The sequence below is a fragment of the Strigops habroptila genome, chromosome 13, assembly GCF_004027225.2.
Source record: "Strigops habroptila isolate Jane chromosome 13, bStrHab1.2.pri, whole genome shotgun sequence".
Lineage (NCBI taxonomy): Eukaryota > Metazoa > Chordata > Aves > Psittaciformes > Psittacidae > Strigops > Strigops habroptila.
This window is the reverse complement of record NC_044289.2, coordinates 11,244,775-11,481,566: the sequence shown is the minus strand read 5'-3', so window position 1 is coordinate 11,481,566 and position 236,792 is coordinate 11,244,775. Positions and strand designations below refer to the sequence as shown.

The window sequence follows — 236,792 nt, the reverse complement described above, 5'->3', positions numbered from 1 at the left end:
TACCTCCAAAATGCAGCCCACAAGAAGACCTCCTTCGTCCTGCTGGTGGCCAAGCCCAGCCCTTGTCGGAGCGAGGACACAAAGAGCTGCCTACAGAGAGTAAGGGCTGGTGGGCTGTCCGAGAAGGTGCGGGACCGGGTCTGTGCCCGGGTTCCCGCAGGCAGGGAGCACGGCCGCTCACCCCTGCCCTCTCTGCTCTGGCAGGCGTCCTCAAAGCCTTACCGCTCGCAAGGTTGCTGAAGCGCAAGCAGGCGCAGGATCCTCCAGCTTGCACGCGCCAGCCTGTCAGAGCTGGGTGGGTGCTGCTTCCCGATTAGCTCCTGAGTGGGGATTGTGCCCGGGGCCCCAGAGCCCCACGGCTCTGCCCGGGCGGCGAGAGGGGACCGGGGGTGCCCACACCCCCGTCTCACAGCTGTGCTTGGCTGGTCTGGGCAGCACAATGCCACTCTTGCTGCTTGCCTTGTTGCCGGTTAGGCCTTTTCCAACACATGCTGGAGCTGGAGGCATGAGCTGCCAGGCAGGACCAAAGTGGGGCTTTGCAGGAGGAGGAGATGGAAGTCGATGTGGAGGTGGAGGAGGAGGAGGCGATGGAGGTGGATGCGGAGGAGGAGGAGGCGATGGAGGTGGACTGAGGAGTGGTAAGGCAGCACGTGCCCCCTTCCCCTGCTGCCACTGAGGGAGGGACGGCTGCTGCCGCGCTGGGCTGGGGCTGTGTGCGGCTGCCCCGCTTCAGGGACACGGTGCCCGGTGGCCTCATCGTGGTGGCACAGGCGCCACCACCGCGCTGCCCTGCGCTGCCTTTGGGACACGTGAGCCAAGTCTCATCGCGTAGAGCCCGGCTCCAGCCCCGCCAGGGATGAGCCCTGCGGCAGAGTTCCGCTCTTCCCAGCGTGTCCCAGGGCTGGGGCAAATACAATGACCATCAGTAGCCTCACTGAAACGACCTTGTGCTGCTTTTTTCCAGGGCTCATCTACATCGGGAATTGGCGGCAATGGATGGAGTTTTATAGAGAAGAGTTGTTTTTTGTAGAAGATTGTTTTTCTTAGAAGACTGTTGGGTTTTGCAGAAGATTGTTGGTTTTTTTGAAGATTGTTGTTTTTCGAAGAATAGTTGCAGTGTTAAGTAGAATAGTTGTAGTGTTAAGTAGAGGAGTTGTAGTTTGTTGTGTTTTTTGGTTTGTTGTTTTGTTTGTTGTTTTGTAAATACATTTCTTAATGTTTTTTCTGACTCAGTCTCTCTTTGCCTTTGGTGTGAGCACACGTGCGGTTGGCAGTCAAATGGCGTCCACTTGCTCCAGGCTCCCAGGGGTGGAGGGGGACAGGGATGCTGGCATTGGGTGTGGGGGCACCCCAACTGTCCTCACACGGGCACCCTGCCCCAGCAGAGCGGCTCTTGCAGGCTCTCTGCAGCTGCGGGCACGGCTGGGCACGGGCAAGGGACCAGAGATCTGGGCGCTCATACCGACCCCTCGGTGGATGCAGGGCCCCTTGTCTGGTGCTGCCATTGGGCACCGCCTGCACCAGCGCTGAGCAAGGCTTCCTAGGTTGCTCCTTAGGCTGGGGGAAAACATGTCCACAGATGAGGAATCAGTCATGGATTCACAGAATCACAGTGTGCCCAGGGCCAGGTCGCTGCAGGGAGCAGCCTGCACCCAGCATCCTGTTGGATCCTGCTGCCCAAACCAAGTCTTTGACCCCCTTCCCTCCCCTCCTCCCTGGGAGACCCTTGGTCCCGGTCCCGCAGGATGGAAGAGGGTCTGGGGCTAGAGCTGGCTGGGAACACCAGAGCTCGGTAGCTGCAGCCAGGGTCACCCGCTGGTGCTGACCCGTGGGGACCTGGCAAGCGGGGAGGGAGGGGGAGCTGCCAGCAGGAGAATGGTGACGGGGTGCAGAGGGTGCTACTTTGTGCATGAGGTGTGCGTGCAAATGCAGACTGGTTCATGCTAGTTCAGGGCCTGGAGCTGTTGCAGAGCCCTCCTGAAGCAGGCAGCCCTCGCCACGGACTGCTGGCAGCACATCTTGTCCTGCCCTCGCTGCCTTCGCTGCACGTGGGACGCAGGTTCTCGCACGGGCTCACCCTTGAAGGACCCGGCTCTAAGACGTGGCCACGCAGCCGTGTCCTGCATCCTGAGGTCAGGCTGGGCTGAATTCCACCCCCGTTGCTGCATCCCGCCTGCAGCACATCAGCACTGCTCAGGTCACTCACTCACTGCTTGCGGGACAGTGAAAGAGCAAAGGAGATGTTCTTGGCCGCGACCAGTTGGCCAGCGCAGCCTTCACCCATTTTATTGACTATTTAAGCAGAAAAGTGTGTCTCTCTCGTCTCAGGGGGTAACGTAACAGTTGCCGAATGTCCCCCATGAAGCCGCAGCCCCTTCAGGGCTCGTCCCCATCCCCTGATGCGCAGAAGTTCCGGAACTCCGGTGTGATGTTGCGGCTGCGTTACGCCGGCAACCGCCCGTGCCCAGAGAACAACACAGCCCTTCGTCCCTGAACCCCACACTTCTCCCGTGCTCCCATTTGTGTATGCCGATCCTTTCTGCCCTGTTCCCAGCGCTCCTCTCTGACTCCCAGCTTTTTCCGTTTCCTCCCAGCCCTACTCCCTTATTCCCTGCCCCTTGGATCCGATCTTGGTACCTCCAAATGCAGCCCCAAAAGAAGAGCACTTTTGTCCTGCTGGTGGCCGAGCCCAGCCCTTGTCGGAGCGAGGACAAAAAGAGCTGCCTACGGAGAGTAAGGAGCTGGTGGGTGCTGAGGCAGGTGCGGGACCGGGTCTGTGCCCGGGTCCCGCAGGCAGGGAGCACGGCCGCTCACCCCTGCCCTCTCTGCTCTGGCAGGTCCTCAAGCCCTTACCGCTCCGCAAGGTGCTGAAGCGCAGCAGGCGCAGGATCCTCCAGCTGCACGCGCCAGCCTGTCAGAGCTGGTGGGTGCTGCTTCCCGACAGCTCCTGATGGGGATGTGCCCGGGGCCCCAGCGCCCCACGGCTCTGCCCGGGCAGCGAGAGGGGACCGGGGTACCCACACCCCCGTCTCACAGCTGTGCTCGGCTCGTCTGGGCAGCACCAATGCACTCTTCTGCTTGCCTTTTGCCTTAGGCTTTTCCAACATGTGCTGGAGCTGGAGGATGAGGCTGCCAGCAGGACCAAAGTGGGGCTGCAAGAGGAGGAGGAGATGGACGTGGACGTGGAGGTGGAGGAGGAGGAGGCGATGGAGGTGGATGCGGAGGAGGAGGAGGCGATGGAGGTGGACTGAGGAGTGGTAAGGCAGCACGTGCCCCCTTCCCCTGCTGCCACTGAGGGAGGGACGCCTGCTGCCGTGCTGGGCTGGGGCTGTGTGCGGCTGCCCCGCTTCAGGGACACGGTGCTCGGTGGCCTCGCCCTGGTGGCACAAGCGCCACCACCGCGCTGCCCTGCGCTGCCTTTGGGACACGTGAGCCAAGTCTCATCTCGTAGAACCCGGCTCCCAGCCCCAGCCAGGGATGAGCCCCGCGGCAGAGTCCCGCTCTTCCCAGCGTGTGGCAAACACAATGACCATCAGTAGCCTCACTGAAATGACCTTGCGCTGCTTCTTTCCAGGGCTCATCTACATCAGGATTTTCTGGCGGTTATGGAGTGTTTTGGAGAAGAGTTGCTGTTTTCACAGAAGATTGTTTTTTTTTAGAAGATTGTTGTTCTATGTAGAAGAGTTGTAGATTTAAGTAATAGGGTTTTAGTATTAAGTAGAAGAGTTGTTGGTTGTTGTGTTTTGTTGTGTTGTTTTGTTGTGTTGTTCTCTTGTTTGTTGTTTTGTAAATAAATTTCTTGATGTTTTTCTGACTCAGTCTCTCTTTGCCTTTATTGTGAGCACACGCGGTGTTGGCAGACAAGTGGTGTCCACTTGCTCTGGGTTCCCAGGGCTGGAGGGGCACAGGGGTGCTGGCGCTGGGTGCGGGGACACCCCAACTGTCCTTACATGGGTTCCCTGCCCTGGCAGAGCGGCTCTTTCAGGCTCTCTGCAGCTGCGGGCAGGGCTGGGCACGGGCGAGGGACCAGTGATCTGGGCGCTCACACCGACCCCTCAGTGGATGCAGCGCTCCTGGACTGGTGCTGCCATCGGGCACCGCCTGCGCCAGAGCTGACCAAAACTTCTCGGGCTGCTCCTCAAGCTGGGGGAAAACACGGCCACAGATGAGGAATCAGTCATGGAATAACAGAATCACAGTGTGCCCAGGGCCAGGTGGCTGCAGGGAACAGCCTGCACCCAGCATCCTGTTGGATCCTGCTTCCCAAACCAAATCTTTTACCTCTCTCCCTCCCTTCATCCCTGGGAGACACTTGGTCCCGGTCCCGCAGGATGGAAGAGGGTCTGGGGCCAGAGCTGGTTGGGAACACCAGAGCTTGGTAGCTGCAGCCAGGGCCAGGGTCACCCACTGGTGCTGACATGTGGGGACCTGGCAAGCAGGGAGGGAGGGGGAGCTGCCAGCAGGAGAACGGTGATGGGGTGCAGGGGGTGTTACTGCATGCATGAGGTGTGCATGTTACCGCAGACGGGGACATAAGAGTTCAAGGTCCGGAGCTGTTGCAGAGCCCTCCTGAAGCAGGCAGCCCTTGCCACACACTGCTGGCAGCACATCTTGTCCTGCCCTCGCTGCCTTCGATGCGCGTGGGGTGCAGGTTCTCGCACGGGCTCACCCGTGAAGGACCCGGCTCTAGGACGCGGCCACGCAGCCGTGTCCTGCTGCCGCTGGCATCTTGAGGTCGGGCAGGGCTGAATTCCACCCCCGTTGCTGCATCCCACCTGCAGCACATCAGCACTGCTCAGGTCGCTCACTCACTGCTTGCAGGACAGTGAAAGAGCAAAGGAGATGTTCTTGGCCACAACCAGTTGGCCAGCGCAGCCTTCACCCATTTTATTGACTGTTTAAGCAGAAAAGTGTGTCTCCGTCATCCCAGGGGGTAACGTAACGATTGCCCAATGTGCCCCATAAACCCACAGCCACTTCAGGGCTCGTTCCCATCCCCTGATGTGCAGAAGTTCCGGAACTCCGGTGTGATGTCGCGGCTGCGTTACACCGGCAACCGCCCGTGCCCAGAGAACAACACAGCCCTTCGTCCCTGAACCCCACACTTCTCCCGTGCTCCCGCTTGTTTATGCCAATCCCTTCTGCCCTGGTCCCAGCCCTTCTTTCCTAGTCCCAGCTTTTTCCGATTGGTCCCTGCCCCACTCCCTTATTCCCTGACCCTTGAAATCTATCGTGGCACCACCAAATGCAGCCCCAAAAGAAGACCTCCTTCGTCCTGCTGGTGGCCAAGCCCAGCCCTTGCCGGAGCGAGGACAAAAAGAGCTGCCTACAGAGAGTAAGGGGCTGGTGGGTGCCGAGGCAGGTGCGGGACCGGGTCTGTGCCCGGGTCCCGCAGGCAGGGAGCACGGCCGCTCACCCCTGCCCTCTCTGCTCTGGCAGGTCCTCAAGCCCTTACCGCTCCGCAAGGTGCTGAAGCGCAGCAGGCGCAGGATCCTCCAGCTGCACGCGCCAGCCTGTCAGAGCTGGTGGGTGCTGCTTCCCGACAGCTCCTGATGGGGATGTGCCCGGGGCCCCAGCGCCCCACGGCTCTGCCCGGGCAGCGAGAGAGGACCGGGGTGCCCACACCCCCGTCTCACAGCTGTGCTCGGCTGGTCTGGGCAGCACCAATGCACTCTTCTGCTTGCCTTTTGCCTTAGGCTTTTCCAACATGTGCTGGAGCTGGAGGATGAGGCTGCCAGCAGGACCAAAGTGGGGCTGCAAGAGGAGGAGGAGATGGACGTGGACGTGGAGGTGGAGGAGGAGGAGGCGATGGAGGTGGATGCGGAGGAGGAGGAGGCGATGGAGGTGGACTGAGGAGTGGTAAGGCAGCACGTGCCCCCTTCCCCTGCTGCCACTGAGGGAGGGACGCCTGCTGCCGTGCTGGGCTGGGGCTGTGTGCGGCTGCCCCGCTTCATGGACACGGTGCTCGGTGGCCTCGCCCTGGTGGCACAAGCGCCACCACCGCGCTGCCCTGCGCTGCCTTTGGGACACGTGAGCCAAGTCTCATCTCGTAGAACCCGGCTCCCAGCCCCAGCCAGGGATGAGCCCTGCGGCAGAGTCCCGCTCTTCCCAGCGTGTGGCAAACACAATGACCATCAGTAGCCTCACTGAAATGACCTTGCGCTGCTTCTTTCCAGGGCTCATCTACATCAGGATTTTCTGGCGGTTATGGAGTGTTTTGGAGAAGAGTTGCTGTTTTCACAGAAGATTGTTTTTTTTTAGAAGATTGTTGTTCTATGTAGAAGAGTTGTAGATTTAAGTAATAGGGTTTTAGTATTAAGTAGAAGAGTTGTTGGTTGTTGTGTTTTGTTGTGTTGTTTTGTTGTGTTGTTCTCTTGTTTGTTGTTTTGTAAATAAATTTCTTGATGTTTTTCTGACTCAGTCTCTCTTTGCCTTTATTGTGAGCACACGCGGTGTTGGCAGACAAGTGGTGTCCACTTGCTCTGGGTTCCCAGGGCTGGAGGGGCACAGGGGTGCTGGCGCTGGGTGCGGGGACACCCCAACTGTCCTTACATGGGTTCCCTGCCCTGGCAGAGCGGCTCTTTCAGGCTCTCTGCAGCTGCGGGCAGGGCTGGGCACGGGCGAGGGACCAGTGATCTGGGCGCTCACACCGACCCCTCAGTGGATGCAGCGCTCCTGGACTGGTGCTGCCATCGGGCACCGCCTGCGCCAGAGCTGACCAAAACTTCTCGGGCTGCTCCTCAAGCTGGGGGAAAACACGGCCACAGATGAGGAATCAGTCATGGAATAACAGAATCACAGTGTGCCCAGGGCCAGGTGGCTGCAGGGAACAGCCTGCACCCAGCATCCTGTTGGATCCTGCTTCCCAAACCAAATCTTTTACCTCTCTCCCTCCCTTCATCCCTGGGAGACACTTGGTCCCGGTCCCGCAGGATGGAAGAGGGTCTGGGGCCAGAGCTGGTTGGGAACACCAGAGCTTGGTAGCTGCAGCCAGGGCCAGGGTCACCCACTGGTGCTGACATGTGGGGACCTGGCAAGCAGGGAGGGAGGGGGAGCTGCCAGCAGGAGAACGGTGATGGGGTGCAGGGGGTGTTACTGCATGCATGAGGTGTGCATGTTACCGCAGACGGGGACATAAGAGTTCAAGGTCCGGAGCTGTTGCAGAGCCCTCCTGAAGCAGGCAGCCCTTGCCACACACTGCTGGCAGCACATCTTGTCCTGCCCTCGCTGCCTTCGATGCGCGTGGGGTGCAGGTTCTCGCACGGGCTCACCCGTGAAGGACCCGGCTCTAGGACGCGGCCACGCAGCCGTGTCCTGCTGCCGCTGGCATCTTGAGGTCGGGCAGGGCTGAATTCCACCCCCGTTGCTGCATCCCACCTGCAGCACATCAGCACTGCTCAGGTCGCTCACTCACTGCTTGCAGGACAGTGAAAGAGCAAAGGAGATGTTCTTGGCCACAACCAGTTGGCCAGCGCAGCCTTCACCCATTTTATTGACTGTTTAAGCAGAAAAGTGTGTCTCCGTCATCCCAGGGGGTAACGTAACGATTGCCCAATGTGCCCCATAAACCCACAGCCACTTCAGGGCTCGTTCCCATCCCCTGATGTGCAGAAGTTCCGGAACTCCGGTGTGATGTCGCGGCTGCGTTACACCGGCAACCGCCCGTGCCCAGAGAACAACACAGCCCTTCGTCCCTGAACCCCACACTTCTCCCGTGCTCCCGCTTGTTTATGCCAATCCCTTCTGCCCTGGTCCCAGCCCTTCTTTCCTAGTCCCAGCTTTTTCCGATTGGTCCCTGCCCCACTCCCTTATTCCCTGACCCTTGAAATCTATCGTGGCACCACCAAATGCAGCCCCAAAAGAAGACCTCCTTCGTCCTGCTGGTGGCCAAGCCCAGCCCTTGCCGGAGCGAGGACAAAAAGAGCTGCCTACAGAGAGTAAGGGGCTGGTGGGTGCCGAGGCAGGTGCGGGACCGGGTCTGTGCCCGGGTCCCGCAGGCAGGGAGCACGGCCGCTCACCCCTGCCCTCTCTGCTCTGGCAGGTCCTCAAGCCCTTACCGCTCCGCAAGGTGCTGAAGCGCAGCAGGCGCAGGATCCTCCAGCTGCACGCGCCAGCCTGTCAGAGCTGGTGGGTGCTGCTTCCCGACAGCTCCTGATGGGGATGTGCCCGGGGCCCCAGCGCCCCACGGCTCTGCCCGGGCAGCGAGAGGGGACCGGGGTGCCCACACCCCCGTCTCACAGCTGTGCTCGGCTGGTCTGGGCAGCACCAATGCACTCTTCTGCTTGCCTTTTGCCTTAGGCTTTTCCAACATGTGCTGGAGCTGGAGGATGAGGCTGCCAGCAGGACCAAAGTGGGGCTGCAAGAGGAGGAGGAGATGGACGTGGACGTGGAGGTGGAGGAGGAGGAGGCGATGGAGGTGGATGCGGAGGAGGAGGAGGCGATGGAGGTGGACTGAGGAGTGGTAAGGCAGCACGTGCCCCCTTCCCCTGCTGCCACTGAGGGAGGGACGGCTGCTGCCGTGCTGGGCTGGGGCTGTGTGCGGCTGCCCCGCTTCAGGGACACGGTGCTCGGTGGCCTCGCCCTGGTGGCACAAGCGCCACCACCGCGCTGCCCTGCGCTGCCTTTGGGACACGTGAGCCAAGTCTCATCTCGTAGAACCCGGCTCCCAGCCCCAGCCAGGGATGAGCCCTGCGGCAGAGTCCCGCTCTTCCCAGCGTGTGGCAAACACAATGACCATCAGTAGCCTCACTGAAATGACCTTGCGCTGCTTCTTTCCAGGGCTCATCTACATCAGGATTTTCTGGCGGTTATGGAGTGTTTTGGAGAAGAGTTGCTGTTTTCACAGAAGATTGTTTTTTTTTAGAAGATTGTTGTTCTATGTAGAAGAGTTGTAGATTTAAGTAATAGGGTTTTAGTATTAAGTAGAAGAGTTGTTGGTTGTTGTGTTTTGTTGTGTTGTTTTGTTGTGTTGTTCTCTTGTTTGTTGTTTTGTAAATAAATTTCTTGATGTTTTTCTGACTCAGTCTCTCTTTGCCTTTATTGTGAGCACACGCGGTGTTGGCAGACAAGTGGTGTCCACTTGCTCTGGGTTCCCAGGGCTGGAGGGGCACAGGGGTGCTGGCGCTGGGTGCGGGGACACCCCAACTGTCCTTACATGGGTTCCCTGCCCTGGCAGAGCGGCTCTTTCAGGCTCTCTGCAGCTGCGGGCAGGGCTGGGCACGGGCGAGGGACCAGTGATCTGGGCGCTCACACCGACCCCTCAGTGGATGCAGCGCTCCTGGACTGGTGCTGCCATCGGGCACCGCCTGCGCCAGAGCTGACCAAAACTTCTCGGGCTGCTCCTCAAGCTGGGGGAAAACACGGCCACAGATGAGGAATCAGTCATGGAATAACAGAATCACAGTGTGCCCAGGGCCAGGTGGCTGCAGGGAACAGCCTGCACCCAGCATCCTGTTGGATCCTGCTTCCCAAACCAAATCTTTTACCTCTCTCCCTCCCTTCATCCCTGGGAGACACTTGGTCCCGGTCCCGCAGGATGGAAGAGGGTCTGGGGCCAGAGCTGGTTGGGAACACCAGAGCTTGGTAGCTGCAGCCAGGGCCAGGGTCACCCACTGGTGCTGACATGTGGGGACCTGGCAAGCAGGGAGGGAGGGGGAGCTGCCAGCAGGAGAACGGTGATGGGGTGCAGGGGGTGTTACTGCATGCATGAGGTGTGCATGTTACCGCAGACGGGGACATAAGAGTTCAAGGTCCGGAGCTGTTGCAGAGCCCTCCTGAAGCAGGCAGCCCTTGCCACACACTGCTGGCAGCACATCTTGTCCTGCCCTCGCTGCCTTCGATGCGCGTGGGGTGCAGGTTCTCGCACGGGCTCACCCGTGAAGGACCCGGCTCTAGGACGCGGCCACGCAGCCGTGTCCTGCTGCCGCTGGCATCTTGAGGTCGGGCAGGGCTGAATTCCACCCCCGTTGCTGCATCCCACCTGCAGCACATCAGCACTGCTCAGGTCGCTCACTCACTGCTTGCAGGACAGTGAAAGAGCAAAGGAGATGTTCTTGGCCACAACCAGTTGGCCAGCGCAGCCTTCACCCATTTTATTGACTGTTTAAGCAGAAAAGTGTGTCTCCGTCATCCCAGGGGGTAACGTAACGATTGCCCAATGTGCCCCATAAACCCACAGCCACTTCAGGGCTCGTTCCCATCCCCTGATGTGCAGAAGTTCCGGAACTCCGGTGTGATGTCGCGGCTGCGTTACACCGGCAACCGCCCGTGCCCAGAGAACAACACAGCCCTTCGTCCCTGAACCCCACACTTCTCCCGTGCTCCCGCTTGTTTATGCCAATCCCTTCTGCCCTGGTCCCAGCCCTTCTTTCCTAGTCCCAGCTTTTTCCGATTGGTCCCTGCCCCACTCCCTTATTCCCTGACCCTTGAAATCTATCGTGGCACCACCAAATGCAGCCCCACAAGAAGACCTCCTTCGTCCTGCTGGTGGCCAAGCCCAGCCCTTGCCGGAGCGAGGACACAAAGAGCTGCCTACGGAGAGTAAGGGGCCGGTGGGTGCCGAGGCAGGTGCGGGACCGGGTCTGTGCCCGGGTCCCGCAGGCAGGGAGCACGGCCGCTCACCCCTGCCCTCTCTGCTCTGGCAGGTCCTCAAGCCCTTACCGCTCCGCAAGGTGCTGAAGCGCAGCAGGCGCAGGATCCTCCAGCTGCACGCGCCAGCCTGTCAGAGCTGGTGGGTGCTGCTTCCCGACAGCTCCTGATGGGGATGTGCCCGGGGCCCCAGCGCCCCACGGCTCTGCCCGGGCAGCGAGAGGGGACCGGGGTGCCCACACCCCCGTCTCACAGCTGTGCTCGGCTGGTCTGGGCAGCACCAATGCACTCTTCTGCTTGCCTTTTGCCTTAGGCTTTTCCAACATGTGCTGGAGCTGGAGGATGAGGCTGCCAGCAGGACCAAAGTGGGGCTGCAAGAGGAGGAGGAGATGGACGTGGACGTGGAGGTGGAGGAGGAGGAGGCGATGGAGGTGGATGCGGAGGAGGAGGAGGCGATGGAGGTGGACTGAGGAGTGGTAAGGCAGCACGTGCCCCCTTCCCCTGCTGCCACTGAGGGAGGGACGGCTGCTGCCGTGCTGGGCTGGGGCTGTGTGCGGCTGCCCCGCTTCAGGGACACGGTGCTCGGTGGCCTCGCCCTGGTGGCACAAGCGCCACCACCGCGCTGCCCTGCGCTGCCTTTGGGACACGTGAGCCAAGTCTCATCTCGTAGAACCCGGCTCCCAGCCCCAGCCAGGGATGAGCCCTGCGGCAGAGTCCCGCTCTTCCCAGCGTGTGGCAAACACAATGACCATCAGTAGCCTCACTGAAATGACCTTGCGCTGCTTCTTTCCAGGGCTCATCTACATCAGGATTTTCTGGCGGTTATGGAGTGTTTTGGAGAAGAGTTGCTGTTTTCACAGAAGATTGTTTTTTTTTAGAAGATTGTTGTTCTATGTAGAAGAGTTGTAGATTTAAGTAATAGGGTTTTAGTATTAAGTAGAAGAGTTGTTGGTTGTTGTGTTTTGTTGTGGTGTTTTGTTGTGTTGTTCTCTTGTTTGTTGTTTTGTAAATAAATTTCTTGATGTTTTTCTGACTCAGTCTCTCTTTGCCTTTATTGTGAGCACACGCGGTGTTGGCAGACAAGTGGTGTCCACTTGCTCTGGGTTCCCAGGGCTGGAGGGGCACAGGGGTGCTGGCGCTGGGTGCGGGGACACCCCAACTGTCCTTACATGGGTTCCCTGCCCTGGCAGAGCGGCTCTTTCAGGCTCTCTGCAGCTGCGGGCAGGGCTGGGCACGGGCGAGGGACCAGTGATCTGGGCGCTCACACCGACCCCTCAGTGGATGCAGCGCTCCTGGACTGGTGCTGCCATCGGGCACCGCCTGCGCCAGAGCTGACCAAAACTTCTCGGGCTGCTCCTCAAGCTGGGGGAAAACACGGCCACAGATGAGGAATCAGTCATGGAATAACAGAATCACAGTGTGCCCAGGGCCAGGTGGCTGCAGGGAACAGCCTGCACCCAGCATCCTGTTGGATCCTGCTTCCCAAACCAAATCTTTTACCTCTCTCCCTCCCTTCATCCCTGGGAGACACTTGGTCCCGGTCCCGCAGGATGGAAGAGGGTCTGGGGCCAGAGCTGGTTGGGAACACCAGAGCTTGGTAGCTGCAGCCAGGGCCAGGGTCACCCACTGGTGCTGACATGTGGGGACCTGGCAAGCAGGGAGGGAGGGGGAGCTGCCAGCAGGAGAACGGTGATGGGGTGCAGGGGGTGTTACTGCATGCATGAGGTGTGCATGTTACCGCAGACGGGGACATAAGAGTTCAAGGTCCGGAGCTGTTGCAGAGCCCTCCTGAAGCAGGCAGCCCTTGCCACACACTGCTGGCAGCACATCTTGTCCTGCCCTCGCTGCCTTCGATGCGCGTGGGGTGCAGGTTCTCGCACGGGCTCACCCGTGAAGGACCCGGCTCTAGGACGCGGCCACGCAGCCGTGTCCTGCTGCCGCTGGCATCTTGAGGTCGGGCAGGGCTGAATTCCACCCCCGTTGCTGCATCCCACCTGCAGCACATCAGCACTGCTCAGGTCGCTCACTCACTGCTTGCGGGACAGTGAAAGAGCAAAGGAGATGTTCTTGGCCACAACCAGTTGGCCAGCGCAGCCTTCACCCATTTTATTGACTGTTTAAGCAGAAAAGTGTGTCTCCGTCATCCCAGGGGGTAACGTAACGATTGCCCAATGTGCCCCATAAACCCACAGCCACTTCAGGGCTCGTTCCCATCCCCTGATGTGCAGAAGTTCCGGAACTCCGGTGTGATGTCGCGGCTGCGTTACACCGGCAACCGCCCGTGCCCAGAGAACAACACAGCCCTTCGTCCCTGAACCCCACACTTCTCCCGTGCTCCCGCTTGTTTATGCCAATCCCTTCTGCCCTGGTCCCAGCCCTTCTTTCCTAGTCCCAGCTTTTTCCGATTGGTCCCTGCCCCACTCCCTTATTCCCTGACCCTTGAATTCTATCGTGGCACCACCAAATGCAGCCCCACAAGAAGACCTCCTTCGTCCTGCTGGTGGCCAAGCCCAGCCCTTGCCGGAGCGAGGACACAAAGAGCTGCATACGGAGAGTAAGGAGCCGGTGGGTGCCGAGGCAGGTGCGGGACCGGGTCTGTGCCCCGGTCCCGCAGGCAGGGAGCACGGCCGCTCACCCCTGCCCTCTCTGCTCTGGCAGGTCCTCAAGCCCTTACCGCTCCGCAAGGTGCTGAAGCGCAGCAGGCGCAGGATCCTCCAGCTGCACGCGCCAGCCTGTCAGAGCTGGTGGGTGCTGCTTCCCGACAGCTCCTGATGGGGATGTGCCCGGGGCCCCAGCGCCCCACGGCTCTGCCCGGGCAGCGAGAGGGGACCGGGGTGCCCACACCCCCGTCTCACAGCTGTGCTCGGCTGGTCTGGGCAGCACCAATGCACTCTTCTGCTTGCCTTTTGCCTTAGGCTTTTCCAACATGTGCTGGAGCTGGAGGATGAGGCTGCCAGCAGGACCAAAGTGGGGCTGCAAGAGGAGGAGGAGATGGAAGTCGATGTGGAGGTGGAGGAGGAGGAGGCGATGGAGGTGGATGCGGAGGAGGAGGAGGCGATGGAGGTGGACTGAGGAGTGGTAAGGCAGCACGTGCCCCCTTCCCCTGCTGCCACTGAGGGAGGGACGCCTGCTGCCGCGCTGGGCTGGGGCTGTGTGCGATGGCCCCGTTGCAGGGACACGGTGCTCGGTGGCCTCGCCCTGGTGGCACAAGCGCCACCACCGCGCTGCCCTGCGCTGCCTTTGGGACACGTGAGCCAAGTCTCATCTCGTAGAACCCGGCTCCCAGCCCCAGCCAGGGATGAGCCCTGCGGCAGAGTCCCGCTCTTCCCAGCGTGTGGCAAACACAATGACCATCAGTAGCCTCACTGAAATGACCTTGTGCTGCTTCTTTCCAGGGCTGATCTACATTGGGATTTTCTGGCGGTTATGGAGTTCTTTGGAGAAGAGTTGTTGTTTTCACAGAAGATTGGGTTTTTTTTTAGAAGATTGTTGTTCTATGTAGAAGAGTTGTAGATTTAAGTAATAGCGTTTTAGTATTAAGTAGAAGAGTTGTTGGTTGTTGTGTTTTGTTGTGTTGTTTTGTTGTGTTGTCCTCTTGTTTGTTGTTTTGTAAATAAATTTCTTGATGTTTTTCTGACTCAGTCTCTCTTTGCCTTTATTGTGAGCACACGCGGCGTTGGCAGACAAGTGGTGTCCACTTGCTCTGGGTTCCCAGGGCTGGAGGGGGACAGGGATGCTGGCGCTGGGTGCGGAGGCACCCCAACTGTCCTCACACGGGCTCCCTGCCCTGGTAGAGCGGCTCTTTCAGGCTCTCTGCAGCTGCGGGCACGGCTGGGCATGGGCGAGGGACCAAAGTTCTGGGTGCTCACACCGACCCCTCGGTGGATGCAGGGCCCCTTGTCTGGTGCTGCCATCGGGCGCCGCCTGCGCCAGCGCTGACCAAGACTTCTCGGGCTGCTCCTCAAGCTGGGGGAAAACACGGCCACAGATGAGGAATCAGTCATGGAATAACAGAATCACAGTGTGCCCAGGGCCAGGTCGCTGCAGGGAGCAGCCTGCACCAAGCACCCTGTTGGATTCACCTGCCCAAACCAAGTCTTTGACCTCCTTCCCTCCCTTCCTCCCTGGGAGACCCTTGGTCCCGGTCCCGCAGGATGGAAGAGGGTCTGGGGCCAGAGCTGGCTGGGAACACCAGAGCTTGGTAGCTGCAGCCAGGGCCAGGGTCACCCGCTGGTGCTGGCATGTGGGGACCTGGCAAGCGGGGAGGGAGGGGGAGCTGCCAGCAGGAGAATGGTGACGGGGTGCAGAGGGAGCTGCTGCATGTATGAGGTGTGCGTGCAAATGCACATGGGGACATGCTAGTTCAGGGCCTGGAGCTGTTGCAGAGCCCTCCTGAAGCAGGCAGCCCTCGCCACACGCTGCTGGCAGCACATCTTGTCCTGCCCTCGCTGCCTTTGCTGCACATGGAGCGCAGGTTCTTGCACGGGCTCACCCATGAGCGAGCCGGCTCTAGGACATAGCCACGCAGCCGTGTCCTGCTGCCGCTGGCATCCTGAGGTCAGGCTGGGCTGAATTCCACCCCCGTGGCTGCATCCCGCCTGCAGCACATCAGCACTGCTCAGGTCACTCACTCACTGCTTGCGGGACAGTGAAAGAGCAAAGGAGATGTTCTTGGCCGCAACCAGTTGGCCAGCGCAGCCTTCACCCATTTTATTGACTATTTAAGCAGAAAAGCGTGTCTCTCTCATCTCAGGGGGTAACATAACGATTGCCCATTGTGCCCCATAAACCCACAGCCCCTTCAGGCCTCGTCCCCATCCCCTGATGCGCAGAAGTTCCGGAACTCCGGTGTGATGTCGTGGCTGCGTTACACCGGCAACCGCCCGTGCCCAGAGAACAACACAGCCCTTCGTCCCTGAACCCCACACTTCTCCCGTGCTCCTCCTTTTGTCCACCAATCCCTACATTCCTGGTCCCAGCCCTTCATTCCTAGTCCCAGCTTTTTCCGTTTCCTCCCAGCCCTACTCCCTTATTCCCTGTCCCTTGGATCCCAGATTGGTACCTCCAAATGCAGCCCCACAAGAAGACCTCCTTCGTCCTGCTGGTGGCCAAGCCCAGCCCTTGCCGGAGCGAGGACACAAAGAGCTGCCTACAGAGAGTAAGGGGCTGGTGGGTGCCGAGGCAGGTGCGGGACCGGGTCTGTGCCCGGGTCCCGCAGGCAGGGAGCACGGCCGCTCACCCCTGCCCTCTCTGCTCTGGCAGGTCCTCAAGCCCTTACCGCTCCGCAAGGTGCTGAAGCGCAGCAGGCGCAGGATCCTCCAGCTGCACGCGCCAGCCTGTCAGAGCTGGTGGGTGCTGCTTCCCGATAGCTCCTGATGGGGATGTGCCCGGGGCCCCAGCGCCCCACGGCTCTGCCCGGGCGGCGAGAGGGGACCGGGGTGCCCACACCCCCGTCTCACAGCTGTGCTTGGCTGGTCTGGGCAGCACCAATGCACTCTTCTGCTTGCCTTTTGCCTTAGGCTTTTCCAACATGTGCTGGAGCTGGAGGATGAGGCTGCCAGCAGGACCAAAGTGGGGCTGCAGGAGGAGGAGATGGAAGTCGATGTGGAGGTGGAGGAGGAGGAGGCGATGGAGGTGGATGCGGAGGAGGAGGAGGCGATGGAGGTGGACTGAGGAGTGGTAAGGCAGCACGTGCCCCCATCCCCTGCTGCCACTGAGGGAGGGACGCCTCCTGCCGCGCTGGGCTGGGGCTGTGTGCGGCTGCCCCGCTTCAGGGACACGGTGCCCGGTGGCCTCATCGTGGTGGCACAGGCGCCACCACCGCGCTGCCCTGCACTGCCTTTGGGACACGTGAGCCAAGTCTCATCGTGTAGAGCCCGGCTCCAGCCCCGCCAGGGATGAGCCCTGCGGCAGAGTTCCGCTCTTCCCAGCGTGTCCCAGGGCTGGGGCAAATACAATGACCATCAGTAGCCTCACTGAAACGACCTTGTGCTGCTTTTTTCCAGGGCTCATCTACATCGGGAATTGGCGGCAATGGATGGAGTTTTATAGAGAAGAGTTGTTTTTTGTAGAAGATTGTTTTTCTTAGAAGACTGTTGGGTTTTGCAGAAGATTGTTGGTTTTTTTGAAGATTGTTGTTTTTCGAAGAATAGTTGCAGTGTTAAGTAGAATAGTTGTAGTGTTAAGTAGAGGAGTTGTAGTTTGTTGTGTTTTTTGGTTTGTTGTTTTGTTTGTTGTTTTGTAAATACATTTCTTAATGTTTTTCTGACTCAGTCTCTCTTTGCCTTTGGTGTGAGCACACGTGCGGTTGGCAGTCAAATGGCGTCCACTTGCTCCAGGCTCCCAGGGGTGGAGGGGGACAGGGATGCTGGCATTGGGTGTGGGGGCACCCCAACTGTCCTCACACGGGCACCCTGCCCCAGCAGAGCGGCTCTTGCAGGCTCTCTGCAGCTGCGGGCACGGCTGGGCACGGGCAAGGGACCAGAGATCTGGGCGCTCATACCGACCCCTCGGTGGATGCAGGGCCCCTTGTCTGGTGCTGCCATTGGGCACCGCCTGCACCAGCGCTGAGCAAGGCTTCCTAGGTTGCTCCTCAAGCTGGGGGAAAACATGTCCACAGATGAGGAATCAGTCATGGATTCACAGAATCACAGTGTGCCCAGGGCCAGGTCGCTGCAGGGAGCAGCCTGCACCCAGCATCCTGTTGGATCCTGCTGCCCAAACCAAGTCTTTGACCCCCTTCCCTCCCCTCCTCCCTGGGAGACCCTTGGTCCTGGTCCCGCAGGATGGAAGAGGGTCTGGGGCTAGAGCTGGCTGGGAACACCAGAGCTCGGTAGCTGCAGCCAGGGTCACCCGCTGGTGCTGACCCGTGGGGACCTGGCAAGCGGGGAGGGAGGGGGAGCTGCCAGCAGGAGAATGGTGACGGGGTGCAGAGGGTGCTACTTTGTGCATGAGGTGTGCGTGCAAATGCAGACTGGGACATGCTAGTTCAGGGTCCGGAGCTGTTGCAGAGCCCTAGTCCAGCAGGCAGCCCTCGCCACGCACTGCTGGCAGCACATCTTGTCCTGCCCTCGCTGCCTTCGCTGCACGTGGGACGCAGGTTCTCGCACGGGCTCACCCGTGAAGGACCCGGCTCTAAGACGTGGCCACGCAGCCGTGTCCTGCATCCTGAGGTCAGGCTGGGCTGAATTCCACCCCCGTTGCTGCATCCCGCCTGCAGCACATCAGCACTGCTCAGGTCGCTCACTCACTGCTTGCGGGACAGTGAAAGAGCAAAGGAGATGTTCTTGGCCGCGACCAGTTGGCCAGCGCAGCCTTCACCCATTTTATTGACTATTTAAGCAGAAAAGTGTGTCTCTCTCGTCTCAGGGGGTAACGTAACAGTTGCCGAATGTCCCCCATGAAGCCGCAGCCCCTTCAGGGCTCGTCCCCATCCCCTGATGCGCAGAAGTTCCGGAACTCCGGTGTGATGTTGCGGCTGCGTTACACCGGCAACCGCCCGTGCCCAGAGAACAACACAGCCCTTCGCCCCTGAACCCCACACTTCTCCCGTGCTCCCATTTGTGTATGCCGATCCCTTCTGCCCTGTTCCCAGCGCTCCTCTCTGACTCCCAGCTTTTTCCGTTTCCTCCCAGCCCTACTCCCTTATTCCCTGCCCCTTGGATCCGATCTTGGTACCTCCAAATGCAGCCCCAAAAGAAGAGCACTTTTGTCCTGCTGGTGGCCGAGCCCAGCCCTTGTCGGAGCGAGGACAAAAAGAGCTGCCTACGGAGAGTAAGGAGCTGGTGGGTGCTGAGGCAGGTGCGGGACCGGGTCTGTGCCCGGGTCCCGCAGGCAGGGAGCACGGCCGCTCACCCCTGCCCTCTCTGCTCTGGCAGGTCCTCAAGCCCTTACCGCTCCGCAAGGTGCTGAAGCGCAGCAGGCGCAGGATCCTCCAGCTGCACGCGCCAGCCTGTCAGAGCTGGTGGGTGCTGCTTCCCGACAGCTCCTGATGGGGATGTGCCCGGGGCCCCAGCGCCCCACGGCTCTGCCCGGGCAGCGAGAGGGGACCGGGGTGCCCACACCCCCGTCTCACAGCTGTGCTTGGCTGGTCTGGGCAGCACCAATGCACTCTTCTGCTTGCCTTTTGCCTTAGGCTTTTCCAACATGTGCTGGAGCTGGAGGATGAGGCTGCCAGCAGGACCAAAGTGGGGCTGCAAGAGGAGGAGGAGATGGAAGTCGATGTGGAGGTGGAGGAGGAGGAGGCGATGGAGGTGGATGCGGAGGAGGAGGAGGCGATGGAGGTGGACTGAGGAGTGGTAAGGCAGCACGTGCCCCCTTCCCCTGCTGCCACTGAGGGAGGGACGCCTGCTGCCGCGCTGAGCTGGGGCTGTGTGCGATGGCCCCGCTGCAGGGACACGGTGCCCGGTGACCTCGCCCTGGTGGCACAGGCGCCACCACCGCGCTGCCCTGCGCTGCCTTTGGGACACGTGAGCCAAGTCTCATCGCGTAGAACCCGGCTCCCAGCCCCAGCCAGGGATGAGCCCCGCGGCAGAGTTCCGCTCTTCCCAGCGTGTGGCAAACACAATGACCATCAGTAGCCTCACTGAAATGACCTTGTGCTGCTTCTTTCCAGGGCTGATCTACATTGGGATTTTCTGGCGGTTATGGAGTTCTTTGGAGAAGAGTTGTTGTTTTCACAGAAGATTGGGTTTTTTTTTAGAAGATTGTTGTTCTATGTAGAAGAGTTGTAGATTTAAGTAATAGTGTTTTAGTATTAAGTAGAAGAGTTGTTGGTTGTTGTGTTTTGTTGTGTTGTTTTGTTGTGTTGTCCTCTTGTTTGTTGTTTTGTAAATAAATTTCTTGATGTTTTTCTGACTCAGTCTCTCTTTGCCTTTATTGTGAGCACACGCGGCGTTGGCAGACAAGTGGTGTCCACTTGCTCTGGGTTCCCAGGGCTGGAGGGGGACAGGGATGCTGGCGCTGGGTGCGGAGGCACCCCAACTGTCCTCACACGGGCTCCCTGCCATGGCAGAGCGGCTCTTTCAGGCTCTCTGCAGCTGCGGGCACGGCTGGGCATGGGCGAGGGACCAAAGTTCTGGGTGCTCACACCGCCCCCTCGGTGGATGCAGGGCCCCTTGTCTGGTGCTGCCATCGGGCGCCGCCTGCGCCAGCGCTGACCAAGACTTCTCGGGCTGCTCCTCAAGCTGGGGGAAAACACGGCCACAGATGAGGAATCAGTCATGGAATCACAGAATCACAGTGTGCCCAGGGCCCGGTCGCTGCAGGGAGCAGCCTGCACCAAGCACCCTGTTGGATTCACCTGCCCAAACCAAGTCTTTGACCTCCTTCCCTCCCTTCCTCCCTGGGAGACCCTTGGTCCCGGTCCCGCAGGATGGAAGAGGGTCTGGGGCCAGAGCTGGTTGGGAACACCAGAGCTTGGTAGCTGCAGCCAGGGCCAGCGTCACCCGCTGGTGCTGGCATGTGGGGACCTGGCAAGCAGGGAGGGAGGGGGAGCTGCCAGCAGGAGAATGGTGACGGGGTGCAGAGGGAGCTGCTGCATGTATGAGGTGTGCGTGCAAATGCACATGGGGACATGCTAGTTCAGGGCCCGGAGCTGTTGCAGAGCCCTCCTGAAGCAGGCAGCCCTCGCCACACGCTGCTGGCAGCACATCTTGTCCTGCCCTCGCTGCCTTTGCTGCACATGGAGCGCAGGTTCTTGCACGGGCTCACCCATGAGCGAGCCGGCTCTAGGACATAGCCACGCAGCCATGTCCTGCTGCCGCTGGCATCCTGAGGTCAGGCTGGGCTGAATTCCACCCCCGTGGCTGCATCCCACCTGCAGCACATCAGCACTGCTCAGGTCACTCACTCACTGCTTGCGGGACAGTGAAAGAGCAAAGGAGATGTTCTTGGCCGCGACCAGTTGGCCAGCGCAGCCTTCACCCATTTTATTGACTATTTAAGCAGAAAAGCGTGTCTCTCTCATCTCAGGGGGTAACATAACTATTGCCCAATGTGCCCCATAAACCCACAGCCCCTTCAGGCCTCGTCCCCATCCCCTGATGCGCAGAAGTTCCGGAACTCCGGTGTGATGTCGTGGCTGCGTTACACCGGCAACCGCCCGTGCCCAGAGAACAACACAGCCCTTCGTCCCTGAACCCCACACTTCTCCCGTGCTCCTGCTTTTGTCCACCAATCCCTACATTCCTGGTCCCAGCCCTTCATTCCTAGTCCCAGCTTTTTCCGCTTGCTCTCAGCCCCACTCCCTTATTCCCTGTCCCTTGGATCCCAGATTGGTACCTCCAAATGCAGCCCCACAAGAAGACCTCCTTCGTCCTGCTGGTGGCCAAGCCCAGCCCTTGCCGGAGCGAGGACAAGAAGAGCTGCCTACAGAGAGTAAGGGGCTGGTGGGTGCCGAGGCAGGTGCGGGACCGGGTCTGTGCCCGGGTCCCGCAGGCAGGGAGCACGGCCGCTCACCCCTGCCCTCTCTGCTCTGGCAGGTCCTCAAGCCCTTACCGCTCCGCAAGGTGCTGAAGCGCAGCAGGCGCAGGATCCTCCAGCTGCACGCGCCAGCCTGTCAGAGCTGGTGGGTGCTGCTTCCCGACAGCTCCTGATGGGGATGTGCCCGGGGCCCCAGCGCCCCACGGCTCTGCCCGGGCAGCGAGAGGGGACCGGGGTGCCCACACCCCCGTCTCACAGCTGTGCTTGGCTGGTCTGGGCAGCACCAATGCACTCTTCTGCTTGCCTTTTGCCTTAGGCTTTTCCAACATGTGCTGGAGCTGGAGGATGAGGCTGCCAGCAGGACCAAAGTGGGGCTGCAAGAGGAGGAGCAGATGGACGTGGACGTGGAGGTGGAGGAGGAGGAGGCGATGGAGGTGGATGCGGAGGAGGAGGAGGCGATGGAGGTGGACTGAGGAGTGGTAAGGCAGCACGTGCCCCCTTCCCCTGCTGCCACTGAGGGAGGGACGGCTGCTGCCGTGCTGGGCTGGGGCTGTGTGCGGCTGCCCCGCTTCAGGGACACGGTGCTCGGTGGCCTCGCCCTGGTGGCACAAGCGCCACCACCGCGCTGCCCTGCGCTGCCTTTGGGACACGTGAGCCAAGTCTCATCTCGTAGAACCCGGCTCCCAGCCCCAGCCAGGGATGAGCCCTGCGGCAGAGTCCCGCTCTTCCCAGCGTGTGGCAAACACAATGACCATCAGTAGCCTCACTGAAATGACCTTGCGCTGCTTCTTTCCAGGGCTCATCTACATCGGGAATTGGCGGCAATGGATGGAGTTTTATAGAGAAGAGTTGTTTTTTGTAGAAGATTGTTTTTCTTAGAAGACTGTTGGGTTTTGCAGAAGATTGTTGGTTTTTTTGAAGATTGTTGTTTTTCGAAGAATAGTTGCAGTGTTAAGTAGAATAGTTGTAGTGTTAAGTAGAGGAGTTGTAGTTTGTTGTGTTTTTTGGTTTGTTGTTTTGTTTGTTGTTTTGTAAATACATTTCTTAATGTTTTTCTGACTCAGTCTCTCTTTGCCTTTGGTGTGAGCACACGTGCGGTTGGCAGTCAAATGGCGTCCACTTGCTCCAGGCTCCCAGGGGTGGAGGGGGACAGGGATGCTGGCATTGGGTGTGGGGGCACCCCAACTGTCCTCACACGGGCACCCTGCCCCAGCAGAGCGGCTCTTGCAGGCTCTCTGCAGCTGCGGGCACGGCTGGGCACGGGCAAGGGACCAGAGACCTGGGCGCTCATACCGACCCCTCGGTGGATGCAGGGCCCCTTGTCTGGTGCTGCCATTGGGCACCGCCTGCACCAGCGCTGAGCAAGGCTTCCTAGGTTGCTCCTCAAGCTGGGGGAAAACACAGCCACAGATGAGGAATCAGTCATGGAATAACAGAATCACAGTGTGCCCAGGGCCAGGTCGCTGCAGGGAGCAGCCTGCACCCAGCATCCTGTTGGATCCTGCTTCCCAAACCAAATCTTTTACCTCTCTCCCTCCCCTCCTCCCTGGGAGACCCTTGGTCCCGGTCCCGCAGGATGGAAGAGGGTCTGGGGCCAGAGCTGGTTGGGAACACCAGAGCTTGGTAGCTGCAGCCAGGGCCAGGGTCACCCGCTGGTGCTGACATGTGGGGACCTGGCAAGCAGGGAGGGAGGGGGAGCTGCCAGCAGGAGAACGGTGATGGGGTGCAGGGGGTGTTACTGCATGCATGAGGTGTGCATGTTACCGCAGACGGGGACATAAGAGTTCAAGGTCCGGAGCTGTTGCAGAGCCCTCCTGAAGCAGGCAGCCCTTGCCACACACTGCTGGCAGCACATCTTGTCCTGCCCTCGCTGCCTTCGATGCGCGTGGGGTGCAGGTTCTCGCACGGGCTCACCCGTGAAGGACCCGGCTCTAGGACGCGGCCACGCAGCCGTGTCCTGCTGCCGCTGGCATCTTGAGGTCGGGCAGGGCTGAATTCCACCCCCGTTGCTGCATCCCACCTGCAGCACATCAGCACTGCTCAGGTCGCTCACTCACTGCTTGCAGGACAGTGAAAGAGCAAAGGAGATGTTCTTGGCCACAACCAGTTGGCCAGCGCAGCCTTCACCCATTTTATTGACTGTTTAAGCAGAAAAGTGTGTCTCCGTCATCCCAGGGGGTAACGTAACGATTGCCCAATGTGCCCCATAAACCCACAGCCACTTCAGGGCTCGTTCCCATCCCCTGATGTGCAGAAGTTCCGGAACTCCGGTGTGATGTCGCGGCTGCGTTACACCGGCAACCGCCCGTGCCCAGAGAACAACACAGCCCTTCGTCCCTGAACCCCACACTTCTCCCGTGCTCCCGCTTGTTTATGCCAATCCCTTCTGCCCTGGTCCCAGCCCTTCTTTCCTAGTCCCAGCTTTTTCCGATTGGTCCCTGCCCCACTCCCTTATTCCCTGACCCTTGAATTCTATTGTGGCACCACCAAATGCAGCCCCAAAAGAAGACCTCCTTCGTCCTGCTGGTGGCCGAGCGCAGCCCTTGCCGGAGCGAGGACACAAAGAGCTGCATACGGAGAGTAAGGAGCCGGTGGGTGCCGAGGCAGGTGCGGGACCAGGTCTGTGCCCCGGTCCCGCAGGCAGGGAGCACGGCCGCTCACCCCTGCCCTCTCTGCTCTGGCAGGTCCTCAAGCCCTTACCGCTCCGCAAGGTGCTGAAGCGCAGCAGGCGCAGGATCCTCCAGCTGCACGCGCCAGCCTGTCAGAGCTGGTGGGTGCTGCTTCCCGACAGCTCCTGATGGGGATGTGCCCGGGGCCCCAGCGCCCCACGGCTCTGCCCGGGCGGCGAGAGGGGACCGGGGTGCCCACACCCCTGTCCCACAGCTGCGCTCGGCTGGTCTGGGCAGCACCAATGCACTCTTATGTTTGCCTTCTGCCTTAGGCTGTTCCAACACGTGCTGGAGCTGGAGGATGAGGCTGCCAGCAGGACCAAAGTGGGGCTGCAAGAGGAGGAGGAGATGGACGTGGACGTGGAGGTGGAGGAGGAGGAGGCGATGGAGGTGGATGCGGAGGAGGAGGAGGTGATGGAGGTGGACTGAGGAGTGGTAAGGCAGCACGTGCCCCCTTCCCCTGCTGCCACTGAGGGAGGGACGGCTGCTGCCGCGCTGGGCTGGGGCTGTGTGCGATGGCCCCGCTGCAGGGACACGGTGCTCGGTGGCCTCGCCCTGGTGGCACAGGCGCCACCACCGCGCTGCCCTGCGCTGCCTTTGGGACACGTGAGCCAAGTCTCATCTCGTAGAACCCGGCTCCCAGTCCCAGCCAGGGATGAGCCCCGCGGCAGAGTCCCGCTCTTCCCACCGTGTGGCAAACACAATGACCATCAGTAGCCTCACTGAAATGACCTTGTGCTGCTTCTTTCCAGGGCTGATCCACATTGGGATTTTCTGGCGGTTATGGAGTGTTTTGGAGAAGAGTTGCTGTTTTCACAGAAGATTGGTTTTTTTTAGAAGATTGTTGTTCTATGTAGAAGAGTTGTAGATTTAAGTAATAGGGTTTTAGTATTAAGTAGAAGAGTTGTTGGTTGTTGTGTTTTGTTGTGTTGTTTTGTTGTGTTGTTCTCTTGTTTGTTGTTTTGTAAATAAATTTCTTGATGTTTTTCTGACTCAGTCTCTCTTTGCCTTTATTGTGAGCACACACGGCGTTGGCAGACAAGTGCTGTCCACTTCCTCTAGGTTCCCAGGGCTGGAGGGGCACAGGGGTGCTGGCGCTGGGTGCGGGGGCACCCCAACTGTCCTTTCATGGGTTCCCTGCCCTGGCAGAGCGGCTCTTTCAGGCTCTCTGCAGTTGCGGGCAGGGCTGGGCACGGCCAAGGGACCAATGATCTGGGCGCTCACACCGACCCCTCAGTGCATGCAGCGCTCCTGGTCTGGTGCTGCCATTGGGCACCGCCTGCGCCAGAGCTGACCAAAACTTCTCGGCCTGCTCCTCAAGCTGGGGGAAAACACGGCCACATATGAGGAATCAGTCATGGAATAACAGAATCACAGTGTGCCCAGGGCCAGGTCGTTGCAGGGAGCAGCCTGCACCAAGCACCCTGTTTTATTCTCCTTCCCAAACCAAGCCTTTTACCTCCCTGCCTCCCTTCCTCCCTGTGAGACCCTTGCTTCTGATCCCGCAGGGTGGGAAGAGGGTCTGGGGCTGTAGCTGGTTTTGGATACCAGAGTTTGGGGGGGCTGCAGTGGGTGCCAGGGTCACCTGCTGGTGCAATCGTGCAGGGATTTGCTTCTTTTCAGGGCTGATCAAAACGGGGACTTTCCAGTGTGGGAAGGTAGCTTTGAAGAGGAGTTGTTGTTTATTGTGTCGTTTTCTTTTTCCGTAAATAGTTTTCTTATGTTTTCTGACCCACGTTCTCTTTGCATTTTCTTTGAACACATGCTACCTTGGCAGTGTTATTCCCACTTACTCTGGGTTCCCGGGGTTGGAGGGGTGCTTGCACCAACCGTCCCAGGTGTTGTCCCAAAATCAGGGTTCATCACCCGGTGTGCTCATAGCCGATTAACACACAGAATTGGGATATTTGTTTATCTTATGTCTGTGCAGAGATGGGTGCTAGGTGGTAACCCCACAAAGCAGCAGAATTTGTGGGCTGGTGGGGAGTGGTGCCCCCAACACCAAAGCTGTCACCAGCTATGAGTGAGTTCTGTTATGGCCAATGCCTGCAGCGATGCCATCAAAGCAGCCATGAAACCTTCCTGCTGGAGAAAAAGGGACTCATGGGGCAAGAGGCGGGATCTTGCCCCATAACTAATAATGCTTAATAACTAATAACTAATGCTCTAGAGGCCATGACAGCCTTGGGAATGGCTGGTGCCTGGATCAGGGGCAAATGCTTTGTTGCTGTAGGTGCTGGTGTCTATTGTTTTGAAGTGATGCACGCTCAGCTCTTTTCTTCACGTCCTGCATTGCTTTGCTCTGTGCCATTAAAGAGATCAAAGGGGGCTACAAGAAAGCTGGAGAGGGATTTTTGACAAGGGCATCTAGGCATAGGACAAGGGGGAATGGCTTTAAACTGACACAACGGAGACTGAGATTAGATATAAGGAAGAAGTTCTTCCCTGTGAGGGTGCTGAGGCGCTGGCACAGGGTGCCCAGAGAAGCTGTGGCTGCCCCATCCCTGCCAGTGTTCAAGGCCAGGTTGGACACAGGGGCTTGGAGCAACCTGCTCTAGTGGAAGGTGTCCCTGCCTGTGGCAGGGGGTTGGAACTGGATGACGTTTAAGATCCCTTCCAACCCAAACCATTTTGTGACTCTATGAATCCTTGCCCTGCGTTCGAAGGGGTGCTATGGGGCCCATGGTGCCCTGGATGTGGGGTACGGGGCATGGGGAACTGCAGGCACTGGCAGTGAGTCCCGAGGGGAAGTGATGCTGCGAGATCCAAGGGTGCAGGACCCAGGGAGCGGCGGGGGGTGTGTGTGTGTGGGTGTGGGTACGGGGCTGCCCCCAGGTGCTCGTTAGCCGCGGCCCAGCCCCCTCCTTAATTAATTATCCTGAGCCGCTCATTATCGGTGCTTTGGGTCGGGCGCCCTCCCTGCGTAGGCGGGCAGGCAGCGCTGTCAGCTATGGGGGTACCGGCAGCGGCGGGAGCAGGGCTGGAGCCGCGGAGGGATGGAGCAGCGGCGGGGTACGGCAGTGCTGCTTCTCGCCATGGGTAAGGCTGCCTGGGGGGGAGTCGGGGCCGCTTCCCAAGTAGTATCCGGAGTGTGATGCGGGTTCCCTTCCTTTTCCTTCTCTCCTTACATCCTCTCGGGGCCGGTGCCGTGTGTCTCTCCCCGGTGGGTTCTGACTGCCGGTGCTGAGCTGCCCTCTGCCCGGCGTGCTGGTGCTTCGGTACCCGGGCTGTCCCCGCGTGGGCTCCCTGCCCTGACAGAGCGGCTCTTTTAGGCTCTCTGCACTTGCAGGCAGGGCTGGGGATGGGTGAGGGATGGGTCGTGTGTGTCCCAAGTGAAAGGGGGGGGGTTCATCGTGCCTGGGTGGCACTGGCACTGTGTCGGTCCAGGTCTGCCCAGGTCACCGCGGGAAGGAGGTGGGCTCTGTCCCCAGAGGTCTGGGTGCTCACACTGACCCCTCGGTGGCTGCAGGGCACCTTGCCGTGCTGCTGGCATCAGGCACTGCCTGCACCAACATTTACCAAGGCTTCTCGGAATGCGTCGTCAAGCTGGGGGAAAACATGGCTACGTATGAAGAGGCAGATGGCATCGAGCTGCAGGGGTTGCACCGAGTCTGTGGGTGAGTACAGCCTCATGCTGGGACCTCCTGCATGTCCCACCTCTGGGGTTATCTACAGCACATGGCCAGTGTGGCTTTTGGGCATTGCCCCTGGGTCAGGTGCTGCTGTCTGAAGTCTTCCCCTGCCCTGCCAGATCCCAGCCATTCATGCACATGCACTCCCCAACTTGCTCTAGTTTCAGTCAGAGCTGGTGGGCTCCATCCACCCATCTGCTGCTCAGCTCCAGCCCGGCAATAGATCCAGCCCCCAGGTTTCATTGTGCAACCTCCTTCACCCCTGCAGCCAGGAGGAGCAGGACTGGTGGCATCCAACCCTTTCTGCTCCCCTGAGAAGTCTCCCTCGGACCCTGGTTTCATCCAGCAACTCACCCATGGCTGAGGTGTCCTGGGGTCCAGCCGGGAGCAGCCTGCACCCAGTGTCCAGTTGGATCCTGCTGCCCAAACCAAGCCCTGTATCTCCCTGCTGAGAGCCCTCATCCTTCTGTCTGGAATTTGCCCCTCCCCCGGTTTTGGTGAGTTTGTAGCAAGTGCCCCAAGGTCAGAGCGTTGGGAGGACATTAATCAGCACAGCAATCCTAGTGGAACTGGGTAAGGAGGGGTGGTGTGGGGCAGGTCTGGGGAAAGGTCTGCTTGAAAAGCAGAAGCAGCGAGGCTGGGGTGGGAAGTGCGGGCAAGGGAAAGGTGGATAGAAAATGTTTGTGGAGATAAATGGAGGCAGCTCCATGTCTCCAGCAGTGAGTTGTGAGCAGTGAAAAGGAGATTTAAGGAAATGCAGACAGTAATTAAAGGAAAATCTACACGCCTTGGGGTGGTAGAATCCTGCCAGGGTGAGGCAGAGGGTGCAGTGCCCTGTGGGTCAGGCTTTCTAAGCTGCCCTGGTCTGCAGGGGAAGGCATCACCCTCAGCTATGGGATGGAGGCTCTGGATGCGCTCCTTGGAGCAGGCAGAGCTGGTTGGTGTGGATGGGGCTGCGGCAGGACAGGGGCATCCGGGATGGGGCAGTTGGTGGAGGCTGGTGGGTTGATGCTGCTGAGGCTAGTGGAGGGTCCCCCAGCGTGAAAAACACTTCAACAAAACTCTTTTGCTCAAGGAGAATGGAAAGCTAACTACCCCCCGTTATTTTTAAATGTATTTTGTTCGTGCGTTCCCCTGCCAGCAGACATGTCTGGCAAGTGAAAGGTTGGCTGTGGCCTGCTCTATTCCCCCATCTCCAAGGGACAGTCCTAGCTCAGGAGGAACAGACTCCATGGGACATGACTGAAGGCAGGGTTGAAATGGGAACTGCTCTGGTTTGGGATACATACTTTTATGTGGAAATGTGGCTTCCTGGTATTAGGAAACAACTGAGCATGCAGTGCACCATGCACTGTGGCCGGCTGCTGGAGGGTGATTCCTCTGCTAAAGCTCACATGAAATGTGTGAGTTGAAGTTTTTTACAGGCTCTGGGGCACTAACAACCACAGAACAGGTCCTGGGATCTTCCCCGCTGGCAGGGCTGGGGCACTGCACTCTGGGACATGGCAGCTTCTCCCACTGGTCCTGGTGCATGGCTAGCCAGGCTTGCTGTGGCTGGAGGAAAAGGTTGCTGATGTCCCAGCTTCCTGCCAGGAAATATTTCTGAATTATTAATCTTTAACCCTCAGCCTTCTCCCCTGCTGTCTGCTTTCCTGCCATGGCCCCCTGTCCGGGAGTGTGGGAGAGGGATGGATGCAGAGCTGGGAGCCGGGGTGGGGTGCCTGCAGCCTGCCTGGCAGAGCAGATGGAGGCTGTGAAGGGTGAAACGCTGGGAATTGCCATCCTGGCTGACAGCAGAACCATGCAGGAGCTGTCATCCCCCTTCACCAGCCCCCAGCCATCCTTTGCCCGAGAGGTTTTAACTCTCACTTGGCAGAGCTGCCTTCTGCCATGGCCGCAGGTCGGGTGCGAGTGCAGGAGGTTACCTGGGTTGGCACCAGCTTTTCTCATTATCTGGGGACATTTATTCTGCCACAGTGGCTCAGTTTAATGAACTCCTTCACAGCTGGTGTTCTGACGTAAGCCCCGGGAGGAAAACTAAGCAGAGGGCTGGGGTCTGCCTGTCATGTCCTGCACAGGGCACTTGGGTCAAAACTGAGCAGCCCTCAACCATGTGCAGGGTCCCTGCTTGGCTGCATCTCCTTTCCAAGGGGTGGCACAGGGAAGGTGGCAGAGCAATTGCTCCTGTCCTCTAGGCAGTCCCCAGTTGCAGGTAGATTATAGACCAGAGGTGGTGCCCAGCCCCAGCAAAGGGGGGGGACAGGAAAACAGAGGTGGAGGGAGGGCAGGGGCTGGCAGAGGCTGGGGTGCTGGCTGGGACTCAGGGGTGCTGCCCATGGCTGGTCCCTGCCTCTTGCCCTGGTGTTGCTCCAAAGAAGCTGCAATAGAAAGATGCTTTTGCAAAGCTCTTTCCAGGTAAAAGAAACAGGTTTCTTGGGGGAAGTCATAGGGGGAAGGTTAGTGGCAAGCGTGGCGTGGAGCCTTATCTGTCCCTTGGGGAAGTCTTTGTTTTGGAGGAGAACCACTTCCAGAGGGGAGGATGGCCTGTGACATTGTCTGAAACTTTGAGGTTCCTGCTGTTCTATTTTGTGGGTTTGTACCTACTAAACAGAGACTTTGGCTGTGAATTCAGCTGTGTCAGGACTTATGGACACACTGGTGTGCACGCAGCAACCTGCCAGGCTGTGGCTGCCCTCCCTGTCACATAACAGCACCCAGAGCAGCCTCTGGGGAGTCTGGTATGGAGTCTAATCCTCCCCAAAAAAACCTAATCAGGTGGGGTACCTGTTCTGCTGCTCCCCACACCATGTGAGGGGACATGGTGCAGCCCGGTACCTGCTGTCCTTGTCCCTGGACAGCCAGAGTCCACCCCTGCATGCTCAGCTTGACACCCATGGGCTCGATGGAAACGGCTCAAAACCAGCTTCTTCAGTGCCACCATGCTTCTGTACCAAAGGTAAGGAAGGAGCTCGGGGAGAGGATAAAGCCTTGGCAGGCCCCAGTGTGCTGGACCAGTGGGGTTCACTGTGCCCCTCCTGGGACAGTCATCTTGGGAGCCGTGGTTTTCAGCCCCATTTCTGCCAGGGCTTTTCCTTACCTAGTTCTAGCTCTGGATCTGAAAAAATACCCAAATTTCAATCCCAGGGGATGCAGCCAAGGGGGTCCACAGTGAGCAGCTCCCGGTTTATTCCCACAGGGCCATGGGTTATCTTTGCCTGTCTTGTATTTCTCTGGTGCTCTCCAAGAGCCTCTTTCCCACTGAATGGCTTCTGCTCGTGCAGGGTAACACCCAGCAGATAAATGGAGATGTGTCAGATGAGAACACAGTGAATAACTCCTGCTCCTGCCCATACCTTAGTTACAAAGCTGTGATGGTCTGCAGGAGCTGTTGTCCTTCTACTTGATTTGTGCTCGTATTTCACCCTTGGCTCAGCTTGGAGAAAGCTATCAATGAAACACCCTGTGCCTTTGTTTGCAGCCTGTTTTAGATACTTGGGGTGCTTGGTGTCAAAGGGAAACTTTATTGATGGAAAATAATGGATTTTATTGACTTCCAGAGAACGAGGAAAAAGGCATGAAATAATTTGTGTGTTCTGAGGTTTGGAGTTTTAGCCAAGATGCTCTGGGAGACAATGGAGAGGATGGATAGTCTGGGATGCTTGCACAAAACACAGGTGACAGCAGGACCCTGCTTGGCATCTTGCTGCTGTGCAAGATGGGCTGATGGTGTCATGTCTCCCCTGGCTGCAGGTACTGGGATGAATTTCATGCGTGTGCCCTGACAGCACTCTGGGAGTGCCAGAAGGAAGCAGCAGCCATCTGGGAGATGCTGAGAAGAGAGTCTCGGAAAATCAAATTTCAAGGCAGCTTGTTTGACCTCTGCAGCCCCAGCACAGCCCAGAGCTTTGCCTGGACCCGTGTTCCGAATGTTTCAATCCTTGGCATCCCCCTCATTGTTACTTGGATGAACTTATAAACTGCAGCTCTGTGAGTATCACAACAAAGGTGGTGGCAGCATGTGTTGTGGCATCTTCCTGATCGCTTTTCCAAACCTTTGAGGAATACACTGTGCAGCGCTCAGCGAACACTTGGCTCCATCCTGCACCTGTGAGAGATGGAAGAGCTCGGCAACATCTCCTGGGATTTGCTGTTTCTCTGTAATTTGGAATAAGGCCTGTCCCCGTCTGCCTCAAGGCAGGGACAGATCTGGCTGACTGCAGAATTTGGGAACTTGTAGATACGGGGCAGAGGATTTGGGGAAAAATGGTAAGTTGGTTCTGAACGCTGGATGCTTTTGCATTCTTGTGTGGCTCCTGGAAGGAAACCTGTTTGCTTTGCTGACTCTTTCCACCAGATCAGCTCTCCAGGTTTTTTATTTGGGCACTAAAACTAAGATGGGAATTTTTACCACTGACTTGTGAGGGGCAGGGGATGGTGTGTGTTCTGTCACAGGCAGAAAAGAGACCTTGCCTCCCTGTATTATCCCTTTTAATTTGAGGATGTGGTGAAACCCCTGCATCCCCATGTACCTAATCACAGGTGCATGACTTCTTCTCTTGCATGCATCTGGATTCCTGAGTAACTGCTGTGTTATGTGTAAATCCCTTTTCTAAGGAAATAAAGGGCAAAAATATTTGGGGGGGGGTGAGGGTGGTTGGGGGCGACAGAATGTCAAGCTAGCAGGACAGAGCAGACTTATAGCATCTCCTGCTTTAAAGCTTTCCCCAAGGTACCTGTAAGCAGCTATGTGGGTGCCAGTGTGTAATTCCAGAGTATTAAAGTTTGTTGTAGAGCCTACAGCATGGGAGAAGTTATTTGTCCTGGCTCTTGTTTGATAGCACAGTCTTCTCTTGTCTCCTTTGCAGCTCAGGGCATTGTTAGTTTTGCAGCTTCAGTACAAGCACAAAAGTATTTGCAACAGAGAGGTGCTTGCAAGTGGTTGTCAGAAAAACACAACAATATTATTGGGCACTACGAGGCAGTTCAGCATTTGAGGATGCTGCTGAAGCTCTGTGCCCTGTGTGGCTGCACAGCCTACAGGAGCTATGCCTAGCAGAGTATTTCAGGCTGCCTTTCACACATCATTTTGGCTGTTTCCACAGATTGTTTGGCCCCTTCCCAGGGCACTTGCTTTGTCTTTGTCCGCCCTGTGCGGAGCTGGGCACGCTCATGGCTCCTCATGCTCCTGAGAAACATTGAACAAGGACCTTGTGCTGATGGTTTGAGCACTGCTCACCATGGGAGTGGGCACAGCAGTACATGCCACCACCCATAAATAAGGACATTCTGAAATGGTGTCCCAAATCCTGAAGAAAATGTGCTTTACAGTGTGAGCAGGCAATCTGAGGCCCTGCTAGTTCCAGAGATCCCACTGGATGTGTTATAGGCATGTGGGCAAGCTTCTACAGCAAAGGATCTTCCTGCCAATAGTGGTGTTGGGTCATGCTGCTCTCACTTGGCATTCACATGTTCTTCCTTCTAGTTTCCCTATCATTTAACTCTGCTCCCGCAGCAGCAGGAGGGAGTGAATAAATTGAGGCAAATTCCAAGAAACAATTCAGGGAGGAGCAGTTGGTGTTCAAACAGCACTTCAACATGAGGCATCTGAGCACTCTAGAGACAACAGAGCTGTTACTGATGTACTTGGCATCTCAGGCCCAAAGTCTTACGGGAAGTAGTGGAGAAAGGGTAAAGCAGAGCACTGCAAAACCTGGAGGGAAACACTTTGGGTTTTGTTCTTATTCCATTCCAACAGCAGTGTGTGCTCTTTGATCCTGTTCCCCACTCCCCATTCTCTCGTCTCCTACCTGTGGTGTGAGATGGAGAAAGCTGAAGCAGGTGGGTACTGTGCATAACCGAGGCTGGAGTCTTTTGGATCCAAATGCTGTACCTGCTCCTTGTTTAGAATAGGTGTTTAATGCCTTTAGGAAAAGAAGTCAGCACAGCCACCCAAAATCCCACAACTCTTGGCTTCTCTTTGGATTTAGCAACTTTCTCTCTGTTAAAATTTTCCTACTTCTAAACAGCCTTGGGGAAGGGGAATATAAAAGTCTCAGCAGAGATCTCCAAGAAGTCTTTCTGCAGACCCATGGATGCAAATAGCTGACACTACCGCTGTCCCTAAGAAGAGCAGGTGTTGGGGCATATCTTCCCTGGAAGCAAATCCCTCAACTATTGCACACAAACCCCAAAGATTCATTAAGAAACAAAGACCATCTGCCACCGTTCTGGTCTGAAGCAGCAGATTATGTTTTTTTAAGCCAAAGGTGAAAGCATGTGAGTGTAAATTGGGTGTCTCAATATGGGAGTGATGAATTTCAGAGGTTCCCTCCTTGATCAGTATTTTAGTTTTAGCACAACTTCTCCTATGACTGTGACAATTACAGTAGATTTCCTTTAAAAAGAAGTAATATACAGACTCAGTCCTCACAGGCAGTCAGCAGACTTTCAGAAAGCATTTCTGATCTCACAGCATGCTTCGTGCTGAGCCACTGCAGCTTGTGGGATGTCCCACAGCCTCGGTGTTAAATCCACGTTTGTCAAGGATTCTTCTCATGGCCTGGCTCTGAGTTTCTCTGGATACAAAGCTGTACCCAGACTTCATGCCTTGCAATGGAGGCTGCTGAAGCACTTACAGCATACCTCATGTGTTCAGGGTGTAAGGGGGTGTTCCTTGGTCCAAAGTTTTTGTGCCTGTTCTTACAGGGGAACCAAGATAGCACCTTTCCATACAGTGTCACAGCAGCTCTGGGATCAGCTGCCCATTCTCCTTTAAGAAATGGGATGAATGTGGCTTTCCCTCTTGCACTCATAGTCACTGTAATCAATCCTGCAGCTCGCACTTGCCTTAAGACCCCTGTTGAAGAAGACGGGAGTTCCACTGTGCTGTGGGGTTGAACCTTGAACTAAACCTGCAAACTTTCCCTGTGCGGGGCTATTTCTCAAGAATAGCAACAAAAAGCAGGAGAGGACAAAATGACCCTGAAAGAGCCTTAAAATACCACTGACGCCAAGTCAGTGCTTGTCAGCCCCGAGGCTGAGTGTGCCCTTTGCTCTGCCCGATGCCAATCGCGCCCAGCTCACTGCTCTTTTCTGAAGGAGATACTGGCACCTACTGGAGGTCCAGTTTATATCCAGGCTGAAGGTGACTGGAAGCCAGGCAAGTATCCTTACGCACGAGAAACAAGCGGATTTTGAGGAGGGATGAACTGTATCTTGCTGACTGCGCAGCAGAACTGCAGGGGAAGCCCTAGGAAGTGACCTCTGGGTGTTCCTCCAGCAAGCGCTGGCTCCTGCCCAGGAAGAAACTTGCATCAAGTCTTCCCTCTGAAAGATTCAAACTGTGCTTAAAGAGGCTTTTGGTCAGGAAAAGATCCTGGCGAAATCCCAGGGTGTAAAAAAAGTTCTATCTTAAACAAGTGTAACCGGCAGTCCTCCTCTGCAGCAGACCTGCCAAGTATTTAAAACATCAGGATGTTATCCTGCCTTAATTTACAGGATCTGAATAGGAGAGCAGGAATTGAAATACAGCTCCCCCAGTAACAAAAGCCAAAAGAGCAGCTTCAAAGAGCTTATCAACTTGTGCATCTCAAATCATCCCACCACTTTTCAACAAGGTGAATTAGCAAATAACTCGCTCAAATTAACACTTATACAAAAGAAAGTTACTGCAGCAAGATGCTGCACAGAAGAAAAATCTGTCTTCAGAAGTGGGTTTGCCCTCATTTGGGATTGCACAAACTGGCCCTCAGTGGAAACCAGGCAGGATACAGGTCTGCAGGATCTGGAGGAACCATCCAGCTCTGGCCCCTTGGCAGTAAGGTGGTGTCCTTGCCTGCCCACAGGTTATGCTTATTTGAAGTGCCTCTAAATAAAGGCACATCCTGTTATTCTGAGAAACAAGCAGCAGTGTTTCATTTAACTAAACATCACCCCTGCCAGATCAGATCTGTTGCTAGACTTCTGCAGCCTGCCAGAGAGCAGCATGACCCCAGGACAGCTCCAGCCTCGGGCTGAACATGTGGAGACCCTGGACTGCCAACACTCCTCCTGAAGCGAGGGTTATGCTGCTGACTTCCACCACAGCCCTCGCTGATGTCTTCATTTTGGAGCAGAGGTATGAAACAGTTATTGTAGGAATTTTTGTGTCCTAGAGAGTGGGCATCTTACAGTCACGTGTTCTCTGGCTGTATCCTTCTGTTGCCATGATACAGACACTCATGGTGTCCTTGAAGAGCTCAGCTTCCCAGGAGAACCGTAACACGCTCACAGCAACATAATATTTTTATTATTATAAAAGATTTCTTCAGCAAACTGCTGTCTGACATATCTATGTATTAAACATGGAAACAGCAAACAACCATCCAACATTATAGGTTATTTAGGGTCTCAGCTGGTGATTTGGGTAAGTACAACTATTTCCTTTCTCCCCATTTGTTCACTTTGACTTTTTTCCCAACCAAAGGTTGGAAGTAACAGCTCCCAGCCTTGCTGCTCACTGTGCAGCTCCCCCAAGAAGAGCTGACCGTTGCATTACCCATACAGGGCACTCCCATGTTTAGTTCCAGATGCTCCTCACGCATCAAGTTTTGCTACCTGGCTTTGAACAGTCTCATGAGTGAAGAGTTTAAGAGCACACTTGCCATACAGTCATTAAATGCTTTGTGTTAGCAAAATAAACATCTGTTCTTCCCCTGTTGTCGACTGAGGCCAGAGGAGATGCTCACACTCATGCAGTCACCAAGATCCCCACAAAAAAACCCCACCCAAGTCTAAACAGACCTGCTGTGCTTCTTCAGTGATGATTCTTGGGCATTATATGCACTTGTGCTGAAAACAATAACATAATGCAGCATGTTGTTGCCAGAGCGAGTCTATACATTGGATTTGGGGGCAGAATTGAGGGGGATTTCTCTGAGTTCTATCCTCATGCAGAGGTACTCCCCGATGGCAGCCATCAGCGCGGTGCACACGATGTGCACCAGCCACCACGTCAGGGTGGAGGGAAAGTGCGAGTTATAAATCCAGCAGCCCAGAAGGTGGAAGAAGTGAACTGTGACTGTGAAATCCAGGCACTGCTTTCCTCGGCGGATGAAGTACAGCAAGCCCAGAGCACTGCAAAATAAACACGGAGATTAATAAACTCTGCCATGCCTCTGGAAAAGGGGATATAGCAAGAGCTATCAGCAGTTGTCACTGCAGGTTATTTAGCTGGTTTGAAACTTCTCAAATGTTTTAAGGATAGGTTGCTCCTGACCTTTCTCCTGGCTGCTGCAGCAAGACTTAAATGCTTACAGCTTTTTAATTATATGATGGCAGGGAAATGAGCTTTTAATGTAGGGAATGAGGCAGTAATTTTTAAATCCAGAATTTCTGCCCAGTGGCAGGGGCAAAATACATTCTTGCTTATAGATAAGCATTTGCTGACATCCGTTAATTCTAACTTCCAGTAAAATCTCTCACAGAAGCAAATCTCATTGCCAGCTGGGAAGCTGAGGCAGTGAAATGAAATAACTTATCCAGGCTCCCGGGAGTCGGGAGAAGCTCCCAGCTGCCCTCAAGAGACATGCTCAGCCAGGCACAGGGCTTTCAGGAGATGCTGAATTCTCTTAATGTTAAGAAAGAACAAAACACAGGAGCTCCAGCTAGTTGCTGACTTACCAGGTGAGCGCATTGAGGACGAAAGCCATCATGGAGAGCCTCCCCGGCGGGGTTGAGAAGCCTAAAATCTACATGGGACTATTAGTAGGAAACCATGGCACAAATCGCAGCCCAAGCAAGTAATCTCCTCCCGTGGCCCCGCCGCACCGGCACGGCCCTGCGCTGATTGGGATCTATGAGAGGAGCCCGAACAGTTACAGCAGTCCTTCCAAGAGCTCTGTCTGGGGGCGCCTGTAGAAAAGGGACAGGTCTGTTTCTGTACTGAGAGGCACCCTCTACACAAGAGGGTGGTGGTGGGGGGTGTGTGTCTCCATACTGGGATAACTATATGGGAGAAGTGGCTTTATACCGGTGTGTCTGTCTACTGCGGGTACCGCTACACAGCGAGGTGCTGTCCTTATAGCGGGGGCACCTCTATCCAACGGCAGGGGCCTGCCTCCATCCTGGGGGCACCTACAGGTCTGTCTGTATATGGGGGGGCTGTCCCTAACACCGGGGGATACCGCCCGCCCCCCCGAGCGAGGCCCCCTCCCCGCGCCCTCACCTCGTCGCTGAAGACCTGGTGTAGGGAGGGCCCGGTCCTGCCCAGGGTGCCGAGGAGGGCGAGCCAGAGCCCGAGCGAGCTGTAGTACCCCGCCTGCAGCAGCACCATCTGCGCCACGATCAGCGCCGGGTCCCACACGTAGCTGCGGAACTGCGCCGCCATCGCCCGCCCGCCCCGGCGCGTCCGGAAGTGGCGGTCTCCGCCGCCGCCCGGCAGCGCCCCCTAGCGCGGTGGAGGGCTTTCCGAGGTTGCCCCCCCTACCCCCGGCCCTGACCGTGACCCCCGGCGGGCAGCGGGCCGGTTCTGCGGCGGGGGAAGGGGGGTCCGAGCCGGGGTGCCGCTGCTCCCGCCCTCGCTGCACGGCAGGGAAGCGCCGGGGAGCCGAGCCCGCCGGTTAACGCGGCCCGGAGGAGCCCTGGACCACCGGCAGCGGCTGAGGTGTCACCCGTGAGCGCAGAGCGGGGGGCGGCTGCGGCGGGGGACACGGCGCGACTTTGGTTTGTTAGACAGGAGTTTGTCAGCAGCGGGTTTTGTCAGCAGCTGATGCTGGCGGGCGCTGGGCTTTGCCCATCTCCTGCACGGTGCCGAGGTGGGTTTGTTTCAGTGGCTCCCGGGCTGCGTCAATAGGAGCGTGAGCAGCAGGTCAGGGAGGGGATCCTGCCCCTCTGCTGTGCTCTGGGGAGACCCCCCCTGCATCCTGCATCCAGCTCCGGGGCAACAGCACAAGAGGGACGTGGAGCTGTTGGAGCGAGGCCAGAGGAGGCCACGGAGCTGCTGCGAGGGCTGGAGCAGCTCTGCTCTGGAGCCAGGCTGAGAGAGCTGGGCTGGGGCAGCCTGGAGAAGAGAAGGCTCCTTAAGAGGAGACCTTAGAGCAGCTCCAGTGCCTAAAGGGGCTACAGGAAACCTGGAGAGGGCTTTGGGCAAGGGCCTGTAGGGACAGGACAAGGGGAATGGCTTTAACCCGCCAGAGGGGAGATTGAGATGAGCTCTTAGGCAGAAGCTCTTCCCTGTGAGGGTGCTGAGGCGCTGGCACAGGGTGCCCAGAGAAGCTGTGGCTGCTCCATCCCTGGCAGTGTTCAAGGCCAGGTTGGACACAGGGGCTTGGAGCAACCTGCTCTAGTGGAAGGTGTCCCTGCCCGTGGTGGGGGGTTGGACCTGTATGATCTTTAAAGTCCCTTCCAACTGAAACCACTCTATGATTCTATTATTCGATATTCAATTCTATGATGATTCTATTATTCAATAGTTTGTCTGAGCAGCCCTTGCTAGAAAGACACAGGTACTGAACATACGAGCAATGATTGTTCTGGGATATATTGCTTTCATCTTCAGGCCACTTCCCGTAGGTGCTGAGACTGCTGGTAGTTGCTGCCGAGGCATACTTGTTTTAATTTAGGCTGTAGAACACCAAGATGTTGTTACAAGTTCTGGTACACACTGGTGGCATCTTTCTGTTATTCCGCTGGTCACATGTAGGGCTTGGCTTCTTTTGGGAGGTTTCTTCTGGTACGTGGTGGTTTCTTCTTTTTATGCCTCATGAAATGGCCAGGTGCCAGAGTCCCTCCTTCTCAGCTCTGCCGCTCTGTGATCTGCTCTTGGCTGCTGGACATTGTGTTAGTGGCTTCAAGTAAGCTGTTCTGCTCACTTGGCTTCTGATGTGAGAATTGTGGCTACCTGAATGCTAAAATCCTCAAGGCTTCATGGGACAAGGGAGCTGGAAAAAGGAGAGGCAGCACCCCTGAGGTGCTCCGATGGTTGTGGGAGTTGCCACAGAGCTCGGTCACCTGGAAAAGAGAGGAGGAGGGCAAAAAGGGAACCTAGCTTTTATGGGAGGTTGTAGACTCACATCACTTGTGGGTGTGGAATACTTCTAGCTATGGGAACTCAGATTATGATCTCTGACATTCATGACGTTTTTCCATGTTCCCATATGGGAAGTTCCCTATGCCACTCTGCTGCGTGTTTTTCCTTCCTTATTCTGTGGATGTCATGTGCGAAGGCAGGTTTGACACATTTTCCTCTCTGTTTCCAGACCTGCTCCTCCTAGAAAGGATTGTGCAAGGTGGAGGCTGCGTGTGATGGATGTGGGGCACTGCTGCTGAGTTCTCACTTGGGCCTTCGGAGAATTTGTCTTTGCAGAAGCTTTCGGCCTTAGTCAGCACAGAACTGAACATTGGGAAAATCCCAGCCCTGGGAGGGCTGTCTGCTGCCAGCACATTGCTAAGCATGAACTGTGAGCCTCAACACTTCCTCTGTTAATTCTGGGTAGAAATTGGTATCTTTTCTTGAAATGTGGTGTGCTTGGCTCTCCGAGACGTGCAAACCACAACTTAGAAACTACTTTTCTCTTCTTCTTTCCTTTTCAAGCTTTATAGGACTGACTTCCCTTTGCCAGCAAAACATTTTGCTAGTTTAGTCATAGATACTAAAACTCTCAAGCTGGTGTGAGGTAGGACTGTTGATTAATTGCTGGGTGTCTTTCCAAAGACATCAGCAACAATATTTCTGGTTTATCCAACAGTCCCTGGGGTCACAGGGTAGGAGCTGGTGTTCCGGGAGGCACTGACTCAAATTCCTTCCAAATTAGAGACTCCTCCCTGCTTGGTTGCTGCCAATTGAGGGCAGCTCCGCTCTGCTTGAGTCCAGGCTCCCTCCTGCAGTGTGCCAGGATGGACACGGTGAAGCGCTGTGGCACCAAGACGTTTGTGCTGCGACTCAGCTGCAGCCCGGTTCCTGAGTTCATTTCCTGGCTGACTTCATGAGGGCATGTGGCATGGATTAGGCTGTCCCTCCCCTCCAGGCTGATCCCACTGAGGGGACCGTGTCCTTCTCCTGGAAGAGGGGGTGTTCTCCTGACAGGGATCCTCGCCCCACAGCCCTGCTCCGTGGGAAGGGTTTGAAGTGGACTTGGAAAGCAAACATTGGGGAATTAAGTAGGAGAACTCAATTTGACTTCACTTCCTCTTTAGTTCAAAGGAAAGTGGGAGATGGCTGTGGAGGAAAGACGTGTTGAAGGGGAAAAGGATGGTGAAACACAGAGATCATGCTGCTGACCTGGCTTCTGGTTAGAATGTCCCTTTTTAGCCTGTTGTGTGAGTGACATCTGCGTGTCGTGAGGAGCAGCAGGTGGAAGGAGAAGTGGCGATATGCCCAGGACGTAGCAGATCCCCGGGAATGTACGCAGGTCACACGCAACTACCGTGGTCACTTCTTTATAAGGAGTGTGGAAAAATAATGCCCTATTTAGCCAGGGATTCTTTCCATAAGAAATAGCTGTAGAGGATGGTATTGTTTTTCCTCCTTGGGAAGGAGGAAAACAGGAAGCTGTTTATGTAGGTGATCCATATTTTACCAGCTGGTGTCTAAAGGGCAGTGCTGTCTGAACTGACCTTTCCTGGGGTTCGTTTCCCTTTTGCCAGACAGGTAGGATTTGTGCTAAGGTAACCTTTGCTAAAGGGACAGTAAGGCTAGGTGATCTTAAGGTCCCTTCCAACCCGAACCATTCTATGATTCTATGATTTCCAGAATAGCTTGGCCTTAAGGAGCTCAAAATATGAGCTCAGAGTTTTCAGCCGCTCCTCTTCCTCCACCCATGCAGTGTGCAGGTGTTTTCCCAAAGAGCTCAGTGTACCCAGTGGAGTTAAGATGTATTAAAACTCTACTTAAGGTTTCTTGTGCTTGAGAATCCTGCTCTAAGCTCGTTTTTGCCTGTAGGATCTGTGCTGAGCTTGGCTGAAGAATCTCTTTCCTGGCTTAGTGCAGTAGCATTTCTGATTTAGAATTGCCTGAAGAGCTCTGCATGTGGCCTTCTCAAGACATTTCTTGATGTGTCATGTAAAAATGTGATTCCCCTCACCCTCCCAACGCATTGTATTTGGACTCCATTCCGCTTCCAGTATGTTTGGGTCATGTGGCAGGTCTTTATTTTTATTTTCAATGCAATAATTAAGTAACTGCTGAACGCTGTTGGGAACAATGGTGGCCAGGCTGTGTTAGATCTCTGCCAACTGTATTTTTAAATGGAGAAAGGAACTGACACACCTTGAATGTGAAAATTCATCACCTAGAACAAATCTGTGGCTTTACATGTGTTTTATTGTAATTCTGCTTCTCTTGCTTAAAGTGAGGTTACAGGAAAGTCCATTCCACTTGTGCACTTTTTGTCTCTGGGCCTATTTGTCCTGTTGCTCTCGGTGTGTGTCATACACCCACGACTTTTCTGCATGATTCCAGAGAGAGGAGAATGTCAGCATTTCGAGAGGGGACATTTGAAGGGCAAATGAAGCAAAATGAGGCTATTTTACGTTTTGTGTTTACAGAACCATATTATGACTTTTGTGGCTGCATTTCCTTTCATATGAATTCTCTTAAGATACAGTGGCAGAAAGCTTCTCTCTGTGTGTGTGTGTGTGTGTGTATGTGTGTGTGTGTGTGTGTGTGTGAGGGAGGTAGATCTATTCAATGCGCTTTCAAAATGTCATTGGTAAAGTCACGTAAATTTGTTCTCAGAGTTGGAAAGTACCTGAGGGTTGAGTTTAACTTTTTGTTTCCAGAAGCCCAAGATTTCCTTCCATTTGCTGGAAGGACTATGTGTGCAGTGTGACTTTGATGGACAATCTGCATGTCCCTGGGCCAGGTAGGGAGACTGGCCCCTCTCTGTTCTGCTAAAGCAGAAGGTCCCTAGGTGGGGAAAATGCTGTCCTGTGCCATGCAGGGGGACTTTTTGGTGTGTGTTGAGCGGTGAGACAACCAGGAGGAGCATGGTATAATGTGCTTGTTTGGAGAGGAAGTGAAGCAGCAAGTTAGCAGTGTTCGTACCCGCAATAGAGAGATGGTTTTCAAAGCATCTTTATGGTGGTTGCTTTACCTGGAAGGGGGTGTAGAGGGGTCACGGCCACATGCACACAAATACCGGTGCCATTTAGGGGGTTAGGGAGGAGTGGAGTGATTCTGGCCACCTTGTGCTGCTGTATCCTGTCTGGCAGATGTTGCCATGGTGTGGACCAGTCTTTGCATATTCAACGCAGCCCATGTGCCCTTGTTCCTCTCCATCTTCTGCTGCCCACCTCTGCTGGGTCTCTAGAGCTGGAGACTCACTGGGCTCGACTCCCTGGCTGCACCAGGAGTGATTTGCATCAGTTTCTCTATGTGATGAAGTGAGGGTCATAAGGAAAGTTGTAACAGCAGAGATCCCTCCCATGTGTCCTTGGTGGCCCTGGATGCTGAGGTGAACCAGAGGGTTAGTGGTACATCACTGTCCTTAGCACAGAGGGTCATGTGCTAGAGGAGGCTCCACCACAGCCTCCTCCAGGCTGGCTCCTACCTTCACCTGGATGCCTGCTGTCTGCAGATCTTATTTTAAAGCTCTGAGCACCTCTCCTTGTCACTTTGTATTATGCCAACCAGCTCCACAGCCAGTTCAGAGATTCTCCTGCCAGCGCTCAAATGTGCAGGCATGGTCCTAACAAACATCAAGACGACCTCTTGACTGCAGCTCACACCCCCTGTACCTCTTCATTCCCAAAGGAACAGGCAGTTGGGAAGGCTGCTTCACCTTAGGGATCTTTTTGGCTTGAGGGCTGGCATGCTAACGTGAGGCAGGGGGAGGGCTGGAAGTTCTTTTGGGAGAGCTTTGTAGTGCTGGGTCAGAGTTTGTATCCAGCATCCATCCCTACCTGTCAGGTGGGATCATGGCTCACCTCCTTTGCAGGCTGTACATTGCTTTCCCATTAAGGAAATACTCCCTACGAACAAGAGCCCAAATTGCAAACTGATGTGACTGCAGCATGAACGAGGGCCTGACACGGTGGGTACCAGTGTGGTAGTTGGGGTGTTCCTCAGATTGTGAAGGGGCTGTAGTGGATGTTTCAGGCAAATTCCAATGGTCAGGAAAAGTCATTAATGAGAGAAGAAAACTAAAATAGTTGTACTGTGGAGATGGTTTTTTCCCTTCTTTATCTCTGTGGGGTTTTCGCACTTGCCGCTTTCAGAGAAGACAGATGAAGTGGTTTCATTTTCCACCTCTGTCAAGACCCGAGTGATGTAACACCCCCGATAACCAGCGGTGACACCAGAGCCCGAGTGGTTCTCGGTTTGGTGTGAATGTGAGACTGTCACTTGTGGAACGCTGTGAAAGCCACCCACTTTCTTTCTGCCCCCTTGCTTTCCACTTCCCCCTCGCTTTCTCTCTCTCCCTCCTTTTTTTTCTTCCCCCTTCCCCCTTCCCCTCTTTCTTCCCACGTGCTCCCTCTTTTTCACCCTTTCCCTTTCGTAGAATCCCAGACTGGTTTCGGTTGGAAGGGATCTTAAACGTCATCCAGTTCCAACCCCCTGCCACAGGCAGGGACACCTTCCACTAGAGCAGGTTGCTCCAAGCCCCTGTGTCCAACCTGGCCTTGAACACTGCCAGGGATGGGGCAGCCACAGCTTCTCTGGGCACCCTGTGCCAGCGCCTCAGCACCCTCACAGGGAAGAGCTTCTGCCTAAGAGCTCATCTCAATCTCCCCTCTGGCAGGTTAACGCCATTCTCCTTGTCCTGTCCCTATACGCCCTTATAACAAGTCTCTTTCCCTTTCGCCCCTTTTCCCTCCTTTCCGCCGCGTCTTTCCCCCCCACACCCAGCCGGGGCCGGGGCGGGGCGGGGGCCGCGGGCATTCCCGGCGGGGCGGGGGGGGGCGCTCCGCCCACCGGGGGCTGCACCATCCCTATAAGCGCGGCGGCGGCGGGCGGCGGTCAGAGCTCGTTGTGCCTGTGGCCGCAGCGCTCCGTTCGTGCTCCGCCTCGCCCGGCCCCGCCATGCCGCTGCCCCGCGCCTCGCCGGTGCTCCGCGCCGCCCTGCTGCTCGGCCTCCTCCTGCGCGCCGCTGCCGCCGAGTCGGTGAGTCCCGCCGGGACGGGAAGGGGAGAGGGTCGGGTCTCTCCTGTCTGCGTGCCCCGCCAGGGATGGGTGCTCCGGTGCCGGGGGGCTCGGCCGGGGGTCCCGCTCGAGCGGAACTGCCCCCACGCGTTCGCCCTTCTCCGGCGCAGGGGGGCAAAGCGGGTAATGGCAGCAGGGCAGTTCCCATTCCTCCGGTTCCCTGCCTCCTTCCTGGCTCTCACGCTGCTTCCTCCGTTTGGTGCCGAAGCAGCGGTGTCCCGGCCCGGTCGTGCCCCGGGTAAACCTCTTGCCCTGTCTCTAGCTCCCTCGCCTGTCTCTTCTGTCCCCCATGCGCTGGTGAGCCTCGTCCTGCCCTTCTGCAATCAGGGCTGGCAAGTCAGAACAGTACAGGGTCCAAGGGTATGTGGTAGAAATGAACCGCTCTCCATTACAGCTTTGATCTCCAACCGCTGGTCAGGGACTTAAGTCCTCTAATCCCTTTTTTATTGTGAATGTGCGATGGGTTAGATAAGTGCAGTGCCTTACAGTGCCTGGGCAGGCTTTCCAGCCTTACCTGAGTTTGGTTGTGCCAGTCCCTGGTGTTTTTCTGTGTGTATTAAGCCTTCCTCGCTTCCATATGGGAATGAAAAATGATGCATTACCATGGAGGGTTTAAGAGTCTCTTAAATATATAATGCGCTGAAACAGTTTGGATGTCTCAAGCCTCAGATATGGGGGATCTTTGGGTGAAGCAGAGATTTTGGGATTCTGCCTTCCCTGTTGTTTGTTTGGGGGTCTGTGTGTGTCCGTCTTGCTGGTAGTGCAGTCAGGATAGATTCTTCTGCTAGTCTGAAAGAGCTGCTGAGATTAACTGCAGGAGGAGATCAGGGGTTCTCCAAACTAGATTAAATCTAGTTCTCCAAACTAGATTTAATCATCCCCATTCAGTCCCACTGCCTTGTTTTGGACTGAATGCTGGGTGGGCAGATCAGGACAGATAAGATTCAGTTGCTCTATTGCCCTCTAAGAGGGTTGGGGGGCTGGTTGTGGAATGGTAAACTCCCACAGAGACCATCTGTAGTAATTGTCAGCTACTCTCTGCGATGACCAGCCAGCCCAAATCCACTTTAATCTGGTGTCTTTATCCCTGCTCTTAAGCACATGAATCCCTCGCTTGAGAACTGGCCCAAACTAGTAGGGCAAACCTTTGGGGCAGACAGCATCTGGAAGTTGCATTGACCATGTTTGGTATGAAATGCAACTTGGTCTCCCTGGGGAACCGAGTGGTCTGCAAGCATCGGGTTTCTGCAAAGACAACAAATTTTGCACAGATGTATTCTGTAAATCCTTATATAGAGCTTGGACGGAGCGTTTGTATCTTTTAAGCTGCCTAAGGTGGAGCGTGTGCTTGAGAAGTAACACTGGCTCCCTATAAAGCCTTATCCAAACAAATTGTTTGGGTTGCAGCGGCTGGGGAGGAGGTGAGGATGACACACTGTTTGGGAGAGTTCTGCTGGCGCTCCTCCCATCTTAAGTTCTTTTTTTAATAGCCCTGCCAAAACGTGCAGTGCTGCACAGCATGTGGCTCTGGTGTTTCTGTGGGGCAGGGTGCACACAGGTAGCTGTTCCTTAACAAGACCGGGATTGTGTTTCTCATGCTTATGCAAGAGCCTGGCTTTTGCGAGGGATTTGATGCTCCACTATTCCCCTAAGCCTGTGCAAACAGAAATGCTTTGGCTCCTTTCCCCTCACGCAGCTTTCCGTGTCCATGAGATTTCTCTTACACATCCAGGATTGCTTCACGCAGAGGGTGGGGGATAGTACTGAAGTGACGTGGATGCTCGAGCTGTGGGTGGGTTGTGTCACAACAGCTCTGTATGAGAACATGTCTTGTTCCCGTGGGGCAGGGGGAGGTTGGAACTGAAGTCTGATGTCTCCTGCTGGTTCCCAGCCCTCTCCGGTTGGGTGCTGTGCAGGCAAGCTGCTTGTGCTGTGTGAGTATGGGGGTCCTGCAGAGGATGCTTTAGGGGGCTTGTAGCTGGAGCTGGGGAGAAAGCCACCAGTGCAGCGAAGGCATGGGATCAGTGGAGCTGCTGAAGGACTTAAGGTCCTTCCTTGGGCAGAGTTGTTGAGCTTCCCTGTGCTTTTAGCATCTAAAAGCACCCCAGCAGCACAGGAGGGAAGCAAGGGGCATTCCCCCCTGACAGAGGAGCCTGCCAGCTGTGGGCTGGGGCTGCTTCTGCATCTAAGCTGCAAGAGGGCTGAGAGCCCTGAGCTGTGCAGTGCTCATGGGCTGGAAGCTTGTCATAGCTGTCCTACTTTCCTGCCTTGAAGTATGCAGGAGAAGTCACCGTGCAGCACCACGTCGTGTCTGCGTGTCCCTATAGACAGCAGAAATTCCAACCCAGGAGCTGCTGGCAGAGGAATCCTCAGGGAGAGGGGGGAGGCTTTGTGCTGTTTGTGGGCTCTGTTTACTGGTTTAAAGCAATCATGCTTGGAGGCCGCCTGATTGGCAAAGCTGGTGTCTTGTTGATGATAGCTGTGTTTGGAAAGTTGTGCAGCATTATTAATGTTAAAACCGGTTTGGCTTGTCCTGCTGCCATTGATCCCTGAGGCCTGTTCTTTCTGCTCTTTGCCCAGTTTCTCATCTGTCCCTCCCAATCAAATCAAGACATTGCTATCTGCACGTTTTACTTCATTTTACCTTCTAACTTGGCAAACTCACAAGGCAGCTGAACATGTAGAGCAAACTCTTGCTTTGTTCAGCCTCCTTAAATAACACAGAGCAGCAAAATTACAGTGTCTAAGGTGATGTCCCTTAGTCCTGAATGAAAGGAACCCATGACTTCTGGTAGCCAAACCTAGAGCTGTCTGGCTGGATGAAATGCCTGTTAATGTGCAGAAAGAAACAGTCTCTCTCAAGTGTACACCTCCTGGGGTGGAAGTTCAGGGGTGCATTGAACAAGTGCACAGCTCTTGGGGCGGAAGTTCGGGGGCACGTGGTCTCATCCATGGAGGCACCCACACGGTGGGAGCCATCACCCCCGGGGCACAGGCAGGGAAGCTGTGCTGCTGCCCAGTCCTCCTCCTCCCGGAGCGCCTGCCAGCTCCCAGGCTGGAGAGCACTCCTCTTGTGGCTCAGAGTTTTCGGAATAGCTTACGCAAGAGGCACATCGGGGCTGCACTTGGTACTTTTCAGACTCGGGATAGCAGAGACTCATTCATTCTAGGAAGTTCAGGCTGTTAGCCAACGAGATTGCTCCCTTTCCTGCCCCTCCTGTTGTTGTCTCCCAAGGCCTTGGCACTTCGTGGTCCTGCAGAGTCCTGTATCCAGTCCAACAACAGTGAAAATGTTTTTTCCGGTGCGTCTTCCCCTCTCCCCTCCCCTCCAAGCCTCTGTTAATGGCTTTACTATTGCCTTTAGCTGTCTGAACAGTTGGGGTAGAGAGGCCATTTGCTGCTCCCAAATGCCTGCAGTGGAGTTTAATGTGACCTTGTGGTTTTCCTGTGGCCGCTTATTGCCTTTTCGATACACTCCTGCCCCACTTCACCACAAGCTGCTAACTTGGCTTTCAGAGCGATGGAGGGGAGGGACCCTGGCTGCTCTGCATGCAGGTTTCAGCACAACTCCTGCAGCTACTTTTCCCTTTCCTCTGACTCCTGGTGCTGGTAAATGCTCTGCTAAAAGTGTGCTGGCTGCTTGAATCCACTTGACTGTAAATTAATGCTGAGTTGTGTTGCGTTTTGTGTGTTATGGTGGTCTTCAAATGGATGGATTGATGGACTGTCTTTGAAACCATCTTTTTTCCAATTAGGAGATAGTAACTAACCATAAGGGAAGTGTGATAACTGAGGTTCCGTGGTCTGCAATGTAAATGACTCACAAGATTACTTGATTGAGTTATCGTGGCAAGCCGATGCTGCAGAACCCCCCAGCTATCACTTTGGCTAGACAAACCAGTGTCTATCCTTCAAAATGCTTCCTTGCTCTTGAGTTAACATTTATCCTCTTCAGCCTGCTCTCAGATCCTTGCAGCTGCATTCTCCCACTCCACTCCATACAGCTTGTTCCTTTATGCCCTGTAACAACACAGGGTTGTGCTGGTTTTGCACCCTCAAACTAGCAGCTAATGCAGTTGAAACACTACAAACCCATACCCCGCGCACGCCTGACCTCGGGGCTGCTGTTGCAGAGCATGTGTGGCTGTTTGTTTGAGACTCTGTGGAATGCAAATGCTTTAGATTAAGGATTCAAATGGTCTGCACTAGAATGAGGCTCTTGTGATGAGACTGGGCTTCGTGGCTCTTGAATAGACAGGGCAGCCTAGCTGAAGAGTTGAACTTGTAATAAGCTACTGCTCGGAGGGTCTATAAAAGATCATACATTAGTGAGCTGTTGGTGCTGCGCCTCTAGATTAGCTCAGGCTTCTAGTTTTGTGTTTTGCTTTGGTTTTAAGTGTGTGGTTGTCCAGTAATGCTGCCGCCTCTGCCCAGCTCTGCTGCATCGCCCTCGGCTTTGACTCGCAGTGGTCATGCTCTGAGTCAGGGTTTCTGGCACTTGCCTGGCCCCACAGCTCCGGAGACTCTGCTGTCACTTCTGAGTAACGGCCCTGGCCCCTTACCCAACGCGGTGACTCAGGCTTCCAAGGAGCTGCAGCACAGTGGTGGATCTTTTCTCATGGCAGAGAGACTGTGCTGCCCTTGGCACCGAGTGCCTTCACTGGTTCCTCTCTAATCTACCTTGGGTTGTGGCTATGGTGGGTAAAAAAGCCATCAGGCTCTGCCATATAACTGCTGCCAGTAGCTGAGTTGGTGTTGGCAAAGGCAGATCAGAAAATGGCCATGTCTTGAGCAGCCACCAACTTGCTCTGGCAGCTCTGTAGCTGCTGCATTTTTAGGCAGTTCGAAACGAGAGCTGCACAGGGGAGAGGGGAAAGCAGCAGTGTTATCTGAAATGACTGAAAGCCTTCAAAGCAAGCTGAAGGAATGGGAAGTCTCAAGAGAGGGGGTTAAATACTTAATCCTGAATCTGGAGAAAATGTCAGCGTAGGAGGGGAAAGCACACAAGATGTAGCTGTGTCCCTCTCTGTTTCTGAGGGCTGGCTGACTTCAAAAATACACTGCTTGTAAAAGTCCTATTTGTGCTGGAAATACGCACTCTTGACAGTTTTAGCCTTAAATCCTTTGAGGCTGAGACTGTGCTTATAAAATGCCAAGGGGCTGTTGTTAGACAAATTATTGGGATAACTTGAAAATCAAAGCAGTTAATTAAAATCTCAGAGAGACACTCCTTGGGGCAGGAAGGAGACTGGGAGACCCATAGCACTGTTATCCGAGCAGCTGGTGTCATGTCAAGCAAAAACAAGGCTGCTTCTTGCTTAAACAAATTGTGTTCTGTCAGGGAAAGCAAAGTCTGCCATGGGAAGGATTTTTTTCTTCTGATCTTGCTCTGCGTTAGCTGCTGAAGGGGAAGAGGTGTCTCCACCACAATTCAACTAAGCCTGTGCTGCTGTCTGCTCTAAAACTTGAATACAAAGTGGTGCGGTTTTGCCCCGTTTACCTTGCTGTGAGGCTCACTCTGCCTCCTGCCCTTCAGCTGCCGTTACAGTCAAACTATAGCAATAAAAAGAAATGTTAACGTGCATTAATGACTCTGGAAGTGCCATGGACTTGCACTGGAATCGGCCTGCACGGCACGGTAGTCGCAAATCTCTGTGGGTAAGAGGAGGTGACTGAGAGGAGCATGGCTGAATGGAGGGTATGTGGTGTGATGGAGTGCCCCTGTGCTGCCTGGAGGGGAGTGAGACCCATAGGTGGAGGGACATATCCTGGCTGGCGTGGTGCTGGAAGGGTGGCAGAAGCTGCTTTTGTGGGCTAGCGGCCCCATTTAAAAGCAGAGAAACTGCTCCTCTGCCCCAAATGGAAATAAAGTCCTTACTGATGTCAGGAGCTGTTGCTTGGAAGACTCTGTTCCCCAGTGAGATAAATATTTATTGCAAATCCACGGTGTGCAGTGGGAGCAGGCTCTGGAGCCAGGATCTTTCAGGAGACTGTTTATGTGCGGGCTGTTCTTGGCGCTAATTCCAAATTTCCCGAGGCTGAGTATGAGGAGCTGGTCCTGCGCGTTGGTTACTAAACAACTTGCTAGGCCAGCTCAGCGCAGGCTTCATAGAGCCAAGGAAGGAGTGACCAAAACAATAGCTAGGTCCCTCTGCTCCTGGCTGTGGCACTGTGGGTGCAGAGATGTGGTCACAGAGGGCTGGAAAACTGCTGGCAGCTGCTCACCTCCTGCTCAGATTGGGAAGGAAGCCTGGCTGGGAGTCCAGAGCTATCCCAGAGAAGAAAATGCTCTGGGGAGCGACAGGTTTCCTGAAGTACAGCTGCGTTATCCCCAATAGCACAAACTCTGTCTGCTGCTTTCTGGGCCCAAGCCAAGGCAACTTCTGCACAAGTTGGGAATGTTTCTGTTCAAAATAAAACAACACAACCCATGCACTGAGAACCCAGGCTCTGCTGCTACAGCTAACTAGGAAAATCTCTGCTGTTGAAATGTTTGTTTGAATAAATGCTCACACGGGTATAGCCCGATAGCAGAGTGGTTCAGCTCCTCTGTCTCAAGTGCTTTCATGCTGATAACTTCCCCTGCTACAACTTTTTGCTGGTAGCTTTGCCAACAGAGCAAAACTAAATAGCGTAGCTGTGCTGGCAGAGCTCAACTGCCTGGGCTGAGCTTAAATCTTTGGGCTACTATTTCTGATTAGATTAAAACAGATTGTGGGAGGGGAAGCATTTGTATGGTACAGCGTTGGGAATCTTGACTATACAAACAAGCTGAGATTAGCAGCATGGAGAGCCAGCTGGGAAAGGCACCCTTTGAAGTTGGGTGTCTGCCTGGCTGAATTTTGCTAACACTCTGGCATGAGGGAGCATAAGGATCCCGAAAATGCATGTCACATGCCTCTTTCCACGTGGAGATTCTGCTTGGATACGTGTACAGGGAAGTATTGGGGTGTAGCTGTATTCTAGGAAAGGGCAGCGAGGGCAAGCCTCTCCCCAGCGTGAGGGGGAAATATGATATATGAAATACCCCAAGCCTTAGGTATCATCATGAGAAACCGCCCTTTATGGAAAAGCTGCTCGGCTGGGGCCTTTATATCCTTTTTTCCTTCCACAGACAAGGATGCAGGGGAAGTTCCTGGTATAGAGTAGGGCAGCTCAGTGAGTCGTGGGCCAGAAAGACTGAATTCGTTCTTTAACCTTGAATAAATTCCTCCAGCTTCTGAACTGAGCCTGGGCAGTGAAGTATATGAAATACCTATGATCAGGTTTGTAAATACTATAAAAACCCATAATCTCTGTGTGAAGTAGGTGTGTGTCACTGCCCGTGACCAGGAGAAACTTTCAGGGGCACAGAATGTCTCTGCCACAGTTATTTTCCTCCCGAGTCACATGAGAGCTCCTGCTTTCCTCTCCTGCAGTTTCCCTTTGAGCCTTATCTTTATTTGCTTCAGGGTACGTGATTGACACGCAGCCATCTGCAACTGCCTGCTGAGCTTTATCCCCTCTAGCTGGAGGGGGGAAGCCATGATCCCCGTCTCTGGCTCTGTAGGTCTCTGGCGCTGGGCATTGAGTGTTTAGAGCAGCTATTTTGCCACCTTTGCAGTAAACAGATCCCAGCATGTGCCTGTCTGGCAAAGAACTCAATCTTTATGGCTTTGCTCTCGGCTGATAATCGGGCAAGAGTAGTTAAACAAGAATTCGTTCCTTGTAATCTCTCTGGCCTCCTCCTGCTGGCTTCTATGGCATGGCCTGAAAGGCGCACACATGTATGGTGTGGTCTGAAGAGAGCAGCTTGTGTGTAAGCAAATGCACGGGAGTTAAAAGGCAACTGAGGTTTGACTTTGTAAGTGCAGGGAGACCTACTTTGAGCAAGCAGAGCACGGGAGCATCCATTCCTGCTGCAGGGGAGGCACTGGGACAGCAGGTCCTCTCCGGAGCCTGGGATTACGGCGTGATTGTCACGGGGATTATGGCTCTGCTGCCGCATGGAGAGCTGCTTGTGGCGACATGGCTTAAGGAATCACCCGGGCAGGGGGAGCAAGGGGGGAATGACCCAGGCTGAGAATGTGTTAGTTCTGGGTGCGTGTTCCTGTGCACGTGGGCTGCTGAGCGGGAGCACACAGGATGGTGATGTGGCCACAGGGAGATGGATACCTGGTTGGACAGGGACTGGGGATGCTGCTCTGAAGTCAACTTGAGCTAGTGACGCTTTTACCAGCTGAACAGTTCATCAGCCTGCACGTTGCTTTATCTTATTAAGAAAGACCCTGTTCTTTGCCTGTGTTACTGAAAACAATTAAAAGAAGATGTATTTTTTCCTCTCTTCGGTAAGAGGCATGAAGATATAGCATGCAGCAACTGGTTTGGGGTAGTGGAGATGCAGTGCTATCCCCTCCTGTCAGCCATGAGCTGCTTGCAAGCTGGTCTGTACTTCTGTCCCTGATGTCCCACTTAGTCCTCTGAGGTGTTACGGATTTACCTTCATAGCTTGCTGTGATGCGAGTACACTTGTACAGTGACTGTCAGAGAGGAGATGAGCAAGGCTGGCTTTGTCCAAAGCCACTGTGCCTGTGGTCCTGCTGTAGGACTGCTTGAAAAGTGCTAAGCAAAGGCACAGTAGTATTTAACCATGTCTGGAAGCCTCGGGGTGAGCCTGTCATGCAACTAAATACAAACATGTGCCTGGATGGGAGCTGTTTAACTTCTGTCCCTTGGCACAGTGTGGGCTGTGTGTGCTGCAAATTATGTGGGACAGACTGACCGGGAATGAGAGGAAAAATGGGACCCTCCGAGCATGGGCACCAGGAGTTGGCACAAGGGGAATTATTCATTTATTTATTCTTTAATTGCAGTTGCTGTGCTGAAGGAGTTAGGTGCAAGCTAGATTGAAATACTGATACTTGCTTTGCTCTCAAGGCAAAAGTAACTTCAGCAATAATTTATTATTATTTCCCTACACAGAGCTGGAGCACAGAGGAAGGGAATAAAGGGTGTTTTGGGGGGAAAATACAGACCCTTCCATTACTAGGCTGGCAGGAGTTGCCTTTGCTGGAAGCTCATGTCACTTCTGATAACTTTTAATGCTTATTGAGATCCAAAGGTGGCCTACAGGGATGCCAGAGAGGGATTCTTCATCAGGGACTGTAGTGATAGGACAAGGAGCAATAGGTTCAAGCTTAAAAAGGGGAAGTTCAGGTTAGATATAAGGAAGAAGTTCTTTACTGTGAGGGTGGTGAGGCCCTGGCACAGGTTGCCCAAAGAAGTGGTAAATGCTCCATCCCTGGCAGTGTTCAAGGCCACGTTGGACAGAGCCTTGGGCAACATGGTCTGGTGTGAGGCATCCCTGCCCGTGGTAGGGGGTTGGATCTAGATAATCTTAAGGTCTTTCCAGTCCAAACCATTCTATGGTTCTAGGAGAGGTCAGATCTGTGTGCCTTTACCTCACTGCACACCTCTCTCCTTTGGAGGTCAGCTCTATTTGGCTGATTTGCCCTGCTCTGAGCTGGCCTGTTTCCAGCACTGTGTTCATACTCTGCTTTCCTGCTTTCGGGAAGTGCTTCAAGGAGGTGAGCTCACTCTCAGCTTCCTGGTTTGTCTGCTCCTGCAAGAGCTAGGTGGAAGTGAACCATATGGAAATCCCCTCTGTTGGACTTGGTTTACAGAGCTTCACATCCTTGCACTGGGAAGGTCCCACTGGGTTCGGTGCTCTTTGGTTCATGATGCAGGGCAGCAGGAGGGCCAGGGTGGTGGCTCTGTGAGAATGATCTCTTAATAACCAGGCTGGGCCATGCGGGCAGCTGCCCCTGTCATACAGGAGCCATCTCTTGTTAAGCTGATGTAGATGTGCATTGTGGTGGTATGAGGTGACCTCTGTCCATGACAGCAGAGGTCTGGGAGCGATATTTGGTGTAATACTGCTCACTGAGGTGATCTGTGCCGCTGTTCCCTACTATAGAGCTCCTGAGAGAAGCCCCAGGAGCAGCCTAGATTTACCTGTTCCTGCAGGCTACAAAGAGTTAACAGATCTGTGCCTCTGCCCCCTCTCCTGCCACCTCCCAGGCTGGCCCAGCTCCATCTGCTTTTGTCTAGGAAAGATTGACTTTCACCTTGCTCCTGTTTACTCCAGGGCTTGTGTACACAGTGCTGGGGAGGGAGACAGATGCAAGAGCAAGTGCTGGGGCTCTGAAGTTTATAACACCAAAGTTATAAACTTAATAAAGATCTCCCTGCCCTCTGGATGCCCAAGCTTCTGTGGGTCTGACTCCCTTTGCGGTGTGCTGGCTGTGACCCTTCAGAGAAGCTTTTAATGAACTCTGGTGTGTTAGATCAGAGACAAGGGACAGCTGTAAAAGCCAGTTCCCTGTCTGGAAGACTTTGTCTCTGCCCTGGAACATCATTTGGTTTGTTTTGAAAGGGTTTGCAAAGGCTGTGGTGAGGACGTGTGGGCTGGGGCAGGCGAGCTGCCCAGGTTTGGCATTTCCCAGAACTAACCAGCAGCTGGGGAAATGCACACATTGAACAAAAACTCTGCTGCCTCAGTAAAAGCACGTACTTGCTTTGATAGGAGGCCAGTGGTATTGCTGGGGCTGTAAGTGAAGGCCCCAGGAGCACCAAATGGGGTGGGCTATGGATGGAGCACAGCAGGGCCTGGGGTGCCAGGGGTGCAATTCCTGTGCCTGAGCTGAGCAAACAGTGTATGGCCTCATCCAGCAGTGCAACCTTGTCCGGGATCAAACGTGGGACCTTTGTGCCCAGCTTTTCCAGGAATGGCACTCACGGTTCACGTGCCTGACCTGCTGGTTGTCTGGCAGGGAATAAACATATTTATTTTGCCACTGGCAGGCAGGAAAAGCTTCTGCTCCCCAGCATGTTGGTTAATCTCCCCTTGGTGCTTACTGGGGATAAAGCTGCTTAACATGAGGGAAAAAATCCTGGATGTAAACTCCTGCAGGGAAGGCTGGTTCCTGTACAGACCCCTCCTGGACGGGAGCATATTGATCGTAGGGCTCTACTTCAGCTGCCAGAGCGAGGTGGAGCTGTGCAGCGCCCAGTCCAGCTCTCCCAGCAAGTCCCTGGCCCAGCTCCAGTGCTGGGATGACAGGAGGTGGGAAGCAGACTCGGAGCAGTCGGTGCCCTTCTCCAGCTGGCACTTACAAGAGGTGTTAAGCTGAGTGTGGCCAGAGATGACTTGGCAAGGGTTGACTATCATCCTGCAGCAGTCTCCAGGCTTTTTCCCCTTGGCTGCAGCCTGCCAGCCCAGAGGAAACACGGGCACCCTCTGTGGTGCTGCTTCACCTGCTAGCAGAGCTGTAGAGAGGACTGAATCCTCTTGGAAAGGGCTGAACTTCTAAAGCAATACTCTGGGGAGCACTTTATGTGGCACTTTGAAAGCCTGAAGCCCTTGTGAAAGTGCCTCTGTGCCCTCTTGCAGGTGTGTATGCAAGGAATGTGTCTGCCCCAGACCTGCCCTGTGAGCACAGCACTCCACTGTTAACTCTTCCCAGGCTCCCCATGCCCCAGCTCCCAGTGGGAGCCTTCTCCCTAGGAAAGTATGTCTTGAAACCTGGAGGTGCCCAGCAGCCCTCTAACTTCCCTGGCAGATGAATCTGTAAAACGAGGCTCGCTGCCTACAGGAAAAGTTGCCCATATGGTTTGACAAGCTCTTAAGGCTTTCAGGAACTTCCTTGTCCTTGCACAAGAGGATGATGAAGAGTGAGCTCAGGGAACGCTCCCTTATAATGTTATTTACACTTGTGAGTCAGTAATTTCCTTGTCATGTCCTCTGGCTTGTAAACACTGTCTCCCCTTATTTTAATAGGGTTTTCTGATAGCCAAACCCGGTGTGTCCTGCAGCATACACTAATCCCCGTGGCTGGCTGCCACCTCTGCTCACGGCTGGGCTGAGCTGATAAGGCAGCAGTTCTCCAGCCATTCTGTGGCTTAGACCTGGCTTTTCTTGAGCCACCCTTGCTCGGGCATTAGCTGGTGACTCATAATGAAGCACAGCATGAGCTGGCACAGAGGTGCAGCTCAGCACAGTGCTCTTCCCAGCATAGATCTGCCCAGGTTCAGGTCTGCAGCAAATGTGCTCCCCAGCCCTGGTACCCTAAAAAGGAATTGAGCTCTTCCTGCCCCTTGATGGAATGGCCAGAAGCTGTCCTGGGAATAGCTGCTGGATGCTGGCAGCAGTTTTCATTGCAGGTCTGGTTTTGGCTGAGTTTCACATACCTTGAAATGAATTTGCCTTAGAGCGAGTGATCCATAACGTTAGGAATGCCTGGTTCCAGGCTGGGAGGGGATTTCTTCCCAGCTGGCCTTCCTTCCCCAGCCCCCTTCCTACCATCCAGTGCCAGGCATGGCAGAGGCAGGGGGTCTGGGATGAGAGGTAGCCTCAGCGCTTCGTGCCCTCTAGGCTGTTCATTCAGTTCTCCTCAAGCAGAGTTGCTGGGGAAACCAAAAATGCCTCAATAAGCTGATGAGAAGCACATCTAGTAGCCACTGCTCTTTATGCAAAATGAGAAACATCTTGTCCTGACCACAAGGCCTTCTTTGTGGCAAAACCAGTGTGCTGCTGGACAGGGAGGTCAGGGCTGGGGCTGTGGGCAGAGGAAGCTGACACATGGCTTGTGCCTGATTGTTGGCCCAGGCTTGGGAGATTAATAGCAGATGTAACTCGTCACTCGGTGTCACCGCTGGGCTGTAGGATGGGCCACTCCTGGCCAGGAGGGCAGGAAGGCAGATCCCAGCCACTCGGGCTCACCACTGCTTTGCTGGGGCTTGGCTGGTGCCACCCACCTCTACCTGTCCCCATGAGTCTCTGATCCTCACCCCCTGTGAGGCTTGTGGTAAGCCTGTTCGTTAAGAAGAGCCATTGGATGTGCGCGACTGTGGAGTAAAGGGATGCTTTAAAAATGCTCTCCTGGGAAGACAATCCCTCAGAAAGACTTCCCAGCCTTTCTGTGGGAACAGCATGAAAAAATATGGACAGTTTAGCCCCTAGCTATGGGACCCATCCCTCCAGTTGTGCTTCTCGCCCTAGGGGAAGAGGTCAAGTCCCCCAGCATGGCGATGACTTCATGGCTGTGGAAGCATCTGGAGCTGCTGGAATCTGTGGGCTGGTGTTGAGCAACCTGAGATCCCATTCATACCTGTGGTACCCTCACCCGGGCTGGCCCCAGGGCTGTGGGGTGAGGAGAAATAGTGCTGGGGAAATAGCACAAGCTTGGTGAGGGCTTGTGGCTCCTTGAAGGCCCAAGTGCAGGTGAGCTCTGGTGTGTAAATTGCTGTTGTGGCCAAACACCTGATTCTCTGGGAGGCTCTCGTGCTAACATGTCTGTAACTGCAGTCATCTGGCCATAGGATCACGGACTTCATTTTATGGACCTACTTGTTTACGTATGTTTTAAGAGGTGAGGCAGAGGAAGTTCTTCCTTCAGGCAAGTCATTATTGATAGCAAATGCTCTTGAACCGTCACACTATATTGCACTGCAATTCAGCTGAACTGACAGACCAGTTTTTAACCCTTGGGTGATAAAGTAGGTTCGTTCTCAACACAAGAAGCAACAAACTGCCTTGGTGTGAGGCTTCAATCCTGTACAAAAACCTGACCTGTAGGTGCCAAGCTTTTTATCTGGGAATAGCAAGTCCTTCCGAATCCCCCCTTATCGCAAACTGAAGGTATTGCTTTTCCAAATGCTTTTGCAACAAACTCCTGACCAAGATCCTGTTGTGTTATTTTCACCCCCTGAACCTGTAGGAAATTCCCCTCCCCTGCTGGCTCTCACTTCTGTTGTGAGAAATTCTAGGGGAATTCAGCTATTTCCAGGCTGATGAAGATAACGGTTTTGGTGGAGTGGCAGTTCAGCATTTAGTGTTCTTCTGATGGAAGTGATGTGCTTAGTACAGACTCCGGAACTCCTGACCTTTTGTGAAATGCTTTTGAGTTGTCTGATAGTTAACACTTCTCCACCCCCGTTTACAGGTAAGAGAAACAGAGACCATAGATGCCCAATGGCTTGAGTACCCTGCCTCTGGAGACTTGCCAGATGATGAAGACATTGGTGAATTCAGGCCTCACTTAACTTCTGATGAGTTAGATATAGATGGAACATCTGGGTCTGGAGGTAAGTGGGAAGGGAGAATGGATCTTCCCTCAGTTGATGCTGTGACATTTCTTCCACCCTCAGCCCATGAGTGATGTGCTGAAGGCACAGCCAAAGCTCCAGAGGGAAGGGCAGTGTCAGGTGGGGATGAGAACACCCTGTGAATTGTAGTCACTCACAGATGAGAACAGTGAAAGTGGTGTACCATGATGTTGAATCACTCGGGGAGGACAGATGGAGTCCAGCCGAGCTTGTCTTAGTGCAAGTGAAAAGGCAGTGCATGAGCTGGATCTCTTTCCTGTCATACTCCAAAGAACTCCTGAGAAACTTAAAAATTCTATTGTTGAGGCAGTGCTAAAAGACTTCAAGTTAGTGCCCTGGCTGAGGCCAAACAAGGTGAAGGACTAACTGTTGTTCAAGTGAACTCTCTGTGACATGCAATGCTCCCTGCCCAAACCAGTTTCTGTAGCTCCATGTCCCCTTTATGTGAACATTTGTTCTCTAAAAGGGAAAGAACAAGTGCTCAAATCACTGCCTGACATGTTCAGGCAGATCTGGTAACTCAGGGGTTGGCAGACTCTCCTTTAGGGGTGGGTGGTGAGAGCATTGCCCTCCATTAGCATCAGCTTAGCAAGCTATAGCAGACTTGCTTAGCAGGGCAGCTCCTGATAATCTGCAGCGGGGCCAATGCGTCCAGCTGAAGACCCATCCCATGTGAGAGGTGTTGATTTTAAGATTGCATCTCCTGGTTTTAAGATTGCATCTCATGGTCTTGTGCAATCAAAGCAATTAAATGGCGAAAGTACTAGTAGATAGGAGGGAATTGCAGTCCTAGTTCTGTCTACAGTTGCTGGTATTGCAGGAAGTGTCTGAATTCTGGAGAGATGGCATGTCATGAGAGGAAAATTTCATGTCCTTTTTACTTACTTTTTTTGTTCCTCTTTGCAGATTACTTGGACTCTGAAGATGCTATCTATCTGACCACCATGGATGCTCCTGTGGTAGGTATTGCCTCTGCATGTTTTAAGCAACATGGAGCTACTCTTGTCTGTCCATGAAGCTTTCAGAATACCCTTTCCCCTGCAAGACGTGGCATCAAGATGACTCTACCTGCTTGAGCAGGAACAGTGTTCTCATAATGCACTAAGCAAACTTTCTTCTCCCTGCACACCCTTCCACTTTGAGTTGCAGGCAGGCTGGGTGCTGCTTACTGACGGGTGTGGTTTGTCTATATTCTGTAGATAGCTGACAACTATATCCCTGGAGATACTGAGGGGAAAATAGAAGGGAAGAAGAAGAACACAATGGTGGACAATGAAATCATTCCAGGCAAAGCTGTACCTGTTGAAGAGAACCTGCCCAACAAGATCTCTGCAGCAAGTACAGCCAACAGCAGCATCTTTGAAAGAACAGAAGTCCTTACAGGTAATACTCCGCCTTGTCCCTGATAAATTGTTAATACTGTAAATCATAATGGCTTCTATAATTCCCTGGGGAGCAGTTCCCTGCTGATGAGGGGAGCAAGATGCATTAACTTTGTGACTTCGTGTAGCAGGGTCACTACTGCCTTCTAGTTAGTCCTTGAACAGAAAAGCCTGTTGCTTGCCTTGCTGGTGTAAACAGCTTGGTTTTGAGCTGCCAGGTGACTGTTAACAGTGCCAGACAAGAATGTGGCAGCTGCTCTGCATCCAGGTACTGTCCCAACAAGAGGCGTATCTAGCCATAAATCAATGACATCATTTTGTATCAAATGCAGGCGTTTTCCTTCTAACCTCTGCCCAAGTCCTGCCTGTTCTGATCATTGCCAGGAACCAAACAACTTCTCTAAGGGATTTAAACACCTAGTCAACTGTTACAAATCTAAGTATTTCTGTCTAGAGCATAACCAAATGGCTGGCTTCCCCTCAGCATGTGGGACGGATCTGTCTGAAGGCACACTTCATCAAGCACTTGGCCTGATGGTCCGAGTACAAACCTTGGCACATCTTGCCAATCTGCAGCCATCCTCCCAGTCAGGAGTACCTGGAAGAGTGGATTGCAAAGCCACCTAACGAAGCTGATTTGTGCAATGAGTAGGTGCCACAGCAAAGGATAAACATTACTGAATTCTTGTGGCCACCCTTCGTGTGAGGAGAGAGATCTTGTTTGGTTTTTCGAGGGTTTGTGGTTTCTAGCTCTTGGGGTGGGTGTGGGTTTTTTGGAGGGAGGTGGTGGTAGGAGTAGTGCTGTTAAATTGAAATGCAGAGTCCCCAGAGTGTGCTGACACAGGTAGTTAACAAAGCATTTCAATCAGAGCTATACCGTTCTCCTGGAGCTGAGGCTGTTTGTGGGTTGTGGTGGGTGTTTCTGTTTTGCCTCCACACAAGGAGACGTCTTTTCGTCAAAATTTCTTTCTTGCACTGAACTGGAAGATTAGCACAAACTGGTTAATGTGGAACATGATTATTCTATGGTTGGATTGAAAGCAATTTCTGGCCTCTGCCAATAACTTGTCCTGTCACAGAAAATGCCAGCACATGTGGTGACAGGCACATGGACACATGGGCTCTGGAGGCAGTTCTGGAGGCTGGTTCTCTTGAAGCAGACTTTGAGATGTAGCTGATGGTTTGGAGTTGTCCAAGATTTATTCCATGCTCTGTTTGCCTCCCCAGCTCTCATTGCAGGAGGGGCAGTGGGCCTCCTTTTTGCTGTCTTCCTGATCCTCGTCTTAGTCTATCGCATGAAGAAAAAGGATGAAGGCAGTTACGACCTTGGGAAGAAACCCATCTACAAGAAAGCCCCAACAAATGAGTTCTATGCTTAAAGCTCAGCAGCACCTTGTGCCCATCAAGGGACAAACAGACTGTATGGAAACACTGTGCCCTCAGATGAGATGGGCTGAACAAATGCTCTTTTTTGGATTGAATTTCAAAGTGACTTTGAGAAAAAACAAACTTCCTACGTGACCCTTCCCATCCCACTCAGCTACCAAGGGCCCAATGAAATACAAAGAGTCTGAAAAAAAAAAAACCTCAGTGTATTTTTTTTCTTTTTTCTAAAGCTAGTGTAAAAAGAATCAAGATGCCAAATTTTCTGCTTGGTTTTATAGAGGGTATATAAACACAAAGCAGACTGTATGGAAGCAAACACCATGTGTTTGCACCCAGTGTGCTGTGCTCAGATTGGCTGCTTCCATAGAAGATGGCTTTTTTTATAAACCTTGCTAATAGATGTCTTGCAGCAGGCTGTTGATGTGAAGCATTTTTGTGGAGAACTATTTATGAATCTCTTACACTACAGATAATGTTGCCTTATCAGGGAGTAAAAGGCCCATAGGGGCTTAATCCCTGAATGCCATAAAGGGCCTATGGGAATGTCTTCCCTAGGAGACTTCTGTCTCTTCCTGTCAGCCGCAGGCAAGGGTCATTAGTCCATGAAATCAGGACAGCCAGCTTTGTTTGGCTCTGGGGACACCCCTTCCTTGCCTTCAGTCTCTTACCTTTTTTTTTCTTGTAAGGATTACTTGTAGGGTTGTTTTTTGTTTTGTTTTTTTTATAACAAAATTTTAAAGAAAATAGCCTAATGTTTATATAAAGTTTGTAGAAATTGTTTTGAAATAATAATAATAAAAATCTACTTTTTTAATTTCCTCAGATTTATTTTTTCAATCCCTTTGTGTTTCCTTTGGCCGGGCATTTCTCTAGAGATGTTGTTTTATATGATTCATATTCTCAACTGAAGCAGAGCTAGCTACAGTGTGTTACAGGTTTCTTCTAGTTCTATAGCAGCTACTGTAGAGGGTAAAGATATTTATGGCTTTCCCATAACTTTTTTTTAGGATTTGATTTTTTTTTTTTTTTAATGGAATTATTTATAGTTTCTGAAATGGCTGCTCTCGGTTGGTAACTTTTATCCTTTTTATGTAAAACACTAATATAATGAGTCTCTGTGAAAACTATTTAAGCTTTATTCTGTGAATTTTAATTATAAACTCAAGGCAATAACTTCTAGGATTAATCTGTATGCAAAATTGGATTTGTAATATGATTGAAGTAGGGGAAAAGACGAGAGAGAGTATTTCTAGCCTGTAATATATTATAATCAGTCCTATAGAGCTATATATTATATATTTTACTGAGAAATATGCGGTTAAGAGTGAAAAGGCTGGAGTTAGTTCTTCAGCAGCCTTACTGTATGCAAGAGGCTTGGTCTCGTTTGTGCTGCTGTTTGTCCAGTGTCTTGTCTAGAGCACGAGTGGTCTGGTGCTTGGGATGCAGCTGGGAGCAGCCGGAGCCCTGGGGCTCTGTCGCATGTCCCGGGGCTGTGCCTGGAAGCAGGTGGTTGGGAATGTGCCAGGTTTGATCCTCATTGGAGCAGAGATCCCCACTTGGGGTTGCTCTTTGGAAGCTCACAGTACCGAGGAAATACTGTTTTGGGGGCTGGCTGTACTGCAGAATCCCTGAGGTGCTGTGCTGACTACCTGCCTCTTGCAGGGGGCTGGCTTTGGTAGCTGGAAGTCTGCCTCAGCTGGGAGCATTGAGCTTTCATAGAGGGCTAGCTCTGAACCTCCCATGGTGGGTCTTAATATATCGTGTACATAGCTCCTACCTCTACTGAGAGTTAGACCGATTCCCCCAGCACTCCCAGAGCGAAGGGTGATGTGTGTGTCCAATGCCTTTGTTTCAAGAAGGTGTTACAGAACTTTGTGCAAGTCGTGTCTTCCTTCAGCAATCTGAATCTGGTATGGCTCAGGAGAAAACCAGAGTGTGGGCCCCCAAACTGAGTAGTAGGCAGCACAAAACCAGATTGGTTGTGAAGGCTGTTTAGCAATCTCATCGACTCCTGAAGCCTCCTCACTGAGGGTTTGTTGTAGGCTTGAGGCCAAATTCACAGAGGCAATAGAACAAAAGTTCAGCTTCAGCCGGTGGCAGCTGCTTCCCAGAGCTGGGCAGGCCAAATGGGGAACGCAGGGGGAGCCCTGTATTGAGACATCGTGTGAAAGGACTTTTCCCAAGGTTTGACTGGCTCACTTGGTCCCAGTACAAGCATGTTCAGGGAAGCTGCAGGCTCTGGAAAGCTGTAAAAACTGCACAGAGGTCACTGCAGACTGGAAAGGAGAAGGGAGAACTTCACTGCCGATGGACAGTGCTACCACGAAGGCAGGAGCAGTGTCTGCTTCTCGGGGTGTTTAGATTCTCTTGTGTAATTGCTCTTGGGGGTTTTTCCACTGTTACTGATTTATTTTATTTTCTCAAATAAACTGCTACTTTCTAAAACTGGCTTTTTAGACTGTTTTTGATCAGAAATAGCTTTTTGGGAGCCGGAGAAACAAGGAACTTGTGTTTGTGTAACTTGGTTTACCAAAGGGGGAGGCTGGGATGCGGCTTGGCGGTGGCCTGAAGCTCAAAGGGGCTTTGTCTGTGGTTCCTGAGTTGCTTTCAGTATTTGACCCCCAAGTGACTCCTGGAGGACCAGTGTCACCAGGCTTCTGGAGCTGCTGAAGCTCCTCCAGGCGAGCAGAGGCAGCGTGGCACAATGAGGTGAGCCCACCCTTTCTGTTGTGATCTGTTTTGTGATGGCACCTTTAGAGGTCTGTCCTGTTGCAGTGAGAAGGGACAGAGGAAGGCAGAGGCAGGCTTGCACTTGTCCCCCAGTGACAGCAGCATGTGCCTGCGCCCTCAAACATACAAGAGCAATGTGCTCAGAATCTTGATCCACCAAGTTTCAAGCCAACCCTGTTTGAGTGATGTGGACTTTCAAGTGGTGGTAGAGTTGTTTCAGCTTCCCTGGCATCAGCTGCCATGGGATCAAGTCCACAGGTGACTTCTTCAAGCCATTTTGGACTAAAGCAGCTGTTAAGCAAGATCTTTCTTGGAGGAAGCTGCTTCTCCAAGCCCTTCTACTCTGAAGCTTGATGCTCTCAAGGGATGGGACATGTGCCCCTGGGCACGTGGCAGTGGCTGTGCTTGCTGGGAAAAGTGCCGAGTCTCCTGAGAAGTGCTGTATTTAACTGGATTATCGTCCTCGAGAAAACTAATTCCCTTCTCCCTGGTGGGAACTCCCACTCCGGGTGGTTGGGATTAGCAGGGATGGAGGAAACAAATTAGGACTCGCACTCAGGCTCCCTCAGAGGTGCGGGAAGAGAAAACGCTTGAGGATCTGCTGCTAGCACTGAGGGAAGCAGAGCCCTGTGCTCCCGGGGCTCACCTTTGCGCCATGGGTGCTGCTGTTTGTCAATAAAGCAGTGACGTTCACCCGCAACCTGCACGTTCTCGTGTGGCTCTGACAGCTTCTTGGAAGTGCTGCTTGGAACAACCTGTGTTTGTCTTTTATTTTCTTTTAATATGTTTTATTTTCTCTCCTGGGCTCCCTCTCTGGGCTGCAGGAATCCCGTGTACTTCCCAAAACCGCCCTCGGCGTAAAAGCGCCTTGTTTTTCCAAAGCAACGTGGACGGGTACTCCGCAGATCCCTGGAGCGGGAGCCTGGCTGCCTGCCCGTCCTCGGGGAGCCGTGGTTCCTGGGATGGGTTTGTCACCATTCCCTCCATCTGCCTTTCTGCCCTCTCTGGCCAGCCTGCCTGTGCCTGGAATTCACCAAAGCCTTGTGAATTCCTGGTCTTTGGGAATGAGATGACACGCTCGTTTTTCCTCCCAGCGCTGCTCTGGTTTTATAAACCAAAGCCCTGAGGACCTGGTTTGCCTCGCTTGGGACGGGCTGTTCCCTTCTGCTCGCCCGGTGTCTGCTGCCATCTCCCGGCGAACCCTGCCCGGCACGGAGGGATTCCTCTTTATTTTCCTCCTTTTTCTCCTCCGTTATTTCCCTCCTTTTATTTTTCCCTCGTCTTTTTCCACTTTCCTCCTTCCCATCCCTTCCCTTTCCCCCTCTTTCTTTTTTCCCTCTTGTTTCCTTTTTCGTTTTCCATTTCCTTTTTAGTTTTTCTTTCTTTCCCATCCCTTCTCCCCCCCTTTTTTTCCCCCTTATTTGCCCCCACCCCCTTTTTCTTTTCCAGTTCATTGCAAGAGTCTCAGCGCAGCCGAAGGCCCTGAGCCCTTGGCAGGAGAGGAGGGACTGGAACAGCTTCTCACCTGGAGGTGTCACCAGCTCCTGAACCCTCAGATGGGAGCAAGCGCTTCCCACAGGGCTCCCCAAGCCAGGTCTGTGCTCCTTAAGGGCGGATTCAGCAAAAGCATTACCGAAGCATCAGCTCTGTCACTATTTGTCACGGCTATTGAAGCCAAAGCTCGTGGGCAGCTTTATAGGGGCATCCCGGGCTCTGAAAGGCACCTGGGACCCACAGGGAAACCATTTCCCTGTAAGAGGCATCGAAAGAGCCTTTGTGGGGCTTTGCTATGGGGAGGAGCTGAGTGCTGCACACAATGTGGGTCTGGGGAGAATGGGACCCCCAAAGTGACCATTTGGAGATGCTCAGGCTGAACAAGGGCTGGCAAGATGCCAGCTTTCCCAATGTGGACAATGTGTTCCAGGAGCTTGGGGCTGGCACCCCTATCGGCCCCCGTTGTCAAATCCACTTTGTTCTGTGTCTGGCAATCAGACCATGCTGCGCCCTGTGCTGCAGAGAGCCCCACCCAGCTCACCAGCACCCCCATCCTGCCCCAGTGCCATGAGGATGAGCCCTTCCCCTCTCCCTTTCCCCAGCGGAGCAGATGGAGATGCAGATCCCATGTCCTCACATGGAAACCAGGAGGTGCAGGGATTTCTCCTGTCATCTTAAAATATTGGTGGCTTGGGAAAAGTGCGGGTGGGAAAAGCTGTAACAACCCATTTGTCCTGGGAACAGCTCAAACTTCATAACAACGGGGCACTGAGATGAAGGTGTCTCTGATTGATGCAGTGAGGCAGAGCTTGATGGTGGGGAACAGTCACCGGGGGAGCAGCTCCTTTGTGTCTGGTGTGACCCTGCTCTGTTTAGAGAGGGACTGGGGCTGCCAGTGAGGCTGCTTCATGGAGCAGCCACCACCCAGCACGGGGGTCCCGCTGGGCTGCAGGGGCAGTGGGTGCTTGTGGGACCCCCCTACTTGTCCCAGCCCAGGGTCAGTGAACTGCGATGAGCTGCTGCATTCACAGCTATGTGTCCCCAGAACCACAGGCAAGCCCAGACCTGCGAGGGCTGTGCCCAGCATCACAGAGGGTGTGGTGGAGCCAGCCTGGCTCCCAGCGGCACCCCAGCCTTGGGCGGTGGTGGCTCTGTGGAGCCCCAGCTCCTGGGGATCTGCAGGGCAGGGATGCTGGCTTGGCTCAGCCTCCCCACTGCATGATTCCCACGGGAGGGAAGCTGACTGGGACCGGCCTGTGGGTGCATCTTCACTCAGCTGCAGGGAGGGGATGCTCCCCTCGGACTGGTGGCATCTCATCGCAGGTGCTGGCCTATGTGGCCAAGAAAGGCAGATGTGCAGGGTACTGAGCATCAGCCATGGTCTTTATCCCAGACCATGCTTGTGCAGGATCTGGCCACCAAGGTGACTGTTGTGCTCACTGGAGGTTTGTTTTGCAAGTCCATCCTTGGCAAAGGTGATCCAAAACCCTGTTCCTTCCTGCTGAGCTTTTCCTTGGGCTACCAGGAGGATGATGGCCAGCGCCACTTCATGGATGTCTCTTTGCTTCAGGAGGAAGCACAGTCTGAAAGCAGAGCCAGAGCTTGGGACTGCCTAACTTTGAAGGCAACCTGCTGGGACCAGCATGAGGGGCAGGCTGGCTATCCCGGGCTGCTGTCCTGGTGAACCACCACCGACCAGTTCGTTGTTGGAAACCAGTTTGCTGCAGCTGTAAGTCCATTGCTGCTCTGCCTCCCTAGGGCAGGAGCATTTCTGCATGGGGCAGGGCAAGGGCTTGGGATATAACCCCAGATCTTTGTGGGGTTTGGCATGGGCAGGGATGGACACAAGTATGGATGTCCCCATGGGTGTCCCCTGCTGGGCTGGTGTGAGGCCCTGGGGTGCTGGGGATGCTCCCAGTGCTAAACAGCACTGGCTTACCCACGGGCACTGCCCTTGCTGCTGCAGCATCGCCCTGCCAGCCCTGGCCAGGGGGAGGCTTGGGGTGTTTTGCCCAGTATTGATGCTATGAGAGGAAAAGACATGGTTTTTAACCAGGCGTTGGTTATTTTGGAGAAGGGGACGGGGGAGTGCAGGAGGTGTGGGCCGCCTGCCCCAGGCATGCAGGAGAGAACAATGGGGCCACTGTGCAGCCGGACGCCCTGGCCCCTGTCAGAAAGGTCCAGCGAGGGGTTTTCAGCACGTTTCTATTCCCCCGCTCGGGTATAATTACACGAGGGAACAAAGAGCCCTTCAAACCTGCCCGGGGGGCTGCGTGTGCGCACACGTGTCAGCTCTTGGCGGGGTGCGAGGGGTCGGTGACCATGCACAGCCACAAAAGCAGCCCTGTGGGGCCGGTGGCACTGGGCAGGGCCATGGGGACAAACCCGGGGTGTCACAGGCGGGGTGGGGGACTCCTCTCTTGGAGCCACGCTCCTGGGTGTGCTCACCAGGGCAGAAAGCAAAGAGCAAACCTTGCCCTGGCTCTCAGCACTGATCCTGCCCTTGTTGTTAATTTAGCCATGTGCTGGAAAGGGTTTGATAAAGTGCCTTTTCTTCTGCCCCTGTGCTGCCTCATCCAGTGCATGGGGGACTCTGTGAGCTCCCTTGCTGGTTGCCGGTTTGGGGCTTGGCTGCTCCCTTCACTCCCATTCAGGCGGGCAGCTCCTGGCAGCCCTTTGGTGCAGGGTGGGATGGACAGCCCCCCACGAGCAGTGTGCTGGGGGCCTAGCATCAGCCCTATGCTGGTTTGGCAGGTGAGGACCATGCTGAGCATCCCTGTGCAGTGGGTATGCAATGGGCTAAAGTCCCACCTCTGCTGGTGGGCAGAGCAGTATCCCCGTATCCCCCATTCTCAAGGGCTGGTGATACAGGCATTTATACGAAGCAGTGGGGGCCATGGGCTGGAGGCTCTGCCTGGGGCTGTGGGGCAGGGAGAGCCCCAGGCAAAGGGCTTAGGGCTGGGGGACACAGACTGCTCTTGTGGCCTGCCCCTGCTTGTCCAGTGTCTCCAGCACTGGCTGCAGCAGCTCATCTTTGCATGAGGTCCTCCACAGGGGACAGCAGGGACCTGGTAGTGCTGCCAGAGCCCTGACCATGCTCATGGTGGGGAGGTGATGAAGCTGCTGTGCAGTGGAGGCATCTGCCTGGGCTGCCCTTGCCAAGGCAAGCACCTCGCTGGTACAGACCAGCCCCGATTGTTACACCCCCCAGCCAAAGAACCAGCCCAACCCTCCGAGTGGGGTAGATGATGTTCCCTGGGGATGGCTGGAGATGCCCAGCTGATCTCCAACACCCAGCACAGCTCTGGGGCTGGCCTGGGCAGCATGGGGACAGGCAGCGTGATGAGCGTGGTGGTGCTCAGCAGGCAGGATGCTGGTGGTAGGCTCACTAGATGGCAGCAGCTCTTCTTCCAAAGGGCTGGAAGGTGCTGCACAGCCCAGGCAGAAACGCAGGCACACCAGGACCAGACCTCGTGTTCCTCTTGGGCATTGTTTCATGGAAGAAAAGCCAGGATCTTATTTACTTCTTGATGTTTTTGTAGGGATGGTCACCTCCGTGACCTGGAATGGCTCCTTGATGTGATGGAGCTCTAGGCACCCTTGCCTGGTGGGAGCAGTGGATCTCCTTTGCCTTCTAGTTTTGCCTTCGCCCGCGGGTGCTCATGCAACGCCACGACAGCGTAAGTTATCCTTATCCTGAGCATCCTTAAAGCACTTGATGCCTTTCCTAAATTCCCACCTCTTGGAGTGATGTGAAGGGGTTTTTTGGGAGAGTTCATTTTATCCCCATGTTTCTGTCTGCCCTGGGGATGGGGGGAAGCTCCATGTACAATTCAGATGCACAGCAAAATGCTGCCAGACGGGCTCTGTGGGGCAGCCCAGCTCACTGGAGCTGGCAGGATGCTCCTAGTGTGCGCCCCTGACATGTGTTGGGTTATTGTGGGATGCTGCAGCCAGGCGCTGCTGACTCCTGAGCGGGAACATAGAACTGAATGGCTGGTGCCTTTCTCGAGACGTTTGTGTTAAGCAGTGATTATGCAAATAAACAGCTCTGCCAATGCTGCAGCCCTCTGCTGTGACACTCAGCATGTGTGCCCCATGGAAGTGCCTCCTCCAGGAGGTGCAAAGCTCCTTGGTTCCATTTGCAGGACCTGCTGTGAAAAGTAGATTAAACGCAGCCCATGGCCAGCCAGGGGAAGGCAGGAGCCCCTCGAGGCCCCCCCAGCCCGCCTGCCACCGCCTCTCTGCTTTCCCCATGTGGCTTGAATTACTGTGGCTGTTTGCTTAATCCATCAGGCTTCAAGAATGAGCCACTCGGTGCTTTCTTGGCCTCTCCAGCAAAGCGCTGCTCCGTAAACATAACAAGGCAGGCTTGTTCCAAGCCCTTGAAGTCAACAAGCAGTGCTCCTCCTGCCCTTTGGGACCAAGCTGCTGCTAAATATAGCCAGGGGTGCTTTCCATTCATAAAATGTGAATTATGCTCCAGCTTCCAAGGGAGGGGAGTGGGTCGAGGAGTCCGTGGGCTCCAGGCGCTCCTCTGTGGGATGCAGGCAGAAAGAAGCTGGAAATACTTGGCCACATCCTTTCACTATCCTCCGGTTCTTCCCCAGGGAGATGGGGGAGAAAATGTTTTTGGGGGAGATATGAGGGATTGATTCAGGTTGATTGCAGGGTTTTCTTCTATCTCATCCTCAGTTACACTATGGCCAGGGTGGATTTGCTGGGGAGGCGAGCATAGGGGATGGTAAGCATGGACTGATGGGGTGGCCCAAGCAGCTGCCACACAGGAAGAGGAGCAATAAGGCCTCATACCACTGCTGCCAGCACCTGAGCGCACTGGGACTTGCCTCCTGCTGAGGCACTTGCTCCCCTTTGAACACCCTTCACGTGGTTCCCCTTCCTCTGTCCTCCAGCCCCTTCCTTCACCAGCCTTTGGCACGTGCTGTAATATTCCCCCTGAGTCTCTCCTCCAGCAGCTGCAGCTCCAGATGCACACAGATGTGTCTGCCAACAGCCTTTCACCCTCTGTGACATTCCTGCTTTGCAGAAGAAGGAATCCCATCTCCTGGTGGAGTTTAGGGAGGTGCTGCCTACTGGGAAGCCCTGGGTTAGGACCCTGGAGACCTAAGCTCCCATGGGAGCCAGGGCCATGCACGAGCTGCAGAGGAAGAAGACTAAGACACCAGGCACCCCTGTGCATCTCCATGCTGGATGGTGCGAGGCCGTTGGTCCTCTGCAGCCCTGAATTCAGCATCTGGAGCTGTGGCTGTCAGTCTGTGCAGTGCCAGCACCCAAACCACGCAGGTAAGCCAGGCAATGAGGCAGGGATGCCTATGTGTGGGTCCTGGGGCACTGTGCTTCCCTTGCTCCCTGCCTCCAAGTTCAGTGTGGGTTAAACAGCTCTGTGGGTTTGGCAGTTGGGTTGTTTCAAAACCCAGCTCCAGGTTGCCAAACCAGCAGGTTTCCAGGTACACCACGGGCCCTTTGATGCCTCGGATATCTAAAGTCTAAATAAAATTTTAAGACCCACTCTGTGTAACACTCAGGTCTGGCTTCAAGAAACCTGGCTTCTTTTTATGGCATCTTTAGATCAGCAGTTTCCTGCTGGTGCCAGCACTGCAGTTTCTGTGTGTGAGTAAGTGTGTAAAACAACAGAGCTCAGCAGAGCCGCAGCAGTAGGAAGGGGCTGGGTTTCACACTGAAGGGTTTTTTTCTCTCTTTTTTTTTTTCCCTTTTCCTTTTGAAATAACCCCATTTGGGCCTCCAATAAAAAACCAAAACATCTGTTGCTGGGTATTTGGCTGCTGGAAATCAGCTCCCCATTACTGAAAAGCACAGAAGCAATGCAGGGATTCCTGGTATAGATCAATAACACATAAGGTCGCATTCACGCATCATCCTTGTCCATCCTGATCTTTGAATATATGGACTGAGGACATCAAGGGAGCTGTGATGCTCTGTGCCAGCACAGGAGGTAAATCATGAAGGTTAGTAAAAAGGCAATTGAATCTGTAAAGAGTCCTTCAAGCCTGATTTATTGATGCTCTCATGTGAGATTTCTGCAGGGTGAGATGCTGCCATGAAGAAGAAACAAGTCAACAAATCACAGGAACATGGCAGGTATTTGATGCATGGGGAGGACCCTCCGGTGGGGCCACCCTGAGCCCTGGATGGGGAACCCCAGCATGGCTCAGGGCTGCTTCCCCTTTCCCCAGGCCAATCCTCTGCCTGCGCAGCTTGCTAGCTCTGCATGAAGAGGTGGAAGTTGGTCCTGGTGAACTCCTGATGGATGCTGTCAAGTAATTTGTCTGAGTCTTGGGGGACATCTGAGAGGACCTGCTGCCCTGGGATGAAGCTCTGCTCTGGTGTGTAGGTGAACGTGAAGGAGCTGGAGTAGATGAGGCCATCATCCCTGATCAGCAGGAGTGGGACCGTGATGGGATATCGCAGCCACCTCCAATCACTGCCAAAGGCAGAGACATCGGGGACGACACACATGAGGGACTTGGGGCTCCTGGGACAGCGCAGGAGAGGAAAATGTATGTTAACTGAGGAGGGTTACACGCAGGAGCGGCTGGCAGCAAATGTCAGCACATCTTCTCCAGCCTGGAGCTCATTGTGAAGCCTCCAGCTCGTTTCCCCTCTTCTCCCCAGTGTTTTGTGCTGCTCTGCCAGGGATGTTTGGTCACTTGCTGCCCTCTGAGGTCCCTGTCATCCCCCCCACATCACCACCCTGACTGCAGCCAGGGCAGAGAGCAAGCACCAGCCAGACTCATCCCTGCCTCTCCTTGCAATGCCCGTGCTTGGTCTTGCAGAACACGCAGTGCAAGTGCCCCTGTCCCCAAGGTCAGCAGCCATGTCCCGCCCAGAGCTGCCCAGCACAGCCCAAACCCGGCTGCCATTCTCTGCCTGCTCCCTGGCCACATTACCTGTACATTGTCTCTGCTTCTACATCTCCGAACCAGACCTTGAGGTGTGCGTGGAAATACTCCCCCTGCACCTCCAGCATGGCCACGTCCCCACCACCTGTGAGCTGTGATGAGCAGAGTGCACAGCAGTGTGTTACATGGTAGAATAAGCCAGACTGCTTCTCCCACAGGATGCTCTGCCTGCTCATCCCGTCTCTGCTGTACGTCCTTTCTCCACTGCAGCAGTCCAGACCTGGGCATTCCCACAGCATCCCAATAGTGGGAGACTGTGGGTGCAAGGGCTCAGAAGCAGGAGCTGTGATGGAAGCAGGTGATGGAGAGGTGGGGTGACCCCATGGCTGGTGCTGTACCTACCTGCAGGGCAGTGATGAGCGGCACGGGGCTGACAGGCTCACGGATGCAGGTCAGGCTCTCGCTGAAGGTGTACTCCACCGTCTCAGTGCCGATGATGGTCCAGCAGGAGCCGTCATTCAGCAGCTCCCGGTTGGCTTCCTTCGGACAGGGAGATGCCTGCGGAGAGTTCACAGCACTACGCTGCAGTGGGGACCGGGGCCAGGGTTCTGCCCTTGGTGTCTCAGTTCCAGCAAGCGACTGCTTCCCCCACTAGGAAATGGGGATCGTGATGCCGTTGGAAAGACCTTGGTGACAATGTCCCACTGAAGCAGGCAACCCAGAGGCAAATGGCTTTGCAGCAATTCTGACCTTACTTTGGATGCAAACCCCCTTCGCTGGAAGACCCCTCCTGGTGACATGTTCCCCGGCCAGTAGCAACACAGAGGAGCTTGGAGAGAGGACAGGAAGCACCACGGGGGTCCTCATCCCCTCCTCATGCTGCCGTACCTGGAACTGGATCACTTTCTCTGTGGAAAGACACAGATACATGCGGTCGCTGCCCTGGAACTGGAAGGCGCATTTGTGGAGCTGGGAGATGGGCTCGTCCACGTCCAGTATGGCATACTGCTTCATCACCTTCCGGATGATCTGTGGGCAGCAGCAGTATCCCTGGGATGGTACCTGATGCTTAGAGCAGCCAGGTCCTTGTGCCTGATACCCACAGGGATGGAGGCTTACCAGTGGCGGCAGGGTGATGCCGGTGGCCGTGCAGACCAGCTGGACCACAGAGCCATAGCGGATGTACCCTTCCCGCAGGGGGAACTCACTCCGGGTGCAGTGCTCATTGGCTGTGGGGAAGGAGAGGCAGTCACTGCCCTGAACAGGGGAGCTGGTTAACCTGGGCTGCCTCGCTGTGTGCTATGCTGGTGCTTTCTTACTGCTTTCTCCCCTCTGCAGGTGCTCCCTGGGACCCCAGCACAGGAGAGTGTGACGGGGATGTGGTATCTTGCAGGGACACCACAGGAGGCAGCTGTGGTGCTGCTGGGCTCTGGGCTCTTCCAGGCAGTTACTTGGTGAACCTCCAGACCAACACAGCTCTTGCTGACCCCACAGCCTGTGTGCCCTCAAAGCCAGTGGGAAACAGCCATCAGCTCCAGAGACACAGCAGGAACACCGGGCAGAAGTGAGACCTGAGCCAGGTTCTCACATCCCTAGCCTAATTCCCACCCCTTTTGCCCCCAGGAACTGACTTTGCAGGATGGTAGAGCCAGGGATACGGGGAGGCAGCCCTGGACATGACCAGCATCAGCGGCCCCATGAGGCTCCTTACCCAGGTGGAGGGTGAAGGCTGCCCACTGCCTGGCACTGGCGATGAAGGCTCCCCCCTCAACAGAGAGGTAGCGGGTGCTGACGGTCTGGGAGCGCAGGCGGTTGAAGAGGGAGACTTTGGAGCCTGAGGAGATGCAGACTGCGGGGAGGGGTGAATGGGTTAGTGCTTGACACGTCTGTGTGTGGCTTCAACATGGCTTTGTCCAGCCAGGAGAGGACAAGTCCTGGTTACAGGTGTTCCCAGCCTGGCAGGAGCCAGCATCCTCCCTGGCTGCCCTTCTCTGTATGTGAGTGCCAGCCCAGTTGGGCTTTTCAAAGGTGTGGGGAGCATGCTAGCACCAGGGCATTACACATGGTGGTGGGTGAACTGTTTGGAAAGAAGACATCAATATGTCCGGATACATCCTCTTTTGAGGGTGTCCATGGGCTTTGGATTCAGCCTGGACCACTCCAGAGCCAAGCTGTGAGTGCTTGGACAGCATCCCACTCTGTGCTCACACCTTCCTCCCTGCACAGCCATCCCCATACGCACGGTCTGTGTTCTTCAGTGACTGCTTCTTCTGCGAGGGCTTGGAGATGACCTTGATCAGTTTGCTGTGGAAGGTGCCGATCTCCTGCCCGTTGCTGAAGAAGAGCTTCAGGACCAGGCGGAAATGCTTGCGCTTGTCCGCATCCGAGATGTAGAGTGCCTTGGCACAGCCAAATCCCTGCCAAGGGCAGAGAGGGGCTGCTGGCGGCTCCAGCCCAGCCCCACCAGCCCTCCTCGCCCTCCTCACCACCCCACAAGGGCATAATAGCGCTCTTTCAAAGAGTCCTGGGTTCATTTAAAGGGGGAAACGACCGGAGATGTTATTACAGGTGGAATGAAGAGCTGCGGATCGGCAGACGCTTTATTTACACTGGGGGCAGAGAATTCCTCATGGAAATGAATGCTCACGTGTGATTTATCCCACATAACATGAGAAATCACCCTGGGTTTATGGTTTCCCCCCCTGTCCTGGCTGATATACACTGTGCTTTAGCAGCAACGCAAGCACTGCAGACAAAGGCTCTTTTTGTAAGGTTTTTCTGGCCTGACTCAGACTCCGTGCTCTTCAGGGACCCCAGATAATGCTTTTTCTTCTATTTTTTACTGTATCAAAAGATGCCAGAGCTCTGCTGACGCTCTCGAACTTTGGGATCAGTCAGTGGGGGTTTTTTTTCTGACTGTTTATCTGCAAATGAAACCCTGGGTTTTCATTTTGTGATAAGCAGCAATGCTGCTCATGGGGAGAAAGTCCCAGGGCTGAGGGAGCTGTGCAAACTTTGGCAGCTCGCCTGCCACAGGGCTGTTGGCCTGAAAAGATGGAGCTGAAGAAAGACAGGGCTCTTTGGAAGGTGAGGGAGCCTGCCTAGCTGCTTGGCTTGCTGCATGCAACAGGGTGGCAAAGCAGGAGCTGGGAGTGATGGGTGGGAAGGAAGGACCGCGACATCCCAAGGAAGGGGATGATGTGACATCCCAGGGTGTGGAGTGATGCTGGGGGCAGCCCAATCCCTCCATGAGTGGGGTCCCCACAGCCCCAGGGAGCAGAGGGTTTTACCTTTGCATCTGGCTGCTCCTCAAAGCTGAGCTTCTGGGTCTCCATCAGGCTGCTGCCCATGCTGTCCAGCCCCATGTACCCGCACACCCGAAAACCTGCATCTCCCGAGTCCCTGGCTGGAAGAGATTGGGGGAAGCACCCTCCAGAACCCACACAGGCATGGGCTTGGTTCCTCCTGGTGTGGTGGGTGGCCCAGGTCCAGCCCTCCCTGGGTCTGAAGGGACCACAGAGGGCTCAGTCTCGAGGGGGAAAGAGGAATTTTGGGGGGCAAAGCTAAAATAAACTGGGTCACACTCCCCTTTTGCAGGTGGAGGGCAGCTCTCTGTGGTGTGGGAAGGGAGGGAGAAGAGGTCCAGGGCTGCTGCCCAGCACTTACCTTTCATCTGTTCCTGTTTTAACTTCCATCCTGGCCCACTCAGGTAAACGCAAGGTGGGGGGCAGAAAAACCTATGGAGACAAGAGGGCATTTTCTTACCCAGAAAAGCTTCTCAGGGGCAGTGCGATGGCTGCGAGAGCAGAGACTGGCATCAGGAACAAGCCTGTGCCCTGGGAGGTATGTGATGCTACAGCAAGGGGCTGGGGTGGGGGGAACCGGGCTCTGCTGAAGCAGCTGTCTCAGTCCCTCTGCCCTATGCCGGCTGCATGCCATGAGACAGCCCACAAGACGCCCTGGCCCCCCATGCCCTGAGCCAAGGAGGGATGAGGCCCCCAGCTTCTGCCAGGCGGGAGTTTTGGCCAGTCAGGAACAGAGTTTGCATTCACAGCTAGATTCGGAGCCCAACGCAAATAAATCTATAGCCAGGGTTTTGGAAACCTATTTTCCTGTGTTTTATTTGGGTTTCCACTGTCTTTACACTTGTGTGAATGGTACAAATTCATCCCCTATTGATACTGGATAAAGCACTAGCAGAGAAAACACCAGGGCAGGGGGCTGGATTTTTCAGAGCCCTGAAGTCCTGGGTATGGGTTTATTTAAACAAGTCATCCACAGCATGGGCGCCTGATTCCCACCATGAAGGAAAACAGCACCCGCACCTTTAAACTTTAACCTGGCAGCTCTGTGCTGGTTTTCTCTCCCTCTCCAGACTTGGCATTTGGTTTTCATGCTCATCCCTTGCTCTCCAGGAGCAGGACAAAGAGGCTGTCCCAGAGGAGCAGCAACATGGGGGCTTCCGTCCTGCCTGGAAGACCCAGTCCTGAAATAAAACATTTACCTGTGGACCATCAGGACACTGGCAGGGATGAGGACTTTGTAGGCACAGCCAGCCCAGCCTAGAGCTGTCTCCTGGGGCCTGGGCGGGTTATGCCTTATAGGTAGAGCTTGGTGCCTCAGAACTACTTCACACTCAGTAATAACGGAGGTTTATTTATATCACAAGGATTAATGGAGAATTAATTATATTGCAGTGCCACAGTCTGACGTCACTGCCCAGGAGCAGCAATTTGGGAGATTCAAGCAGAACCTCAAGGTGTTTTTGCAGCGTGGGCAGGATTTTCAAAAATAGCAGCTTTTTGGAGACCGTGGGCATTGATGGAAACGCCCCAGTCCCTGCTGTGGCCCTTCGGATTTTAAGGCAAGTTTCCCAGAGCACTTAAAACATGAACCTTTCCTCCCCTTCATCTTTGTAATTTCATTCTTGGGGGGTAAGATTCGAATAGTATCTTTCCTTCTTTTACTTCAAATTTCTGATCTCCAGCACTTCATGGGAGGAACCTAACCACTGGGAATGTCTAACTGGGATGGATGCAGTTGGGGATTAATATCCTTCTTGTGTTGTTCAGTAAGACCGAATTACGGTTTTGGATGCAAAGAGGTTGTGAGTGGATGGGGAGGGGATATGTCAAGTCATTTGCTTAGATCAGAGAAATCTAGCAAGGCTGATAGCTTTAGGCAGCTGGTTTGGAAGTGGCTATTGGAGAAGCTGGAATGATGTCCCACCTTTTCTCGTTGCCATATGACTTCTGTGCAACTTTGGCGTGCAGTATCAGCACTGTCTGGTCTGCTGGCAGCTGCAGGTACCTCCGCACGCCGTCTCGAAGCAGGTTGGTTTGGTAGGAGCTGGATCTACAAGACAGGGGTGCCGCAGCACTGTAACACCAGAACTGGGCTCCTCGCCTTGCCCCACCAGCCCTATGCATGGACCTCCCTCTACGTACAGCCAGAAGGTGGAAAGATTTTCCCATTGGAAAACACTGGAGCTCAGTTGCTCTAAGAGTGGGATTGGCATTGAAAAATATCAAGTTTGGATAACTAACTGCTTCATCAGTTTTCCATCCAACATGCTATGTTAATAGCTCAGAAACACGCACTTCTAAGGCTTCCAGTCCCACACAGTGGTGGCAGTGCTCAGATCGATCATTAATTTGGTTTTCCACCTGATGTGCTTGTTGCTGTGTGGCTTTTCGATGACTTGGGCAATGATGCTGCTGAGCTGTGAGTGCAGCTGGGGAGCTGTCACGCGAGGAGGAGCTGCTCGTTGGCTTCAGCAAGGGCTGTTGGGTGAAAGTAGCTGCGTTTTTTCTCCGAGACTGACTAAGTAGGTGGTTTTGCTGATTGTTTCTGCTCTATTAACTAGAAGGAGTTCCCATGCACCCAGTATTTAACTCTGTTAACTTAGTATGTTGGGCGTTAACTGGCTAGAGAGAGGTGAGGTGGGTCCAAGCCCAGGGGTCCCACTGCTCTGCCACGTGCGATATGTCTGCAAGAACTGGGGCATGAGAGGGGAGGGATCATGAGCCCCTCAACCCCTTGAGTACCTTTGGTTGGATAACAGGAAACCAGAAGCAAAGGAAGAGGTGCTGCAAGCTCCTCTTTGGCACATCTACTAGTGTTTGGGATGTGGTAGCTGGGCACACTCAGGAAATTGCTCCTAGCAAGGAGATCCAGTGTGGCTGGTTGTGTAAAGGTCTTGACTTAAGCCTGAGTTCACTTCTCTCATGCACTGAGCTCTCTTGCCTTGTTGCAAAGGGGTGTTTGTGCCTGCTGGTATTTGGACAACAGCTCTGTGTTTCTGCTCTGCATGGCCAGGGGATGTTTTTTGGGCCCATCTGGATGAACATCAGACCCAAACCAGATCCAGCATCCTCAGGAGAGAGAAAGCTCTATGGAAACTGACTTCAGGCTCTGGCTCTTGACTCTCCTGCTGAAGATCACTCAGAACCTCTCCACATAGTGGTGGCCTTGCACTGGAGGCAGAGAGAAGCAGCAGTGCCCAGAGAAGGCTGTGAAGCCTCAACCACAGCTGCTAACACACTGCTGAGTGACTGGGAGAAAGCAGCCAGGGACTGTGGGCAGCACTGGGGGATTGCTCAGAGGAGAAGTGGTGAGGATGGGGGGCATCAGCCATGGCCAACCCAGGGAAAATTGTGCAAGAGGTATGCAGTGGAGCATCCCCATTAAACACAGTCTCTCTTCCTCTTAAATGGACTAGAAATGGAGAATAATGGAGGACTTAATCAGATGTGTGAAGAGAGGCAGATCTGGTCCTGCCAGGCACCCCAAGGCAGGTGGTGGTGAGTCCTTGCCGGGCTCAGAGGCCAGAGCAAGCTCCCAAGGACAGAAGTGGCAGCAGTCACTGCAAGCAGCCTGTGAGAAGAGTTCACCTGCCAATTCTGTTCTTCCTAGTGCAACACATGCATTTTATAAAGGCTGTGCCCTGTGCAGCTCCTAGGACCCATGTTATAATTCCTGCTAAACATACATCACTTCCAGCTTTCCCACGTTGTGGATGGAGCTGATGTTCTCCTTCTTTGTATGTGGAAGACAAACACATCTCATGAACAAGCAAATATTTACCCAGTGTCTCCTATGGGTAGTCCCGCTGGGACCTGACACTTTGCACTTCACAGATTTTCCCATCACTGCTGCGTTCTGTTATTAGATGGGTGATATAATTTCCTGCCCTGTTTGTTCTCAGTTCTTTACCCCAGACGTGTTAGCTGGATCACCAGCAAGCATAAATCAACAGAACTCTGTCAAAATCGGATTTACAGCCGGTGCCAGTGTCACCCACAGCATTAGCTGCTGCTCCGTGTCTGGGAAATGAATGTTTTATGGCCATGGCAAGCCTGTTCCTGACTGCAGAGCATGTGCTGCAACTGAGCTCTGCTTGGAGCCCAGGGCTGCTGTCAGCACACAGTGCTGGGCTCAGCCACAGCTCACCCTGGTCGGCACTCGTGGCAGGGCAGAAGGAGCACCTTTTCCAGATAGACCCTCAGATCACCCTTAAAAGGTCTCAGATAGACCATCAGATTGCCTTTACCAGCTCCCATGCCAAGGCTGGATCTGTTCCCTCCACTCCTCCATCATGGGGCTGGGACACTCCTGCTCCAGCGTGCTGAAGCTGAGCTTTACCAACCACTATCCCACCAGTGCCCACTTCAGGGTGGGTTACTCAGTCTTGCTGAAAAGCTTCACTCCCACTTTTCTATCTACTGAAGGGTTTATATCTTTGCACAGCCAAGGAATCCCTTAAGAAAGTTACTTAATCTTTTTCCATAATGGCAATCTGCAGCTGTCTCACTCATCGCTTCCAAGCAATAATGTGATTTCAGCTTTGATCTGCCTTTGCTGTTTTCCCCTTCATCTAAAAGCACCATTTGGGAGTCTCTCTGCAAAAGTATTCACTTTTTTTTGTTTTTTTTAACAGAACTACTGAATATGATCAGGATAAATGTGGAAGTGGATCGAGGAATAGGCTGTCATTGGCCTGACACGGGATGTTCTTTTACATTAGTGCAACACAGTGAAAAACGGGTACCAAACCTTGCTGGTTCTGTTCAGTAGCATTTTGCCCTCAGTTTGTCAGGGACAATGGGCACAGAGCAGGGGAGAACCAGGCTGGGTGTGGGAATTTTTTCCTGGTGAGGCTCATCATTCAGTACTTAGTGCAAAATGAGGAGCAGAGCTTTGGGTCCTTGCTCATGTCTCAGTTCTGGGGACACATGCTCCATCCCTGTCAGTGTCAGCCACTATTGCCCATCCATGTGGCTTGGGGTCTGCCTGGGAAGCACCAATCCCTGTGGAGCTGCTGAGAGCTCCCAGTAACCCATCAGCAGAGTAAGGAACAGCTCGGTACCGAGGCCAGGCAGAGGTGTAGGGAGTGTTCAGGAGCAAATTGCCAAAACCTGTGGATTAAGACGTGTGCTGACAGCATGGCCAGCAGCAACGCCTGCTCCGCAGAGCCTCCTGCGGCACCGGTTCAGGGCAGGGCCAGGCTTGTGCAGCTATCACTACTCCCTGCATCCGCACGTAATACCAGAGGCACGTGGGTTTCTGCCCAGAGCTTATTAAAGAGCCTTCTGGAATAATTATCCACATGCTATTTACTGCTTAAAGTGGGAATGTGCATGCCAAAGGCAGGTAAACAGATCATAGTTCTTCAGATTTGGTGCCTAGCTGGAGAAATGACTACCTAGGAACCGGCTTTTCTTTTCTTTGTCCGTTCTCTGCAGCCACTGCCTTCCAAATTTGGGGTCTAAATTGTTTCACGGATGCACTTCTGAACAGTGCTTGCCATTCTGCCCACAGAGGCGACCACCCAGCATCCATCATCTGGTTTAAATTTACCTTCAGAGAGTCAAAGGGCTATTGCTAAAGCAGCTCAATATACCCACTTGGCTCCTTCTGGCACCTCCAGCCTCCTCAGGGTTACAGGGAATTATTCACTCCTTCCTTAATATAATTTATTATATTAAATTATTAAAATGCTTTGATTGTAGTGTAGTGTTAGTTCAGTGTCATGTTAGCAGCACTGCATGGGCTGGGCTCTCAGAGCTCATGCTACAAGCCTCCTTTTCAGAGCCCGAGGTCTCAGCTGGGACTTGATTGCTCTCGCACACAGTTAGGCATTATGTGGAAACAGGGGGGGAGCAAAGGGGGAGCCACCACCTTTCTCCTACACTGAGTTTTTAAGTCTTTCCCCCTCCCTGCTCAGCCTGGCACCACTCACCACCACCACTTTTCCCTTGCTTTAGGTGAGGATGTGCCTCAGGCGAGGGCGTGAGCGTGCTTTGAGGGGCATCTTTGGGGTAGCTCTGCCCTGGTGTTGCAGACGGGAGAGACCCAGGGCACCCATGGGTCTTTGCTAGCCCCAGGCCGGGAAGTACTACAACACCCTCTGTGTGCACCCTTGGGCAACCACAGAAGCAGAAAAAACACTTCATGGGCACCAGGAGGAGCAAACCACCCTCTGCTGCTCCCCAGTTCACTGATGTTCACCAGCTCAGCCTGCAGATGAAGGCATCTGATTGTTTCAGTCCCCTCGGAGTGAAACTACCAGCTCAGGAGATCAAACTACGATCCCAACAGGTATTGTTTAGAAACTGGGTCTTCACATCAACTCTTTATACAAGAACTTTAACTCATTGTAACAGTGTCATCGGGTGCAGGAAACACTGAATTCAAGTGCAGAGATTGATTTGCTGCTTTTCCCTCACAAAGGAGCTGCCGTTGGCCTCCCTCAGGACACGGCTGTCTGATGCTTGCTGGGTGCCTGCTGCCACAGAGGGCAACTGTTCTTTCCTCAGCTTGGGGAAACCAAACGTCCTAATAAAAAATATCCATTTTAGAGGTCTGGGTTATATTTTGTACAGATCAGGGGAGAAAATGCCTGCAGTGCTCTTGGGTATGGAGTCAATGCAATGTCTATGCAAAAGGAAAAGCCATTAGAAATCACAGAAATGAGAAGCCTGCAGTTTCTGGCTTCCCTCATTTTTCAATACCTCCTTTAATCCAGACCAACCCAACCCACAAGCCCTTGTGTATGCATGGGTATTTATAAATCCTGTATTTCCCTCACTGCACGCACAAGTGAAATTCAGCCTTTTCTGGGCTTGGGGGATTTATCGACCACGCCAACAGCAAACACCAGCACCAGGAAGCACAAAATCCCTGCGGTGCTGAGCTCTGCAGGGGACAGGGGGCCAACCGGGGTGGTCACCCCAGGCATGTTCCCACTGCCCTGCTCCTGCCCCAGCATCACCCCCCAAACACCCAACTTTGACAACACAGTATTGCCTTCTCTGTTAGAAAACTCTGATAATGTGGGTTCAGATTTACTGGAGTTTCCGTTCTCTGTTCCTCATGTATCCATTGATGTTAGTGCAAAGAGCGAAGGGAAGTGCTGTTAAAGCACTAAAACTCAGTCCTGTAAAGCACTAAAGGTGGTTCCTACCGCCACTAGACTGATCTAAGTGCTGAGAAGAGGTGCAGGGCCGCGAAGGTCTATTCCAGGCTGTCTAAGAAGTTTCTGCTGATGATCTCCATCACTACAGAGCCCATCAGTTGACCTTCTTGCTGGAAGCTCAACCCAAATCTCTACAGCTCTAAGAGCTCTGGTCTGCAGCTCTGGTTCAAACCCACGTCCCCACACTGCAGCCACTACCTGCAGAGGCTCCTAAAATCCCAGGGCACTGGAGGTCAAATGGATATTAAGCTTGGACTCTCCTTTTTGCAGGACCTGGCAAGTTTATGAGACTCCTGGGTGCACTCCCACAGGAGGGAAAGAGGAAAGAAAGAAGTAAAAAGAAAGAAAAAGAAAAATGAAAATAAAGGGGGAAAAAAAGAAAATTAAGAAAAAATAAAGAAAAAAGAGAATAAAGAAAAAATAAATTAAAGAAAAAGAAAATAAAGAAAAAATAAAGGAAAAATGAAAATAAAGGAAACAAAAAAGAACATAAGGGGGGGGGAAGAAAATAAAGGAAAATAAAAGAAAAAATTAAAAAATTAAAGGAAAGATAAAGGAGGAGGGGAAAGAAGAGATAAAGCCGGTAAAGCGAGGCTCTCGCTGGCCGCTAAGCTCCCGCCGCACGGGCTGTCAGTAACCCGCCCGTGCTCAGCTCCGTGCCGGTCCCGCCGCGCAGCTCCGCCGGTTGCCGCTTCCACCTGCGCGCAGCTCCGCTCGCCCGCGGGACCTCCCCCGCCGGGGCAGGCGGCTGAACCGACACCCCCCTCCACACACCTCCCCAGCGCAGCCCCGGGGCCCGCCCCGCCGCCCCCCCCCCGCTCCCCCCCCCGCTCCCCCCGCCCCGTTAAATGCCGCGCGGGGCCGCGCCGCTTCCCACCGCTGCTGCCGCCGCGCTCCGAACCGCGCAGCTCCGCGCCCCGCACCGCGCCCGCCGTACCTCACCCAGCAGCGCGGCGGGGAGCGGCTCCGCGGCCGGCACGGGTGAGTGAGGGGCTCCGCGGGTGCTGCCGGCCCTGCGGGGAGGGAAGAAGAAGAGGAGGAGGAGGAGGGTGAGGGTGGCCCCGTCTTGTCCCGTCCCAGTGCGCAGCGCTGAGCACTGCCGCGGGGATTGGCAGCCTCTGGGGGGACTTGTCCTTGGAGTGGGGCTGGTGGTCCTGGGAGTGAAGAGTAGCGAGCAAAACCGGGGTAGGGGGGAAAGTAGAGCATTTGATATGGATTTTTCCTCCAAAGCTGGGGCTGGAGCCCCCTGACCCCTTGTCAGTGTGTGCCACGGAGCCCCAAGTGAACTGGGCTGGGGGTATGTTTCGGTGGGAGCAGGAGATCCCGGTACTTGGCTCTAATCATACCCTGCTCTGAGCATGGGGCCAGTGTAGAGGATGTAAACTCTTTGCTGTCTCCCTGCTCCGCTCACCTTTTGCCTAGCTGTTGGGCAGGTTCCTGCTTATGCAACTGAGGATCTCTTTTAGCAGAGAATAATAAGGTCTGGTACACCTGGGCAAGGCGAACTGAGCCATAGGAGATGAGATCCTGCAGGAAGATAAGCTTGAAAGAGTGCCCTCGGTTTGTTATGCGCTGTTTCTGCACGACTGGAAAATTGGGTCTGTGCATACTCGTAAATATGTTTGCACAAGCAATCACCTACCTTTGGCTTGTAATTCCAACGATCTCACAGGGAAAAATTAGCTTTGGGCACTTTTGTTCCAAGCAATTACATGGGAAAACTTGTTTGGAAAATCATATTATTCTGCAGTCATCGTATTTGTGCTCACACGCAGCCGTCCGAGATAAGTGGAGCTGAGCAGACACACAATGAGGTCCCTGTGGGGCTCTCTGTAGCATCTCTTGATAGTAAAGATTTGATAGTAAATTGCTCCAAGCACAGGAGCAATTAATCACAGGCAGTGAGCGTGCAGGTTCTCATTAACAAGTAGAAACTGCTTTTCACAAGCAGATTCTTGTGGTCTCTGCAAGGATTCATTAGATCGGCATTTGATACCGGCAAAAAGTGTGTGTGGGGGGAAATCTGCTCTCAGACCTCAGCCCTGATATTTGCCACCAGGATATGGATAAGTCGGGCCTCATCCGAAATACAAATTCCCATCTGGAAAGTGTGAAAGAGTTCTTGGTGTTTGTAGTAAACCAACACTTTCCATCAAAGCGGGCAGCGAATTGCTGCATCCCCCTGGAAAAAAAGCTGTTGTTGATTTTTTTGGGGAAGTTGTAATTTCATTATTTCTTGAAGAACTAAAGAAATTCTACTTGATTAGTACAAGCTGCCCTTGCTGGCGACAGTAGCAAATAAAAGACGTATCCAACAAGGCAGCCTGTTGTAGGCACTCCGCGGTCACAGAAGATGTTTGTGCTCCGATTGCTCATAACATAGCATTTCCCTTGAGGTTGGCATTAGGGGTTAAAGGTTTTCAAGAGAAGCCTTTGTTTAAACATCTTTAAAGTTTCCAATAGGGGCCCCTTTGTTCACTGTGGAGCCCTGTGCCTGCCGTGCTCATAAAATGCCATTTACAAATGCTCCATGAATAGGGCTGAAACACGGAGGGGGAAATAAGTAGTGTTAGAAGTAGCGTTTGTATCTACACGCACATGGGAATTGCAGACAATCCATGAGTGAAGAAACGGGACCTAGAAAAAACACAGGGGGGAAAAAAACCGCAAAATTGCTTATAAAGAAACTCATAAAAACCAGCTACTGCCCCAAACCAGTCAGTCCCTCCTGTGCCAGATGTCCCACGCGTCTCCTCTAGCCATGCCAGGAGCCTGAGCAGCTCCTGCCACTTGTCATTACCTCTCAGTAACCGTGTTTGCTCCACTTTGGGCCCAAACAGGAGCAAATTGATCACTTGGGCTCCACTGGGAGGGAGCTCACACAGCTGCCATAAGGGTTCCATTGAGCAGCCTGGCACAGAGATCTGGACTTTGTGCTTTCTGTTACCTGCTGCAGGCTAGCAAGGGTCGCCCCTCAGTAGATACATGCAGCACAGATCTACCTCTAGATATGAAGTAAATTTTTTAGCACTTAGGAACCTTTAGTTCCCTTTCCCGTCCTGGCTAAATATAAAGGGTTTAAAACCATCCTTGTTAAAGCAAAGGAGAGTGTTGGCACGTGCTCACGAGACTCCACAGGCCGATGCACAGCTATGGCAGTGTTTCCATGTGGGATGCCCCTGGGCTGCAGTGCTTGATCCTGTGTCTGGAAGCTTTTCTGGTTCTCAGGCAGCGTGTCCTTCCTGGTGTTTGTTACTGGAGGCTGGATCCCTCTTCCCTAGGAACTTTCTGCATTTGCCTGCATCTTTGTCTGCAAATACCTGATCTTTTACCTTGCAAGCCCTTGGTTGCACACATGAATCCATTGCTAACCTGGTCCTTCTGGTGCCTATCAAGGAAATCTATCAGGATCAGCTGTGGCCTCTTGCTGAGAGGTGCCAGACTCTTGGTTCCTCTCCAGACTTCAGCCTTCCTGTCTCTGGGCTGTGTCATGCTGCTTCACTGGTTGTTTGCCAACATGCAAGTTCAGGAGCCTTTGAGTTGTAGTCTGCGGACCCGTAGGAGTCCATGGTCTAAGGCAAGAATCGGTAGGAGCATATCTGTTAACAGCAGAGGTCCTCAGCCATGGCCACAAATGCTGCTTTAAGTCCCCTTGGAAGTCTTGCAGAAGGGTTCCATGCAGTGTCTAAGCATGCTGACAAGGCCAGGGTGATGCACAGATGCCAAGGCACAAAGGTCCCCAAGGCACCAGCTCTTCAGCATGGGTAGAAGTGAGGCCACAGCCCATTGCGATGCTGGTGGAAGTTCTTCTCTGGTGCATCTCCTATGGGGTGACAGCATCCCAGTCCTGCAACAGCAGTTCTCTGGCTGTTTTGCTGTCAGAGGGACGTGGCAGCAGTGAAGTTAGGTAGGAGCAGTTTCCCATGTTACCTCTGCGGTTCTTCCTGTGAAAAGCATCTAGCCAAAGAATTCAACCAGCTTGCTTTTCTGTCTTGAAGAGGGCAGAAAAGTCTCTGCGTGCTTTTCTGCAGCCACCAGATGCTTCTCACTTTCTGCTATTTCAATTGAACACATAGCAGGATGGGTAGGATAAAAGGGAGAGGCACAAGAATATCCTCCTGGCGTGTTTTCTTATGCCAACACATTGAGTCACGTCTCCAGAGTGAGAAATATGATATAAAGATTTAGAGAAGGAGGTCAGGCAATGAATCTATGGTTGCGAGGCTGAAATAGCAGGCGTTCTGTGGTTGTCTGTGCCATGTAAGCTTCCGGAGGTCAGCTGGGGATATTGGTCCCAGTGGATTTGGGAAATGGACATCCTGCTGGTAAGTATCAATCTTATTGCTTAGAGGTACAAGCTCTGCTGCATGAGGAGCTCAGCTGATAAACTGCACCAGCCCAGGAGCTGCTCTGGGCCATTTCTCTTTCCTTTGTGGTTAAATATGCATATTTCTAGGGGGGGAAAAGAAAGTGCTCTCTAACACCTTCTTCCCAGAAGAAGTACTTGGGCAACGGAATGCTGCCTCAGCTTCTGGATGGCCCAGACCTCATTCCCTCCAAAGTTTGAAGTCTCTTGGCCCTGTTCAGCTGTCCTCCAGGGGCCTGTTTGCAGAAAAACATTATTTGCTTTTTGAAGAGAGCCAGTAAAGGTGGGTCTTTCCCCTGTTGACCGCTCTTCATCAAAATCTCGGTATTCCAAGATCCCTCCAGTTTTGCTTAAGATACCAGTTAGGAGCAGGGTGAGTTTGTGTGTCATGCAGCTCAGGGGACACGTGCAGCCAAAGGTCTGGAGTAGGACAGAGAGGAACAGAGAAATGCCACTGGCAGTCCTGAAACAGGAACCATCTCTTGACACGATTAGTTGAACAAGGGAAATTGGCTGACTATACATGTGCTTCAAAAGGCCGTGTTTAATTTGCAAATGAATATGGCATTTATTCTTGCCAGCCGTGGCCACAGCAGCCCAAGTACAGTGTGTTTCAGTGCAGAGGGTGTCTGGGCAAGAGGCTTTCCTCCTAGCTGAGTTGCAGAGCACTGAGGGGTCTTTTAGAGATAGACTGAGGGCAGAGAAAGACGCCATGTGCTGTCGTGGAGAACACCTAAAGCTCTGTCCATTGCTGCACCCAGCATTTCTTTCCCAAGAGGACTTCAGATTTCATCTCATAGTGTAAGTTAGTCGGGACTTGTATGATGTTAGGTCCATGAGCTGTGAGACAAAGATGTCTGTCACTCAGCCTGCAAATAGACCTGGACAAGAAACCTGTCTTCTTCCTGCCCTTCCTGTGAACATGCTAATCCTAGTGAGTGCAGGAGTGGGGCCCATAAAACAGGGAATTGGCTTTTGGAGGAGGTGCAAAGAGAGAGAAAGAGCAGTCCTTTCTACATCCAGCAAGGTTTTCCTGTTACAGCACTCCTGCCGATTCACTCCTGTTGGGTTTGGAGCCATGATGTGCTGTTTGAGAAATACAACCTTAATTTTCAAACAACGTGTCCTTCCAGGTGGCACTTGGCCCAGTAAAGCTGCCGTAGCATTGTAACCAGAGAGTACTGCAATGTCCTGGAAAGAGTCTGCTCTTGTTCTCCCACACGTGTGTTTGGGAAGAACCAAGGACACATCAGTCCTTAAAATGCGGGAGAAAAACATTTTGGGCTGGAAATTCATGCCATTTCCCTGGTCTCGGAGTGTGTGTGCTCCCTGACTTTTCCTTGCTCTGAAAACTGCATTGCTGTCATTGCTCTTGTGGGATTTGCAACTCATCACCCAGCTGCTGTGGAGGATGAGCACTGAGATGGTGAAACTGTGATTGACTGCAAGGTCAATGCTGCCTGTAAAATGGCACTTAATCCATCTCATGGGCAGCAGAGGCACTGCTGAGAGCTGTGCACCTGCAGGCAGGGAGCACCTTGAGATTGTGGGTTGTGCTGGAGCAAACCAACCTTTGGGCAACCCTCCAGGAGAGGGTGGATCTGTGGGGCTGTCGCGGGCCTCATCCATTCACATGGCTTGAGGGTCATGCAAGTATATGGACAACGTGGCAGCAGTCCATCGGGGTTTGCAAAGCAAAATCAGGTATCAGGAAGTGCCTCCAGGTTGATGTAAGTTGTTTGCATCTCTCCAAGTAGCTCTGGTTGCTTCATTGTCGCCTGTGCCTGGGGCAAGACATGTTTCTGTCATCCTCTCTTGGTTCCCCATGCACTTTTGGGGCAGCCTCTCTCTTGGGCATGGACTTGAAGGATGACCTGTCCTGCTGAGGACGTGAAAATTTGACTCCCTATTCTCCAGCCTGAGGCCAGCTCTTGCTGTCTTTCTGCTGTTGTCCTGACAGGACTCTGGTGTCCTAAACACAAGAAGTCTGTGTCCAGGCTTCTGAGCCAATTTGTGGCTTTTTTTTGACACTTCATCAAATAACAGTGATGCGGGAGTTGAATTATGACCTGCCAAAAATGTCTGGTTGGGCCTGCACATAGAAAAGCCCTGCAGAACAAAACAGGGTACATGGAGAGGCAAGGCGAGGTGGGTGAGTCTCAGGAACATCACACCTAGGGCTGCTCTACCATCCGCCAAGGTTTCCAGCACAGAAATAAGTGTTATTAGCTGGTAGCAGAGGTGGCATCAGTGCCATGCACCCCTGCCATGCATGCCCAGGCTTGCTGCGCGTGCCTCCTCCCATGCAAGGGCATGCTGCATGGACAGCCCTCCGGCTTTGGCGTGTTGGGTAACAGCGTGCTTGGTCAGAGGCTTCTGACTGTTCCTCACTCCTTGCAATGCATGGTGATCCCTTGTCCTGCTTCTCGTGGGGTCTGGAGCCACGGCAGAGCTGCTGCTGCTGCTGCTGCTCTGAGTGTGCCATAGGTCTGTCAAGCCCAGGGCAGGACCTGTGGCTGGAGGCGTGTGGATTTTGCCATTAACAGAATTCTCAGCTAAAGGCTGATGTGCCCAAATATATGAAATCTTGTACCTGAGACCTGGCTTATGACTCCGTAGCCGTGGTCCACAACCTGCTTTACCCCAATGACACTATGGTTAGGGCTTTTCCTGGGCTGTGAATGCACTGCCACCTCCTGAGCCTTTCACTCCTTCTTTCCTCATCTGCTTCGTCCCCTCTATGATTCAATCTATAAAGCTCCCACCCCTGTAACAACAAGGAGGGTAGGGAGCTGCTCCCTGCCATGCCCTGTCCTTTGGGCGTGCCCAAGGGAGGATGCACCCAGTGCGACCTGCATGGATGAACCAGAATGGGAATATTCAGAGCATTTCTATTAACCTGTAGCCAGGAGGGAGCTGCCAAGGAGGCCACGCTGAAACCCGAAGCGGCTGTTTTTCCTGAGACTCAGCACTTGGCAGGGAGAGCAGACGGACAAGTGGTGGAGCCGGGAGAGATGCAAGCGCCCTGGGGACAGTACTGGAGGTGCCCTGAGGAGGGTGCTGGGGAAGGCATGCTGGCTTACCTGTTTGCCTCTGGGGATTCATCTCCATGTCCTCCTTGTCTGAGATCACGAGGAGAGTCAAGAGCAGGCTGGGGTCATTGCTGATGCTTTATGTGGCTCTTCCCTTGGTCACCCTGTTTGCACCATGAACTGAGCATCTCCTTCAGCAGGGACAAGCAATGGCTGGTTTTCCCCTTGTGTTGCTCAGAAAGGTCAGGAGATGATCCACGTGTCCCTCTCGGCTTGCGTTTGGCTGAGCCAGCCCTGCTGGGGCAGTGCTCGCCCTGCCTGGACCTTTTTGCCTTTATAGCTCAGTGTTATCTCAAGGTCTCTGGTGCTGCAGCCGGCGCTGTGTTTGCCTTGCTTGCAGCACCTGCCCGCCAGCCGGTTGCTTCCCACCCATCTCCCTCCTGCTCCTGCGTGGTAGCAGGAGGTTCAGGGGGGGAAGTGTGGGAGCCTTTTGGGTGGGGGAATGCCTCCATGGGGGTGCAAGTGCAGGGGAAGTGAGGACAGTGGGTAGCAGGGAAGATGTCTGGTGCAGGATGGTGGGAGAGATACTTGGGGGCATCTGTCCCTTTGCTTTTGCTTCCCCATCCCCACCAGCCTTGCTGCTGGGGCAGGGCTGTGCCTTATATTGAACTGGGGACCAGGGTGCTGTCCCAGCCTGGGTCTCTGCTGCCAGGACTGGTGCTGGGTGCATGGCTGAGCTGCCCTGCCCTGTCCCGGCAGCATCAGCCCCTCCAGCCGTGAGGATTGCCAAGATTTCATCCAAAGCTGAGATGCTGTTAAAAATAGATCAGTCTTGAACTGGTTTTCTCCTTGGTTTCTGGCCCAAAACCTCATTCCTGTCTCTGGCTGGTTTTGAAGCTATCTGGATGCTATGAGATGCAGGCTCCATACCAGCCTGCTACTGCAAGGAGGCTTGGAGAGCAGAGTGCTGTAGAAACGTTATAGGTGGCATAACTGTCCCCAGAATATTTAGTGGTTAGTGAGTGCTTTCTCCCCACAAAAAAATTGCTAGAAAACCAATCTGCTAAATAGGGAAACAAAGCTGAGATAGGAGGGGCTGTTTGCTCCTCTGCTTGCACACGGTGCTCTTGTGAGGGTGCACAGACACCCAAGCACTCCTGGCCACAAAGCCTTGTGGCTTCCTAGAAAATGCCTGTTGGGCTGCAGCCTCCCCTCATCTCTGGAACCTGGAGTGATCCCACTGGAGTGATCTCACCAGAGTGATCCCAACTGGTCTCTCAATTGACAGCTCTGCAGGAGCCGCCACGTCCCGGGCTGGGTGCTCGCACTCTCTGGGAAAAGGCCGAGTTTCTCACTTCGAGGCTTCTGGATCCCAGTTTCCTCCTATAGCCCTTTCCTGTCCTTCTTATTCTTCAATATCATTTTTCAGGTGTGAATGCTGAGTCTGGAGACAATTTTAAGATGCAGCTGTGAAACCTATTATGGGTGTCCCTGCTATCAAATACATGAGGTTCAGGGCTGCACGTAACCACTGAGCAATTAAATGGCAACCCTGGTGATGAATTACAACTGAGACCTCCTGAGGCTAAATAAATACAGCTGATAACTACTGATAAAATGAATTTCCGTATGCTTTTTTTTTTCTTTTTTAAAGCACCCTTCTAGTATCTATGCCCAGTAATGGTGCTGGTGTATCCCCGGGGAAGCTGCATTACCTGTGGCACTTCCACCCCGCAGCTCCTTGAGTTTCCAACCAGGGCTGGATAAAAGTGATAAAAATAAGCCAAATAAATCCATGTCCCTGCAGGAGCTGCGCAAAGGCAGGGAAAGGCAACACAGAGGTGGCCACAGAGGGAGACAAATGACAAGCTGAGGTTTTGGGTAACTGGTTTAAACATCTTTTCCCTCAGTTGTCCCATCTCAAACACTGTTGGGGTGCAGAGCATCCCTCAGAAAAGCGAGAAGGATGGGGAGAGCTGCAAAGCATTGGTGACAATGGTGGGGTCCCCTGAGGTGATGTGAAGGAGAGCAGCAGTGCTTCACCCAACACCCTGCCCAGGGGGAATGGGTGCAAGCCCATCTGCACAGGCACCGTTACACCCTGTGCCTGCAGAGGCTTCTGCTCTCCAGAGGTAGTTTGGAAAAAGGCAGAGAACAGATTTATGGAGCTGCTTGGAAAAATGGTCTTTGCCAGTGACTTTGAGACACTTCTGAGCAGGTTTTGTCTGTGCTGGTGTTTCCTCTGGGGGCTTCTCTTCCTGTGCAGAGGGAGCTTCAGGAGGTGCTCTGCATCCCCGGGTGCAGCTTTCTCACTCTCCGGCTGGCTGCGGAGAGCAGCCGCTCCGCCAGTGAAAAAGTATTTGGCTGAACATCCCATCCGCCTGGTTTGCAAGTGAAAATAAGGCTTGGCCAGCTCCACCCAGAGCAGAAAATCAGACCCTTTGGCAGAGTGTTGCTGCTGTAATGAAATTTAGCTGTGCTGAGACTGCCAGTCCTTAAATGGGAAAAATCCCACGTGGGTCCAGAGACATTTGGGGATGGATCTGTCAAAACTGCTGCTGCTGCTCAGGGTTTTTGGCACTGTCTGGGGACACCCACTGCAGGTGAATGTCACCCTGTGGCTTGGCCCATCCTCAGCACTGATTGCACATTGTCTTCTCCCTGCAGTGAGTCCCCGCAGCCTGTGGTCTCACAGAGCATGATGAAGCTCCTGCCCATCATCCCGCTCCTTCTGCTTCTCCTGACGATGGTGGAAGCCAGACCAAAACCTGCAGGTGAGCCCTGGCTGGTGTGGAGTGACTGGAGGAGGGAGAAGCTTAGTGAAGTGCAGTGAAGCCCTTGCTGCTTGAGGTGGGGGGACTCGATGCCTCTTCTTTGAAGACATTCCCAGGAGGATGGAGGGTCTCCCCAGGCATGGGACCTCAAATTCCCAGTGCTGCCCAGGGGAGCAGGAGCTTGAGCCCGGCCTCAGCATGGTGGGTCTGCTGCCACTTGCTCCGGGCATGTCCTCAGCTTTGACACAGCCCAGCTCAGGTCTTGTCACCCCTCTGACCTCAGCAGGAGACACAGGCATGAGAGGGAACCTCCTCCCAGCATGGGTTTCCTGATAGGGAGGAAAAAGCAAACCCAGGATACCAGCCCCTCTCCTCCCGGGGCAGAGGCACCTAAATCGATTCCAGTTTAGAAGCCGTGAAGGCACCAAGTGGAGAAAGGAGCGGGTATGTCTTGGAGACCTTCAGAGCACTTGAGATGACAGCCTGGATCTGGGCAGCATCCCAAAGGGACTCAAAGTGTTTGCTTACCATTAGGGCCAAATTCTCCCAGGCTTGGGTACACACAAGCCAAGCAAAATATGTTCATTGGCATTTCACTTGCTAAACGCTCTCCAAGTTTGCACTGGAAGTAGCACCCATATGTCCAAGAGAGGCTCTTTGGCTCGATCCCTGCCATGTGCATGCCCTTAGCTGTGCTTTTCACTGTCTCATTTTCTGCCATTAAAAAATAAAACACCAAAGCAAGCCCTGGTTTTAGGCAGAAACTGGCAAAATGCAGTAAAAGCCAGGGAAGGCTGGAGCTGTGTTGGGGAATAGAATTGCCCAAAGCAGTATGTTCCTACTTGCCATTTGAGCAAGTAGGAGCCTGTGCAGTGCAGAGGTCTGGGGCAGAGGCTGTGGCTTGCAGAGGACAGCAAAAGGCACTGGTCTGGTTTACAGTTTAATGCTCTGATTTGCTGCAGAGATGAAGATGCTGCTGCCTAAACCTGTGCCTAAACCTTGCCAGGGCAGATGCTGACAGAGAAGTGTTTCTGCAGCTCCTGGGGCTGCTGGCTGTGGAAATACAGGGAGCAGGAGCTGGGTCTGGCTACAGGGATGGTGTTGGGGAGGAGGGATACTGCCATTTCCTCACAGCTCCACAGCCAGGGCCTATCTTCCAGCCTCTCCCCCCTGCTTCTACTCTGCCAGCACCCTCCATGGGTTTATTTGGCAGTGGGGGCTGCACAGATCTGCCCTCTCCATCCTCCACTGAGCACCCCTCAAGCCATCCCACAGGGATGTCTCTGCTGCCAGCCCTGCTCTCCACAGGCAGTTGTGAGGCTGAACTGTCTCTTTTTCCCCTTCCAGCCCTGAAGTGCAGGACAGGTCCCCTGGACATTGTGTTTGTGATCGACAGTTCCCGCAGCGTGCGCCCCTTCGAGTTCGAGACCATGCGTCGGTTCATGATGGATATCATCAGCAGCTTGGATTTGGGCCCCAACGCCACGCGGGTCGGGGTGATCCAGTACTCCAGTCAAGTGCAGAATATCTTCTCCCTCAAGACCTTCTTCACGCGGGCGGACATGGAGAAAGCCATCAACAGCATCGTCCCGCTGGCGCAGGGCACCATGACAGGGCTGGCCATCCAGTATGCCATGAACGTGGCCTTCACCACGCAGGAGGGCGCACGCCCTCTGCACAAGAAGATCCCCCGCATTGCCATCATCGTGACGGATGGAAGACCCCAGGACCGTGTCACTGAGGTGGCCACCCAGGCCCGGAACGCTGGCATTGAGATCTACGCCGTGGGCATCCAGCGGGCAGACATGAACTCGCTGCGCGCCATGGCCTCGCCACCGCTGGAGGAGCACGTCTTCCTGGTGGAGTCCTTCGAGCTCATACAGCAGTTTGGGAAGCAGTTCCAGGACAAGCTCTGCGGTGGGTGAGAGCCGTGGCTGCAGGGGTGGGCAAGGATGGCGCTGGTGCCTGCTCCTTACCTGGGCTAGAAGGTGACATTCAGAGGGGTGTTTGGGGTGGCTGCCCTTACTAGGAGCAGCATGGACAGGGAAGCATGGTGCCAGGACACCAAAGGATACCAAAGCGAGGTGGCCTTTCCTCTTGCTCACCTTTCCTGGGGTGAGATAAAGAAACCTTTGAAAGCATTGCAAGCAAGTGATTTTCTTCACCCATGCATGGTAGCTCTGCCCCAAGCCAGGACGTCACAGCAGCAGTGATGGGAATACTAAAGAGCAGGAAATGTGGAGCTTGTTCCCCTGGGTGTGATGGGGGATGGATGACACATCCCAGAGCCCTGTGTACATTTTGACGTGACTCGAGCAGGGTCTCCTCCTACACAGACACGTGCACGGCATCTGCTGCATGCACACTGGTGTTTAATAAACCAGGAGGCTGATTCTCACTGTGGCCATGCTGACGCTGGTCAGGAGCTTGCAGGCTGAGACCTGTCTGTCTCCTGCCATGCTGGTGTCAAAGACCTGTCACTGCAGCAAGATGGCAAGACCTTGCTCATGTGCTTCAGCATCTGTTGAAGGGCAGAAGGCAGCTGCCAGCCTCTTTCAGGCAGTGTTTTCTAGCAAGGAGCACATGCAGGGCTCTGTTAGTGCTGTGGTGAGTCCTTGTGTGCTGGAGCAGGGGGTCCAGGGCTCACCAGATATTGCCTTCCTGTCTGCATGGACACACAGACCTGGCTCCTTCAGTATGTGTCAGCTGAGCTCAAGCTTTTGCTTACTCAGCTCAAGCTGTCGTCAGTATCAATTAATACTGAGCACTGATTTATCACTCAGGTAGACCAAAAAGCCAAGGCGGTTCTGAAACCTGCCCCGCACAGTGTCCACGTCTGTGCACTGGAAATCAGTGCGTGAAGACTGGTGCTGTGTGAGTCATCCCAGTGGATTCAGCTGCAGAGACAGGGCATGTGGCAGAGCCGGGATCCCCATGCATCAGCTTGTGGGCTGCTCTGATGTCTGTTCTGTCTTGCAGGGGTGGACATGTGCACGGGGCAGGAGCATGGCTGCCAGCACAGCTGCATCAGCACCCCTGGCTCCTTCTACTGTGAATGCAACCCAGGCTACAGGCTCAACGTGGACGGAAAGACCTGTTCCTGTAAAAACCCTTCTTTTATCCTAACTCTCGTAGAGGGCTTGTAGTTACAGGTCTCATGGAGGGAAGCTGAAATGCACCACAAGACCCAGGGAGGGCAGCAGCAGCCTGGGTGCTCTGTTCACCGAGCCTGCTGCTTCCTGGGTCTGTAATGACTGCGGACATTCAGCGTTGCTAAATCCTGGTCACCACCCTGGGATGGACACTTAGGACTCATGTGGGCACAGCCTGAGGGGGCTCTGGGCAGGGAGTACCAGAAGATGCACATCCCAGCCACAAAAGTGCGCAGTGTTTTAGCCCTGTATGATGAATGCAAAGCTGTATTAACTTGCCTGGCCATCACCATGGGACTCTTCCTTCTTGTCTCATGGTGCTGGGAGCTGCTGTGAAACCCTGGAGCAGGCCCTGCTCAGCTGCCCCAGGGAGGCTGGGACAGGTGGGTGATGGTGTCCTGTTCCCCACAGTCATCGATGCGTGTGCAGACGGGAGACACGGCTGTCAACACCAATGCGTCAGCGTTCGTGGGTCGTACACGTGCCACTGCCGTGCGGGTTACTACCTCCACCAGAACAAGAAGAGCTGCTCCAGTACGTGGCCATCTCCCTTCCTGTCCCTTCTTCATTTGCTTCTTGCTCTCCCTCTCCTTCTCTTGTCTTTCCCTTTCTGCCCACCCCTCTCCTTCTCTTACCAGTGATCGATTACTGCAGCTTTGGAAACCACAGCTGCCAGCACGAGTGTGTGAGCATCCCCAATGGGCACTACTGCCGCTGCCGCAGCGGGTTCACGCTGCAGCCCGACAGCAGGTCCTGCAGAGGTACGTCCCGGTGCGGCGCAGGCTGCGGTGTATGGCAGATACCTTTATGTCCTGCCCAGTCCCTAGGGAAAGGGCTGTTCCTGGGCCTGAATGGGGATAACCCTGTGCTCTTGGCTTGTCTTCCAGCCACTGACCTGTGCAACGGGCTGGATCATGGCTGTGAATTCAAATGTGTGAGCACGGAGGGCTCCTACCGCTGCGTGTGCCCTGAGGGTCAGCAGCTCCAGGCTGACGGCAAGGCGTGCAGCAGTAAGTATTGGGATGAGGCTCTTGGCATCCTCCTCGTGCTCTGGGCTCCTGGCGAGGGTTTACCTGAAACTGGGCTGGGGATCTAAGTGGGAGTTTGAGCTGGGTTGAAAGAGGATGGAGAGCTGGCTGGGCTTGGGGGAGCGCCCTGGCTGCTGCGGGGATAGATACAGGCTTGTGTCCGCAGAGACATGGCCCAGAAGATGCAACAGGAGCTTTGAGGAAAAGGGAGACCTAGGAAAGACCTTTAGGGGATGCTGGGGTGGCAGTGGAGGTTTTGGGGCTGAGACCCCTGGGTATGCTTTGCCCTGTTTCCCAGCCTCATGGTGGCTGCAGTTCTGGGGGGTCCACAGAGTGTCCTGAAGCCCAGGCCCAGCTCTGAGCACCTTCACTCTGATGGTGCCCATGGCCAGGCTGGTCCCTTGTCACCTTCCCTCTGTACCCACAGAGTGCGGGGCTGGACATGTCGACCTGGTGATGGTGATTGATGGTTCCAAGAGTGTCCGGCCCCAAAACTTTGAGCTGGTGAAGCAGTTTGTGAACCGCATCGTGGACCTGCTGGAGGTGTCCCCCCACGGCACACGCGTGGGGCTGGTGCAGTACTCCAGCCGCGTCCGCACTGAGTTCCCTCTCAACAAGTACCACAGCGCGGATGAGATCAAGAAGGCGGTGATGGAGGTGGAGTACATGGAGAAAGGCACCATGACAGGCCTTGCCCTCAAGCACATGGTGGAACACAGCTTCTCCGAGCTGGAAGGTGCCAGGCCTGCCTCCCACAACATCCCCAGAATCGGGCTCGTCTTCACAGATGGGCGCTCCCAGGATGACATCTCTGAATGGGCCAGGAGAGCAAAGGAGTCAGGTATGAGGGGCTGGAAAGCCCCAAACTGCAGTGCCTTGGGCATCCCCCAGGATGGTTCCTTGGGGAGTCTGGCTCTGGGAGAGGCTGCAGCATCCAGCCTTGGCATGCTACATCACCCAGGTCTGCAGAGGCAGAAGTGCCTCTGCCATGGTTTAGGCTGCTTTGATCAGCATCCTTCATGCAGCAGTCTGCACCACGGTGGTGCTGCTCTTTCCTGCCTAAATTCTTGATGCGTATTTGGGAAGCCCAGTGTAAATCCTACATCTTTGGCTTTGCTTCCTTTGGGCTTGGGGCTGCTGGATGTGGGGTGGCCATCACAGTGCTCAGGGTCCATCCTTGCCATGCAGGGATCGTTATGTTCGCTGTGGGTGTTGGCAAGGCTGTGGAAGAGGAGCTGAGAGCGATCGCCTCTGAGCCAGTGGAGCAGCACTTCTCCTACTCAGCAGACTTCACCACCATGACGCACCTCGTGGAGAACTTCAAGCTGAACATCTGCCCAGGTGGGTGCTCTGGCCACACCAGGGGCTCAGCCCCAAGCCAGGGGAGTCCTCTTCTCCCCACAGAGCCAGTGGGGTGGTTTCTGTCACCCTGCATCGTGTACCGCAGGACTGGGCTGGTGTGAGCCTAGGCTGCCCCTGGCTCTCACGAGGCTGGTGAGGTATAGAGGTGGGTCTTAGGGAGGGATTTGGAAGAGAAAGTGGAGCTGGGGGGTTAACACAAAAGTGTTAGTGTTAGTGGCCACCCCAGTGCATGGGCAGAGGCTGGGGTCACACCTGCCTTGAGGGATGCTGCCCCAGCTCCGAAGATGGCCTGTCTCCTCGTCCAGACCTGCACTTCTGCTGCTGCTGGACACAGGAGGACCATGATGGGTTACCATGAAGGTCTCCCTGCTCTTGGGGCCCCCACAGGGCTGCAGATGTAGGGTCAGTATGCCCTCTGCCCAGCTTGAAGGCAAAGTGAAGCTCAGCACTAGCTGTTCTTGGCACACTGTGACGATGTGTGTGGCAGCTCCATAGGATGCCTGGTGGGGTGCCTGGCAGTGAGCTTGCTGGGCTGGCAGGGATGCAGCCTGGCAAAAAGGAGTGAGGAAAAAGGAGAGGGGGGAGCCCCAAGGCTCAGGTCCTGCCCTATTGAGTGGCTGTAGGAACAAAGGACTGGTGCTGTGCGGGAGCAGGGGAGAGCCAGCCACCATGAAGCCGTGGCTCTGACTGCACCCAAACCCCCATGGTCACAGAGGAGGGCAAAGGGGAGACAGAGATCCGCAGCCCCTGCGAGTGCGAAGCGCTGGTGCAGTTCCAGACGAACACTGTGGCCATCCTGCAGAGCCTGACCGAGAAAAATATCCTTTGGGGTGATGCCTGGGCCTGCCAGGGTGCAGGGCAGCCTGGGGATAGCCCGCATGTGGGGAGGGGAGGGATGGATAGAAGGGAGGAGGGAAAACTTTAGGGTCCCTCAAGGGGACCATCTGGCTCACACCGTTTCCTTAGCACACTCACTTGCTCAGACGACAGCCAGACTTGAAGACTTGGAAAAGCAGATTGCCAAGAAGAAGTGATCCTTACAGAGGGCTGCAGCGCTCGTACAGGGCATGGGGATGTACAGTAGCTACGTGGCATTGTTATTGCTAGGTTATTGTAAAGCATCAGTGTTGTTTGTTCTTGTATTGCAAAATCCCCGGAGGGATGTGGAGTGTATTTAAAAAAACAAAAAATCCTAAAAAAAAAACATACCAAAAAAGAACTTGAGCAAGAACCCCTACAGTGAAGCCAAGGGGTTCAGTCAGTGTTGGTGCCTCATTCCTCTGAACTGGCAGGTCTGGGATGAGGCAGGATGACTGTGTGGGCAGGCTGGGCTTTGGATGAGGGTTTAGATTGGATATTAGGTCAGGTATTGGACCAGGCTGCCCAGGGCAGTGGTGGAGTCACTGTCCCTGGAGGTGTTCACAAACCGTGTAGCTGAGGCCCTCAGTGACGTGGGTTAGTGGAGGCCTTGGGAGTCCTGGAGTAACAGTTGGACTTGATGATCTCAAAGATCTTTTCCAACCCAGTTGATTCTATGATTCTGTGTGACACCCGGCCTTTTCCCAGAGTGACTGGGATGAACCAGCCCCTGCACAGCACCCAGCATGCTGCTTCGCAAGAGAAAACCCCTCCAGTGATGGTGCCCTGGGAGCTGCGAAGTGGTGGGGCTGGGAGAGCTGCGGGCAGTGCACAGGGGTGGATGCAGCCCAGCCAGCTCCCTCATGGCACCCAGGTGTGCACCCATGGGGAAGCGGGCGCAGGAATCAGCAGATCCCCTTGTCCCTGTTTTGGCAGAATTGTTCGGGAATCGATCATTATATCGTTTGGTTTTTTAATCACATAGTAAAATGGTAATAATTCTTTCTATAAATATCTGTGTGTGTATATATATTTCATTCTGAGAGCAGGGTAGTGCTGTTTTTAAACACTTCTTTTATATAAAGAAATTTTTATCCTGACAATAAACACCCTAAAGATTTGTATGACATGTTCCTCTCCTTTTAGCTGAGCTGCAGGGCCACAGAAGCATCTCTATATCAGCACAGGGGCCTCTGGCTTTTAGGCTTTAAGGAGCTGGTATGTGGCTTGAGGCTGGGATTTGGAGCTGAAGAGCAGGAAGATGAAGGCAGGTTCTGGGTTGCGGTGCGGGGCTTGCTGGGACTGCTCTGGGGAAAAGAGCTGGGAAGTGCTCAGGTATTTGTTTTATGAGGTGAAGAACAGCTTTTCCTACATGCAATTGAAAGCAGTGGTTCCCCAGGTCAGCAGGGGGATTTGATGGCTTCTGAGCAGGGCTTGTCTTACCTGGCGTGGACTGGGGCACTTGTAGCCTCATTATATCTGTTTACTGGGATGGCAAATGAAGCACTGCTGATTAGCTGCCCCATAGCCCTCCTGTCAGCCCGTATCGCACCCATCGGCCCCACATCCCATCCATGCACCTCACAGTCCCCGGTCCCTCTCACCCTGCAGCCCAGCAGACAGCACAGGGGGGTGGTTGGGAAGGCGCTAATGGTCTCAAGCCACATCCAAGCCAAATGCTATTGCTACAGAGTGCAGTGACCAAGAAGCCACTGCAGTGTTCTGCAACCCTGAATCTGGGATCTGGGACTTCCCTGGTGTATGCAACTCCCTAAAACATACAGTAACTGCAGGGAAAAATAAGAGGGAAAAAGGAAGCAATTAGCTGAATTTGGGACTTAATAACAGGCTTGATTAGAGCAGATAATGGCACTCCCTGAGGGCATGATTAAGCCTCAGTTGGCCCAGTGTGATTTTGGCAAATACTAGGGGAAGCTGTAAGCAAAGTGGAGCTGGGCTGGCAGCGAGATGGAGAGGCTGAATGAGGGCTGGCAGCTTGGATGGGAAAGCATCGGAGGGGAAGTGTGAGAGGGGAGAAGGAACAGCAGGAGCTGAGCATCCACTGAGGTGGGATATGTGGGAAAGGCTGGATATCCCAGGACAGGCTGTGGGATTGCATGTGGGAGCAGAGCCTTATAATGGCTTTTCACTAGATGGCACCAGACACCAGCGCTAATGAGGGTCCACTGGGTTGGGGACACCCCCTTCTACTGGGCACCCCGACGTGGTGGACCCAGTTCAGGGACAAGTGGAGCATCCTCAGCCATGAGCTGAGGGTGGATGGACCTCAGTGTTAGGCTGAACACATTACATCACCTGGTAGGGAACAAGGTCTGTGTTAGGGGGAACAAGCTGTTCCTCATGTGCTTTGTGCACCCTTCTAAGGCTGGGGCTTGGTCATGGCCAAGCCCTGAGCTGGGAGATCCGGTGCTGCTGGAAATACGAACTGAAGAGCCCTGGCCTGGCTGGGAAAATACATCATCAGCCAGCAGGACCCCTGGCCTTGCACAGCTCAGGCCTTGCTGCCTCAGGAGAAGGCTCTAGAAGTGCTTTTCATGGAGGACATGAGCACTATGGGATGGGGACAGCTCTGCAGGACCTTGGGGCAGTGGGTTCTGCACATGTGGCAGAGGTGGTCCTATGCACAGAAATGCCATGGTCTGGCTTATTCTCTGGGAGTTTGCAATAGAAGCATAATTCAGACTCTTCCCCCTATGGACTTCCTATGGATAAAGCACTACCAAAAGTCCTTCAGATGGATTTCTCCTTCCCAGCTTTTCTGCAGCTGAATCCAAGACATGCTCCTTGGTGTTTTCTCTTCTCTTGGAGGTGCAGCCCCAAGCACCACCTCAGCCAGATCCCAGCAACCAGCTGAATGCCAGAGGATTGCTTAAAAATCAATCCAATGCTTATATTTCTGATTAAAAATGCTAAATGGTTGGTGCACAGCTCAAAGTCTATTTGGGTTGGCTTAAATACCCTCGCAGTTATTTATTAAGTGACTTCACAAAGAGCTAAATGCAGCCACAAGATCATTAGGGAAATTGGAAAATAATTAACAGAGATCCAGTAAATTAAGGTGAGATGCCCACCATGCCCTGGATGGAGAGCAGGGCTCCAGGGGCTGGGGCAGAGGCTTTCGCCGCTCCTTGCCCTGTCATTGCAAAATCAGGGGCTAGCCCAGCCTGCCCTTTGCAGAAGCATTGGGGGCGATTTGACTGCAGGGTGCCTTTTCCAGCACAGCTCTGGTTCCTGCTAGCCGCAGAAATCCCAAGCACAGGTTCCAGGAACTTGTTACTACACAAGGCAAGGGGAACATTGACCTGTTGGTGGGAAATGGAGTAATTTCCCATTGCCCAAGAGCACCTAAAGAAAAGAGCTTTGCCTGGAGGGGAGGTACAATCTCCCTGGGAGGGAGGAGCAGATGGAGGCCTTAGGACGGGTGGGATCTTTGCCATCTGAGCAAGCACTGTAGCCCCTAATCTCTACAGCCAGCTAGTGCTGGGCTCAGTTCTGCTGTCCTCGTGCTGCATGGGGATTTTTGGCTGATGACAGGGCTGTATGGAGCAAATTATCCTACCCTGATGAGGCCAACCACTTTCTTCCAGCACCAGCCTACTTCCTACATGGCAGCAGCCTCCCAGAGAGATTATGAGGTTCAGGTGACCCCCACAGAGCTTGGGAAAGACTCACTCTTGGCTAAGCCAAAGCTATTTCCCTACAGTAGCTTACACCATCATTAGGGCAGGAACCAGCAGGGCTTGGAGCAGGTTTCCCCTATAAAAACCTCAAAGGATTATCCCTGGGAAGGCACAGGCAGCCCCATGCTGATCTGGATCATGCTGTAAGGTTTGATTTGCAGGTCCACATGGAAACAGGCTACAGAGAGAAACTCATATAAAGGACCTCCAGAAGGGAATGCAGCACGGTCATCACCACATGGTTTCTCCTGGAGAAGCATTCCTGCTCGGGAGAAAGCAGCTCCACTGCCTCCAGCCTGCTTGGGAGACAATGCCCTGGACAATCTCCCCTTGGCTTGTCCCTCAGCCCCAGGTGTAGCTGCAGGGGACAGTTGTGCAATGGAACAACTGCTTTTTGAGCAACTGAACAACCCCAACTGTATCTTGTGCAAAAGGTCTCCGGAAAACACCATGCAACAGCAGAGGAAAAAGGCACAAATATTAGCACATGCCCAGCCCTATTCCCTGCCCCCCATCCTCCCCAAGGCTTTAACTGCCTGTGCCCCCCATCTCTCCACACTCACACCTCTCAGGGACACAGCAGCATGAAGTCGGTGGCTGCTCTCCTCCTGGTAGGGATGCTCATCCTCGGGACAGAGCTGCCAGCAGGTAGGAAATGTCCGAGATAGGGCACAGAGAGGAGATGCACAGGAACGGGGAAGGAGCTGTGCTAGCAGGGATCCTGGGGGATGGGAGAGGAGCTGCGGGGCACCTCCCTAAGGCAGCCTGTGGCCAACATCTCCCTCCTCTTGCAGGCAGCGCCTGGTCCTGCCCGCCTGTTCGCTACCGCTGCATGATGCAAAACCCACCCAACGCGTGCTATGCTGACTGGCACTGCCCGCGGCGCAAGAAGTGCTGCCCATCCTTCTGCGGCAGGAGATGCCTCTCGCGCTCATCATCCCTCCCCTTCATCTCCGGTAGGGTCTCGGGGGCTCCCTCTCCTGCACCCACCTCCCTGGGGAGCGGAGCGGGGATACGGTGATGGTGGCTGTGGACATGCAGCAGTGTCTGGCTGTCAGAGCCCTCCACTGTCAGTGGTGGGATGATTTATGGCCAAACTCCTGGGCTTCGGTTACTCTGAGCATCAGACCGAGCCTGTTCCCTTCTTTCCCTTTCTCCAGTATGAGCTCCAGCTCCCAGGACAGACCAAGGTGCCTTCTCAGCGTGCCTGTGCCACATCTGGCACCAGCTAGCTGCACATACCTCTGCTAAGGCTTGTCCTGCCCGATGCTGGCTCCTGGGAGGATGGGGACAGCCACCAGCCCACACTCAGAGACCATCACAGCTCCAGGACCACCGACGACAGTGCCACACAGTGCTACTGCTTCACCATTGCTGCTTGAATAAATAAAAGAGCTTGTCCAAGGGATGCTTGTGATGGGTGACTCCTTTCCCCACCTCCTCCTGCCTCTCTCCAGGCCCATGCTCCCACTGATGCTTTCACCCTGGAATTTCTGCCTGGGGAAGAGAATGAAAACAGTTCAGCTGCACACCTAGAGTATGGTGAGGGGCTGGCTTGAGGGGGGAGCAAGTCCATCCAGAGACATACAAAACCCGGGAGGAGAGGGCAATGGGAAGGGGCTGGTACAAAATATGATGGGACACTTTAGAGGATGCTCCTGGCAGGCTGGGGGGGGCTCTGGAGAGCAGCGTGTCCTGCCCCCCAGGCACTCCCCAAGCGGGACAGGGCTGATCCTGCCTGGCTGGGGGGATGCGGGAGGCAGATCCCTTCAAGCGCTTGAAGCACATCTGGAGGGCAGGAGAGGCGTTACATAGACCCAAACCCCAACTGATGCTGAGCCCCTCACTGAACCTGAGCTGGTGGTGAAAATTCAGCTGAAAATTGCCTGTGAAAGTCTCCACCCAGGGCACAAAACCACAGCTCTAAAGGGGTTCTTGTCATTTTTGTACAGTTAAGTGCTGGGGCCAGAAAGAACAGGAAATGCCAGGAAATATCAGCAGGAGAAAGTGTGTGCAGCCTGAGGGACCTGCCCAGTGCAATAGCAGAGCCAGGCATTGCCACCATGTGCTGCAGGGGCAGAGCATCCCCCAGCCTGTGCTGATGCCCAAACAGCCCCCCCCAACCCCATGGCTGATGCAAGGCTCACACATCCCATCATTACATTCTCAACAAGCAGACCCAGCCCATTCTGAGAGAGAAGCCTGGTCTGTCTGCAGAGAGTAGAGAGAACAGAGAGGGAGATGAGCGAGTACTGGGCAACAGGGGTAAAGGAACATTTGGGTGGTAGCTGGGAGGAGGCACTTTGCCTCCACCTCCTTCAAGCCCCAGGCAGACCCCATAAGCTGCCCAGCTCCCGTCCCCTGCTGCTGCAAGGGCTGAGCTAATGATCCCCACTGCCAGGCATGAACAAGGCATCTGGAGAGCAGCATGAACTAGCCAGATGTTAAAGCCACCCACAAATACAGCAGGATAAAGCCTCTGGCTGTGGGATCAACATCTTGCATGGCCCAAAGCAGACACTGGATGCTACCTGGCTAAGGCTGGGAAGAGCATCTGCTGGAGCAAGTCCTTCCGTGGGGGTCACCATGGAAGAACTGGAGGGAGGGAGGGAAAGACTCAGAAATCACTCAGTGACTGAGAATGAGGAAGTCCTCCTATGGTGAAAGGCCACTTCTGCTTAGCAGCCAAGGGAGGGCAGGGGTAACTGCATGCCAGGGGATACTGGAAACACCAGGTGATCCAGCAGGACAAGGGCTGGGAGCTCAACAGCCAAATTCCATGTAAAATCAGACCTTGCTTCTGACCAGTGCAGTGTCCTACCAGGGGTAAACTCTACCACCCTTACACCAACCCACCCCTCTGAGCAGGAAGCCCTGTGGCCACACAAGCCATGGGGTGAGAGGGGCAGAGCCCCAGCCCTCCCCCAGCCATTCCCCACCCAGGCAGCCTAGAGAAGCCTCATTACACCTCTCGCCAGTCATTAGTCACAAACCACAACCCTCCCTCCTCCATCAGGACCAGCTATTATCAGCTATTAAGCAGGCATTTCCATACAGCTGCCTAATTTGATAATGCTGCAATTATCTTGGTTTGTTAACAAGATTAAATTGCTAATTGGTTTGATTAGGCACAGAGCTGCAGGCATGGGGTGCCTTGCAGCTGGTTAGTGCTCATGGTCCCACACAGCCCAATGGCTGCCGTGCCCAATGCAGCAGCTCCTCCACTGAGACGAGGTCAAGGCAGCAGCATAGGAGAAGTACATCCTCCCAAAAACTGCTGCCTGGGATCTCCACATCTCCATGTGATGGCCTGGAAAGGTCCCTCCTCCTGCCCAGCTTTGTCCATGTCACTGCTGTCACCCAGCTGCTGGCCCAGGGAGATGGCTTTGGGGCCAGAGGATGCCATGGAGACATCTGGTCTGTCTCAGTCCTGCAGTGCTCCCAAACAGAAAGCAGCAAGTTAGAAATCCCTGAGGCAATGAACCAACTGTGTACATCCACCTGCATCAACAAATAGTCTCTCCAGGAACAGGTCCCTACCACTGTGCACAGCAACACCCAGCTCACCACCACAGCCACACTGGGGATCTCCCATCACAAACCCACACCTCCCCATGCAGTCAGCACCCACCTGGGGGGAGCTGGGCAATGCACCACAACATGAACAGGACAGGTTGCGGTAAGCTCCTGGCAGCGCGCTTTGACTGAAAACCCTTTGGATCCAGGTCTCTGGGGAGGAAGGGAATTCCCCTCTGCATCCTAGGTATGTGCCAGCAAGACAGCAGGAAGAGCAGCGAGTCCTGTGCCAGAGACGAGATGTTTCCATGTGGGTTCTTCCTGTCATCTGCTTCCTCCGGGCCAGAACAGCCTGGAGATGGAGGGATTCATTTGCTCTGCCTGGAGGCTTAAGGATTGCTGCTGTGGGACCTTCTCCTGGGAAGAGCCCACCAGATCCAGTGCTGGGGAAAAAAATACACAGGCAGAGGCTGCACAAAAGGACCCAGCTTTGGGTTAGAAACATCCATCACAGCATGTTGCAGCAGCAGCACCATTGAAGGGCAGGGAGCCCTGCAGCTCCTTTGGAATGCAGCAGGTCTGGCTTACTCCACCTTCCCTCAACACTGGGGTTTTGGGGGCCTGTTGGACCAAAGGAAACATTCAGTATGCCCTGACATCCCAGGGGATGGGATCTAGAGCGGCTCCCCAGGGAGCCATCAACATCAGAGGCAGCCTTGCTCCCCACAGAAATGTACTTTGGTCCACTCTGAGATGGAGACAGGGCAGAAGATGGAGAAGTAAGGTCTCACCCACAGCACACCCCTTGCACACCCAAACATCTTTTTAGTATTTTCTTGGAGCCTTTCCCCTGCATATTTTATGGCTCAGGAGACTGGGTGATCAGGGTCTGAATACAGAACAGTTTGGCACTCAGGAGTGATGCAAGACCTTTTCAAGAGATGATTCGAATTAGTAAGAATTACTACAGCTTTGAAAAACCTTTGAAAAAGGAGGGTTATTTAGCAAGCCTGGCCCAGGAGCAGGAAGCTGTTGTCCCAGCAGGATGTAGCAATTGCATCAAAATCCAGAGGAGAAAATACCTGGGCTGAGCAGATCCACTTGGCAGCAGCTCTGCCCATACTCAGGTGCTATGCCCAGCCCTCGTCACCTCTGCAGAGCAGCAGCAGTATTTTCAGTGGGAAAAGGAGCCAATACCATGCTCGTCCCCACCATAAAAGAAAGATATATACACACATCTCTGCAGAAAAATAAGCCATCCTCACACTGCTGAAGGTCAACAGATGTATAAACTCACTCTGTGACTTCTTCTTTGGGGTGATTTATGGAAAGCGCAGCTCCTCACCTAGACCAAGTCCCTCTCCAGCAGCCGGGAGTGGGTGGTCAAGGCCAGAGCTGCCTCACACCAGCTGATGCCCTCCAGCTATTTCTTTCAGAAGACACAGGGATGCCCTTTTTGTGCTCAGGAAGCTTGCCCTAAACATGCCTTAGCTTGCCTGGCCAGGATGCACCAATAACCCTTTTAGGTGCCTTCCCCAAACACAGCGAGGAGAACACACAAGCACTAGCCCCACAGTGCTGGGAGGGCAGAGCCTCAACCTTCGATTGCATAGTGAAGGGAGGCTGCATTTGCCACTGGGAAGCTTTGAAACAGCCGGGATGGAAGCCATCTCTTCTGCCTGGCTCCAGCACACCAGCCCAGCTGTGCACCACAGCCAGCTCCCTGGTGGGGAGCCCCAGAGCAGCAGGGTCTGGCAGGGGATGGTTCCATGGTGCAAGGATGCCAGAGCAGCCCACTGCAATGTCTCTCCTGCCTGAAGTGCTGCCAAGCCTCACAAGCTGCTTGTGATGAAGCCCTTCGATCTGACACAGAAACAGCTCTGCGTGCCCCATGACGGCCAAGAGACAGCAGAGCTGTGCTGAGCCGCTTGGCTCCATCCCCATTCATCCCACCAGGAATCCTCACCAGGCTGTTCTCTGCTGGAGCTGCACAAGGTTGCACACCCAGGAAGCCTTTCAGATGCTGGCAGGAGTTTCCTGAGCCAGGGAACCAAAAGGAAAGGAAGGCAAAAAAGTGAGGCCCTCACAGCACCCTGTTGCTGGGGGAGATCCCTGCATGTCAGCAGTCCCTTGTCCCCATGCAGAAAGAGAGCAGAGAAGACAGAAGCATCTTTCCTCTGCAGTAAGCCTCTCTGTATGAAGGCACGTGTGAGAGCTCAGCAGGAGGCTGAGCAGCAGCACAGGCAGGGCTGCCAGGCTCCTCTCCCATGCCCTCTCTTCAGCCTCAGTTCTCAGCTCCAGGGCCAGACCCACAGTCCCTCTTCAGGCTGCTGCCTTCATTCAGCCAAGCAGCTGGGATGTGAAGAAAACAACAGCTCTAGCAAAGGCTGACAAAGCACTTGAAGACTCACACAAAGCAGCTTGAACGGAGGAAAGAACCAGAAGCAAGCAAAGCATCTCCCATAGGCACCTGCCCTGCAACAGCCCCTGCTCACACACCAAACTAAAGCACAGTTCCCAACTCATGGCCCACACAAATGCTCTGGGCAAGGTTAGGGTCGTAAACTCACCATCACCCCCAAATCCACCAGCACAGGCACCAGGGTACCCACACACCCCCTTCCAAATGGGGCCACTCACCTGCAGAGAGACCTTCCCAGCTGAAACCACTGACCCCCCATAACAAGGTGCCGTGGAAGAGGAGGGTGGGCTATTTATGTTATAGGGCAGCCCAGATGAGCTCCTGCCACTCTCCATCTGAGGAGGGGAAGCCATTTCCCAGCTCCTTTGGGCCCCACACTGGCTCCTCGTTAGCACCAACAGCATCAGACAGGGAAATTCCTGTCTCTTCAGCCCTGCCTGTGCCAAGGCACACACAGATGCTCCTTTCCCCAACAACTATGTAGGTTAATAACATGCAATGTGATTGCAAGACACAGGGAACCGCAAAGCTATGTCAATATTTAGCTTTTACACGTTTGTCTAATTAGAGAGCAACCTGCGATTCCCTCAGAAGGAGGCACGGCTGCTTCGCCCCTCTCCCTCCCCTTCTGTACATTCCCAGTTCAGATAGGATAAACGTCAGCTCATTCGCCAGTCGCAAACGGTCTGTCCCAAAATGCTATTCCCAGGCACTGGATGTCAGAAATCATTATACTAAATAAAGCTTCATGAATGATTCATGGAGCTGGGTTTCACATTAATCAGGGGGAGATGGGCAAAAGCAGCACAGCATCACAGACCGCCCTGTCGTGTTCTTGCACAGGCAGGCAAAAGGAGAGGTTTGGACCTTCAAGGCACAAATCAGAGATACGGTACAAATCAGAGAAATACCCTGGTCCCAACACGACTGGAGCCTGACCGAGCAGAGACCAAAAGCAGGCAGCAGGCCATTGCCCAAATACCTTTCTGCTTCAGGAGCTCCTGTGACTCGATCACGTTAATGAGCCCAGGGCAGCCTGCTGCTGCTCCGAGCACACTCAGAGATGCACAACTGCTTTTCACATTAGTCCTGGTCTCCGGCACGGGGCTGGGCCAGCACTCAGGACTCACGTACTGACTCCCTGGCTCAGTGCCCTATGGCCACTAAAAATAGAATGTTGTTCTGAATTGTCACCAGGAGGATCCTTCCAAGGTGCAGGAAAACGGGGTGTCTGCCTGGATGCCACTCTGCACTCTGGCACAGGCTGGCCACTGGTGGGTATTTCCTTGGGACGCAAATGCTTCTTCCACTGCTTCAAGACTTTGGAAAGAAGGTAGATGTGTCCTCTCTTGGTAATCTGAATCTACCTAAAAAGGCAAGCCCTGAACTCCGTAAATCAATGGGAGAGTGATGTGTGCCTTCAACATGGCAATGTTGGTGGAAGGAGGCGATGAAGCATGGGATCTCATGCGCATTTTGCAGGAATGAGGGCCTGTGCCTCTCCCAAGCAGACAGCGAGCTCTCATCCTGGGATCTCCCCCTGCATCCCTCGCTGCTCCTTTGCTGCTTGCTCAAAGACTCCTGGTTAAAAACCGTCAAAACTACAGTGACAAACAGCCAGGCCAGCTGTACAGCAGGGAAAAATCTATAGCTGGCATTCCAAAATCTGGGCTCTGACATGAAGACAGTGGGGATTCTCTGTGCAGCAGTAGAGGGATATCTATCAGGAGGCCAAGGAGCCATCAGACATCCCTGCTACCCCGCCACAGCTCTGCAGCCTTCCTAGGGCCATGCAGTAATGGGATCAGGATAAAGATGCTGTTTGATTGAGACAGTGGATTCTGCAGATACTTTCATCCCACAGCAAACATAGGTGAGGGGATGGTATTGGTGGGAGCAGCAAACCTGCCCTGGGGCTCTGACTCTCCACCACAGCTGGGGACAAAGAGTATCCGCTGCGTTTGGGTCCCTTCAGTCCCTGCCTAGCTGTGATGACACAGCTAGAAATGTCAAGCCAAATCTGTAAATTGCTGATGAATTGTCACTATTGTTATTTTGCAGGTGGAAGTGCCCCAGTGGTTTGAGGTTCTTGGGGAGCGCCGGGCTCCTGTTGCAGCCCTGCCTCCAGCTCCCTCTGTGCTGGCAGGGGGGTGAGTGTACACAGAATTACAGCTGGAGATTAATGTGCATGAGCTGAGGGGAAGAACCTCACCCATTTCTGCAAGAATGCTGTATTTTGGACCCCTACAGGAGGCTAGAGCAGTGCTGGAGGTGGTGAGAGGGGCTCCGATGTCAGAGGGTCTTCACGTCTTGAGGCTCTGAAGAATGCCCAGGGGTCTTGCTGGCTTTCTCTGTCCGCCTCTGCCTCTCCCTCCTGCAGACATCACCCCTGTATGGGGAGGACACCTCAAGCCAAGGAGCAGGACTTGGGGCTGATGGAGCTGCAGCATGGGCGATCTGCCCCACAGGATGCTGGAGTGTTGGGGAATGGAGTGATGTGACATCCCCAGCTGCGGGGTGCCTCTGGGGGCCAGGCTGGGGACCCGCTCATCCCCCGCGCTGCCCCTGCTGTCAAAGCTGGGTGCCATTGCCAGGCAATACACCAAGAGCCTGTGCCACGCTGCTGCAGATAGATGGCAACGCGGTCACCCTACTGCAGGGGGCTGGATGCTGCAGATGAATCCAAGGGCTCCAGAGTCTCAAGAAGGTTGGCTAAATAATTTCCAGCGGAAAGCAGGCTGATATCCCCCCGTCAGCAGTGCCTAAATACACCCTGTGGCTCTGGGAGGAAGATGGGGATTGTAGGGATGGGACCCCCAGAGCTGGTGGTCCTTACTCCTCTTCTCCTGCTCAGAGGATGCTGTCATCATGGCTCAGCTTTCCCTCCTCACCATCCTGTGGGCTTGCTCTGGGGATAGGCAAGGCTGTATGGGGACAGCTGACAGCATGGGAAGGAGAAGCCCAAACCCCTCCAACCAGAGGAACCCCCTCCCAGAGCTCGTGGGAGGCCTGGGGGGCACAAACACACCAGCGAACACAGAAAACACCAAGGGAAAAAAGAGTACTAAGGAAAACCCATGTATTAAGTCTTTGACAGTGGGAATCTCAAGAGCAGGCTTTTGCATCTGCCCTAATTTAGCTCTTTCCCTCTGGAAAGGACTATTTGTGAAATGCTTTGTGTCCGTGTCCCCGGCATTAAACAGCCCCTGTCGGTACCTGGCTCCATGGATCCCCCTGTGCTCACAGGTGTGCCAGCGCTCAACCCGCTCCATTCCATCTCCCACGTGGCACGTACCCAGCAGCTCCGGCCTTTCACAATGGATGTCCAAGGGGCTGAAAAGTGCTTGAAGATTTTTCTTTTAATTAAAGGAGCTCTGCAGACATGCTATATTCATACATATATTCCCCTATTTATTTAATTTATTGCTACATCAGCTATTAAAAAAAAAAAAAGGCAGAAAGAAGAAAGGAAGGGAGCTGCCACAAGCTGAGCGGCTTTCGGGATGACTCACTGCAGTACTGAAATGGCTGCTGGCTTCAGACTCACCCTGCCTCTGCAATTGGCTTCCAGACTGCAGAAGAGACCACAGCGAAAGGTTTCTCTCCCCATCCACACATTGAAGATTTGCTGTGTCGCTATCACAAAATGCCCCCCAGGCTTCTGCGGGAGGAGAGACCTGCCTTCCCCAAGAGAGGAAGATGGGGGGAGACATGAAAGGAAGAGATGGCGAGGCGTTTCCAGCTGACCTGATTTTCTGCCTGTTCCTGTCTTCACATCACTGCCAGTTAGTTGAGGAGCGATGGTGGAGGCGCAGGGCTGGCCCGTGCCATGGGGAGCTGAGCCCTGCCAGTGCTGCTGCAAACCCCGCTGTGTGAGTAAGGGCCCTTGCACCTCAGTTTGCTGGGAAAGAGCCTTAAAATGGGAGTCTCCCCTTCCTGCCACAGTTTGCCAGTGTTAGTGTGAAGTCAGGCCAACAAGTTCTGGTCAGGTAACGGGAGAGTCAGGCATTTCACTTCTGAATTTAAGCAGCAAAGGGAAAATTCACCTCAGGTACCACCGATGTGCAGCCAAGTCCTCCCTGAAGGATGCTGCGATGCCAGCACGAGCCTATGTGGGGCCTCGGTGGGCTGGAAGGCGAACTTTGCTCTCCTGCAGCCAAGGCTTTGAGCTGCAGCAGGAGACATAGAGGTGTCTCCCCTCCTGGGGTGATCCCTCCAGCCTAGGGCATTACAGGCAGATCCCTGCCTTGCTTCCCACTCCCACTTCAGCTCCTTCCCACAGCCTAGGGGACACTCAGCAAACCTCCCAGTGCTGGGAGAGCTGATTTTTCGGGGACATGGCTCAGGTCTACCCTGTGGCCGTGCATAAATGAGGTTTTGGTGCAGAGACAAAGTGATGAATGGACTGGGGGGCCTTGCATTGCAAGGCATGGCTCCTTCCCTGAAAAATGGCTGGATGAGAAATGTTTTCAGACGGGAAAAGGAAACTCACCCTGATCCCCTTATGTCAGTGATAGGCAGAGAAAACCCCGTGTAGGAGCCAGTCCTCCTCCCTCCCCATGGGCTGCACCCCACTGGGGCTCAGCACCCACTGGGAGCTGGGCTGGCAAGTGCCCGGAGCAGACAAAGCTGGGCATGTTTATCTTGCAGCTTCCAGGGATGCTCAGCCATCCCTAATTGCCATAAAAATAAATGCTTTTTGCTTCATATCACAGAACAGAGGAATTTCCCTCAGGGTTGTTTTATTTTTCCTCCTCGGTTTGGTTTTTTTTTCTTTTCTGAGGCCTCCCTCAAAGTCATCCCTTCCCCCTCCCTCCGCTGCCTCCTTCCCATGTAAACAAGCACACGGCACACACAGTCTGACACATCACACACATGGAAACACGCTGATGGCCCCGCAGCGGCAAGCGCTGCCTGGCACAGGGACGGGGCTGGCGGCACACGCGGCCGTGGGAGGCGGGTGTGCGGGCAGGGGGAAGATGCTGGCCACCAAAAAGAGCTCCCAGACAGCCTTGGGCAAGCCTGGAGAAGGGTGAGAGCCCACAGGCTCTATCCAGCCCCTCGGGCTGGAATCAGCAAACTGACAGATCCAATGAGGAGGGTGGTGTGAAGCCTTGCCCCATGTGAGCTGCCTGCCTGACACGACTGCAATGAGCCATCGCTGCGAGGACATGCAGCCTCAGCCGTCACCTCGGGAAGGTCTCTCATTCTCTCTTCTCCTCTCTGCTCCAGCACCTGACTTCTGGGGGAGCTGGTGTGCTTGCACCAGTCGCCAGGCTGTGTGGGGATGGCCCCAGGTGGTGACAGCAGCTCCGTGACCTGAAACCCAGCGTGTGCCATGCCCAGGACTTGCTGCCTTCACCTGCCTCCTGACGAGCCTTTCAAGAGCCAACGGGGAGCTCAACAAGCCAGGGGGGCTCTTCCCTGGGTGGCTGCCCCGGTGCCCTACATACCCCCCCATCCCAAGGAGGAAGATGGAGCTGGATCGCATGGAGGGCAACTGCAAGGGCAGAGGTGCATCGTCCACATGCGGGGTGTCAACTCTGCTGGGGCCCTCCTCAGCCTGATGCCCAGGGCAGGTTCTGCTTGCTGCCCACCACACTGCTCAGCCCCCAGGAGCCCCACTTGCCCAGTGAGCAGCTTTGCAAGGCGCTGGTGAGTCCTGTAGCCCACTGCGGCTCCCACCCACTGTCCCATAGGCTGCAGAGGGCACTTCCAGCAGGTAAGGCCATCGATCAGGGCGGCTGTACCCACTCCTGGCTCTGATTTCTCGGCCCGCCGCAGCACTGCTTTCGCAGGGGACACCGGTGGGCTTCCCCGGGGAGACGGGGTGGGCTCCCCCCCGGGGCATCCCTGCACAGATCTCGGGGGCCAGCCCGGGGGGACCGCGCTGCTCCGGCCACACCGTGCCGCTGAGGGATCGGTCTGGGACCGGCCTCGCCTTCCCGCTCCCACCCCGCGGCTCCGGGCGGGCGGGCCGGAGGGCGGCACCCCCGGGAGGGGCGGCAGGGCGGGCGGGACCAGGGGGACCCCCCTTCGGCCCCGCGGAGCTTCTGCCGCCGCCGCCGGCCCCGCAGGGCTCCGCGGCTCCGCGCCGGGCGCGCACGCTGCGGCGGGAGCGGCGCCGAGGCAGGTGAGCGGCGGCGAGGGGCCGGGCTCCGGTAGCGCGGGGACCCGGGCACCGGCACCGGGGCGGGTGGGGACCGGGGCACCGGCATCCCGGGGTGCTGCAGCCACCGGCATCGCGGGGACCCGGGTACCAGCATCCCGGGGCGCGGCGGCGACCGTTTGATCGGCAACCCAGGGAACAGGGCGGAGCGGGGCACCGGCATCCCGGGAACCCTGGGTACCAGCATCCCCGGGCATTGCAGGGATCAGCACCCTGGGGCGCGGCAGGCAGCCGGTGCACCGGCATCCCGGGGTGAGAGGGCAAAGAGAGCAGCGGCATGCCTGGGTGAGCAGGGATGGGGAAAGCGGCACACTGGGATGAGCGGGGAAGCGAGGCATCGATATCCCGGGATAAGCAGGGAGCCGCCGTGCCAGCACCCACATCCCGGGATGCTGCTGGGACGCGGGACATAGGGATACTCCTCTGTGCAGGGACACCCCTCTGCAGGCGGGGGTAAGAAAGTCCTTTTCCCTGAAGCCTCCTCACTACAGGGGCCGCCTCTCGTCCTCCCCAGGGAACGGGGCAGGGTGCAGGGGTTCCCCTCGGGAGCTGTGCACCCACTAAGAGAGACCTGGGAGCAGAGGCTGTCTCAGGACAGGGCATCATCCGCAGCAGGCGCTGGGCTCCCCGTTTGCAGGAGAAAGCCAAGCTATTGGTAATGACCCCCTCCTGCACCCCACAACGAGCAGGGAGTCCCCCCGTCATCTGCATTCCCAGCCCTCAGTGTACAGCCCTCAGTGGTAGCTTCTCAGTGTACAACAGCAGCTTATGCTCTGCTGCAGGGAGCAGCCAGCAGTGGAAATCCCTTTTCCATGCTCCTTCCTGCCCACTTTGAGAACCTCTCACCTCCAAAGGAAGGTCTTGGTCCTGAACATCTTCAGGCCGATGGGTACAGGGCTGCTCAGTGATGGGGACGTGGCTTTGCAGGGGTACTTCTGCATGAGGAGAAGGCAGGCGTCTTCCCAGTCCTGACCCAGCACATGGCTGCTGGGACACCATCCTGCAGGAGCTGGGAGGTCAGCCAGCCCACTCCCCCCATCAGGTACCCAGTGGGGAACCCCCACCCCTACCCCAGCCCCATGGGCATCCCATGCGGGACTTCTCCAGTGGTTTGCAGCCACAACCCCTGCACACCCAGGGCACGCGTGTGTCACCCAGGGTGACAGGGCATTTAGGATGGGACTACAGGGAAAGTATAAGGGTTTCCTCCTCCTCTAGGCATTTCTAATGGCTCCTTTGAGACAAGCCACATGAATCCCTTCTGGGAAGCCTCGCTGAGCTGTAAGTACAGGGCTTCTTATTTGGACCGTTAATCTAAATCCATTGTACCTGGTTGGAAAAGCCTCAGTGTGCAATACTCCCTGCACTTGCTGCATCCTCACTTGAATGTCTATTAGCACCTTCCTTCCCGCTGCCTTGGTTCCCCCTCTGCCAGTTAGAATAAATACACCTAACTTCCACTTGAAAGCCTTTAAGAAAAATTATGTTGTCAAGGGAAACTCTTCTCACATTTCTGTAAGAAATGCTTGATCTGTTGTTATATTTTTACTGTCATAAATGCATACATCAGAGATTTCTTCCTCCATGAGGTACATATTCATTTGAACACCCGACACCCAGCTCACACTGGGTTTGTGTAATTCTGATGGTTGTCTCTTTAAAATAGCTTACAATATATTTCAAAATTGATCAGAAAGAGACTGGCTTTATCTGTTCTGTTTTTCCAATCATTCATGGAAATTCGGGGTTGACAAAGGGAAAATTTTGCAAACTCACATCATTCCAGACAGACACATTTGTATTCTCTGTCCATTGTGCTTTAAAATAAAAAAAACCTCTCAGCTTTCCTAAAGTAAGCTTCTGTTTCCCAGCAGATACCACTGCAAATGCGAGGTACGTGCACGCTGTGATGATCCACAGGAGAGATCATGCCAGGTCTTAGTTCAAACCCCAGTTCTGTTGAGCTTAGCTGGTCATGAAACAAGTAGACAAAAGAGTTATAAAACTATTAATTGCTGCTTTAGATTCCTACATGAAAGCTGTATGTGGGCAGAAATTATTTGCTCTATTCAGAAGCGAACATCAGAAAGGAGCGTCTCAGTTCATGACCCTTCTCCTCGCTCTGCTTCCTGCGTGGGATGGAGGGGGGGATGGAGGGATTTCCCTGGGGTACAAAGGCTCACAAAGGCCTGACATCTACTGTTTTTTCTTTTGAGCTGTGAGCTGCCCCCCTCCTGGCTCTTGGGGTTTGGCACGTCTCATCCGGAGCCACCGTGGCACAGCACAGCCATGTGCCGGGGATGCTCCTGCTGAGCTGCAGCATCGCTTTGGGCTTGTCCTGCCATCCCAGCACAGCCCCTGGTAGCCACTTGGGCTGCCTCATGCCTCAGCCCAGCCCCAAGACCACCTTGCCTTTGATTTCAGTGACATTTGGCCTGGCTTCCCAGAGCAGCTGCTCTATAGGGAGGGTGCAAGAGAGGCTGAGGATAGGTGGGGGATCAGCTGGATCCCACAAACCCAGCCGCACGGCCCCTGTGTGTGTGTTTGTAGCCTGAATGCATGAGCATCTTTCTGGAAGGAACCTGGATTAGTCATCCCCACCCCACAGATGGGCTGTGTGATGTCTTCCCTGGAAAAGCTTATGTCACAGAAATTCCAATTTGTCCCTGAAAAGGAGTGTTTACACCCCTTTTTCTCCCTTGCTTTGGCCTTAACCATTAAAAAAGTTGACCCTTCTCTTTTTTCCCCTCTCCTTTGAAAGGCAAGACGAGTCCATTAAGCTCTGAGGCTTATCACAAGCCGGTTGCCTCCTTCAGACATGGTGTAGTGGGAAGCGCTGGCTTTGTGGTGCAAAGCCTGTATCTTTAAGGAGCCCTGGCTGGGAGATGCAGTGGAGTTAGCAGATGCCTTTGCCAGGCTATTTCACACAAATCTGGCATTTGCTGCACCCACAGACCTGCTCAGCTTAAAAATGTGCCTCTCGGGTTTATTTCTAACCATTACTCCATTACCTGCCCCTCTCCAGCTCTGCTCTGACCTCCAGATTTAGATGTTGAAGGGTCCCCCATGTCCCTCCCAGTCTGACAACCTTTTATGCTGTGTTTCTCAGACACTGGAAAACACGTATAGACCTTTCCCTGCCGCTAAAACCCCATGAGATGTCCAATGAGCAACGCCAGGCTGGAGTGCAATGGGGTCTGCAGGGGAACCAGGGTGAGGGGGACCCACCTCATGTCACTGACCTGGCCTTCACCCTCGGTGGCTGTTGTCCGAGCAGCCTGTCCTGTGTAGGGTCTGGTGGCACCTCAGCATCACCATAGGGACTGCAGCCCTTCCCTCGGCTCCTGCTGCCTCCATCCCTGCGGCACCTAAAAGTTTGAAGACTTCAGTGTGTGACACAAGACAGAGAAGGTGAGGGGTTTTCCTAAGAAGATGCTGGCTGATTAAAACCAGGGAGGGAAGCCTTTGAGACGGGAGACAGGCCAGTCTGAAGGTCACAAATGCCTCAGTGACTACTGCAGCAAAAGCATCAGTGGCTGCAGAAGTCATGTCGATACCAGCAGCGACCCTGAAGTGCAGAGCTCAGGGGCGAGTCATGCCTAATAGTGAGGTTCTTCCCAATTAATTGATGTGTGGGTAAGAAGTGTAATTCCTCAACCAAGAGAGCAAATGCAGTGTCCTCCCCGAGGACACCCAGCATGCTGGTGCCAGGAGCGGGGGGACCGTGTGGGTACGGGGCTGCTCCATGTTTCCCCAGGCATTTTGATGAATAATGTAGGTGGAGAAGTCTGATTTCAAGTTTGTGATGCAGGAAGATCACAAACCATTTTATTTGCCTTTTTATTTGCCTTTTTATTCTAAGCTTCTGGTCGAGATGGGTAAATGCATATGAAGGTGTGGGAACGCTTTTCTTTGTCAGATGCTTCAACTGCTTCTCATTAGAGAAGGGAATTTCTGCTGCAGGGAAAAGCCCAGCTCCCTGAAACTTTTAAAATCCTGAAGCACAACAGAAAGCAAAACTTTGGGGTTTATTTCCCTACCAACATACATATTTTTTAATTCACTCATCGATGATCCTGAATCATGTTTTTGTTATGTTTCAACGTTATTAAAATAATCTTAATATTTTACATGACAGAACACACAAGAGGAAACAAAGCAGGCAGATGAATTGTTTTGACACTTCTTTCGCTGAAATTCTCTCTAAAAGTGACACCTTCTGTGAAAACACTTTGATTTTAGCAAAACTGCCTTTGCTGCTGGGAAGATTGCACCATCTAAGAACTTTTTGACCAGGTCTAATTAGCAATGTAGGTAGTCGGGGTACAAAGCTCTTTGACAGAAACACTGCGGTTGGGATTTGATGATGATGATTTTTTTTTCCATGAGGGAGGCTCTTTGGGGGATAAATCCTCTCTTCAGTGACTAATTACCTGTTTGAACAAGGAAAGCTCCATGATGAGGTGCTGGAGATGCAGTAAGCTGCTTTCCATTAGTGATCTGTGAAGGGAGAAACTTTAAGAGGTAAAAGTCAAGGAAAAGTTTCACCTGGAAAAATCATTGGCTTTTTCCTTTTTTTCCTTCCATACCACCAAAGAACAACTTCCCAAAGCTGTTTCTTTCCCCTCCCCTCTCCCCAGTCCTCACCTTTCAACATGCAAACATCCCTCCTCACTCCCCAGGGTGCTTCTGCCCTCCACCCTGGAGCACCGGGGTCAGGGGGAGCCCTGCATCCCCTCCAGCTCTGCTGTGTCTCACCTGCAGGTGGAACCAGCTCCCGCTCTGCTGATCATGGTCAACAAGACCTTAAATTACTGGGGTCCCAGTTTTGAGGAGGACGTTATAAACATCAACGTGGGGGGCCTGAGGAGGCGGCTCAGCTCCAGCGCCCTCTCCAAGTTCCCCAACACCCGCCTGGGCCGGCTGCTCTCCTGCGACTCGGAGGAGTCCATCCTGCAGCTCTGCGATGACTACGACGTGAGCGCCAGGGAGTTCTACTTTGACCGAAACCCTGGCTTCTTCCTCTACGTGCTCCACTTCTACCAGACGGGGAAGCTGCACGTCATGGAGGAGCTGTGCGTCTTCTCCTTCTGCCAGGAGATCGAGTACTGGGGCATCAATGAGTTCTTCCTGGACTCCTGCTGCAGCTACCGCTACCATGAACGCAAGCTGGAGAGCCGGCACCACAACTGGGATGAGGAGAGCGAGGTCAGCAGCGTGGACACGTCCCCTGATGAGATCTCTGACATCAACCACGACCTGCTGCACTACAGCACACTGCGCTGCGGCAACGTGCGCAAACGCCTCTGGCTCACCATGGAGAACCCCGGCTACTCCATCCCCAGCAAACTCTTCAGCTTCGTGTCCATCAGTGTGGTGCTGGTTTCCATTGCCACCATGTGCATCCACAGCATGCCTGAGTACCAGGAAGTGGATGAGAATGGCAACGTGCACGATGAACCCATCCTGCACAAGCTGGAGTATTTCTGCATCTCCTGGTTCACCTTTGAAGTGTCTTCTCGCCTCCTGCTCTCCCCCAACCCGAGGAAGTTCTTCAAGCACCCACTGAACCTGATTGACATTGTCTCGGTGTTGCCCTTCTACTTCACGCTCTTGGTGGACTTGACCGTGGGCAGTGACTCAGAGCTGGGCAACCTGGGCAAGGTCGTGCAGGTCTTTCGACTCATGAGGATATTCCGGGTGCTGAAGCTGGCTCGGCACTCCACCGGGCTGAGGTCACTGGGGGCCACCTTGAAGGTAAACTGGCTTTTTATCTCCTTGTCTATTCCCTTAGTCTCTGTGCAAGAAGGAGACTTCTGGTATGGCCTGGGGATGTGGACAGACCCATTCCCAGTGAGCTACCAGCTCTGGGTGGTGTCTTGGGGTGGCAGGCTGGGCTGTTAGTATGCCTGCTAAAGCAACCACGTGTAAGGAGCACTGTGTGAGTCCTCTTTGTACACTCTCTTGGAGGAGTTCACACCATTGCTTGCAGGCGTTGGCTCATGCAGAACTGGTGCTTCCAGGGACTCAGCTATCCCTTCTCCACCATGGCATGCAATCCCTGTTGCATGGTATTGGGTTGGACTCAGGCATGCATGGGTGGATGGTGAAGTCCCACCAGAAGTAGGTTGGTGCCTAGTTGGGCTGTGAGTGACCTGCTGAGCAGCTGGGTATGCCAGCACCAGTGTGTAGTTCAGAGCTGCTCCTGTCTCCAGGCTGGGAAAAGGGGGAGCCTCCAAGGGCATGCTGCCAGCATCCCTGGTGTCTGCCCATCTTGGAGACAGAGATTCTGATCCAGCTGATCTGATGCTTGGATGCTCTAGGATATGAGGAGGTTGGGACTGGAAAATGGTTAACCATGGGTGGCACAAAGCAGCAACAGAAAAGCAAAGGGTTAGTTGCAGGGCCTGGGATGACTAGACCCCCTCCGCAGCACCCCCAGCCTCCCTAGACAGACCAAGAGCAGCTGTGACAAGAGAGTCAGAGCATGAAGCTGTCAGGAATTCCTCACCAGGCTGGTGCTGCAGCCCAGCTGTGCAGCATGGATCAGCCACGGTGCCCTGTGTGGCGCTCTGCTCTCCTCCAGCCCCTTGTGCTGAGGACCATGTGCTCAGATCTGGGGAGGGTGAAACTGTCCCTTCACCTCCTGTGCTTACACAGAAAATCCAGCCTGATGCAGAGGCCAATTAAACTCAGCCTTTAATTGTCTCTGATTCCTGGCGACCACATCAAGAGAAATCCAAATGCTCAGCCTCGAGCCTGCCAAGATGCAGAGTAACACACGCTCCCAATGCTCCAGAACATGCAGGGCTCCTGCTTGGTGCAGGGGGATGGTCACCAGGGCAAACATGTCGTCATGGGACTGCCTCTGGCCCCCACATTCAAACCACAAGACTTGTATTTTCAAGCACTGCTCATGCAAATATCCCTGTGCTTTCTGCCCACCCCCCCGCCTTCAAACAGTGTGTCAAACAAATGGCCAAGGAAAGCAACCTTCATAACAGAGCTTGAAATTCAACCAAAGGGACCTTCTCCTCCCACTCAGTGCCCGGCAGGGGCTGGAGCTGCAGCTCCTGTTGTTGCTGCTTCTGAAGGGCAGGGATGAAGTGGGACACAGCTGGGGACATCCCATTTCTTGCTGCTGCAGCAACAGCAAGACCAGCACGGGATGTCCTGGTATGGGCAGGACTTGGCTGCAGGATTAGACCCATTCCCGTGGGTAAGCCATGGACAAAAGAAACCCTCAAGTGTGGCTGGAGATGGGCAGCAAGTAGGAAAAGTCTTCTGCCAACTTCTGCTGTAAACCAGGACCAGCCCAGCCCAAACCCTGCAAAACACACAGAGCATCAGAATAAGTGGAGGGAAAAAATTCCTGGCATCCTCAAAGCCTGCTGAAAACAGCATCCAGGGAGGATTGTTCAAAATGAAGATGCCTGAAGTCCCACCTGCATCACACTTCTGAACACTCACCTCACTTTGAAAGAGCAATCAGCAACAGACCCATATAACACCGCTTGTAAAATTCAAATCAAATTGTACACTTGGGAAGGGCTCCCTGAACCCTTTCTGCGCTCCACTTAAGCGTGAACAACACATTGCAGCAGAGCAGGGACTGATGGGCTCATTTGCATGATATTAAGCAGCAGACAAGATCCAGGGAGCCGGCAGCATCCCGGCTCTGACCTCTGCTGAGCCGCTGATTCACCAAGTGACGTGCTCCAAAGTGCCACTTCCCGGGGACTCCGGAGCCGGCTGTAAGTGGGGATGAGAGAAGACACAAATCTGACGCAGCAGCTTGGCGTTGTGATTTAGTGGGCACATAAATTACAACATCTTGTTAATCATAATTTACTTCCTCTTGCCAGAGCATAAAGCAGCAGCAGAGGAGTAAAGGCTGTTAACAGCCAGGAAGCGGGAATGATGGCTCTGGCAAGCTGAGTAATTGTTCCCCTACCACCAAGTGCTAGCAGAGGGATTTCTGCCATTTGTGCATCATAAACCCTGAACGGTCTTCAGATTGCTTGGGGCCTCATCCAGGGTCTATTTAATTTGAGAAGAGGCTTCCTACACATCTCTGCTCTTCCCCCCTGCCATGCACGACATCCATTACCATTATTGCAGCTTCCCCAGTGTGGGCTTGGTGCCCATCTCCCACTGGCAGTCAATAGGTGTTAGGCCCTGAGTAATTTAGGCATCTGCAGGGATCTACAGCAGTTGTTCTCTGTCCCCTCAGGGGCCTGAACACACAAATAGATTGGAAGATCCAGAGCTGCACGTCCCCAGATGGCAGATGCGTCACCCTGCTGTCGTTACCACAGGCCATCTCTGTGCTTGGTCCCTGCAGTGGTGTCTCCAGCCAGGCTCAGACTGGGCTCTTCCATCTTGTTTGTCTTCTGCTATACTTGAGAAAAGATGTTCATTCAGCGGGGGAAAGAGCCCACACACATCCCTGTGCTGTCCCAAGGGCAGGCAGACCTCAGACCAAGGCAGGAGTCAGAGAGACTGCTGCCAGGGTGCCTGTTTTGCTGCAGCCTTTTATTGCCCAGCATCACCTCTCCCAAGGCATCCCACCCAAACCATGTCTAAAACTGCACTCCCACCCAAGCCCCAGCTGCCTGCCCTTGGGTCAATGAGCAATCCACACCCTTCGAGGATAACTGGCTGCAAATAGGTGCCTGAGGATCAGCTGGGGGATTCCTGGAGCCACCCCTATGCCGCATGACCCTGCTTGTAAAGCAGCAGGAGCTGTGCGACTTCCCTCTTGCCTTCACCCTCCAACACATCCCAGGGCCATAACTGATACTCTTTAAAAATGCATGAGGTTATTTGGCTCTGCTGCTCCCCAGCTGGGATGTACAGGCGTGTGTTAAGCTCCAGCCAGGAGCAAGGCTTTCATGGCCAAGTGATACAAAGTTGGTGCCTCCGAGCTGTTTGTCCTCCATGAGGAGCTCCCTCGGAGCTGCTATAGTGCATCTGCAGCCACAGGCGATGGCGGAGGAGGAGATTATTTCCCCTCGGTATAGCTGGCACTAGCTGAGCATCTTTTGCCAGCAGTCTAAGTGAAGTCTTCTCACTCCCTACTGTGAATCCACCTCTTTTATGTCTCGTCTTGACCGTGGAGGCTCTTTTCCCACGTCTTCTGCTGTTTGCTTCGCTCAAATGTTTCGTTTAGTCATTATGTAGTCTCCAGTAAAGCATTCCCTGCCTCTTTGGAGACGCTGGGAAAAGAAATCCTATCAGAGCTCTGCTTTCCTTTCCTCAAAAGATGAAAATCAAGCTGGCAGATCAGTGGCCAAAAACACCCAGGAAATGTGCTTGTGATCATCAGAAAGCGAGTGGACCAGCCATGCTGTGAGGCTGGCGGTGGCTTTGGCACTGGTATGTGGTTGGCCTGGCCTGGCTTCACCTAGAGGCTGCCTATTAGGTATTTTCTGGGGACCCACCAAGATAAAAGGACAATGTGTTTAAATATTGTTAGCCAAGATCAAGTTGGAGTGAGTGCTGGGGCAGGGGAGTAGCCTCTGCCTGGGAGCCGTGGCTGAGAAGCAGGAGGTCCCCTTTGCCTACCAGTACTGCTGTGGAGGGCAGAAGGGTGGCTGTGGATGCCAGGGATGATTTCCCCACTGCCCCACTCACGTGGGTCACCCACAAGTCCCCCGACGCCTCTCAGCCTGGCCCCGGGGGACATCCCATGGCAGAGGTGGACAGAGGCACTGGGGATGTGCAGGGCTGTATTTGCACTGCAGGATCCCAGTGTCCTGGCTGGGACAGGGGTGGTGGCCCCCACTGACCACCGCTGACCACTGCTCTGCTTTGCCTTCCAGCACAGCTACCGGGAGGTGGGCATCCTGCTGCTCTACCTGGCCGTGGGGGTCTCTGTCTTCTCCGGCGTGGCCTATACAGCTGAGAAGGAGGAAGACGTCGGCTTTGACACCATTCCAGCATGCTGGTGGTGGGGCACGGTCAGCATGACCACCGTGGGCTATGGCGATGTGGTGCCTGTCACCGTGGCGGGCAAGCTGGCTGCCTCAGGCTGCATCCTGGGGGGCATCCTCGTCGTGGCGCTGCCCATCACCATCATCTTCAACAAGTTTTCCCACTTCTACCGGAAGCAGAAGGCCCTGGAGGCGGCCGTGAGGAACAGCGGGAAGAAGGAGCCCGAGGATGTGAAAAGCATCTCCAGCCACGACCGAGACTCAGAGGCTCTGAGCGAGAGCTCCATGGGCAGAGGCAGCCCTGACCGCCGCGGTCTGACCCCCGGTGCCCACTACACACCCTGACCCCACTGTGCCGCTGCACTGGGGACCTGCTTGCTCACCACGAGCACGGCACGGCTGTTGCACCAGGACATGGCACCTGGCAATGCCCCTGCCCTGTGGCGGACCAAGGAGGGCTTGGAGGAGATGCCAAGCGGGTGCTGGCTGCTCCCAGACCCTAGGATGCAGCGTCCGGGTCCGCCTGGATGTGTCTCAGCCTTCACCCAGCAGTGGCTGCAGACACAGGCTGTGGCACTGGATGGACCCCTGCCAGAAAGGGAGTGAGAAATAAAGAAATAGAGGTGACCATGATCAGGCTCTGCCCTGGCTGCGTGAAGGAGGATCTTCCTCTGCCCTGAGGTTTTGTGTTGTCCAGGGTGAGGTCTAATAGCTTGAGGGAGAGACACCCCTGACCAGGCTGGCTGCCCTTGCAGGTCCTGTGCCAGTTTGGCATCAGCTCAGCCCCAGTCCTACCCCCAGCTGGAAACAGCCTTGAAAAGCTCAGCTGTCCCACCAGCCGTGGGGAAAAGGGTTGGAAATGAGTCTGCATGGGAGGAGAGGTGGTGCCCAGCTCAGGGTGAGCCCCCCTGTCCCCAGCCCCAGCAGTGGGATCGACTGGACCTCACCTTCCTTCCACTGCAGTTGGAGTTTAACTGCTCTCCCGAGCTGCCACTGCTGGGACCCACAGGGATCTGGGGCTGAGGCTGCACCAGGAGCACTGTCCGTGAAGGGGGGACACCGGCCAGGGACGACCCAACAAAAGGGACACTGTCCTCCAAGGCAGGAGCAGCCAGAGGGGATGAAGCTGTGGGAATCAAGGGGTCACCCCAGTGGGGCTCAGCCCCCCCCCGCCCTTTGCTCCATGGTGCTCCCACGCCACGGGGCTCCTCTGTGTGGCTCCTGGAGAAGGGAGGAGGCAGAGTCCCTGCAAAGGGCTGTCAGGGAGCAGACATGGGGGGATGCTCCTGGGCATGGAGAAGCTCTCTGTGCCATTGCCATATGCTTGTGATTTCCACTGTGGGAAGAGCTGCCAGAGAGCCCAGGGACTGCGACAGCTCATGATGGGGTGGAGGAGATGACCAAAGCCAGCCGGGTTCAGCACATGCCCTGGTCCTCCTCGCCACAACCTCCAGCCTGGCTTCATTCTGCTGCCTCGACCCTCCCTGCCTTTGGGCCACGCAAGGACAGGAGTGCCTAAGGAGGGGGTCACACTGTCCTGGGTACCACCTCTCCCTGGGTGCTGATGCTCTCACCTTCCCTCTGCAGGGAGGGAGCACCCACATATCTGCGGGAGGCCAGGGCAGAGGGGACCTTGCTCTGCTCCTCCTCACTGCAGCCTCTGGGCACCTCACAGCGGGCAGGGAGATCCACCCAAAGCACCAGGTCCCCTTCCTGCCCGGATCCCCAGCCTGGCTGAGCACATTCGGGGCTGTTCCCAGCACAGCATTAATTCCCTACGGAGTTTTTCCTTCACCCCCTGTTTCTCTGTTTGGAAATCATGTGGCTCCTTTGTGCACAGAGGAGCACACTCTGTATTGCAGTGCCAGTTCCGAGCAGGAGAAATGTGCACCCTGCAGTCACCTCATCAGCTCAAAAATAGGTTCATGGCTGCAGGGTGGCCCCAAGTATGTGGATCCTGCATTTGCCTTGGGTTGTCCTGGCTGGCTTTCAGCACAGCCACAGTTGCAGTGCTGGGTCTGCCTGTAGCCATCTGCTCATCATGGGGAAGCAAAGACAAACCAGTGCCAGCATGAACCCCAGTGGGACACAGGGAGGGGTCCCCAAGGAACAGTGGTGTGGGATGGAGGGTGCTCACCCTCCTGGCATCATCGAGTCTTCCAGTACTGACAGTCTGTGGTCTGCTCTGCGCTCGTTCTTACTGCAAGGTGGGACTGGTGAGCAGCGTCGTCCACTCCAACCAGCTCCCGCTGCACTGTTACTTGAATAAAGGAAGGAGTTTCCCCTTCTCTCCATAAATATTCCAGTAGCAAAATGTATTAAAATGTGAAGACTGAATTATATGTATTAATTAAAAAGCATTATGCAAATAATAAAGAGCATGTAAATTAATTTTCTATCTATGCATGGGATGCATACTGTATATTTTATTAAAGACCTAAGTGACCCGCTTTGCACTCTAGTTTTGTTTCGTGGTGGCGTGGGGCTGGGTGCATGGTTGGTGCAAGCAGTCCTGGGAAACAGATGGGATAATCCATCTCTGTGAGCCAGCTCTAGCACCCTCTTAGTGCACAGTAGAGCTCCCACTAACACAGCCCCTGCGTCGTCCCTGTCCCAGTGGTGACAGTCCTTGTGCCTGGACCACTGGCGCAATCTCTCATGGAGAATTCTGGATAACCCAACTCCCTGGAGGCGCAGTGAACAGGACATCCCTGGAATATGAGGGAATTGGTTGGAGGCAGCAGGCTCTTGGAAGAGCAGGAATCTGCAGAAATATACACACTGTGATCAGCAACACCCAGGGGCATGAGAGCTGAGCTGCCGGTGTGGGCAAAGCCAGTGCTGGGAGCCGAGGAGCAGCAGTTGCTATTCCCTCTAATAGATACTCTTGTATAAAGAAACTCATTTTATCCTCAGGCTCATGGGTTATGTTTTGGACTAAAAGTAGAAAAGGCTCCATTTTCAAAGGAAATATAGCTCAAGTAGCAAGAGTTAGTTGCTTAACTTGGTTAAACACCGTTTTAGACACCCCTTTGTCAGCAGAAGGCTGGAGGATGTGTGCGTGTTCCCGATGGCTCTCAGCTGCAAAGGCAAAGCTCAGCCCGACTTCCAGTGTCCCGCTGGCAAACTGCCCATGATAGGGACTGTGGTCACCAGCAGAGAAGGGATCTCACTGGTTAAGCTACATCACTGCAGGCTGCCTCTGGCCAATGCTGCTTGTAGGCTCCGAAAAGTTCCTTAGCCCCTTGGAAGGTTTAGAAGAGCCCTAAGGAGAGCACTGCACAGCACCAGGCTGCCGAAGGAAGAAAGGCCTTTGTACCTGCAGGGAGTTTTAAGCCCCGGAGCAGAGGCTGAACATCTCTTCACCACAATGAGCAAGCCCAGCGCTAGTTCTCTCCAGAGAGCAGATATCCCATCAGAAGGTTCAGCTTCTGCAAGTGAGTGGCTGCTCTTTGGGAGCTGGCTCTCCACTGTTTCAGGGGGTGTAGTTTGTCCCCCTTTGGCTTTATCCTCCTTCATCCTGAAGGCAGCAGAGAAAGTTGAGCTAGCTCCTGGTGCTGTAAGCAGCCTCTCCGATGCTCTGAAATGATGGGGGTGTCTCTGGGCTGTGTGTCTGCAGGGGGGTGGATGGGCAGGGGAAGATTTACTGCTGCTCTTCCTGTGTCAAGTGCATTCCTCTGCTAGATGTGATAGGAAGGGAGGGATAAAAATAGAGTTTAATCTTTATTCCTTTTGAGAGTTTTTCCATTAAAAAACACCCCAAAACCCCACCTGCTGCTAATCTTTCGAAGGCAAAAGCTCCCCTAACTTGGGGGTTCGAAGCAAGGCAGGACATCCCATGAGCCCATCTGCTGCCCTTGGAGCGGGGTGTGTGAGAGCTCCAAGCTCAGGTTTGGGAAAGCCACGAAAGATGTTTTCTTTTTTTAGCCTCCTGCTCTCTGTGAAGACATTAGGATTTGAATGGCTATGAGTAACTGCACTAGGAAAATCCTCCCACTGCTCTGCAGGCAGATCTAGCAGAGCTTGAGTTCTGCAGAGCAGGGAAGAACTGGGTGCAGGAAGGTGCCCAGCAGCAGAGGAGTGGGTGATCACAGCCCACGTTCGCGTTAGCAAGGCACTTCTGTGCAGTGATGGCTTGCCAGGACTGGTCTGACTTGCTATTTCTAAGGCAAGTAGGAAATTCATGTTCTTTTGCTAATTCCTAATCAGTTTTACTGAGAGTGACTGCGTTTTCATTTGGTACAGTGGGTAAATCAATTACCCACTTTTATCAGGTTATTTCTTCAAAAGCTGCTCTCTGCAATCACGAAGCAATTGATGAAAGAGGGAATTTTGCCTCCAGGGAATGGTCAATAAGGAGTGACCTTATTAAGCTCTTTCGTGCAGCTGAGAATTAGACAACTCTGCTCAAAGAGACAAAGTAAACTTCATTACTTTGGTTTAAAACTTCTTTTCCTTTGCCCATTTTCCGATCCGTGACTACCCTGAGCATAGGCTGTGCACTCAGCTGGTTATTGGGAAACAGGGAGATTTTAAAGGGCTGGATCTGTAGGAAGGAAAGACTCCTCAATGGCAGCATTTCCAGGATGTCTCCTGCTCGTAGGATCCTGATCTCAGTAGAGTTCAGGGAGTCAAAAATCAGTGCTTGAGTAGGTACCTGTTAAATCAGCACTACTTGTAATTCCTGTATTGTCTCTTGAATTTAAAAGGCAATTAAGTCACTTTCAGTCTGGAAAGAGCTGATAGGTGTTTCTGGTTTGACTCTTTAGAGCCAGGGTGATAAATGCAATGAAAAATTGTCCACTCTCAACTGGGGGCTGTCAGCCAACACTCAAAGCATTTATCCAAAGCACACGCTCAGACTCTTTTGGCCCGTGGACAGGAGGAAATGGGACAAAAGGAGGGTGTAGGAAAGAGTAGCTGGGCATAAAGGACACTGGCACAGCAATATCTGTGCCTTAATACTGATAATTATTACGGGAGGAGGAGAAAAACAGCTGGTGCTACAGGCTTCATGGAAAGTTCACTTTTCCCCCCATGGGGATAAAAAAACTGGCTAAACATCAACCTCAGCTCATGGCTGCTTGTCAGTCTTGGGTTTGTTAGTTGTATGGGACTAATACGTGTGCAAGCAGGTGCCCTGCTCCCAGCATGAAGGGAGAGCAGGGGAACACTCGCCTGGTATGGCTGCAGTGCTGGCAATACAGCCCTTCCTTCATGCTGGGGCTCCACAACAGCCGGTGATGTTGCTGAGAAATGCAATCGCTCCAGGCTTTCCCAGTTACTAGAAGTGCCCGCAGTCTCCCTCCCTTTGATTTCCACACTCCTTCCTCTAACATTTAAAAGCTCAGATCTATTTTGTTTCTTCCGGGATTGCTAAACCAAGGCTGACTCCTGAATGAATTCTAGATCTCTGCTTCGGTTAGTCATCCCTTCAGGACAGATTTAGTAACCGCTCAGGGAAACCACGTAGAACCCAGCAGTTCACCATGGAAGGCAGCTCCCACTCACTGTCAGCTTCATCTTTTCCTGAGCTAGAAAGCTGAAAGTGCAGCAAGTCAGCCAGGATATGGAGAGTGAGCCTCCAGCCTCACCTGGCGTGTAGGGAGGTGGATAAATTCATACGTAGCTAGTCCCAAACCTGACTGCAGGCGCAGGAAAGTTGCTGCAGTGTGAAATAACAGAACAGAGATAGCAGATAGCTCACAGTGCCCATCTGCTGGAGCATTCCTTGGGGCAAATGAACCTCCTATGTGTCTGCAGCTCCAGGAGTGCTGACAATGCTTCCAGTTGTGGGGAACCTGCCTGAACTGTCCCACCATGTGTCTTCTTGAGCTGCCATGAAGCTGGCAGCATGCAGACCAGCCCCTGAACTGAAGCAAAGCTCTCACATTTGAGGACTAGAGCAGCTCTGCTCTGGAGCCAGGCTGAGAGAGCTGGGCTGGGTCAGCCTGGAAAAGAGAAGGCTCCTTAAGGGGAGACCTTAGAGCAGCTCCAGTGCCTAAAGGGGCTCCAGGAAACCTGGAGAGGGGCTTTGGACAAGGGCCTGTAGGGACAGGCCAAGGGGAATGGCTTTAACCTGCCAGAGGGGAGATTGAGATGAGCTCTTAGGCAGAAGTTCCTCCCTGTGAGGGTGCTGAGGCGCTGGCACAGGGTGCCCAGAGAAGCTGTGGCTGCCCCATCCCTGGCAGTGTTCAAGGCCAGGCTGGACACAGGGGCTTGGAGCAACCTGCTCTAGTGGAAGGTGTCCCTGCCCGTGGCAGGGGGTTGGGACTGGATGAGCTTTAAGGTCCCTTCCAACCCAAACCAGTGATTCCTCTTGAGGTGCAGAATCAGCAATGTTTTAAGGCTAAAGAACTGCCTGTATAAAAATGTGTATCTGACATGTTTACTGCTTATGTTCATTAAAGCTTGTATGCTCCTACAGAATTTTGTATAACACAGGTTGACTGAAGGCACATCATGTTAAAACTTGTCTTCATAAGCAATAATACACCAGAGTATGTTAATGCATAAATGTGAGTCACCACACTGATGCTTTCAGGTAAGGACAGTTTATTTGCACCTTAGAACAAATAAGGCAAGATATTTGAGAAAGATCAAACAAAATCTCCTGTATCAAACTCAGAGGAATGCAATAAAAGTTACTGTTTCATACATATACAAACTAATGACCCAACACTATTATATACAAACAGCCAGATCTTACAAAATAGCATTTCAAGTCAGCACTTTATGCCAGTGTTGCTAATTTCTTTGTTACAAAAAAAGTTAAAGCTACAAACTTCACATTTTTAAGTCTCACATGACTGACATCATCAGTATCTCTGGGTTTTAGAAGTAAAGACAATGGTTTGTCCAGAACACTTTCAGCAGTGCAGATGAGCCCAAGGAGCACACGAATGCAGCTTCACAATTCAGCAGGCTTTTTGCTTAAGAACTTTGTCGGAACAGCTTTCCCTTGTGCAACGAGCCTTGATCTTAGCCTGGAGGACTCTGACAAGTGAGCAGGTATTATGCTCCCAGCCACTCTACAAAGGGACCAAAAAGGGAATTATTTTCTCTAACAGATTGAAAATCAGTGAAGGAGAAAATAATTCCTCTGCATTAGAGCTCCAAGCGCAGGAAACATAATCAAGTCTCAGCCACTGCAAGCATTTAAGAAAGGTTCAAAGACAGTTAAGCCATTGGACCAGTTTTACTTATTTTGGTTCATTTGCTGTATTTTAAGACAATCACATCAGCAAAGCAGAGTATTTCCAGAGTGCTTACATTCAGTTACAGCAGTCTCAGCTTGCATATTCTGTAAATAGACACCACCCTGTGGTGTTTCACCTAAAACTTGGGTTTTCTAATGCCCTCCGATCACTAGAAAGTTACTTACACAGTGCAGAGGTAAAACTACTCCCAGTAGAATCTGCTTGATCCATGCTACATGCAAGCAGTGCACAATTTACCATGTCACATATCCACATGTCTCTCACAGCAGAGATGTTGGGCCAGATCCATCCAAGTGACTAATGCAAGATCCAACGCTTGGTCAGGGAACTCCCTCCTCAGACGGGGGAGTTTCTTTGATGCAAAGGACACTCCTAATGAACACATGTCCAGGGCAAAACATACTGCACAGGTTCCAGACGAGCACTGTGTGAGCCCTGATGTTCACACACCACTTCACCAGACCTCACTGGAGAGTCCAGACTAAGGGATTTTAGTCTGTTAACAACAATGAAGTTTTAATTACCTGGCTTTGCCAATTCAAAACTTGCCCAACACTTGAGGCTATCAGCTCACTGGCTATCCCAGGATGAATTCTTACTTCAGCACCCTAGATACACTGCTTACTGCCTCCCTTTGCCCTTAGGGACAGCTGGTTTGCTGATCTCCAGAACAGCTCTGTTCGCACTGCAGATCAACTGAGACAAATGGATGCAACCAGATCTGCAGAGGGGGTAAAAATGGCTTGGTTCCTTTCACAGCAATGGAGAATACCTGTTACGGTAGCCAAGAGTCTGCTCCAAGGGGCACAAAGAGCCTACGGAGGCATGAAATGAACGCTTCACCTCTCCAGCAGCATTTGATTCAGGAGATACTGCTATTTAGTTTAATTATCTAGGTAATGTACCAAGGCCTATTGCAAAAGAGTGACATGGAAACTGTTCCCTCTATCAGAGTGAAAATAAAAATAAATCAGTAGAAATACTTGCTCTGTCCAAATATTTCATCATACGCTAAATACAGCTAAACCTGTGCACCTCTGCTGTTACGGCCCATGGGGCAGAGGCACCACTTGGTCTTTGCCCTGCAACGAGGCTCTTTGCTTCTTCCATTTTACTCTCCGCTTTTCTGGTGTGAGTTAATTGCACCACCCTCACAGCGATTGTACATGCTGGGGCATGTTCATTGATTGAGCTATACCAGGAAGGAACATCAGGGAAATTTAAAGAAAGAACACAAGATCATCCAGAGGAACTGGAAGATAAGAGACAGAATCTCTTCCAGTGGGACATCAGTAATTGTCTTCTCATCCAGATCAACTCTGCCTTCGTTCCACTACCATAAATGCACATCTTTGTTAATTCAACGAAGTCTTCACTTTCAGTTCAACTTTTCTGATGTGCTAAACCTTGCAGAAATGTGAAGGATTGTGAAATTAAGTTTTTATTCAAGCACCTAAAGATGTAAATCTGAAATGAAGCCTACAAAATGTTTCACCAACTGTGGAGATTTTTAAGTCCTCTCAGACACAGCAGAAGTACCTAATTCCTGAGAGAGGTTCACGCAACTTCCACCCGTTCAAATACTGTTTCCTTTTCCCAGCACTCCACCGTCAGCAGGGTCTCCCCAAAGGACATTTCCAAACAGACAGATGAAGGGGAATCAGACCACCGACTGGCTTTTGGTTTTAAGTCGGTGTGGATTTTAAATTGCAGAATGCAATTTCTGATGGAGGCACAACATGCTTTATCTACTTGTATCAATTCATAATGTACACAAAAAGAGGACAAAACTGAGGTCTTGAAGAAACCACACTTGCTTAAAGCACACAGTGTAAGGCATGGGGCTTATTACAGGCTTTTTAAAAAAATGAGATTTCAGTTTCTTTCAAAAGGCTGGAACAGTTTGTACATGTTCTCACCCGCTCTCTTCAGTGACCTAAAACTTTTCAGTACCTTAACAGTAGAAAGATACAGCTAACAGCTTGAAATAATTGAGTTTGTGCATTCACAAAGAAAAACAAACAAACAAAAACCCCATAAAAGATGCAGCTGTTAAATACCACAATCCATATTAACTTAAAATGGACTACTGAAAGTTCAGTTGAAAAGAGAGTGAGCCAACTTCCATTAGCCTATTTCTATCTGTTCCTCCCATTTAAAAACAACCCCCCTAAAAACAGTAACAAAACTCCTTCGGAATAATGTTTTAAATATGTGTTTAACATTAAAACATACCATCAGGATTTTCCACTTAATGGCATTCCTGAGTTCACAAAAGGTGCTATGGAAAAATAAATGAGCAGAAGTATTGCCCTCTATTTTGCTAGCGTATTTCAATAGAAATCAATCTGTTTAGTAGTCATAAAAGCAAGAGGTTGATTGTTTGAGGGTGGAAGAACATTCTACCAGTGGCTCAGAAGTTCTGCTGCCGCCGCTTCTTGGCTTCAATGGCATCAAGGATCGGCTGCCGCTTCGACTGGTACTTCTGGCGAATCTCTTCAATCTCCTGCTCCATCATGGGGTCCAGGGCTGAGAGCCTCCTCTGAAGTTCATCAACACTCCAAGTCTTCAGCTAGCAGGGAGGCAAAAGAAGAACAGACATCAGCATCAGTGCAGCCACTGTCCACGCATCTACAGGGATTCTGCTGCCCAGCTGATGGTCACGATGCATCTTTCAGTAGGAGAAGGGGAAAGAGTTCTGCTCGACTGCTGCTCTCAATGAGACTGGCATGAACCTAAGGGTTCTGGGCTGCCTTTGCTCATTTTACAGGTGCATCACATGCTCTGTTTAGTGACAGCGTGAGTGTATAAAACCGGTGAAATGTGTCCCCCATTGAGCTGTTTTTCTAACACTTCATTTTGCAGGCTTAGAACAGAAATACTACACTGAGGTGGAACAGAAGTGAAGTTCTCTCCCCCTCCCCTTTCTACTAAACTTCCTTCTGCTAAGTGACAAAAGGAGACAGAATCACAGAAGGGGTTGGGTTGGAAGAGACCTTAAAGATCATACAATTCCAACCCCCTGCCACGGGCAGGGACACCTTCCACTAGAGCAGGTTGCTCCAAGCCCCTGTGTCCAACCTGGCCTTGAACACTGCCAGGGATGGGGCAGCCACAGCTTCTCTGGGCACCCTGTGCCAGCGCCTCAGCACCCTCACAGGGAAGAGCTTCTGCCTAAGCGCTCATCTCAATCTCCGCTCTGTCAGTTTAAAGCCATTTCCCCTTGTCCTGTCACTACCTGCCCTTGTCAAAAGTCCCCCTCCAGCTTTCTTGTAGGTGAACAAGAACAAAAAAAAAAAAACCATTCACAAAAGTTGCATTTGGAGAAAAAGAAGGCAGTTATGTACAATCTGGCTGAACCTCAATCATGGCAAGGAATCCCAGAACACACACAACATGTCAATTTGGGTCAGCCCTATACTGATACAATATGCAAGTACGATTTGTATTTCACGCTACATGTGAAGATGTCAGGCTAGTGCGGACAAGCTTCCCTTCACTGAATTCCCTATCTGCCTGCCCTTTGTTTAACTGGCTCTCCTGTGTGTGCTAATTTGCTGAGAACTGGCCCAGGAAAGTTTTATTCTCTGATTAGAGATGCCAAGCATGGTCTGGGACAGTCTAGGATCTCCATAGCTACACCCTTTACATAATAGTACAACCTACAGAACAGACAAGATTTTAGGATAATGTTAAGAAGTATGGACACTGGAAGTGCTTCAGATGTTCACCTCAGCACCAGTCCTTTTCCCATCCAAGGCCAAGTGGTTCCCAAAAGGTTTTTTGGGAACAAAGAAGTGTCAATTTTTAGACTTGCAACAAATGTTGTAATTGAGTGACTTATCTTTACTTCAGCTAAATGCAAGTGATGATGCTGTCCTGGTTTAGCTCTCAAATTAGTCAGCTATTGCAGTTATTCTTCAAGCTATTTCTGAACCAAAACACATGGTGAAATGCTTGACACCTGTTACAAGGCAACAACTGAATTACTGGCTATTTAATGGCAGTTTACATCAGTCCTTAAAATGTATATAAATACTAAAATATGGAAATCCTGATCCTTCTTCTTTTTAGTGGAAGAGATACCAGTCCCCAAAACACAAAGTCATCTGCTAGCAGATTTCTCATGAGGTCTTTTGAAATTCTTCAGCATATTCTGCTAAGTAAGGTATTTCCTGGTTGCAGTCACAGGATCACAAATCCACTTTAGTAATCTAGGCACACACAAAACAAAACCTTTCCTGCAAGGGTACACAGTCTTTGGGTCTCTCCAATCAGGCAACTGTTCATTAGAAAGACAAAGCACTTCCTCCACAAAGCTATACATTATTTAAACACATTAATGCAATTTTACTAGACAGCAGTTTAAGTTGATGCATGGCACCAGTTGCCTTTTCACACTAATTTATTATGAAGCAGGTGATTATTCAACATTCCCCTTCCTCACAGTCCAGTGAATTGAACAGTCAAATAAAAATGCAGAAAAGAAAACATTAATTCAAGTACTGAACACATACTAAGCAGCTATAGCGGAGCAAATGGCTGCCAGGTCTTCCAGGGTACCCAGTGCTAGACTACTAAGAGTTTGGGAACAGACCTAATATACCTTGCTCATGGCTTAAACCAACTATTAGATGTCAGAAATAGTCCTAGGGCTGCAATTTTCCATGGATGCCCGCTGAGCCTTCTCCACCACCCTCCTAAAGTGCTGGGTGCTGCCTACAGGCAGAAACAAATTGCCAGAGTTGGCAGACCACAGGGCAGAGCAGATCTGCAGTGATGGGCTCTCCCTACTAATGTTCTCGAACATGATTTAGCATCACTGGACATCCTCCATGGATAATGACACACAAAGTCTTTCTGCTAACTGTAAGGAACTGCCTGCCAAGGGACGCAATGGCTTTGACAGTTCCTCGGACTGTTTGTCAGGACAGATGGCAAACAGTATGGAAGATGCTTGGAGTACAGCTAAGTCTGGAGTGGGCAAAAGTCTACTGATATATATCAATATGAATACATCGAGACGTGGGTTACCTGCACAGTGGGTGATGCAGAACAAAATACTGCATCTTAAGGAGATGATGTACTCCTTACAGCTACTTAAGGAGACTGATGACAGGTTAAATAGAACAAGGATGATGGGAGAAGGAAGTGAGGAGAGTCGATGCAATGAAAAAAATCTAAGAGCACAGAAAAACATCCTGCGTGCAACGCTGTGTGTTTATAAGGATGAATTAATTGCAGAGTTTTCATCTGGAATAACGTCAGTGTGGCTGTGAATGCCATGCTATTCCTGAGAGAGGAAGAAAAGCCAAAGGGCAACACTAGTAAAGGTCCAGAACGTGACTGTTCACCACAGATGAGCTGATGAGAGACTGACAGGAGTCCAATGACTAATGAGAGCTAGAGCCCACACAGTTGCAGAGGATGCTCAGCCCTCTGCTTTCACTGTGCGACAACACGAGCCCTGGGACCCAGCTGGGCTGGTGCTCAGCTTGTCCTTCCACCTGCATATGCATCTTTAAAAGCAAAAAAAAATAAAAAAAAAAGAGAACTGCTTATACATGATGGCCTCCATTTCACTTTACTGCATGACATTTCACTGTAAACCCATGCCACAGACAGACTCACTCCCAGAAAGGAAGTTTTTAAACTCCAGCGTTATCTATCTCTGCAGTGGCAGACTCCTGGGATACTGACATTATTCTCTTAGAGAAATGCCAGAAGCAAAATAAGAAAAGAAGGACAAGGACAGAGCATCTCCTGACAGATGGTTACTCAGGGTAAAGTCTCAGTGCTGAACAGCTGCAATTAGAGCTGGTTTGAGCCACAGGCTCAGTCCTATTCCTCTGCTCACTTCTCCTCAGCAATTCTTCCGTGTAAGAAGTCTGAATGTCTTTGTAAAAGCTATCTATTTTAGTCCACAGTGATCAAATAGCTAAGACAAACTTTTAAAGGAAGGAATCTCATTTCACATGTAAAGACTGATATCAAATACTTGTTCTAAGGTTGATCAAACACGTTACCAACAGGGAGAGGAGGCAGTGCAGCGAAACTGTTCAAGCAACGTTGTATGTGCAGAGAGCTAGTTTTTAACCATTTCATGAACCATGTATTTTTTCTCAAGGTTTTGAGAACAATCTTAACTCTGTAAAAATGCCCAACTGAAGACAAACACCAGAGGTGCAGTGTTCACCTGAAAGCCTCACTGCCACGTGCTGTTCGTTGTTCTTCAGGCTGCAGACACCACTGACAGCAACATCTTGTCTTAATATGCTGATGATTTCTACTATGTAATTCAGATGGACATACATAATCACATCTTTCAGAAGGACATAACCTACAGCCTTTCCATGCATATGCAGCAATGATGGGCAAATCAGGAACAGATCATTTGATATACAATTTCTTCCTTAAGGAGTAGATTTGTAAGCTATTCATGACATCTCTTTGCCAGCATTTCAAACTTGCAGATAACGACTCCACCGAACAACGTTCACCTCAGCAACTTCTCAGTTGCCATCCTTTCAAATCGGTGTTTTAAAAATAGAGAAAAAGCATTTGTTATAGTCAGGTAAAATGTCACTGCAACATGATATTCTACTGAATGTAAAAATCGAAGCAGCAAAAGGAGAATAAATAAAGGCTCTCTTCAGACATGTTAGAGATAGCCACCGGTTCGATATTCAAGGGCACCATGGTCTGAAATTTATACCTATGCAGTTCTGTCCTGAGCAAGAGGCAGTCTAAAAACCTGCCACAGTATTATTAAACAGACCATGCCAGATTTATGTTTCACACAAGATCTACTGCAAAACTCGAAGCCTAAAGAATGAGCTCAGCCCTTCCCTGTTCCCCAAGAAAAGCAACAAACAACAAAAAAAAAAAGAGTGAAAACTTTTTGAATTAGAAGCTGATGCAAATGATTTATCACAGTTCTCTTGTATCCATAGTCCATAAACTGAAGAGCACCCATGCCTGGTTTTCCTACAGCAGGGTCTGTAGCTTGACTGGTTTGGGACATACTATACTCCTCCAGCCCCTCAACGGCCCTTCACCAGCACAAGGTCACCACTGCCCCAGACCAGCCTGCACTACTGACATAAATACGATGTCCAGTAATCCCCAAGTCACTTCAGCTATCATTCTTATTTGCTTCTCTACCAAAAAACACTGCCAGCAAAATCCTCTTGCTGCATGAATTATGAGCATCAAATAGAAACGGAGCTGTTTCCCAGCAGCTTTCACACATTTCTCGCCCAACAAAGAGTTTCAGCAGAGCACTAACTCACCAGCTGCACAGGAATCAAAAAATATTATCTCGGGGCAAGTGAAAAACATGTTCCTCCTGCAACTTTCCTTTCACTTGCTGACACTGAATCTGATCCCTAGATTTAGCACAAAGCCTTTTTTCTTTGCACCTTTGCAATGTTTCATGCTATCTGGGCTTTGTTTTTAAATACTGTCTTAGAAGTCCTGAAGCTTGTGCCAAACATGAACCCTCCATTTCCAGGGAGGGGATGCAGTTGTTCTACAGTCATCTTTCAAATGCGCAGATGGATCCTGGCTTCTGGAACAAAATTGGAATATATATGACATGGGTGAGATGAGGTTATTTTCCTCACGGTGGAAGGATTTGAACAGTTTTGCAGAAGGAGGATATTTTCAACTCTTGATCTACAGCAAATCCTGCAAATAAAATTAGGAAGTTGTTCTCTCCTTCCTCAGCCCTCCAGTCATACCCCTTTACCACAATTTCTGTGAGTTTAAACACTTGTCTTCCACACACTCACACAGAGTGTTCTCTGAATATCCTCCCACCTTTACCACCAGTAGCCCGTGGCTTTTTAGAAAGGGAACACCCAGCTGCAGCAGTCTGTCTGCCTTTCACTCAAATATTTCAGGTGGCACTTCCTGCTCAACATAACTTGATATCAAACTTTTAGGTTTTAAACAGCCTTTCGAAAAACTGGCTTTAACAATTATCACTTCATAAGGGGCAGTGGGAGTTTGAAGACTAAAATACAGAAGTAATAAAATTGCAGCTTCCCACGCTACACTGGGAAATACATTTTTAATAGAAAAGACATGAGCTAGATGGGAAGTAAAGACAAAACAAATTCATTGTCTATTTAGCATAGCTTTTATTGTTATATCTTCCTTTTCTGCCTAGTTTTATGCTGCAATCTGTCAGTTCTTGACTGCATGCCCAGTGATCAAAGCCCCCCAAAGAAACGGAAGGCATCTTGAGTCATATTAGCAGGGAGCACAATGTTTCATCTAGTTGTGTGTATTTAGACAAGCAAAATCTAAACATGACTTGAGAAGGGTTTTTATCCAAACCAAGTTATCCAAGTTATGCTAAACATTACATGCCAAATAGGAATTTGCTGCTAGAGATAATGAAAAATATTAACAGTGTAATAAAGTAGCAACAAGCAACTTTGGAAAAACAAAACCAAATCAAACCAACCAAACTGGGACTACAACTGTATAGAAGCACATCTGAGCCCCTCACAGGAGGCAATTGATCACGTCTGAAACCAGAAGTGGCTACGTACCAGAGATAAGTACAGAAGAATTCCTACAAGTAGTCTATTAAGTGTTCAGATGTCCTTTGAGATGGGAGACTCTTGACAGAAGAGACTAATTAAACTCTCACTTCACTTGACCTTGGCTATCAGCAATGCTATCAAGATGCTTCCCTTCTGATAAAACCAAGGGCACACTTGTAGTTCCCCGCCAGGATCCTGCAGATCAGTTTGATGTGCATCCACCTCAACTTCTGAACTTTTCTTCTATCACCTCCTCAAGCAGAGTTTTATTTTTGGGAGGCAATCACCCATTGGATGCCACTTGCTGCAACTATTTGTAGCAACCACCTCGGAGCGTAATTCAGCCTGCAGCATGCGGGAGTGCATGGGTGCTATAGAAGACCATAAGCTAACAAGAGGTGTCAAATCTCAAGGATTCATGAATGTGAGCTCTGACAAGTGTTAGAACTGAGATTATTCTGGAATTAGCCTTCTGTAACTTGAAAGACTGGTTAAACACAGTAACAATTAAATGCTTGTATCAAATATACTCTGAGGGAACAGATTACTGAATAGTACTATGCACTTTTTTTAAACCAGCAAAAAAGGCATTCAATTTCTCTGGCCAAAATTAAATGTAGAGGGTGATTTCTCATGCTAAGTAGTGCACCAGACTTTAGGTCTTGAAAACGCTGGTATAAATTGATGTTGGAATAGCAAGCCATTTTTTTTCCTTAGCATTTAGCATTTTCTTGGCATTTCCTTAGCATTAGCAGCCTTCCAATATCTCAAGGGGGCCTACAAGGATGCTGGAGAAGGGACTCTTCATCATGGACTGTAGTGATAAGACAAGGGGCAATGGGTTCAAACTGAAACAAGGGAAGTTCAGATTAGATATAAGGAAGAAGTTCTTTACTGTGAGGGTGGTGAGGCACTGGAACAGGTTGCCCAAAGAAGTAGTAAATACCCCATCCCTGGCAGTGTTCAAGGCCAGGTTGGAAAGAGCCTTGGGCGACATGGTCTAGGGTGAGGCGTGCCTGCCCGTGGCAGGGGGGTTGGAACTGGATGATTTTAAGGTCCTTTCCAACCTAAGCCATTCTATGATTCTGTGATTCTATTTTTTCCTGAAATGCTGGCTCAATACCATTTGGCATACTTTCAATCACTGATCTAAAAATTAAGTGCCTTGTTCTCTTTTATGTTTCTAGCATAAGGAGGCCTTGATGTAATGCATGAGCAGGCATTAACTATTTATTCACTGTAAGATGTGAAATGCAAGGGACACCAGAACCTAAGAACATAGAGGCACTTACCGCCCACTTTTCATCATGACTGTCAGGTCCCTACAACTCTACCGATCTGTTATGCAGCCATGCCACGGAGGGGCTACAGCAACTCAGAAAAAACCCCAGTGCCTACACAAACTCTAATTATTTTGACTTTCCCCCCTTTTAGCATTTCAGCATGTCTAAAGTTTCCCACTGTTATGAAAGCAGTGGATGAAATGCACTCACTACAGGATTTCATGCAAGATTAAATATACAGATATTAATCTTTCAAAGGACTTGAAAAAATAAGTCTCGGCAGCACAAGCTTCTGCTTTTAATGCATCTTAATTATTTAGGCAATGTGCTAGCAAAACACATCATGGGCTGCAGCACCCAGCCCAAGTCAAAACAGCAACGTGGCTAGAACTTCCCAGAGAAAGCCAGCAGGGGCTGTGGTCAGCGTACATCTGGAGACAGTTGTTTCAGGCCACCTCATCTTGACAATAGGTGATTTCCCCACAAAGAAAGAACACTCTCAACTAGATCATCACATGCCCTAGAGCTGACTCTTAACTCAGCTTAAGTCTGTGCAAGTCAAGCAGCTGAAACAGGTAAATGACTACAAGCACAACATCACTTTCTGTGGAGGACAGACGGACACTAACACACACTCAGTGCTTGATCTCTAGCTGAACTGGAAAGAAGTATCTTAATAGAGAGTTATATCAGAGGAGAGCCAGGCCTTCTCAGATGATGTTTTTGGGTTAGCTCTGCCTTACTTTCAGAAATGCAGAGTTTTATGGCTACTGACACATCTTACTGCTACAATACTACTAAAGATCCTGGTTATTTTCTATGTAGCTCTGCTTATTTGATTAAAATAAAGGTGTATGATACCAGACCACTGTATCTGTAGTATTCCTACAGAATTATTGGAAAGCAATGTGTGCCATTCTCCTTCATGCCAGACACACCATGGAGATCACATCTATACTGGAAACTTCCCTCTGTCCTGCCTCTGCAGGAAGATCTACTGCCAAGACCTCTCTTTTCATCTTAGCATCTTGATAGCTTGGGAAGGCTTCTCTCAAGCTGCCACACAGTCACAGCCTGACGGGCTGCGGGGGAAGCTGCCCCTCCATTTGGGACACTGCTGCTCGCAGCACCAGTATCGCTGACGGAGTCTCACTCAGCAGCGGCTGCTGAGGTCACTGCTCTTCTCTAGCAAGAACGGCCATAGTTTTATTACTCAACTATCTCTTGTTTCAGGCTATGTTTGCACCCATAATGTTTGATCCTGCTGGTTCAGCAAGAACTCAAGTATACTTTCAGTAGCTAATTCCTATGACCAGCTAAGAGGTGTCTGCTGTTTGCTTTCTCACCCTCCCCATGGTCTGGAGGTTTCCCCCCATTTCTTGACAGCCTGTAAGAGCCAGGGGGAAGCTTTGCTGCTGGGAAGATATCGGAAAATTCCCCAATACAGGAACCAATTTTAGAGGATTATAGCAAACATCCAGATCTGCCTGGCTACTCTGGCTATCTAGACATAACTACACAGCAATTATGCAGAGTGGTTACCCACAGAGCAGAGGAGGTTGCGCAACTGCAGGAAGACCATAGCCTGCACCAATAACGCTGGCATCCCTGAGCTGCTCTTAGCCAAGAATTGCACTTTAGTAATCTTTACTGTAATCCTTGAAAGGCTCAAGAAAGTTTTGGTGTTAGGGCCAGCACAACCGTATAACATCTGCACACTGTTATTACTCTAAGCATTGTACAGAAGTTATACTACGGAAGAAAACTCATCCAAAGCTCTACTCATTGATGTAAGTGGTCATTTAAAAAAAGAAATAATTGAAAGAGCAATGCATTTTAATCTTCCAAGCTCCAAGATCAGATTTCCTTTTTTAGCCTTAGTATCAATTATGAGTATGAATAACATTATTCACTCACAGAATCATCTCAAGTAGTGTACACGCTTAATCTAAACGAAAGAAATGACAAGTTGTGTCAGTTTTATTCTGCAGCACTGAACTTCAAGGAGTCCAAATCTTAAAAATCCTTTGGGGATTTAGAAAGTGGCTGGCTAATCCTGGATCCACAAAGACAAGTTATCTCACTGAGGGTTTTTTTCAGCAACTGAATTAGAAACCAAACTAAAAGGTCAGCCTGTCTGGACAAGCAAAATAAAAAAGAGCAAAAAAGGAGCATCACTTGCTTATAAAAAACACTTGCTTGCCAGAGATTTGATTAAGGAAAAACACAGTAGAGGTTTTTAGCCATTCTTTAAGTGATTATGCTTTTAATTTTCTTAAGTGAGAGTACCAAAATACCTCTGGATATGCTAAAATAAATCATATCATTGGGCTTTGAAGATCTGGCAGCTGCACAATTCAGCTGTAAAGTATACAGCTGACCAATGTGGGTTTTCAATCTTTTTTTAAGAAAAGCAATCTGTCAGAAAATGCTGATTCCTTTAAACCAAATAAAATTCTCTATCAATCTGAGAGGTTTAACTGAGCTCTTCTAGGAAGGGTACGTGGGTCTGTAATGGAGCTTCCTTCCAATCTGACATACCCTGTCCTCCTCTCTCCCTTGCTCCTAAGGGCTTTACTCACTTAAGGATTAACAATTTATTTATTCAGGATTACTTATCCTGAATAAAACACTACTTTTTCTACTGAGAAAGTAGAACTTTGCTCCTCCACAGTACATCATTTCAGACACTTGTCCAGATGAGACCCAGCCCATTGGAAAGTATTCATAGAGGCTTGATGAAGACTTCATCCCAAGGCTTTTCCCTTATGGTCCAAAGACTCCATCCTCCACAAGGCAATCCAGAGCAGACCCATTAGGCTCCTGATGCAAAGGGTCCCCAAAAGGAGCACTTTTTGCTACAGATGAGAAAAAACCTGCACAAGATTGTCATTTTAAGTTACATTACCCTTTACAAACATTTGTGCTGACAGATGAGTTGCAAGAAGATTTTAGAAGCATTTCAAATAGATCTTGTCTGAGCAGCAGTGTTCTTTCTTTAAGGAAGATGTTGTGCCAAGAACACGCCCAGCCTTGAAAACAGATCTCAAGGCATAACAAGGCTCAAACAGGTTTTCTAAAGAATTCAGTATGCTCAGAGATTTTTCAAGTGTATCACCTTCAATTATTAATTCCTCTTCCCTTTCTTCCAAAGCAGAAACGCACGTTGCAGCCTGACCTTAAACATACAGTGGTAGAGAAACAAATCCCACGATCAAAGACCTGGGTGAAGTTCTCTTAGTTCACCCACAAAACTTTCAGTCAATGTCTCAGCTGATTAAATGCAACAGTAGGAAAGGGACCTCAAAGATAGTCCGGGATGCGGAATTTACAAGTCCGAATACTCTTATTATGAAGCTGATTCCAGGTTACATTATTTCAGTCTCCATTAAGGGCTATGACCTAAGCAATTCAACACAACAGCAACTCATTTTACTTCCCACTCACTGCAAGTTTCATTTAAAAGCCTTATCTCACAGAAGGCCTGCTATATACAAAAATATAGCAAAAAATGAAAATCTGACAGCAGGTTGTGGCAGTAAGTGCTTTGCAATCAATGTCAGTATATGCCAAAGTGAAAGCAGGTGGTGAGCAATGACCCTGTTACCAAATCGAAGAGAGCAGAAATCTATTCTTTTCCACAGCAGATATAAAAGTCAAGCCACTGAACTGCCTTTTTCAATTTCAACTATTGCTAACAATTTTAAAAACCAAATGTGGTATCTTCCAGGGTTTTTTTTTTTTTGTTGTTGTTATAAAGGGAATTTCGAAACATTTATAAAACCTACATACATGGAGCTTGCTGTAAATCACATTGGTGGTTTGAAGCAGCTATGAATCTGATGAGGTTTGCAGTAAGGTTCAGAGTGTCTTCATCATGCAAATGTTACAGAAGATTCGAGACCTCTTAACAAACAATAAAAGAGATGAGCAAGCTGTTCCTCAGCTTATTTTTAAAACGACTGTATGTTTGATTACAAAGTCACAAAATGAACCATTTTCCTTCATAAAGATGTCACAAATTAAAAGTATTTGCTGGGAAGAACATACTAAATATGCTGAAAGGGTAATGCTTAGAAGAAACACAAACAATTAGCAGGGCTTTAAAAATTCTTGGCAGATGGCTGAAGGAAAAAAAATCGGAAATCCATTTAAGGGATATGAATGTTATGAATCAAGGCAGGTGACATTTAAAACCAATGAATAAAACATCACAAAAACCTGTCTCTTTGTATAAATCATACTTCACAGTGGAAATTACGTCTAGGTACTAGACTAGGAAGTAACTAGATGTTACTTCCAAGATCTTCCTCAATTAGCAGGAGATACCATGGGGGTACGATTTCAGGTTTGAAAATGGTCTATTCTGAACTGCCTTCTGTTGTCAGAAAAAAAAAGTCTTTTTATTTGAGTGTGGTTTTGCCCCCTTCACCTTCCATGGTCTTAATGCTCTCTCATTGAAAGAAAGCTTTATTTTAGATTCAGCACAGCACAAACAAGTATCTCCTCACATATACTTGCTTCCCAACTAAGAATCTGCCCTAGTTCCATAGGACCTAAGACAAGGCTATCTATCAGCCATCCCAGATCTGGCTTTATCTCTCAAACTGATGAATGCCCTGGCAAATAAGTTCACTTTATGATCAAAGTAAAACTATTGGAAGAAATCAGTGCCTGAGAAGTAATTTTTAGTCCAGCCACTGCTGGGAAAAAGGAGAGTTCATGATAGATGAAGGGAAGAAACTTTTGGACACAGAAATCCCTGAAGATTCAGTCAAAGTTTTTGGCTCAGTCTGATAAAAAATGTTATTGAAAAAAGCTCTACTTTAACCAAACATTTTTTTCCTTCTATGCAAAACTATGCATATTGAAATACATTTTTGGAACAATCATTCTTCTTTCATCACACAAGGGTCAGAGCAACTTGCTCTCTTAGAAAATAAAGAATGTATTCCAAGTTTCATAAATTCAACAGAAGTCTCAAGATTATCTGATCTTCAAACAATCCCATTTAAATGACTGGCAAATGTGCACACTCTAATAAAGCTTTTTTTGCTCCTATCCATACAGAGAGACTTTCTGGAGTCTTAGTAACCAGCTCAGATTACTCACTTGTGTAATTTGGACGGGAGAAAGGAGGAACAGAAAGATTAGTGTAGAGGCCTTCATCTGACACCTTTACCAAGCTGCTTAAAGACAGAAGTAAAAAGAAGATAAAGCTCAGAGGATCACACTAGAATCAGAAAACACTATAAAATGATGAACTATAAAAAGTCACACAACAGCAGCTTACTCATGTAATGCAAGTACTTTTCTTCTAGCATCTGCCTTATCCATGTATCCTCAGCATGCCTTTCCTCCTACTGCTAAAAAAGACCCAAAGACCAGTTCCAACAGAACGAGAGCCAATTATTTAGTCTGTCATCATTTCCAAAGCCTGCAACTATACAGAAAATATTCCCAGGTTTCTAATCGATTCAACTTTTACAAGGACAAAAGCTAGTAAAGCTATAAAGCATCAATATTAGATTGCTAATAAATGCTATCCAAATGAATGGTCAGAGAAACCAAAGACACTGAATGTTCCAGGTACTGGTAGACAACAAGCTGTTCACAAGACAAACGACACCTTCACAGACAGAATACAATAAATTAGACACCCTGGTCATTGTAAAGCAGAATGTGTTTACTGTTATTGATAAGCAATAAATCACCTGCCCTCTAACAGTTCATCCCCATACATCATTTCTAATGAAGGAAACGGATGGTTCCAGTACGCAGCTATTCTTCACCACAGTCCTGAGCTGGGAGAAGAAACACACTGTGACACCTGTATTGAACTGTAGTTGTTCTATAGTGGTGTAGGGGAAGCAGCAGCGTGATGGAAGCGACTTAACGCTGTGCATCATGATACCAGCCACAACTTCTGCAGACTCATGCCAGGGCTGAGCAGTGTATGGAGCATCAATCACTGCATCAAGTCCCTGCACTGCACTGGCTTGGACTCCAGCCTGCAGGGATCTGTTGGGGCTGGCATTCTTACTGCCTGGACCACACCTGATCTGCAGAAGGAGACTCTAATTTGCAGGCACTGTTAGGCTGGTGGCTACCACCAGACTCACAAATACAATATGATCCTAATGTGATTTGACTTCCTTTGAAAGAATTAAGCTTTCCATAATCTTTGCAGTAAGAACTTCAATCTCTTGCTATCACACCAATACCCAATTTCTCTAACTAGGAGAAGGATTCACATTCAGGATTTCACTGCAAACCAGCAGCCATTTGCTCAACTGAACAAGCTGAAGACACCATTAGACTAACACACTTTCCTTCTCTGGAGGATGGTAAAGATACCAGAAGTGTTTTTACTTATTTATCTATTTTAAAATCTTTGTTTCCAATGTAATGTTTCAAACTACTAGGTAAAAGCATAGAAGTAATGTTAATAAAAACCAGTATATCCCAGATGGGAGCAGGATAATGAAACATTGACTCAGTAAACAGAAAATTCTATTTATCTTTACTACTTCAAGAAAAAGAATTATACCTCCACTCAGGTTAGAGGAAGGCTTGCTTTCATTTACATTATACTTGTAAAAAAGCAGTAGCTGTTAAAAGCTCTGGCTACAAGCTGCTTACAGACAGGCACACAAAAAATATCGTGTTTTCCTATCAAGTAAGTATAAATGGACACAGAGTTATTCAAAGTTATTTAAAAGAGGCTGCAGTTGCAATACCAACTCTTGCAGTACGGATAAGTCAAGAACTCTAAAAGATGTGAATATACTTTAAGAAGCTGAACTTTATTAAAATTTAAGTGTTTTCTTGATGTTTGCTTCAACAGTTTGCCAGTCTATTGCTTTTGTCTCTTATTTGAGCTAATTGCAGTTGCATTTTGAAATATGCTTCTACTGCTCCCCCGTCCCCCTGGCTGGTGAACCATCCAACTCGTACAGCTTCTTGTTCCAAGGAGCCCCTGGCAGGGCTCTGTGTAAAGAAGAGGAACGCTGTCTGGAGCAAGAGCTCCTAAGCAAACCCAAAGACCACAGTAAGCAGTCTACAGACACTTTGGAAACAAAAATGCCTCATTTCAAACCCAATCAATTTTAAGGAGTACAATCTGTGGGGAGGTCAGCAAGCTGGGGCCCACACACTTTGGAAGCAGCAGGCTAGAAAACCGGTTATTGGAAAGAGATCTGTAGCTGTGGGATCAAACCCAGCCCTTCCTCCTGCTCCTGGAACTCAGCAAAGTCCTTCCTCTGCCCATCTCTGGCAGATAGTGAGGTGGAGACAAAAACTGTTGCTCGTACGTGAGGGCTCTAACTGTGCAGCCCTGGCGAAAGTGGCAGCAGATCAGCACCTGCATTCTTCTCCCCAGTTAGAGACAATTAACACCTCCTGCTCATCTTCCTTCTTTTGCTCTGCAAAAATCTCGGAGGCAACAGCTCTACTGCCTGCAGGACGCTCTTCCCCAGCAGTAGAGAAACAGATGACACTGTGCACTGAAAAGTGTTAAAGTCTGTTTTGGAACTGGGGGAAATCACACCAATCTTTCCTGTCCAAAGAAATTCCCATCAGCAGCCAACGAGACACTTCTCAAAGGGAGCTAAAAAGATGAGCTAGTGCAGAGAATAGCACTTGGCACATGGAAACACAAGACCTGAAATACAGGTTCGCTTGCAGCACCACTGAAGCGTGGTGAACCTGTGAACAAAGTCCATGACAACTGCCATCTCCTGCAGTCCTCCACAGAAAGCTGAGAAATTTGCCCTGTCTACTCCTTCTGCAAACCTTGACACTCTCAAGAATATATGTTGTAAGGAAAAAAGGTCCTGCTCCAAAGTTCTACTTCAACCTGTGAAGGCAGACCCTCTTCACTGAGCCAAGGAGAGAGAAGGAAAGACCCACACTACTGGCTGTTGATAACTGTAGGAAAAAGGAAAGATCTCATTTACCAAGACTTAGCAGATACAAGCAAATCAAGGTCTTCCCAAAGGAAGCAGGGTACTTCTTAGGAAAGAGATATAAACCTTGTTTCTGAATGTCAGGTTCCTCCCCAGAGCTGCAGCAGCAGGATGGAGACTGCCAGTGCAGAAAACGACTGCTGCTGGTTGCAGTTCTCCACTGCAGGTGAGTGGCAATTCCTCCCTTCAAAAGCTCAGCTGTCACCTGGTGTTCTTCCAGTGAAGCACAGATAGCAAGAGCAGCTAAAGACAATGTAAAAGTGTCTGTACCAATTAAGCTCTTGACAGGCTGCGTTGCACGGGCCAGGAAGGGTTGGCACATACGCAAGTATTGGAATCAAAAAAGCCTTGGAGCAAACAGCTTCAACTCCTTGTGTAAAGCCTGCAGAATGACTTGATGTCCTGCAGTACTCCTGTTCTAGTGTCTGTTACAAATTAGGTCCTATTTGACTCTACATCCAAAACAAGCCCCTAGGATACTTAACTTGCATAGATTCACTGATACATGAAAAATTATGAATTAGAGTTACAGCAAAACCTAAGCTCAACACTAAATGTATTAAAAAACTAGCAGCTGCATCATGATAGCAAAATTCAAACTTGACAGGGGCTCTACTGCCACTCATTTTTGTCACATGCGATACCGCATGCATGAAACTAAACTGAGGTTTCAGTATTTTCATAGCTACCATAAGCCATGAATGGCTGGAACCTGCTAATTTGCTAACAAAATAGTCTTTCAGTAAAATGATTAGTGATATAATACCCAACATTCTGGATGATCCACAAATATGTGCTACAATAGGTTTGGCAAGACTAAAGGCCTTTCAAGCAGGGCCAGAAGAAAAGAAGTGATCCCACTTTAGCCACAAGTGATATTAGAATCTGCTCAGAGCACTTAAAAGGCTTTTAAAATAGGAATAAGAAAAGGGTTTATTGTGTCTAAGGGCACGAAACACTGCACAATTAATTTTGCTGTATATTACAGTAGTACTGAAAGATTAAAGTGAAAAAATGCATGACATTGTCTAAACAAATCTTCTGGCATTATTAATATAAGTCTGTGCAACAGTATGTGACTAATGTTCACTGGCAAAATTAAATTCAGCTACAAAAATTCTGAGATCTGATTATGGCAATTAGAAATTATACATACAGTGCAGCCTGCCCATTAACAGTATACCCCTGCAGCATTTTCATATTAAAGTTTGTTATACTCTTCCTAAATGCAAGAATTTTTGACAATAATTAGTATTTTTTTCCCCTCATATTATATAAATCATAATGTTCCTGAAAACATTTTTTGTAATCAAGCAGGGCTTAAATCTTTAGAGATCCCTGTTCATACACGAGTGGGGATAAACATTAACACCATCAGGCATTGACTAATCAGTTAATAATAATTTCTATCTCAGAAATCCAAGGCTGGAAATACACTGCTGGAAATAACACTGGGTTTATGCCACCTCTGACCACAACCAGGGCATAGCCAGAGCGTCACGTCTGGAGGAATGGAGTTCATCACCTTTCAGAACAGGATCTCGGGGGTTTTCAGCTCTGCAGTGGATGGGGCTGACTCAATCTAACCCTCATCTAACATGACATTGCCATTGTGATATAAATAGTGTCTTATTTGCCTGCTTCAGAGAAACAATGTTAGTCAAGAAAAGGTCAAATGGTTTTCCCACAGGGGAAGAGAGCAAAAATCTTTTGTAATTTAATATTGTCCTTTTTTTTTGGAAGACAGGAGACTCCAGGTGCTAGTCACATTGGAGGGAGAGGAATACAGAAGAGAATACAGAATACAGAAGGCATATTTATCTAGTCTGCAGTAGAACAAAGCAATAATATTTCAGTCATTTCTTTTGGCCTGGGAGGAACTAGTATTCACCAAGCATCTCACTGATCTCACCTCTGCTTGGAATCCTGCAAATCCTACAAAGTCTGATCAAACCTGCTCACTGTGACAATGCAGAAGTTATAGCTGCAGGCGTACGAAGGACACATGTACTTGATGCACCTAACAAATGTAATTTTTAGTTATTCCACAATGCTTATTTCATTGAGGCTTTCAATTAATAAAGCATTAGTAAACATGACTTTTACCCAGAGCTAGCCACCAAATAGATACATTTTTAGCCAAAGGGGAAAAATACCCAGTTTTAAGTCTGAATACACAACGTGAAGTTACTGCTACTAATCCTCAGATAAGGGCTATACAAATACCCACATGTATTTATTAAGGTTGCTTTCAAACGTTTTTCTTGTCCTACAGAAAAGAAAGTAGCTCTGTTACTAAATTTGCATGCAAGACAGGCTGGGATACTCATACACAGTTGAACTGGCGTAATAAATACAGCTGGGAAGTGAAATTTCTACAAATTACAAAATGAAGGTGACCCAAAGCCTGATTTATTGCTGGCTTTTATTGCTTGTTTTTATTGCTTCCAGTGCACTGGTAATCTATGCACAGGGCAATACTTCAGTACCAATGGAAATCAGAAAACAAGGTCACGTGCATGTCAAACAGTTGTTTCACACATTCTAAAACTACGTGTAAGCCCCATTTGCTAGAATGGCACTGACCTTTCCTGTGTCATCCCCACTGCTTGTGCTGCTCACTGGGTGCAGCCTGGACCTACAGCTCATAGTATGGAGGGTGGAATACATCATACTCAGTGGAAATAAGGGTAATTGGTAAACTTGTTATCAACCAAATTAGGAAGTAAAATAATTACAGCAAATTTCCCCTTGGGCCATCTTCTGCAGACTACAAAGGACTTCTAAGATACTCCAAACTAGTCCATCTTTCCTGGGAAACATCACACATTGAAAAGATAATTGTTTATCATTAAATTAAGTTACAGCATGTAAGGTGAATGAGATAAATGAAGTACCTGACTTGACTGGAATTGTGTGTTTGGCCCAGACCCTATGATACACCGTCAGCTTGCAGGTTATGTATGCAAAACATGTTTATGCAGAGACTTTAAGCCTTCAGGCTAAAGATACATAGAGCGAAGTGCTATGTCTTGGTTTCGACTGGGGCAGTTAATTTTCTTCCTAGTGGCTGATACAGTGCTGTGGTTTGGATTTAGTGTTAGAATAATGTTGATAACACAGCAATGTTTTAGTTGTTGCTAAGTAGTGCTTACTCTAAATCAAGGACTTTTCAGTTTCCCATGCTCTGCCAGTGAGGAGGGGTACAAGAAGCTGGAAGGGAGCACAGCCAGGACAGCTGACCCCAACTAGCCGCAGGAATATTCCATACCACAGCACGTCATGGTTAGTATAGAAGCAGGAGGATGTTGCCAGGAGCCACTCATCACTGCTCGGGAATGGGATGGGCATCAGTCAGCATGTCGTGAACAACTGTGTTGTGCATCACTTGTGTTTCCTGAATTTTATTCCTCCTTCTCTCTTTTTCCCATGATTACTGCTATTATTTTACTTCATTTCAATTATTAAGCTGTTCTTATCTCAACCGACGGGTTTTACCTCCTTCTGATTCTCCTCCCCATCCTACCTGGGGCAGGAAGGAAGGAGTGAGTGAGTGGCTGTGTGGTATTTAGTTGCTGGCTGGGGTTAAACCACAACAGGCTACAGGAGAGAGAATGCAGCAGGTCCACTCAGCCACCCATCCTTTTCAATCTAAGTAAGAAAATTTGAGATGCGGCAGCACAGACAATAAAACATATGTAACAGCAGTAGTCTATAAAATCTGCACAAAGAGAATGAAAGGCTCCGGCTATTATCCCAGCCTTAAAGTAAAGCATCTCCTTGAGTCGTGACTAGCAGAGGGATTTCGCTTTCCACACTGCTTTGTGAAGGTGGAGTGAATCTCGCCAGCTACTGAATGCAGTGTGACAACCTGAACCACGGGCAACACCAACAGACGCTGTAAAGGTGCACAACACACTTGAACTGCAAAGTGCTTGCAGTGAAGTGTTACTGAAAGAAAACACAGCGGAGGGAGCAGCATTCAGCAGAGCATGAATCTTCCAGCATTCTGAACTCTAAACAGAAATTTTCCATCCTCACAAAAAAGAATTGTATCAAATTTATGAAGAATAAATCTTTCTTTGGACTTCTGAAAAGTTCCTGAAAATTCTGAGCACATAAATCTTAGAAAGACTGAAATTGCGGATCTGAAAGAATGAAGACAAGCTTGATGTTTATATAAGAGAACAAAGCCCAGTGCCAAAGCTGGAGAAAAACATGGAAATTCAATGGTTCTAACACTGTTCTTTGTCAAACACTACACATTCTGGATTTGCATTTTCCAACTGCCATCTGGAATTCTGTTTTTTCGTTTTAAATGCATAAAGGGGAAGTAAAGAAAGATAACTTGTATCCTTATGTCCTCAAGCTTTTTTGTTCTTTTGTTTGCTTTTAAACAAGGCAAGTATACAGATAATGACTGGTTCTGATTAACGAGAAATACCTAAAGAAAATGAGTTTTTCAAAATGCCCCATCCAAAAGCATTAGCAATTAGAATCTCCTCAAGTTTCCATTAGTCTGTCAAAACAAGAAATAATCTTATAGCAGCTCTGACTAAAACTCTTAAAGATTGTCACACTGATTGAATTTCAAAGTATAGACTTACAAATTCGTAGTCTCCATCCTGTGGTACTTTCCAATCAGATGAATTTTTTGTCTGGCCAGACACATTCTTCCCAAAGCTATTGATTTGATTCTCCTTCTCCTTCTGCTCAAAATATTCAAGGAATGATGGTTTGGCTGGCTGCATCGTTTCATCTCTCCCTAGAAATGGTAAAAATAAAATAAAACAAGTGTTTTGAAAAATAAATTTTCGGTTATATATCATGTCCAAAAGTGATTTTCTTTTTTTTAGCACACACTAAATCACGTAGTACTGATAAAGTACTGGCTAAAGTACTATTTTTTCAGCATCTTTTCAATCATAAAACTGGCTGTGCAGTAAGAAAACTGGAAAAAGGAAGCTTAAAGCCCACCACACAATTGATTACAATGCTGGAGGCCTTGGCCTCTGCAATCCATCCATCAAATCACGCTGCCAGGTGACCAAGCTTCATGCACTGAATACTAGAATTAAACTATTACCAACTAGGGAGGCTGGGTTTTTGCATCCCAGCCAGGTTGCATACACTGCAAAATATGCAAAGATCCACAACTAACAAAGCATTATTTTACAAGCAGAAACTCATCTTTATATTTATGAATAGAACAGTACACAAAGCGAGGCTTTCAAAACCATGTCTACCATACAAATACCACATAACTCCCCTTGGGTAGAAGTAGTTCTGCATTTCTTGGGTAGAAAGGCTTAACTAATTTGCAAAGCTTCTGGTTTTCTTTTTATAAGCAGTCAGTTAGCACTCTAAACATGCTTTCTTAGTGAATTACTCAAGTAAGCCAGATATATAGATTAACCATTCAATTCCAGACTGCACTTAAGAAACTCGTGGTAATAAGAAACGGGTAATGGTACAGAGACAGAGAAGTCAAAATAGCTTTGGAAAGCAGCTTCAAGCGCCTAAAAGGGCCGACAAGAAATCTGGAAAGGGACTTTTGACAAGGACGTGTAGGGACAGGACAAGGGAGAATGGCTTTAAACTGACAGAGGGGAGACTGAGATTAGATATTAGGAAGCTCTTCCCTGTGAGGGTGCTGAGGTGCTGGCACAGGGTGCCCAGAGAAGCTGTGGCTGCCCCATCCCTGGCAGTGTTCAAGGCCAGGTTGGACACAGGGGCTTGGAGCAACCTGCTCTAGTGGAAGGTGTCCCTGCCCGTGGCAGGGGGGTGGGGCTGGGTGAGCTTTAAGGTCCCTTCCAACCCAAACCATTCTATGATCTCCAAATATGATTTCTTTACTAGTGCAACTGGTACATCAGACACTGCCCAGACTACTCACACTTAAAACTGGCCTGGCCTGTGTGTTAGAGTGCAGCTAGTATATTTTAAAGAGTCTCAATCTAAATGAAGAGGCAGCCTTGCACAGCCAACATGCTTTTACAGCCTGCACCGCAAGACCATGACAGCTGCAAATGCAGCTAAAATCTACTCACAGCTTAATGCCACTGTGCTGCTCATTATGGTAAAATGCTTCACAAAACCTGAGCATAATGGAAGTAAGCACTGTAACAGTACCTAGTAAAATGTTGTTGTTCTGATAAAACATGGTTCTTTAGACACCGAAGGAGGTTACTCATATTTGAAATGCATGTCCTAGGCAATGCAGAAATCATCATTTTCAGAAAGCAAGATTAGGACTAGAGTTAACAGAAAATGGCATCACAATAGCCTAATTGTGGACTGTGGAAATAAGTTCACTGTCAAATGCCATACATTTGAAATAAATATAGTCTATCAGGCAGGCAATCAACCAAAAGTTTAGAGCTTCAGACAAGCACACAGGGGATGGAGCTGTCCTTTGATGGGCTTGTGGAGTCTGCAAAATGCAGATTCTCCTGCAAGAGTTTGTAGAGAAGGCAGGCTATCACAAGACTGCTTGCTAAGGACATTCAGCAGTGCTTTCTTCTTGAAAAAATATAAGCTGCTCTGAAAACCCATTAAAATTTAATCACTGAGTATTACTCGTGCACATAAAATTGCCATCAAGTGATCCAGAACTTCCCTGACACACTCTCTCAGATCCTCAGACAAGTGTAGGAATTCCTTGGTCAGCTATGAGATACTTTAGGAAGTTATTTGTCTACAGACACATTACAGAACAAATTTCCATGCAGTATAAGAAATCTTGGCAGGATATTTTGGTTGTGATACTGAGAGAAGTGTGGTTCTACACAGCACGAAATGTCATGATGCATTTTGAAAAAGCACTGCATCGTGCTGCCTCTCCAGGGTCAGCTAAAAGCTCAAGCATGAATGAAGTGCTTATACTTTTGCACCATAACAACTGGAGCAAAGACAAATTATTCTACCCCTGACAGTAGTTCTCCTTCTTTTAAAAAACAAAACAAAACCTCTTATCATCCAGAATTAGATCAAGAAAGACACCTTCAAAACAAGCTGCGTGAAGGTCAGTCAGGGAACATGTGTACAAAATGGAGAACAGATTTGCTGTTGGGAATAATTACTGTAACACAATAGCAATCCAATTACTGCTAAGTGATAAAACATTTATTTAGAACGAAGTAAATGCACCCCTTGTATTCTGCTGCAGTCCAGCCTACTTGAAGCAGGAGGCAAATTGCTATGGCCAATCATGGCAATGTTTAACACCAGCAAATGTTGCAGAAATAGAGAAATTCATAACTACCTGGGCTAACCTATACACAGCCAGCCTAGAGCTCAGTAATTCAGGCTTCCTAGGAAAAAAGAAAGAACATCTTTATCAAGTTTGTACTCTGTGTTTCAAAAACAATTGTTTGCAGCAAAGGAGACTGAAAGCGTTTCGCTCCAGTTCTTTTCTAGTTATTTTTTTCTTAAAGACTGTTTGCTCATGCCAGAGCTTAATTCAGTGTCACTTGAAATAACCGTGCTCATTTCCCCCATCTTGTGTTTTACCAACAACTGCAGGATTTGTAAACAACTAGTTACATCTACTGAACAACAACCTACTGTAGCATCACTGAATTATCCTAGAATCATAGAACGGTTTGGGTTGTATTCCTCCCAGGCTACCTGCCCTTGCTTCCACCCTCTGTAGGCTTCCTTTTTGTGTCTGAGTTTGTCCAGGAGCTCCTTATTCATCCAGGCATTTTTGCCTGACTTCCTCTTTGTTGGGATGTATCACTCCTGAGCTTGGAGAAGGCAATGCTTGAATATTAACCAGCTTTCTTGGGCCCCTCTTCCCTTCAGGGCTTTGTCCCATGGTACTCTACCAAGCACATCTCTGAGAAGACTAAAGTCTGCTCTTCTGAAGTCCAGGGCTGCTGCGTACCCTCCATGCCACCCTAAGGATCTCTAACTCCACTCATTTATTCCCCATGCTATATGCATTTGCATATAGGTATTTAAGTTGGACCCTCCATGAAGCTGACTTGCTGCTGGAGTGGCTGGAATTCCTCTGTGCTGCTCTTCAGCTGACCTGCAATCCCCTTCCAGGCTCTGGGCAGCTCTTGCTGGCACTGGCATCAAACTGATAACAGTGAGATGGATTGAGGTTCCTCTCCCCTGGCAACTTGAATTAGTGAAAGGCATAGCCATACCCAAGCTTTATTTAATAAAATCATAGAATCATAGAATCATAGAATAGTTAGGGTTGGAAAGGACCTTAAGATCATCTAGTTCCAACCCTCCTGCCATGGGCAGGGACACCTCACATTAAACCATGTCGCCCAAGGCTCTGTCCAACCTGGCCTTGAACACCGCCAGGGATGGAGCATTCACAACTTCCTTGGGCAACCCACCCCAGTGCCTCACCAAAAATGTCTGTTTTCATGCAGAAACTAAACAGACAAAGGAAGTACATGAAGCAGTGGTGGTAGTTTATAATCCTGAAGAGTGCAACTGGATTTTCACCCCTACCAGTGACCAAAAAGCTGGGAGGGAGGGGGGCTGCAGCAGAAGGCTGCCAGGACACCAAATGGGTCTCTACCATGGTGAGAGGGTGGAAGGGAAGGGGGTTTGTTCAGCATGGGGAGGGCAGGAGAGGCTCCACTGTGGTCTCCCACCTCAATGGGCCCTGCTATCAGCGGGCAAAGGATGAGAGGAAGGATTTGAACTGTAGCGAGGGCAACTCGGCTGAAGAAAGTTTCCACACAGGAATGGTTGTGCAATACCGCAGGGCTGAAATGACTATGCAAGGCTGCGAGCACCACTGCACCTGGTTCCAGCCATGGCACAGGGAAGCAGACTGATAACCTTCAGAGGTCCCTGCCAAGCTGTGACTAACATCCCTCACACCCCCTGTCAGACACCTCTAACCCTGCACTCACCTCAGGCACTTGAAACGTTTAGTCACCAATTTCAGTACATTTAGTCACCAATTTTAGTACATTTAGTCACTAATTTTAGTACATTTCTACACATCAACATGTAACACTGCATCTTTAGTGTTGGTTTGGTTTTTGTTTGAACTGATTAAAATAGAGATTGCTAACTGACAAAAAAATGGGGGAAAAAAAAAAGATAAAATTAAAAATAGCCAGAATACAGATTTAAGATGTCTGAAGCTGTAGTTGCTGCTATGATCTCAGTAGGGGTGAGTATGCAGCAAGACCAACAGAAACACTTCTGGAGACAGAAAGACATTATAGCAAATCAATTATCAGCCCAGCACGACTTGATATCATTTCGTTAATGTTGGCACTTAACATCAGTGTCATCTTTCCAAAGATGATCTGCTATTAATTCAACACAAGAATCACACTGCTATATCTTTAAGATTTGGATAACAGGCAGCCGAAGACAAAAATCGATCACTGCTATTTGCAGAAGCAGATGCTGCTGAAAGATGACAGAGCACTAAATGTGTCCGTGCCAAAAAGCATTTAGCTTCCTGGTTTTATAGGGTTAGACTAAAATATGAAGGTTTGACAGAAAGTGAGATCACAGCTGTGGCAGAGAAGAGCCTTTTTGAGAAGGTCACCCTGCAGTCACAAGAAAGGCTTCATCATGCATTTATTTTGGAACTTAAAGAGTTGCCTACAAGGATGAGCCATGAGAACTCCCTGGAGCCATTAATGGTCTACCATTCAGATATGCAGTCATCGTTTAGGAGCTGTATTAATTACACAAATGGAACACCACAGCTCTGCTGGAGCCTGTCCAGCTGACTGCAGAATTGCAGGTTTGGGTTGGCTGTAGGGAGCCACAGGCACTGGCAGGAGCCCTCCACGGAAACTCACAAGTGCTGCCTGGTAGAAAGTCGTGTTTAGAAAAGTCTAAGAACACCAGTATTATTGTGCATGAGAACAGAACAAGATGTGAAATGGGTTGGTCCAAAGGTAGAGAATGCTGTAAATTGTGAACAAATATCCCCTTAGATTTTGATTTTTAAAGGAGCATCACGTTAAGCTTACTACCAACTTCAGTGTACCCCTTCAGCATTTGAAAGGAAAGTCCAACTGCATGTGGTACCACAAAAGATGGGACAGTCCTTACCCAAAGCACAAACAGTCCAGATGAGACAAAAGACACCTGACAGATGCAGGGCATTGCAAAAAGCCAGCGAGGCAACATCAGCAACAGCCAGCGGCCTCAGCATACTAAGCCTCTCCTCTGCCAGGCTACAGCAAGGGCAAGTTTTAAAGAAAAACTTAAACAACAATGTGCTCCCTTCCCAAAAATGTCACCAGTCTGAATACTGGAGGGAATGAAGAGGTCAGTCTTAGTGGCTGACTGCAACATACTGCCTTACATCAAGCAAAAGATGACAAAGGTGTGGAAAGCCTTCAGGCCATTTGTATTTCCATGCCGCAGAGAAAGTAGAATGATAGAGAAGGAACAGCACAGTCAATTAAACCAACAGGAGATTTACTTACTTTTTTTTCCCCCCAGCAGTAAAGAACATCCATGAAACCAGATCATTCAGTACCATCTAGTCCCAGAAATCAAAGCACTCATTTTGTTGATTTTGTCAAATTAGCTCTCACAATCGACAATTTTCAGAAGCTCTTGAGCTTCAAAGGATGCCTTTAAAAGGAAAGTGGGATTTACAAAGTCCTTCTGTCAAGCTTGCTGAGTAATGAAACTAGAATTTCTGCTTTTCTCTAGAATTATTATTCTCTACTCAAACTTGACAGCAGAAGAATCCTTGTCTTATTAGTCTTTCCTCTTCAAAGAGATTGCTGTTACCTACCTAGGGTGAATATTCTAGAATCACAATACTTGTCATAAGAGAAAATAAGATAACTTCAAGAACACTTTTTGTATGCTCTCTACTCAAGTCAGTTTATATAGGTAATACTTAATATACATATTCTTGAAACCACGGTGAGAGACTTCCTCCCTTCACAAAAATTGAAGCTGAAGTTATGGCTGGGAACTGCCAGGAGAACATGCCACAAATTTATCTACAAAGAAGATAATGTAAATCAACAATGAACAATTACTACATAAGCAACATCGAACTAAAATCTGATACTGGGAACATGTATATGTATTTGTCAAGATTTCAGAAGGCTGCAATCTTTATAAGGACAACTGGCCTTAGCAATGGATAATATTTGCGTTTATGAGAACAAGGTGTCAGGAGCAACAAAACCAAAGTTTAAGTTGACTTGTGCTAGGAAAGTATCACAAATACCCTGCACAAAGCCCAGGAAGTTGCACCCCTGCAAGCAGGAGCTCAAACAAGCTCTGCAGAGATGCAGTGAAGAGCACTCATGTTAACTTTAAAGCAGCAGAGCTATTACCTGCCTTTATTCAGCCGTAATGCCAGAAAGGATCCGCTGGGACAAGCAGCACAGCCTTCTGCTACCATATATAAGATTATATAGTCCCTTTCACACAGGGATCAAGGTCTGTCGTAAATCAATTGGTGTCTTGTCCTTGCTGTTGACAGGCTTGCTGTTTCTCTGGAGTCATAAACCCTTGCATTTCCAGGCTGAAGTTCACGGGTAGTGAGTGTATATGCACTTGTTCTGGAGCAAGCCTCAGCTCTTCAGCGTTCAAACCATCATCCTCTACAGTGTTCACCTTCCCTCCGTGCCCTTTTTTAGTATTTTTATTTTAAGGAGTTCTCACATCCAATGTCATCTTTCATTTTAGTGGTCTAAATAAGCATAGATCTTTCACAGACTTCTCACAGGCTTAGTCCCCAGCAGTCTCAGTAAGCTGCTGTCTGCTTTAGGTTGAATTTAAGACTGAAGATGTACCTGTAGTTAGGATGCACAAAACACTGCCTGATGATTATGTGCAAGCAATGCTTCATTAATATTAAATTTTAAATGGAACTGCAGTTTTACTTGCTTCAGGCTATTTCTTAAGAGATCACAGATGAACTTTAGCAGCTGAACAGTGTAATTTGTACAGTATGATCAGGACTGAGTGATTTTATGCAGTGGAGCAGAGAGATGCCAATTTATTCAACCAGAGCAAAAAGTGCTCCATCATTAATGAATTCACCCACTGGCAGTACAAGCTGAGATCTCCTCATATTAAAAGCAGACCACATAAGCTTCAATAGATAAGAAGAGTTATGGGGACAAGTCTTCCCATAATTATGGCCTATCTCAAACTAAATCAAAACAGAACATACCCAACAGGTATTGCTATCAAGAAAGAGCTCCTAAATCACCATAAAAATCAATGCTTGGTATCCTAACTAATCTCTTTTAATGAATCTAAGACATGAAATGATTCTATGAAAATCATCTAAAGAGAAGAGGACCAACACCCATTCAAAGCTGTAGCGTATACAATTGAAGACTCTTTCTGAAAGAGGAGGAAGCCCTCACAGTAATGAAAGCTGTTTAAGACCAGGTTACATCCTTTTGGATCTCTTATATAAAAACTCAGCAAAGCAAGCTGTTATATATTTATAATGGAGGAAGAAACCTGCATCACAAATTTTCAGTGAACACCTTACATCTTTCACCTCATTAGCTTGAATTGCTAATTTAGTCCAGCGACCACAGAATGTGTCACAGACAGCGAAATGTGAAGGTGCATCAAGAAAGAAGTGAACATTTCATATCCTGCATCATCTGGCTCAGGTTCTGATGAATCTTAACAGGGAAACAACGTCACCGACAGGGATGCAGTCGTCAGGTCCAGCACACTGTGGGTAACAGCTCAGGCTCCCCAAAGGGCATATAACCAAGGAAGCATTTGCTAACACCCTTTATATTCATAACTCAGAAACACATTTGCTTATCTAGAGAGAACAGAAAACAACATGGCAAGGAACATTTTTTTCCTGAAGCTTAAAAAATTTGCTGGTAAAAATGAATTTGGTTTTAAACTTCTGCAGTTAAGGAATTTATATTGCGTTTTTCTCATTCCTGCTCAGGAGGAAAGCTTTCTCCAGGATTTATTTTGATCCAGTAGGAAGTAAGTTTATTCTTAGAAGACACAGGTAGGTTACAGTTTGCCTGTATATGCAAATATATGCATGTGTATGGGACGTGGATATACTTACTAAGTGATTTACTCAGTCTCTTGGTTGAGCCTCCTGAAGCATACTGCCCCCTGTATATTATTCAGGACTCTGTTAGTCCTACTTCCCATCTTCAAGTCAATGCTGCTGCTCAGAAAACAAAAAAATAACCCCCCTAGTTTCTGTCCCCCCATCACAAATGCAGGAGTGCTTAAAGTGTGAGGAACAGCAAAAATAGTTGTGATAAACACATACACCTCTCCAATTTCAATGTCTCAGCAAACATAAATATTAACAGATCATTAACTCTGTCTTAGTGTTAAAGCTTTGTCAAATATTCAGGACAACCAAAGGTGGACAAGCATCCAACTTAGATCCCGGACGTCGCTTCATGCTTCAGTCTGCACAGAACCACTATTTCAATTGCTAGCACCCTGCACTGAGCTCCAGTAGCCTATCACTATTCAAACAGAAAAAACAAACCCACAACAAAGTGACAGCATATACAACACCTCCCATCGCTCAAAACCACTGTCTGCAGTCCACACAACTTGATATTCTTAAACTGTGCAGTCACTGTTTATGTCAAGTTTGCCAGCAAGGATGCTATTAAGATAAAAGTCAGAAAGTAGCACAGCTGAAAGACTTATCTGTGAAGATTTGTATTCCTCACACCTCGAGAGTAGCAGGACAATGCTTCTTACAGTCGAGAAGAATTTAATCAGTGTAGGAGTTTCTATAAGCAGCGTGTTATTTAAATGCATAATGCTAAGAGTGTTCAATGGCCCAATGATGCCTAAATGGTCCAATTTATTTTAAACACAGAACTGTACCACTGGGCATTAACACTAAGTAGTGGGAAGCTGCTACAAAGAGCTATTATCTGAGGAGAAAACCAGAGGCAAAACACAGCCAACATCTTTGACATGCACGTGATGTAAATCTTGACAAGATGCAGAGCTATTCTCTACAGTACCTGCATCGGATATTTGGATAATATGAAGCTGCACTTTTTTGGACAAATACTGATATTACACCACCTACAACTACCTCAGCTACCTACCAGTAATACTTCATTCAATTAAAATATTAACACAATCACATAAAGCTTCCATATTCCTTTTGCTGTTCATGTTACAGCTTTTACAGTCATTGCTTTACTTGAAAAATCACAGGTTAATTATGGGGGGAAAAAAGCTTCCCAAGTCTTGGCAGTAACACTTCTCAGGTTCATGTTTAAGTGTCACCCACTGGATGTCTCACAAAGCCACCAAGACTAACAAGCTTTACTCCAAGTCATTTTTCTAATGGGAAATTGTGAAGTTTGCATCTTAGCTCATTTAACTTGCTAATAAGTTAAATCCAATCTCCCCCCAAAAGGGGAAATATCTTTTTGAAAGGACACAACCGTACTTAGCAGTGTCAGCATGTTAAAAGTGTAACAAAACCCAAACCACCTCAAACTGTATTATAAGACTGAAGCCTAGAATTTTTTATTTTAAACATTCACAAACTATGAAGGATTTTTACCTGCACATTACATGATCAAAGTTGACGCAACAGCGTTATTAGAGCTTCTGGTCCCCCTCTGCACCAGACACTACTGAATACGTGCTGCATTAATAAACCCCCACACCCACAATTCTTCCACCATCTCCAGATCCCTCATTCATTTCAATCCCCAAACCAGACAGCCCAACTCACACCACTGCTGGCAGTTCTGTGTTCTCCCAGTGTCATTTTATTTGATGCTTAAATAAGCAAGAGGCCCTTTAAAGTAGAAAATAGGACAGATTATAGTACTAGACAAACTAGATCGTATTTCACTTGGATCTGATTGTATTACAGTGTCCAAGGAAGGCAATACGTTTATCTGCTATATTATAAAATTATGTTCCACTCTCTAAATTGGAGAGAAAAACTCATGCCAAGTTTCCACTGAAGACCTATAGCAAATAAAGCAGAAAAAGCAAAAAGAGTAAAAAATGCTGCACTGTTTACTAGCACTATGTATTCTCTCATAGGAAAATGGAAAAAAAAAAAAGATTATTTCAGACATATTAACAGTTCAAAAGTTATTCCAGCTTTCAACCACAATGGAAATGTCTTATTACAAATCATTGTTCATCTACAGCTCTTCAGCTACTTCCAAAGTTTTCTTGGAATAGTTTAACTGCAATCCATAAGTAATCTGTTAGCAATCGATTTATAAGTAAAATGCATCGCAGCGCAATTTAGTATCTGCGGTTTCAGGCAATCACTTGAGTGCTTTCAAAACGCATAACAGAATGTCACAGTGACATTTTTAATGCTGACAGAGTATTTATATTGAATGCCCAGAAAAGAGCCAAGCAAATGAAAGAATTTAAGCAAACAGAATTACAGCTCAATTGACCACAAAACAAAACTTCCCCTGCAATGTAATATACTGGGATTTACGAATGCTTTTCCTCTGAGCCTGAAAAGTCATCAATTGATTTATGAAAAGAATCACTTTCAAGGCTATTGAAAGCTATTTGCTAAACATTTCTAAGACAATCCTATCTAAAGCATTGTATTTCAATATCCTATAAACACTTTTTAAATTAAGAAGAAATGAAACCAAACCAAAAACTGGTGATGACAGAGATTTATTTTTTGGAAGTAGGAGGAAGGGCTAGAGAACAAGCTCAGAAGCCTGCAGTTAAAAAGCCCAAGACACGTAAGGAAGCTAAATTCTTCTACTAATGCCATACAAGAAAAATCAGAACTTTTTTATTGACCTAAGCCAGATTTTATTGTGAGTCATAACACAAGCTGCCAAATGAAATAATGCTCTTAAAAATACGAATCAATGAAGCTTCTTCAACCTCAAACAGCATTATTACATTTATATTTAAGATTACAAAAAGAGCTTGCTCCAGAGAATTCTGTAGCAGGCTCATGAGCTTTACCATTAAATCAATTTAACAGAATGTTATAAGAACCCGAATACCAAAATGGCAAGCTGAAAAATGGAGCTATAGGCAATTCACATGAAGGGCAAGCTGCTCAAAGACACTGCCTTGCAGTGCAGCCCAGAAACACACACAGAACTGCTCTATGCAGTGGCCAGAATTCCAGAATTACAGTACTGGCAAAGGAGGAGAATGAGGTATTAAAATCGAAGTTTTAGTCTGGTACAATACTACTCATTGACATCAGATTTCTTGGAATGCAGGTACCAGTTATGAAAACACAGCACAGCCTGCAGCAGAGAGTGCTGGATACCACTGTGTGACACCCATCGACACAAATGTGGTATGGTGTTAACCATCACCTGCACCTAAGATTTCAGAATGCTTCCTCCAGCAGGCAGAGCTGCTCAGGCACTTCTACTGCATACTCAGCTTCGAATACCATGACGCAGCAGCAGTTGAAGAACAAAGTGCTTAAGAGTTTGAAGTCTAAGGAAGCTTTAAAATAAGTCGACTTTGTAGTCACAGAGATGTAGAGCTCTTAGAGCTTGTTCTGGAGCTCCCTCTTGAGGTTAGATTCTACACTATGTTGAAGACACTGCTATACTCTGATTCTACTCAAAATGAGAGTATGTCCTTGCAAAAAAAGATAATATCAAAGGCACCTCTTCAAATCTCTGCACACTAGTTCGTATGATGCTTTTGTGTTACAAGCGCTGCAATCTTAAAACACAGGAAGATCAACTGAAGAGGCACTTTACTTACACACCTTTGGTAGCTGGGGCAGGAGCACCACAGACAGGAAAACCCCTGTTACTGTGCATCATGAAATGGAACAATACGCACTGGTGATGAGAAACTAACAGTGTTGTCTATTTGTAAAGAAACTGTAATTGCACTAGGTTTAAGGCTGTTAACATGTCCCACTCTTTGGGCATCATTTTAGCTACTATAAGCATCCCCATCTCCTTGCCAGAGCTACCTTGTTCCACAAAGCCTGACAGCATCACTCCATTGTCTTTGCTGCCACCACCTGCTACATGGGCTGACACATCTGGTTTTTCATGTGCTGAATCCGTGCTTGCCAAAGTTTGAAAACTTTTTAAACAGATTCTGCTGAAATTTCACTCTCAAAATAAGCATATTTCCACAAGCTCTACAAAGCTCCCAAATGGAAAAAGCTTTTAACAGAGAAATTCCTAAGAAAACTCACGTTGAGAATTTTTCTCCTCTCTCAGAATAGCTGAAGGTTCAAAATCAGATAGCCAAGGAAGTCTTTGGAAGGAGTGCAAGAGCCAAAAGAACAAGCCTTGCCCATGATGGTCATGTTTAACTACTGCTGAGCCCCCAACTCGGCACTTTCTTCAGTCCTTGAGCAAACATCCATGCGTCACATCATTTAAAATCTTCCATCCTGGGACAAGGCTAGTAGTTTTTGTAAGTTTTTCTATTTTAGAGTGGAACAGATTTCAACTTGAATGCCTCACAACAGCAATACAGTTTATTCGGTTGTCCTTAGTGATTAAGGTAACGCTGAAAAAACACACAAGTCTAGAGACATGCTGTCTCCTCCCACTGCATGCCTTGGTGTGCTTGAAACCTGCGAGGTATTTGTCATTTTATAAACACAGCCCTTAATTTGAGGCATCAGTTCTGAAACATACTTGCTGTTTTCAGCTGCCAGATCACCTTCTAAAGCAACACAATTTTTTCTATTAACGTTACGCTACAATCTCCCTCCTCAGTGAAAGAGACAACCGACGAAAAAGAACCAACAAACCCCGCCACATTAGCTAGAATCAGATGGTTTTTGATCACCACAGAAGCTTGTAGAAATTGTGCACAACTTGTCAGCTATCCCAAATGCAAGACTAAAAAGAATGGCTTAAAACTTGGACCTAGAAAGGGTCTCTTCTCCATTGCCGGAGGGCATTCACCTAAGAATTCTAGCTCCCTACAACTAAAAGCAACCACAAAAAAAAAAAAATCAAAGCAGATTGGGAATACACATCATAGCCCACATTACGTCTTAAGTAATATTCTAGAAGTTAAAGATATTTTCTTACTTTTCATGGTGCCCTCCTCTTCTTCCTCTTCAGTGTTTATGACCATTGTGCCCAACTGGGATTCCAAGGTGCCATCATGTTCTATCATTGTGTTGGCTCCATCAGCCATGGTGTTGACAGCTCTTATGGTACCAGTTTCATCTCCACTTGCCCTCACCATGGTACCTGAATCAGTTTCATCTTCTTCCTGTACAAGGATGTCATAAATACATTTTTACTGATGGTGGTGAAGTCCCATGAAGAATGTGTCCTTGAATACAGACAAGTCTTACTAATCCAAAGATTTTTACAAATACACATAGAAGCAACATTTTGTTTTATGCACTTAATTCTCTCCCTGTCATCTCCAAACAGGTAATGAAAAGTCTTCATACTTTTCTGCCAGCGTGACAAATATGAGAACAGATAAATAATCAGCAGAGTGTTTCTCAATGCAAGTTGTATGTCATTTCCGACCTGGTGACCTGTCTGTAAGAGTAGATTACTATACTCCTTCAGTCATTAGTGTTTCTATTCATGTTGCCAGTTTTAACAGTTGATCTAAAACCCCTGTCTCAAGTGGTACAGTTCACTGAGGAGTCACTAGTTATTAGCAACGGGTCAAAGTCCGGAGTGCATGTGGCACACTGAAGAAAAATGATTAGGAGCCTGTCTTTAACATTTAGGTAGTTTTACCTGCTATCAACTTCAGAAGCACTGAGTAAAAATGAATCAAATTTGAAATTATATTAAAAGGAATGAAAGAAATTATTAAAGTAAGTAATTTTTTTTGCATGAAAATTATTTCTTATCTTTCCACTTAGTAACAGGTGCTAATATTATACAAGTTTGAGTTATTGCTGTCAAGGCTCAAGAGCCTGATTCTGTAGGAAAACACAAGCTCCTGAAACAAATTCTGGTAGGACAACTTCCTGGCACAGGAAGTCAGCCAGAGGTGGTAGTTTCATTAGGTGATGTGTGCTTCACTAAGCATAGATTGTGACTAAGATTTCATGAAGAATAAGATCAAAATTTCCACAACCTATTTAGTTTCTTGGAAACGTGGATCAGCTATCCAACCAAAAGAACAAAAGTAACTTCCTAGGTCCTAAGTTTACGCAGAGTTTCTAAGCATCTCACCTTGGATGAGATACTCATATTTGTTGTGAAGATAAAGTTCACGGTTCATTATGTGCAACCATGGCCTTACTGATCTGTATTAGTGTTAGAGGGAAAAGACAGGTCTTGCACATCGAGCTGTAATACTCCATCTCAATGTCATTGAAAGGAAGAAGCACACCCCTCCATGTTCTGGTGTTCCATGCATTTTATCTTTTCTGTCAAGGGTGTCTACATAATTTACTTCCCAGCCTCAAAACCAATAGCAAGAGGAGGAGAAAACTACATGAAATGTTAATGGAGGAAAAGTAATTTTATGTGGAGATGAGTGGGCGAGAGGAAGTAATAGATTTGTTAGCTACACATCACTTAACAAAGGACTACAGCAGAAGTTTCCATAGCACTTGGGAAGTGCTTAGGAACACTTTTCTGCTAGCAGACATGGAGTAGAGAAGCTTCAGGAGAACACGCACACTGACAGAGACCATTCAACTCCACTACATAGACATCATCTCTCAGCAATGTGACTCCAGAGCAGTCAGAAATCAAGAAATACAGGGTAGGGACAATACTGTCAGAGCCAACATCATGGCAACATGACCAGTAAAGTTACTTCCACACTGAATAAATAGGCAGTCCTAAACTGGAGAACTAGATGAACAACACTTTCAGCATCCAGGCTGTGGACCATGCTGTTCAAGTCTAACCTCTGAAAAGGTCTGGCATATAATGCCTTTTGTTGTCCATTTCATTTATTCAGGTTGAAGCAGGCAGAGGCTCAAAAAACAGCTTTCAACATGCTTTCCATATTCACATGCTGTAACCACTGAAACAAGGAGCCCATATTTAAATTCACAGCAATCCCCTGGACACTTGTCATGCCCTCACCTCAGGTTTCTGTCGGTTGCTCTTGTGTAGTAGAAAGTTTCTATAAGGGGGGTTCTAAAGCACAATAGTAAAACAACACAACATACTTATATCATAGTGCATCACAGATGATATTATTATTTTATACCAGGAGAGCAGTCTAAGACGTAAATCTACAACGAACAATTCTCACTACTGAATAAACAACATAATCCAACTGGGAAAATATACCAAGTCTTCTGCGTACACTATTTTGTAGACTATTCAATCACAGGTCTGGAGCTACACTACAAGCTAAACAGCAATCCATACATGCTGGCTATCCCACTCTATAAAGATTGAGCAGGGACCAAGCACTGGGTTAAGTAGAAACCTCAAGAACTACATAAAATCCAAGTGCAACTGGATAAAATAGTGCCAAAACGAAAAACAAAGCAGCTAAGCCTTATGAAAGGAGCAAGAGTTTGGACTTTGTGCACAGTTACTGTTAAATACTCACTGAATTTTCTTCGTCATCTTGATCTAGTTCACGCTGTTGTGCCTCTTGACGTTTCAGCTTGATATCCATTGCTTCATTTATCAAGTCTCGCAGAATTGACACTCCTTTGGCACTTTTAACAAAAGGATGCTGAAAAGGATTTTGAAAACAAATAAGCACTGCACCCGAGCCAAGATATAACAATAAAACATTGTTATAATAGTCTACTTCCAATCAAAATTAAGGTTTAACTTGATACATTACTAAAGTAAAAATCCATGACTTCTGTTTGGCACAGGAGGGAGACGTCCAAACAAGACCATGCTCCAAAGGCACTACTGCTGCAAGACCTTTGGCTCATTCCATTCCACAACTCCACTCACTTTCCTGAGCAGCTTAGTTGTCAAGAATCAATTACACAGATCATCACCATCGAGACCATTCAGAGCAATCACTTTCATTTAGCCTCCCCTTCTTTAAGAGGCAGTTTCTTGGCAGAGCTGGTGAGAATTTGAAAGTAAAAAAACCACCAAAACTAAACAACAAAAAACCCTCCAAAAGCCAAACAAACAAAAAAAAACAACCCAGAGAAGACAAAGATGGAAAGTTGAAGTCAGACTGGTCCTTAGAGAAGAACTGAAAAGTTGAAGTTGAGTGTAAGATTTTTAAAATGACATATTAAAAAGTAAAGTCTGTAGTGAGCAGGAGCAGCAAGAAATGAAACCAAGATCGCAACAGACACGTGGCACTGCCTACCCTAGCAATCCTTCTCTAGAGCTTATGTTCTTGTAAGAAAAGGCACACCTGCAGAAGCTGGGTTGCAGTGGCACGCTGCTCCGGGCTCTTGACAAGACACTGTTTTACAAAGTCTGTAAAATTGTCTGACCAGACCTCTGGTTTCCGGAATGTTGGAGGTGGATTGGTGGGAATCATGAAAATTGCCTAAAACCAGAAGAATATTCCACATTTGCAAACAAAGTTTAATGCTTTCCAACAATACAACATGAACACACACAAACATACACTGGTATTAACAAACAACAGATGTTTTGAATTTGCTGCTTCTGAAGAGTTTGTGCCAATATTATATGTAAATTTGCTCAGAGAGGTCAAGCAGCAAGAAATCAGAATTTTCTCACTACGTGCTTACACTTCTGTCTGAGCCATTATGTGCCCCAAGAGATGTGAATCTGCCTTTTTTGTCTTAAAAAATTTGTATTTGCATTAAAAAAAGAAAAGAAAAAAATCACTTTGGATAATACAGCTGAAAATATGTTTCTTCACACCTAACACAGGGAGCTTCAGCTATGTCTTAATGGAAGAGGATTGTGATTTTCTTTCCCGTGCAATTCTCCTTCTCAAAGACCTGTTTTTCATTTAATCAATAGCGCAAACAACTGTCAGAAAACAAATTAAAAGCCAGGTGGCACATTGATATGTTACTCAGGCAGCTACAATAGCAAGACGTCCTTTCCATACATTTTAAAAGACCACAGTCCTTACCCTCATAGGATGAATATCTGCATATGGTGGCTTGCCTTCAGCCATTTCTATTGCAGTGATTCCCAGAGACCAGATGTCTGCAACACAGTTATACCCTATTTCTTGAATCACTTCTGGAGCCATCCAAAATGGGGTGCCTATAACTGTGTTCCGCTTTGCCATGGTGTCCTGAGAAGAAGAGCAGGATAAAGATCCAGGCAAAGGCACCTGTATTAGCCACCAATGTTCATTAATGAATTATCATCCTAATTATCTTCCACTTGCATGCACATTATTAGACTCGGCAAGACTGGGATACAGAGAACTGCAAAGAGGAATTGAAATGTGCTTACAGAAGTTACAGATATCCTGAAGAAATCAGCAAATGCTATCGCAAGCCATTACTTGGGTATAAAGGCTTTCACAGAGAAAGCTCTGCTCTAATCTGTTGCTGGTTTAGCATCTTATTATGTTGATGTAAAGTGCTAAAACCCAAGTTTGGAACAATTCCTCAAAGTCTCCACAAGCACGTCATACTCACATGCAGGTTAAAAAGATAAACAGAAGTGTACACAACCATCTTGGTTTTACTTACTGTAAGTTGTCCTGCCACGCCAAAATCTGCAAGTTTAGCATGTCCCTCTGTATTTAGCAATATATTTCCAGCTTTGATGTCCCTGTGTATTTTCCTCATAAAATGTAGGTACTCTAGTCCTTTCAGTGTTGATTGCACTATTGTAGCAATTTCCTCCTCTGTGAGCTAAAGAAAACAAAAGTTACTGCCAACCCATCAGTTGCTGAGATGCAACACTATTGTGTTTCAGTCTATGTTTCCTGAGATTCACTAATTGCCATTTAATTGCCTTCACTAGAAGTTGCTATACTAATGGGAAATTGGTCAGTGACTTACAGCATTATACAGTAGAATTAGATATCAATCAGCATACACATGTACCATATTTCACATACCATAACCCCTTCTCAACTAATAATTCTCATCCTGTAATAACCAAAACAAGGCAAAGTCAAACAGACTACAGATTCTACTTTGGGCTCAGTCTGGGTTTTCAGGAAAGCCAACAAACCAAAATCTGCTCCACTGATTACATTATCCAGATAACCAAAACTCGATCAATGTCATCGACTTTCTCGCTTTCAGAGGAACAAAGGACCTGCACCTCAATTTCTGGCTAATGGTTGTGTCAGGCATTGAACACCATGAAAACTATGTCCAAACTACTCAGCTCCCCTGAGCTGCTGGACACCCCTATTTCCCATTTACACATTCAAAGAAGAAAGGACGTACGGTTTTATTTCGTAATCGAATAATATCAGACACAGATCCAGCGCCACAGTATTCCATGACTATCCACAGGTCTGTGTTCTTAAAATAGCTGCCGTAATATTTCACCACATGAGGACTATGAAATGTGAAAAAAGGAAAAGAAAACAAAAGATCAAACATCAGTAACCAGCGTAACTGAATAAGCACAGTACACTGCAGAGTCCCTAAGTATGCTTTAGAAATTCAGAGTTGAAGTGCCACTGAAACCCTGATCAAAAGTATTCCAAACCAGTCTGAACTTGCACAGGGCTGCTGCAGCCCTGCCAAGCCTCTTCCCCAGGGTGGTGCTCATCTGACCCGCTAGTAAGGCAGTTCAGGGAGCTAAACCATCTGAAAATAAATCCTATAGAAATAAGAAGTGATTAGCCTTCAATCTGGTTTAGCTCCCTGAATTGGATTACAACAAGGTCAGTCCTGTGGCAAGCAAGAAGGCAGGACAAGGGAACGAGAAACAGACCACAGCAGTCCCCAATAAGGCTGCTGCAGAGCTTTTGCAACCAAGTGGAAACATTAAATAAGGTCCAAAGTTCGCTGGAAAATAGCTATCATGTTAATTAATATGAATGTTTCCCCACTACCACATGCACCTACTTGTTTCCACAACTCAGTCCAGGATGTATTTTAGAAATCCAGTGCAACTTAAGACTGTCTCTCACAGCCAGATCTCTGGCTGCCCCAAAACCAACCAACCTAGTAAAGTACATTGGGCAGAATAACTGTCTGTCCTGTGGAAAGGCACAGCAGAAAGCTAACAGAAAGACTGTTCCTGATTTTATGGCAACAGAGCTAAGGAACAAAAGTGCACTTAATCCATTCTCTGCTGAATTTTTTCTAATGAAAAACTGTGAAACTGGCAAATCAGACACAGTGCAGTGTCCCTTAATCTTGTCCCTACTTAATCGGGGCTCCAGTGACTCGCTCCTTCTGCTGTTCACAACTGTAAGGTCTCATCTCAGGCCTTGCAATGTTAATATTTAATTTCTTTTACGAAAGAGACAACTAGTAATGATTTCCAAGTTACACAGTAAGATTTTTCACAAACAAATTGTTTTCAAGTTATGTTTTTTGTCTGCCACCAGTCACCTTCATTTAAAGACAGTGAGAATGAAGCGCAGTGAGTGAGCCCGTAGTTTCACACTGCTAATACAATTTATTTTAAATGGCTTTCCATGCCTGATGTCCAAAGGTAGCGTTTCTTAAGGCTAGATTCACAATACCAGAAGAAAATAGTGTATTTTAAACTAAGCCTAAGACACACTTTGAGAGGAGGTCTTCCACGCCCTTGAGCTCTTCATTAAGTTATTACAACATCTTTTGCCATAAGAAACATGCAAAGACAACCCAGAGAGCAGAGCAGAGCTGCCAGTAAGTTATTCTGGGGATGCTCACATCAGCAGACAGCTTGTACCGCACTAGAACCTGCACAGGCAGAAAATGGCCAGGAAGGACACTTCTGCCACCCAAGCAGGTGACAGCACATTGCTTATGCACATGCAAGAGCAGTCATGCATTAGTGGCTCTCGTCCACATGCCCCTTAAACAAACCAACAAAAAAACCTCTTCTAACAGTTTTCTATGTCCATACTGAAGCATTTTTAGAAGTCATTACCCCTCTGGATATGAGAACTGCTGTTCTAGCACACCATCAAGTTACCACTGCTCAACAAGTGATGGCACATGGGGAGAACTGCAGTAACCGTTCACATGCTCAGCTCTCTGCTGGCAGCAAGTGCAAGGTTATTCAACTCAGCTTAATGCTCTTAGTGCAAGCTACATTTTTGTTGTCTTACCTTTGCTGGGATTAACACTACCCAAATGGTCAGTTAACATGACTCAGTTGATACGAGGTAACTTGATCGTACAACTCCAGCCTTTTAAAAAACATTTAAGGCAACATCGTGGCTTTTATTTGATTAAATGCCATTTTCTTTGCATACGATAATGGGTTTTGCAGTACACATTTACCTGTCACATTGCTGCATTATGGATATTTCCTTTATGATCTCTTGCAGGTCAGATTCCACAGGAACTTGCTTAATTGCAACAACTTGACCCGTTTCCTTATGAATGGCTTTGAACACGCTGCCATAGGAACTATGAAACAAAATATTAAACAAACACCGAATACATTAACATTTTAAAAATGCAAATGCCTTTTGCCAGTGCAGCCATCAGGTGAAAAATTAACTATCCTTCTGCTAAAAGTATTTTGGTTTTTTAATGTAAATAATCAGTCCACTAGCTTCTAAACATAATGCAAGTAAGTCACAGCACACTGAGGTGGTCAGAAAAGAGCCAACCACTATTACATTGCCTGTAGCTTTGGAAAATTTGGAAATCTACACAAATTCAACAAATCAGGTTCTCTCTTTTTCCAGCATACTGTACCAGCAGAGCATCAGTAACAACTACAGCTCTGGTCACAGAGGTTTGCTTGTTCTTGTCAGATATTATCTGTCTTATTTCCAGCTTCTTCCAGCATCCAGGCAGATTTACAACTCAGGTTTTGTCCAAATGAACTGCTTAAGGCAGCAAACATGTCACTCACTGAGTGTTCCCTCGCTGCTCTGTCTCACCAAGCAACAGAAGTTAATTTCCGCCTTGTGAAGCTTCCAAAGGAGGTAGTAGGGATGAACTACAAAACCTCCTGAGCTCCCACAGAGCCCTATCGACTCCAAACTGGCATTTTTCAACAGTGTTTTAACTCCCTACTGCTGAGCCATAAGCGACTGTTTGGATTAAGATATCACACTTTTGGGAAACAAATTCTTTATTGTGTTACTAACCAAACACTGTTGCTATGTTAGTACATACCTTTGCAGTAACAGGATCATGACAAAAGTGAAAAATCAGAGACCACTGAACACATACCCATTACACTGATCTGTTCTTAGAGAAACATACACTGGGAACATGGAACAGAACACGTACCCTTCTCCAAGCTTCTCCAATACATCAAATACTTCTTCAGGTTGTTTGGTTAAACTGTCTTCATCCAACTTCTTCAGCTGCCTGTATATGAAAGAACAGAGAAACTATTACATTTAACTGTACAGCAGTTTGGGCTTTGTTGAAACAGAAGAATAAACAGTGCCACTTAAACATATGCAAGGCTTAGCATGAAGTAAATTGATTATGAAGTTAAGTTTATTTCACCCGACCAGGAGACTGAATGTTATTAACATCAAATAGCAAAAGAGGACTGGGAATTACAGAGAACAGGATCTGACTGGGCACACAAATCACAGTTCTCCTTGGTGGAAACACGTCTCAGGATGTATACACTGGTGGTCAAATCCCAGTACAGCACTGCAGAGTCTTGCAGCTATTGAACGTACCTGCTAAAGTTCAAGGTCTTTAACAGAAGGATATGTACTAAGGGCTGCGCAAAAGGGAACATCATCTTCCCTAATGCATTTGGAGTATGTGTGAGATACATTTGTTGGGAGGAAGGATGCAATACTCATCTCACCTGTACATTTTTAATACCAGAAATTCAGATCTTTAATTTGTGAGCCTGGACATATACCAGGAAAGTTCTATCAGGAAAAAAAAGAAAAGGAAATTGATCTTTCAGGATCTTAATGCTGCTTGGTCCATCCTTCTTAAATACATTAATAACAAGAGTCAGCTGAAATACTTCCTAGGGAAGGGATGCTGTGTGATCCTTCACTTAGTCCCACTCGTCCCCAGTACAGCTTCCAGAGAGATTCCATACACAAAGCAACAAGAATCAACCACATTTGTTTCAGTCTACCTCTACCACACTGAGAGCTGTTCAACAAGAAAACCTCCTGAAACAGCTTAGGACTACAGAAGAAAAAAAATAAGATGAAAACAAAGTATTTTACTGTCAAACAAGCAGCATCCAAGAGCCACAAACAAGTGCTCTTTGATTTTCACGCAACTAAAGTCTGAAACAACAACAAAAAACCAACACAAAAACCACCCAAAAACCCCCCCTCCAAACACCCCAAACCAGCTTATACAAGTTTTTGAAACACAGAAACTTATTCTCAGAGTTTTCAGAACTTACTGGTCTCACAGCGAGCAGAACTTGAAATGAAACATGCGTGGTTGCCTGCAACTGCAAATAACTCCTGAAAGCTCTTACTGCTTTAAAGATCATGACTCCACCACAAGACATGCTAATTTTTATAATAAACATATTACTTTTTCTCCCCAGTTTCTTAAACAGAATGAGAAATCACTCACTGACCCCTGGCTATTATGTTTATGTACAAAAGCCATACAGGAGGTGCAGCTCGCACATGGAGTATATACAATGGCTTCCTGAAGCAAAGGAAACATAAAGAAGCAGACTCAGGAAGTGGTGAAATACTGAAGCAGTCACTAGCTTCCCTGCAAAGATAAGCATTAACCAACGGAATGTTACTTCTCCTTGTGAGAATGTGGAAGGAAAAAGGTATGGGAAGAGGAGAAAAGGGAAAAAACCCATACGCATCAGTGACCACACAAGCCACCATTTCCAAGGAGCCCCAAAAGCAGCGATGCAAGAGGCAAATCCTTTTTAGTGACATTAAGATGAGGCCTATATCCGATTAAAACAAACAAAAGCAGGCTTTTTCACAAACCAAACACAATAACCAGACAACTACTGTGCATGTATCGAACTGCCTCACTTCTGCTGTAGTGCAGGAGCACATTCACTCCTCACTGCCCGAGGTCGTCCCGCGCACTCGCTGCTGTCAAAGCCACGCTCTGCCTCTCCACGGCGTGTTTATACAACACGGATAGAACAGCAACACAACCCCCATCTCGCCTAAGCTGTTATTCAGATCTAATCTGAATCACCTTCCACTTAAATACCGGCCTAAGCATTTAGAGAATAAAAACAGATTATTTTTCAATAGGAGACAGGCTGCTGTTTTGCTTAACAAAAGAAGACTGTCACTCAAGACAGGAGCCAGCAGCTTCCTTTGTTCGCTGCCCAAAGCGCTCCCCGGGACCCAGCTGCAAAGCACCGATAGCATTTTGACAGACCGACGCTTCATTCAAACTGCCGCTGACTCCAAATTACTCCTTTGCAGCCCTGCTCCGCTGCAGTCTGGCCTCCCGAGATACGGCGCTCACGGCTTCATACAGAGGTCGCCCCAAAACCCCTCAGTGAACTGGGCTCGCTCCTTGCTGGGGTGACTGGGCGCCGCACGGGCACCGGGACGGCGGGGCACCGGGAAGGTGACAAAGCTGCGCTAAGCTCACCCAAAGAGATGCAAAAGTAAGCAACTGCGGGCTCAGCTGCTACACGGGCAGCGCGCCCTCGGTACAACCACGTTAACCGCCGGACCCAGCGTTCTCTCCGCTATCTCACTTCAAGCCATTTTTCCACCACCTGAACTCAGCGCTGTCCCAGCACGGACCTACCGGCGCTGCCCCGGTGCGATGCGACCAACGCCGACAGCCCCGGCGCTGCCCCAGCCGCCTCCCGCCAGCTCGGGGCCGGTGTGGCAAGAGCCCAGCGCGGCCACCCGGTCCCGCCGGCACCAGGCCTCGCACCAACACCCCTTAGGGCCGGGACCGGCCGCACCGCAGACACCCCCGGTCCCCGCAGGGACAACCCCGCCGCTCACCGGCGCGGGTTCCGTAGCTGCACCGCCTCCATGGCGCTGCGGGCGGCGGTCGCTCGTCCGGCCGGTCACTCCCTCACCCCTCCATGGCACCGCCGCTTCCGCCCGCCGCCGGAAGCCAGCGGGGAGCGCCCGGCCCGCCCCGGCAGAAAGGGGCGTTCCCGGCCCGGCGCGGGCAGCAGCGCGATGGCGGCATCGCCCAGCGACCTGCGCCGGGCCGGCAATGAGGAGTTCCGCCGTGGGCAGTACGGGCCGGCCGCCGAGCTCTACACCCGTGCGCTGGAGCTGCTGGAGGCCGCAGGTACGGCGCGACCCGGGCTGGGCGGGGGGCGGGGAGCGGGCGGACCCCGGGTGAACACCGGCTCAACACGTCTCCCGTTTGTGCCCCCGCTCAGGGGAGGCCGCCGCCGAGGAGCGAAGCGTGCTGCTCGCCAACCGCGCCGCCTGCCACCTCAAGGACGGCGCCTGCCGCCTCTGCGTCGCCGACTGCAATAGGTGAGCGCCGGTGGGGCCCGCAGCGGGGCCGGGGGCTCGTTCGCTTGCTTCCCCACCGATGGGGAGGGCGGGAGGCGCGGCGGGGACGGCGACTGGCCCGGAGCGACGCCGGTTTGGGCTGGCGCGTCGTGCCGCGGCTCCCGCACCGCCCGGGCTGACACCGTCCCGGCCGCTCTCTCCCCTGTACCGCAGTGCCCTCGAACTGGTCCCCTTCGGGATCAAGCCCCTCCTCAGGCGGGCCGCAGCGTACGAGGCTCTGGAGAGGTACCCGCAGGCCTACGTGGACTACAAGACGGTGCTGCAGGTGGACTGCTCCATACAGGCGGCACACGATGGTGTCAACAGGTAACGCTCTCTGCAGGCAGCATCAAAAGGCTTGGGAATGCGTGAGCCATGCGTTGCTTCCGCCACCGCATAAGGAGCAAGGTGGGTCCCAAGCACACGAATGAAGCAACCGAGGCCTCTGATGCTCCATGCAGGGCCTGGCTGTGCTCCATTTGTCTGCTAGCGCCCGTAGCTCATTTCAAGATGCTGGTGGAGGGCTGGGAATTAATTCCAGGGGGTTGTTTAGTGCCTGGTTTAAAGGAAATAATCACCTACAAGTTGCAGTGCCCTGTCTTTTAATCATCCCTGTGCTGACGGGGGTTAGAGGCTGTTGTTATCCTTTTCTCTGCCTAGACTTGTCTGCTTTACTTCATCACTTGCCAGACTGAGGAGTGACACACATATCCCTCGCTTGCCTGAGCACTGACAGTCCCAGCCCTTGCCCTATGATATTTTTAGCCCTGCTGACACAAAGGTCCTTTCATTAATGTCCTGTCTGTAGAAGGAACTTAGTTTAGATGCACGTGTAAAGGGATTACTGGAGAGATGCTGTCCTCGATACATGAGCCAGGTTAGAAAGGGACTGACTGCTGCATGGCCCACCCCGCCAGCAGACGGGTGACTGCCAGCTCTCTTGCAGGATGACTAAAGCCCTCCTGGAGAAGGATGGTGTGAACTGGCGCCAGAAGCTCCCGCCAATTCCCACAGTCCCCATTTCTGCCCAGACGAGGTGGAGTGCTCCTTCTGCTGGAGCCCCTGGCGCAAACACTCCTCCTGCAACTGCACCACAAAGAGAACCAGGTGAGAGTGTGCCCTTGGGCAGGGCAGAGAGCCCTGCAGCTCGGGAGCGTGATGAACAAGAGTGCTGCCACACCGGCTTGGTGTGCCTGCAGCTGGGGCTGTGGCCTGGAGAAACCTGGGCCTGGTTCTGCCACAGCCTTTTTGGTTGATTCTGGATTCTTTGATGTCTCTGTGTCTCACCTCTGGTATGGGGATATTTGCTTTCTGGGAGGCTGCACTGCTCTTGTCCATTTTATAGCATTCTGTATTCTTTTACGCTGTTTCCAGACCAAGCTGCTGCTAACACAGAGAGAGCTCGAACTCTGAAGGAAGAAGGAAATGAACTTGTAAAGAAAGGAAACCATAAGAAAGCAGTTGAGAAGTACAGTGAGAGTTTAAAGCTCAACCAGGAATGTGCAACTTACACCAACAGGTACTACTCAGCACATTGCCCAAGTACTTCTTGGCCCTTTATAAAAGCCACTGTGGTACTTGCGACAGAGCTGTCTAATGTTTGCTCCCAAACAAATGAATAAAACAAAAGCACCAGCCCACACATGTTCACCCCAAGTGCAGTTTTCCCTGTAGTTTCTGTAATGTTCTGTGATCAGGTACTACAAATCCCTTGGAGATGCTCAGGGATTTCTCCCTTTAATGCTTGTCTGCCAGGACTGTGGTATTTTGAGTAGTGTCTGCCGCCCCATGAGCCACAAATTGCAGACTGCTATATGTAAAGTACTTCTAAGGCAATTGCTGCAAGCAGAGCACATTCTGGACTGGTATAGATAGGAACCTGCGTATTGGAAGTGCAGGTTCTTAGCTTTAAAGCAGGTTGCTCTAAAAATCATCTTTATTTTCCAGACTGAAAAACTCTTTCCTTTTTTCCCTGCTTTTAACTGAACCAAACTTGAGCTCAAGAAGTAAGATGACATAACATACAAGAATAAAGACTGGTTTTGGAGTCCAGTTTTGTGCCGCACTGGGGTTGGCTGAGATCTGGTACATGTGTTGCAGCAGCAGATGCTGCTTTTTTGGTCTCTAACCAGGTATCTGTATTGCAGAGCACTCTGTTACCTGGCTCTGAAGCAATACAAGGAGGCAGTACAGGACTGCACAGAAGCTTTGAGGTTAGATCCTAAAAATGTTAAGGCGCTCTACAGACGTGCTCAGGCACTTAAAGAACTGAAGGTAAGTCAGGAGTTTTTTTGAACACTTCTAGGCTAGGACTAGAAGCCTGTTCATGCATGATCAGAACCAGAGGTGCCCTTTAGAACTTGTTTGTGTGCTAGACACTATCTGCTATCACGTAGCTGGGACCTGTATGGACTGAGGGGGGATTTTCTTTCACATTACTATTTGCTCTTTGGATCTCACGAAATTGCAGAGAGGGAATCACAGGCTTAGTTGTGTTGCCTTTGCCTCTGTTGCTGGGTAATAATTCTGCAGCCTTGGACTGAATTTTTAATACATTAACACTTCAAAAATATTCTCCTTCTAGGATTACAAATCAAGTATTGCAGATATCAAGAGCTTGTTGAAAACTGAACCAAAGAACACAGCTGCACTGAGATTACTGCAAGAGCTGAACAGAGCCTAGGGTAACCAAGCAACGAGGAAAGCTTTGTTTTCCACCACAGAAGAAAGCTTTTTCCCTTCTGGTGTTGTTACAGGGACCAGTCTTAATCAGGATCAGTACTGAAATCCATCGTCCACTACTGCTGAGATGTAACGAGTTCTGTGCCAGCACAATGAATGTTAAGACACACAATCTGTATCAAACTCTTATTATCTGGCTCTAAGATCATTCAAAGATTTAATGCCCCTCCCTCAGAGGCAAATAGGTTAATTTCCTTGTAACTATCAGCCTCAGGGACTCTTTTCCATGTTAGCTAAGATGCATGTGAAGTGGCTGTTCTCTTTCTGAAGAGCTGCAGAGATTTTATTTGTCCTTATTCAGGTGACAGTTCTGCTGCATTCGTGCTGCTATTACTTCAGTAAGGTTGCTGCAGGAACTGCTGCAGTCGCCCTAGCACCACGCACCATTCTTGTAACAGAGGCACAGTTACTTGCCAGGGCCAAGCTTCTTCCTTCTCTTACTTGATGCCTGCTGGCCCTCAGCTGAGTTTCTGCTGCTTAGTGTGGCTGGGCAGTGTTTACAGTAGCAACTTTCTTTTATTTTTAATTATTCTGCACATTTAAGGAGACAGCAGCAAGTGAAGCCTGCCTTGTTACACTGTGCACTACTCCTTTCAGATTATGGGTGCTTGGGAATTTTACAGTTGGTTTTTTGTGTTAGTTTATTGTGTTTGGGGTTGGTTTTTTTTAAACCACTTTAGCTCCTCTGTGCCTTTTGGAGCAGTCGCTACAGGGTGTTACAGAGAGGGGGATATGCAGTAACATCCCAACTGAGGCCTGGCTTACTACTTCAATGCATGTTTATACTTTTTTTGCTCTTCTGCTTATCTGGTATTGATGGCACTGACTTGAAATGGTAGGTAAAGAGATATTTGGAGCTATCCTGTAAACCATTAAAACTGTTTCTCATTAAAGCCATGTTTATTTTCACTTTAGAGCTGTGTTTGTTATGTGACTGATGGTACAGGGGAACTGGAACACTAACCACTTCATACTGTCCCCCCTCTTTTTGTCAGAAGACTTCAATCACTGCTGTACAGTGCCTTGCTCTGTCAGTGACAATCCATGAGGGTTTCTAACCATTGCTCAGCTTTGCACATGGTGCATGGGTAGAGCGCTTTAAATACTAAGTCAAGATGCTGGACAGCACTAGAGCTGAGCCAGTTTACAGTCCAGACCAGGAGCCAGAAGCTAGCCCTTAAGTCAGGGTTCAAATACCTTTGGTTTCCACCTTGTTTCTCCCAGCAGTCAATGTTTCAGGCAGGTACCCCACTGAAGTGAATTTAGGAAGCAGGCAATCCCTCTAATGCCATTAAAGACAAAGACTTCTTACCTTAGCCTGATGTTAAGTAGCTTTTTGTAGGTGCCAGGGCTGTACTCCATCAGCTGTAATGGGTCAGGGCTTGAAAGAATTCCTCCTTGAGGGGCAGAGATCATTGCCATTCCCTCAATTCCCACTCCTAAGCACTGCAGCTCTATTAATCCTGCAACCAGTGCTTGCCTGAGCTCATAGCAAGTAAGTGTGATATATTTCAGAGTGGGGAAGCACAGGACAGCAGTGTACGGATAAGCAGAGGCAGGCTACAGAATACAGGAGGAAGATTGGCCTCACTCAGTGAAGAGCTATCTTTTTAACAGCCCTGCGGTTATCTGGAGTGGCAGATACCTGCGCTGTTCAGCAATTTGTGACAACACCTCCAAGCAGCAGCATTCACTTCATTCCCTTCTCAGCGACAGCACTGTTTTGTACCTTATCTCTAAGACTTTCCCCAGAAATACCAGTAGCAGGTAAACAAAGATCGAGCACAGCAACAAGACACGCTGCTTCAAGTTCAGGGTCACTTTTGCCGCTATCTATCTCCCCTTCTGTTCCAGCAACAGTGCTGCTGTCCATGAAGGACACGTGCCAGGCATGCACAGGTAGTGCTGTCCACCTGGGCAGCTGGTGAGTGTTTGTCACAGAGTTTTGTCACCATGCACCCCTTTCAAAAGCCACAGCAGCTGTTCTAGACTGGAGACTCCAGATTCACATTTGTATTGCTGCTCCTGCCTCAGCTCCCTAAAGCCTCAGGCTTCCCTGAGGAGTTCAACCAGGGAGCTGCTCCGCAAACCTTCCTGTATTCTCCAGTACACATGGGCATCCAAGCTCCAACTTCACCTTTTCTGATAAACGTTTCAACACTCCTGGTCCTTGTTCACATCCTTTCTTAAGCTATTCTGATGTCCCTGTATTCCTTGGCCCCATTCTCTGCATTCCCTCTAGCTTTACAGCAGTCTTCTCCAGCCAAGACACCCAGCATTGATGGTGATGTCCCCAGCACATCTCAACTTCCCTGCTACACCTGAAAAAAGATTGCAGACAAGCTAGTCAGCAGCAGAACGTACCTGTACAGTTCCCCTCCAGCTCCTTATATGCATTACACTCATGCAAATATTTATTTTTCCTTTAGGGACAAAGCATAAAAGCTTCCAGCCAGTTACACTTTAGGAGAAATAACCAGTGAAGGTCTTGTATATTAAGTGGATTCAAGTCCTTTATAAGCATCTCACCGAGAAGGAAATATCTAAATAATGCACAGTTCAGGCCGAGGTGTCCACTATGGGGAAAATAAATATTTATGAAGGTCAGAAGAAGAACTGACAAAATAAGGGCAAGAAAAAAGCAATGATGAAAAGCCGCAAGGCAGAGTCCCAGCCGAGCAGAGCAGACGCTGTGCAGCAGCAAATGTGTAAGCGACTCTATTAAAATGCTGGAAGGAAAACAAGAGGTAGGAGGGGTGACTCAGCAGGGAGTTGAGCTGAGAGTATGATACAGCACAGAAGGAAGATTGAGACGGCAACACCAGCACGCAAGGTGGGTGGTGCTGACGGAGGTGTGCTCCTGTCAGCTCAAGGAAGCAGTCAAATAAGGACAATGCATCGCCAGTCTTAAGTACCAAGAAGCATATAGGGACTGAAATTCCTTTCCTAAACTAAGAAAAGCAGAAAATTAAGGCCAGGATGATGACAGCACCATGCTCTGGGAGAAGTATGGAGAGCAGAACACAGTAATAATGGGTCCCAGCTACTCCTGCGAGCAGGGAGTACCCCAATAGGACATGATGTGGGTATGAAGGTTTTCATGCCCATCAGTGACCCCTTGAAACCACTGGCCAGGAATACAGAGAGAAGCAGCTTTTGGTTTACAGCTACTCCACAGTACCTCAGAAGCTGGGTCTTGTGCACCACAGACACACTCACAGTGTGGTGACCAGCAGAAGACACTTGGTGCCAGTACTCCTGCAGGCATACAGGGTTCATTATAAAAGGAATACTACAGGAAGATGATGCCTTTATAAAAGGAAGTTAAAACCAGCTACCTAGAAAGGATAAAACCCCTGTAGGTGGTATGAAATTTGCTTAAAGTCATCCTCCTAGAGAGGCAGGAAGGATCAGGAGAGCCTGTTGCTTGCAAATTAGTTCACTTAATCCTATATGTGCCCTCCCATCAGCTCTCAGGACTGCTGATCATCAGCATCACAAGCTTCAAACACAATTGACAGCAGCCTGACTCCAGTCCACCCCTTCACCTGCATTAAACAGAGAAAAAGTATTTGCTGTCCTTCTGCAAAGGAAACTAACCCATGTGTTGAGGGGTGAAAGCATCAATTCTTTATTAGTGCCAGCTACAAGAACAAATAAAACTACTGAACCAAATAAATTCACTAAAATGATGATTCATTCTCACTTTGTCATTTCCTGGGCAACCGAACCAGGCTGGGTTCCACACTACATTTTGCTACGTGCTTTCAGGGGAGAGAATTAACATGGGCAATTTCTTTATAGGTGCAGGAGGAAGCAATTGGCAAGGTTTACAATACACACAGGAAATAGGATGGGGCATTGAAGACAAGCCAGAGCCACTGTACAGGCACGATTCCAAAGGCATGGTGGGGTTGCTGCTGCTGTTCTTCAAAGGCAATGTTCTCAGGGCTCTCCTGAAATCTACAAGAAACAAAGAACCCACACATGCAATTTTCAACTGCTAGAAAGTTTTCATTCAGACAAAATGAAATTCAGCTGAACTTGGGTTAACACATGGTTTCCTTGATGTCACAAGTCAAGAAATATTCTATTCAAAGGAGTGCATGAGAGTCCGAATTGCTTGTTAGTGTGTCTGTCCCAGCCTCAGCGGCAGGGACAGCTCTCCTGATGAAGCCCACACAGCACCACTAACACATTGTAGGGTATATCTACTGATAAGTTTCTACAAAAAAACCACTGAAAAGTCCCAGAAAAGATTGTACTGGTCCCCACTAGACCTACAGATAGGTCTTTTCCTATCTTCCTTTCTGGTTGCACAGACATTGCTCCCATCAATATAGAAAAAAACCCCACACAGAACCATGTCTCTGCAGTATGATTAAGTCTGGAAAATGAAGGATGCAATTGAAGAAACAGGATATTACAGAGATACTCGAGATGCTCATCAAGCCTTACTTGGTTTGGACAAGAAACCCAATCCCCAGTTCCAGAGGCAGAAACCAGAGTCCCTGAGCACATCCCACACGCTGATACCAGGAACAGGTCCTGCACCTACCCGGGTCACTGCAGGAACACCGCAGCACTGCCCTTGTGCGAGGTCTCCGTGGCCTGGTGCGCCTGGAGAACAGCGACTGCCTCCTCGATCTTACAACAGAGAGCACAAGAGGGAGGGAGTTGAGTTGCTCCAATGTAGGAGCGTGCTTCACATGAAATTCCAGGTCCTGATCTGGTTGTCTGCACAGACCCACTTCCAAGATATAAAGGACTTCAATAACAATGATAAAATCCAAGCCTGCTACTTCTGCAGGAGACTGATCAACCCAAAGACCTCTTCTGTCTCTTCCCCAGGGAAATGCTGGGGCATCTCTCCTTTTCTATAGGAGTCAGAACTTGGGCAGAGAGAAATCAGGCTTTTCCATAGGTGAAACTGCCTCATACCACCCAGCAGAGCCCAGGCTCCTTCAAAAATCATCAGTGAAAGGGTGAAAGTGAGCCCTGCCTCCGAGGAGCAACGAGGAGACGCATTAATTCACTGCAACTGTTTTGATGGGTACAAAAGCTACATACTCACCAGGATTAAGGAGGAAACTGAAGAAATGCTGCAGACAGGCAGCGCTTGTCTGGTTCCTATTCTCAGGAAAGAGCATATCTCTATCTCCTTCTAGGGAGCACCCACCCTGCTTTTTCCCCCCTCTCAATTCCCAACATTTCCCTGTGCTTTTAGAGAGCTGCTCTGAGCTTCCTCTCTTTCTGAAGGTGGGCAGGGGTTCAGGCACTGGGTGCAGGACAATCAACCCGGGGCTCTTCCTGCTCATTTTTCACTTAAAAACCCCCAAACCAGCAGCTACTTGTCTTCCCATTCTTCCCGTGGGCCACGATCACCTTTCCTTGCAGCAGCAGTTAGTTAGCCCTTTGGGATGTGACCTGTTTGGGCTCCAAATGTCTCCTTACCTTGGAGTGAAGGGAGTCAGGCGACTCCAGGAGCAGCAGCAGCTCGGAGTTGTCTATCTCCAGCAGCATCCCAGTGATCTTGCCAGCCAGCATGGGATGCATGGCATGGATCAGAGGGTAGAGGCGCTCACCTGCTCCAAACACCAGGGAGAATGTCAGTACTATTCAAGACCTCCAGCATTTTCAAACCCAGCACATGCCCTGCAACCCTCCCACTTCTGTCCCTTCAACCGAAAAGGGATACAAGGACGGTGACGGAAAAATCACTGCTCACAAACTTCAGCATGTCATAGCAACAGTGTTTGCAGGCAGGGAAGCAGCTGGATGAAGCCAGGTAGCAGCAGGCACTGCCATAGGAGCAGGGCAGTGGACTGGTAAGTGCTGCCCATGCTGCCCACCAGCACGCACATGAAGGGACCTGCCTCTGCAGGAGCAGTTTCGTCCCAGGCAGGGCAGGGCAAGCCCACCACAGGCACTAGCTGCAGGAGCCCTCCAACATCATGGCACAGTATGTTCCATCACTGGGATGCCAGACAGCACCCAAAGCCCACAGACCATACAGCAGAGCTGACCCTAACCCCTACAGCCACCAAGCTGTTCATCAGTGCCTGGCAGCTGTGATGCAGGATGGCTCAGAGTTCAAACCACAAATACCCTGAGAGCACAGGCAGGACAGAGCCCTGCCCCTCCTGCACAGCTTCAAACACTGAGTGCCAGGCAGCTAATACAGACAGAGAGTGAGTTTGCTGCTTCCACACCCTTCCAACAGAGCCTGAATTTATTTATTTTTAGTTGTTTTTTTTTAAGCAGCATATCAGAGCAATCCCACACAGGTTTACAGCTTCTCCTAGCAGCTACGTTTTCCCTGGTGCATCCAAGTCCATATGCCCTCACATGTACGCACAGCCTCACAGCTGAGCCTACTCCAGCACAGCAACCGTGACACCCACCTATCATTTGCTTCTGCTCCTGAGGAGGGGCTGCTGCAAGCATGGATGCTGTCAGAGGCTCCTGCCCCTGGATGTGCACAGCAGGTTCTCCCACCTGGAGAAGAAACAGAAGAGCAGCAATCAAAGGCTCGAAGGGATGTGTGAGTTACCTCACTTGCAGGAAGGATGCTGGTCCCTAAACACAACCGGGCAGTTCACCCTTCCAAGATGCTGATGCAGACTCTGGCATTGCCTGTTTGCATCCAAACACTGGCTTCCAGGTAAGCTGAAGCCAGGCATCACAGCTATGTGGCTACCAGATCCATAGCCCCAGTTACCCCAGCAGCCCCCTGGGAAGGGTCCCTGTACCACCAGGCATAGACAGAGCCATGGGGCTGCCTGGGGTCAGCAATCATGTTAACCCAGAGCAGGACCAGGACTGATGCATGTTGTGGTGGCCGTGCCGAAGCCAGTTACCTGCGGGGCCACCACAGGTGACATGTGCCCCATGGCCTGGACGTTCCTGACAGCTGAGGAGTACTTGTACTGCGGGGTGCCCCGCGGCAGGGTGGGCGAGGAGGGCACCCGTGCGCTGACGGTCTGCGTCCCAATGTTGGCTGCAATGGGAACAGGAACATTTGTAAGGAGGAGCCCGTTGAACACGCGCCTGTGCCCAAGGAGGCTGAAGCCACAAGGGCAGCATGCGCAGGCAGAGGGCCTGAAAAATCCCCTTCCAGGCTCAAAGCAGCCCCCAAATCAAAGGCAGCTTCCCCAGGACAGGCAGGACACCGCCAGCCCAGCCCAGGCTGGGCTGACTGTGCAGAGGGCAGAGAGCTGGCAAAGGCACCCATGCCTCATTGTCTCACCTCCAGAAATGCCCATGTGCATCAGCAGCCAGAGGACAGGGACAACACAAAGCATGTTGGCTGCAAGAGCCAGTGCCCCTTTCCCCTGGGTTACCCCTCCTGCAGGGAGGTGAGGGCAAAGAAAGGAGGGGACAAGGACAAAAGAGAAGGGACAAGGACAAAAGAGAAGGGACAAGGACAAAAGAGAAGGGACAAGCCAAGGACAGTCCTCCTGATCTACCCGCTCACTTCAGCAATAAGACAGACTACCAGAGGTGACTTGGGCTAAATCACACAAAGCTGGAAGGCTGCAGGTAGATGGTGCCCCACCAGACAGTTCTATGTTTTGGGGAGACATCAGACCTTCACCCACTCACCAGTTGAGCAGCTTCCACCCTGCACTTAAACTTCCCCTCAAAGCCTGTCCACAGAGGATCCCCAAAGGGGTCTAACACTGCAAGCCTTGGTGAGCATCCTTCTCTTTGTCACTCACACAAAAGGCAGACACAGAGTTGCAGCACTCTCAGGGTGAGGAGTGCTCTGGGCCGCATCCCCAGCCCTGCAGGAGCACAGCCACGTCATGCTGGCACAGTGGAGGGGACACCCCAGGACACAGGGACAGCACAGCTAGGCACTGGGGATACCAGCAAGGTCTGGTTCTCAGGCTACAGTTCCGAACACCTCTAATGTGAATGTGTTTTACTGAAGGCTTGGCCTTGGCAGCAGTTCATCTAGCATCTGCAAGAACCTCTGCTTCTGCCCAAGAGGTCCCAACCTCCACCTCAGTCTGAGCATCCAGCCTAGGGTGCCATGGCTGCATCACCATCATCTTCAGTGAATGTACTCAGTAAGCAGCAGCCAACAAGACCAATCTACGTATTAGAGACCCATCCCATTACCTGAAAGACCACAACCTTCCCCCAAAGTTACACACTTATTTACTACAGACACTGCTCCAGTTCCACCACATCCAAGGGCACCATCCAGACTCCTCCACGAGCAATCCCACAAACTGATCCATGCTGGGAGGCCAACCCAAGCTCCCAGCAAGCTCCCTTGTCAAGGGTGATGTCCGAGCCAGGTCCTTCCCTCACTCACCCACTCTCTGTGCCTGGTGGGGCACACGGGGCACTTGGGTGGACGCCTGTCTCATGGTGCTGATGTTGGACAGCAGGCGCCGGGGCGGTGCGGCAGCCCTCAGGATAGGGGTAGATGCAGGATACGCTGCTGTAGAGATGGACTGTGATTAATAAAGGTAGCATAAGGCATAGATGGATATGTGACTGCAGCTGAGGAAAGCGCAGGAGCACCTCACCTCTGGGGTCAACCTAACATCTTATCCCCTCAGTGTCCACCACCATGACCCCTGCACCAAACCCCTGTGTACTTCTACAGGCAACAGCCCCTCGTGGCTACACACTTTGTGCTGCATTTAGAGACCCTCAGTGCCCAACAGAGCTTATCCCATCCCCAGAGCCCGACTCACGGGGAGGCCGGGAGGGCTGCACACTCCAGCGAGTGGCCGGACGGACTGGGACAACTGGGCTGGGGCTGTAGAAAGTAGCTCTGGTTTGTGGCTGGGAAAGGAGAACACATTATCCAAGGTGACTTGGGAGCTGAGCTGACCTAGGTCTAATCCAGAGCATCTCAGCCGCTGATGCATGGCAGGCAAGCCAAACCCACGCTCTGCAGCATGCCAGCGCACTTGAAAGATCAACCTCCAGTCCTGCTGCCTTGTATCCTCCAGCAGCTCCACTTATCTCCTCCTCACGAGCTTTTGCACCTTCATAACCCTTCTCCCTCCCCTGATTTCATCAGCAGACCTGTTCTCCATGCTCACACCCTCCCACCAAACTCCTCCTTGGTTCCCTCCTCCAAGGTGCAGTCAGTAGCTACTAAACCTCCAGTCCATTGCCTGGGGCACCTGCATCCCACCAGCATTTTGGCAAGCCCTGCTGCTTATGCAGAACCCTGGTGCTGATCCCACCAGTCCCACTAATCCCACATGCCAGTCTACACAACCCAAGAGATGCTCCTCAGCCCAACTGCCACCTCCCTCCTCCAGCCCAGGGCAAATCCTGGTCCCTGTGCGATGCTGCCATTTGGAAATCAGGGACTCACCTGGGGAATAGGGGGTAAGAAGTACCCCGGGGGGGGCTGGAAAGAGCCCAGGAGAGGGCCAGGCAGGGCCCTCATGGTGGCTAATCTCTGCATATACTGGTTGGTGAGGATTGCTTTCCGCTCCTCTTTCCTTTGAGCAAGTGCGACGTAGAGAGGCTTAGTGCTGACAATCCGCCCGTTCATTTCTGTCACGGCCTTGGTAGCCTCTTCTGGGGAGGAAAAACATACAAAGCCAAACCCTTTGCTGTGGCCACCCTCTGTCATCACCTAAAATTAGATTAGAACAAGACAGCTAAGTCCACAGATCACTGCAGCACCCACAAAGCACGCACGCTGGGGGGGGGGGGGACATGGCACCTGCCAGCTACACGCACCCCACTGCAGCCCCCAAGTGCAGGGTGGGATGGATGGGGCTGCACGGAGAGGATTCTCTGGGGAAGGGGAAGATTTTCTTAGCCAAAAGCAGCAGGTTTGGGAAGTGAAGGTGGCAGAGTCTGGACCAGCTCAAAACCTGCAGCCCCTGATCTTCCAGGGCATCAGTGCCCCAACTCCACAAAACCCATGGATCAGCAATGCTCCAGCACTTAATGCTGCAGGAGCCAGCAAGGTTTGGGATCCGTGGGACACCATGCCCAAGGGCCAGGCAGCATCTGTCTCTGGCAGCCAGCAGGTTACAGGTAGCTGACCTTAAAGCCAGAGCATCCCTCTGCACCCATATACACAGCCTTCAAGAGAAGGTTGACACCAGCCTTGGTGGCAAGACTGACACTTTTACGGTTCTCCAATAGACAAAACACCAGCCTGTCACCCTGCTCTCCTCAGAGAGAGGTGGCTTGTGGGTCATTCCCTTTTGCATCAGTGTCGCATCGGTCCCAAACCACAGAGCAGCTGTGTAGTATTCAGAACGATGTGGCTTTAAGGCCCCACACCCTGAACCTCACCAGGGCTGGGCAAAATCAGCAAAACTACAGAACATTTGCTGAATCAGTAAGCTCCCCAGGACAGTGTGGGGTGCAAGGGGCACATCCTTCACACTTGGCTTGGGATACAAGCCATCAGCAGGGATCCATAACTCAACAGGATGATAATCCCGATCCATTCCCACACCCCTGGAGTCCCAGCCCCTCACCTTGGCACTGGTGATGGTGCCATAGGGAGAGAACTCCTTCCTTAGCCTCTCATCATCTATCCCATCATCCAGGTTCTTCACATACAGGTTGACCCCCTGCAAACAGGCAAAAAAGCAGCTTGGGCTCACGAAGTTTACAGCAACTTTTCAAGATGGAAGCTTGTTCATCAGCAGCTCAGCCGGAGGATGGGACATCCCACTAACACATCCTCTCCAGAGCTGCTGCAGGACCAGTGACACCAAGAGGAGTCAGAACCACGCATGTGCTCCACTTGTAGGTGAGACACCCCAAGTGAAGAGGCACCCAGACCATGGCTATGAAGCTGCTGCAAGACCTCGGGAAGCTGCTTCATTTCCAGACTAATATTTTAATTTCTGGACCCATTTGTTCACTGGCCAACATCATCCTGGGTTTAGATCCCTCCCCTCTTTCCCACTACTACTTCCCAGCACATTACAAGGCAGTGACTGAACCCATGCTCAGGTCTTTTTCAATTGCAGAAAGGACCCAGCACACTGGTCTGCTCCGGAGAGCCCCGTGCTATGCCCAAGACAAGGAAGCCCCGGATGCCCAGTGCATGTCCCTGATGCAGAGCTGCAGATGGAGCATCCTGCTCTCCCCTTACCTGGTACCTGCTCACTCGCTCCTGCTTGATCTGCTCAAATTTCCTCTTCAGCTCGCTCTGCCGCTCCAGCCGCTTCTGCGCTCGGCCCACGTACACCATGCGCCCGTTGATCTCCTTCCCGTTCATGTCAGCCACCGCCTGCCAGTGGAGGGAAGGGCTCTGAGCACAGTGGGAAGCCAACAGCCACGGCTCTAGCCGTCACCCACCGCCCCAGGCCAGCCCCACCAGGAGCAGAGCCCTCCCTGGGCAAAGGCAGCAGCTCTGCTCCCCTCCACCACATCCTGCCCATCCAGCCGGAGCACCCAGGCAAGTGTGAAACCAGTGAGGCTTCCCCCCACCGGGGAGCAGTGGGAACATCAGCAGGCAACAAGCTCAGGACTGAGACAGGCAGCGAGGAGCCTCTTGCCTTCTGGGCTTCTTCATGCTTCTCGAAGTTGACAAATCCAAAGCCCTTTGAGCGGCCGGTGTTGTCCATCATGACTTTGACACTTAGCGTCTTTCCTGCAATAGGGAAGGAAAGCCCATCTGAAGGGTGCCCACCAAGGGGGTGCTGCCACACGCAGCACCGTGCTCAGAAACCACCAAGAGTTGCCAGTCCAGTGAGGAGACTGGACAGACATGGCAGCATGGAGGAGCCAAGTGGGAGGACAGAGGGGTCCATGGTTTGTCACAACACTAAGCACTGTCACAAGAGGCATCCTCCAATAATGGACTAAACTGAAAAGTCTTTTTTGCTTTAAATTCAGACTCAGTATCTCTTATTCCCAGGGCTCCCATAACCAGACAGCATACTGGGTTCAGGACAATTTAAAAAACTAAAAAACAAGAAAACTCACTTTTGTTACCCAAGAAAGTAAAAAACTTGGGGTTTTTTTTTTGGGTTTTTTGGGGTTTTTTTGTTTGTTTTTTTTTTTTTTTTTTTTTTTTTTTTTTTTTTTTAGGAGAGAACCTAATACAAGTTATCCTCCATCACAGCAGGAAAACATATGTAATGTTCCCATGATTTAAGCCACTGTGGTCCTCTGGTGAGGTGGTGTTTAAGCAAGTCAGATTCATAGAGAAGGGGCTCAGTATTTCAATCAAGCACTATCCCCCACTCCCTTTGCAGTTGCCCCAACTCCAGTTTATCAGATGTGAGGATACTTTGCTTCAACAACCCTGCTCACCGAACTTGGAGAATATTTCCCGCAGTCTGTCATCATCCATGTCATCCCCAAAGTTTTTGATGTAGACGTTGGTGAACTCCATCGCTTTAGCCCCAAACTCTGCCTCGCGCTCTTTGCGGGATTTGAAATGGCCAACAAACCTGGAGGAAGCAAGGAAGGAGGCCTGAAATGCTCCACGTTCCCTGCAAGGGAAGATGGATGCAGGCACTTCTGTCTCGGTACAGGCGAAAAGAGATCCCATCACCTCAGGCCGTGCTTTGCTCACCCCTAAATTCACTATGTGTTTCACATCCAGCAACATCAGCATGTCCCACTCCAGTGTTTCCTTACCCAAACCCCACTTGGCACTACTGAAATGGGGAGAGCAGAAATAGGGCACAGCCCCATGCTGGGGATGTCACCCCAAAACTCTCACAAAGGATGCCACCACGTGCCAATTCTCTTACTCTAAGGTATCCCCAAGCCCTTTGGGAAGCCGCTTGTCTCTGCGGGGGCAGGAATGTAGAGAATAAGATGATGCAACATAAATAGAGAGCTGACAAACAAGAAAACCTCTTCCTGCCCAGATTATCTGATCATGACAGCCAAAATCGAAGACCAGACCTGCTTTGTGGGCACTCTACACTGCCCCAGCGATAAAACACAGCCCAGGACTGGACTCCTTCCCCACCAGCAGGAACGGCTCCAAACCACTATCGCACTTCCACCAGCATTGACCACAAGTGACTCACTGGCCTGGAGCTGCTGTACCCAGTGGGGATAGGACAGGAGAGCAGAGAGCAGCAGGAGGTGGCAGCCCGAGCAGGGCAGACACTTGCTCCTGAGCGTGCACCAAGGCAAGGGAGGAGCAGAGCCAAGCACAGAGCAGAGGGGACACCCTCCTCTCCAGCACTTACACCTTCCGGTCATTGAGCAACATCCCATTCATGGTCTCAATGGCCCGAGTTGCTGCCTCGTGAGTCTCGAAGTGAACAAAGCCATAGCCACGGGATCCATTTTCATCACAAACCACCTACAGACCAAGTGAGGTGGAGGGGACAAGACAGACACTGGTTTTCTCCATGTCTGCACATGAGTAAGTCACAGCAAAACCCACCCTCATCTTCCAGGGGCATTTGCCCTCCCTGACACCCCTTTTCCATTGTGGCTGAGCAGTACTGGGAGTGTTGGCTGCATGTCAGGGAGCTATGTGAGCCCATGACCAGATCCCTGGTGCTTTATACAATGCCCAGGGGCTTGTGGCTCACCAAGACCCAAGTGCCATTGAGGCACTGAGCTCAGACAGGGCAACACACATCTCTGTGCAGGGACTGGAAAGAAGTGGGACAGAGGGAAAAGCTCCCATTTCCAGACAAAACACAGCAGTGCCTTTTGGCTTCAAAGTAGGTGGGAATTTAGAAGAATCTTTGTGAGAAACAAGACAAAAAAGTGACTTCCAGCTGGCTGGAGCACGCTGCCAAGAACGCAGGGCAGCTCTGCAGCAAGCCCTTCCCTGCAGCACCCATGGGTACATGTACCTTGCACGACAGGATGTTTCCGAAGGCAGAGAACGTGTCGTACAGGGCTTTGTTATCAATGGAGTCATCCAGGTTCTTGATGAAGACGTTTCCAACCCCTGACTTCCTGAGCCCAGGGTCCCGCTGGGACCACATGATGCGGATGGGACGGCCTTTGATCACTTCAAAGTTCATGGTGTCCAGGGCTCGCTCAGCTGGTGAATACAGGGGGAGAGAAGAAGGTAATTAGAGACAGATCCCCTTCACATCCTACAGCAGCCGAGACGGGCACAGGAAACAGGAATACTGTTGGACAGGGGCTTATTAACCTGAATGAGCCAAGCTCTGCCTTCCAGGGCAGCAGGGCCAGGCAGGGGCTGCTCTCCTCCCCTCCAGCCACATCACTCCTTCCTTTTTAACTTTTTCCATCTCCAAAGCATGTCCGACCCCCATGGGATCATCCATTTCACTGCACACTCCAGTTTGGCGGACGCCCAACTCATTTTCCCAGTACAGATCTTGGTCTCCAGGGCAACTAACCCAACACCTTCCCATCCCCAGCATGAAACACCTTCTGGTTACAGTTCTGTATCACTGTGATGCCGGCCAGGAGAGGAGCCTTGCTTTGAACCATGAGGCAGCTCATGGAGGGAGGTAACTCTTGCAAGTCACCTTCCTTGACCCACAAGCCCAAAGCCCAGCTGCTGCATCCTCTCCTAGTCCCTGAAAAGAAATGGGAGCGGGATGGGTCACCAGCTGAGAGCAGACTGGGATTAGTTACAACCAAAACTCAACATCAGCGGATGCATCAGTCCAAGCCCCAACAGGTGATGGGTACAACCATTCAGACAACTGCCCCCCCCCCTTTCCCACTGCCTGCCCTTCCATTTCTTGCACATCCCAAGCCCCCACTGCCGGGCAGCTCCTTGGGGCTGTGTTACTGGAATCGTACCATCCACAGGCTGCTGGAAGTTGATGTAGGCATAGCCCAGCGATCGGCGCGTGGCGACGTCCCGACAGACTCGGATGGACATGATGGGCCCAGCAGGTGAGAACTTCTCATAGAGCATGGCTTCGGTCACATCCGGGTGCAGGTCTCCCACATAGAGAGAGGCTAATGGGTAGCCAGGGCCACTAGCGTTCATGGTCAACCACAAAGCTCAGCTGTGGAGGAACACAGACCAGAGGCTGCAGGGTGCAGACTGCACACAGCAACCACAGACTCACACCAGGGCTGGCCCCACCACAGCAATGCAATCCATGCCCTTCCGCCAGCAGCGGTAGGACCAGGAATGCCCCAAGTATGCTGCAATTCCCAAATTTTTCAGGGACATTTCAGTGTTGGTGCAAAAGCCACGCTGGGGTGATGTGCACATTACAGCCCTCACACACCAAGGTCAGAGGGACACAACACATCACGCACCCCTATTTGCTCCTTTCCACACTCAAACCCCAAGAGCAATAAAATGGAGTTTAACTCCTCAGAAGGTAAAGAGTCTCCACCAGAGAATTCCACGTTAATTCCTTCCTCAGGGCTCCCTCCAACCTGCTGCTCAGCCAGAGCAAAGCCAGGGAGCACAGGTTTGCTCTGATGTACAGTGCTGCCCAGGAGCAGCCCACTCTGCTGCCACCAATGCTCCCAGCACCTCCAGCAAGGCAAACACAGGTTTTAGCCAGCCCTTCCCAGTTTCTCAGCTTGCTGATGAGGTCCCTAAAGCAGGAAAATCGATGCTCAGTCTCTTGCTGGTTTTAGTTGGGTATAAGGTTGTGCATGAAGATGACAGTTGCTGCTTTAGCCCCCCAAGGTGCTGCCTCGGGGAACAGAAGTGCAGCTCCTGCCCTAAAAGCTTAAAGCCCACCTTTGGGGTTCTTACCTTAAAGCTCAAAACACCCAAGACAATGATTAAGGTACTCTATGAATGCCCCAAATCAACGCATACACACAGTACAGGTGCATTAAGCAATTCCTCAGTCCAAAGACGTTCACCACGAGCCACGCACCAACTCCATGAGTCAACCCGACACCTCGGGCAGCCACGATGGGACCCCCACAGCACCGCTGCCGGCAAAGACGGGCACAGAGCGAGGGGAAGGAGATGAGGAGGGAGGAGGAGGGAGGCAGAGCGGCGAGGGCACGCAGAGAGCCGCCCAGGCGGGGCGCAGCCAGCAGCGGTGCGGGACCCGCGGCCGCTGAGCCCCAGCAAGCGAAGGGGCCGAGCACAAACAGCCCGCGACGGGCAGAGCCGCAGCGGAGCGAGGAACGAGCTGCCTACCCTGCCCCTGCTCCGCTCCACCAGCGGGACCACCGGACAATCAGCCGCAGCAGAACCCGCCCGAGCCGGCCCGGAGCTGGGAGCCCGGCCCCGCACTCACGCCAAGCGCTCTGGCAGGCTGGGCTGGGCTCAGCTCGGGTCACAGCACAGCACCGCTCCGGCTGCGCCTGCCCGCACCGCCCGCCTCTTCCCGCGGCGGCGCCGGGGGCGGGACGGACTCTCCCCGCCCGTCCCCGCCCCGGCCCGCCCCGAGCGGCGCGGGCAGCGCCCCGCGGGCGGGGTCAGTTCGGTTCGGGTTGCGGTGTCTCCGCCGTAGCCCTCGGCCCCGCGGAGCTGCCGGAGCCAGCGGCGGCATCTCCTCGTTCTGCAAATGGCCGCTGGGGCCGCCTGCACTTCTCGTGTCGTTTCGGGTAAACGGGAGGTGCTGGTGCTGTGTTTTGCCCCTGAACGCTGACAGCAATTGCGGGTGCGTGTCCCACCCACCCGCTTTGGGGAAATCACCTGCAGGTTCTGGTAGGCAATTCCCTGAAGTTCAGAAATCCAGGCAGGAACCGGTAAGATACCAGCAGCTCAGTACGAACTCATCATCACTGGGCTTTATGCATTCCCAAACTCCACAGGTCTTGGCAGTCCTGGGGTAATAGTTGGGCTTGATTATCTTAAAGGTCTCTTCCAGCCTAGTTGATTCAGTGATTCTATGACTCTAAGGAAACTCTCCCGGCATCCAGCAGGGACCCACAGGGTCTGTAACCCACCCTCTGCCATCACTTTGTGTCTGGATGACATGAGTGTTGCATGCTCACCTTCACCCACTGAGATCACACCCCAGCTGTGCTGCACGTGTAGGAGAGGTGATGATTTGTCATTAAACATCTTGCTGAGATGACAAGGCCCAGGGCGGGCAGGGCAGTGCCACCAGCAGCTCCCCCAGCATGACTCTGTAGGGCTGTGCTGGGCCCTTGTCACCAGCACCTCCATGTTTCAGCCAGGCTTGTTCCTCGGCCACGCACCCTCTGCTTCTCCACTTTGAAGTGATGAAGCAAGTGCAGCAGGATGGGTGTCATGGTGACTTCAGCTGAAAAGGGCTGCTGGATACCATGAAAAAAGACAATTCATCTGCCACCATGGAGTCCTGGAATGCTGCTCAGGAGACACACCAGCCTGCTCCAGGCAGCACACACCATGGATCCACACACACCTGATCCCAGTGTCACTTAGCTCTGCCTCACCCTGTACTCTGGGAAGGGTCAGCGGCAGCACCATCAGGAGCAGCCTTTCCTTCAGAAAAGCCTTCTGGTGGTTTCCCACACCGAGCTGCCTCACCCAGAGGTCAGACGAGCATCGGTGCCAGGAATGAGAAGCTGCAGCAGCAGCGATTACATCAGTTAAACATGTGGAGCACTCCCGGGCTCCCACTGGAGCGCCCTTTCCCAGAAAGACAGAATTACTTCAAAAATACAACTATCTCCTGAACTTTGCAGAGTTGAGGATGAGCAAAGATCCCCAACTGCTGATCAGTCTCCTAGACTGGTACTTTCCCTCAAAAGAGACATAAAGATGGGAGATGTTAACTGGGGGCCCCATGAACAGGAGCAGCTTAGCAGGACCTGGGATTTTTCTTCTCAGAGCTGACAATGTCATCAGCACAAGTCAGACTGGGAATTATTGAACACTATAAAATCATTTAAGAGCAGGTATGTCCATAGAGGATGAAGAAAATGACAAAGTAGGAGTAATGAGATATAATGAGAGGGATGACCATGTCAAGCCATGGCACAGGACAGATCAGTGTGCAGTCAGCAGCCAGTTAGATTCTGGCCTAACACTGTGTGTGGGGAAGTTTCTCTGCAAAGGACTGAGTAATTAAGCATTTGGAAACCACAAATCAGCTCACACAATCCAAGAACTGAGCATTTAAGTGGTGATTTTCCTACCATGGGTTTTTTGCCACCAGTTCAGCAAAGAAAACAGACACAAACAACTGATAAAATTTTTTTTTATTATTCACTTTTGAATTCTTTTACACTTTTCCTGATTATTTCGTGTAAGGTGAAACTAGAACTGTTTAAAAGACATACACAAATCTAGTACATCAATAACCAGGTATTTCTTTTTGCTATACTATTCTCACAACCACGTGTGTGCTAGGCAATATAACCGTCACAGAAGCAAACTTTAGGCAGAATACTGGTCAGTAAAAACAAAGCGAAAAGAGCTACCAGATATACAGACAGGCTCGGTTCCACATTCACTACTGCATTTATCAAGCGCCAAGTATTAACTGCACAATTTGTTCAGCTAGTAGAGGGGAGTTTTAAAATCAGTGCATGAAATTCTCTTCAGCAGACGGATGGATAGACAAACAGATGGAGCCTATACCTAAGTGGAATGTGAAGGGAGGGGGATGATACCGCAGAGATTGATGGGTGACTATCCCTAATCTTTTCCACTGCATTATTCACGCAACTCTTATTAAGTTTTCTGTAATGGGACATGTTTGAAACATAACTAGGTGAGGTTTGGAGCTCAATTACAAGTTACAAGCGTCACAAATGTGTAGGTCTGCATTCCAGTATGATAAATGGGAGATCCTGAATATTTGAGCCAGATCCTGGTACTACCAAAAAAATAGCAGACAAGAGCTGAAGACTGCAACAGTCCCGGCAGCTCTCAAACATCCAAGAAAGAAACCTGTCCTTGAGCAGGTCTCACCCACCATCCTGGCATCACCCATAATCAAAGAAAGGATGACGTGTATGTGGGAGTCCAAAATTGCTTTAATGGAGTTTTAACACGTGAGAGGGTTGAGGATGAACAGTCCAGTGGGAGAAAAATTGCTATAAAGGGAACTGAAAGGTGGCTCAGTGGATTACTTCAGAAGTTCTCAGGATAAATTCAAAATGGGAATACCATGGAGATTTTGATTCACCTAAGAGTAAAGTAATGCAAAAGTGGCAGATCACTTCATGGTATCATCCAAACTAATAAGGCCATTCAAAAAATTGAATCTTCTCCTATTGCAAGTCCATGGTAGTGAACCAAGAATTCTCACTACTGAAGACTATCTAAGGTGTAATTAGGTACGTTATTGCTGTGGGAAGGGGCCGAGTCATGCATGTTGTATGAGCATGAAAGCACTTTTAGAAGTCAAATCCCAGTTATCTGCCAGTGTAAAGAGTTTGGAAATCAAGCTGCTAACTCCCCCGTTACCCTCCTCCCCAAAACAAACCCCATCCCCAGAAAGACAGGATGGACAAAGTGAGCTTTTGACTGGAAGCGGTGCCTCAGACTTGGTTACAAATGTCTACAGAGTGTGCCTGTTAAACTAACCCATAGCAGTGTTACTAACTGGAATGCCATATACTGGATTGTTTTCCTTCCATGCCCCAGTGTCACAATAGAATCTCTATAACTTTCTGTACAACTTTACAACAGAATTGTACTTCGACTATTTTGGTGCCAAATTTAAGCTCGCCGGAGTTTCCATAATTGATATCTACTTTTCTACCAATAGGAGTTTTGTAAAGTCAATTGCAATCACAAAACCCATAATCACAGTGTTCAGTTAAAAATATAAACACGGTAATCATAACTGGAAATGTTCCTAATAGGAAAGTTCGGAATGCCATTGTAATAACCGACCTCTGCTTGAAGTACACAAAACACCAACCAACTGGTTTTACCCCACAGACAGTTTTTGCTACGTTGAGGTTGTGAAAGTCGATGTACTATTCTTTTTGCTTGTCGCACAAAGGGATATATGTGTAGGATACAGGGTGACATTGAACATATAGTGAAGCGTGACAGCCATTAGTTCTCTCCCTCCCCAGCATCCCCTTCATCTCCCTGGTTTTCCGATGTCCATAGCTGTAAGAAAATACAAACACATGTTCATACTCAAAGCATACAGTTAATTACAACTGTCAGGAAAGGGAAGAGAGCACGATTAGTAGTAACTCTGCAATTTTCTCAGCTAAGAGCAATACAGAACTCGACAGTTAAAGCTAAAGAATAATGAACTAGAAATTAATAGAGAATAACAAACAAAAAGGCAGCAGAAGTTTGCAAGCTCGACATAAAGCTGGCTGTTGAGAACAGACAAACTCCACTTTGTGCTACAAAAAAACCCCAAAAACCTCAGTTTGTTACAGTGGTTAACAGGTGATTTCTGGTTTAGACAAGCAAGTTAACGGATCTGGTTACAAAAAGCAGTGCAGTTAACACATGCAGTTAATGCCTCAGAAAAGGTTTTTAATAGCACAGAACTACATAAGTTGTTTGATGTTGAGTCATACTTAGAGTCCAATAGCCTAAGGAAATAACAGTGCACAACAGAGTGGTTTGCCCCAAGATACTTACAGTGAGGTTGTCCCTAAGCAGCTGCATGATCAGCGTGCTGTCTTTGTAAGACTCTTCATTCAGCGTGTCCAGCTCTGCTATCGCTTCATCAAACGCCTACAAGGACGCAAGACAGCTCTTTCACACTCTGCTCTGGGATTCACTTCTTCTTATACACAGCTTACACATTTGCCACATCATTACTCAAATTCTGTGACAAAAACTCCCAGTATATTTCTTTTCCACCAACAGAAAAAAACGTAAACCAAAGTGAGCACCAGATCACTAGACAACCAGTGGGAAAACAGAAGTCTCCAAGGTCCAGGCTAAAGCCCAGAACAACTTTACTACCACGCCAACACGAAGTACTGAAGAGGTAAGTGCACTCTCTGCCACACTGAAGAATGATTCATGCAGCTTGAAGTCAGCTTTAAGAACAACGCTTCAAAGCAATACTTTCATTAAAAAAGAAGAAGGTCTCGTTGGTCTAAATTGGCAGTAAAAGACAAAAGTACCATTAGGTTGATATATACTGTACATGAGTAAGTAGGCAAGAAAAGGGAAGACAAGGGGTTTTTGATGGTGGGGTGGAAGGTTTTGGATTTCTTTTCAAAACAGCATAGGAAATCAGGTATGTTCCACTAGAGATTAATAAAGCCATTCCTCCCATTGATCTGCTATGCATGAAAGCCCACGCTGCAAGCCTGAGAGCCGAGAGCCATGAGTAAGTGCTATTTCTTCAATCAGGTTTCAAACCAACGTAAGCACATTAACTAAAAAAGCAGGAACAGCAGCAGCATTTTACACAGCAAAACATCACTCCTTGTTACAAGGTATTATCCAAGCGCATATTAAGAACATAAAGATTCACCTAATGCTGTATTATTCAAGTTACTACCAGACAATTTTCACAGATGCAAAAAGCTCCATTTAGAAGGCTCTAATCCTATTTTAGGGAGAAGGCCAAGAAAAAGAATGACTAGTTATTTGTTTGGCACAACCCATCACACAGTCTTTTTGGTCTCTGGAGAGAGAGAGGCACACATGCACACAGATACACAAGGACATTTAGGGCTACAACTGTAGTCACAAAGATGACTCTTCATGTATTTGCTAAGTGTTCGAATTTAAATATTTCACTTTAGAAGTGCTAAATGAACCCAAGTGTGTTGAAATGTGACACAAGCACATTCTAAGACAATTACAGACTTAAGAAGAGGCACTTTGTCTTCCCTTCCACTGGATCGATTGCGCTAGCTAATCAGCTTTACTTGAAGCTAAGCTTGTATAACTAACTTACCTGAAAACGTACTATGATGATAATAAAAATGCCAGCATCTTTAAGGAATTTGGTATGAAAAAGCATAATAACCTATAAAAGGGCTACTGTAACCATGTAATTATCTCCTTAGCCTCCAAAAATATAGGTAATATGAAGAGTCTGCTTACCGTCTTTGCCAGATTACAGGCCTTTTCAGGAGAATTTAGGATCTCATAGTAGAAGACAGAGAAATTTAGAGCCAAACCAAGTCGAATGGGGTGTGTTGGCTGCATCTCTTTCTTGCTAATTTCAAATGCCTCCTGGTAAGCTTGCTGAGAGTTTGCTACTGTTGCTGCAAGAAGTAATTACAACCATATGAATGAACAATACATCATGGACTTCATGATGGAAGCTATTAGTGTCTTGGTCTAGACTATTGTGCCACCGAAAATTCATACAATTTCATATGCACAGAGATATATATAAAAAGCATCTTTCAGTGCTTTTAGATGTAAAAGCCTACCACTGGCTGAACTATTAAGGCAGAAATAGTTCAATCTTTGAATAGATACTTAAAATGAAATTTATTCAAAATAAATTCCAACCAACCTGAATGCACAGAAGTTCTACCCAAGCCAAAGTATACTGCGATTAAACACTTGCTTTCAGCCTAGCTGAGGAAGTATTATTTCTGAATAATAAATCCAGACAAAATCATACAGGGAAGAGGCATCTAAACTACCTATTTAAACTGGAGGAAACATTTAACACCTGGGTTATGAACTTTATATTTCAGTTTGGCGTTTCAGAGGAAAGACAACAGTCCCTTCTTGGCCAATGGGTAACAACAGGCTGTAGAAGGGCATTCAAACTGAGTTTGCAAGACAGACTACATGAGACACCAGGAATTCAGGCACAGTTCAGCACTGCTTTACCACTTCAGGATTAATTGGCTTTGGACCCAGTAACCCAGTATCCTATATTTGCATGCATAAAGCTTGCAAACTGTGAAAAGTTGACAGCTAAATTCATAGTTTAAATAAGAGATGATAGGAAAGCATTTTCCATGAGAAACCCCCCTCACCCCCCCCCCATTCTCCAGGAATAGGATTTTACACTGACAAATATGCTTGAAAATCAGTCACTGAGGTTAGGGGCTGCAAACAGAACTTGATAGGTTTGATGAATGTCTACTAATTGCAATGAAGTCTTTCTCTAAAAACAACTTGCATTGCACATCTTCAACACTACAGAGCAGCAGCAAAAAGAAATAAATACTTCATGTTATGGGGAAAAGTATACAAGTATTTTTTATACTTTATTCTGCTTGGCCCCCAGCAGAATGAGAGATTTCAGCTCTACTTACTTTGCTTATTGTCCCCAGATGCCACCTCTGAGAGGTATCTGTAGTAATCGCCTTTCATTTTCAAATAGAAGACCTTGCTTTCTGGCTGCGTGGCATTGACAATAAGGTACTTATCCAGGAGTTCCTGAGAAAGGAAATATCACTTTTTTTTTTTCTTTCCCAAGTCATAAAAACAATGTCTGAAACGGCCTTTGTTACAATGGTAAGCACAAACTGTTATGTTTTAACAATGACTGATACATACTCACGTGCTAATCACTTTGCCTACTGTTGTCTAAACTCAGAACAAAAGAAGAATTACTGGCAACCTAATCACTGGAAAGCAGAAAACTTGCTATGTTGAGGCTATCCACAATTTGCTCCTGCAGAATCTGATGGCTTAAGACTGCAAAGATCTTCCTTGAAGCATACTGATGCAAACCTATGTCTACAACCAAGCTAATGAAAGGCAGCGGCTTGACATTACCACAGGTCAGGCCACTTTTGCTGCCACAAATGTGAATTCTATACAGAGCAGTGAAATTATCCACAAAAAACTGATTTACTTGCAACTCCAGCTGAAAAGCTGAACAGTGGCATGGTCAGCACATGTGCATCCAGAGATGTGAAGACCGACAGTACTGACAGCAACTGCTCCTGACTGACCTTTAGCAAACTGAACAGCAGTGAAAAGAATCCCTCTTGTCTAAGTGAAAGAAATAGCAAAACCAGTTTGGGGAAGAAGTACACACCTTCTCCACCCCAAAAAGTACTAAACAAGCCTCAGGATGTCAGCATTTAAGAATTTAAATGGCAGGCAGGACTCATCCCAGTGCCCCAGATCTCAAATTTCTTTTCATGGTGATCCCTAGCCAGCATCCAGAGGCCTTGAACACTGCCTAGTTTGCTTTTTTCTATTAAACGAATACAAATGCTCTGTTACAACAAATTCCTCAAGAAACAAACTACATGACTTAGGAGCTAGAACTGTACCCAAGCTTGAGGCTATGCAAAATTATTCCCTTGCTAAGGTGCTGCAGTATCTCCCGCACTAGTAAGATTCCTTAAGCCTCTCTGAAGAATGCTGCAGTACCAACTACTGTTATTTTTGCTGTTGGATTATTACCAGAACATCATTGCAGATATCCTGCAATTCAGCCTCAATTTTCTCACGATATTCTCTTCCCATCTGCTGTTTCTTCTCGTTCCTCTCTGTTTTCTGTTCAATGCTGGAAATGACACGCCAGGACGAGCGACGGGCACCAACCACGTTCTTGTAGGCAACTGAGAGTAGATTCCTTTCTTCATTGGACAGTTCATGTCCTTGCTCAGTGACAGCCTTCATAGCAGCAGCCATGTCATCGTAACGCTCAGCCTGTTCAGCCAGTTTGGCTTTCTGTACCAACTCACTTTTATCCATGGCTCTCCTGTAATCAGTGGGGAATACAAATAAGAGAAAAAAGTCTCTCTGATTGTCTGCACTGTGGAAGTTCATGCTGATGGGTGAAGCAGAACTCACAGTCACCAAATAGTGGGAAACTATCAACTCTAAAAAAGTAGTAAAGGGTTTCTTTTTAAGAATTTACCTGACCTTTTGCCAAATATGTATAATTTCTATGTGTGGAAATGACTAATCACAATCCTGAAAACATGTGAGCATTCTTCTTCAAAACGCAGCAAAACTCATATTGGCATTAAGCACAGCACATCAATATGTTCCCTATGTAAATGTCTCCCCTTTCCTATACTGGCCACACTCATCTTGGCAGACACTGCATGTTCTAACCCAGAAACCACCAGGTATGGTTGTGTTTTGATTTTCTGTTTGTTTGGTTTTCCCTCCACTATTACACAACAGCAACTCCTCAGGAGCATTGAAGCCCTGGACAGCTCCTCCTCACACTGAAGATTCCTGCACACTACAAGAGATGTTTCTGTGAGTTTTAAATAAACCATGCCCAGTAAAGCTGTAGTTGTTGGCAACTATGGAAAGTACATTTATACTGTTCTGCCAAAAAACTGGTTTTTAATACATGCATCAACGTACACACAATGGATTATTCTACACAACAAGGGTGGCTGCACTCTCAGGTTTTCAAAACCTTCTAAATAACATTCCCAAAAAGCAAACGGGACATGGCCCACATGACGGTCACTACTGCAAAACTAATTGCTTACATGGAAACAAGTTGTTTATAATTTCTGATAAGGCAGTTTAGCAACTGAAGCCAAGAAAAACACATCACATGACTACAAGGCCCCTGGAGAGCTCAAGCAAGGAAAAATGAAGTTAGTAAGGAATGTGTCAGTGAGGCAGCCTCAGTGTTGCTTACTTCTACAAGACGATGCTAACATGTAGTTAACTCAGCCATCGAGCTTCCAACCTTATACTCAATCACCTAGGGCCACGTTCACAGGAGAACTTAAACAAGTTTCTTTGCCTTTCTCAAAGTAAGTGGACCTCAACACCTCACGAACTCCCAGATGCCCCAAATTCATCTGTAGAGTTTCTTCAGGTGTGTAGGTTCATTTTTGGACAGATCCAGAACTGTTATCCTTGTCAGTACTGAGCAATAATGTTCCTCTCCTACTCCCTAAATCCCAAGCAGGACACTCAGTGTCCAGGTAAGAAGTTTTCAGGCTGAGACCTAACAGCCTAAAAACAACTTCTGAAAGAACAATAAAAAGGAAACAAGAACAGTACGTTTACAATTGCTTTTCATAGACTTCTGTTCATTAGACAAACATTTACAGCCCTTTTAGAAAGAACCAACAGTCTGAAAGCGATTGCTGCAGCCTTTTCCCTGGCTCTCTCCTTTGCAGACGCCAATCTGATAAGTTCCTGATGGAGAATGTCTCGCACACGCTGCTCTGCTTGTATTTTAATCCAAGTATCACCTACCATGCTATTACACAAGGGAAACCAGTTCCCTATCCTAAATCCTGAACCAGGACAATGAGCTGCAGCCCCGAATTCCCATCGTGTGCATAAGCAGTTTCAGAGTTCCCTACTGCCAAGGACGGAGTCCTAACTACACAATTATTTTGAGATGAGCATATTCAATCTCTCCAGATGGAGATACTCCACTTTAGCAAAAAGAAAAAGAAAAAAAATCACCCAAGACATAAAGCCATTGTTATTTACATGAAAGCTCTTGAAGTAAACCCAGCAACCAAATGTCCTACCTGCTGTATGTGTGCAAGTCACACTCACTCCTGCTTGCATTTGATCCTCTGTAGATCCAGCCTAATGCATCCATCCACGTAAGGCACTCAAGTAAGGATATGCAATACTAAAACCAGCCTCCTAGAAAGAGACCTCTTGCAGACTTCTAAGCAAAATTGGGCTGTAGTTTAGTTCCATTTCAAATACTACATTTAAACTAGTGGATTCTGGCACCTACTTAAAGGTGACACACAGACTCCAGATCAAAGCCCCTGACAAGACAGACTGACTATAGGTAGCAGTCATGTAAGGCGTGATTCATTTGGCTCTTTCTTCCCCAAGAGGCTTTTACCATGGGGATGTGTTGCATTATCATTAGCTTCTGCAGAATTATCAAAAGAATAGATCCTGAGGACAGGAACGGGTAAGTGGAATTTGTGATATGCATCTTTTCCTCTGCTCTGAAGGCTACCATAGTACCAACACATAACAAGCCTCAGGAAATCATCAGACCATTTACCATTGAGAGAACCATCCCACTTTTCACTGTGGAGTCTATTGAACCTCATAAACAGTCCCTTATCTCAGCACTAAACCCAGACTATGTGCTTAATGCAGGCAGTGATTTGTGAGTGGCATTTCTTTACCCTCTCACTAAAATCTGAACATGAGCAAAGTACACCTGAAGAATGCTTTTTAGATTACAAGAGTCAACTTTAAGCAACAGGACATTTAAACAAAACAGTTTCAGAGCAGTTCCAGTTTCCTCACAGTCTGCAGAGCTTCTAGAAGCATTCCTATTGCAGCCGTCTTATCTTTTCCTCTTCTTACGGAATGTGATTACTATGTAGGAAAAGCCTGCTTGTGGAAGTCCAGAGGCAAGTAACTCCAACAAAGTTTACATTTTGCCTATGAAAGGTCAGTTTTATCTTTGATCTACACTTTGTCAATAGCGGTCTGATTCCTAGACAAGTCATCCGTGCAGAATTCCGTTTACAAACATTATAGTTTAGTTTAGAAATGGTGCAGTTTGTTTTATCAAGCTCATTGACATATTTATCTTTAGATGCAAGTCAATTCAGGACAGTCAATGGGTTCATATAAGGACACATGAAAGAAATCGCAGAGGGAACTGCAAGGGCATAAAGACATAGTGGATAAAAGAGATCCAGAAACCAGTCCAACATATCAATTATACAGGCAAAATACCAGCACAAAGCATTAGAATGTTGTTTCTCATCAAACAACTTTCTTCAGTAATCTAATTTATGCACATCTTAGATGTAACTCAAGCCAATTACTGAAGATGGAGTTCCTCAGAACTTCACTGGCTTCGTTTTGACATAAAAATTCAGTATGCAGGGGCTTGAGCTGTTTAGTTAATCTTAATACCTGCACTGTTCGGAGGTTTGCTATGAAACATGAAGCATTATTCAACAATGGATTTAACAGAAGTTAAATGCAGTAAGAAAATAACTGTCCACACCAAAATATCTGCAATTGACAGTAAGCCTGCCATGATTTTGTCCACAGGGTGCTGCATAAAGGAACACTTAAAATCCTGATTTGATTCTCCATTGCTTACCTTGTTAGAAGCTTGGAGAGAGCTTTGCAGAGCTATGCTGGCTTGAGCTCCAAAAGAGGGAAGTGTTTGCCAGAAGGAAAAAAGATACAAGGAGAGGAGTGATGTTTGAAAAGGCAAAGAAGCAACTATCAGTTATAACTGGTCCCTCCCATAGAGGAGATGAAAGCCATACTCTAACAATGGATCAGTGTGCCACAGTCTGAAACAAGCAAAGCCTAGAGCTAAAAATACTCCTAGGCCACAAATAGAAGCCATCTAACAAAGGTTACCTGCAGCTAGGAGCAAAACACACAGAGGTGATGAACAGAAGGCCAACAGGAATGAGCTATTCTAGCACTAACGAAGCCATGCCATGTTGGCAAGGGGAAAAGAGGGAAGATGGAAAAAGGAGCAGACACGTGCAGATCACAGCCATGGAGGAGTCCTGGCGGTTGCCCATTCTAAGCAGAAGATTCTCATAGTAGATGCATTAATACATTTCAAATTCTTAAGACACTGTCTTCTTAAGAATCTGTCAAACCACAACTGAGTAGCCCTTCAAAAGGAAGTGGCTGGACCCTAGTCACAATAAGGAACACCAACCACTAGCAGTCACAGCCGATAGCAGCAGCTGCCAGAAATTTGAATCACCCTAAATCCCACACTCAAAAAGTGATTTTTTTTAATTACTTTTTTTCTCTACCTCCCATGCAACCTAAGAGTTCTTTCAATCTCTCTTACAAATGCTGAATAGCATGTATGCAGATTCTAAACGTTACAAGTGCTTACTTTCCACCCCCTGGAAAGCTTTATGCCTGTGTAGACAAAAGGCTGAAATGTATTAGGAACCTGTAAAACACATTAGTTTGTTCCTGCCTTGTTACTTTCAGTGGAAGACACAGCATGAAGGGGATGGTGTGACCATCCTGGGAACAGCACCTGGGTTCAGAACACTGATCTTTCAGGAGTGGGTGGACAGACAGAACTGGAGGTTTACATATCAGTAACAGCTGAGTAGTAAGACATACAGACACTGCTCTTCAGAAGACTGCAGGAGCTCGAGAACTACATCTTACTACTCAGCAGTTACTCCATCTGCTTCATATTGTTTCCAATCTCTATGAGCTGTTTAGGACAAAGCCAGAACAGATCAGAAGTAACTGTGTTTAAAGTCTGCAGAAATCAAATGAAAACTGACACTGAAAAAAAACCTGCCTTACGTAACATATTGAACTGACAAGACAACACCAATAAGCCTACGTTGGCCTGAAGTCTGCTGTGCCTGATGACCTGTTCTTCTGATAATTAAGTCATTGATTTTTGTGTACTGGTTTTCTCTTTATAGCAAGCATGAGAATCTATCAAACACTTTCACTTTGTAAAAAAACACTGGTGAGAAAGCAGTGTGGTTACTGGTTTGACACGCTGCTCCCTAACAAGTCAAGTAGAGATGCGGGTTAACAGACCTGCACGTTGCACTGTGCAAAAGGAATGTAAAACCAGATTTGCTGAGATGGAATGTGACCATACTTCTCAGTCATCAACTCTGCAAGTCCATTCAAATTGTAACAGGAAAAGCAGCAGACTGGTCTGGAATTTGTCCTTCAATCTTCCAACAGTATGTGAACATACCTTGTTTGATTCCTGGATGAGCAATTCATTCCGAAATTAAACGTTCACATGAGGTAAGTGGTATTTTGAATTACAGTTCTGTAACTACAGAGAGTAAGAGCTTTGGAGCTACTATTTCTAAACCAAATGGAAAATCCTTCTCCATCATTCAGGCACACACATGCTGACCACCCAAGGATCTGCACAGTGTAGATGGCGTTCACTGTCAGGTAGACATCACTCCCAATAGATATTCTTTATAGGAAAGGAATCAACTCTTCTAAATGGAGTGCAAGAAACCTCCCTTCCTTCACTGCACTATCAGGCATTTGATTTTATCAGTTGTGTTTTTCTGTTTTGGTTCCCTCAAAGCCTACCATCTATTGCTAAATAACTGGTTAGAAAATGAATGTGCCTGGTAAGAGCTGAACAGTGAAATCTTCCTGTCAAGAGCTTGAACAACAAGTTCAGTAAAATATACTGCAAACATAATGAGGGAAAAAGGAGAATGAGTTCACAGTTGTGATATTCTTGTTGACCTTGTGCAGCACGTAACTTCAGCCTCCTCTGCATCTCCTGATTAACCGTCTCCCCTGGCCTTCGGCTCAAACCTTTCTGCACACGTTCAGATAAAATGAACACTCTCTAAAGCCGTGCCTAAACCTGCTCTGGCCATCTCTTGCCATTGCTACTTGTTGCTTCCTAAAAGCCAATATAGTGACATTCAACCATTTTCAAGCTCCACAGACAATTAAGAAATTTCGATGACAAGTACCAATAACATGTAGGATATTGTACAGACAAATGTAGTGACAAGCCTTGGTCTTCTTCATGTCATTTAAATGAGGGACCATGCTGCTCATACCCATGGCACCTCGCACTGGATAGCTGCAGGTGGAGAAAAGCATGTGGTTCCAAAGTACAATATACTTACATGGTAACACCTTTTTGTTCCAACCAGCAGAATTGGTTTTGGCTAGAGCCCAGGCGGAAATAGTGAGTTACCCCCAAAAATCTTCCCCCAAGCATAAAGCTCACGCCAAACTAATGTATTCGCATCACAGGTAAATCCCATTTGTTAATAATAAACTGAGAACATTTCTATTACAGGGTGAGGCAAGAAGTGCGGCCATAGAAGACACATGCTACGATAACGCCTGGTCTTATATCTGATCTTAGAGGTATCAGAATACCAGACAGATTAGAGTACTAGCTTTTTACCTCATTATTCAAATCATTATTTACTCAACTCCTCCTCATCAGAGTTTATTCACATGCAGTGCAAAAAGCTGCAGACTGGCAAAGGCCTTGCTTAGAGGGAAAAAAAAGAGACAACATCAAAATAGCAGAGATCAGAACATGCGGTACTGACATAATGAGGTGGAGAAAACTGCACCAGGCCCATCTGTGCAACGAGTCTATCACTTTATCGGCACCAATTTAATAAACAAAATATTATACGCGGTATATTTTTGCAGTCCCTTCATATGAAGAGTGAAAAAGGCACTGGCATTCTTATTTTCTTTTCTAAACCAGTTGATATCTCATTATTGTTATAAAATAAAGACTTATCTTTTCACAAAACATTAAAATCTCTGACTGAGGTGTCCTGCAGCACTAATGTGTGAAGACAACTGCTTCCACAGCAGCTGAAGTTACAAAACCTGACAAACATTCTCAAAATCTCTGCTATTTTTACCTAGGAAATTACCTTTGCTGGTGCTGCATGAGGTGCTTTTTGCTTTCCTACCACTAGAAAAGGTATTTTAACTATTAATAAGGAATTTGGCTGAAAGCAACAAATCAATATTGTGATCTCTGCATCAGATGCATTTTCGCTCCCGTAAGCTAACATAGCGAGTGCACACCGCTGATATCTGACCATCCCGATTAATACCTGGTTGTACACACCTCAAGTAAAACCTACAGTTGTTAGTTCTGGGTTACTGCCCAGCCCTTCTGTAGGCTTGGACTGGCGTGAAGCAACCCTCTTTCCCTCTGCCACCCTCCCTAAGCACATCTCTATTCCCAAATAGACACAAACGACCCAAATTCAAAAACAATAATAAAATCATTTTGTTTCCTTCTAAAGCCTTCACGATATTGCCGTGATCGCCTTGGGTCCTACGTGAGCAGGCTCACACCAACCGGCACAGAAATGGCACCTCCCCGGGCCCAGCATTCCGGCAGGGCCAGAGCTCCTGGTCTGGGGAACCTGCGAGAACGCCCCAACCCCTTCTCCTGGGTTCGGGGCGGTGAAGGCGGGAGCCTTCGGGAAGGGCAGGGCTGTGATCGGCGCTGCCCCGGCCGCTCGGTACAGGTGTGCGCGGCCGGCCTCGCCCTCGGGGAGCGAGTGACTCACCCAGGGCGGGGCACGGCCCGGAGCTGGGGGGGTGGGGGGGAGGCGGCGCCGCCCGCCCGGGCCCCGCAGCGGCAACCGAGGGAGGGTCACTCCGTTACTCGGAGGGGGAGACAGGACCCACCGCCACCGCCCCCCCACTGCCCCCGCGCGGGGACCCTCCCGCAGCGCGCCGGAGGCAGCCCCCGCGGCCCGCTGCGGCCTCGGGCGCCCCTCGGCGGGCCGGCCGGCGGGGAGGAACGGGTCCGGCCTGCAGGGAGGCGGAGGTGGGGGCAGGCCGCGGAGGCCTCCCCCGCACGCTCCCGCGGAGCCGCAGCGGCGCGGTGCGGCCCAAGCCCAGCGGCGGGGGAAGGCGAAGGGGATGGAGCCCGGGCGGCGGCGGCGGCGGCGGCGGCGGGCCCGGGACCCTCACCTGGCGGGGGGGGGAGCGGCGGCACCGCGGCCTGGATCCCGGCGGGCGAGGCGACTGGAGCGCGGCGGCCGCTCGGCGCACGCACACACACCCTGCGGCGAGCGGGCCCGCTTCCGGCGCCGCCGACACGCCCCTTCCGGCGCCAGGGGGCGCCACCGCCCCTCCCGCTTCCCCATTGGGCCGGCGGGCGGCGGGCGCCAGTCGGTGCTCGGTTGCCATAGCGACGGGAGGGGCTCAGCCCCCTGCGGCCCCTCCGCCGCCGCCGGCCCGGCCCCACCGAGCGCACCGGGGGAGCGGCCCCGGGCAGGCCGGGCCGAGGGCGCCTCTCCCCGGCGCGGGGACCCGCCGGAACCCGGCCTGCTCGTGTGGTCACACCCTGCAGGCTGTGTCTTGCTCCAGCTCGTTTCGTACGCATGGGGCAAGCCCTGGGTCCAGGGCAGAGGAGAGCTGAGCCGGGTGGGAAGCGCAGCGCCTTCCCGAGCCACAAGAAGAGGGTTTGGGTTTATTGCCGTTTCTCAGCACTGTTCTCCGGCTGAACCTTGCAATAAGGGACAGCACAGAGCACAGGCAGTGGGTGCCATGTGGTCAGAGAAGTTCGTGAATGCTTTGAATTGCAAGGTCACCTTTAAGCACTTCTAGTGGTGTATCCCCTCTACAATTCATATTGCATGTTTTCACTGTAAAAAACCAAGATCCTTATCAGCTAGATAAGCTGATAACTGTAATAAAATGAGAGAGAATTTACCAGAGAAATGGCGACAGAGAGCATTTTTTGGGGATGAGGAAAAGTCTAGCTTTTGGTCTCTAAGAAGGAATCCAAGGAAAAGAGTTCAATTTTATAATGCATATAATCCTTTTGGATAAGAAGTGACTGAACACGCAACTTCCCCCTCTCCTAAGTCTCAAGTTGATAGCAGCACCGCTTGTCCAAGTGTTATTATTGGTGCTGAGAGGCACTCTGTTCAATTACAGTATCCTGGAGTCCAATTTTCTCGTATACTTTCAGATACAATCGTGGTCCCGTCAAAGTCGCTGTCAGATTCCTTTTCGGTGATGGAAGGACTTCATTAGTTTCCTGCTTTGTCTCGGTTCGAAGGTTAATTACTTTGGAAAGTCAGGAAGATAATGACTTGGCACTCGTGAGTTATCTTAAGCTGCAAACACCGATTCAGCGAGATCAGTTATTGCTGTTTTTTCTTTTCTAGGTGAAATTCGCTTTTTCCCCTTATCTTCTCCATAGCCCTCATTTTCCCGGTTTCTGTCTGGGCCGTTCCCAGTGTTCTTGCTGAGGCATTGGAAGTGCTGGTTCGTGACAGAATTACTTGCATTCAACACCCCTTTCATGTATATCTGCATACAACACTTGGTTTGTAGAAGCGTGCTGTCAACACCCGTTTGGTCAGTCACCCGCTGTACCTCCCTCAACCTTCTCACCTTGCAGCTCGTGCCTGCCCTGCCCGTGCTGTCACAGCTCACTCCTCCTGCTTCCAGTGAGGTGCATCCAGCTCCCTTCATACTGCTCCTCCACTTCGTCCAGATTGAATTCTAATCATCACCTCTGAAGTGCTTGCAATCCTTTTCAGCTGGTAGTTTTGGACTGTGCATCCTCCATCGTGATAATCAGGTAGAGCAATTCAGCACCGTGTAGTGACAGAGGTGAAAATACCACCCTCTGCTTTCACAGAGCATGCTGCCGCTCAGCAGTTCATTCCTCTGTGTTCAGCAGTTCATTCCTTCTTCTTACCCTGGGGTCTTTGTAGTCCTTGTGCCTGATCTGAGGTAAGAGATAAGCAATGGACCTGCAGTTTCTGCAGGCACAGAGGGTGAAGGCTGGAACTGACACCAACCCTCAGCTCTGAAACATGTTGCAACAGCAGCGTCACCTTCCAGAGGAGGAAGTGCCCGTCAGCTTGACGCAGCTTAAAGGATCAGAGAGAGGAGATCCGACCTTGTGAAAGCACAACCTTTATCTCAGAGACAGGCTTGATCCAGGAGTAAACAAGTTCAACACAGCTTCTCCAGTAGAAATCATGCTCTGCATATTCCCAGAGGCACATTTCAGGTGAAGAAGGGTGAAGAAGTACAAATGGTGTTTGTACTGGTCAGTATTAACCCTGTCGCTGCTCTGTGGAGTGCAGAACGGCTGCACTGCCAGCACGATTGCTGGTGTGCTCATGGTGAGCTGCAGGCACCTGAGGAGTAAAACCACAAGGAAGGAAATGGAAGGATTCTGCTCCAAAAAAGGAGGTGGCCTGTGGCTGAGATGGAGACCCCTTGATAGAGGAGCAGTTCATTACCAGAATTGTGAGACCCATGCTCTTCACCTTAGCCCGCAGCTCTTAGCCTGCAGCTGAGGCGTACAGGGACAGTTTGTTCCCGCCTTTTGCAACTGCTTTCGCTCCAGAGAGAGGATTTCAGTCTTCAGAATGCTTCTCTAACATTAAGGTTACTCAGCATCGATAATAGTTAAAGGAAGCGGAACAACCTCATTGTCAAACATGGCCTGTGGCAAGCAAGGGGCACTGCTGGGTCTGTGTTCCCTGTGCGAGCAGCTAAAATATGTTGTTTCCAGCAGATGGCACAAGTGCTTGAGCTGCTTCAACTGATGCTTTCAACAGGCCTCCGGTGTCCGCCTTCTTGTGGAAGAAAAGTGAACCTGACATTTGGAGCAAAATACTGCATTTAAATTGATAAAATTTATTTCAGAAATAAAAACCTGATGAGTTGCTCAATGTTGGTATATTTTTCGGTCATTTTTGTTGAAATCAATAGGTGTCAGATGATGTGGATACCAGAAGCAAACAGTTGATGGCACTGCATGATTGCTGTCCCCGCAACTGATGTCTGCTTGGCTGCCCAGCACTTTCTCTGAATGAAAAGGGAAGGTGTTACACTTTCACGCTGCAGGAAAAGCACTCACAAACTGCAATCATTACCGATTAAGTGCATTTCATTTCTTGATTCCTCTGTTACTCATTTTCTCTGTCTTCTGCTCTATGTATGAGTCAGTTCTTATAGAGCTGGATCTCACAGGTCACTAAATAACAATATAACAGAGAGTTGGGGTTGTTCAGCCTGGAGAAGGCTCCAGGGAGACCTTAGAGCAGCTAAAGAGGCTGACAAGAAACCTAGAGAGGGGCTTTTGACAAGGGCCTGTAATGACAGGACAAGGGGGAATGGCTTTAAACTGACAGAGGGGAGATTGGTGCTGAGGCGCTGGCACAGGGTGCCCAGAGAAGCTGTGGCTGCCCCATCCCTGGCAGTGTTCAAGGCCAGGTTGGACACAGGGGCTTGGAGCAACCTGCTCTAGTGGAAGGTGTCCATGCCTTTGGCAGGGGGTTGGAACTGGAGGAGCTTTAAGGTCCCTTCCAACCCAAACCAGCCCGTGATTCTATGATAATGTATTAGGTGATGGATCCCAAATGGAATTAGCATAGTGGTTTGCAACAGCTCATGGCTTCATGAATGTTTCTTCAATAGGAAATAAGAAAAATCCTCAAGGGAAGAATTTCTACATTTCATGTCTGTATTTTCTCTGTACATAATGTGCTTGTGACTACACAGACAGCTGTAATGAAATTAAAACTAGAATTACATTAGTTAGAATTAAATTTACAACCAAACTGGGATCAGGGCTAAACATCTTGCATAGGATAGAATTAATATTAGCATTATTATTAACTTTAATTAAAGCAACATTTAAAGCAAAGAGCTTTCCTCATGGGCCCTGCTCGTTAAATGCTAGACTAAATAATACTTTGTTTGGGCATCTTTCAGTTCTTCCTTCTGTCCAAGGAATGCAAGTGGTTTAGTACAGCTTTCCTATTAAATGCAATTTGGCCTGAAGTCAAATGGCTATTTTAATTTGAAGGTATTTAAAGGTCTGAAGGTGACTTTAGACAACACAATAAAGAGCATAATTGCAAAGAAACATACAAGAAGTAACTGTGGGAGCATGAAATGACCTAAATAGTATAAAATAGTATGATGGGAAATAAGGGTAGAACAAATGTCTTGGATGGGATAGGAATTCAGCTCTAGGAATGCAATTTTGGCAGTTGTGTCCCAGAGAATGCTATTTCTGGTGAAATGCTCTGAACTCTGGGTCATGAATTAAACTCAGGTAATTTATGTTTGGCTCATAAATAGTGGCAGTACAAAATCCAAGCAGAAATGGAACGGAATATATTGCTGTAAATTCTGTAGCCATTGAGACCTGTCAAGTTGCTGTGTGCATCTGATGCCGGGCAATGCCTAAAACAAATTCAAGCCAAGGAACACATAGCAAGCCCTTCAAAGCTGCCAACCCAACGACCTTAAGGAAATCCAGTTTCAAACAGCATGCTAAGAGAGGTTTGACAAGGTGACTTCCCAAACTCTGATCTTCATTTATTAGCTGTTTCTTACAAGCCTTAAAGAAAGGCAAATGCCTTGATATTTTGAAATCGCATGGCAAGCGTTCATTTTAAGGAAACTCTGATCTTTAGGAAATACCAATACTATTCCATTTCCTGATTTCTCATTCTTTTTCTCTCTTGGTATTTAATACCGGCCTGCTGCACAGCTCTTCCAAGCCAGTGTCAGTTCCAAGGCTTGGCTGCCTGGGGCTTGCAGAGCTCCAGCTTTCTCACCACCAGCTATCTTCCAGGTGCCTTTAAAGCACGATTTCTGCTAAAAAACTAGCTACAGAAGAAATACGCCTTCATATTCTGATCAGAGTTAGGTCTGTTAATGTTTTGATAACGTTTCAGTCCTCAGCAGGGGCAGGTCAGTTGGGCTTCTTCATGGGGAGATGCAGCCAAAAGAGAAACCTCCACTAGGCAGGAGGATGAATCCCTTTGGGGTTTGGTGACATCAACTCAGACAAGTCTAGGCCCATTATGGCAAATATGGGGGAAACCTCTCTCCTAAATACACAGAGTGGTGGAGCTCCTTCTTTGGTATAAAGCATAGAGGAGCCTGGCATGATGTTTTCTCTGAATGCCTCTGGGGAAAGGCAGCTTCTCTCACAGCAATATCTATCTGTTTCAGGCCATACGTCAAAGTCCAGCCTGGGGTTTTGGTATTTGCTTTGTTCCTTTTAAATAGGAACTATCCGAAGGCCTAAAAATCTGAAGCGTAAAGAACTATACAAGCTGCCTAGAGCTCTTAAGAGTTTCTTTATAATTAGAGTAAATGCATGAAATATTTAGCCTTCATCCTGTGCAAACCCTGACTTTCAAAAAGAATTTACAGCATAAGGTGGAGTTTTATCTGCTCCTAAAGAGGACAACAATTTCCCTCCTTCCATTTCTGCCCCAAATCTCCAGTTCCAGTGTGTGATGAATCAATGTGGAAGAGATGATCATTCCTCTGCCTCCCCATGCAAATGACTCTCAAAACCCTTATTTTTCTCAGAGAAGTCAGGGTGAGAGCTCTGAAGCAGCACATCTCCAACTGGATATCTGTTCTTTATTCTTGTTCGTGGTTCAAGGTGTCTTTTTCTTAATAAGCACCTACCACTGAACTATTAATAGTTTAACAGTCCACAGCTTCCAAGGAAATGCTTACCAGCATTCAGAGCTGGAAAATAATTCAGAGGGTGGCACGGGCTTGATAAAAGGATTAATAAATCACCACACTGAGAGCTGGGAGTTCGGTTTTGCCTCACACTGTCACTAAGGATTATTTTGTATATTCAGTGCACTTAATTGCTTTTTCTCCCCCTTGTGCAGCTCTGGGATAGGCTTTTCAGAGCTCTCCCAAACAAACTGAACTAGATTTCTTCTTGATTTATATTTAAACGCTGATCTTTACAGCAGGCTCTTGTATATTGGGTCAATCAGATTACCCGATTGAACTGATAAACTCAGAGGGTATGGGGTGACATCTCCTCTCACTTCTGTCATGGCAAAAGTGGAATATTTTTGCAGAATAAAGCTGTGAACAATTCCAACCTAGCCCTGCTATTCCACTTTTCTTGGAATCCTTCCGTCTGTTTCTCTGAAAATGAAAGTCTGTTTTTACTCCTGCCACCTGCTATTTCCATATGAAAGAGCTGTTTTGTTACAATGAAAGTACCATTTCTCCCAAGGGCAAACTAAGGACATTTCATCACAGCGATCTTCCTGAAATTTCAGTAACCAAATTCAATATGTTACTAGATATGATCTACTTTTCCACAAAGCTGTAAAGCCTTTCAGGAAAATCTCAAGTTTCTTTCTGTGGGTATTTACAAAACAAAATATCATCTCCCTGCTGAACTGTAAGACAGTCTGATCTGGCAAAACAAAAAGAGAATCCAAAACCAAGATTCACGTTAGCTTTGACGCTTATCGAGTGGCTGGGACTTGGAAAACAGGGTATGATTTCCAGGCACAGACCGTATTTTTATTCCAGGCACAAGTGAAGAACACTGCGACCAAGAAGTTTCTTTGGGGTGACCTCTTGATGGCCTGAGGTTTGTCCTCTGTGCAAGCCAGCTTTTTGCAGATTCACTTGTGCTTTTTAAGAAACGATTTAAACTGCCCTTTGACTCCAGTTAGTCATCTTTGATACTCACCTTTTATCATTTCTCCTGGTAGCCTGGCATTCCCCTCAGCTGAGATATATTCTTCCCTCTGCCCAGGGTTAATAGGTGTCATCAGGATGAGAAGGAACAGGCTGCACTGAAGGCTGAAGAGAAGATATGGCTGGATTTTTGCTCAAATTCCCAGGAAGTCACCAACTGCCACCAGATCTCTAGCCAGGATGCTATAGGTGATCTGAGACTACCCACGTTCAGAATACACTAGGAATGTTGCTTCTTTTTTGACTCCTTTAGGTTCTTGCCTAACGTGAATCCTACAGAAATAAGGACTGGGGTCCATAACAGCCTGAGGCTTTCTTGAAAATCCCAACTGATACTTTCCTATTCATATTAAAGATCTGTCTGGTTCTGCAAAACATCTTTATTTTATGCCTGATTCATTTATCAAATACCTACAGCTCAGCCAAAGGCCAGGACATTACATGGGAATGTGTTAATGCATTTACCCTCAGATTGCCAAAACATCATCTAATTATCTATGTTAATGCCAGCTGCCTTGGAACACAAAAAGCGTGGTAAAGAAATGATGAAACGAAAATAGCAGAAGATGGCTCCCCAAGCTGGGGGATTCTGAGATGCAAAGGGATAACAAACCCCTCATAAATGCATACCTAAATATTTTGCAAACATAAATGTATCAAGGAATGAAGTCATCAGCAGTTCTGGTCCCGGGAACTGAGACAGAGTGTGTCTCTCTGTTTTAAACCTGTTTTCTGCCAGATTTCTTGTGGGAAGCTTTGCAAAACTGCATGAGCCCTGGAACTACAAGTGCTACCAGCCACTAGATGTCCCAGAGCTGCACTCAAACCTGCAACCCACCAGCTGCAGAGGAAAGGCAGACCTGGTGGTGCAGGAGGCAGAGTATCTTTTACCAAACCAACTGATTTGGCTGGAAAACAGAGAGGAACTTCTCTAGGCCTTCTAGCTGTGATGGTGCAAGGAAATAAGGAATCTGGGCAGATTCATCTGAAGACCTTCTACATCCCAAAGCTGGTCTTGCTTTATTTATTATTGCCTTAAACTAGGGTACAGCAACACGGCTACCCCAACAGGAATGCAAAGTCAGATGGGGAAGCCAATATTTCAGCATTAATAAGCTCCTCAGAATAACAATATGGAAGAGCAGAAGAAAGAGAAGTATTTCTGCTCTTGTCGAGCTGGTGTAGCCATGTGATCTGCGTGTGGTGTGCCATGGAAAGGTGCAACGTCACGTTGCTTTTCTTTTCCTGTTCCTCATTTGTGGTTTAGTGCCTTTGCTCAGCAAGCTGCAGTGATGCAAGTTTCCATACACACACACTGTTTCTCCCTTCATTTAATTGTTTTGCCGTAATGCTCAGAAGGTTTTGTGATTCTGCATGAGACCCATGAGAAAGTAGTGAACAGCTCCCTAAGAGGAAAGAAACAGAAAATGGCTCAAGTGCAGCTTGTGGTCCTTCCACCCAGAAGTGTTTTAGGAACAAACACCTTCCCAACATCCTGACACCCACAGGGCCTCCCTCAGCCCACATTTAACCTCCTTGCATCTCCCATTCTTGTCTAGCTCTTCTCTGAACAACCTTTATGCTGATCAACCATATATCTGCTTATATGAAGCCTTCTGCTATGCTGGACTGTTGTGTTAGGGCTCCCATAATTTCTTTTCTCTATTTTTGCCTGCACATGGGCTATGCTCTTGCATGATACATCTGATACAACCCAAGCAAAACAGCTTTGTTGGACACGCAGATTGCATCAGTACTGAGTGAGTGCAGCAGGTCCTTCCTTTTTGGGGTCTGCTGGACAGGCTGCAGACATACCTTGGGACTGCTCTGGATGTAGCCCTAATGCATGGTTGGGATTTTGGGATGCTCAGAGAAAAGCCTCAAGAGCCCCCTGCTCTGCTTCCTGCTCTAAGTGCACTCCTACACTGTAACAGGTTTTTTTCCTGGTTATTAGGGAAACCAGGAAAGCTGTGGTCCTGTGACGTATCCAAATCTGCCTCTTCCCTGGATCTTCCAGACTCGCTTGCCACTCGGTTGCTATTTCTTCTCTGTCAGAGCAGTAATTCAATAACGCATACCAGGAACCAGCCAGCATGTCCAATAAGGGAACAGAAGCACTTTAATGTCATTCATGTTCAGTCACAACTAAGCAACGGAGCTAATTTTTTGGCATTCATTCCTCGAGTAAAGACTCAAGGAAAAAACCCAACATATTCTCGATTAGATCTGAAGGAAGTAGAGGAGTCTGCAACCTACTCACAGACAGAAAGGAAGGCAAATGAATCCAGGACATCGCTTGTGTATGTGACCCACTGCACTGATGGATGAGGAGGGAGAAAGGATCATGTCCTAACACCGTGGTGCTGCCACTTGCCTCCTCCAAACCATTCCTGCTGGAAGGTATTGAAAATTTCAAGAGACAAGGATGGATGTGAGAGTATAAGGTTCTTGAAGTACTTTGATCTCTCGTTTCCTTCCCCTTGAATACATCAGCTACTAAGCAGAGTAAGATAGAAATGGGTGTCTAAAGGGGTTTTGGAGGCAGGAAGGTTGCATGGGGGCATCTGCTTTACATTCTGGTGCAGATTGGGTGGTGTCATTTGTGCTTGGCAGGTCCTGAGGATGAATGAGAGAGGACTAATGAGAATGTCAGGAAGAAACCATCTATTAATGCTCTTGCCTTGGTACAAAAATCCATCGTGTCCTTCTCCTGTTCCTTCTACTTTACTTACAACTCAGCCACATTTTTAGCTTAGTCACTTCATCAAGCCTGTGAGATAAATCACTGCCCTGTGAGGGAAATGAGCTCAGCAACATTTATAACAGTGTGGGGTCTCATGAAATCGTAATTTAATGACCACCATTCCCATGACCATCATTATCTGTCATATCTACCATCAGTTATGGCCTGCTTGCGCTGGCTTTTACCCCAAAACATGGAAATAAGATATTCCTCACCAGAGGGAATACACAATGATGCAGCAGGAGAACACACAGTGATGGAGCTGTTGGGGGTCCATTGCTCCCTGTTTGGTTGCGTGGTGAAATCCATGGTGGCAGGTTTCTCTGGTCCTGGGCAGAAGCCCCACCGACCAACAAGCCTCTTGCCTGTGAGGATGTGAAGATTTGGTGCTGGCTTTGTGCGGTGATGGGGAGCGGAGCGCTCGGAAGGGGAGAGCTGGCTTTGCCAGAAAGCTGAGCTCCTGCGTGGTGGGACGCGGCTGTCAGGAAGCCTGGCCAAATGTCTCAGCGAGCTGGTGACGTGGCACTGCCTCGCCACCATCTGCCGCCAGCCGTCCCCAAGCACAGCCTGAGCGCGGAGCTGCTCTGCAAAGCAAAGCTGCAAATTAGCTCGATGAGTAAGGAGGCCGGTAACGAATCCCACCCCACGCAGGGGGAACGAGTGTGCTCCGGGAGATGTGGCAGGCAAACTGCACAGCATCCTGCGAGCTCCGGGCCATGAGCGGCTCCCACAATTGAAGCCAAGGGCTGCTGAGTCTGCCCAGCACCCAGCACGCAGCGTTCACACACCACCATCTATCTCCCTTTGGCAAAACGGCTCCATCTTCTATGGCTTTCTCACTGCCAGCAAGGAGTCTACCAAACTGCTGATTCCTCTGCAGGTCTTGCTCATCTTCTGCAGCCGAGACGCCCTTGGCTGCCACATGAGACGCCGCAGGTCTGAGTCTGCCTTCCATTCACAACACGGGTCCCTCCCACGGGTGCACACGAAAACTTGGAATTGGTGTTTTGTTTTCTACAGGGCCAGTCTCACACATATGGTCTATTGCCTTCTTTACTGCCCAGAACAAATCCCCTGGAGCTAAAGGAATTCACTGTTTTAAGAGGAAACAATTATTGATGAACCCTAAGGGTGTCACAGATTTTACTCTCCCCCACCCTCTCCCTTTCTTCTCCTAATTTTCTTGCTGTTGGAGACAGCCATCTGCTCTGCCTGCCCCAGGGCTCAGCTCTTGCAATAATAGTGTCGCCAAGCAGTCCCAAGCACAGGGAAGCTGTGAGCCAGCAGAGTCTGAAAGAACCAGAATGAGGAAGCCTCATGGGAACTGAGTGAGAAAATAGCAGGCCCAGCCTAATCATCCTCTTGGAGCATTCCCATCGCTTGGGAAGCTGAGACCGGCGGCAGAGAGAGGCTGCTCTGGGTTATCACTGTCGCACATGGAGCAAATCTGCGCCAGGCAGCTTGCTTGATTCCCAGGCTGCTTGGCACCTCTCTACCACCCAGCTCAAATCCAGAGACTTTGCAAAGGAAGAATGACAATCTTCTGGAATGCTTACAGGAAGGAAAACGTGGCTTTATAATGCAGCTCTTACTCTCTAGTGTTTCACACTAATCAGCTGCAGCCCAGCAGCATGGTGACAACTTCAGCAAAACCCGGAGCCGTGCTGCAGCCAGCAGGGGCTGGGCAGAAGGAGCTGTCAGTGTAGGATTGCCCCTTGCCTGCAAACCGCGACTCACATATGGCTGCATGAGGCTGATAACATTGCATTGCTTTGTGTGCACACCACAAAGCAGAAGGCATCGAGCCTCAAGATGACTCCTGTGTCATGTCCAGCCCGGCCAGCAAAATCGATTCCTTCCTGCTGGAGGGCAGGGTGAGCTTTACAGTCTGGTAGCACAGGCGAAGGTGGCTTCTTACAGCATAGGGTTGAGTTCCACCATCCAGCGCGTTTCTCCTCCACCCTCAGGGAACAGGACCGTGCTCCACTTTTGCTCTAAGAACTACATCTTTCTCCCTGCAGTGCTGTGAGCATTCAGCTAATGAGACAGCCCTGCTCTAGAAACTCGGAGGAGAAAAGCAAACTGTTGCCAATTTTCTGCAAGGTTCCTTTATAGGGAGTCCAATAAAGCACAAGAATAGATCTGATTTGCTAGAAAGTAGGACTTCTTCATCCCTAGAGCTTGTTCTTATTGCCATAGAGCAAGCTGCAGCAGGGTTATCCACCCGCGCCCGGGAGTGTGGTGGAAACAAGCCCAGAGGTGAGTTGAGGATCCTCAGCTCCTGCTGGGTGGTGGCAGAGCTCCTGGAGCGCAGGCAAAGGGCTTGATGCTGCTGCTCTGTTCATGTTCTCCTGGTGAATTTTAAAGCAGGGCAGACATGCTAACTCCGTTTCTCTTACCTTTCTACCAGGTATGTGCTGTAAGTGCTGGAGATTGGTACTGTAAACAGAAAGGAAAGTTTTTAGCAAACAAGAAGAGGTGACATGGTGTGAGCCACAGACTTCTTAAAGACCTGGGAGCTTTCTCAGCTAATAATCCAGGCTCAGTGGGGTCCTGTTGAGGTGGGGATAGGGATAGCACTGCAGCTCCACACTGGCACAAGGCACTGTGTCCAGTCCTACAGCCCATTTTGCTCCCTGGGGAAGGCAGCTTCATAATCCCACGTCTACAAAATGCCTACTTAGTGCTGGAACAGGACGCACTGGGATGACTGCCTTTGCCAGAGAAATACACTCGCTCAGGGTAACAGGCTGCCTGTAGCACTGCACAGGCGTGTAGGACAGGAAATCAAGGGGAACAAATATCCTGTTCAAATACTAGAGGACAGCGTGTAATTACCTGAGCTGGGAGCCAGCCAGGACTCCAGGAGTAATACTACTGCAAGAGCAAAAGAGCTGAAAACAGGGAGGGAGGGAAGGAAGGAGAGAGATGGGGGAGGTGGGTACCAAAGAACCAGGCACAGAATTTGACTCTTTTTTGGAAGGCAATAGCACAGCATCTCTGCACTGAGCCCCTCACTAGGGCTTTGATCCAGCATGGATGGATAGTGAGATGTGGTCCTCAGGATGCCTTCCTCACCCTGTCTTCCTCAGCCACTCCGCTGTCCTATGGAGCTGGGATCTGCTCAGGGGATGCTATGGCCAGGTATTCCTCATACCATCCCTCACGACTGTGACCCAGCCATAGCCCCTCACACTAGAGTCCACAGGAGCTCCGCTAGCCTCTTTGAACTGGGTCATTTTATATACTGTGCCAGTCCTGAGGTAATTTTTTGCAGCCACACCTGAACACTGCTGGAATGGCACATAAGGACTTGAGCCCAAACCAGCCCCAGAACCTGGTGAGGAAGATGTAGCTGGGTTGGAGCAATGCACCACAAAATACTCTGAGGACAGAGCAGGGAGTTGGAACCTTCAGCTGGTGGCAAGAACCTGCTGTCACGGGAGGAGCATTGGGAAAACAGTGACAGGGGCTGTGCTTGAAGAAACAGACCCAAAGCGGTTTCAGCCTCACATCTGTGACCTTCCTTAGAGCTGGATGAAACCTGCTGAATTCAGACTTCTCCAGATGCTTCAGAGCTGCCAAGCACCGGGTCAGGCTGCGTTGGGCTGATGTGTGCATCAGGAAATTGGCACTGCAGGTCTCTAAACCAGGATGAAAACCTTCATGTTTTCTAAGAAGGGAGGCAGTACTGGAGTCTCTGCTGAGGAGCTTTCTCAAGTTGGGCCAAGCCCTCCCGGCTCAGTTTTGTGCCCATATTGAAGGAATTTGGATGAACACAGAATGATGATGTGCCATTTTCTCAGGACTTTGCCGTGTTCCTTCAGCTGGCTCATGCCAGGCTTCAGTGCCCCAAATCTCTACTAAGAGCAGCCTTGCGGACCAGGTCTCTTCACCGAGGAGACCCACACCCTGGTCCCACTACCCATAGATGGTTTTCCAGAGAGCTTAATCTGCTTGGTGCTGCCAGACCTGATCTACAATCCCTTTGGCCCGGTGGAGCTGCTGGCTTTGGCTGAGACGTGGGACCAGAGCCATGGCTGGCAGTGCCCGGGGCAGGCGGGCAACCGACTGGCTTTAGGGGATGTGTGTTAGGATCCAGGACTTACTATGAGCCCTGAACTTCTGTGTTTCCCACAGGATTTTACAGCTGGTGTTGAATTGATTCAAAGCCAACTTGGTCTCTGGAGCTGCGTTTCGGTGTCCTCCGGAGCACTGGGCTATGCAGTTCCCACTGCAGAGAAGTGAGCAGCTGCCACCATCTCCTCCTTCCATCCATATCATTGCATTTCCCATCACACTTTTCAAGAACAATTTTTCTCCTTAACCACAAGTCCCAAGTTTCAAAGTTAATTGGGGCTGGCGAGGTATAAATAGATGCTGGACCAGATGGAAACTCTGTCGTGATTTATAGCTAGCTGAGCCATCACATGTTCCACTTGTATTCTGAGCAAGGGCACTATTAATTATGGCACTGCCCAGGCAGATCGCATGGGAGGTTACAGTGATATTCAGGCTGAAAATTTAAATATAACCAGGCTGTGACGTTTTGCTGAGTGAGCAAGATGCAGAGAGGACCTGCCTTTTGCAGCAGCACAGTTTTCAAGGCGTTTCTCCATCGAGCCCCAAGGAAACAGGGGTTTTGGAGGGCTTTGGATGGACAAAACCAAAGCAGCGGATCCTTCGCAGTGACTGTTCCTTTGCAGGATCATGCTTTTGTCCAGGCAAAGTGCAATAAAGCTGAGGGACATTTTCCCTGTGCTGAAGCTGTGTTTTCCCACTGTTCCCCAGCACCTGCTTTGAGAAGAGCCCACATTACAGGCACCCACTTGCTGATGTAGACGAGACCTCCTGATCCAAACAGGGAATCAGGATTGAGCTTCACCCATAAGTCTTCTCCTATAGTAATCTCCATTCCCTTTGCCTCTGCCTGTGGCCCCATCAGTGTGCTTCTAGATCCTGAAACAGTCCTCAGAGGAAGGAAAAGGCTTCTGTATGAGACCCTGGGAAGGGGAGGGCTGGGATAAAGCAGCAGGAGATGAGGGAGGCTGAGCCCTGACTGCAGCTAGCCTCTCCTGCCAGTTACCCTCACTGCACAAGGCAATCCAAGCCCTGGGAAGGGAGCTCTGCGCATTCCTGGCCTGAGGAAGGCCGTTAAAAACAAGAGAGTGTGAGCATCCCACCTCACAAGCCCTGTCCCCTTCACTCCACAGCTTCAGCTGGATGTGGACCATCATCCTGCCAGCCCAGAGCTCAGCCCTGTATCACCTGGAGGGGCTGCAGTCCTGGCTGATGAGAGCAGGGGAGAGGGAAGCTCTTTATTGGTGTTTCCAGGGGGATATAGGGATCAAAGGACTTGCCTGAGGTCATCTGGGAGAGTGGTGCTGCACCAGGTCTCCTGAGTTTCAAGCCTCTCTTCATCACCACTTGTTTCTCCTCATAGCCCACACTTCAAACACCTATTCAGTTATCCATTGTGAACTGGGATTTTGCTAATTACTGGAAGAAAATGAGCGCCACGACAAGGGGGGTGACTATTCCCACTTTTCCCCAAGCCCTTTCTGCCTGAGGAACAGATTCCCCCTCACTTATGAAGCAGTCAATTCAAGAACAGTTTGCAGACATCCTGATTTTTCTGGGACCGGCTGCTCAGTGGTAAAAGAGAACACGAGTCACAGCCTCCTCTTGCTTTTAGAAGGCAGCGACCCCTTGCATTCCCCACGCTGTGTAGCCTTCAGAATACATACAAGTGTCACACAGTACTGTCAGATATGAAGAACTCTTTACAGAAGCTGCCTTGGGAGCTCTTTGCATCACAGACTGAATAAGATGTGCAATTACAGAGCCATGATTTAAGAACTTAAAACCCGGCTGAGCTTGATAGAAGGTACCAGACTTACAAACAATACGTAGGGAGAATTTAATCTTGCAGGGACTGCAGTTATTTGAGGGGAGAGATTGTGTTTGGGATTAAAAGCCAAATTACTGTGCAAGTTTTTATTAAATCTTTATATTTTCAGCCATACCTTATTATGGCTGTTTTGGGACAGGAGCTTGGGTTTATGATGGGCATAAATCCCGAAAAATAGTTTGGATTCTTTGAAGCAGGCAAAACACGAACAAAGTGGATTTGGACATTATCTAGGCTACTGACTGCTTAGAGTTCACACACAAGCATTTCATTACTGCATGCGATTTTCCAGAAAGCACCAAAAGGAGGCAAAAAATATTTAATTTCCCCGGTATTCCTAAAACCCCAAAGAAGCCCCGAGCACGTACACACAGCCCTCCCTTCCTGCCTGCACTCACGCTGGGAAGCGCGTGTCTGAGCATCCCTATTTTGAACTGATCTCAGTATTAACACACTGCAGGGACACAACCTCCTTCTTACCTTAGAGCTCAAGGGACCGAAGCCCAGCTCCTCCTGCGGGATGCTGGGTGGGTGTTAATGTGCTTTGCTGGGCTCTGCTGTGCCCCGATGGCCGCAGCCCTGGCTGGATACGTGCAGTGGCTTTGCAGCAGCCAGGGGAGCAGGGGCTGGGGGCTGCCGGGGGCTCATGCCTGGGGCTGGGTCCGCCGGTGTCTGTCTTCCACCTGACAAATTAATCCAAACACACCAACATCATGTCTTGGTGCACAAGGGACATAGCTGTGCAAGGCAAATATCTGATTTAGAGTGAGCATCATTGCTGTAGGGGAGTGAGCAGGAGCTTGGACAAACACTTTTTCTCCTTGATGTCTCAGATTTAGGTGGCTTTATGCAGCTGATTCCATAACTGACTACGGGACCGGGAGCTAAGCTTGGAGCTGAATGGAGCTGGTTGTCCCCAGCAACAGTGCAGCATCCTCTCTGGCTGTGTGACTGATAATGTCATGTTATTAGAACAACACTGCCTGCAAAAATACTTGGGGAAGTAAAACTGAATGTCCGTGGCTTGATGCAGGCGGTGCTGGCCTCTGTGCCCCATGCAGCAGCTCCCTATGGCTCATCCTTAGTGCCAGTCACCTGGGCACAAGTGGTCATCTTGCTAGATAATTTAACAAACCTGTTCATGTCCCTGCACCTCTGCAAGTGGCGTGACAAATGCAAAGTGCTTTGAGATCCTCTGTGGGAAATAACTCACTCCTACCACCAGACCTGAGCACTTGAGCATCATTTTATCTGCCAGGAATGCAGGTCTGTGCCAGGTGAATGAGAATATAATCAAATGCACCACAGAGGCCAGGAGCTGGGAGCAGGAAGGAGCAGTCTGGGACAGGGAGCAAAATACTGAGCACACACTGAGGTGTTTGTCGGTCAGATCCATGGCACCAGGAACACTTCAGCCTCAGCTGTGAAGAAATGCACTTGCTGCTGTTCAGGCTCCCTGCTGCACCAGTTGCCAGCCGAGGACCAAAGCTGCTCCAGAGCTCTGGTGGAATCTGGTGCTTTGTGCGGCAGCGGGAGGAGGCTGTGTCCCTGTGCCGAGCTGTGACATGTCCCTGTGGGCACAGCTCCCGTGCAGGCTGCAGAGACCCCGCTGGGGAACTGTCACAGCTGACACGGTGGTGGGAGAAATGGTCTGTTCCCTGTCACCTCTCGCTGTGTGCTGCTGGCTCACCAGCTGCCCTACAATAGGTCACTCCCTTCAGCTCCGTTTGCTGCTTTGCCCTTTCCATCCCAGTGCAATTGCTTTATTCCTGCTGAGACTCACATTGTTTCCCAAACTGGGTCAGTCTGGGCAATTCCAGCTCATGCCATGTCCCAAAGACCTTTTCCCCTTTGCATTTTCCATTGGGAGAGGACAAGGAAAAACTGGAGCAGCACCCCTGATGTGGGTACCAGGGACCTGCACCCGCTGAGTGCATCATGGGCACTGGGATGTATTAAACATTCATGTTTTCTGGAAGCCAGAGTCTTCCATCAGCCATAACTTAGTCCCTGTTGAACAGAGTGCTTCCTCTGCATGGAGGGAGCTTCCAGATGAGGCTCCCTGTTGAGAAATGGCCCCGCCAAGGCCATCAAGACATAAGATCAGTGGTCGCTCCCATTTACCCGGCGCTGTTTCCCTGGCACTGAAATGCAGCCTCCGCAGGGGTGCAGCACTGGACCACCTCCCACACCTCGCTGACACCCTCTGCTCCCCATGTCCTCCTGGGAGGATAAAAGGGCTGTGCACGGCGCTGTGTTCTCTGGGCTTCGCACACAAATCCTGCCGCATGCCTTGCACAAGGCCTTGGTCAGCATCAAACAGGGAAAAGCGAGGGCCCTTCCCTTCAGCACCTTTGCCCAGGAAACACCACCCCTGCACAGGGCTGCTTCCCCCTCTCCGAGCCACCAGTGCCTTCCCCAGTGACCCTGGCTCACTCCCACTGCGGTTGCTGCCGTTCTGGGTGATTAATTCAGTGTGAGTAATTTTGGAGCAGATGATCTCATTCATGTGGTTCCTGCTATTTCTCCGGCAGAGCAGAGGGAAGGGGGAAAAGAGAGGAGAGGAATGGACATGAACATGATGTCCATGATAGCGATCCCCTCCATGCATGCTCAGGAAGCCTGGCACCAGCCTGCAGACCACTTATTGGTACAGGCAGAGCAGAAGGAAACTTGCTGGCAAATTGGTTTCTCTCAATAGAGGGCAATTTAATCATTTAGGCTGATAAGGGCTCAATTATGGCTTTGCAATAAAGCCAGTGTTTGGAGCAGCAAGCAGCAACTGTGACCAAGGAGCAGCCTTCCTTGCTGGGCTCCTGGGAGGGTGGGGAAGGCCTCTGATGTGGAACGTGGCCCTGGATGGCTGGGCACTGGGCACTGCCAAGCTCTGCCTCTGCCAGGGGTCCCTTTGTGAGGGACTCTAGGGACCCACTAGGGTCCTGGGTGATGGACAGACGTCAGTCAGGAGAGTGAGGGCGGCAGCTCTGCCCTGTCCTGGGCTGCACCGCAAGGAAACTGGAGTGAACCCTATGAAATGGAATGAGATTAACCAAGCAGCTGAATTATTCTAAGCTAATAAAGTACCTGGTCCAGATGGCTCCCACTATGAATACTATTAAAGAAAGAAACTCAGGGTAAATTAGGAGATTTGAGGCTAACGCTTTCAATTCCTGAGCAGAAGATGCTCTGTGGGGTGGGGACCAGCCTCCTGCTCTATGACTGCCCCCAGGGGCAGATTTAGTGCTTCCCTGCAGCCCCGGAGAGAGGAGGATGTGCTCCTTCTCATCCAATTTCTGCTGTCTTTCCCTCAGAAACCCATGCTGCTGCTCTTGTTGCCTCCTGACACCACCAGGTTTAGGAGCCATGGAGGTACTTTCCTGCCACACACATGCCCAGGCAAACCCCAGATGTTTGGGATGCATTTATGGAATTATTTCCCATCTCTGAGTGTGGTCTGAGCCCTCAGACAACTCGGTGCTGGCCCCATCCCTCTGTCTGATGGGAGCCCACACTAAGACTCTACTAAGGGAGCAGGCAACGTGAATTTACTCCTAACTTTTGGTGTCTGAAATAAGCCACAAGCAGCAATAAGACCTGCGCTGTGTTTGCCTTGCAAAGGGCTGAGCTGCAGCCCCAGATGCAGAGGGGCTCTGCAGGAGGCTGCATTTAAAGGGCGAGCTGCAAATCACAGCACGCCAGGTACTATTTATCCTTCCCTCGCTCTGGGCAATGGGTGCAAGAGGCAATAAGTGAGATCTCGCTGCAGAGCTGGCATAGATGCAGCCCTGAGCTGCACTGGAGGGAGTGGGGCAGAGCTAACCGGGCTTCAAAGGGCCTAGGACATCCATGCCATGCAGAGGAGAGTGACAGCTCATGACATGCGCTTGACACCAGCCAGAGCAGCTCAGGACAGGGAAGCAGAGCAGGCAGGACTCCTTAGAGGCACAGCATTTCCTACCCACCATGGCTTTTGGCTGGGGATGGATATTTAAAGCACATCTTTATTCCAACAGGGAGAGGGAGAAACTATGGCGGGGAGAAAAAAGCTGGTTTTGCTCTGCTCCGTCTGCAGTGAGTGAGGCAATAGATGTCTGGTGTGTTTAGGTTTTTAATTCTCCTGATGAGATGTATAAGCTTGTTATTTGTTTTAATTAATGTGAAAGAAGTCAGAGTGCCAGAAAGTGGTGAGAGAGGTGGAGCAGGGAGGGGAGATGGGGACATTTGGAATTGAAGCATCCTATTAATATCGCCACCGTTGTATGAAAGGTCATTAATGAACCAAAGAAAAACGAGCAGGGAGGGAAACAAGAGAATCGAATCCCTTTCTGCTTCCCATCACTGCACTGCCACCAGGACACCTTCCAAGCCCTGCTGCAGTCCTGCTGCCCTGTGTCGTGTCCCTTTCCCTGCTGTCTTTAATCTACCGAGGGGAGCCACGCTCCCATTGGTGCTGGATGGGGTAGGCAGGGTTCAGAGTGCTCGTGCCTCATGACACTTATACGAGGCTGCTCAAAACTGCACCCATCTGACATCCAGAGCAACATCTGCCTTGGACCCAGGACCTTGCCTTGCAAATCTGCTGCTGCAGGCATCAAACTCCAGCCTTAGCGTGATGTTTGAGAGGGAAAGATGCTGCAACAGGCAGTAAAACCTCACTTGGTTTACTTATTTTTTCTGCTCTTTTGGAGGTTGACGTGACCAGTGTGTGTTCCCAGCCCTGCGCTGAAGCTGTGCTTGCCCAGGAATTGATTTGCCACGCTTGAGATGGAAGCAAACAAAGATTAAATTTAAGCTATTTGTTCAGTATCTCAGTTACGCAATTGGACATCATAGATTAGGGAAGGTGACCTCCTGTAGCGCAGGGGGGATTTACTGACATGTTCGAACAAATATTACACTTCCTGGGATCCAGCACAGCTCAGGATGGAGGAGAAAAGGGAACCAGCCTGGCTGCCTGGCCCATCTGCGCTGCCTCCCTGCATCATCTCTGCCTTTCCCCAGAGTCTCAGACCGCAGGACTCAGGATCTCCAAAGCAGAGCCAGCCTTGCTTCCTCCAGCAAGGAGGAAAGGGAGAAAAAGAAAGGAAAGAAAGATGAATGGGAGGGGAAGGGGGAACAAGCCTTTGCAGGATCTCAGCTACGTGCTAAGCATGGCCAGCCCCAGGAGATGGAGGATTTTGTTCTGATCACCATCTCCCATACTCCTGGCTCCTGAGAGCTTTGTAGTATTGGTGGAGCCAAGGCTTTGGGCTCTTGATTTGCTGCAGGGAGGCTCCCTGGGGCCAGGGCTAGTCCGAGGGCTGTGGCAGCAGGGAGGAGCCAGGCAGAGGAGAGGACACACTAGCGACCATGAGAAGGTTCATTTGCTCAGTAGGACATTAATGGACCAGAGATTTAAAATTTAAATCTATGTGCTTAAAAACAGAAAAGAAGGCAAAGAAGCCGTGCGAGGACTGGTGTTTGCATTGCAAACTGCCACTGCCTCTGTTTGTGAAAAGGCTTTTGACTGACAGCAAAGTTTGTCAGAGGCATCTGACGTCAGAGCTCTGAGCAGCGAGGTGTCAGAGTGACAGCTTGCCAACAGCAACAGCAGCATCAGCCGCCGCTGGGTAGCTCCGAGCTCTTCTCCTCCTCCTCCTTCTTGCCAGGTTTCAGAGCAGATGAGTGGCTGCCCCAGCACTGACCTGCCCCCTGCCTGGGACACTCCTGGGTGGAGGAAGAAAGGAAAGATGCTTTCCTGCCACATGGCTACGGAGTTGCTGTACCCCAGTAATGGAGCCACAACCCCTTCTCTGGCTTCAGAAAATTCATGAATGTATAAGTGCCAGAGTGCAGCACTAATCAACCCCCTCCTGGGCCTTCCCCCTTTTCTTGCTGGCTTCTGTGCCACCTCTGACATGACCTGGATGTACCAAGGGCTCTGCCTGAAGCAAACCAGGCAAATCAGCAGGAGACTAAACCAGTTATTGCATGCTTTGACACTGAAACAATATCATACCTCTGGCAGTGGCAAGGCCAGGGCAGAGCCGACAACAGAGGAGGAGGCTGGGGTGAAGGCAGCGCGAATGGCTCATGTTTGCTCTCTTGATGTGAAGTCTTGCAAATGGAAATGATTTGCCAGAAGAGCATCTGTTTCTCAGGCAGAGGCTGTACCACTGCAGGCTTCCTCCAGAGACAACGCTGGCCCTTCCTGCAAATAAATAAATCAATAAAAGCAATGACTGTTGTGAGGGATTTGGCTGTCTGGGCTTGGAAACACCTGAGCCATGCAGGATAACTGCCCTGTGGCCGTGGCTGGATGGATTTTCTGAGTCCCAAGATACCTGCTTACTGATGAAGTGGTTGAGTCCATCTGTTTAATGTTGTGCTAGCTGGGAAATTGTTTCTCTGCTTTGGCTTTAAATGATGAATTGTTGCCTGAAAGATTATCCTTTGTTTATCTCTCTTTGTTCCAGTGACCTCCTCTGCTGCCCTTCCTCACACCTCTGCTCAGGCACTGCAGGAGCGAGGGCAGAGGGAGCAGCAGACATGACCATCCCAGCCCCAAATATCAGACTTTTGATCTTTCCCCCAAGCCACCCTGTCCCCACCTGAAATCCTGCCTCTGTCCAGCTCATGGCTTGTCCAGAACACGGAGCAGGGTCTGACTCTCCTGAGACTAGAAAAGAGCACAAGAGATACATAATAGCTGGAACGAGAAAGGTGGGGAGAAGGACCAACCTCCACATCTCAACCCTTCCCGTCACCTCCTGCCTCTAATTTCCTCCACTTCCATGGAGAGCACTTGAGGCTGCTCTCTGTGCTTGTACAGGAAGGTCTGTGCATGCTCATCCCCCTCTTCTGTGGCCCTATTCAGATGATCTCCTCTGTTTTCCCTGTGTCCAGAGGTCTCTAGAGGATGAATTCGCCAGCTCGATTTGTGGTTTAGATAATTTCCCTCTGGAAAATCCTAGGGTTGTAACTCTCTTAAGAGGGCTGAAGACTTCCCTCTGAAACTGGTGTCGGTTGCTGCTCTGCCAATGCAGATGTGAAAGTGTTAAACATCCTAAGCCAGCTGGGTCTCCAACCCTAAACTAATAGAAGCAGCAACCCCAACCCCAAAACCACCACTGAGAAGCTCCCAT

At 50.2% G+C, this 236,792-nt stretch overlaps 13 protein-coding genes and 1 long non-coding RNA gene across 21 annotated transcripts; 8 read left to right on the top strand and 6 right to left on the bottom strand.

Moving 5' to 3' along the window:
• The first annotated feature begins 17,977 nt into the window (after nucleotides 1–17,977).
• Nucleotides 17,978–18,884, top strand: LOC115615379. The gene is made up of 3 exons (XM_030503468.1): nucleotides 17,978–18,106; nucleotides 18,222–18,550; nucleotides 18,722–18,884. The coding sequence occupies exons 1-3, from the start codon at nucleotides 17,978–17,980 to the stop codon at nucleotides 18,876–18,878; spliced, it is 615 nt and encodes a 204-aa protein (XP_030359328.1). The 3' UTR covers nucleotides 18,879–18,884.
• Nucleotides 18,885–26,662: 7,778 nt separating this feature from the next.
• On the top strand, nucleotides 26,663–32,198 carry LOC115615275 (neuritin-like). The gene is made up of 3 exons (XM_030503227.1): nucleotides 26,663–26,717; nucleotides 27,148–27,295; nucleotides 31,061–32,198. The coding sequence occupies exons 1-3, from the start codon at nucleotides 26,675–26,677 to the stop codon at nucleotides 31,284–31,286; spliced, it is 417 nt and encodes a 138-aa protein (XP_030359087.1). The 5' UTR covers nucleotides 26,663–26,674; the 3' UTR covers nucleotides 31,287–32,198.
• A 3,373-nt stretch (nucleotides 32,199–35,571) lies between these two features.
• On the bottom strand, nucleotides 35,572–37,706 carry SYS1 (SYS1 golgi trafficking protein). Its single transcript, XM_030503419.1, has 3 exons — nucleotides 37,515–37,706; nucleotides 36,971–37,038; nucleotides 35,572–36,424 (listed from the first exon to the last, which is right to left on the bottom strand). Exons 1-3 carry the CDS (start codon nucleotides 37,674–37,676, stop codon nucleotides 36,184–36,186), a joined length of 471 nt encoding a protein of 156 aa, XP_030359279.1. The 5' UTR covers nucleotides 37,677–37,706; the 3' UTR covers nucleotides 35,572–36,183.
• A 6,522-nt stretch (nucleotides 37,707–44,228) lies between these two features.
• Nucleotides 44,229–63,787, top strand: SDC4 (syndecan 4). The gene is made up of 5 exons (XM_030502532.1): nucleotides 44,229–44,390; nucleotides 58,412–58,553; nucleotides 59,481–59,533; nucleotides 59,774–59,957; nucleotides 61,184–63,787. Exons 1-5 carry the CDS (start codon nucleotides 44,310–44,312, stop codon nucleotides 61,333–61,335), a joined length of 612 nt encoding a protein of 203 aa, XP_030358392.1. The 5' UTR covers nucleotides 44,229–44,309; the 3' UTR covers nucleotides 61,336–63,787.
• Nucleotides 63,788–71,617: 7,830 nt separating this feature from the next.
• On the bottom strand, nucleotides 71,618–90,401 carry RBPJL (recombination signal binding protein for immunoglobulin kappa J region like). Of its 2 annotated transcripts, none has more exons than XM_030502531.1 (12): nucleotides 90,366–90,401; nucleotides 83,862–83,917; nucleotides 77,677–77,802; nucleotides 76,114–76,184; nucleotides 75,738–75,853; nucleotides 74,690–74,864; nucleotides 74,159–74,296; nucleotides 73,567–73,676; nucleotides 73,336–73,476; nucleotides 72,850–73,005; nucleotides 72,496–72,599; nucleotides 71,618–72,080 (listed from the first exon to the last, which is right to left on the bottom strand). In XM_030502531.1, exons 1-12 carry the CDS (start codon nucleotides 90,399–90,401, stop codon nucleotides 71,807–71,809), a joined length of 1,503 nt encoding a protein of 500 aa, XP_030358391.1. In that variant the 3' UTR covers nucleotides 71,618–71,806. The 2 variants fall into 2 exon arrangements, with proteins under 2 accessions (XP_030358391.1, XP_030358390.1); XM_030502530.1 differs by having other exon boundaries at nucleotides 83,862–83,937; nucleotides 90,374–90,395.
• On the top strand, nucleotides 81,608–82,306 carry LOC115614979. The gene is made up of 2 exons (XR_003993917.1): nucleotides 81,608–82,047; nucleotides 82,180–82,306. It is a non-coding gene; the product is annotated as an uncharacterized LOC115614979 (long non-coding RNA).
• A 2,593-nt stretch (nucleotides 90,402–92,994) lies between the features above and the next one.
• MATN4 (matrilin 4) lies at nucleotides 92,995–100,558 on the top strand. Its single transcript, XM_030502529.1, has 10 exons — nucleotides 92,995–93,096; nucleotides 94,444–95,013; nucleotides 96,076–96,198; nucleotides 96,660–96,782; nucleotides 96,887–97,009; nucleotides 97,136–97,258; nucleotides 97,704–98,117; nucleotides 98,465–98,617; nucleotides 99,352–99,456; nucleotides 99,614–100,558. The coding sequence occupies exons 1-10, from the start codon at nucleotides 93,021–93,023 to the stop codon at nucleotides 99,670–99,672; spliced, it is 1,869 nt and encodes a 622-aa protein (XP_030358389.1). The 5' UTR covers nucleotides 92,995–93,020; the 3' UTR covers nucleotides 99,673–100,558.
• Nucleotides 100,559–103,684: 3,126 nt separating this feature from the next.
• LOC115614976 (caltrin-like protein 2) lies at nucleotides 103,685–104,603 on the top strand. The gene is made up of 3 exons (XM_030502528.1): nucleotides 103,685–103,845; nucleotides 103,992–104,153; nucleotides 104,358–104,603. The coding sequence occupies exons 1-3, from the start codon at nucleotides 103,782–103,784 to the stop codon at nucleotides 104,360–104,362; spliced, it is 231 nt and encodes a 76-aa protein (XP_030358388.1). The 5' UTR covers nucleotides 103,685–103,781; the 3' UTR covers nucleotides 104,363–104,603.
• Nucleotides 104,604–114,011: 9,408 nt separating this feature from the next.
• Nucleotides 114,012–127,685, top strand: KCNS1 (potassium voltage-gated channel modifier subfamily S member 1). 5 transcript variants are annotated; one of them, XM_030503463.1, is made up of 3 exons: nucleotides 114,012–114,790; nucleotides 120,069–121,061; nucleotides 125,129–127,685. In XM_030503463.1, exons 2-3 carry the CDS (start codon nucleotides 120,096–120,098, stop codon nucleotides 125,582–125,584), a joined length of 1,422 nt encoding a protein of 473 aa, XP_030359323.1. In that variant the 5' UTR covers nucleotides 114,012–114,790; nucleotides 120,069–120,095; the 3' UTR covers nucleotides 125,585–127,685. The 5 variants fall into 5 exon arrangements, with proteins under 5 accessions (XP_030359323.1, XP_030359319.1, XP_030359320.1 ...); XM_030503459.1 differs by having other exon boundaries at nucleotides 114,012–114,857; XM_030503460.1 differs by lacking the exon at nucleotides 114,012–114,790 and adding an exon at nucleotides 115,213–115,268.
• Nucleotides 114,871–115,467, bottom strand: LOC115615378 (proline-rich protein HaeIII subfamily 1-like). The gene has a single exon (XM_030503467.1). It carries the CDS (start codon nucleotides 115,465–115,467, stop codon nucleotides 114,871–114,873), a length of 597 nt encoding a protein of 198 aa, XP_030359327.1.
• Nucleotides 127,686–131,777: 4,092 nt separating the features above from the next.
• Nucleotides 131,778–179,237, bottom strand: STK4 (serine/threonine kinase 4). 3 transcript variants are annotated; one of them, XR_003993957.1, is made up of 12 exons: nucleotides 179,119–179,222; nucleotides 176,459–176,539; nucleotides 175,493–175,621; nucleotides 173,489–173,603; nucleotides 172,778–172,942; nucleotides 172,204–172,371; nucleotides 171,505–171,642; nucleotides 170,722–170,850; nucleotides 168,258–168,444; nucleotides 154,872–155,029; nucleotides 139,752–140,040; nucleotides 134,972–135,031 (listed from the first exon to the last, which is right to left on the bottom strand). XR_003993957.1 is itself a non-coding variant. In XM_030502945.1 (11 exons), exons 1-11 carry the CDS (start codon nucleotides 179,148–179,150, stop codon nucleotides 134,873–134,875), a joined length of 1,461 nt encoding a protein of 486 aa, XP_030358805.1. In that variant the 5' UTR covers nucleotides 179,151–179,237; the 3' UTR covers nucleotides 131,778–134,872. The 3 variants fall into 3 exon arrangements, 2 of the variants coding, with proteins under 2 accessions (XP_030358805.1, XP_030358806.1); XM_030502945.1 differs by lacking the exon at nucleotides 139,752–140,040 and having other exon boundaries at nucleotides 131,778–135,031; nucleotides 179,119–179,237; XM_030502946.1 differs by lacking the exons at nucleotides 139,752–140,040; nucleotides 172,778–172,942 and having other exon boundaries at nucleotides 131,778–135,031; nucleotides 179,119–179,215.
• A 31-nt stretch (nucleotides 179,238–179,268) lies between these two features.
• Nucleotides 179,269–183,284, top strand: TOMM34 (translocase of outer mitochondrial membrane 34). The gene is made up of 7 exons (XM_030503418.1): nucleotides 179,269–179,416; nucleotides 179,511–179,610; nucleotides 179,803–179,955; nucleotides 180,575–180,735; nucleotides 181,003–181,147; nucleotides 181,776–181,902; nucleotides 182,213–183,284. Exons 1-7 carry the CDS (start codon nucleotides 179,302–179,304, stop codon nucleotides 182,309–182,311), a joined length of 900 nt encoding a protein of 299 aa, XP_030359278.1. The 5' UTR covers nucleotides 179,269–179,301; the 3' UTR covers nucleotides 182,312–183,284.
• Nucleotides 183,285–185,977: 2,693 nt separating this feature from the next.
• PABPC1L (poly(A) binding protein cytoplasmic 1 like) lies at nucleotides 185,978–198,498 on the bottom strand. Its single transcript, XM_030503488.1, has 16 exons — nucleotides 198,410–198,498; nucleotides 197,089–197,300; nucleotides 196,158–196,351; nucleotides 195,537–195,652; nucleotides 194,641–194,780; nucleotides 193,881–193,975; nucleotides 193,475–193,612; nucleotides 192,849–192,944; nucleotides 191,720–191,986; nucleotides 191,085–191,175; nucleotides 190,697–190,825; nucleotides 189,231–189,370; nucleotides 188,775–188,868; nucleotides 187,825–187,955; nucleotides 186,929–187,017; nucleotides 185,978–186,333 (listed from the first exon to the last, which is right to left on the bottom strand). The coding sequence occupies exons 2-15, from the start codon at nucleotides 197,279–197,281 to the stop codon at nucleotides 186,934–186,936; spliced, it is 1,908 nt and encodes a 635-aa protein (XP_030359348.1). The 5' UTR covers nucleotides 197,282–197,300; nucleotides 198,410–198,498; the 3' UTR covers nucleotides 185,978–186,333; nucleotides 186,929–186,933.
• Nucleotides 198,499–200,388: 1,890 nt separating this feature from the next.
• Nucleotides 200,389–214,616, bottom strand: YWHAB (tyrosine 3-monooxygenase/tryptophan 5-monooxygenase activation protein beta). Its single transcript, XM_030502678.1, has 6 exons — nucleotides 214,466–214,616; nucleotides 206,480–206,780; nucleotides 205,375–205,498; nucleotides 204,197–204,360; nucleotides 202,769–202,864; nucleotides 200,389–202,276 (listed from the first exon to the last, which is right to left on the bottom strand). Exons 2-6 carry the CDS (start codon nucleotides 206,771–206,773, stop codon nucleotides 202,220–202,222), a joined length of 735 nt encoding a protein of 244 aa, XP_030358538.1. The 5' UTR covers nucleotides 206,774–206,780; nucleotides 214,466–214,616; the 3' UTR covers nucleotides 200,389–202,219.
• Between the last annotated feature and the right edge of the window lie 22,176 nt (nucleotides 214,617–236,792).

Coding starts and splice junctions, on each gene's coding strand:
- SDC4 (XM_030502532.1), top strand. CDS start 44,310: ATGCCGCTGCCCCGCGCCTCGCCGGTGCTCCGCGCCGCCCTGCTGCTC. Junction 58,554..59,480: donor TGGAACATCTGGGTCTGGAG/GTAAGTGGGAAG, acceptor TCCTCTTTGCAG/ATTACTTGGACTCTGAAGAT. Junction 59,958..61,183: donor AAGAACAGAAGTCCTTACAG/GTAATACTCCGC, acceptor TTGCCTCCCCAG/CTCTCATTGCAGGAGGGGCA.
- KCNS1 (XM_030503463.1), top strand. CDS start 120,096: ATGGTCAACAAGACCTTAAATTACTGGGGTCCCAGTTTTGAGGAGGAC. Junction 121,062..125,128: donor CACTGGGGGCCACCTTGAAG/GTAAACTGGCTT, acceptor TTTGCCTTCCAG/CACAGCTACCGGGAGGTGGG.
- LOC115615275 (XM_030503227.1), top strand. CDS start 26,675: ATGGAGCAGCGGCGGGGTACGGCAGTGCTGCTTCTCGCCATGG. Junction 26,718..27,147: donor AGTGCTGCTTCTCGCCATGG/GTAAGGCTGCCT, acceptor CGGTGGCTGCAG/GGCACCTTGCCGTGCTGCTG. Junction 27,296..31,060: donor GGGTTGCACCGAGTCTGTGG/GTGAGTACAGCC, acceptor CCCTGGCTGCAG/GTACTGGGATGAATTTCATG.
- RBPJL (XM_030502530.1), bottom strand. CDS start 90,395: ATGAATCCCCAGAGGCAAACAG. Junction 74,865..75,737: donor AGGAGCAGCCAGATGCAAAG/GTAAAACCCTCT, acceptor TGCCCTTGGCAG/GGATTTGGCTGTGCCAAGGC. Junction 73,477..73,566: donor GCATCACCCTGCCGCCACTG/GTAAGCCTCCAT, acceptor TGCTGCCCACAG/ATCATCCGGAAGGTGATGAA.
- YWHAB (XM_030502678.1), bottom strand. CDS start 206,773: ATGGATAAAAGTGAGTTGGTACAGAAAGCCAAACTGGCTGAACAGGCT. Junction 205,499..206,479: donor ATATCTGCAATGATGTTCTG/GTAATAATCCAA, acceptor TTCCTTTCTCAG/GAACTCCTGGATAAGTACCT. Junction 202,277..202,768: donor TGCTTAGGGACAACCTCACT/GTAAGTATCTTG, acceptor ATTTTCTTACAG/CTATGGACATCGGAAAACCA.
- PABPC1L (XM_030503488.1), bottom strand. CDS start 197,281: ATGAACGCTAGTGGCCCTGGCTACCCATTAGCCTCTCTCTATGTGGGA. Junction 194,781..195,536: donor TTGCTCAATGACCGGAAGGT/GTAAGTGCTGGA, acceptor TGCTTCCTCCAG/GTTTGTTGGCCATTTCAAAT. Junction 187,018..187,824: donor CTGACTCCCTTCACTCCAAG/GTAAGGAGACAT, acceptor CTCTGTTGTAAG/ATCGAGGAGGCAGTCGCTGT.
- STK4 (XM_030502945.1), bottom strand. CDS start 179,150: ATGGAGGCGGTGCAGCTACGGAACCCGCGCCG. Junction 155,030..168,257: donor AGAGGAGGGCACCATGAAAA/GTAAGAAAATAT, acceptor TACCATTTCTAG/GGAGAGATGAAACGATGCAG. Junction 135,032..154,871: donor AGGATGGAGACTACGAATTT/GTAAGTCTATAC, acceptor CCTCCCTGCTAG/CTGAAGACTTGGAGTGTTGA.
- LOC115614976 (XM_030502528.1), top strand. CDS start 103,782: ATGAAGTCGGTGGCTGCTCTCCTCCTGGTAGGGATGCTCATCCTCGGG. Junction 103,846..103,991: donor CGGGACAGAGCTGCCAGCAG/GTAGGAAATGTC, acceptor CTCCTCTTGCAG/GCAGCGCCTGGTCCTGCCCG.
- LOC115615379 (XM_030503468.1), top strand. CDS start 17,978: ATGTCCCCCATGAAGCCGCAGCCCCTTCAGGGCTCGTCCCCATCCCCT. Junction 18,107..18,221: donor CGTGCCCAGAGAACAACACA/GCCCTTCGCCCC, acceptor GTTTCCTCCCAG/CCCTACTCCCTTATTCCCTG. Junction 18,551..18,721: donor GCGCCAGCCTGTCAGAGCTG/GTGGGTGCTGCT, acceptor CTTTTGCCTTAG/GCTTTTCCAACATGTGCTGG.
- TOMM34 (XM_030503418.1), top strand. CDS start 179,302: ATGGCGGCATCGCCCAGCGACCTGCGCCGGGCCGGCAATGAGGAGTTC. Junction 179,956..180,574: donor GCACACGATGGTGTCAACAG/GTAACGCTCTCT, acceptor GCTCTCTTGCAG/GATGACTAAAGCCCTCCTGG. Junction 180,736..181,002: donor TGCACCACAAAGAGAACCAG/GTGAGAGTGTGC, acceptor CGCTGTTTCCAG/ACCAAGCTGCTGCTAACACA.
- LOC115615378 (XM_030503467.1), bottom strand. CDS start 115,467: ATGCCGGTGCCCCGCTCCGCCCTGTTCCCTGGGTTGCCGATCAAACGG.
- SYS1 (XM_030503419.1), bottom strand. CDS start 37,676: ATGGCGGCGCAGTTCCGCAGCTACGTGTGGGACCCGGCGCTGATCGTG. Junction 37,039..37,514: donor ACCAGGTCTTCAGCGACGAG/GTGAGGGCGCGG, acceptor AGTCCCATGTAG/ATTTTAGGCTTCTCAACCCC. Junction 36,425..36,970: donor GTCCTCAATGCGCTCACCTG/GTAAGTCAGCAA, acceptor TTTATTTTGCAG/TGCTCTGGGCTTGCTGTACT.
- MATN4 (XM_030502529.1), top strand. CDS start 93,021: ATGATGAAGCTCCTGCCCATCATCCCGCTCCTTCTGCTTCTCCTGACG. Junction 95,014..96,075: donor GTTCCAGGACAAGCTCTGCG/GTGGGTGAGAGC, acceptor TCTGTCTTGCAG/GGGTGGACATGTGCACGGGG. Junction 98,618..99,351: donor CAAGCTGAACATCTGCCCAG/GTGGGTGCTCTG, acceptor CCATGGTCACAG/AGGAGGGCAAAGGGGAGACA.